The 244,325-nt window shown below is 38.1% G+C and overlaps 4 protein-coding genes and 2 pseudogenes across 8 annotated transcripts; all 6 read right to left on the bottom strand.

Moving 5' to 3' along the window:
- Positions 1-21,491: 21,491 nt before the first annotated feature.
- Positions 21,492-28,963, bottom strand: MYF5 (myogenic factor 5). Of its 3 annotated transcripts, XM_080393296.1 has the most exons (4): positions 26,251-28,963; positions 22,646-25,403; positions 22,084-22,159; positions 21,492-21,951 (listed from the first exon to the last, which is right to left on the bottom strand). In XM_080393296.1, the coding sequence occupies exons 2-4, from the start codon at positions 23,150-23,152 to the stop codon at positions 21,758-21,760; spliced, it is 777 nt and encodes a 258-aa protein (XP_080249422.1). In that variant the 5' UTR covers positions 23,153-25,403; positions 26,251-28,963; the 3' UTR covers positions 21,492-21,757. The 3 variants fall into 3 exon arrangements, with proteins under 3 accessions (XP_080249422.1, XP_080249420.1, XP_080249421.1); XM_080393294.1 differs by having other exon boundaries at positions 21,492-22,159; XM_080393295.1 differs by having other exon boundaries at positions 21,492-22,159; positions 26,555-28,963.
- Positions 28,964-29,061: 98 nt separating this feature from the next.
- Positions 29,062-43,822, bottom strand: MYF6 (myogenic factor 6). The gene is made up of 4 exons (XM_080393297.1): positions 30,256-43,822; positions 29,925-30,015; positions 29,607-29,739; positions 29,062-29,323 (listed from the first exon to the last, which is right to left on the bottom strand). Exons 1-3 carry the CDS (start codon positions 30,772-30,774, stop codon positions 29,621-29,623), a joined length of 729 nt encoding a protein of 242 aa, XP_080249423.1. The 5' UTR covers positions 30,775-43,822; the 3' UTR covers positions 29,062-29,323; positions 29,607-29,620.
- Positions 43,823-43,830: 8 nt separating this feature from the next.
- Positions 43,831-219,881, bottom strand: PTPRQ (protein tyrosine phosphatase receptor type Q). Its single transcript, XM_080393299.1, has 64 exons — positions 216,247-219,881; positions 216,085-216,125; positions 192,760-213,584; positions 192,025-192,160; positions 190,660-190,914; positions 188,942-189,159; positions 185,235-185,421; positions 184,808-185,092; positions 182,859-183,143; positions 181,906-182,175; positions 180,478-180,738; positions 178,874-179,004; positions 178,565-178,694; positions 174,441-174,591; positions 173,862-173,968; positions 173,324-173,418; positions 169,175-169,337; positions 167,501-167,761; positions 164,471-164,631; positions 163,402-163,513; positions 162,339-162,565; positions 158,309-158,378; positions 156,074-156,273; positions 154,458-154,707; positions 151,185-151,313; positions 150,311-150,457; positions 148,486-148,658; positions 145,857-146,067; positions 143,986-144,138; positions 143,694-143,873; positions 142,788-142,895; positions 140,038-140,319; positions 136,943-137,125; positions 136,136-136,237; positions 133,681-133,801; positions 129,760-129,920; positions 128,070-128,215; positions 121,113-121,278; positions 120,374-120,664; positions 119,838-120,113; positions 118,890-119,041; positions 116,912-117,053; positions 114,418-114,687; positions 103,906-104,238; positions 97,185-97,306; positions 93,421-93,607; positions 91,267-91,511; positions 90,570-90,636; positions 89,821-89,979; positions 88,399-88,621; positions 87,881-87,954; positions 82,164-82,263; positions 81,237-81,365; positions 79,956-80,000; positions 73,359-73,385; positions 72,581-72,662; positions 67,625-67,715; positions 66,175-66,251; positions 63,556-63,690; positions 63,318-63,443; positions 60,966-61,114; positions 59,026-59,161; positions 55,228-55,351; positions 43,831-54,941 (listed from the first exon to the last, which is right to left on the bottom strand). Exons 3-64 carry the CDS (start codon positions 192,910-192,912, stop codon positions 54,904-54,906), a joined length of 10,170 nt encoding a protein of 3,389 aa, XP_080249425.1. The 5' UTR covers positions 192,913-213,584; positions 216,085-216,125; positions 216,247-219,881; the 3' UTR covers positions 43,831-54,903.
- Positions 219,882-220,163: 282 nt separating this feature from the next.
- On the bottom strand, positions 220,164-225,342 carry LOC308065575 (otogelin-like protein; the record flags this gene model as incomplete). The annotated part of the gene is given in 6 exon segments (XM_080391628.1): positions 220,164-220,626; positions 222,460-222,674; positions 223,750-223,784; positions 223,786-223,937; positions 224,610-224,762; positions 225,322-225,342. Coding segments are annotated over 6 exon segments (816 nt in total). The 3' UTR covers positions 220,164-220,386.
- LOC308065574 lies at positions 224,753-229,083 on the bottom strand (annotated as a pseudogene). The gene is made up of 3 exons (XR_013931972.1): positions 228,082-229,083; positions 227,229-227,407; positions 224,753-226,346 (listed from the first exon to the last, which is right to left on the bottom strand). The product of XR_013931972.1 is annotated as an uncharacterized misc_RNA (transcript).
- Positions 228,994-242,517, bottom strand: LOC308065573 (otogelin-like protein; annotated as a pseudogene). The gene is made up of 8 exons (XR_013931971.1): positions 242,374-242,517; positions 241,402-241,486; positions 240,756-240,782; positions 235,815-235,886; positions 233,897-234,223; positions 233,170-233,287; positions 231,854-231,933; positions 228,994-230,935 (listed from the first exon to the last, which is right to left on the bottom strand). The product of XR_013931971.1 is annotated as an otogelin-like protein (transcript).
- Positions 242,518-244,325: the final 1,808 nt, after the last annotated feature.

Here is a 244,325-nt window from a genome sequence, read left to right as displayed (position 1 = left end):
GAAATGTCTTTGGGGTTGGTTTTTTTTGCTGCTTTGCTCATACATCCTAATAAATAAATAAATAAATGCCCAGCCCCCAGCGTTTGAATTCCCTAGTCTAAAACCTCTACGTGCATAGCTCAGATGACTAATAGGCCCTACGTGTGATCAGGTTTGTAAGGAGGTTCCTGTTGCTGCAGATGTCCGTTCTGAAACATTCTAAGAAATGGAAGAGCTCGGTGCAGGTATCGTTAGCAAAAGGCTTTGGCTGTGGTATATACAGGAGCAGGCTACAAGCTTCAGTTGTGAATGCTAATAGCAGAAGTCTGTACTGACACCTGTAACACTGGACTAACATATGTGTGTTTTATAATATCTGCAGCCAAAAAAACCGAACAATTGCTTTTGATTTTTTAGTTACGGAGGCACAAAAATGAAAGCCAGCAAACTTCCAACATAGGAGTCTGTGATACCAAAAATCATAGCAAGGCTTGACCAGATCTGAAATCTAGAAATCTGCAGCTATCTACAATTAAGTAAAAAGGTTATGAAAACAAGATGTGTATAAGGCACAGCCAAAATCCAGGAGAAAAAAATATCCCATAGGGATTAAATCTCTGATCTGCTTTTAATTTACTTTCTTATAGTTAGTTTCACTACTGTCAACTCATCTGACCAAAAGGGAAGCATATGATTTAGCAACAGCAGTGACTTATCAAAACTGTAAAGAGCTGATAGGGAGGTTAATACCTCTTCCCTTCCTCTCTCAGGCTTGGATGAAGCTGGATTCTGTCTGCAAAAAGGTGACACCCAAACACATTACAGTGCTGCAGAGAGTTTCTTCATTAGTCATATTACAGTTCCTCCCTACCACCAATTCTCTGCATGTTTCCTCAAAATGGACATGTTTTATCTACCCACAAATTCATGTTTATTTCAAGGAAAACTCGATGTTAAGCCTGAAGGTGTAAATCTTGCCCAACCTTTTCATTTTGACATCCCAAACCAGACCAACAATTGCACTTGTAATAATCTATCTGGAAGCCTGGGATTAGCTTATAAAATGGTCCAATTAAAAACTATCCCAGGAGTCACTTCTCTGATATTTCTGCTGAAATGCCAGAAATGTAAAAGACAAACACAAAGTGTAACTTCTGAAGCACAGAGTAGCCAGTGCAGTGCTACAGAAAGGAGAAAATAAGATTTTTCACACATGCATGAAAACTTCTCCAGGATTGCAGAATATTATTTTTCTCTAAACAAGTTACTTTTCTATGTTGGGATGAGAAGCCACTTCTCCAGTACCAGGTTGTGGTAAGAATAAGGCAAGGTGCGTAGCCAAGATGAGAAACAGCATAGGAAGAATATTTGGTATGTTAAAGTAGGCATGAACAATTTGGTGGGTAAAGGGTGGGTCCAACTCGGGTGAGAGTAACTCAGAGATACTCCTCCCACTGATCTCCCAAGTCTACTTGTGTGTAGTCCCCCCACACTTTTTTGCCCCCCAAATTCCCTTTGATGGAGCCCAAGTATCACCACAATGGTATTCCAACTCTCCCACTGCAGCACTCCCCTGCCCTTCTTTCACATGACTCTTCCCTTAGCCAAGCAGTGACGGGTCTTGACCACATGCAACCTCCTCAGCCAGTGATAGCACTCGGGCTTTGCCAGGCCTGCCTCCTGGAGTGCTCTGCTACCTCATTGCACTCCTATCCATTAGCTGGCCCTCATGGCCACCATAGTCAGCTGTCTTGCTTCCCACCCACAATAATTTAAGGACCTATGAGGAATAGTGGGGGGGGGGGGGGGGGGGGGGGGCATATATCAAGGGGGTAGAAAAATTGTAAATAAATCTGGACAAAAAAAAATTCAGGGTACACTGAGAACATCCCCTCTTTCCTGAGTCAGCCCCTTTCCAGCAGGTGACAATTCCCACTTTCATTTAGTTCCGTGCGATGACACTGATTGTGTAACAGCCATACACACTCGTCTGCCTGAAACACCTCCTTGTTCGGAGCCGATGGATGTCTAAACCTGCTTGAGTGCATTACACAGTGAATTCACACACACCAAGTGCGTGAGTAGGTCAGAGTTACTCTGCATACACTGAACACGTGAGTTGTACAGGTGAAGAAGATCTATCATGTCTGGCATGCAGACCCATGTCTGCCTGGGATTTCGGAGATGGAAATGGGGAACTAACCCCCAGCAATATCCTAACAGAGCTAAAGCCTTCAGCCATCCAGTCTGGAAGTGTTCGTATTATAAAAAGACACCCAGGGAGCAATGTTTCATTTGTTCTGAAATTCTATTTCAAAGCAAGTTTTCAATAATAAGCAATTATTATTTATTATAAAATAAACAAGAAACTTTCTTAAACTCTGAAGTACCAAACATGCAAAGAAATATTAATTTCTCTACTAACATCATGCTTCAGGTACAAAACTCATGTCAGAACCACCTTTCAAGCCTTGGTTTTGTGCATGTTGTGCTTATCTTCTCTGTAGTGTTGACAGAAAGAAGTTAAACTATTTGCCACTGGGTCTTAGTACCCCTAATGGAAAACCTAAACTTGACTGCTTACGGGAAGGGGGATTATGCATCAATTAACTCAAACTAAAACGGAGGCGGTGACTAGGTCTTTTGTAGCAATGTTTGTCTCCACTGTTTCATATTGCACCAAATATACAAATTCAATATTTTTTTTCCAAAACAAGTTAGATTTGTTTCCTCTGCGTAGGTAGCAAGTTTACTGCTCCATTGTACAAATACACCTAGCTGTCCTTACCTACACCTGATCACTATGTTCTGTCGGACAGTGGAACCCTACAGCACTTAGCTGAATAAATATTTGTGAATAAATACGTTAAGGGAGACGCCTAGTGTGGAACGATGTTCATAGCAGCTGTAGCTGCTTGTTCCAGCGTCATTGCTGCAGATTCCTTTTCTGCGAGCATTACAATGCGGACACTCACAGATGTACGCAACATTCATTGAGCATATTTCCACACATTTTACAGTGAACGGACAGTTCAAAAAAGGCTCCGTTGAACATGTGCAATCACATCACGAGTGAATACGCTGTGTGCTAAGAATGGCAGATAGCAATAGGGTAACAGCAATAAAAGCAATATTCTTACCTGGGTAAGAATTCTATGGTTAATGTAAGTATTGCTTAATATGGTTAGTGGACTGCACGCAGTCAGGGTCTGATCATACTACACTTGCTGTAGCTGCTGCTGAAAATTATACATGTGCTGATGAAAAAATTATGCAAAGCACCATTTGGGCAAGTGTATCACCCACACTGAAATAAATGAAATATGAAGCACATGTCTTCATGCCTTGCTGAAGGGAGTCATGTGAACCAGGTGCAGTAAAAATTTGATGCAAGTCATAAATCTCACACTGCAGCAGCTGCTCTGCTTTCAGGGGGGGAACTTGCCAAAGATAAGCATCAAATTGGGTTTCCCTTGTAGCTGTGATTTTCTCAAAGATGCTAACAGTCTGTACCACTGCCTGGCAATGTGTTCCTCAGAGTGGCACCCAAACATAGTCCAGATTATTAGATTATATCCAGGTATATCTACAGGCTAGCTGTAGATGCATTTTATTTCTCCTTTTCTAGATACTCTATAACTTTTTTCCTCTTTCTCCCTAAACTCTAACCAGGGCTTTTATATTTAGCTTAAGTAGACAAGTATTTGAAAGTTTTCCTATTTTTCAATAGGGAAAACAAACTAGGAGCTACAGTTTGTACACCACACCACAGCTTATATTTTCAGGCAGCTTCCTCTCTGAAAGACCTGGGAGGAGGCAATACCCAAGAAGCACCAGCCTGACAAATACAAGGAAGCCTCAGAAAACTGGCACCAGTGTTTGAAAGAGAAAAGGAAAGGACATCACCAGAGGAAGGCAGCCAGGACGATAAAACAGTTCTGCCTTCAGCAAGCTCCAGTGATAAAGTCCAGACACCAACAACCTTCACAATTTTTCCATGAAATGTAAGGTGCAAAGACAGCACCTGGGAGGGAGGCAAGGGGCAGGTTTCCTGTTCAGTCTTCATGTTCTGAATATGGGGCTTAACAGCAGCCCAAATTCTCCAGTTCTCTCAGAAAGGCTTTTATTCCAATAAAGATTATAATCCTGGACAAAGAGTGGTAAAACAAGACCAATGCTCATCCTGGAATTGGCCAATGTGACTACATAACTGTTAGCCAAATTTAAAGTCAAGGACTTTAAGGCTAAGTAAGGCCAAAAACATATTTTTATAAAATGTGTGTTAATTGCTTCAAATAATAATCTTCTGACATTTGTAAATCAGTCTTCTACTGAGGCTGGTGCAACTGAGACTGGTTTCTTCCCTGAGTCCCTGCCTAATCTAGGATTATCAGTTTAAATCTGAATGGAGCAAGGGTGTGAGAAATAAGTAACTGACTCTAATGGAAGTGTGAGTGCTTTTCATGAGATACTGAAGAATTTCCAACCAGATTCTTTGCTGAACTAATAAGCCCTTGGCAGTTATCTGCATAACAATCAGTACACCTCCAAAGCATGATTTAGAAGCAGTCATCTTGCCTTTAGTAAATTATTCTGCTCAGCTACTCAGGAGTAATACTGATCTGGTTTACTAAGGAGGTGAGTGCAATCTTAAAGCAAATTTGCCCTGCAAGCTAAGTCAAAGAATGACAATCTTCAAAGCTGGAGAAAAAAATAGGAGGAAAAAAAGAATAGTTCTAAATGTCAAATCAGATGAAGATGTCACAGATTTCTCTGACTGTTGAAGTGGCTGAAGTACCTCAGGAGTCAGTCAGAACACTTGATTATTTTTGTCAGTGGCAGTGTGATTAACTGCAGCTACCTTCTCTAAAAGAGAGGTTTCTGGTCTAAGCCAAGCATAAGCCTGTGTAGTTAATGGAGGGAAGAATACTCTCCAAGGGGTGAGTCACCTCATCTGTGTAACCATTACTGACACAATATAATACTTTTCTTTTTTTCCCAGTGAAGACAGTGGAAGGATTTTCTAATCAACCTCCTCCATCCCTCTCACCTCTGCATTGCCAGTCTTTATTCCCACCCCAGCTTTAACATGTTTCTGCTTCATCTGTTGAAGCAGTGTAAAACCTTTCTCTCACCTTCCCTATTAAAAGTACTGCGGTTTCTCTGTAGGAACATCCTATTCTCAACCTGTCACTGAAGAAACCATATTAGGTAATTATCTCCCTCCCGTGTGAGAATATTGTTAATAGGAAATGGCTCTTTTTCTTCATTCACTACAGACAGAACCTAGATGAATAGATCAGAGAGGAAGCCTAAATTTTAGATGCTACGGAATGCAACAAGCTAGCTGACAAGCACAGAAACATTTTCCACCAGGACAGTAACTGCCAAGGATTAGGGCACAGAAGCCAAGCAAACTCTCTGACTGCATGAAGTGAATGAGCGATAACTATGACAAAGAACTATGCCTGCATGTTGTCTGTAGCATACAGGTGATATAGAAGCAACAACCACTAGGATGTAATTCTAGGAAGTTGCATGCTATCTGGCTATAAAGCCCTCAAATGATATGTATTTTGTTGGTTTCAAGAGAACAGAACATTAAAGACCAGAGAGATCACACCACCTAAAACCAGGGCTAGGAGCCTTTAACCCAGCTCCAAAGAGCGGAAGGTGGGGCACGTGTTGCAGTGAGCTCCTGCCCCCCATAACTGTATTCCAGCTTCCCGCAACTTGGAGCTTTCGCAGAAGCTTCTTGAGCCAAAAATGGGTGCTGTTGTATTATTAGCCCTTGATGAATTTATTGTACATGAATTTTTCTAGGGACTTTTTGAAACCATGTTTTCAGCAACCACCCATCCTGCAGCAGAGTTTCATGGTTTAGTTACATCTGGTGCAAACCATTTCCTTTTGTTTTGAACCGACTTTTTTGTTTGGTTTGGTTTGGGTTTTTTGTTTGGTTGGTTGTTTTTTTGTGCCCTCTGATTGTCTGCTGGGACAGACATTAAACAATCATTCTCCCTCTATCTTTCCATGCCATTCATGGGCTTTTATCATGCCCTTATCTTTTCTCCAGGTCTTTTAATATAGAAACGCATCTTCCTTGAGTCATCAGTCTTCTGATGTTGAGTAAATGGTAAGAATTAAAAATAAAACAGAAGTCCTAGGTTACTCTGCAACCTACATTCCTTGTAAAGAAGCCATCCAGGAATCTTAAATCACATTTGTTGCCTTGCCATGAATCTTTTCCTATTCTGCTACATAGGTTTTCAGATGGAAGTACTAGACAAGCCTGTACAGACTCAGGGCACACTGAGATTTGTCTAATAGCATAGTGGTATTTTCCAGTTGCTCATTATCTCTTTCTAGAATGCCTAATACCATTTATTATAACTCTCAGATCTCTTTCCCAAGTGGCAATTGATAAGACAACCCACAATTTTATACGTGAAGTTAGCAATGTTTTTCCCTGTGTACATCATTTTACATTTATGAAAACTGGCTTTCATCTGCCATTTTAACAGCCAGTCAGAGTCCCATGAAGTCCTTCTGCAGCTCTTGCAGACAGTCCTGATTTATTATTTATCTACCTGATTTATTAACCTTAATAAACTTTTTATCCTTGCCAGTCACAATTTTTTCCAGATCACTTATGAATGTGTTATACAGCGCAGATCCTTGCAGGACCTCACTAGTGACTCCACTACCAAAAATAACCTTTTACTTCAACCTCTTCTTTTCTAACTTTTCTCCAATTATTTTTTCCACGTACAAGAAATGACAGGATTCCTATACAATTCTGATTACTTTTTTTAAATGTTGTCTTTTTAAGCTATTTATTCAATTATCTTAAATTGCTAAAGAGCAATTTCCAAGTGTAGTAAAATTTGAGGGCTTAAATACAAAGTTGTTTGTGGTGGTTTTCTGTAACTCTTCCTTCCTCCAGAGAAGTTTCATATCTCCCCACAAATCTGAGAGCTGCTGGTTGAGGGGGCTCATGATTTATGCAAGGATGTTGCTACCTGCACCTCTCAATGCTGAGTTTCTTCTGGGCATGCACATAAAGAAAGCAATATGGAAAGGAAGATTTGTCAAAAAAACAGGCAAATCACGTAGTAAACAAAATACTCCCTGTATTTTATATACATTTTGCTTTGTGTAACGGGCATTTCCCTCTTTTTTATTTACAAAGCAACACTAACAAAACCCTGACAAGCAGAGCTTAATCTTACCAACAGACTGAAAGAGACATATGGCCAAAAGAAAAAAGACATTATTTCATTAAAACTTGAGCAAAACAAATGTTTATATTGCCAAAAAAAAGAGAGATTTCATTAATTTTAACTGCTTGCCTGGTGCCTTCTAACAGTTGCTTTGAGAAGAACTAATCAGAATGGCAAAAAACACAACGACCACATTTACCATACCCACTTAACCTGCTACTGTGCCTGGTGGCTTCCCAACCCCGGCAGGCACATTATTTCCCCGTTGCTGCTGTTGTCTGGTGGTTTGGGACCAGCCTTGGGCATGCCACGCTCCCTGAGGAGCTGTCCTGCTGCCTCTGCTGAGCCCCTGAAGCAGCACTGCTTCTGGAGATGCTCTGCTTGCTGCACACACGCAGCTCCTCACAGCACTGTATGTGTGCTGCCCTGTAGGGCTACAATGTCTGTACAATGTTTAATCCTCCCTTCTGCCTGCATACTTGCCCTGAGGCCAAACACTGCCTGTTTTCCTGTAGAACTGCCGTCACATTATTTTATATCTTTAAGCTATAAAATTTGTGATGCTTCAGAGAAAATCAAAAGCAAGTGAGCAGGAGAACTATTTGCTCATTAAATGGTGTCTTTTACAACTAGACCCCCAAATCCTCTAAAAAGACAAATCCAAAATCTATCTGAAATACATTCCCTAAGTGTTTGAAGCACCACCTGCCTCTTGCTAAAAGAAAACACTAGAGAAACCAACTTCATACTGAAAATGTTAACCATATCTAGGCAGGATAAATTCATTTTACCAAAATTCATAGCAGATGGCACATAACATCATAAATAATTCTGCAGAAGGTTTACCAGTATAAAACTAGATACAATAGCCAATTATCACAGAAACCTTTCACATACAGATTTTAAGATACTATAAAAAAAGGTGACAAAATTACACTTATGCAACCAGCATATGACTAAATGTTCTTAAAAAAGCACACTTAAAATGCTATTATTTATTAGGTAATGATTATGTCTTAAAGATAAAAACTTCGTTACAATGTATGATACTCAAAAATAGAAGAAATTATTGCCATCTATAGCCCGACGTACACAAGCACACATTTGAATTTATAACGCATGCCCCTGGCTTCACAAGTGAGCTCATGCCATCATAAGCTGGCCATGCACAGAAACGTCCTATTGAATTAAAATCTTACAGACAGATTTTCTAAGATATTCAGATGCCTATCAGTAGAGGCAAGATCCAAGCACTAGATCTCAAAGGCATCATGGCAGCTAGCAAAATCCTTCCTTTCAGCCATTCAAGATCAAAAATGAGATTTTTTTCAGGATAATCCCTCAGATGCCAATAACCCTGAGGGCACCAACATTTACCAGCACCTCAGTTTCTATGGGGAGGTTTCTGGAAGCATGCTCTTCCTGACAGCACCCTTTCTCATCTCACATCCTTTCCCTCCCTGGTGACCCTGAATCCCAACCAGAGAAGCTCCCAAGTCACCCCCTTCCCCAAAAGAGTCAAGTGGCCACTGCAGTCCTGCATTCACACCACTTTGTGTGGCCCTTTACCCCTTGTGTAACCAGAATTGCAGGTGCGGCATCATTTACCCTGTACTGCTATTACACAACCCAGCAAATGGATGGTTGGATCAAACAGCTCCTCCTTGTTAAGCATTTCTGTTGTGGACAGCTGCTCTGTATGTTAACAGAGATGCTTGTTTAATAGCCTGGCATGCTTGGAACAGGCAGTTGATGAAAGTTTGGGTGCATAGTCAGGTTGGAGATAATGATTTCAGGAGGGCTGGTCACAGCTTTATCAATGCCGTGAGCCAAGATACAAATATGAATTCTTAAACTGATGAATTACAATTTAACAAGCTGCAGCAAGCCAAATGGTCAGGACAGTTAGGATCATCTCCAAGGGTGGGGTTTGACACTCTTTAATTTGCCACTTTTTGAAAGACTTCTGTTCCTTTCTGTAGTTCCCCAAAAAGCATCCCTTGTTAACCCATTTCCTGTTCACAGTTTTAAAACACAATCTAAACAGCCTGGTTTGTGGTGGTTGTTTTTTTTTTTTTAATTTCAAATATTCCTATCATTTGTGGGGTTGATTTTGACTGATAAGTTCTTTGTAGATGCAGACATTTCCTAGCTAGAGCGGAGCCATATAATGAACTTAGTTCTGCCCATCTTTACTCCAATGTAATTCCTAATACTTGCAGAACAAAGTCCTGGTAAACATGAGAATGAGATTAAAGGACTGATGAAGTCCAAAATTTCAAAAGCAGGACTGTGGAGGGAACCATAATTCTGAGAGACAGTACCATTTGGTGTATCAGCATTATTTATAATTGAGAAGATTGGGAAGATTGGGAAGCAGCAGAAAAAAGGGCTCAGTTTAAACACACGAGGACAGCATCAACATTCATTAATCTGTTTTCCCAGTGACTCGGGTGGAAAATAGTTTTGTGCATTTTTCTGCCACTCCACCTCACAACTTCTGAAAAGTATAAGCAGCAGCCTGGCTCTTTGTCATGCATTAGTAATAGCAGATGGATTTATTAGGGCAGTGTACACTTTTCAAACAGTTTTTTCTTTGGGGGAAGAGATAAGCAGACACAAGCAGGATAAGCGGTTAGAAGTATCCTCTGTACTGCAAGACGGACTTTGCTGCTTTAACATCCTTAAACATGCAAGATTCCAGGAATCTGACATGAGTGACTGCCACCACTAAGTCACTTCATCACAGGATTTTAAAGGATACAGGTTAAAAAAAAAAAGACAAATGCTGGTGCCAGAAAAGTATAGGCATGTAGGGAATTGTGCCACATTATACTGCCTATGATGCAGAGAGAGAACAAAAAAAATCTTCCTGGACATTGCTGTATCCTTCAGAATTACCCCATGAGTGGCTGCCCACATACACATTCATTCTAAGGGTATTCAAGCCACCAATTACTTGAGCACTGGAAAAAAAAAGACCACTACATGCTGAGCTCTACTGTAGGATCCTAGGGCAGTCCCCAGTCCCTGCAACATGTCCCAGCAACACTGCAGCTGAATTTTCACAGTAATATTACAGACATAACACAACAATATGCTCCAGCATGTGTGCCTGAGCCAACTGCTGATGCTATTTCGTCCTCAATTCATTAACCTACTTGCCATATAGTCATCATTCAATTCAACAACATAGATTACAAATACCTGTGGGCAACACAATTTTCTCTTTCTCCATTTCTCATTCAATGGTCTGGGTCACTGCAGCAGCTACTATGTTTTACTATATACTATACTATAAATGAAGATGTATGTGTAATAAATAAAGATAAATAAATAAAATTAATACATAAAAATTAAATAAAGATAAATACATAAATAAATATCTGATCATCTTTCTTGAACATGACTATTCAACGTACGTGGTCATAATTGGAAAGAGACCTCCTCCAGTACTTGATGAAGGCAGATAAGTTATTATACATTACTATTTCACTGTGTACACTTGGTATTTATCAGAAGCCTTGCTGCGGTCATCCTAGAGCTCCAGTTTACCCCAAGAAGATCAGGTTTGGCAAGGACACCTCCTCTAGAAAGCAAGAAACTCTTGAAATATTTATCTGAGTCACTCAGCAAACAGTTGTGGTGTTAAAAAGACCTCCCTGTTACTACTGCTCATACTCCCTCCCACACTACAGCAGAGACAACGGCCATTCCTGCTGCAGCAGCTCCTGTTCACAGCTCAGCATCTGAGCAAAGATCCACCTTCTGCAGCAGCCCAGTGGTTGCAGAACTCTTGGTCCAGGATATCCACACAGACTGGTGAGGAGGCTTCCGTGGGCTGCAAGCCCTAACCCTGCCTGTCCTGCACAATGGGAAGTATGCCTCCTTTGTGACCAAAATACGTGTCTCATCACACAAGGAGCACACACAAAAGTCAGGCTGAGCAGATCACTCCCATCACATGCATGAACATACATGAGTGATCTTGTCACAGAACTCAATATGCTCTCATTGCAGAACGGAGCACACCAGTGGTTTAGCCATTTACTAGCTGTACTTCCAGCCACATGACCAAAAAGATCCCCCAGAGCCCTTCAGAAAAAGGGCATCACGTACCACACATTTCATCCATCCCACAATCTGGGGAAAAGGGAAGCAAGAAGCTAAATTAGGAACAAATTAAATGTCTGAGAAGCAAAGCCATCCTGCAAGCTGCAGGAAGGACAACCTGGTTTAGTCCATGCAATGGAACAGCTCAAATATGCACTGAAGACACCATGCCCCAAAACACTCTCTTCTCTTCTAATCAAATCAGTCCCTTCGATGCAGGCAGAAAGAGCCACTGACTCACCTTCACACATCACATGTGAGTGCTGTAAGTGATAACCTATTTAATAAAAGGGAAACAACTTCACAACACCTTCTACTTTGTAAATGAATTGTTTATTCCTGCTTAGACCATGAAATACAGGGCTCAGGCACATGAAAGAAAGAAAAATATTGACTGGGAGAAGACACTATATCCCAGTCCAGAGTAAGACACTGAAGACATGCTTTTCATCAAGTTCTTGCTATTCAGGCAAAGCCCTGCTTTGCATAATGTATTCCCAGACATGACACTGGGGCCCAGGTGCCTCACTGTACATCATGAATTTCACCATATTTACAGCATTCTGTAAAGCTAAGAAATGCACTTGGCACTGGGATCCCTAACCTCTCCTTGTGGCTCTGCAGTCTGGTTCTCAAATATATTTAAACACCTAATCCCACTGGAGAATTTGAGCCTTCGCATGCCATAGGATTTTGAAAAGTGCCTAACTCCTATAAATTTCAAAGCTTTAAATAGTACAGTTGATTTTTTTTAAAGTCATATATTTAAAATTCTGCACTTCAATATTTTAGAGAAACAGGATTATTTTTTTTAATCCTACATTCCTTAGAAAATCTGCCCCTTAAATTTTAGAACTTTTTTGGGGTGAGGTGGGGCAAGGGGCGAAAAATCAGACCTCAGCCTGCACTTCCTAATTATTCAGACTAGAAGCATTTTTGCCATGATTAGAACTACTACTGGGACCAAAATAGACTTACCATTTCTAAATACTCCCCAGTGACAGCTGAGTAGCATAATGATGCTTTATCCCATGTTAATGACAAAATAAATTGCTTTTCCAGCACACACACAGAGCTTTATAAAAAGAATAATCCCACTGGAAAAAGGATTCTTCAGCTTTGAATTCCTGCACCCAAAAGGGCCTCAGCTTGCAGCAGTCTTCTCTGCAGGCTGGAGGGAGTGAAATCTCACACAATTGTCTGGTGTCACTTAAAGGTGGGCACTTTTATGAAGACCAAAAGGAAACAGATTATCGTACTCTTATGTCCAGGTGCTCCAGAACTGGTTTTAGTTTTATAAGTACTGCTGCATTACACTTTCTGCCAGATCAGTGTTATGCTTATAAAGTCCAATTTTCAGGCTACAGCTATCCGAGTCACATTTGGCTGGGCTGTACAGCATATGCTTCCAATACAGATTGGGTTTTTTCTGTTCTCTTACCAGTTTCATTTCATTTAACCACAGTGGGAGAATTACAGTGTCAAAATTAATCTAGAAGCTCTTCTCCCCAATTTCAGCTCTAAATTAGAGCCCCACGTCTGCAAGTCTGCCACGCCGACCTGCACCAACATCAGCATGCACATCATCAGAAAATTTTGAATTATCTGGGTAGGAAAACCCACTGCACATAGTCCTTGGAGCGGAGCCCACCATCTCGGGACTGCACTGACCCATCGGATATGATGTATCAAGTGTTGCAGGTTTCCTGGGACATTTTAAAAGGCAACACGGGTGTATTCCAAGCAGACTGAATTGCTACAGCTTGAAACCCCCACCCCAGGTGTGCATTCGCTACAGGGCGACAGTGGGGAAGGCCCATTGTGTGGAGCAGCTCAGTGACCTCATGCTGTATGTGACGGAAGGCTCGGCCAAGCCCCACCACTACTTAACGTTGGAGTAATGCTTGTTTGCTGCTCTAATTCTTACAGTCCAGGCAGCTGTCAGATAACCCACATTTTCAGCCAGGTTACACAGTGCTTTTCTCTTTTTCTAAAGGAAACAAGAAACAGGAACACAAAAGCAGTCATAAAACACAAATTTCTTTCTGGAATTAGAGGAAGAAGAGTTGTAGGTGCTACTCACAGCTTTTGACCAAGTGACCTTCAAGATCAGAATCAAACAGAGCTCCTCAGGTGCTTAAAAGATGCAGAACCTCACCCTTGCAGGGTCAGTCTGCCATGAGCCTCTAACTTCCCTAGCGAAGCTCCTGAGCTTTCCACAACAATTGCAGCGATATAATAAAGCCACTGTGGAAAGATTTTGCCAGAGACACTATGGACACCCACGTCTAACATATCAGGATTATATATAATAAAAATTAACTGGGGGTTAAAGACTCAGTCAAGCATAGGATGACCAATCTCCAAAGTTAAGTCCTATGTCAGTTTACATAACTAATCTGGTAATACTTATACTGTTTCTCTTCCTTTCCCCAAACCATAAAGAGGGACCTCCTCACCTCTATTTTTAAGCCTTGAACTTGCTAAAACTTGCATATATACGGTATGCCTGCGCATAGGTATTTCCACTGGTTCAAAAGGACGTAATAATAATCTTGGTCACATCTTACTCTAAGATCTGATACACACGGATATCTTATTAATGAGCCGAGAAATTGTTTTTAAGATGTGAATAGTTTTTTCATATGTTCAGTAAGATTTTCTCTCCGACTATACTCTACTTTTAACTACACAGATGGGAAAAGTTGGGTTTTAAAAAAATAAAAATAAAAAATAGGCTCCAGAGAAAAAGCTCTTCAAGAATTCCTTGCACTTACTACCTATCCTGCTATTCCATAAGAGCTGATTGGCATTCAAGACAGTCAAAAAATCACTGCAGTTATTGTGAGCATAATTTCAGTCTTCTGCTTCTGGAAATCATGGCCAAATAAAACAGAAAATATGATTGTACTTGATATTCCATAGTGTGTGAACAGAGCGTGGGCCCTGGCTCTCAAGCACGCTGCAAGCCGTGTGAACCACTGTATCCGTCATAATTGCAATAAAAAGCAATTTTCCACTGCGGTTTTCATTTAAAGAAAAATCCCTCTAAAAAAGGGGTTTGGGGGGGCAGCACAGCTAATCTCCTGACTGCTGAGCTGAAAGGCTCAGCTTGGGAAGCTTCTGCCGCAGGAGCGGGAGGACAGAGCTGGTGGGGAGGGTCCCAGGCAGCACCCTGGCCACCGGCTCTCTGCTGTTAAGCCTCAGCATCAGCCAGGCTAGTTAGTCCTTATTTCGGCTCGAGTACTAAAGCTGTGCCCCTGCCCTTGTTTACCCTCAGCAGCAGTAACCCCCTCCTTTCGAGAGGAAAGGAACAGTTTTGGATACCAGAGGGTTTGAAGCAGAGTGTCTGGATATTTTAACATTGTTCAGGCTTCAGTCATCATGAATATCAGTTTACAGCTTGGCACATAAACAGTCCATTTCTGAGGCATGAGACAATGAATATATTGTAATTATATTCTAGGCCTTCTGTCCCAAATCTGTTCCTGGTGAAACTCCAGGGGTTTCAGTGGAGTTGAGGCAATAATAAACTTAGCTGTCTACCTGTACTTTGTAATGCATTATTTCTGATTAAATGTTTGCATGAAAACAAAGATTTGTCTCCATACGTATTAAACTAAAATGGCATTCAAACTTATTCTTACAACCACCTACATTGTTTATAAACAATAAAACTTTTTATAAATGAAAAAAATAGAGAATAAAACCCAGTAATAAAAATAGGACTATTTATTTTATAAATAGGAATGTAAGGAAGTATGGTAGTGCTGAAACAATGTAGTAAAGCAAGAGTATACACCAAAATAAATACTTTGGGGGGAGGGCATAGTCCTTTTTTTCCCACATAAAAGAGAGAGATGGGAACACGGGTTATGGGAGGCAGACATGTTGGGACACCCCTCGGAGCAGACCGCTTCTGCTTGGGAAGTCCAATTTCATGAGCACTTTTCTAAAAGGAGCTTTCACTGTCCTACTTGTTAGGAAGTTTAGAAATAACAAGTTTCATATTTCAAAGTTCAGTCATTTTTGCATTTCACCCAGGCAAAAAAAAAATGTGAGAAATTTGTACCCCGTGAAAAATGTGCATTTCAGGCACTGGTAGGATACAGCTGTCTCAGCCCATGTTTACTTGGTTTCCCTTCTACATCATGCTTGGCATGGGGGATTTTAGAGTTATTAAACTTTTTCCCAGTTGCCCAGAGTCACCACCCTTTTACTTCACACTGAGTAGTTACATATACAAACGTGACAACTGGCCTCCCAGCTTTCGGTACTTACCTTTCTTGGCTTTAGCAGGAGCCCTTTTTACTGTCATCAGGTACATCTTCTGCAGGGAATTCCCAATTTACAAGACTCACTTTCTCCAAAACTGGTTATTAAGCCATCCATGTTTCCAACAACCAAACAGCTTCAGATTACCAAGGTGTCCCCTTTCCCACTGCATGGGACACACCTCCATGGGATGCATCTTCCTGAGCAAGTCACCCAAGAGCAAACTCCTGCACTACACTGTAACCCAGTAGACGCTCTCATAGAGGTCACAAGGAAAATAAGGGTGGATGCTTAAACTCAAGACAAGGCCCAGAAAAATCTCCCTTTAATCATACAGGGATTATGAACTCAAACCTTAGTACTTAAGGGCTGCTCAAGTCTTCAGTACTGAGGTCCTGCTGGTGCCCAGGAAAATGGTGCTCGCTCATTTGCAGCAGCTTTGCAGTTAAACAATTAACATTTAGCACTTCCAAGCATTATATACACCTGAGAAAAAGAGGCTTGAAGGACTCCCGGCTGCTTGTTTGAGACACAACTTTCATGAAACCCAGGAGTCATAGGACCAAAAATGACAGTCTTCAACAGGCATTCACCCAGGGGAGAAGGGAGTTTGGTGGCCTGCTCCTAGTAACAGCTTGATACTAGCCAACAAAAAGAGAGTTATGACAGTGAGGACCAGCACAAAGGCACTCACCTCCCTGAGTAACTCTACTCCAACTACCTCTGAGGGGGTTTAATATTTTTAAAGCTACTGAGATAATTGATGATAAACCTCTAGTCACTGAGATAATTCAGTTAAATCTGAGAAAGAGTTTTTGCTGTAATGTCTACTGTCTATAAAGGCAGGGATTTCAGGGATTTGAGGGAGGGATTTCAGACATATACTTTGGATGCACCTTCAGCATGACCAGCACATAGATTTCCTCCTCTGCTTTTCAAAGCAGTCAGGCAGCAAGATTTAGAATTGCGCTATCAGCTCAATTTTAAGATGTTCCAAAAAAGCAGCTGTAGAAGTAAATACTTTTCACAATAGAAATACCGATTGTTTTCCTTCAAAGCATCACAAAAGTGGACAGGAAAACAAACAAATTAGTAATTTTTCATGCTAGTAAATAAAAAAAAGAAACCCACAACATCTTGCATATATGGTTACTTAAAATATAGAAATGAGTGGAACAGAAAGTTTTCAGCAGACCCAAATAATTCCATTCTAAAAAAAATGAGCCTCTTTGCTGGAGCAGGAGTGCATTTGCTAATGAGGTCTTTGCACTGAGCTATACACAGGTGTGACTGAAGTTATAGTCATTGTTTGCTCACCACTAATTAAGGAGTTATTAATTTATTCATTTAATAAATTATGTGGAATCAAACAATTAAAGACAATAGGCTGAATTCAAACCTGATTTAATACACAGTTTGGCTCCTTATAATGTATTATAGGCACACCAGCTTGAGTTCTACACTACAGCCAGACCTTTGTCAGGTTCCTGAGTCTCTGCTAGGTAGCTGAGTTCTGCTGCAAGTGGTAGGATTTGGCACTTAAAAAAAAAAAAAATCAAAGCTAAAACTTTTATGTCTTCTTTATAGGATTTAATTTTTACTTAGCATACATGTTATATAGATTTTTAAACCAGGAAATAAAAACACTTCAAAAACATATATTCATAGAAGATCAGAGAAATAAAGATAAAATTCACACATTTATTCCTCTGCTGTTATTGCAGGTTTGAAAGCTTCTCGGAGACTACCAGGTTCAAATGCACTTGATTTAATACAGACATTGAACTACATTTCTGACCTCTCACTGGGCTTACTGACCCTCATATATCATGCCCACTATCACCCTCTTCAAGCTCAGCTGAGCAAAGACTTTGGCATCACAGCCACCAACATCTTCCAGCAGATTGCCAGGCAACCCATAATGTTACTAAAGCTCAAAACGAAACCAGGCTCCAGGACTGGATGGTGCCCATCAGCTCCTCTGGGAGCAGAAAGCAGAAGACCTTTGAGAAAGTAGCTGGACTCTGGCAGTACAGTGGGCTTGGCACGCAGTCCATGAGCATCCAGGGTGCATAACCTCCTGGAGGAAGGAAAGCGGGGCACCTGCTGAATGAAGAAAACAAATATCATACTGTGTTTGGGAAGGAGAATAACTCCCTCAGTCCAGCCCTTGTCTGATAGAGGGGTGTATCTCTTGGGCTGAATGGAGAAAACAGCATGAGATGTAGTGAAGGCAAAGGCCACTAGCAAAGCCTGAGCTAACACCCAACAGAAAACTCAAATAAAGCATACAAAGAACAGCTCTGCAGTCTCATTTTTTACTTATTTCACTAATCCAGTTGGCTGCAGGAGAAGCCTGGCCCTGACACCCCAGGGCAGCACACAGACAGATGCACTGCTCACCACCTCCACATTTGTGGGTGAACTCCTCCACCCCTCACACAAGGTCAAATTAGCTAGCAGGATCCCAGCCCAGTCTCCAGCTGGCCAAGCTCATTAGGTCTTTAGTTGCCAGGAAGGCAGTTGTGGCCAGCTGTAAGGCTGATAGGCTGTGCAGAGCCTGCCAAAGGTCAGCAGTCATCAGCTGGCCAGCTGCAGGTCCTCCTGTGGGACCCCAAGGTCCAGCTGAGAGGAGTAAGGGGAACTGATGAGCGAGTCAAGGTCCTGTGGAGGAGGAGGAGGAGGAGGAGGAGGAGGGGGGGAGGGGAGGGGAGGGAAAAGGAGGGAAAAGGTCTGGGGTGGGGAGGAGTAAACTGCCTGCTGTTGCTAAGTCTGACTGTTCCTGACAAGCAGGCTGAGCTGGGAAGATGGTGGCACTGAATTTCCCCTGAAATGCAGCCATGAATGTGGGGTGTTTCTAGGCATATTTTGACAAACAGCAAGAATCAAGACCTTTCAGCCTCCAAGAACTAATTACTGAAAGTTTATCACTTTTAAGTCTTACCGCAGGAGAAGAGGTTAATGTTTTTTTACAGGGAAAATTAGTGGCTTTCCGCACAAGTAACTCATAAATACAAACATAAAGCACACAGGACTTTTGTCTTGATGTTATATTCAAGAGATCTTTACTAGGTTCCTGTGTTAGTTTTGTAATGTACAGTTGGCCTTTTGGTCCGAGTTTAAAATATGTATTTCACTGGAGATCTCTTCTTCGTTTCTGAACAAAAAGAAAAGATACAAGCACCTCTACACACACGCACACGCACACACACACGCACACACACGCACACACGCACAGCTGCCTCCCTCAGTCAGAATATAAGCCAAAAAAGCATGATTTTTCAGAGGTAAATTAAAATATAACATTAATTGTATTTTTAAAATTGCACAGAATTATGCCCTTCATTGCAGAGAGTGACAGAAAACTTGCAGCTTGTGTGTTACGTTATTCTGCTACTACAAGACATCCCTCTGCCTGCCTGCCTGCCTGTGAGATCACTGCAAGCTGTCCTGGAGCCTGCAGCACTCAGACAGGTGGTCAGAGTGGACAGGAATGGAGCTCAGGTGTTTTGAACCAACATCTTCTCATGTATTTGTGAGCACAGCCTTCCTTAAATGAACATGTGTTACATAGAATACAAATCTTTCTTTGCATTTCCTATTATTATTATTATTATTGCTTTAATAATATGTGTGCTGTTTTATATATTATATTCTATATGTATATATTATATAATTTTATTTTTTTCATACATCATTATTGTTATTAAATGTGCTAAATCTGACCACAACAGCGTATCTCCTAGGACAGCAGCCTTTTACACCTTGTTCTTCCCAATTCATGGATTAAAAGCAGTTTCATGAGGTTAACTTCCATTCCTTCCAAGGATTACCGCACATTTTGGCTCATGGGAGCTTTGTTTATAAATGTCCTGTAATTAAGAGTTTGTTTCCTATATGTGTATAACAAAACCCACAGATTGTAATCTAGTCTAGTAGGACTGAGGAGGCTGTGGACAAACATCCGCAGACGGGATACTTCTCACTCTCTGAAAAGCTACTTCTCGTAAGTATTGACCTTTTTGCAACTCTCAAAATGCCTGCCAGCCACAGAGAGGTGTACATTACCAACATGTGATTTGCTAGTGTTACTCTGCATACTTCACCGGAGATCACTTGCCAAGGTCAGCAGAGTGCAGAACAAAATGCTGAAAGTTCCCCAGCTTAGCTCATTTTAAACCATCGTTTAAAATAATCCGCACTGTATTAGATCCTGGCCATAAGCGGTATCCTTGGGATGGTATTTTGGTTGAGAGGAGCGAGCACTGCAGCAATGTGTGAGAAATAATTAATAAAACCAGTAATGTTCAGAGTTGTGCATGAGGATTTCTATGAACAGAAGGCTTAGCAAGCGATCGATCGCCCATAACCAGGGAAGACTGTCAGCGCTCAGACACTTGCATACTCCTGAAGCATCTGTAATGACAAAAGTGTGCAAATACCTTGTTGGTAACTCTGCACAACCTCAGTCTAGGGTTTCCAAACCACTTTTTCTGCTCGATGATTACTTGGGACCTATCTATATACACAGAAGGCCCGTTCTGGAAAAGACTCCTCCTGAATTACTCTGCAGGAAAAGAAAACACTTCCCTCAAGGTTACACAGCTCTGGGCAGAAAGTGATTCTGAGAGCTGCCGTGCAGGAGGGGCAGGCTGGCCTTGCCCTGTGTCAGCAGCACAGACGCCCACTGCCCAGCTGAGCAGCTCAGGCAGGTAGGTGCCACCTCGTTTCCTCTGTAGCCCTTTGTGGGGGGACATGTCCCCTCAGCGTGCTGGGTTTCCTTCATCCTCAGGTCAGGGATGCTGCCAAAGAGCAGTCAGGTGGCAACTTTTGGCAATGTGACTAAGCTGGGCTGGGTTCAAGTGAAAGATTTATCAGAGGTGAAATACCACTGCCAGGCCTCTTGGCCACCCAGTGCTAACAACATAAACACAAATGGCAAATACATCCTTACTCCACATTAGCGAGGTGTATATCCCTTCCCAAACAGAGTGTTTATCATAGGAGACATTTCTGGTGCACTGAAGGAGCCCATCTCCCCATCTCTCCACATATCTTTTTTTTTTTTTTTTGGGGGGGGGGGTGGAGGCGGGGGGCAGGGCTAGAAAAGTTTTGGATTACAACTGGAGCAGTGCAAAGGGCTAGAAATTTTTCATGGTAGAAAGACTTAGATTTAGTGCCTGGAAGGAAATACTTGTTAACTCTGAAGCTCATGAAGACTTGACCTGGCTATTTCTAGACCCACGTAAATAGAGTAATGAATTTTCATCCTGGCTGGTGGGACCAAATTCATTAGGAATCTGAATATTGTGAAATGTACCTTGTGGATTGTGAAAGAGGTACTTGTGGTTTGTTCTTACTAACTTTACTAAATTTGTCTCTGCTAGAGCCCCAAGAGTGACTGAGAGTAAAATTCCCCAACAGAGTATCTGAGCTAGATCATACAGACATTTTACAAAGGAGAGTCACCATGCAATTTTAGGGCCATAAGTGTTCCATCTTCATACTCAGAGAAAGAAACAAGGTCTTTGACAAGAAGGAGAAAAAGTAAAAAAGGGAATATGGCTGAAATACTACTTGTACTCTGGCAGAAAATAAAGGAAACTGCCCATAGCAGTACAGGAATGGACGGAGAATTTGACCCTCCACATTTCTGTCCCTCCATGAGCGGTCTCAGAATTCTAACACCCACTGGTGACGGGAGAAACAAGCTCCCAGGCCCCAGCCCGGCCAAGCCGCCGCATGCCCTGGCCCGGCCCCGCCGCGATGGGACGGGTCCCCCCCGTGCCGGCAGGGGCCGCGGCCGGGGCCGCACACGGATGCTGGCGGACTCCCCAGCCGGGTCTCGCTGCCCTCCCCAACACCCGGGGATCCACTTAAAGAACCAGCAGGCCAGACAGCTCTCGTACAGCACGTTTTATTTGCAGCGGGGTTTCCAGCGTAGCGCGTGTGCCCCGAGCCCCCGGGTCTGGCTGCCCCGGGGGGGACCCCGGGCCGGGGCGCTTCGCCCCCAGCCCTGGAGGGAGGCGGGCCAAGCGGCGCCGGCGCGGCCCCCCTCGCCCGAGGAGCGTTTGCAGGACGCGGCCGGGCGAGGGGGGCGGCCCCGGCAGGAGGGCAGCGGCGCCGGAGGCGGCGGCAGGCGCGGGGTGCCGTCCTGCCCGGGCCCCTCATAGCGCCTGGTAGGTGCGTCGGGGCGGCGGCGTCCCGGGCGTCCCCGGCCCCGAGTCGATGCTGGCGCTGGGCGAGAGGGAGTCGGCGTCGCGAAGGGGCAGCCCCGGCTCCTCCGCCGGGGAGAGGCGGTCCACGATGCTGGAGAGGCAGTCCAGGCTGGACAGGGTGCTGCTCTGCTCGGCGGCGTACCCTGCGGCCGGGGGCGGCAGCGAGTTACGGCCGGGTTCTGCGCTGCCCTCCCCAGGGGCCGCGGGGAGCGGGGCGGCCCCCGGGCCCCCGCCTGCACCCCCTGCGCCCGCGGCTGCCGGCGGGTCGGGCTTACCGTGGGCCATCTCGGGGCAGTAAACGGCGTCGAAGCTGCTGCCTCTCGCCGACCAGACGGGGCTGCCGCAGTCGGCCTGCAAGACAGCGAGGGGCGAGTGCCGGCCCGGCCGCCCTCACCCCCGGGCCAGTGGGGTGCTCCCCACGGGGGAAAGGGCCTTAAGGCCCGGCGGGGAGGGAGTCCCGGCGCCCGCGAGGGAGCGGGACAGCGGCGCCCCGGCCAGGCTGCCGCTGGGGCAGCGTCTCCCCCTGCGCCCCTCTTACCCCTCTGCGTGCCGCGCTAAGCTGGGGGGAACGACGGGGACGAGCCCCCGGGAGCTTGCTGGGTGCCCCCGGCAGCATTACCGCCCCCCCACCCCCCCGCATCCCCGGCAAGCCCGTGTGCACGCTCAGTGTTACATCTGACAAGGGGCCTGTTCTAACGCAAACCGTCCACCTTCTCCTGATGCCTGGCTGTGTTCGGCCCGTCCCACACCCATGGGACCGGACGCGAGGGTGAGGGCGACCTGCCCGCGGGCCTTCCTGGGGTCCCCACAGCCCCATCACTTCTGCCTCTCTCTTACCATCCCATCGGAGCAGCTGGAAGTGGGGCTGGTTGGTTCGGAGCAGCTCTGTCCCGGCAGATGATAGTAGTTTTCTACCTGTTCCCTCAAGAGCTCCTGGAGGCTCTCGATGTATCTGATGGCGTTTCTCAGGATCTCAACTTTGGGGAGTCTTTGGTTGGGGTTGGCAGTGGTGCATCTCTTCAGGGTCTCAAAAGCCTGGTTCACTTTCTTCAGCCTCCTCCTCTCCCTCATGGTGGCCGCCTTCCGCCGGTCCATTGTGGTGGATTTTCTCTTGCAGGCTTTGCAAGCCCACATGAGGCAGTGGCCGGCCTGGTGGTGGCCAGTGGGAGCTCGGACATGCTCTTCTTCCTCTGAGCAGGCGGGCTCGGGGGGCTCGGGGGCGCCGAAGGGAGGCAGGTCCCTGGGCTCAAAATCCTCGGGGAACTCGCCCTCCGGGGAGGAGAGGCAGGAGCTGTCATAGAAGAGTTCGGACGGGGAGAACTGGCAGCTGTCCATCACCTCCATCCTTGCCGCAGAGGCGTCAGTGTGGGCCAGCAGCCACGGGCTCTCGGCGAGGCACTGAGGCAATTTCCTCAGTAATTAGCGACCTGAGACGAAGTGTCCTTCGGCTGATGCGGGGGGCCCTTATATATACATGTAAAGGGAGGCTGGTCCGCAGCGGCCAGTCTTTATTAGCATATCCCACCACATCCCCTACTGGGGGCTGTCTGGGCAAGCCCCCTATAGTCCCCAGGAGACAATTTGCTCCGCGCTGCTCCTTTGGAGAGCCGTGAGCTGGGCACTTCTCTAATGACCGACCTCCCCACAGCTCGTTTGCCACATCTCCGGAGTTTAAATCAAGTCTGGGAATTTGCAGGTTTGGTATGGAAAGAGAAAGAGGGGCAGTGGGCGCGCACGAACCGCTGACATTTCCTGCAGAGCCGTTCCTCGTCCCTACGCTCCCATCGCAGGCTGCCGCGGGAGGGGCACCGGCTCTCCCCGCAGGGGGGTTAGCGTAGAGCCCCTCCATAGCACCTACAGTGTCTACTTGCCTATATTTATTCCCCGCAGCCTGTGGTCCAGGTCTAACCTGAAGCAATTTACGCCTCCCTTCAGACCTAAGATTTGCTCATTTATGTTGAGGAGTGCTTTGTCCTGGAATTAAACTTGTGTCACCAACCGTCTAAATTTACAAACCGAGAGACAAAAAATTCACATCTACCTGTGACCAGGAGTGACAGGGAGGGGGGAAACCCGGATTTCAGTGCTGTTGGATCGGGTCACAGGGAAAGGTACTGACGAAAGAAAAGTGTACGTGTTTGCTCCGAGACAAATCCCCTTCCCATTCCTTCTCCTGCTCGTGTGACCTGGTGCTGCTAGAGACACAACAGTCGAGCAGTGCCTCGGGCTTGCTAATTTTCTGCTTTCAGGCAAACTTGTACCGTTACAGATGCGTCCCAGCTGCCAGTGCAACAAACCCCTTCTGGAAGTGTAAAATTTCTAACCCCGCAATCCCTAAGTAACTTTACACAAGTCGGGGACAAAAGCTTTGCAGAGCTCCAGCCGCAGCAGTAGCTGAGCGGAGCGGTGCGAGGGTCATTAGAGTGGTAATGAAGCCATTTAACAGGCATTTGCTAACGCGCAGGAATCCTTTGGTTTCATCCAGGTGGCTTTTGTAGTTGAGGAAAATATTATGAGAAGGCAAAGGAAACCTTCCCTACCTGGGAATAAAATTATGTGACCTAGGTTAACTCAAACGGAGAGCAAGTGACCCAGCAGCGGTTCAAACTCTACGGAACCAGTCTGTGTGCCCAGGAAAAAGCCGTCTACAACTAGCCTCTCTCCGGGAAGAGGTAATGCGGCAGGCATGGCGAACCGGTTGTCTCAAGGAGCCGCTCTTCAAGTGAGCAAGGCGGGTAGGCAAGCATCTCCCCAGCGCACACGGCTGGAAAGCCGTCCCAGCCGCCCGGGCGAGGCGGAGGGCGGCCGCTAGTGGCTGCCGGGGCGACCCGATCTGCTCCTTCCCGCCCCCCAAACCCCAAAAGGTAGATTTCCACTCCTAGGCTGAAACTTTTCCTAAAAAAATCCCATGCACACACCTTGCTTCCTGCGAGCGGATGCATAATTATCTAAAGGCTGGGGAAGGCTACATCTGCACTGCTTCGGTTTATTTGGGGCCATAAACGGGGGGAACCCCCTTTGAAATGAATACTGTAGGAAAAGCACAGCGTTGATAATGGAGTAAAGTTACAGGAAAGGGAAAGCTCAGGATTTCAGGCTTCTGCCGCTCCGAGGTGCAGGTTGGAGTGTAGTTGGGCCACGTCTAAGACGGGGCAGTTCCCTATTGTTTTCCTAAGAAGCCGGCCGTCGGAAGGCTCTGCTCGACGGTAACTTGAACTCTTCGCTGGGCTGTGGCGTGCAGACACACACTCACACCTTTTTATTTACCACATTTGCGCTGGCTAAAATAGACCTGTTTACAGATTTATGTTTTGTGCACAAATAAACTTGATCTTTAAAGTGCCGGTTGCGGTTCTGCTCAGCTTTCAGGGGTTTCTCTTCAAGCACGCACTGTGGATATCCCGGTGCACAATGCCAGCCCCCTCCGTCCCGCTCTCCCGGCGTGCAGAGCTTTAGCTCAGTTTTAACTCTTAATCCAGCAGGGCTGGGGTTGTTGGAAAACGTGCCTTTTCCCAAAAGTCTTTGAGGACTTAGGAAAATTTGTTTCCTTTCCCCTTACATATTTTGGGGGAAGGGGAAGAAAGGATGGAAAAGCCTGTCAGGAAGAAAAAAAATCTGTAATTAGTATCCCTTAAGAGCTCCCGGCTCCTCTGGTAAAGTGATCTCAAAACAAATTTGCAAAAGTGCAGTAGGCGAGTGAAACTAAAGAAAGGGGAGAGAAAACACAAACTACAAGGCTGGCTGGGGGCGGGGGGGGGGGAAGGAAAATAATGCTGCATTTCAGGAGGCTCAAGTCCGGAAAACGGGAAACAGCTTGAGCATCGGACCTTGCCTGGTCCTGTGGACGGGCAGAGAGAAAATGGTGAACGTGTCAGGACCTCTTTAAACAGCGCTGCTCGCCCCAACCCTCCCCGCTCCGCAGCAGTTGCCGTGCCGCACCTATTGCTGGAGGGATTCAATCCCATGTGGGGACCATTTGCGGAACGTGCAATCTCTTTCCAACCCCCATATTTAAGCAAAGAAAATCCGACCGGAACCGTAAATTACCGGGCCGGGGGGTGAGCGGTGTTGGGGGCCCGCCTGACACGCCTCGCCGTGCCCGTCCCCGGCCCTGCGGAGCGCCCTCGGCCAGCACCCCGCACCTCCTCAAAACCGGCCCGGTGCCCCCGCAGACCGCCGGAGTCGACGCCTGGGCCCCGGTGCGGGACAGCAACCGGCAGCCAGAGCGTTATTCGGGGGCGCATTTCATTCAGCCATGGGCGCGGGGAGCCGCAGCGAGCCCCCGCCTGTCCCCTCCCGCGGCCGGGCCTCCGCCGCGCCGTCCCGCCGGCAAAGCTGTTTCCCAGTTGGGCTGGTGGGGTCGGGCGCTTCCAGCCGTGTGAGAAACGTTTTGTTCCCCCCAGCGCTGGGAACCGTGCGCACCTAAGTAAACACATTAGTACCTGCCAGAGGGATTTGTATAGGAGACAGCTGAAGAAGGCATTGGCCTCTGCTGGCACCCTGGGACTCCCAGGAGAGATCAAAGGGACACGAGGGGGTTTTTAGCAGCCTTGAGACTGGGAAAAGTTGCTAGTTCCTGCTATCGGAGGGACGGCCCAGCGAGCACATGGTTCAGTTATCAGCCTCCTCCCTCTCCTGCCCCTGCTCCCCAGCTCGTTCTCCACAGAAAGGTGGAAGCTCCGGGAAAATCGTACAGGCTCCCCAAAGCAGCAGCGATCCAAGCAGGAATTTTCCCCGTGGAAATACCTGCTGGGCTGACGCCTGCCCGCCCTGCCTTCGACCTCCGAAAATAACCCGAACCCGCTGCCCGCCTCCCTCTCTGGGTTGCCGACGGTGTTACGGAGGAAGATAAAGATGCACAATAAAAAAAACCACCCAGGCTTTCAACGCTCGGTCGCGTCACTTCAGAGGAGAGCGGTGACAAGGCAGCGGCACGGCAGCCCCCCCCAGCCACGGCTCCCCGGCCCCGCAGGCAGCTGTGGCGGGCGGCGGTGCGGCCGGGCCGGGCCCGCCGGTGCTCCCGCACCCCTCCTCCTCTGCCGGGGGGCGAGCAGGTGGCTCCCGGGCGGAGCAGAGCAGGTAGAGTCGAGGGAGGCCGGTGCTGAGCACGGGCTTCCCGGGAGCGGCGGGCCAGCCTGCACCTCTCGCGTTAAATGAACCGCAGCGGGGCGGAGGGAGGGGGGGGTGGGCACTAGGGTTCGTGTAAAAACCTCGATGACTTAGTGTGTAGCCCCTCCGGAAAAAGGCTTGATTAAATCACAAACCTCTTGTCCTTACCCAGTTATTACCCTTTGATTCTGTGATCCCAGGGCCCTGTTTGCTTTGGCTGGGGACTTAGGTAAAGATTATCCTTATTAATATCAAACACAAACATTTTAATTGCAAACACACTGAGGACCTTCAGTGGGAAGCTCGGCATGTCAGCCGCAGCCGCGGGGGTCACCGAGAGTCTCTTCGGGAGGTATTTTCTTTATTTAATGAAAAAAACCCCCTCCTTTAGGCAAACTTACTCCAAACAATCGCTCAAGTTACCCGGCTGCTGGAGCAGACATTGCCGTGGGGGTCCTGCGGGGTGGACGGGCCAGTTCGTCGAGGTTAATGCCGGGGTGAGAGCATTAACAATAGGCTGGCCGGGTGTCGAGGTGACACTGTGGATTCGAGGGTGCTTCAGCACCGCTCGTGCTCTGCTGCGAGAGCGGGTCCTGCGGGGCTTGGGTCAGCCGGCGCTGCATCAGGGTTGAGAACTGGGTGTAGCCGTTCTCTCTGACCCGGCGGTGATCGCAACGAATTACTGAAGAAGGCGACGAGCTGCTAACCCCACCTGAAACACTCTGCTGCTGATGTAGCCTTTTCGCTACACAAGCAAAGTCTAACGGCTTCGCTCTTTCGCCAAAGTGCAGAGCTGACATGCAAGAACCCGCGTTCCCCGTGGCGCTGCTTTCTGAAGAGCCCGAGGGTTACCCGAGGCAAAGCGGTTCGTTTGAAACGAGAAGAAAAAAAAAAAAAAAAGGGAAAATGCCCTATCACTACGCGCCCACCACACTGTGCCACCGCAATTACTCCTTACAACGGAGTATTTAATTAGAGAGCAATTAGAGCGAGTACTTGACTGGTTTCAAACCCAGGCTGCCCGCGGTGGCACGAAGAGGGAGGAAGGACGGCACCGTGATGGGAGAGCCAGCTCCCGGGGCTGTCTCTTTCCAGAGCTTTCCCTTCAGACGGATGTACCCGTGCCCGAACCGGCCGAGAAGGGGAAGACCTTCCCGAAACGTGGCTGTGACATTTCAACCCCCCCAAAATAAACCAAGGGTTAAAGCTGACGAGAAGAGCGCCCGCAGGCAGAGGCAGTAGCGTCCCTTTTGTCAGCTCTGCGAGCCCGGTGCGTGCGCAGGGCAGTGTTCCCTGGTGGTCGCCCCTGCCCGGGGGTATAACCAACCTGTTACAAACCGTAACGCTCCGACTGTGACCAGCTCCGCTCCACTAGCCTCAGAGAGGCTGAGGTTTTTTTACACCCCTGAGTGAAAGGCTTCCTGTGTTGTTACCCCCCCCCCCCTTTTTCTGTATCTTAACCCTTTCCTCACTGAGGGACCCCATTCCCTTCTCTCTCAGGCTCAAGGAAGTCCAGGGGAGTTACCTTTTCTGGGAAGAAATCACAGCCCCCCCAGTCCCCAAGGCAGAGGGCTCGTGTCACAGCCTTTTGCTGCCCCATTAGGGTATCAGGCCCGTCGGTTTTGCCGCAGACAAGCCCTCCGGTGCCCATGAGGGAACGGGGCTGAGCCTCTCTCCTCGAGGACCGAGGGGTGTGGGGAAGCTCTTCACGCTTCCCCATAGTAAGCTCACCCGCTACGTGCGGGACAAGGCCGAAGAACCGTCCCTGCCTGGCGAGCCTCTAGAGCGGCACTGCCGGACATTTTCAGGGGCGCAGTACTGCCCTCGGGGCGGCAGCGCGGCGAGGAAACGGGGCGTGGAGCGCTGCGGGCGGCCGCAGGGGCTGCGGGTCCTGCCGGCTCCCCCTGCGAGCCGACGGGCAGGCGGGTAAGTAACACCGCGGGTGCGGCCCTGGGTAAGGGGAGACGTTCCTCAGAGGAAAAAAACGAAGGAAAAATCTGTCCCGAGAGCTGCCTCCGGTCACACGGGTCCTGTCTCGACTACATAAGCCTGGCTCTTCAGGGCTTGGTCTCGCTGAGGTCGGCGGCGGGTTTTAACTCTGGGGTCGGGTTGTTACTGAATTACGTGGGCGGGGGGAGGGGGGGCACACTGTAACACAAAGAACTTTATTTTACAATCCAAGAATTCCGTCTGTTCTTATATACAATATCACATTCCACCATTTAAATACATATTTGTTATGTTTACAAAAGAAAAGACAGTACTAAAATTATTTACAGGAACGAAACGAGGCGGGAACTCTTTAAATAGGATTAACACGAAATGCACCCAACAGCTTCACTCAGACAGGAATGAACTTTGCAGTGACTCTCAGAGAAAGCCGATCACCGGTACACTGGTAAGTATCTTAAATAAAAAGAAAAAAAAAAAAAAGAAAAAAAGAAAAAAAGAGGGATGGTCTATGCAGCACAATTTAAAGAAACCAAAACTCAGGAAAAAAAGGAGAAGGAAAGAAAAAAGGGGGAAAGCCTCTCTGGCTGGAGTCTGTGCAAGCCATTTTCTTTGGGATAGGCGGACTCAGACTCGGGCTTAACAAGGCCCCTGCCCGGGCTTTCCACTGCGTTAATTTGCTTCGTTACTTAGTTTAGAGGGAAGGGGGTGGGGGCTCCATCTCCGTTAAATACACTACCAGAGCAACCGGATTTATTTCTCCACCACCTCCTCCGCGCTGGGCAGTTTGGGCTCGTCGGAAGAAATACTGTCCACTATAGAAGAGAGGCAGCGAAGGCTGCTGGAGGCCGCCGACTCGACGATGGAGCCTCCTGCTCAACGAGAGAAAAGGGATTAACGAGCAGCGCGTGCCTCCTCGCCGGGCCTGCGGCGCCGGGCTCCGGCCGGTGGGAGCGCGGCCGTGAGGGCGGGGGGGGGGGGGGGGGGGGGCTCGGCGGCGGCCCGCAGCGCACGGGGGGCGGCGGCTGCGGCGCGGGTTAGCGGGTTAGCGGGTTACCTTCCTTGGGGCTGGCTCCGAGGGCTCGGGAATGGTCAGAAACGCTTTGCCAGTCGGAGCTGCAGGTGCTCAGGAAGTCTGAACTGGGGATCTGCGGCACACGGGCGGGGGCGGGAGGGGGGAGACAGGCGGAGAAGGCGGGGGTCAGCGAAGCGGGCGGCGGCTGCCCGCCGGGGGCCCCGGGAGCGCGCGCCCCGCCAGCGGCCCGCTCGCACCCGGCAGCGGGCCCGGCCGCCGCAGAGGCCGTGGCGGGGAGGAGCGGAGGGGACGGGCGCGGCGGCGTCGCATCTGGATGCCGGGGCGGCGGGAGGAAGCGAGCGGCGGTGCTTACATTTCCCTGCTTGGGGCTGAAGCTGAAGGGGTCCCCCCCGATCTCCTGCATTTTCTCCTGCTGATCCAGCCTGTGCAAGAGGTCCTGCAGCCTCTCGATGTAGCTAATGGCGCTCCTCAAGATCTCCACCTTGGGCAGCCTCTGGTTGGGGTTCGCCACAGTCCGCCTTTTCAGCGCCTCGAAGGCTTCGTTGATCTTCTTCAATCTCCTCCTCTCCCGCAGGGTGGCTGCTTTCCGTCTGTCTGTGGGGGCCGACTTTCTCTTGCAAGTTTTACAAGCCCAGATCAAGCACTGGCCGGGGAAGTGAGGGGGTTGTAGTCCCGGGGGTGCTAGCACATGCTCCTCTCCGCTGCTGTCACTGCCAGCCTCTGGCGGCATTTGGTCCTGACAGGGGGACAAGGTGCCATCACTGCCTGGGTACAGCGGGGATCCCTCTGCCATCTCCAGCTGCTGCAGGGCTCCATTCTCCCCGTCCAAGTAGAAGAAATAGGAACCAGTTTCAAAAAGGTCCATCATCATGCTGTCCCTCGGCCTCTCTGCCTGCTTGAGTTGGGTGGAAGGCTCAAAAACACCCTGAGGAACAACCCAGATGGAATTTAATTAGTGCAGTGACATAAGTCCCCCCTGCTTTATATAGGAGCTGCTGAAACCCTATCCAACTTCTAGCTGTCGCGGTGTATCACCCTCCAAAACTGATTCCAGCCAGTCTCTTGGGCGCTGTCCTGAGAACATCTCCTATTTAGAAGGGGGGGGGGGCACGAGGGGAGGGAAGCAAATTAAAAAAAAAAAAAAGGAAAAGGAAACCAAGCAAAAAATAAAAAGACAACCCAACTCCCCCCACCCCCCCCCAAATCCCATGAGCTTGGGGTGCAGCGAGGGGACGCGAGGTGGGGGCTCGGGAGCCGTGTCCGGGCACAGCAGGCGCCCCGGTCCTGCTGCCGAGCCTGCGGGGGCACCGCTGGAGGACAAAGGCGCAGGGCTTCACAGGGAGCCCTCCCCCTGCCCACCCCTCACACCCTGCAGCGCACGCTCCTTGCCCTGGTGCTAAGTATAGATCTATACGGAGAGATTTCAAAGGCAGCCATCAGTCTCCAAATAGATGAGTTAATATTTTCAGAAGAAGCCCCTGCTATTCCCCTCCCTTGAAGCATGCCATTCCTGTGACCCAAGCCACCCGGGGCCAGCCCAAGGTTAGGAAGCTCACTGTGCCTCCACACACAGAGGGAGGGTTGCCAAGGCAAAGCTTTGCTGTGGTGCTGAAGCACCCACTGTTACTGCACCTCGGCTTAGTCTTTCAATCTGAGCTTTCCCATGTTGCCTGTGAGGTGACAGGAGTGATTCCAGGTGACTGGGTTACAGTTTGATGGGGCTTTCCGGACAGTCCCTGTCCTTGACAGTGGTTGGGGCAGGCAAAGCCCAGGCACGTGGTGTAACTGCGGCTTCATCCCTTGGGCCTGGCAAGCTGTGCAGAGCAAGGTATATAGTCCCTGAGACAGAAATGGAGCTTGTGATTGCTCTGTTAGCATATACTGTAGTGTCACAGCATGGCTAGGCTTCTCTTCAAGAAAGAAGGCATGGGAAAATGGCCTGATTGCCTCTTTCCCTGGGCTGCCTTGTGTTCTTTAAATCCCATGTAATTTCTCTCTATGTAAATATATAGGTGTGTGTATATGGATATATATGTGTCCCTAGCTATAGACACATGCACATATCTATGTATATCTGTGTGGATAAGTAAATATATTTCTGTGTGTTAATATGTGTGCATACATGTATGTGTATGCTTTTCCATAGAAATTCACAATAATACGTGAAGGGTGAATGAAGACCCTGGAATACCACGATCTCTCTCCAATGTAGCTTCTAGCTTCATCCTTTCTGAAGAGAACTGTGGCATTTTTGTTCATTTCTCAAAAGCTACAACGAAATTGATCACTTGCTTGACACTTTCTCCAAAACTGATGGCAAACTAATTTTTCAGAGTACAAAAATCTTAGAGTAGTTGTGATTTTGTTTTGACCAAGGTAGTGTTGTTGGAATGGATCTAATTCCTGCTTTAATGAGGCAGAACAATATCCAGTTTTGGATGAGACTGAGAAATTCAAACTGTTCTCAGCAAAACTAATTTTGATATTAATATTCCAGCCCTGAGGTTTTATTCCTCTTCAGATTAAAGAGAGTCTTGCAGTTAAGGAGCTGAACAGAAGACACAGTTTCTCAGTTTCCATGCTCTGCTATTTGCTTTCTGTTTGGCCTTTGGCCAGTCACTTAATTTCCCTGTGATTTAATTTTCTACCTTTAAAAAGCGATACAATGTTGACCTTTACCCATCCCTTGTGTTTCTCATTTAATTTGCTGACAATGCAGGGGAGAGTCACCCCTTGGCATTGTATGCTTTGGAGTCCCACAGGGATGTTTGTCCCATATAATTAGTGATGATAGTAATAAAAAAAAAAAAAGGAAAAAAAAAGAAAGAAAAATCATAAATCTGCTGTTATTTAAAACATTTCCACATTTACTACAGTTTTTATTTTGTTTGTTTGTTTGTTTTTTAAATCTTTAGTTTCTTCACTACTGCTCTGGGAATATTTGGAACAAGACACAAACGAGAACAATCTACTGGTAAGGTGCACAAATCAAAACATAGTTGTAAGGGAGAAATGTCATTACCAAATTGTCATTGTCCTTTCAAGAGTTTTAACTGGAGTTAGGGAGTTGGGAAACAGAAAGTTTAGGAGCCAGATGCTCCTTCTGCTGTCAACAGATTGATTTTTTTTAAACAGGAAACAAAATAAGTTCTTTCTTTCTGGCACTTAGTGCTAGAGTAAATGGATTTAGTTCTTCACAGTAAAGTGGACACTGCATCGTTAACCCTTTATCAAGCAAAACTATGAACTGTAACCGAATTCTAATTTTGAATGAAGTTGGCCTTTTTCCCCATCACATAAGCAACCTGAATTTTGCTGTAGTCATCCCGCAGCATCTCCCATTCCAGCTCCTTGGTGAACATAACACAGCTAGCAAACCACCCTAGCAGATTTCAACAAAAAGTCCTCAGTTATGTTCTCCATTACAAAAGTGGATCAAGGGGAGGATTCAAAAGTTGGTGCTTTTTTTCTTTTCATGCCTTGCATTCCAGAGCATGTTAGATATAAGCACAAAGATGTAAGAGTGAGTAAGAGCACATGAATAAGAGCAACTGGACATAGAATTGGAAGGAGGGTCACTGCTGAACTCCGCTTGTCACTTCAGTCGGCTTGATAGTCCCTTACAGAAAAACTGTCTCAGAAGCCAGTTCTTTATTCAATTGGTACCGCTTCCACCAGAATGCTGTGGTACTCTACTGAGAAAGTACTTTCAGTATATTTACGCATACACATTTACAGAGGTAATACATGAGATTACTGTATTTCACTGGTCTACATACTCTGTTATCCAAAGAAGTATTTCAGTAAGTGGTAAATTCAGTAAGTGGTCAGGATGACCCAAATCCAAGAAGGATGCACTGCATTTTAAGTCACAGCTGATGTCCTGAACTTGAGTCCCTTTATACTCACTTTTCCACATAAACTGTTACGGATAACTGTGGTTGAAAAATGAGCCTGGAACTCCCCAGGTCACTCTTGACACCTTATGGTTTAACCAGAAGTTTAGTCCAGAATTACAGAGAAGTATTTTGTCATCTAGGACCCACTCCAAATATCTCCTTTTTCACCTTCACTCTCCTCAAGATTCTTCCAGCCACAGGCATTGTGTATTTTTAATAATCTTTGATCTCTTCGACACTTCTTTGCAGTGGCATTGGTAATCAGGGGGGATCAGGCATATCCACTCCTATGTGGCAACTAGGTGAAGGTGAAATTTTCAGCCTCTTTGTTATAGCCCTGTTCTATTTGTACAATACCTTCCTTGATTTGAGAGATGGTGAGATACCTTGGCTACCAGGTAATGATTCCTAAGTTGCTTTTGTAGATTTCTGAAGTGCAGGTTATCAGTGTAGGCTGTGGGCGTACTTGGAGTTTGTTTGGACTTCAGATACAGAAATCTTTCTGTTCATATTCCCACTGTTGTTTTTTTTTCCTTTCACACTCATGTTTAACAGCATCTTTCTTATCAGAAACTTTCCCTTTCAACATATTTTATTATTAATACACAATGCTGCTGTTCTGCCTTTATTTCTGTTTTTTTCAAAAAGTTAATGTTCTTCGAAGCTTGTGTTAGACCCTAAGTTTCTGAAATCCCTCTGACATCTGACTTGATATCTTCTACTGGTATTTCTAACATGTCCCTTTTTCACAGGAACAGTAACATCTCCTTTTAAAATTTTAGCATTTTTCATCTGATTTCTCAACAGGCAAAACGATAAACTCTCCTCAATATAGTCTCAAGGCCACCACTTGGGGTACCTCTTTGCTACAGAAGAAGTCTAAGCTCTTCCTCCTGTCCTGTTCTCTGTCAATTCCAATTCACACAGAAGTTCTTCTCACCAGAGTTTGGTAGTGTATTCAGGTAAGGGTAGATGGCATGTCAGGATGTATGTTAACATCCATGTTTTGTTGTCACTTGTAACTTGTAGGTTACATAGTGAGGACACCAGTATAAGCTATTAGGGGATTAATGGTCTGCTGTTCCTCCTGGTGTGTGAAGAGGTGCGCTCAAATACTCACTCAGGATGTGTTTACATTCTCATTTTAATTTGTTAGGAATGCCCTTGTGGAGCAAATCTCTGAATAGCTTCCACTTACTGCACTTTTGATACTCCTTATGAGGTGCTCTCAGAGTGTGTCATTTGGGTTCTGTTCAGGAGAAACTAAACTGGAAGGCACCCAGAATCTGAAGTTGATGCTAGGTCTTCAGCACTGCCAGTTTCTATGGATCTGCTCCTGATGCATCTATATTATCTGCCAAGGTATTCATAGTCACAGTTCATTGGGAAGAACTAGGGAAAGCCTTGACATGCTGCTGCACTATGAAATTTGCTGCTGAAATAGTATATCATGCCAGGGATTTCAAAAGCTGAGGAGGATGAGACACTTCATCTCTCCTTTCCCTTCAGAAGGAAATTTTAAGCAGATGGGAAGGACTGAGATATCTTAACTTTTTTCAAGATCCATGAAAAGGCTGAGAGATGTGGATACTGTAAGGGGAAAGTTGCTGCACAAAAGATAGGTTGTCTGATAAAGGACATCTATCTATCCATCCCCAAATCTACATCTTATTACAGAAAAGTTTGGTGAACAGAAAATAGAGATTTCCCATGACTTTTCTTGAAAGTCTGGGCAATGCTTACTCTAGGGGGGACCAGCATTTCTTATGCTGACAATGACCTATGGGAAATTTAAGCAAAAGAACTTTACTGAAACTTGTGGAAGTGTAATTCCTACTATTGGAATAGAGCATATGGAACTTCATGGCTTGTGATACGTAGGAGCACCTCTTAGCTGAACTTCATTGTATCTTGATTTACAATGTCACAGAGGTCTGCAGGGGTAACATGGACCAACTTTAATTTTTGATTTTCATTTATATATGTTGTTAGACTATCAGCTGATTTCTTGTCCAAGGCAATGAGGTTATTTGCATGTTGACATTGTCACATACACTCTCACTGGAGATTTAGGAACTGACTAGAGGAAGGGTGTGTACTGTGCCTGCCAGTGCCTGTGTATAAGTATGTGCCATTTCAGAGAATTTAAGAGCATGTGGGAGCAACCATTCCTCAAATGCAAGTTTGGCAAGTGGAGTAGTCAATGGTGTAGTATATGCACAGGAGCCGGGAAGCCAGAAAGGTAGAAACCTGAAAAAGACAACTGCATACAATTTTATTGTCTTTGTAGGGGAAGATTTAAAAATTCTTATTGACAGGGGCCTTGGCTGTATAAGCTGTTCCAAATTATTTCTGTTTTCCTTTGATTGGATATGGACTTTAGTGTTCATATCAGTTACAGTCCTGTTAGTATCTGAGGGGTGCAACCTTGCTAACTAAACAGACTTCTCTAGTTCAATATGGTAAGGTAGGATTTCATTACAGCTCTCATGTTGGGCAGTTATGAGACACAGTTCTAAATGGCAGATGCTTTAATGCCTGTGTCAGGGTCTACAGTGACAGATAGTCACCACTGCACAAACACATTTATTTTACTACAAGACGTTTTCCTGGGGAGGAGGAGTGCCAATCAGAAACCAGAGGCTCTGTTGCTGGCTGTTGCTGGCCGGGACAAGCATTTTCCATGGTTCTATCCACAAGCAGACTTTCCTTGCAGGAAGAAAGGGAGTAATAATGACAGATGTCTTCTACTTGTGATTAGGCAAAAAATGAAGGACATGAAATGGGACATGAATATAAGACAGATCGTGTGCTATACAGTCATATTTTTGCCATCACATTTTTTTGTAATTACATGAAAAGCCATTTTTACAGTCATAAACTTGTCTGTTTACACTACAAATTGTTGTAAGTGTAGAGTGCATATTCACACTATGTAGTTTCAGAACATGATGACTGTGACATCTAATCCTCATCTCAGTCAAAAGGGCGATAGTTAAGCCATAGTAGCTACTACAAATTAAAATAAATATTCATTTTAATCCTGCAAGTGAAAGGAAGGAAAGGGTGTCTGGAGAGCTCCAACAATCAGACTAATTACATCCCTGCTCTCCATGGACAGAAAGAGAGCTTAGTGCTCAGACTGGAAAAATGACAGTTTACTTTTCTGGGGTTCACAAGGGATTTTTGCAGAGCCACGGATCTTCATGGAAAACCAGGATGATAGTGGCTTGGAAGTGGAAGATGTGAAGGTAATGGATATAGACGACTCCCTCCTCAGCAATAACATAGGGATTATTTGAAACAGCCCATCACAACACCATGAAATGATTATTCTGAATGATTGGGTTTTGTACATAAATTGTTTTAAACTGTTTCATTATCCATTGCCAAATATTCTTTTGGTTACCTGGTGTTAGCTCTCTGACATAGGGGCGTGCCAGTGTAATGAGCCATTTGATTATGGATACATAGCATGGGGTAATTAAGATAGTTCATAAACTGTAGTTAAATGCAGGCACTGCTTGGTCTTGGCTTATTTCCTGGCACTGCATTAATTCAGTCCTCAATTATTCCATGTGCCTATGGATTTAAAATGCAGAAACAACTGAAATGGGAATTTCTTGAGATATTACTGTTGCCAAAATGTAACTGCAATATTGAAAGTAATGCTGTCTGTCAGCCTTATAAAATTCCCTGTTTCTCATGAGATTTTATGTATTTTCTCTGTTGTCTATAATTTCAGAAGTTGTTAATTTTATTTTCAGTATTCTTCTGCCTTTCTGGACAATCAGTTTAGCTCAAAATTTAGAATATGTGTTGATTTGTACTTTGTAGTTTTATATGATTTGTACTTAAAGGCTTTGTTTTCCATGTGTCGTTGTTACCTCTTGCTTTCCACATCCTACATTGCTCCTAATTTAACAAATAAAGCTTGTGTCATGTACTTTGTTATGAATTGCTGGAGATCCTTTGGGTGGCATGCCATCAATCTTTTACAGTATATAGTAAATACAGAATGTTTTTTTTTGCTGTCTTGTCACATTTTGTGCTTTAGCAGAAATAGTTGCTATGTCCTAAGTGTTCTCCTCCAAGTTCTTCATTGGATACAATGGTTAGCTTTGCTGAGTCAATCTCAGCTTTGAAAAGCATGTATACACTGTCTTAATTCTGATAAATATGTTCCTGACTGATCTGAATATAATCTTCACAACATGTACTTTAGATATTCTGATATATGACCATTCCCTTTCCAGGCATCAGTCAGATTCCTTTCTCTGTGTAGCTTTTCACAAGTCTCTTCATTTCAGTATATCCATGATCCTTAGGCTTTATTGGGCTTCAATGCAAAAAAAAAAAGAAAAGGGTTTGTATATTCATTCTTAACAATATTTCCTATTTTCTCCCTACCTTTCTGTGTTGTAGCAAGAAAAAAATGTTTTCACAGAACTACCTTTCTTTATCTCTTAAGAATACACTGATATTCACATGCTTTTGTTATTAATTCTAACTTCTTCTTGCCTTCTCCCCTCGGTTTGGGCTGATACAGTAGTTGGTGTATTTGGGAGCCCTTTTGCGTCACTTACAGTCTCCTGCATCTGCTGGCTTCTTTCAATCATTGAAAGAGAAATGTACTTCTGTCCCTTCCTGTGATAACCTAGTCAGTTGTCCACCTGGAAATACTTCAAAAGTTATTAAAGTTTTATCTCCCATCAAATATGGGGATGGAGTGGTCAAGGTGCCACACTGCTGTCCACCAAATCTGTCATCAGTGGAAGATATATGATGCTCTGAAGAGGTTTCAACAGAGAAGTTTCTTCCTAATCATTTCAGCTACAGTGGTGTGAGCCCTCAAACATGACAGCCTGTATCACCTTCAAACTTAAAAAATAAATTCTGTATCATGCATCTAGGACTAGAGAAAATGTTAAAACAGAATCTCCAGGTGTCTTATCTACATGGGCTTTCAAAAGGAAAAATAGCTGCTGCTTTTGGAAAACAGGAGCCAATGAGATAAAGTCTTCTGGAAAGAAATTTGTTCTGTATTAAATAGCAATAATGACCGACCTTGAATCCAACATACATTGTATCATGCTGTTATTGGAACCTGTTGTACAGCTGCAAAACTGTTTTAGGATGTGAAGGTCATTGTGTTATTTGGCTATGTGTCATTTAAGGTACATGTTTGTAAACAAGGTTGTTTACCTGTGATCTGTCAGTGCAAGAAATGCAGCAGTCTATACTGTGCTCCTTCACCTCTCTGTTCAGTTAATTTTATGTAATTTCACTTAATAAATAACTTCTGCGTGTTTATAGATTAAGATTTCACTTGCTTTGAGGCTCCTGAAGGCTCAGAAATGTTCTCTTTGAAGTTCGCTGGGATCTTGAACATGCCATAGTTATGTGGCATAAAGAAAATCTGCAAATTTGTTGTTAGAGATTTTGAAATAAGAAAATGGCTCTGACCACTAGTTCTGTACCATGTAAAAATACCCTTGTGAAGTTCCAAAAATACAAAGGAATCTTATGGTTATCCTAAAAGGGAACATGAAATTCCTCAAGGTATAGGAATAACCTTGGCTGAGCTGACGCCCTTCCTTCCCCATGCAATTCATCTGGCACGTAGGACCTAAGATGGGAATGAAAAGGGGATAGTATTCAGAAATTCTGCGTGACGAAATGGATCTTACCCTTCTCATTCTAGCCAGACTTCACAAAAGCATGCTCAAAAATTGCCTGTATTTCATTTTTCACCAGACCACTCTGAAAAACATTTCAGAGAAACTGCGTAGACTAAAAGATTGCCAGATGCCCTCTCTGTCTGCAAAAATCATTAAAAATAAGGGTTCAACTGAATTGATATAGGTAATTAGATTCTTGGAGAAAGTGTACTAATTACATTTTGGGGGAAATGATAATTAAACATTGAGGAAAATTTTAGAAGAAAGAAACACATTCTATTCTGATTAGAGAAATAATCCCTGGAAGAGCAATCTTAGATCTGTGTTCTGAAACTGGTGACTGGACAACATAGCTATGTTTAGACTTAGAGAAAATAGTGAGAAAATATTTTTGTTGTGAGGTGTGAAACAGTTGGCTTATGACAGAATCTGTTGACCTGCAGTGTCATTATTTGTAAACAACATTTGTGTGTACAGCAGCTTAATAAGAAATTTTGGCTGGAAGTGCTAAGCTTTACAATTATTACATTGAAGTATTATTGATTACTATAATAACTGAAAAAATAGAACAGACAGAATTGTGCACTAGCAGTACCTAAATAAACTCCAAATGACAAACAATAAATTCATTTTATTTTGATAGGTCCACACATAGTAGCCTAGTCACATTCTGCTCAATGGGAGCTGCTGAGTGCTTTGGACGTCTGAAAAGTTCAGTGTTTAAATGAGATGACTAATTATAGATTATAAATGTCATTTTATAAGAATACAGTTATTTGTAACAACTGTGTATTGGAACTGCTGTCCTGAGCTTGGGGCAGCCATAGTGGAACAACACTAGCTTTTCAGTAACATCTGCAGGTGTTTTCTGAACCTCGATGGTATATGAAAAGGGAGGAGTTAAAACCAGATGAATCCAGAGCATGTCATTTACCAGTTCATGTAAGTGCATCTTATATCTGTTTTCTTTCAGAATTTGTTACTAGCATCCATGTTAATTAACAAGTTGCAAATTCAATAGCAAGCAGAGATAATGAGAGCAGTTGTGCTTACAGCAGGGAGGCAGTCTTCAGGGTACAAGTCTAATAGCAGATTGCTTTCTGCTTGCATTCCATTGCTGTCATCAGTAAACCTTTGAGGGATCGGCTTCTGTTGAATTAAATAAGATACATAAGATGGAACTTGTGTTTCAGGACTGATTTCTGAGACAGAACTGGAGTTTCAGAACTGATTTCTGGTCTGCAAACTACTTCAGGAAAAGAAGTAATCAAACTGAACTGGTTATCATAATCAGGAATATCACTGATAAAACCATTGGTGTAAACACTGAATGCTGAACCCCATTAACATTCAATGGACAATACAAAATCATCCAAATTTCTGCTTGGGCTGTGGTGGTGTTTTTTATATCAGTTTAAAGATTCTGAGTGGTGTTCCTGAAAGGTCAGTTGAGCCCACTCAACAGTATGAAACCTAATGAAGTGTCTCATCTGCAAGGTTCAAGTAAGTATTTAACAACAGGATAAAGAAACTTTGTCATATTTGGAAGACACAGAGTGAAGAATAAAAAGGATCTAAAATATTTATAAGAATGATCATTACCATGATCGTGGGTGAGAGGCATGGGTAAGAGAGAAGCTGTCTCTGATGTTGATTGTCCCTGAAGATACAGTCTTTTCTATTATCACCTTTCAAGCCCATCCTGCACAATTTACTAACCTTCAAAGACATTACGATAATGAGACTGACATTTTGAGAAGCATTAGATGAACTTTTTCTACAGTTCCTTCCAAGGAAATAACTTCTCATTATTACAAGAGAATTAAAAATCAGCATCCAAGATATCAGTGTTGTTAGTGAAGAATTACCAAGGAAGATTGCCAACTAATTAATAACTAATTAATTGAAATTGCTTTTTGGAGGAGAGAGCTCTCTGAAGATTCTGGATCATCAGTATTGCTCCATTTGGATCTGAAAGTCATGTCAATTTACAGAAGGACTTGGTGTCTATATCTATATATCTTTTGTCTAGAGTCAGCTGATGCTAGGCCCGAGTATTAAATGGAACAAGGACTTATTAAATGATCACACAATTGTCACCATCTTTACAAGCTGTAGTATTCATTGTACTGGCTGAAACGTAGTCTGCGAGCACACTCAAGTAGCATCAGTGCCTCATGGCTGCTATATTTAGCTGTCTTTCCAGGTAGAGGATGTGTCTTTGCAGAAGCTGATTTTACACAGGCAGCAGCAACAGTTTATATACAATAAAGAGCCTGTAGATGCTCAAATTACCACCTCTCATTGGGGAGCTTTCTCAGTGAGTCAAGCATCTCAAATTTGGTGTTTCCATGGTTCCAGGAATGTAACACTTCACGTAAATGGCTTTCCAGAATTCCAACTGTTCAGTACTGTGATTGTGTCCTGATGTTGGGTTCAATTAACAGTGAACTTGCTTAGCGTTTTTGGGAAGTTTTAAGCTGCTTGTAAAGTTGTGTATCTAAAGTAAGAGGAGAAAATATGAGACTGGAAAAAAGCAAAGTCACTTTTCTGAGATGTGTGACATTCTCTGACAGAAGTTATGTGCCCACAGTGTCTCTGAACTGAAATTCAAGCAAGAATTTGGTGATTGATAAACTGCCTGAAGGGATCAAACAATTTTTCCTGCCCAACATGAGCTATCTAATAAAAAAGAAGTTGCAACTGTGTTTTTATTTCTGAAAAAAGTCACTGAGTCACCTTAGTTACACACAGCATGCTCAAGAACTGCATGCATGCATGCACACACAGACCAAGTCACACCTGTAACTCTAACACCAATATATACAGAGTTGTAAATAAGACTCAAGTTAGTCAAACTGATTAATGTGACTTTTCAAGAGCCCCAGAATTTCCACGTAAGCTGTGATCTAGAACAGTTTATCAACTGCAGCGCGGCCTTGCAAGGAATTAGCTGTCTGACTGTGATAGCTTGTGGTTTGAAATACTTGAGATTATGTTAATCACAAATAATCACATGGTAGTAACATGAATTCTTCATAATTTGTTTGCAATATAGTAGTATCAGACAACAGATTACTTTGTGTCTGATGAGTCCAGGTTACACCAACAGTTTTTTCCTGTGAGCTGTCATTGCACACTGCTGATCCCCACAAGCAGTCATGCTGAACTATAGTGAAGACAACCAGAAACAGATTACAGATATTCTTGAAAGATACCATGTGATAAGACTAGTCAAATTCTCATTGCCCTGCGTAGCACTCTTTGTCCACTCAGCGTCAGTTTAGCAGGATGGTGTCTTAGTTCAGATCTTTGTGATCTTAATGCTGTTGTACCTGAGGCAATGCAGTACTAGCAGGAACAGACTGGCTTAATCTCAGCCATCCATATGTTCCTTTTTGTCGTAAGAATTCATATATGATAGAAGCTATTGAGCTGAACCAAATGACTGACTTCAGCAGTTATCAGTTATATCAGACCTATTTTATGTATAGTCTATGCCCATCATCCACATAGTTCTCTGTCAAAGTAAGCTTACAGAAGGACGTATGACTCTTCCAGGTTTTAGTACAATGGATAAAAAATAAGTCACATACAAGAAATATATAATATGTGAGAAATTCCCTGCTGAGTCAGCCCAGTAGTCCATCTAGCAGAATATACTGACTATTTAGAAACTGGATATGAGCCTGGCCACTTCTCGTCATCCATTCCCTTTGTACATCCTCAGTATCAAGAACTGTCTAATCAGGGATGTTACAGGGCACATCCCTGTCTAGTTCTTTTAGTATCTGTTTACAGCCATGTTGCCCACGAATTTGTCTAATCCCTTTCTGAACATCCCAGTAGTGTCTCACCTCCTAAAGTATTTTTTGTAATTACTTATGATAGTGCTTGCAGGATCAGGTCCCAAAGGACAGGCCAGCGAAGGGAAACCTAGATAGATAATCCTTCTTGGACTAACCAAGGGTCTCAGAGCTGCCAAGAGGCATCAGGAAATGCGTAGGTTAGTACATGCCAATTAGCAGTAATGCCATCAAGGGCCTGATTCCACATGGGACTTACATGCCTGTGCCCCATTTTGGGTGCCTAAATTCACAATGTAGGCTTTCAGGCCTTGCTGCAAAACCTTAGAGATGTCTGAAAAGTATACATATGTGCCGCTTTTTTCTTCAGAGGTATCTATACATCAGCTTCTGGATGTATACAGAAATCCCTCGTTGCTGGCACAGCAGAGCAGCTAGGTGCATTATGTTTAATAGGCTTCTGCCTGGTGTATTGACAGCACCTAGAACAGATGGGCTCAGAACACACTTCCTAGATTGGCCTTTGAACATGGCTTAGCAGTTCCGGACTCACCAGAATGTCATTCTTCTTGAGACTGTAACTACCTCTTAGAAAAACCACAAGATAAATGGTGACCTTGACAGAACAAGACCCTGAGTAACCTGATTAAACTTTGAAGTTGGTCCTGGGCTAGATGAGCTCCACAGGTCTTTCCCAGCCTAAACTATTCAAATTCTAAACTATTCTGTTCTAAAGTTGAAGAAGAGCAGTCATGAACAAGATAGGGAAAAAACAAAACAAAACAGAAGACTGAACTAGGGCTGGGAAAGGAAGGATAGGATAGATATGTTAGGAAAAAATCAGAAAGGCAAAGGGCAAAGCAAGAAATCATTATCAAAAGACACAAAAAGTTAGAAGAAACTTTCATCAAGCATTGCAGTAACAAGAGAGCTAAGGGAGCCTGAACAGAGAGAAAGCCATTAACAGGTGATGCTGTACTTAATGCCTCTGTCAATTCAAATTACAATTAAAAGCTGACGTGCATTTTGCTGGTTAACAAAATTATTAGCACTAGTAAAAAAAGGAGAAGGATTCAGGACAGGACAGGAAAACCAAGAGGTAAAAGAATTAGATTAATTATTTTAATTAATTACATTGTTGTTACAATTAAATTGTATTACAACTGGTTTGGCCTCAGTATACTTAAAGAATTGGCTGAACTTATCTCAGTGCCATTTCCTGATATCTTTGAGGACTTCTGGGGGATGAGTGAGATTACAGAAGAGTATAGATGGGCAAATGTAACGCATATTCTTCAACAGAAGGAAAGAGGGACTTGTAGATGAGGAGTTCAGCCTAAGTTTCTGTGAAATACTGGAATAGTGGAAAATAATGCAATATTTGTGTGTACCTGGGAGAATACAAAGGAGTAAACAATGCCCGCATGGAGTAGTTTTGTACCTGTTAAAATATCTTCAAGGCTAAGCTGTGCCAAATCAATTTATTGTCCTGCCATAACAGGAGAATACTTCTCATGGTTATGGGGTAAGTGGAAGTGACTTAGATTTTAATGTTTTTTTTTAATCCAGTTTCATGTGACATCCTCATTTGAAGACTAGGAAAATGAAACTCCTATGCATATTCAACTCCTTGGGAAGTCAGCAAAGGAGGACTCTCAAATGAGGGATTTCCCAGGGTTCTGCTTAGGGACCTTATGCTTTAATTAGTAACTTGAATGATGGAATAGAGTGTGCTTATCAGGTTTGCAGGTATCACAGAGGTGGTATGAATTACCAGTTTGTTGGAGGGCATGCTTAGATTTCAAACTGATTGTGATGAATCAGAAATATGGTCTTTAACAGGTTTCAATTTGATGAGGACAAGGGCACAAATGGGCACTTAGACAAGCCAGTTCACTGCAGAAATGTAGACTGAGTAACTAGGTAGGTGGTAAGTCTACAAAAGAAGGAAACTGGTGGTTGCATGAATCACAAGATGAACACATGTCATGATGTTGAGAAGAAATCCACACATCCCACTAGGACATGCAAACAGGAAGGCGGGACATGAGTGATTCTTTCTGTCCTGTTCTAGGCTGGTAAGACTTCAGCTGAAATTCTGTGCCCTTTTTCAGGCACTGGCACTGGACTGCATCTCAAAACAGCTACAGCTGGTACAACTAGAGGAAACACAGAATGCTAAGAATGATGAGGGGCTTAAAAACATCGTCTGAGTAAATGTGAATTTATGTGAATTCTTGAATGAATGTGGTGGTATAGACTAGATAATAGAAACGTCAAGAGAAAGTGCTGGCAGTGATCAAGCAAACAGTGAAAAATTGCTGCAAAGAGGAACAGAGTAAACTGATGCTGGTGATTACGTGGCTAGAAAAAAATATATGCAATTAGTTATAACAAGGCAGGTTTAGGTAAATCTGATGGAAGGGAAAACACTGGTCTGGCTTAGCTGCAGAGCAGGAGCTATATAAACCTCTGCTGCAGTGATGTAGCCTTCAAGCAAACTATGACAGACTATGGGACTTCCTAAGATTCCTTTTGTTCCTTATTTTGTTATGAACTATGCTGCCATTGTTCTCTATTAGAAATAATTCTGCTCTGTTTGGAGTAACTGAGGAGAATTAAGGACAGAAAAAGACAGGCAGTCTAGGTATCAGAGCTCTTGCAGGGAGGGAGAAGATTCAGCCAGGCTCCCATATTTTTTGGTACCGTACTTGGGTGTTTGAACAGCTGCCTTCCACATTTCGTGTGAGAGCCTGCCCCCCTCAGGCTGCGTCCCTTTCTGAATGAACATCCGAGTATTCCTGAAAGTGGCACTACTGAGGCAAGACAGATAGTGCGTATGTCTTTCCCCAGCAAGTTCAGCCCAGGGATCAGCTTACTTGCCTGAGATGTGATAAACAAAGATAAAGCAAATTTTTCTGAATCAAGCAAAGGATGAAAGTAAATCAGTCTCCGATGTATTGAGTGCTTAAAATACAAACCTAAAGATTTACTCCTTGATTCTTTTTAGAATGGAAAATCAGAATTGGCAATTCCAATAGGATTAGACAGCAATGAAATCGTAATTAGATGATGATTCCCTAACAAGAGGGTGTGACAATCATTGAGCTGTGTGGGCACATACACTTTGTACCTGCATTGTCAGTCCTTGGTATCTCTGAAGTCCTGTTCATAATTTCTGAAAGTGCCTTTCTTAAGTTGCTGGTTTTGTACGTGAGTTTGGGCACTTACTTGCCAGCTAAGGATCCTGCTGAACAGCAGGATGTGCAAGAGGTCGGTATGTAACACGTATATGTCCTTGAAATTCTCTAGCACAAGCTAACTCTTATTCTATGTCATTACTCCTTTCTCAATACCTCTCTCTTTGACCTTCAGACAGAAAAAAAAAAAAAAAAAAAAAAAAAAAAAGAAAAAAAGAGGGAGAAAAAGAGAACTTCACCAACAAAAGCACTCCATGGAATATGGAGTGGACTGTAAGCTGCCTGGTCTGTCTGCGGAGAGGTTCCTGTACCCAAGAGCCTCAAGTGTGCCTGGTACACAGGCAGGTAGGAGAGGAGCACACGTTTGGAAAGGCTTGCATGCAGGAGATGGCACCAATGGCCTGCGATCTCACTGCTCCATCGTGAAACAGGGCTGGGCTGCGTGGCTGGGCTATTTCGATGATGTTGGCCTCAACAGCTCCCACTGGCTTGCTTCCTCCCAAAGTCAGGGGTTTGGGTTACCCAGCAATGCCAGGAGACCCTCATTGCCAGTCATGTGGTATTTTTTTGGCATGGTAACTTTATTTGGATTATGTGCAAGCTGTGTGCAACACAAGGCTAGTCTCTGCTGACATATAAAGCATAAAATTATTTTTGCAGCCTTTCTCTAAGAACTATACGTAATTCTACAGTATATATTCTCTTGCTTTCCTAAATGTGATTGGAAATATTCTATATAGATCAAAAAGAATAATTTTAAAATATTAATAGTAAATTTTGTTAAATCTGATTTGTAATTTCTTAGAAATAAAACAATAAGGGTTTTCTCACAGATTTGCTTCTTTGGAAAGATGAGCTTTATACCAACATTCATCAAAATACTGAACTCTGACTTATGTTTTGAATTTCTTTCCAGGAAAAAGGAAAACACACCACATGATGTTGAATATCAGTAGAATATAATATTTCTATATTTAATTAATACACTATTCTTTTCTCCTAAGCATTTTAATACATGCTGTGTCAAACACGTTGTTCACAATGGATTTTTAAGTACAAGGTTCTTTTCATACAGATATTGGCTCTATTAGCATGGTTTCTTCAAGCTCACGTCTAAGTTTTAAATCCTTCTGGAATTGACACCAACTGTCCATTTTGATGCTTGTTCATTAGTTTTCTCTCAATGGAAGCATTCTCCTTCTTTCAGCTGTTGTAGCAATTTTATATTTCACAAAGTCTCCTTACAAGACCCTGCTGAACATTTTTCCTGGTTTTGGAGAACCAGATAATACGACAGCCCAAAGTATTTCACAGCTCTATTAGAGCAACTCACCACTTGTTCCAGTGCACATTCAAAAAAAGGGAAGCTTCAATCTGACCCCTTGCAAGTTCTTTTTTTTCTTTAATCAGAATCAATTACCTCTGTAGATCAAGGCATCATGACTACTAATCCAAGTCATGCTTCTCTTTGCTAACCTGAAGCAGGCTGGTCACACCTGACCTGACAGATTTAGATGTGCATTTACTTTCAAGAACTTGAGTATCTGCTTGTGCATCCATGTGTGATAAGGGGTGTGTGGATGTGGTATATCATAACAGTGTTCACAAGTTAGAAAAATTGTTAGCATCTTCAGTTAATTCTTGTCATTCTTCTGTTACTCCAGACACAGAGCCAAGACATTTTTGCCCAACGACTGAATAAGATTCCTTTTGTGAGAAGTGCCTGGTGTTCTCCTGGGGTACTCATTTGGAACCTTTCCAGGAAGATGAAGGTAGCTCTCTGCAAATGCTCTCCTGGCTAATGCCCTCCATATTGAGAGCCACTGCCTACCACTAGTCCTTTATTGTCAAGATGAGAGAACTGGAGGGATCATGAAGGCAAAGCAAAGCATGAGTGTTGTGTGGCAGTGATGCTGTCCATAGTGGCTCTTGACAATCTACTGGCCATTTGTTTGTTTTGGGAAGATGTTAGAGGTGAAAGACTTTATTACTTTGACAATATTCTTAGTTGTGATAGGACTTGTGCAAAGACATTTTGTGTGAAACTGCTTTCCCCACAGGGCTTCCAAATATAGATAATAGAATGTTAGGGAAAAAAGTTTTAATACTTTTTTTTTTCTTAGGGAGTTTTGATACACATAAATTAAGTGATTTGTTTCAGACATGCCAAATGTGAAAACTTGGAACTAAGCACATACTTTCTCCCACACTAGCACAGGACCAGCTTTCTCTGACTGCCAGTTGGCCCTGGCAGCGACGTCAGGGATCCCTCTGGTTTCAGAGAGAGCACACCAGTACGCAGGAGAGGAATGTTTGTCTCATTAAATTTTGTACAGAGTTAGTATAGCTGACACAATTAATCTTCATTAACCAGCAACCCGATATGTCCCCAGAACCTGCCTAGGAGTGCCGGTAAAGGATAAGAAGAATCAGAGGGGCAAAAAGAATGGGAAAATCAAGAAGTGGTAAATGTATCTGCCTTCTTGAGCATTCAGTCACATTCTTAGTGTACAGTATGTTTAGTAGGTATGTTCTTACAATAATGGCCACCCCACAGGAAGTAGGTATGTTTTTGAGAAATTGCAATAATATGGCCATTATAGAACATTTTTAATCAAAGCGTCCTCCTTATGACTGTTTTATCAGGACAGCTTGGTATTTTCCTAAGAAAACCTGTAATTATTCAAAAGTCAGTATTTCCACATTCCCATTCTCAAAAGGGAAGGGGGGGCGGGGGAGATATAAAGGGGAGAAATGCATCAAAACTTTAAATGCAAACTATGAAGAAGACAGCATGTCTTTGTAAGTTAAAGGTGCTATTAATACCAATTAAACAAGAGGTTTTGCTTCTTGGTGTCCTAAGCAGCAAAGATGAGTTGCTGACAATGATGACAATACTACCTCTGAATTTTCTTATTTATCCTTAGCAGAGAGAGGTTCAGCTTAAAATCCTACATCTAGAAGTCAGTCAGCTTTGGGAACATTTTATGGACTCCCTGGGACAGTGCCTTGTCAGATAAGTATCCTGTTCTCAAAAGGGTGTAAGATTACATGCTAGGCAGCCAGGCTCCTCAGGTCAAGTCCTCGCCCATGCCTGGAGTGCAGTATTGTGTTATTGCAGCTCATTTAAGAGTTCTGTGCACAACACGTAAGCCCTGATTCACACTATGTGTATTGTCTCTGTAAGACTGACAGAGAATCAGTAGAATTCTGTAAGAAAAATAGATAAATGGAGCTATTGTAAATCCCAACAGAAGACTGATAAATGAAAAGGCACAGTTCTGTAACTGTTACATGCTGGATTCTGAGAAGGGGATTACCAATAGATTAATCAAATTAAAAGTGCATAAATTTTATTTATCTGCAGTTATCCCCAGCTGGTGAGCATGTGCAGATGGCAGACTGAGGGGGAGAGAGGGACATACAGGTATAATTACTTTTCTGCTTATGCCTTCCTTACTGGAAGAAAATTGTCTTCCTTGCCTATACTCTGTCTGCCAAAGTTCTACGCTTGTGGTATCAAAATACTTGTTTATATATTTAAGATTAGTGCAAAAATTGACTAAATAGAGTCCTTTGGTTCCTAACACCAACTTGAATCACAAAAGATGTTACCAGCTGTCACAACAGGCGTCTCCTGTATTTGCGTTTCTCAAGTGAGCTAGGGACATGTTACAGTGAAGCTTACTGAAGTGTGTTCCTGCATGGATGGAAAGAGTGCCCTGTATCTTGCAGTACTCAGCTCAAAGGTTGCGTTATGTTGTCGCAAATATGCTCTGTGTGTTCTAGGACACACTTCCTGCTCAGCAGGCTTCATGGAATGCAACTGTGAATGGTAGAGCTTTAGTTGCATATTAGGTTTCTAGTATCCAAGTATTCTTTTTATATCATTCAGAGCTCCACCTCCTGCAAAATATTTCAGGAACACCCTTGCAAAACTTCCTTCAGCTCATTATTGACTGTAAAGAGTGCTGGAATGGTTTATTCATGATTACAGTGGATAGCTGGGTGCAGCTGTCATCCTACAAAAAGATCACCCTGGTAACACCAATCAACAAGCAGAGTAAGATGATCCAAATATAACTGAAACCTTCTAAATGGTGTGTTTCAACTGAAATACAGAGGCGCAACTTCATCGCAAACTTTGCCTGATGTTGTGGGAAATGTGAAACGTATCCTAGACATTGTTATACAGAGCTGAAAAGCCACTGACTCTCAGTTTTCTTTACACAGTAGAATTTGAGAAAAGGCCTGCACGATAAGGGAGCTGTGAGATAAATAATTAAAATAAGTAATTAGTTCAGCATCGTTTGGGAAAAGTTATTGGGAAAAGAGAATCACCATGCAAAATATCAAACACTGGCTCCATCTTGCTGTCTTCAGCTGGCACTGAACAATGACCACTGCTAAAATTTATATCAGAATTTATCATAGCAGTAGAGGGAACTTCTGGATAGGAAGCCGCTTTATCCTTACAACTGTATGCAGTGCCTATGCTGCAAAGATGTGCAACTGATACCACAGTTCAGCTCTGAGATCAGCACAAATGTAGGCTTGCACTTGTCTCATACCTCGTAACCTCAGCCACGTAAAGGACAGGGCAGAAAATGTATTCTGGGCAAGAGCCAGTGCAAAATGCAGCTGATATTCCGTGATGTCACCTGGATATTGACTCATAGGGAAAGGGATAGAGAGAAGGTGTGAAGTGAGACCACTACACACCTTACCTGATAACGATGTATGCCTGTAGATCATGCCTGTAGTATTTGAATTCAGGAGATCCATATTACTGTTTACAATTCCTTCTAATATAGTCAAGTATAGACAAGCAATACAGCATTAGAAAACAGAACAAATCATAGAGAACAATGCTGGGAGGGCTTGTCTTTTCAACACCCTACACAGGGTGGTGACACAACAGTCATGGAAAAGTGGTAAAACAGTGGATCACATATAATACAGACTCTGAAACAGGTAGTTTTCAAGTTTTATTTTAACTTGCTGTCAAAATGTTTTCACAAAAAACCTCTTCTGCCCACAGACCTCACAGGGTTCTGTGTCCTGAAGCTGCAAATTCATGTCCCCATCTAGGAGGCTTTGTAATTCCTGTATGCAACCAGGAGAGCTCACTGTCATGTTACCTTAGTATGAAATATGATTAATTCATTGTCTTTGCTGCTTTGTCTTAGTACTTCTGCATTTGAGCAGACTTCATATTGCAGCAGTACACAGGTGGTATTACACAGATTAATACACATTCGTATTCTTTCACATAATTTTATGAAATTAAATTACTGAATTGCTCCATATATACAGTAAAAGTTTGAATGCATAATTATTTTTATCAACACCTTTAACAGTATAAGAAAGTGCTTTAAATTCAACATGAATATGATATTCTGCTGTCTATTACTTCTGTAAAATAGAACAGATCAGTTTTTAAAGGCACTGGCAGTAGCCTCTTCTAATGATAAGCAACAGAACTGGCTATAAATATATATAAAGACTGTAGAATTTCTATAGAAATTCCTCCAGTAATTTAATACAGTATGACCTAATTTCAATACACTTGTAATCATCCTATAGAATTAGCGTATTCTCCAATTTTATTCATTCATTGATAGAGTACACTCTTGCTATATTAGTAGTGCCAAGAATCTGTAGAAAATTGAGTGGTGACCTTAAAAATGAAAATGGTGTGCTGCTTTATATATTCATATATATTCTTAAAATATCAATTGGACAAATTCTGCTTGCCTCCAGCTCTCCAGCTGTGTCAGTAACACCACCATAGGTGTCATTGCATATGGGAAGCAGGGCTGGAGAACAAGGGACTATGTGGAAATTCTTTCATGACTGAACAGAGAGGTCTGGGGGATCTCCTGTTACACAGATGCTGCCCTATCCCTGAACATTACTGGCAGGCACATGAGGAGGTCAGTGAACTACTGCTGTATTTATACTAAAAACCAGTTCTTGGAGAAAATCGCTTGGAGAAACTCCTTTACCTGACCATGCATCTTATAAGTTGTGGCCAGTTTATGCTGAATGTTGGCTTTTGCCCTAAAGACAATACAAAATGTGTCAAGGTAGCATGTATCAGATTGCATTCATCAAATTGTACAATAATTACTTTTCAATTTTTCACTTTGCCTCTACAGAAGAGAGTCACATTTTCTAGTATCTTGCTAAGTTGTCAGACAAGCGTGCTACTGAATGTAGTGTCTGACCACCAGCAGGTTCCCTAAAGGAGGATGTAGAAATCTTCATTGTTTAGTATTTTGTAAAATAGAAAACACTTTAGCACCTTCAGAAATCTGGAGTTCATCTGTAAGTTGTATAAGGCTTCTTAGCTTTTTCCTCCAATTGAAAAAAGAATGACACACATCCAGATATTCCACCATTGTGGATATAAGATTATACAAGATTATGACTCCATAATGTCAATTTATTACAGTGCTCTGTGTACTGCTACCAAGTGCAAACACAAATCATGAAAAACATCTGCAAGTCCCTATAAGCAATTTGTCAGAATACTTTAAAGTACATGTATAATAAATGAAGAACACATGTTTCATAGGAACCAAATGAAACTAGAGCTGTACCGAATGCTTTGCCAGAGACTTGAACAGCTGTGGACATCACCTCTCTCTCCCTCTCTCCAGCTTTAAAAGGCATTGTTTTCTTTTTAGCTTGACAGGTGATGTTTACAATACCGTCAGTCTTCTTGAAAGATCGCCCAGAATATCTCTGTAGACCATTTTCATCTCCTTAAATGCTGTCTTTTGATTTTCATTTTAGGTATTTGGCACTTTCTGCTAAATTACAAAGGCTCCTCACTGCACCATCCTTGCCAGCTTCTAAAAAGACATCAAACACCTACCATCATTTACTTACGGAAAAGTATCAGGTTACATACTGTGTAGTATTTTCTGTCTGGTAGCTACAGTTAAGAGATGGAAAGTTTTGTTCATTTACTACTCTGTTCAGAGTGTGTGCACACAAACACACCCCCACGCATACCTCTTTCAAGGTTCTAATGAGGTTTATCTGACTTCCCTGAGCTCGATGCCCCAGCAAGGCTATGGATTTCTTCTGTCTAAACAGAATATAAAAGGGCAAATCCAAAGCCTTTTTGCTATTATGTTTTGCATCTCAGATTAAGGTAACAGCTTCAGTATTCAGAATTTCTTTACACAGAGAAAAAACTTAGTAATCAACCCTTTTCCCAATAACACCAATTGAATACTGTCACTTCCACATAAAACCAGGGCACACAGTTTAGTTACCTCTCTAGTCTTCCTACCCTATCAATTTTTGCTCTGCTTCTTAGATGAGAGCTTCCTGCTTCTCATTCCTGTTTAAGATATATTTCCAGTAATGATAACCAGTGGGAGTAGAAGAGGTCTTCTTTTATTAAATCTCCAAATATTAGTTCTCATACTTTTCAGTGTCTACAGGGATTTGCCAAAGCTGGGGAAGGAGCAACAACTTTTTTACTTGACAACTTTATGTTATAAAATATATTGTTTCTAAATTTTGAGCAACCTTTCAAAATTCTGAAGTGTTATATTTAAGAAATTTGAATCAATTATAAACATTCTATGATGCAATCTAACATGCATTAAATATAAAATAAATTTATAATTTTACTTTTTTTTATCTGCTTGAAAAAGTAGCAGGAATGTAAAATACTTTCCTCAGCACTGAACATATGCAATCACTACTGTATATTTTAAAAAACAATCCGCTGATTATAAGACAACTTAAATAGCCCCAAGTGTCCCTGAAGAGCTACTGTGTGCTGTGTAAAAGCTGAATAATCCTCCCTGTGTCAGAAGGTGACTCTTCAGCTGTTCAGGATCACGAGCTGATATGCTACCACTCATAAAAAAAGATTCAAAACACAAGAACATACAGTTAGGTAAAGATCACTGTGCTGGTATTGGAATTAATCTGCAAGAACTGACAACATTGAAACCAATCTAGCGAGAATGATTCAAGGAACTGTAGTTTTTACTTAAAACCAAAACACAAAGAACACAGCAAATCCACACCAAAATAAGTTCAATGGGAATATGAAAGTTTTACATCGTATTTGGCTCAGTTTTCTTCTTTTACAAAGATAACTGGAAGAAAGGAATATGTTCAAACACACTTTCTATTTAAATACATACTGAATGCAGTATTCATATAACACCAGAAATGCGGTCTGTGCAAAAAGTACTCCAAATCATTATTGCTTGGTGATCTGAATAAAATACTTTAACATATTTATAAAGGCACATTGATAGAAGAAAAGATGTTTCAGTCATCTTGTGGTTTTTTAATTGTCAAAATAGGGGAATTCACTTTGGCCCCTGTGCTTAGAAAAATATGACTTTGACTTTAGTTTCAATATTTAGTTTTAGTATTTACATGGTAGTTTCTTCCCATTCGAGCTCCACATCACCTACAAAAGAAATAGATACATTACATTAACCTACCTTGTAAACAAAAAGTCACTAATGTCAGCTAACTGTTTTGGCTGAATTTAAAAGATTTTGTGGGAAAAAAAGTGGAAAGCTTAAGCAATGACTATTAGTATGAGGGAGACTAAAGAACAGCAAAATGCTAGAAATTTATACTTCTGAAGCCAAAAAAGGCTTGTCAATTTTTTTTTTTTCTGCTTCCTAGTCTGGACAAGTCAAGGCACCTGCTATGAAAAAATAATTCTGAGAGAATCTATATTTTGTTACCTTCCATGGCATCCAGGGAGTCCATCTTTTGCAGCGCTGAATAATTTACAAAACATATGGGCTGACTACTTCCCTTGCTTGTCAACAGATCCAATACACACTGATGCAAAAATATATATTGTGCCTGTAAGATGTGAATTTAAAGAGGTTTGGTTAGAAGAAATGTACTTCTAACACCAAAAAACTCGGGATTTTTGTATAACATCTAGATGTTCTCAAAGTAACTGCAGTTAAACTCAGTTAAAGTTAACTTAGCAATCTCAATACTTCAATGACCATATCATATATGCCTGATTTGATTTCATACATTATGAGGCATAATGTGTTAAAGTTTGTCAAAACATGTTAATCCTCATGTCCAGTAAGAGATATGAAATTAGAGTAATCATAACTGAGACTAATAGGCTGTTCCACGATTTTCTGTAAAGGTTTGTTCTATTAAAAGATGTTGATTATTTTTTGCCACTAGATTCAGACTGGAGAAACTGAACCACACAAATGTAACATTCAGATAAGAAAATTTTCCTCTTTCCAGCATAGAGAAAACCAGCAGGGTGCACTCAAATGCAAAAGTTCAAGTAAATCTAAATCTAGGAGTTCTAGGAGCATGCACCATTACTAAAAGTAAAAAACCCCACATTATTTTTAGTGATACTTCTTGGACTGTAGCATCATTTTTAACAGACTATAATGTAAAGTGTGAGCAACTAAAGTGAATTTGACACTTTCAAGGGCATAAAGTAACTCTGGGTAATGATTGCTGACAAGAGAAAAACAAAATAAGGCAATGTAAGAATAAAGCAAAGAATGAAATAAACTAATGAAAACATAGAAAGAAAATAAATGGATTGTTATCTTCACACAAGAGAAGCCCTGTGTATGTAGATGCAGAAAATGAGCCAGATCACAGTTCAGAATGGAAGAGACCTCTTGAGACCACCTAGTGTAACCCCCAACTGCTTAAGCTGGTTCAGCTAAAGCATGTTGTTGAGTACCTTGTCCAGTATCTCCACAGACAGAGATAACTCCCTTGACTTTTGCACAGGTAAAAGTGTCATTTTTCTGCTCAGTAATTGCTATTTTGTTACTGAACTGCCATCAATTTTCAAATCAAGTGTCTCAGATTTATAAGATAAATTTGCTTACGTGGATATGTTTTAGGGTCACAGCTCCAGAGCCATGGGTAATTAAAGCAGACTTTCACAGGCCCCTGAAGTACACAGTACCATTATGCTTTTGAATAGCTTGCTTACTGAAGCAATAGCACGACATTACTTCAAACTAGCCTTTGCACTTGACTTGGCAAGGTGGTAAACTTCTAACAGATTCACCAGACAAATATGAATTTCTAGAATGAAGGTCTTAAGTTTCAGTGGAATTTAGATTGGTTATTCCAGTTCAGAAGGAAGACTCTGAAAGCTCTATGATCTCTTGCATTCATGCAATACATATGATTCACACAGCTACTTGTGAGCATGCAGCAATGAAAATCTTTCTGCGTTTGCCAGGGAAGAGTGAAGCAGGATACTTGGTAAACATACACGTGACAAGTTATTTTTGCAGTTAGAATTAATGACATTCTTAATTATTTGAAAGTCTTTTTATGATTGGAAGTGGGAGAAAGAATAAAATAGTTTACTTAAGATTAGGTTATGCACTTTACATGTAGTCCAAGGGCAGGCCTTGTTAATGTACAGGCCACCAGGCAGAGTACCAGGATATTGAAATCATATCTACGTTATGGAATTAAACAGTGTCTGGGTAGATTGCCAGCCAGTGGAACTTGATCATCCAAACTACTTCAAACTGCTTGGATAGTCCCTACATAGTTCTAATCCACATGAACCAGCGCTACCCCAAATACTTTCCAGGTGTGTTCCAGGAGTCACTGCAGACTATGGGTCGTTCCCTGTAGAGAGCTTGTGAAGGAGCGTAACTGCAGAGGTGTTTAATTGCGCAGATGTGGGCCATTCTGTGCCCATTGGCACAGTAACAGAGAGCGACTCTATTGGCAAAAGGAAAACGACTTTGAAGCTATAAGCAAGCAAAAACCAGGTCTGAGAGCAACCAGTTTTTAATTTTACTCCTAGGTCTTACAGTTTGACCAAGGGATCTCTAAACTGACTTTTGGGAAGGAATTGCTTCTCTCTTTGTATCTTCTGTGCTGATCACATAAAATCTCTATCATAGACAATTAAACAGTGTTTTATAACAGAACTATCAGAATAGCTTGATTACTGAATCTGCCATAAAACTTTACAAGATTCAGTTCCCTTTGGGCAAATTTCGTCGCTGATCTGTCTTTTGTAGTCTTGCAAAAATGATCTAAAAATGGCATGGGCAGAGAACAACCTGTCTCAGGATTTTGCAGCTAGCCTTTAGATCAATACTTAACTTTTTTGGATATCAGAACTATAGAGCCATCACCTTCTACTGCATTTTGGTGCATTTTTCGCTACTCTCTGCCAAAATATGCAAATGAAGAGGTACACAAAAATGATGCACATTTTTACAATGTACACTGATCTTATCAAATGTCTCACTGTTTTAAGATTTTATTTTGGGAGTGCTCCCATTAAATTGTCTTCCAGCCTTTGCCTTATTTTCAGATGATTCTTCAAAAGTGTAAAGCAACAACCAAAAAAAGTATTCCCAGAACTCAATCTTCACAGCAGAGTCCTGGCAATTGTTTAGCTCCATCAAGACTGGAAAAGGAAAAATTGAAAGCAATTGGTAATTAGACAGCACCTTATAAGAAACAGCATGACAAGGTATCACCACAAAGTCTCACAAAATCTTCTGAAGTGCAGCTGCTGAAAAGTGGTTAACTGTTTTTTCCATATTCTGACACACTTTTCATATATTCTGACACGATTATAGATCAGCAGAATTGTATTCCTAACGGAACAAGTCTTCTTACATTAACATAATTTTAAATCCATCAGTCATGTGGAAGTTCATCCTGAAACTGCTCATCCATACTGAGATGTTGGTAAGTCATGCTGTAGACTCAAAGACTTCAGGCAGCAGCCTTGAGCTAGATCTGGCCTGCAAGAGGCTTATACCAGATGCCTCATGCAAATACAGGTGGATTTCCGTTCCACTGAGCGTTTAGGAGAATTTTTTAATTCGGCTATTACTCCTTTACATATATACAGATCTCCAGATACAGCAGAGGTCTTTCTTACCAGCAAGTCATCACTTATTTATATGTATACCCAACAAGTCTGCAAAAAATGCACTTTTTTAAACTCAAACCCCACCACTGCCTTGATTTTAGAAACTCTGAAGTCTGTGCTTCATTCTATCCATATGTGTTATTTTATATGAAGCAATCTAAAAAGAATCAAGGAATCATTAATGAGATCAAAGGTAAATTAATATTTAAAAGTTTGGAGGACTATGCTACATATACATACTCAAAAAATACAGTTAAGTAGTAAATAAAGTCAAATTAAGCAGTGTATAAGCAAATCCATTTTTTATTTAACAACTGTTCATCCCCCAAAACTTGAAATTAACTTTCTCAAAGTCTGAGAAATTATGTTAGATTCTAAAAATGAAATATGTCAGCACTCTTTTCAGCACTTGTCAGGACTGCTGGCCAAATATAGTTAAACAGATACAAACTATACGTTCTTGAAATATACATGCTTGAAATCCAAACAGAAGCAGGATTTGGTAGAAAATGTATTAGACAACTGATTGTTATGAGCTTTCTATCCTTCTTTTGTAGGAGATCAGATGACTAACTTTTCAACAACAGGAAAACAGAATAGATAAATATAAAAATCTTACCAGATTCTGTACCATACACATTCTTTCACTTCTTAGCTCAGCTACAAGTCCATAGATATCCACAAAATCATGGTCATTTATATGTTGGGTTAAATGGTCAAGTGCAATATAAACACCTGTTCTTCCAACACCAGCACTGCAAATATAATAAACAAGATAAAGGGTTTATGTTCATTTTTGTAAGTATGAAATATTTTATTAGAATAGTCTTGTTAAATTCAGTTTATTGTGAAAAAAAAACCTTCAGAAAAAATTAACTAATTTTTAGTATTTACTTGTGTGTGTGTGTGTGCATGTCCTTGCTGAATGAGGGATCAAGTGAAATCTGAATTTGAGCCTTGTTATGACTTTGATTTTATGAGAGGTTGCATCATACAAACGAAATATAAGTAAAGCAAATCTATATAAGTGGAAAAATGGTCCTACAGCTTTTCTGTGAATTTTCTAGAGCTCCCTAATTCAAAGAAAATAATATCACCAGATTTTGTGAAATCACACTTGGATTCTGTGATGCTTTTGGTATTTGAGACAAAATAACATGGGATCTAGCAAAATATTTAAAAAAATACTTTTAAGAGGAGGATGAGTGTGCAATACACACTAGTACCTAGTGTTATTTTATTTAAAGGTTTGAGAGCGAACAGGATTTTCTCAAAGTCACTATCAGGCATCTCTGCAATTGTGTAATAAACACAAGGTATATCACTGCAGATAATCAGGAAATGTAAAGCAAAACTCTCTTGAACCTGCAAGATCAAATGAGCAGAAAGTAACAAATGAGTTTTACTGGATATGAGAGCACATAATGCTACTTCATAACCATCAGGAATTTGAGCACAGGTGGAGTATCTGGCCCATGCTAGACCCTTTATGTATCTGTGTTGTGAAAAAGGGATAGGATTCATTGCAGAGGGGCCCTGGGGAACATAAATGTCCTCAAAACATGAAGACCATATAGTTCTCTCCTGTAATAGTCTCTCTGGCCCCTGCAATAGATGGAAATGTCAAGCTGTCAATGCCAACAATATCAAATAAAATGAGGCTTTATCACCTGTAGTGGGTGGCACCTGCAGGACACTGAGGACAAATAAAAAGAGCTCCCATGCATGATAAACTGGACAGCTAGGGAAAAGATCTGTGGCACCAAACCCACCTTTTCCTTCCACACATTTCCAGACTCACACCGAGTGAGAATGAGTCAAAGAATCCATTGCAGACCTCTGAGTTCAGATTGCTATTTTGGAGTGTGCCCACTCATCCAGTGGGAACACTGACCTGCATATAAAATGCAGACACACTCACCACTTTCCTGAAGACTTAGCTGTCTCCACACACTTACTCTTTGAAATAGCAGTTTAAGGCTGTTGAGTATGGAATCAATGGGAACTATGACAGCTGACCAGCTCTAACCACCAGATCATTTATTTAAGAGCCTAAATATAGATTTTAGCTGTTTATAGGCACCTGAGCTTGAAATCTGGTATATGCAAACCCTTGTTCCTATTTTTCCTTCCTTGTGGTTCCCAGTTTCTTCCTTTTGACATGTGACATGTACATTTTAAGTACAATTTTTAATATTTATTTCTTAGGAAGAGCTATAATTATAATAGAAGTAAAGAAAACCAACAAGTCAGTTGCTGTTTCTCTTTTTACAATAAAAATGAAAATTGAGATAAATCCAGCAGTACCTTATGGTAATGGTTGAAGTAACTGTTTCACTGACATTACCTCACTGGGATTTCCATGAATGGAAGAACAGACACACTTTGGCATTTTACCTCCTAGAAAGGACTAAGAACTGCTAGAGAAACCTTCATTGCTGTCCATACTAGAACCATACCTGTACACTCAGTTTTCATTTTCTTCTGGCAACTTCCCTAAGCATTAATATACACTTGAAATTCTAAGATACTAAATGTTTATTTGGTGAATATGCTTACCTGCAGTGAACCACCATTGGTGTATTATCATGTGCTCGACTTGCACGGATAAATTTTACAAAATGGATAATTGGTGCAGTGGTTTCGGGGACTCCATGTTCTGGCCAAGAAGTAAAGTTACACTGCCGCACCATCATGCAGTCTCCATGCTGAAAAACATAAAATAAGGTAGTTTTGCAGAACAAATGGGACAGAAGATCCAGTAAGCTAAATATAAACTTCTCAGCAATTTCATGTAAAAAAGAAAGTCAGAATAGCATAATAATTATAAGATGTACTTGTATCAAAGGACAATTCAATGTGCACAGATCTTACAGCAGTTTTTTGAGAGATGGCATCAAGTCCATCTTTCAGGAAGTATTCATGATTTCAGCAGTCACTCTCCATTTGACTTCAGTCATTACATCAATGTAATTTGTAGATTACAGGTTGAAGTTTCTACAGCTTGTTTCTAAGTTTAGTGAATCGGGATGACAAATTTATTTAGAAAAAAGCAACCATTAGACTGATCGAATGGAGTGAAGGCAAACACATATGTTGGTTAAGACAGATGTATTTTCTAAGTGTTTGATGCCATCTCAATCAGAGCAGCAGCAATAATAAAGAAAAGAGCAGTTATGATCTGATATCTAAATTAAGTATGAAGGACGTAAGAATAAAAGCACAGGATCATGCCAAAGGCCTGTCTAGACCATTATCTTCTTTCCAACAGTAGACAAGGAAAAATCTTAGGGAAAATGGAAATTATAAAACATGACAACAATGTATCCATAGTTCCACAGAAAATTATTTCCATTCATCATAGTTTGTGACCTGTGAACTGTCTCAGTCAGAAATGGTATCTTGAAATTTAAATAGTACTTGTCAGAATTTTCTTCTACTAATTTATCCAGATTTTATGAAGCTCTGTAAGTTTTTAGCATTGATAGTATCCTGCAGCAAGGAGTAAAACAGTTTAATCAACTGTTGTGTAATGAACCAGTTTATTTTTAATTTATTTTGAACTAACCACTTGCTCTTTTCATATTGCAGGAAACACTGAACAACTGTGCACAATTATATGTAGCAACTACTTTTTGTCTGTATTTTTCAAATTGATCAATGTCAAAACAAAAGAGAAATTACTTTGGATGCAATATGGCAATAATTGTGAATGATCTGCCTCACATATACTTTTTACCTTCACTAGAAGATCATCAAGAATCCACCCATTTGTGAATAGAAGATTAAGTACAATCTTAAAGCCAGCAGCATGGCTCATTTAATGACATGCTTATCAAGGACGTAACTTCTTGTGCAGGGTAGTACAGCTATAGTAAATGAATCACTTAGACAATGCAGGTTATGCTTTATTTTCTTCCAGCCTCACCCTGGTTAACACCGGTGACTTTGCATTTTGCCGGCAAGTATTTTTACTCTAAATAGTCCCTTTTCCAGTCTTGTTTATGTCTTATTTCAACTGAAAATAGTTTCTATTCTCTCACTCATTTTAAAATGCTCAATTTTCCTGTATTATGTGCACAATACATCTTTATTGATCGTACATTGAGACAATCCCCTAACTGCTGGTTTTTTCATCATGTGTGCATGCCACAGGATGGCAATACATCTATTTGGATAGCTGAGTTCTGGTCCCAGGATCTGGCTGCACTACATACAACACAGGTCAATGTTGGGAGTACAAAAGAAGGCTGACTTAATCTTGGGTTATTACGTCCAGATTGCTTTCTGAGCCTACTTGCTTGTCTGACTGTGTGTGTGTGTGTGTGAATTTTTCCAAAGAGTGGACACTATAGCTGTGGATCATGACAAGGATGAACATCTATGCTATACCCCCCACCTCGCTTCCCACCAGAAAGAGTGGGAGTAATACTGATGATTCTCATTTATATTGGGTGAATCTCCTGGGGGTGGAGGCCATTACGGCTGGTGGTACAATGCAAAACAGCTGCACTGCACCAGAGAATCTTGCCCTTTAATCTGAGAGGGATACATTCAAAGGGATTTGTCTGATCACAGAATGGTTAGGATTACTCCTTTCTAGAAGAGACAACTGAGGTGTCCAAATAGAAACTTCACCTCCCACCAAACCAGAGGTTCAGTAACCTTGATAGGCCCTTCATAGCATGTCAGACAAGTAACTGAGCTTTTTGTAACAGAAATTGGAGAAAATTCTCAGGAAACAAAACCCAGGAATGAAAACAAAATGCAGGAAAACAAGGCAGTACAGTGCACATGCATTAAAAGATTAAAAGAAGAATACTGAGGGGTAGTTGGGTGACATGGAGCACATCTGATGTTCTTTGAGGTGCTGGATGGGTTTTATTCTATCAGACTCCAGTTCTGGCTTACCCTTTCAATTTTTAGATCTCTGATGGTCCAGTCTATTTGAATATCTTCCACCAATTTAGTAATCACTATATCCCCAAACACAGTCACTGGTTTGTTATCTTCTGGCCAGTACTGATGACATCTTATCTGCAGGCAGATGATTACTAATTAACAATGATCATATTATAATCTTGACAGAAACTACATACAGAATTTCCAGTTATATCAAATGCTGTTAATTGGCACACTGGTAACTTACCCGTCCCTTCTCAAAACATTGTGTAAGCATCACAAGTGTTTTTGCTCTTGTCTCCCACACCATTCTCCAGAAATCACCCACTGTTCCTGGTAATGGTCCCTGAGTTGCAATAAACTCATTTGGACATAAATAACCCTAAGAAAAAAAGAAAATATTTAATACATAATGGTTGGCAAGGGAAAAAAAAAAAAGAGTTTGCATGTGACTCATAGTTGTGCTTGTAGCTATCATGTATAAGGCTAAAACTTTGTCAGAAATACTAAATGACTTGGCATAGGCCTGGCTAATGATTGCACGGCAGATGGCCTTGGAAACCTAAGGAAGTAATGGCATTTGTTCCACTGTGTAGATCAGTTATGAACCAATGCTCTAATAAAGTTTGGGAAATGTCATTCTAATAGCAATGCATTTATCAGAGAAATTACAGGGACATCAGGTCAGTAGTTCCCTTTTAAAAATATCTAAGCCTTCATAGGAGCCTTACCGCAGATCCAGCCAGAGGCCACCAAGAACTATGTCAGGAGGTGGCCAACAAAGTAGAATTACATAGTGCTAAGGAGCAGTGGAGCCAGGAAAACAACTAAGGAGCAATCTGAGAGCTAGTGCAAGCTATAAACCACACTGATGACCTTCTCCTTCCAGTGATCATCAGGGATCTGCTGTAACTTAGGGATGGAGCTTACTCAAACAAATGATCTCTGATAAAAGTTTTTAAGAAACCTACTGTAGGGGTTGCCTTTTGTTTTAAGGTTGGCTTCAGCTGTTTAGTTCATTTATAAATTGTTGTAAAACCTGGGGAGAAGGAGGTTTGTTGAAAAAAATCTGTGTAAATGCTATCAGTGCATCATGGATCTGTTTCCCCAAAGAAACTAAGTGTACCCTAAAGGAATTCTCATGTACTATAGAAAGTCTAAAGTAACAATAGCAATAATAGCAATACATTTATGCTGTAGAGCTAGAAGTCTATAATATCACAGCGTTCTGCTTATTGCCTAAAACAACTTACACAGTGGTTTATAGCACCACTGAAGCTCCTTGTTGGAATTATAGCCCTATAATTGACAGCTGCCTCTTACTTACTCCATCTATAATATACAGAACAGGTGGCAGTGAGAAACTATGTTAATCCTTCCTAGTTTAAGAGTGAGGTGAGAAACTATAATTCAGGGATGCAAACCTTGCAGTAGGGTTACTGACTTTTTCTTGTTCAACCAATGAAAATAAAAGTAGCAGCCAAGTTCCCATTTGTTAAAACCATATACAAGATCTCTTTCCCCCTTTTTACGCGTATGCATATGTATACACACCTAGATAAGTAGGTATGTAAATACACACATGCACATCTTGTATATTTACAGCTATATGCATTTATATAATTACACATCCACAAATATGGAAAGTGAGAGCATATAAAGAGCAAAGCTTTAGCCCTGAGAAAAGGTAACATTACAGTTATCTATTCACTGATGAACAGTGGTGACCTAAAGTGAGATGCCTGTATGCAGTAAAGAGATGCAAAATCTTAGCAGGGAACACTCCCTGCAGCTGGCTTTTGCTGCAGCTTTTTGGAAGCTGCTCTTAGTGTTTCCTGCCTAAGCCTTGGCATGTCAGTTAGTGACAGTAAGGGTAAAGACTAGGCCATGCTCCAAGCTGTCTGGTCTCCTTCTTGGTGGCTCTGCGTACAGTCCCGGTGTCAAGTAACAACGTGGCATGGCTCTTCCTATCTGCTAAATGTCAGAACTAGGACATTCTATATAAAGGGAATAAATAGCTTTTGCTAATGAGAGAGGAAGATGCTGTCAGCTCTCTTGCTTATTCTCTGTGGATGTTTCTTAGTTACCTGGGAATAACTATTTTTACTTGCCATTTTTTCATCTTTTTAGACTACAGTCTGCATGTCTTGCTATGTGTTTGAATAGTGCTTAGTGCAAATGAAGTCTTGACCTCATGTTAGACAACCAGCCACTGCTACAACAAATTAAATGCACAGTTATAAGTCAAACTTTGAGCTTCAATGAAAAAAAAAGAGATAAAAATATAAATGAAGGATTTACAGAGAACACAACTAGAAAATGGAAGGTCCAGGAAGAAAGCTGAAGATGAGAAATACAATACCAGTTACTTCTTCAAGAAGCTTATTTGTATTTTCTTCCATCATAACTTTCACAAAATAATAAAAAACCAAAATCCCGCTCACCAAAATTATTAGCTATCTCTATGAAACTTTTCAGTTCAGTTATCTTTACATTATCCTGTTCATATACAATAGCTCCAGCTCCTGAACCGAGACCAAATAACACCCATCCAAACAACTGACATTGGTAGGAGTTTCACTGTTGTCTTTAATGATAATAGTATGAGAATATTTATAGAAAGTAATTTGCTGGACACAGTTTTGATTATTACTGAAAATCACTGCTTAGCAATGAAAATGGGATAAATTATATTTTTAACCAGTCATGTTCAATGCCACAGGAGTCACTCAAACAATGCCATGGCAAGAGTAGTTGTAGTGAATGAAAGAAAAATTAGAATCTTGTTCTTCTTTCAAGTTATTTTTTGACTCTCTCTTTTGCCAGAAAACAAATATAGTAAAAATGTGAGTGACTTTCTACTTACAGACACGTAGCTGGCATTAATGTAGTCAGATCCAGGAATACCAGCATCAGGCATCAGCTTTACTCTGTTGTTATTATCTATCATAGAAATACAGTCTAGTTAAATAAAAGATTTGTTTAAAAAACATAGACACATGTAACAAGTCTTCCTGGAGTGCTAAAAAAATAAAAAATACCGTTATTGTTGCTAATCTAACCATACTTGACATAGTAGAACATTAATTACAAAGGGAATGTAACCAATTTCCATTACTGTGGTCATCCTTTACTGTTCCAGACTTATTTTAATATAATACTTTTTAATTAAAATGGTGAATGTGCCAAATCCTCCAATTTGGTGTACATACAGAAGGATCCTCTGCCTAATGATAGCTGGTGTGCTTTATGCCATGCTGTTCTAGCACAGACAACTTCCATGTGAACAGACAGCTGGGTCTCTGTCCTATATATTGTACCCAGGTCACAGATTTGAGCCAGTTCCTCACACTTACATACTTTTACTTCTTTTACATAAGGTAAGTTCATTATTCCAGGAAAAAAAAAATATATTGAGGGTTTCTAATTTGGGCCCATGGTATGTATGCAGAAATGACAAAACCCAGGAAAGATGTCATATGACAACAACTAAATGCTGAAACCAAACATTCCAAATTTTGATGTTTGCCTCCCAACGTAGTGGAAAAAAAAAAGTTAAAAATTTATGAAATTTATCTGTTTATATGTCATGAATATAAATTTTTAGTGACTAACTTAGAGTATGTCTTGAACAAGGCAGTAGATAGCAGGAACAGCTGCTCTGAAAAGTTAATAGCACAGAATGTAGCATTATTAACCAAGGAATGCCATGCTCCCCATCTCACATCACAGCTAATGCCTAAAATAATAATGACATTTCTTGTCTTATTAACTGAAAAATGAAGCAGTGTTGAGTACAGAGAGACAGACTCCTGTCTCCTGTGATAAAATCTAGCCTTGGCTTATAAGTTATCATACAGTCACTCTGATCTTCTGTGGAAACTTTGCAGCACATGTACACATATCCACAAGAAAGCATACCCAGGATCCTGAGGTAGCTGAATGCACAAACATGTGGATTTTTTATGTTTAAAAAAATTACTTCTCACTGAAGGGGAGAAAAAAGAGGAAGAATGTTAAAGAGTTTGCTACATGGCTTGAATTACAAAGCTAAGAAACTATAGAGGCTACAGTTTCTTGCACCTGCATATTAAAGCTTGTGAGAGCAAGTTGAAAGCTACTCGCAAATAAAACTGTCTTTAAAAAAACACAATGAAAAGACAGATTACTTGACAGAAAATTATTTCATAATGTGGACATGATTGTATTGCCATTTCAAAGGCAGATCAAACAAAAATACGGTTGCATTTCAAATACATGCTGCACTATCGAAGGCAGAGAGCAAAACAGAGGAGTTGATCAGCAAGCACACATACATGGCTTTATGTTTGGGAAACGATTCTTAGACCTGTTCCAAGGCAGATCAGCATCAGTTGAAGCAAGGTCTTCAAGAAACTTGGGAAGTTCCTGTAGAGGAATAAATGTTTGTTGGCAAACCTTTGCATTTCACTTTCAGTGAATGTAAAACCCAACACAGCCATCCAGCAAGAGGAATTCCTTAGTTCTGCAGGAAAGTGCATTTCTAAGAACAGTTGGAAGCATTACACAGCATTCCACCTCACTGCCCAACCCCAGTTACACCCGCAACATTTAATGCACCACTGCAGACAATGCTGTCAAGTTGAACAATTAAAGCTTATGTGCACTTTCACCTTTGCAAGTCTGGATAAATTCAGCCTATCACCTTTTGTCATTCTTTTGTTTTTTCATGGAGTCACACACTTGGTTACCATGTGCTACTGACTCAGCCTTACTCTTGAATAATGCCTTTTCCTGACTCCTGGGGCTTGAGAACTGATGAGAATTTAATTAAGTTGAGACAACTGGCAATTAGCTATTGTTCACAGGACTGTTTGTGAAAGGGGTGGGAAGACTTATTTTGGGTTGTACTGTAGTTTCATAACTAGTCATTAGTTCTATTACAGAAGGGCAGAGACGGATAAATCATTTATATTGAGAAACTTATTTGATAGGGGTGTTTGTGTACATAAATAGGTATAATTTCCAAAGCTGAGTAGAAGAGCGAAGACGACTTCATAACTTGTTAATGAAAAAACCATATTAATATGATGATCTCATAGTGGTGATAAAGAGAACAGAAGTCTCAGAAAAGCCAGAATTTAGCCAGAATTTCCAAGTTAGTAACTGCATTAACTGTAATAGGTTTTCCCTTTGTTTAACAAATGTTATATGCAAGTCTATTTCAACATCTGGCTAAGATAAAGACGAAGAGATCTACCTATTGCTTTGAATGAGTACAATAAAAAATTTTGCCACTAGTGCTGAATAATCCCTTCAAATTTGTCTTTTAGTATTAACAGTTAGTCACTACATGGGCTACTTCCAAAACTGGGGCAGATAGCCCTGCTATCAGATTCAATGTTAATTATTTTCAAGTGCTCTTTTGCCCAGGTATTTGAGACAGTTTGTTTTCTATAAATAAAATTTAATGGACAACTATTAGCAAATAAATAAATAAATGAAAGAGGTAACAAAAAATGGAAAAAAACAGGAGTGTTTTTTATTCTAGCGTTTTTCTTTGTTAATTCAAATATTTTGTCACCCTTATTTGATGGGTTCAAATACTAAGAATAATTTGATATAAACATTAGCAAAATGGTATCATTAAAAAAACCACGTAATAAACCAAATCAGTAATTCCTTTAATCTGATATCCTATTTTGTACAATGGACAATGTCTGACATATAAAGGAGAGCTCAAAACACTTGAATTATATTACATGCAATATTATCTCATAAGAATTTTTTTCTTTCACCATCTGACAAAAATCCTATGGCCTGAAGCATGAGGCCTACTTCATTTCTATAATTATATCCTCGATAATATAACTGCAGGTGCTTCTGAATAGAAGGGGAAAGAGGTTTTCATGATAAAAGAAAAAGAGTTTCAGGCAAGGGGCCTGACTTCTTTTCCTGGTTCTGACACATTTCCTTGGGGAAAGAATTAGGGGAAGAATGGCAGAGAACAACTAGATGCTCATCTCCCTTTGAAAATTAACAAGGGACTAGATCCCATACATGCTCTTCAAAATCTCTCTAAATATCTATGCTTCCTAAGGATGAAAAGCCTATGATTATGCCCCTTCTAAAAAGAAAGTTTCTGACTTAAAATCACCTTATAAAGAATGGCTGACTTTACATTTATATCCGTATGTTAAAGAATTAAAAAACATAGTTAACAGACATGAATTAAATACGAAACTAAATGAACTGTAACATACTCTAGAAAAGTATCTTTAAAGGCATCCATTATTTCAAAATGTTGTCTTTGAAGCAACCTCTACCATACTCAAGGTTCATTTCTTTAACGTATTCTGTTGCCTCTGCCTTTTGCCTCAATAATCCCTTATAGAAGTAAAGTCCCAATTCTATAACTGAACCTACAGAAAGATCCCCATTCTCAGACACAGTAGAGTGACTTCTGTGCTTTCCTCTCAGGATTTCGTAAGAACAGTAACAGACAGCTAAGGGTTGAGAAGTTAAAATTCCTTTCATTCAGAAAGCTGAAAGTCTCCCACAAAACTTCTGCCATTAAATTTTGCATGAAGGAAGAACATACATGAAATGCCTATGGCATTTTGCAAGTCTTGTGGGCCATGGGACCATATATCATGTGCATGTCATGTGAACTTTAATTTGCCTCATTTGCCTCACTCCTCTGAGTCTTAACTTACCAGCTGACTAGTACAGAAGTAGCACTGTTGTACAGTACTTCGTAATAGAGAGGAAACAGAGAAGCAGATTATGTTATTTTTGTAATGATGCTTCCATATCTGAATGAGTGCTCAAAAGCCTTGTACCAATTATCTGCATCAGTATGGATTTCAGTCTAAATGATTATTTTCAGAATTGGAGAAAGACTATTTGGATTCCCAAATTCAACAACAGTTTGTGACAGAAACCATATCTCTTTGCAGACTTACAAAACTTTGAAATAATTTGCACTTTGTTTGCTGTAGTACTTTTATGGTACAGTGATGATATTTGGAGGTATTTCACTTTTTTATTCATGAACGGAACTTATCATAAACCACCTATACAAATATTTCTGTTTCAGTAATTTGCCAGTTACTAGGAAAACTAGGAAAACTTGGTTTCCCAAAGATGCTGAGAGATATCATCTGGAAAGCTGGAAGTTTGAATATCAGCTACATGGAGCCCACCATCAGTTACCATCATAACTGCCCAACATCAGTTATTGTTTCTTTAAACTACTTTACCTACCAAAACATATCTTGGAATTGTCCAGGAAGACTGCTAGCAGAAACAGTCCAAATTCAAGGCAGGGAATATACTAGCAGTTTATGAGTGTAAATTATCATGTTCCTCATGTCCTTTTCCTGGTATGCTTGAATTTACTAGTACAGAGACAGCCAGAGAGCCCAAGCAAGCTCAGCACCATGCTTTTAGTTATGTACTTCATATATAATGGCCCATGGGTTTATATCTTGAGCTCATCTCTCCTACACACGTTGTAGGAGCCCCGAGTCATCTATGTGAAACTAAAATGATGAATGTGGATGGGAACAATGCTGGTCACTAGGTCTGCTTGCTTGTTGCGTGCATTGCCTATTTCTGTGCATTTTCATTTCTGATGTAATTTCAAGCACATTGTCAATCCCATTATTCATCTGATAAGACAGGTGCTACAGATGCTATAGACATACTCTCCATCAGGGACTGGACCTACCCTGCAATTCTTCCTGCCCTTGGACAAGTCATATGGGAAGGTAAGATATCACTACACTCTGAAACATGGGAGTTGAAGCTCAGAGAAAAAAAATAAAAAATGGAATCCCAAATTACAAATAAAAAGCTTTTGATTGTAAATGGACTAAATAATTTAGTTGGAAGAGGCCTCAGCTACTTGTATTCTCTTAACTTGAAATGGATTGCCAAGATTTTGATTTGATAAAGCACGATTGTTTAAGTTTTAACACTTAGCCAATGCTGTAAGACTTGTCCAATGTGGGTAACACCTAAAGAAAGTAATACTAGAAACTTTCCAGTGATAAACGTTAATATGTGAAAATGTTATTGCTAGTAAAACTTTTCATCTGTTCAGTCATGCACAATATAACTATAATCACTCTTGTTCAAGTGAAATAACACTTCTGCTCTTGGAAAAAAAGGTTCTTACTTTATTGCTCAGAGAATTTTATGGTGCTTTTTATTATTACATCCAGACCAATTTTACCTAAGGAGCATAACAAAAAAGCTGTAGGAAATACCATTAATCTTTTCACACTTTTTTTAGTTTTCCCTCAGAGACTGAAATTTTATAATCTAGCAGAAGAAAAGCCAATTGTTGAGTCTTCATTTTTGTTAATCCAACTGGTAAGCAATTTGTGGTAAATCTATAAATCCAAAACAATACCGTCACTGGAGAAAGACAAATTATTTTTGTGAGGGCAAATGACTGTATGTGTTACAAATGATGATAATGATGCTGAAATAACAAAAAGAGAATATATTGCTGAGAAAAAAACCCATGATAGCCATAAAAATATTACCTAATGAAAATTGACAAAAATTTGAGATTTAAATTTGAAAATATATATGCATTATATTATATGCAATGTATATTTTGAAAGCTGGTCTCTTTTCAGAAAGACAGACAGGCTTGCTGTGTTCATCCACTCACATAAGGAGATGGAAGACATTCACATGGAAGCTATTCTCAAGAGCATGAGAAGTATGACCTATTATTTGTAGAGGAACTAAAAGCAAAGTACCATGCCCAAACTTTTTACCTTCTGCTCTGAAGCCTATGAAAGAAAAATATTTCTGAGTTCTGTAACAGTATGACTGGGGCCTTAGCATTTCACAGAATAAATGTCAGCTGTGTTTTTGGGGTCATCATCTTTCAGGAAAACATACTTATTTAAAGCAATTAAATATATCTGTATATATGTTAGAAAACTATTTCTGAATAAACTGTTCTCAGGTAAACTACATGTGCATCACTACATATGTAGAAGCACAAATATTATGGTGTTCTTGCAAAGACTGGAATCTAAAGAAAATCATCTTTTGCTGACAGTTAGGTGAATAATTCTGATCAGGTTGCAGTGTAGACTGCAGAATCCAAATCAGTGTAATATTACTTTCTAAACAATCAACGTGGTAATTGGGTATTGATTATCAAGGCCAGAGTCCTTCACGGCCTTGCCTGCTTAAAATGGACATGAAATGTGACACATGAAACGACTGAAGGTCTTGCGATGTTGTGACAACTGCTAGCAACATACCGAAAATTCTTCCTGAAACTTTAGGTTGTTGTTTGTGCAAAGCTCTTCAACATGTTGTAAGAAGGATTTCTTGCTTATTGGCCTGAAAGTAGTGACAGAAAAATTAGAAGACTATAGTGAAATTATTTGTCATTCTTTTTATTCTTATTTAACTACAGTTTATTAATAATGTTTTTCAGTTCAGTAGAAACTGATACTTATCGGCAGAAAATTGGAAATTGCTACTTATAGGCAGAAAATTATTAATCGCTTACAGCATGCTTATTTGATTTGGTTTTAGTCCCTTAAAAATAGAAGCATTTTCTCCCCTTGTTGTTCCCCTCATCAAATTTTTAATGTTGGTAATATGTTAACGGTACTGTAAAAGTGGGATTGTTTTTATAGGTAACAGCATTCCAAGATGAGGTTTTGACATTAATGGAAATTTGTAAAGTTATCATTGCATTCTAAAGTACATAATACTTCTTTTTTACACAGAAAACATTTTATACATTGCAAGGTTTTAGACATATAAAATATTGCAGTGACCTCATTCTCATAATGACATGGTTTTTAAACCCTGAGGAGTTTAAATATCCCTGTATTACTTCCCAAGCTAAAACACAGACATGCAGGCTTCACCCTAGAGAGAGAGAAAGCATTTCTCCAGTTACCATGCAATTAGTCATGCTTTTATGATTTATACGCAGCTTGGAGTTTTCTTCTAATAAACATAGAGGAGGGAACCACACATTAGAACTCACTTATGACCACAATATACAAGCTTTAATCAACTTACTTGATGGATTTTCTATAACTAAGTAACCTGCAACAGAGATTTTTGTTAAATGTAGCAAGCTGAGAGTTAGCCAATATTGTACATTTTGATAGATTTTAGATTAAGTACTGAAGTAACTAAAGAACTAGATTTATTTCTCTTATGGATTCAAACACTATTATATGTCAGATATCTTGGGTGATTTTCTTTCTTAGTTTTTGTCACAGGTATTGGCAGATACGGACATGGTAGTTACAGTTTCTATCATTCTTTTCAGATCCTTTTACAGTGGTCTGGGCTCATATGGTGCAGGGAAATCCATACTTCCAGCACACCATTTCATATACATTGACAGGCTTAATTTTACAGTATGTACTCAATATTGTCCTTCTAAGGGCCATTTCAGAGCATAAATACTGAATACTGACTGAATACAGACACCTATTTCTGAGTAGTCACACTAGATTACTTTTATAATCAATGAAGAGAAATAGGTGTGATTTCATCTCATTTGAAGCAGATACCTCAAATAAGTTGCAGATGAATCATGCTATTGGTGTGCCTCTACAGAAACCAAACAGCTATGTTTGGAAAAGATTAAAAAAATGAGTGCCTGTTTTCATGCTCAGTTTTACACATTCACTGCTCTTTCTGGTGCATGATGATTTTAAAAACTGTGCTACATATTAGATCTTTAATTTGGTCCCACAGCGGGTTTCATGAAGATATTACATGAGCATCTATACTCAGGGGACTTTCAGAAGGCCTTGGAACTTGGTCATTATTATCACCATCTCTGAACCCATTTCAAGAATGTCTCAGCATTATGGATTTAGAAGCCCAACTTTGGGCACTCAGACTGACAAAGCTTGTCTAAAAGACTAAGCCAAAAATTTTGAAGTAATACAGTTTAAAAGATAATTTGCCCCTTCAAAAAACCTCTAAGTATAGCTTTTATGTGTCCGTCTCTCCAAAAATCATACATTCTCACATACAAATATTACAAAAACTATTCTATAATACAAATACAAATGTCTACTGTTGCCATAAATTTAGTAGAAAAGACAACAAGTTGCTTTAAGAATATTTTGGGTTATGAAGTTATTCTTAAATATTCAAATTTTAAATTAGATAATAAAATGAGATTATTACAACTGTTTAATCATTTATTATTGAGCATCAGAGAAGTTAATTTCAAAGCTACTAAAGATGCCTTTGTGGTTCATAGTTTGTTATGACAGTTCTCTTCAAACAAAGCAAACTGGCTATGAAAGCCTTGGGTCAGTCTCACTGGAGTGAAAAGAAGTGTAAGAATTCACAGAAGGCAGCTCAAACTCAAAGTTCTTACTAGGACAACTGAAGGAGAGCTTTAGAATGAAAAAAGAAGGCAGTAAGAAGACAAAGCGTGCAACTCTATTCAGAATGCTTAGACGTCTAGTTAGTGTTTATTATATTACTTATGTTGTTTGCATTAGGTGGCAGATGAAACTACCTTCTAGTAATAATGGCAACATTATAGAACTAAAGTTTTCTGAAGAAAAAATATTCTTAATAGCTGTGCCAATGTATTGCACACAAATACACTTGTCTTTGAGCAGAAAGTAATCATTTTTTAGGACTTTTTTTCAGGAGAAAATTATAAGCAGTCTCTGCAAAGAAATTACATTTGTTTTTCCTTTGAATTCACTAATCTTCACCATAGAACAACAGGAAAAAAGTCATGTCCCAACTGACATCCCAGTAATTTTTTTGAATACTGTTGGCTTTATTCCTCTTGAATTGATATCACTTAGGGGCTTAGTGTACCCAATTTGCAGTAAGCAAATGCAATTTGGTCATTAGGGTATAAAAATTACATCTATTCTGTACATAAGCAACCTGGGCATGCCATTTAGTGCTTCAGTGCTGAAGGTACATGGATCCAACAGCAAAGCATCATAGGAGACAAGCAGCAACATTAACACCACCTTACTCAACAATATTTCCTTTTTTTACTTTCACTCAAGGCAGGGAAGTAAAGCACTGAAATAGCTCAGGAAATGAACAAAACAGCATTACCTATGTTGATTTCTAGTTAATTTTTAATATTAATAACAGGTGATTTTTTAAAGGCATAATCATATATTCTCTTTCACAAGCAGTAAACTTTTTTAAAGAAGGCACCTACAGATTGACACTTTAACCTACCTGTGGGCATTTAAGTGAAGAACTTGATTTTTAGAACTACTGAACTCTCACACTTCTGTTGGTAGCAAGTGCACAATGTAGTGGCTTGGCAGCTTGGAAAATAATATGGTTTAATTTAAATGCTTATATGGGAATTAATGTCTACCTTGAAGACTGTGGCAAAGACGCTGGCTTTGTTGTGTAAGAATTTTCAGAAGGGATGAATTTTGTATGCTCACTAAAGACTTACAGCTATGTATAGTTTCAGCATCCTCAAGCTTCAAAAACTAATGTTTTTTCCAAGTCTCTTGACTTGGAATATGTAATAATAATCTTACAGTGTTTCATCAATGGACAAATACTTGTCTACCTGTAATCTTGTTCTCCACATTTCCCAGTTTTTTCTATAAAACATAAGAATATATATATCACTACATCTTGATAAGCACAATTTAGAATCAAACCATGAAACTGCAAATTTCCCTATTTCAGCTGCAGAATTCCAGATTCCCACTTGTCTGACTTTGAAACTAGGAAAGAAAAACATTCTCTAAGATAAAGAATGCTTTATTGCCTTAAATCTGATTTTCTTTTAAAACAGTGTATTGTTTCATGTGTGGGATTTTTTTGAAGTCTATCAAAAATCTGAATCCCACTCAGATTACTCATGATAGAGCTAGAAAGAAGCCATTTATTTGTGTTGGCAGTGGTAACTGAAGACTGTATTGTCACACAGACTCGGCTTTCTCCCTGGGTCAATCATCTGAAATCCACAGGGCATTAAAACTTTGTGCACATAAAAAACAACAGAAATGAGTATATAGGCAAAAGGCTTAACTCATAAGCACCATTGACACTTCCTAGGACCAACAGAGGAACTAATTTTTAGCAAGTTAATTGAAAGCAATATGGAGCTTAACCCTTCTTAAATATTAAAGGCCTAAAGAAAGAGAACACATGGTCATTTCTTCCATTGTACCAGGATATGTACATTCATAAACTTTGTACTCCTGGGATACTAAGCTCAGGAAGCCTGTTTTTGACAGTTCATTACAAAAGGGAAACTTGTGAAGAAAAAGGCAAGGCAGGAGCCATGCCTACTCCCATTCAAAGAAAGAAGAAACAGATGGTCTACAGAAAGTAATGTATGTGCAAAGTGTTACCTCAAATACAGACACCTACTGAATGCACAATATAGAGGAAAGGCTAGATCAGAAAATAATTTTAAATATGATAATTTTCCATAAAAATTTCTATTTGCCTGTTATTTGTAAGGGTTACAGTGTCTGTAATTCAGGAATATTTCTTCTGAATCTGTGAATTTGTTTGAAAATCTGTCTCGCATAGAACGAAACAAAAGCCTCAAAGCATCCACCACAAGGTGCAACTTCTCTTGGAAAGATTTTAAAAAACAAGGACCTACATGGCTTTATCCTTTCTGCAGGAACCACTGCAAGGTAGAGTACCAGAGCAGTTGTCTCCTAGGTAATGCACCTGGAACAGGGAAGTTACTTGTCTCTTGCCAAACCTGGGGTACCCTGAAAATTTAGTGACAGAATTTATTCACAGAAGATGAATGTCTGTTTTGATAAGTGACTTTCCAAACCCTATGGACATGTTATAAAAAGTAAGTAATGAGAGCCCCCAGTGTAAGTATATTCAATGTGCCTTATGAACCAATGTTTAATCCAGTTTAGACTGATGGTCTACCTACGTTTTAAACAAGGGTTGGTTTTTTTCTGTTATTGTCTGACTCATACCACCTCCACCATCATGGAGATCAATGTATGTCCCAACCATTCAAAGCTAGCATTTGGCTTCATAAAGCAGGTCTCATTTTCCACTGAACTTAGTAGGACTTAATGCCTTGCATCGTCTCTGAAACTACATCACATTAATTAATTGCCTAACAAAGACTTGCTGAGAGATGGTGTATACATACTAGCTAGTATTAGTAGTTGTCAGACACTGAAGCTTTGCAAGTAGTTTTTTTACTGATGACGGTCATGTTAAGAAAAAATACTACTAGGAACTGGGATTTGCCATGCATTTCCCGAGTTGAAAAAAATGTTGACTCCAAAAAAATTTCAAAATTGGCAAAGTTGGATGCTTGGCACTTTTAATTTTGATGTTTTTTTCTACTTAAATTTACTTGTAATTCAAAATAATTAATATTTAAAAAGTTACAAAAATGTGTGAAATAAATTTTTTGATTAACCTTTACTGAACAATTGCTGAGTTTTGCTTCAATACTTCTCAAGCTGTTGAATTTTTGATCTGCTAAGACTGATAAAAAATATTTCTAGTCATATTCTTACAGAACAGAAAAACCTTTTTGCACTTCCTTTTATTTCTCATGTGATACCAGCTGCCCAAATTTTCTGAGAATATGACCCAAGATCATAGGCCACAATCCACTAAGTATGAGAGAATGTCTGAAGAGACAATGTATGAGAGACAGTCAAGAAGGATTTCATGGAGAAGGTTAGAGTATCTTGATTCTGTGGATGAACTGTGTCAGATGCAAGTCCATGCCTTTACTGATTTATAGTAGCTAACATAATAAAAAGTATACTGACTGAGAAATGACAAAGCATCTGGTTTCCAAAGCATTTCCTTCAAATGCGTACTGAATGGGATTATTAGCAGATACAGAAAAAAGTCTATACTGCTGTTTTATCACCTAAGATTTTCACGCAAACTCCCCATCACCCTTTCAGGGTAGAAAGTATAATTAGTTGGACCAGATTTCAGCTGATTTACTGCTGTCCAAGAAATACAAATAAGTCATCCTGGAAAAGGAGTCTGCCCATGTTTGTTTTCCTCATATAATTACAAGATGACATGAACTGAAACCAGCATTCTGCAACACAGCAAGCTTTGCAAACACAGCTGAGATGATAGCTGACTAAACGTAGCCAACATATAGCAGTAGGTTATACAGATGCAGTGATGCACAGTCCCATTCCAAAAGTACGATAAATTTGTAAAGGTTATACTGCAGTCATCAACATGTAATACAATAATGTAACATGCTAACATGTCACGGCTTAAACCACAAATCATGAGAATGATAAGGACAACACAAGAACTAGGACTGATTGACTTCTACATAGCTATTCCCCAAAGGCAACAGGGACAATAGTTCTTTTGCAGTGCAACTGTGGAAGTCTGAAAACAGGCAGCGAACATATTTTAGACATCAGGTTTTGCACTAAGCTGCCTTGCTGCATGCTGCTTCTTGGTGCAAGAAGCTTCTAGTAGCTTCTTGATATCACTCATTACCAGGAAGGATGTATTTATATGAGAGACAGCATTAGAGACACCTAAAATGTCTCTTTTGGTCACTGGCATTATCAGAAAAGACTCTTACACATACTGAAACATTCTTTAAAGCTTAAAAAAAAGCCATAATAAACTAAAAAGTTTTGAGCAGATAAAGGATATCCTTCCCCTCATTACTGTATGTATGTTATCTAGTAGAGTCCCATAGTACATTTACTGACTTCCAGTTGAAATGATGGTATGAATCCTGTCCCAAGGAACTCTCAGTTGGTGCCTGCACTTCAACAGCTTCTTGTAATGTCCAACAAAGAACCTGGGCAAGGAGCCTGCTGTAGCTTTAGTACCACTACTGTTTGAAAAATAATAGTCCAAAATTTAACAGCTGCATCATGTACCTTACAAGAATGGCAGAAGAGAGTTTGCTTTTGGCCATTGAAGGAGCGGAGAAAGAGGAAAGAGAAAAATACAGATTGAAGGACATGACAAATTGATAACAGAAATGTGAGACTGACTCATTAAAATAAGGGTGATGTAACTAAAACTGCTGAAGCACTGTTCAGTAAAGGCCTTGCTGTGCATAAATCACACAATGAAGTGCACATAGGTATGAAATATTGTAGTTTGCAATCACCCTATAGAGTTTTGAGACTGTACAAATCTAAACTACACACAATTTAACCAGAAAAGTGGCAGAACAGTACTCCGCAAGCTGAAAAAGGATTTGACTCGTGGATATGTCGCTGAGATTGTAGTAGCATAGTACAAAACAGCTGCAGTGTGTGTACCAAAGGCAGCTGAGAAAAAAAGAGAACGTCTCCTAACTACATACATTCTAACTGCCAAAGCAAAGAAACAGCATGTTTCTTATGTTACATTCGCACTACATTTGCTTCAAGGATAGGTTGTATAGAGCAGTGCCGTATTGTCACGTGTTATAATTTCCATGTAAAAATTGCCCTGATTTATTTCAAAATACTTGTGGAACTGTTATACCTTAATATTAGAGACTAAAAATAAACATGATTTCAAAATGACAAATACCACTGTTTGCCATTAGTATAGCTGCAAAGACGGACATTTCGTTTTGATTAACTATATCGTTCAATATAGCACACAGAGAACAGCACGGAAAACACACCACGTTGCTTCAATAATATAAAAACTTACTGGATGACAAATATCTCCTTGCGTCTAAAGAAAAATGAAGAGTATCTGGAAGTAAAATCCATTAACACTTTAGTATGTAAACAAAATTAGTACCATTCTTATTCAGCTAACAGTTTGGAAACAAGGCCATTTTGAAGATCCATCAAGACCATTCATATGAGTCACAGTTATCACAGTGCATTGGCAATGGTTCTCTCTTTACAGAATGTTTTCTGCTGTTATTAGCAGGTACTATACAATGCTATCTGAATGACATATACCCCACACAGAACATACCACACGCATTATGTCGATGATTTCCAGATGATTTATAGTATGTTTTCTCATCTGTTACAAGCAGCCATTCTTGTGTGCACTATTTTAAACAGGTTTGTACATGCAATCAGCTTACTCTGTACCACACACATAGACATCTACACACAAACAAAACAGGTCAACAGCTACAACCTTTCATCTTCCAGCTACTCCTAGTCTGCAACAGTAGGATGCCTGACTGCTAGGGCAAGACTACTTTTAGGCTTCTCATCTTTAAGGAGACTGCATACCACAGTGTTTCATCTGTGAAACAGCAGGGAAAATACAGGCAGGTAAAGAATGTTCACCAAACATTTCTAACTCAGTTGGATGTCATGTATTATTTAGAATCATCATTACATTTATTCAGTGAATAATATTCGTATTTCTGGGAGTCTGAAAGAGCAGATTTCCTTTGATAAATATGGCTGACAAGATTCTTTGTTGGACAGAAAATATGAATAGCCTGGAATTGCTGCATATACCTTAAAGGAACAGATGTCAAGATAGCCAATGTGCTGAGCTCCACAGAAACCCAGATGTTATGCAAATCCCTTTGTGAAAAAAACACTTTCTAAATGTCAATTAAACAATGACAGATTTGTTCTTGAATTAGCTAGCCAGGACTTCTGGGAGTTTGACTTTTTCAAAATGCTTATGTAGTTTTGTAGTCTACACAAAACAGGGCCATCAAAAAACCCCAGAAATTCTGCATGTTTAAAAATATGTAGCCCTTTTTTTTTTCTAACACAATTAAACAGTGATTTGCACTTAGATCTTTATCTTGCTGTAAAAAGAGCTGAAGATTAAGTGATTTTCTAAAAGCTAGTGAGAAGTGTCTTGAGGATGGAGGTCATTCTTTGAAAGAGGATCTCAGTGACCTGTGTAAATAAGAACACCACAAACACTTCCAAACAAGCAAAGGTCAGAAAGGGGTCATGGCTACAGCCCCTTTGGACTACTGTTTTGCCTAAGGAGTACGCTTACCGTGTAAATCTCTCATCCTTCAGTTCCAGGTCTGCCACTGTGATCAACTGATCCAGTTTGAACTTAGTGTCAATAATTTCAGCATCTCGTGGGGAGTATGTGCCTCCCTCTTTTTGCTTTTGCCGAATTCTAAACAGAAAATAATGGTGAAAAATAAACAGGCAAAAGATTTAAGAACACGTATGCCAATACTTTGATTAGACAGGCTGAAACTGAAAAATGGTTGCCAGGAATCCTTCCTTGGCCTTTATTCTGCTCTTCCTTCCAACAGTGTAATTTAGTCAAGTCCAACAGTTACATTGCCTAAAATTCATACGGAAGGTGTCTAGCCTATATATTCTTAGTTTTCCTACACAAATTCTTTGGGAGTGCCTTAATGATGCAGATGAGGAAGAACAGAACTTCTGATAAATGAGCAGACATCATGTATGCAGTATCCAGTCTACTTCTTTACATGGACGTTTTGTTCACAATTTGAATTAGAAGTCAATTTCTCTTTCACATGTGAGATGTCAATGTATTTCACTAATAAATGTATTAGTAAGACAGAAACCAGAAGTTAGAGTATTTAATTCATATTGAGCTGTCAAAAGGGTTAGCCATCATGCTAACTGCAGCCAGCTGACACTGATCTGTATCTTCAAGTCAATAGAGAAGTGGCTGTAAAAGGTAAGATAGGCTACTGCTCTGATTTACCCTCTGCAGAAGTTGTTTTTTCTCTTTCATCTATGGAGGTTATCCTCACTAGACTAAAGCTTTTGTGAGTCCCTCCTTAAGTTTCTACATAGAAGAAAAGAAAAACAAAAAAGAAAATGCAATTAATTTTGAAATGACAGATTGGTTCCATTTATAGGACTGTTTCAACTCGTCTGTAAAACATTTCTGAGTTCTTGCAAACATGGTATGGCATGGATACATAAATCTCACCTGGCAAAAGTATACGCTGCAGCCACCAAAATAACAACTGAAAGTATACACAAAGTAACAGCAAGGATAACTTCTACAGATCTTCCTGACTGTCCTTCACCTGTAACAGAAAGTGGAAATCTAATACTTCGTAGATTGATTACAATTTTGATTTCTGACAGGGCAAAATCAGGGAACAATGAGTTACAGACAATTTTCCCTCTGTACAACTGCATCTGTTTTGTGTCAGTTGAAGAGCTACTCAGGAAAGAAAAATGTAACAAAACCAGAAACCATTTATGTAAAGGTTCCTAGGTATTGCTGATCTATGTAATACATAATGCTAATATGTGCAGTCAGACCCTGGCACTTTTCAGTTTTACTGCTAAACAGGTTAAGGTAGGTCTACACTGTAGTAACAACAGTCCTAACACCAGCCTGAGCTGAGCTCCTGCTTCAGTCCGTGTATCCAAGAACAGGCACACTGCTCTAGCAGCCAGGAGTAATTAAGCTCCAGAAGCGGAGAAGGAACAGCCGCAACTCTAAAGCTATGAGGCTTGCAGCTACCACTCACAGGCACAAAACAAAAGATGGCTTCTTGGAGATACTCTCCTCAGGGTGCTGAAGGAACCCACCCAGTGATCGGATCTGAACTTTCTGGATCAATCTACCTCACTGACCATTAACTCATGCTCTGTATTTATGCGGGAATTGGTGATATTGTTAGGAATAACCACCAGCAGGTCAAAAGTGATCTTAAAGGTGTCTATGACAAAAAGCTAAAGGCGCTGGTATTCTAATCAGTCAACACAGGTGAGAATGAAGGCTCATTCAGAGACTGATAAACCATGTAAATCAGTAGTTTCTAGACCTCTTTATGAACCTCTTTGGTACTAAATTTCTGAAGCTTATTTAGTTTCCCATCCTTCCTGGTAATCCTGTCCATATCTCAAAAGTCTCAGCCTCTTTTTTTCCTTAGGCACACAGTGAAAATACAAAAACGAAGGGATTACTACTGCCGGTATTGTCCACCTATGCTGACATTCACCTCCACTTGCTTCCACTGTAGAAAACCTAGCTCCTGTCCATCCTCCAGGAAGGACAGAAAAATGTACTGCTTCCTGCTGTATGAAACAGATTTCCCACTCAAGGGACAACATCCTCCCAAGGACACACTGGGAAACACTAAAGTCCTACCTTTGTTTCTCTCAAAAGGCTCTGATTTTTGGATTAGAGAGTATATTGCGGACGATCTGGACTGCATGTACATTGGAGAAAATGACTAAAATTCAAAATAATCCTGATTTAGCTGAAGATATAATCTTAAAACAGTAGGATGCAGTTTTGTTAGATCAAGTTCTACTTGGTTCTACATGGTTCTACACATACGCAGGAGTAATCAGCTACAATGATACAGCATAGTAAACAGTAGGTTAGGTAGAAATTTATCGGAAGAAAGTCTGAGATTATTGTAGACCAAAACCAACATGAATAAGTAATATCATACCTGTATGAAATGATAGACAACAGAATTAAGTATAGTTTACAAAATACCTGAAATAATTCTTCCACCCCATTAGCAAAGTTTCAGATGCGACACTGGACACTATAAGGTAAGAACAATTTAGGCCAGGGAAAGACAATAGAAAAGCAAGAACATAAACAACGTTGCAAGGAGAAAAGGAATGAAAAAGTCCCTGCCACTCACTGATCTCTGTGATGAGGCACAAATGTTAGTAATATGGAAGAACAGAAGAATCTACAGAGGAGCCTCTACAACAGTTCTATTTATTTTGCACTAAACAGTGAAGTCAATGTTAAACCCTACAGTTAACATCAGTCCAAACATTATCGAACTTATTAAACAAAACAGTGCTGGCAAAATACCCACCAAGAACAAAAAATTACATTTCCTTCTATTTTGCAACAGGGGAGGACTACACACGTCTGTAGAGATGATCATGGGCCAGAGAAAGGAGAGAAAACAGAAGACATCATGTTGTATAATTCTGAGGTGCTGCAACTCAATACATCATGATAACAAACTGCAATAATAGAACATCATAAGGTAGGTTTTTATGCAAAAGGCAGTGTCAGGAAACCCCATTTTAATTATTTCCTGTCCCATCAGCTTTGTATTTCATATGGAAAAAGTCTACACTTATACAGGACTACCAGCTGCCCCACAGTGATTTTGAACTAGCTACCAGAGTTCATGAAAAGGTTATAGGCTGTCTTGTATTAGAATTTTAAATAGTAATTGTCACCCCATCTTAATTATCTCATGGAAAAATCCTGACCTTTCATCGTAATATAGATGTTACTTTTGCAATGTCAGTCATGGGTTATGAAGGAGAAACTCCACTTCTCCAGCTCAAGAGGAGAGCTGTGGTACTCCAAGTATGGTTGAGTGGGAGCACCATATTACAACATATCCTTTACCATAATCAAAAAATCATTATTGCAGCTGTGTATTCCAGTAATTTCTGCTTCAGTGTTCCTCCATGGCAAAGTTCCTATTGTTTAACAAGAGCATCTGCACCTGCCACGGAGAAGTCTTTCATAGGTTTTCCATATTTTTTCTGCTTCAAACATATTTAACACGCAGTATTGAATTGCACAGATACAAGGTTAGCTTTCTGATTTTCCAGATCAAAGACCTACCTATTCTGTAAGTAGACTCAGAAACCAAAATAATGTAGGGTTTTTTGAACTGCCATGAATGCCCCTGCCAAAATTCAAATCAGTGTTTTATCTACTAAAAGGAAAGTGTAATGCTGGAAAAACATGAATTTCAGTGATTATTAAAAAAAAGGTAATTGATTTAAAATTAAATTGCAATTCTGATTTTAGGCAGCATAAATTTCTTCTGAAAAGATGCTGTTGTTACAAGTGGAATAGAAGTAATTTGTCATAGAGATACCTAAGAGCTACTTATCCTTCTGGTATGTTTTCTGGGTTGTGCTTCCAGAGCAAGCCTGAAGTTCATATAACCAAAGCATCATCTGTTACGAAACACTTGGACAGGGTTCTTCAGGTTATGTGTCTCACGACAAGATGTGTCTAAAAAAAATCTAACTTCCTTTATTCTTTTAAGATGACATTGGTAATAGCGTTGCCAGTACTGTGTCTTCAAGGCTACTCAACTGCAGTACCTGCATCACTTGTGATATATGAATTTGGTGTTGATTCCACAACACTTGCAAGAAAGCACAGAAGAAACTTTTAATTATCTGTTCCAGTTAAGTTTTATTTTTTGTTGGATAGGCTCTGAAATTTAGAAGTTAAGGCTAGATAGGAGTTTGCTGTAGTGCCTATCTTAAAAGCAGTGCTTGATGTTAAATGTTAGCACAGAAGGCACTGGATGGGTATGAGGAGCCATGGATAACTGAAGAATTTATCAGGTCTATTATTTTTCCTATTGCTTTTTATTCAGCATACAAACAGAACTTGCTTCTTTATGATCTACATCAAAGGAGAACGTGTCAAGGGTTTTCAGTAGCAATACAGAAGCAAATGAATTACACTATCTGCCTGCCACTGAAGCATGATTTCTTCAAGCATTGCAGACTTTTCTGTTAGAAAGGAGAAAGTTGCCCAGAGGACTGGATACAGTTGGATAATTTCCAGTAGACTTGTTTTCCCTGACTGAACACACTGTCTTTCTCTTACTTGGCAAACTATTTGCTTCATTGGCTTAGAACTTTCAAATTCAGAACATATAAAGACAACTTTTGTGTTGCACTTTCCAAAACATTCAGGGCTACAGATACAGTGCCAGATCCTTTCAGAATATTCAGGTAGTGAATTAGCATTTCAGGATCTTCAGTATCAGATCATGTAACAAATTTCTAACATGGATTAGATGAATAAGGGAGCTCATATCACAGAAGATGAATGCCAAATGAAAAATATGTGCCCACTAGAATTCTTCTGGGTACTCAACCAGTTGTCTTCGGATCCCTTTTCAGAAAGTCAGGGCTAATGCTTAGCTAAGAAAGTTTTGGCTTACCAATATATTAAAAGAACTTACAGATCTTATTGCGATCTGCTACAAGAGTCTTCACTCCCAGTTTTGGGGGTAGTTCAACACTGCCATGGAGGAATTTATGCTGGATTTGAGACCCCATAACAGCTGGACTATTGGCGAGTGACAACAGAACCTGATGAATTCTATTAGACAATATTAGTTTATTAATATGAAGCTTTGCCTGTGTCTAAAGGATGAAGGGCTAAAGGGTCATGCCCTCAGATGAGCTGCCACTAGAAGGAATGATCTGCAGCCAAGAGATTTCCTACACTAGGCTCATTGAAATAGAATCACAGAATCATAGAATTGTTTAGGTTGGAAAAGATCTCTAAGATCATCAAGTCCAACCATTAACCCAGGACTTCCAAGTCCACCACTAAACCATGTCCTTAAGTGCCACATCTACATGTCTTTTAAATACCTCAACCACTTCTCTGAGCAGCCTGTTCCAATGCTTGAGCACCCTTTCAGTGAAGAAATTTTTCCTAATATCCAATCTAAAACTCCTCTGGTACAACTTGAGGCCATTTCCTCTTGTCCTGTCCCTTGTTACTTGGGAGCAGAGTTGTGTTGGGATCAACACCCATCTCCCTACAATCTCCTTTCATGTGGTTGTAGAGAGTGATTAAGTCTCTGCTGAGCCTTCTTTTCCCCAGACTAAACAACCCCAGTTCCCTCAGCCGCTCCTCAGAAGACTTGTGCTCCGGACCCCTCACCAGCTTCATTTCCCTTCTCTGGACACACTCCAGCACCTCAATGCCTTTCTTGTAGTGAGGGGCCCAAACTGAATACACTATCTGATGTGTGGCCTCACCAGTGCTGAGTACAGGGTAACGATTATTTCCCAAGTCCTGCTGGCCACACTGTTTTGGATACAAGCCAGGATGCTGTTGGCCTTCTTGGCCACCTGGGCACACTGCTGGCTCATGTTCAGCCGGCTGTCAGCCAGCACCCCCAGGTCCTTTCCCCAGGCAGCTTTCCAGCTGCTCTTCCCCAGGCCTGTAGCGCTGTGTGGGGTTGTTGTGACCCAAGTGCAGGACTCAGCACTTCTCCTTGTTGAACCTCGTGCTTGGCTCATTGGCCCAGCCTGTCCAGATCCCTCTGCAGAGCCTGCCTGCCCTCAAGCAGATCAGCACTTCTGCCCGACTTGGTGTTGTCTGCAAACTTTGTGAGGCTGCACTTCATCCCTTTGTCGAGATCATTGATACAGATGTTAAACAGAACTGGCCCCAGTACTGAGCCCTGGGGAACGCCACTTGTGACCAGCCACCAGCTGGATGTAACTCCATTCACCACTACTCTTTGGGTTTGGCCATCTGGACAGTTTTTTACTGTGGAGAGTATGCATTAACAGCTCTACATCCAACACAGAGGGAAACTGCACAAACAGTATAGTTTTTGGCAGTTCTCCAAGCAAGATGAGCTATCCTGTTAAAATGGTATTTTTATTGGTATAACTGAATCTCTGCTAACAAACATTGTCAGTACTGCTTCTTCATGGAACAGTCCAGGCTGAGGTAAGACCACTTGGCAACCTCAAAAGGACACACAAAAGAGTGGATATGTTTCCTCAGCCATTCTGGTTAAGATAGTCCAACAAAAATAGAGAATATTTACTGCAGGGAAACCACTGCACTAAAAAGAAGTATGGAATTGTCTAGATTCTTTGGAGGTAGAGAAATACCTTAGTAAATGACACTGTCCTTACCTAATGTTTTGACAGGGTCAGAATAGTCAGAATCTGTAAACTGTCCTTTAATGTTAGTTGCTCTGAACTTAAATCTGTGAAATAAAACAAAAAAACCTAATGAAATAAAAGTTTATGTGCATTTTCTTAAATATTATTTCATATAGAAACGAAAAACTGTTTTTCAGGTTTAGTAAAATAAAAGCTGGAATCATTATTCACCTGCTAAGTTGATGTTATGACAGACATCAAGGACTCAGTGTCAATATATTAAATGTATAATCAGACTGTATTAATTACTTATATTGAATTTGGTCTTATTTAATTTAAGAACTCAGTAATCATCTTTTGTTACCTGGAACACTTTAAAAGATTTGTCACACATATTTATGCTCAGCCAAAAAATGTAAAATTAGAGAGACACGAAGATCATTTCAGTCTCCACTTTTTGATAATTGAACTACGTTTCATATGTTTGTGTAAATCTGTATTTCACTTAAATCTTTCTCTTGGACAAACATAGAGACAAATGTACTTACAGGTACTGCTTTCTTGGTTTCAGTGGGCCATTACATATTTTGTCTTGACTGCCTGGTATTGTACATGTAGTATCAGCACCTATGACGTATATCTCTTCTTTGCCACTCAGATCTTCTTTTCCTTCTATACAAGGTGGGTTTGGGAAGCCTTCATTTGTAAAATATGGCCTTGGTCTGTTGAAGTAGGCATCATACCACTTAGTAACATTCCCATCATGCTGAGCTATTATCAAGAAAAAAAACATTCCCATCATGCTGAGCTATTATCAAGAAAAGAAACAATCAGATACAATTTACATTCTGACCAGACTGTAATTAAAGAAGTTAAATAGGAAATTAATATTTTTAAGAGCTTAGCACACTATCACTGCTGTTTACAAAACTAAGTCTATAACTGTATTTGCATTTGAACCCAAATTTCCTTGTTATCCACACTATCTATATTTTGTTAACTTAGAGTCACTTGAATTTTAAACTGAGCACGGCTAGCAAAGACAGTAATATGAGTTTACTCTAAAGACTGTTTCATAAATGAAATGACTAGATTTTCATAAGTGGATAGTACCCAGCAACTCAGAAGAAAAATCTTCAAAATGTTGCTTAACATGGTATTTGTATGTCTATCCATTCAACAGAATCTTCACAGCAATAGCTATGAAGTAAATGTATGTAGGATTAGTGCTAAAATGCAAAATTCAGAAAAAGGCAAGAGACATAATGTGAATTTCCCTAGTGTGAATGCTTCTATACTTTGAAAGCAAGCAAAACAAGGGAATTAAATAACTGGAATTTGTCCTTTTTAGGTAAAGTAAGCTTGACCATATGATGTCCTGTCATGAAATTCCCACTCACATTGGTGGGCAATTACTCAAAAGAGCATCATGGCAGTTCATATGAGTAAATGTTCATCAGTCCATACAAGGGAATACCCATTCTAACTCACAGTCTACAGAAGGGATTTACATAAATCCCTCTGCCCCCATTCTGAAATGGAAATATCAACTGCACATGACTGCATTCTTTTGCAGGCAACACTAATAGCAACAGAAGAATAACCTTGCAAAAAAAAGTTTCAGATTGATCTACCTTTCACAAATGCCAAACTTTTTTTTTTAAAAGGAAATGGGCAATAAAAAAATACAATGATAACAATAGGGCCAGATAATCTTGGTGACTTCAAACAGCACAGGTGATTCTTCATTGGCAAGCGTTCCCAAAATCCAGTACCCAGCCCACAAGTATTGTGAAAGATACTTTGCTCTTAGTACTGTTGCCACAGCTGAAGTGACTTTGTTAGCTGCTTTCTAAAGTGAAATTACTGAGACCCAAGAAAGGAAATAAAAAAAGAAAAGACAAACATCCTGAAAATAAAGAAATTAAAAAACCTCAAAACAATTTTCAAGAGGACTTATAAAATTCTACCTCCAGCTTCCACAACAAGAACTTGTATCTTCTTGATAGGGCCATGATCATCACTGTAATAACATATTGGCATTCTGATTGTAATTGTTGTAGCTGTGACAAGTAATGCCCCATTGGTATCATAAACTGGTGTTGGTTTCTTTTTAGGTCGTGGTGGTTCTGTTTTTAAACAAAGATATATCACAAAGTTTTGTTTTAAAATGTTTTCACTACAAGTACTTTGTTGAGGCACATAGCTGTGTTATGCAAGACAAATCTTCAGCATAGGTTCAGGGAAAACTTAATGTTCTACTTAATGCCTTAAGCCTCTAAAACCTGTATTCTGATAACTGCCTCTGCATATCAGTTTTCAATTAAAAGACAAAACAAAAGACTGAGTCTCAGTTTCTCAGTGAATTTCAGTCAATGACTGTATTTATTTCCACAACTGTGATACTGTATACTTAGCTATACCTCTGTGATATTCTTTTAAGCTGTGTGCTGATGGTAACTAAAATACTGGTCCAGTATGATTACTTCACTGAGTTTGCACATGGTTTACAGTATTACTTAGATACGAATAGCAAATGATCAGTGTTATGCAGCAAAATTGAGCACTGCAATTCAAGGCTGCCAGTTATGAGTTCCTGCTCCTACATTATGCCATCTTTAAATAAAAGACAAAGGCACACAACTGTGTACTCAGGTGTAACAGCAATTTCTTCAGCATTTATAGAGATTTCAGCTAAAGGGTATTTTATGAAACATACCTTTTATATCCATGGTTATTTTCAATTGAATTTTTGGCCCTGCACCAGCACCATTAATTGCATACACCTTAAAAAAACAAACACTTGTTTTAATGTGTATTTGTAAGAGCTTCAAACTAGCAAAGTCTGGATATATTTGAAGCAACAATGAATACTGAAACACTCCTTTTGCCATTCATACTCTGCTAGAACTTACTTCATACTTCTTTAGAGTCATAAGTACAGTAACACTTCATCACTCGTAGCTCTTACAAAAAGGAGAAAAACATGCCCACTTAAATAGTTATGTCGACTCCTCTCCTGTCCTAGGCTGATTATTTGAAAGGACTTCATGCACATACTTCTAGCAAGCTTCCCTTGCAGAACTGAACCTTTCATCTAAGCCAAATGAACAATGCAAGTAGTGGAATTAAGAGAGGAATTTAGTCTTGTAGTTGTGATGATGTGCCACAGGCTGCTTTGCTAGCACATGAACTGGTGGTCCACAGTACAAAGCTAACCACTAGTGATGTGTCCTGTTCCCACTTGCTCTACCCTCTCATTGCTCCCCTCATTCCTCAGACTTGTCTCTCTTCACACCCCAGCTAACATTCTTGCCATGAAAATCTCATATTCAGCCTAGGTTTAAGTTCCCTATTCAGACTAATCTCTCACTCATTCCAAAGAAAAATGCCAAAGAAAAAGTAACAGTTCTTACGCTGACATTATAGGTATGTCCTCCTTTTAGTCCTTCTATCATGGCAGTAATTGACTGATCTGTTTTACCAATGACACTAAGGTTGTGGATCTGGATGGCAGCTGGGTCATCTTCATTGTAAACCATAGCTTGATACACCTGAATATTTCCATTTGGTTCAGATGGCGGCACGAATGTTACTTGGAACTTTGTTACTTCGTCTGGTATCTTCTGAAATGTTATGTTGTTAGGTGGGTCTTCAGGTACTGAAATAAATAATTCAATGATCCACTTAATCAGTTTACTACTATTACTATTAGAGTAAAACCTGAAAAGTTACAAATTATATTTTTGTATATCAGTATTTTTTCATTGGTATTTTCTGGTTTTATTAAAGAAATCTCAAATCCTTACTGCATATATAAATATTTATAAGGAATAAAAATTTAATATTTAGTGAAATCCTATTCTGAATGATAGAATTTAATACTACAAATATTAAAAATATTTTTTAGATAGCCCTTGGAATGTCTTTATCAGAAAAGCTTCTTCTAATTTTCTACTCAGAAAGCCTGAAGGCATCATTATACCTTGAAATACATCCGGTGTAAACAAATCGTTGCATGGGTTGACAAGCGAGAAGCAAGTGCTAGTCTTGATTATCCCTTTCTGAAAGCCCTCTGTCAACAGCAAGCTCCCTCCCAATATAAACAAGCCACCATGCTCCTAAGAGTCTCTGCTCATTACAGCTAACTCTTTAGGAAAAAAAATTCCACTAGCCAATATCCAGACACAAACACAACATGCATTTTTCCCAAAGACAGTTTTTTGTCAGAAACTTATTCCAGTAGTTTATTCTCAAGACAGCAAAGTTATAAATCATTTCCCCAGTGTCCCTATTTGAAAAAAAAAAGGCTATAACATTCTTTCCAGGCAGCTAAATATTTATTGCTCTACCTGAGCAGACAAGTATGTAGCATGACCTCTAAATAGTGAAATCAAGCAACTGAAGGTAAACACATTCCCTCAGCCACGGATTTAGATGCAGTTGTCATACCTTCCAGTTTTTTTACACCAGCCAACAAATGCTTACTCAGACTTCCCTGGAGTAAGTCAGCCATATGCTAGACTATACAAACAGATGAGGTGAGATGAGTAACTCTAAGGTTACTGCACATACTAACATATCACATTTTTACATAAAAGAGAGGGCTACCAAAAAAGATAGCTCATAGGACGGACCCAGCTACCACCTAATTTAATCTTCAATCATTCTTCCAAAGTAAAAGACCATATCAGCCTCCAGGGATATAAACAGGTCATGAAATCCTTACAATTTAATGTATTAAAGGCATTATACATAATATACACACACTCATTAGGGACATTAAACAAAAGATAAATGATAAATACAATCACTGTGTAGTATGTCTAAATCTGAAATCAACCTTCGTATATAGCTAAAAAAGTTGATCTGCAGCTAATCTCACTAGATATAAGGCAACTGTAGTTTATACACAGTTGATAATTAGTCTGAAATGAAACTTCAGTATCTTTTCAGAAAATATTTTTATTGCTTTGTTTGTTTGTTTATATATATCCTTAGTGAACAATTCAAACCCAGCAAAGATAGCAGACAGAACATAACCAGGAGCTATGTATGTAAAGCTAGAATTATGTCTTCCCCATGTACATCTGTTTATATTTTCCTAAGTAAATGCTATCTACTCTTCTGTAATGTAGCCTCTCAGAATCATGAGGTCCTTACACAGTTCCTCACTCTCACCTCTCAGTTTTATTTCTCTGAGTAACTTAATAGCATCAGCAACTTTTGTCACCTTAATATCTACCCCATTCCTCCAGAGTGTTTTGAATCTGTGGAAGAGCTGACTGGAGCACAGATCCCTGTGGGCCTTCACTAGCAACCTCCTTCCACAGAGAATACACAGATTGTGTCCTCAAAAAAAAAAAAAAAAAGTGTCTTACCCTAAAGGTAAGTCTTAGCACTTATTATCACCAGCACTTTTTTCATTGACTGCCACCTTTTTAAATATTAAAAAAACCACTGTGAGTAAAAATTTTCATTAAAAGTGCACCATGTGTTCAAAACTCTCATTTATTTGTCAGATGAAAGAAAAACTGCAAAGTTGGATGTATATAGAGAAAAATACAAACCTGCTTCAAAAGTGGAGACAATTACTGGAGAACTAGCCTGGCCTTCAAGGAGTGCAGCATTAACATCCCCCGTAAAGGCAATGATTACTACCGAATACCTTGTAAATGCTTTTAAATCAGAAATTTCTAAGACTTTACCCTCTTCATTTGTCTTCAGAAATTGAGCTTTATAATTGTCATTATCTACCTGTAAAATAATATTTTTTAAAAAAATTATTACAAGACTTGAAAGAGCTGAAAGCAGGACATTATTATTTGAACACCTTATTTAACTTTTATCTTTCCACTTTTCTAACCATTTACATAAAAGTGTTCACAAAAATTCTCCAGCAATCAAGACCAGAAAGCTGCACAGGTGAGTGCACTCCCATCTCACCCATGTGTTGCCTCTTCACCACTTCACATAGTATGGGATTAAGGAAATGGGCTGTTTGCTTGGTGCTGTCTTCCACCAAGCAAACATGAATCAATTGGTAGACACTGGTCCAGGGGAGCTGTAGCAACCTGAAATGGGAATCAAAGTAGGCAAAGATCCAGAAGATATGCAGCTATATAGCAGAAGATTGTTCGGAATAGCAGAAAATTGTTTGGAATACAAAAAACAAAATGAAAATTGGGCAGCAATATATAATGTTATGACTGCAGAAAGTGGTATTCATCTTGGGATATATTAATAGAAGCAATACTTGTAAGACAGTGGGGAAGGAGCATCCTCTCACTAGAAAAGCTGGAAAGGAGAAATAATTTGAGTTAAATCTAGAAAAGGGAGGATGGTGGAAGACAGTAACAACTTCAAAATATAAAAAATGATGTTATTAAATTTAAGATATTCCATTGTTTATAGTGTTCATGAAAACACAAATAGAAATTATATTTGCACTAAAAAAAAGATTAGAATTAAAAACTGCAAAAACTGCAATGATATATCTAAATATCTAAAACCTAGAACAATCTATTGAGGGTTACTGAGCAATTTTCAGCTCTGGACATTTTTAAGAACAGGATAATGAAGGATTTGTGAGGAAGACTTTAGGTACACTTGTTTCTGTGTTAGAGCAGGATATGGACTGGATTACGTCTTGGGATCCCTATCATCCATACATCTCAAATAATCTCTAGTTCTGTAGCAAAATCGACAGTGTTGGGCTTTATAGCCAATTAATCACTTTTAATGTTAGCTTAAAAAAAAGAAAAAAATGGGAGCTTTTCTAGTGTTTGATCAAGTATAATTTACAAAATTCTTTTTATGTCTATACCCACTACTTCAGTTAATGATGTTTTCATTACTGTTTCTTCAGTGTGTAATTTGAAAAGAGGATTAGGTAGCTGTACAGTAGTTTTCCCACTGGATGAAATCTGTATTAAATACAGCTGCTAAAATATTAGAATAGTTCAAGCATAACTTTTATTTGACAGTTATGCATACATCCCCACTGAGAATTAACCTGAACTAAACTTTCTGATGGACTAAACAGACATTCATTTTCTGGGATGGCCATCAAGAGCTGAAACACTTTTTCCCATCTGACTACGAAACATCTGGCATATAAATATTTATAAAGAGCTAAAATAGAATCACACCACTACATCATTATGTATGTCAATATGTAACTGCAAGGAACATCCTAGCAATTTAAACAGAACCCTAATTCACTAATGAATACTAATTACTACCTTTTAGGAATAAAGACATCACAGAGCAGAAATCTGAAATTATTCTGTTCTGTGAGACTAATTTTATAAATCCTTAAAGATACTCAGTTTAGAATTAAAATGAGTAAAGTTGTACATACAAAAATTTTGTGGAATTTGGAGTCTTCATAAAAATTTTCCCACTGGGACAATAAAATAAATACTGAAATTTCCACTGAAAAAGGTTGTGACAACTTTATTGGCCTTTAAGAAGGAATAGATTTGTCTACTAAGATGATTAGCTACAGAACTGACACCTGTAGTTATTGATGATTAGACAAACAACATCTGATTACAAGGAATCCCCAAACATAAAGCTAGATATCCGAAAAATATCTGGAAAAAAATTTCCATTTTGTAAAAACAAAACCAAAGCCCTTCAAACCGAACGTTTAAAACAGATTTTTAAGTTCCTTCTGAATGCTGTCAGGCTCACATCAAGCATTCCATAGTTCATTTTACTTTATGATTTTTACAGTAACATATTTATAAGGTATTTATAAAATTTTCATAGTGTAGAACCAGATGATATCCTCTTTATAATTTAGGAATTACCAGACAGAGGAGAAATTGTTTACATAAATATTGATTAAATATTACACGCACAAAAAATCAAACTTTGAAAATTGAATTTGGAAGTTTTATCAAAAGCATGAAAATCATTTTTTTGGTTGATGCACTATAATGCTGTTTAGTCAAAAAGGACAGGAACTTTTGACAAAGAAAAAGTCTTCTCTAACTTTAGTAAAGAAGAAATAAAAATTGTTATGTAGTTTCTATTGACCTATTAAATTGGCCAAGGAATCATTCCTCCCCTGTTAGTATTCCCCTTGTTATTGCACATCCTTCATCCTGTCATATTACTGCTATGGTAGGTAAGTGTGCTCAGAACTGAACAGATTGCACTCTACATACTGTACAATTAAGTCAGAGGAAGAGAATGTAGCAAGTCTGTACATTTCTATGTCTTTTAACTTTACAGAGGAGCTTAAAAATATTTGGCATTTTTTTATTGATCTCCTTAGAAGTTTTGATTGCACAAAAATCTCAGCATTAATATTTTAGCATATCTCTAATTCTTATAACTGATTCAGAGACAATGAAAAGATACACATAATAGTCTTACTGCCTTCTCAGAAAATTGAAAAAAGCTTTCTATTTAAAGCCTTTAAATAGTTTGATGTAGTCTTTAATTTTTTTTCCTATTATCTAACAGACTGATTCCAGATTTTTAAGGCTACAAACAGCATTTTCCTGGGTAAGGTCTGGTAAACTGCTCCCCATTTTCACTGATAGCCCTGTCTTTATAATTTCTGGAAGAACAGGGAACCTATATCCTACTTAAAACTTCTCATGTGCTCAAACTTAGAAAGTTTCATATTTTGCCACAGGGAAGGAAATGAGTTATTAATGGTTGTTTTAAGGAGTATTGTAAGGGTAGCAGAGGATGAAAAGAGAAAGGCCACTAGAGCTTTCCTCTTATGTCAGCCTTTTTTTGCTTATAAAGGTGAAAGAGAAAGAAGTGTTATTGTTGTGCTACCAAAATACAGCTAATCTGATGGGCAGTGCACCAAGTGGGAAGGGGGAAATCAAGTTTGACTAAACTTTGCCCTCTGATATGGTGAAACCTTATACAAGTCACCTCTTTTTCCTAGGCTCTGCACTGTGGTTTGTGGTTTGTAAAATCATGGCAATGAACTTTTCCTTCCTTTGAAGAAAAAACCCAAAGTAATTATTTTTACAGGTAAACAGCATCATTATTGTTAGAAAGAGGTACACCTCCACAAAGCTCAGCTACTGTTTTCCTGTATACATTTATAGCTATACTTTTTTCATTCCAAGACCTATTATTATCACACATTTTTTAATACCAAGTAATTAATTTATCTCCCATTAAGAAATTTATAAATGTACAGCTAATTCCTATGTGAAGTTTATGTGGAAATAGACACAGCCATATTGTTTTTCAAACCTAGTTTGTGTCTGTCCTGTAATTTCTGTAAGAACATCTACTGTGGTATTTATATCACCAAACATCTCTATTACTACCAACAATAAAACAGTTGCCTTACTGAGGTAATGTCTATAAGGTAGCATGTTGGTCCAGTAATGATGACAGGTTCACTCCAGCTGATATTAATACTGTGAGGAGATGTAGCTAACACGGTCACATTTTCTGGAGGACCATCTGGAGCTGTAGAAAAAAATATGTACATGGATCATGGCCAAAGAAGTTCACAAACAATAACCCAGTGATTTTAGTGGTCAGCAGAGGTTATTTTTCAACCTGAAAATAAAACTTTTTCACAAATCTACCATTAGACACTGTTTAAATAATTACAACATTTTTTCTTTCTCATATATAGAGTATGATTTAGAAAAACATTTTTCATTGCAATTAATACTTTTGTAGAGTATGAGCTCCCTGCAATTTCATCTTAAGCTGAAATTATAGGTTTTTTTAATTATAAGTAATTTATATATATTTTACATGACACAAGAAAAATATATATAACTATTTAGACAAATAGACAAGCATAATATATTTGTTTATGTCACATGAATCATTGAAGAACAAGAAACTGTAAAAACACAAGGTCTTCTGCATGCTAGAAAAAAAATTGTACTAGAACAAAGCATTTTATACAGAAAAAAAAATATTTTCTAGATTCTCTTTCAACTTATTCTTAACATGTTGAGAAACTCCGGAAAACACACACACAAAAATTATAGGAATTGTAAGCATGTTCATGTAAGAATGTTCACATTAAGAAATGGGATTTTCCTAAAATTTCCTTTTGTCAAGATGATACATGAATTAAGCTAGTTATCTCTTATTCATGAATAAGAAATTACTTCAATCATAATAACAACACAGCAATTCTCAGTAAGCAGTATTACTTTTTTATAATGACTGTGGTAAAGTTCAGGAAAATAAAATTTGGAATAGAGGTGACAACAGATTTGTAGATAATGCCAGAACTTGGCTCCATGGTGCCTTTTTTGGGTCTACAGTAAAAAAAGAAAACTGTGATACCTATCAGTGAACAGCCTGTTATAGAAGTAACAACAGATTTGTACAAGAGATTTCCAGAACTTGGCTTCATGGTGCCTTTTTTTAAATCTACCATCAAAAATACAGCTATGATTAACACATATCAGTGAACAGTCCATTGTAAAAAATGGTAACAGTATCATATATATATCCTAATCAGAATATGCAGTCTCTTTTCTCAAACATGATTAATACATGAATATGATTCTTTTCACTATTAATCATTAGGTAAGAGGGCTTAATGAGGAAAATTGTAGTGTACACAAGGCTACTTAGTTTTTTAGGTAGAAAACAGGTTAGGAAAAGGAAAAATAGCATGGAAGGAGGTATGTAGCTATGGAAATTATGTGTGAAAGATTTATAAGGAGAAATCGTAAAATTTTGCACTGTGAAGGTGAAAATTTTGCACCATGGTTGCAGAATACAACAGGAAGATTTGAGTTGATAAGATGCTATGACAAGTTTAGGGTGTTGGATTACGGGACGTATATTGCTGTGCTGGGATTAGCAGGAATATAGCAGACTTTGTAGGCAGGATCAGATTCAACTATTGGAAGCAGTCCCCAAAAATACTGAATAGCATGGAACAACTGAATGAAGAGTGTAACTGAATGAACTCTGAAAGCACGGGAGGGTAGTGAAAGAGGAGACTGCTCGGAGAAGGCTGGCTGTTGGGTGGGGAGTTAGAAGACACAAAGCAAAATACAAGGGCAAGCATGTTCCCTAAAAACTACAGGACTATAAACTATAGTTTAGTTCCCTAAAAACTACATAAGCACAAATTAAGCCTATTTTCCAGGTAACGCGTGTCAGATTTGTTGCTCAAACAGTGCCTTTTAGTGTAAATACTGCCTTCAGTAACTATGGCAGTGGCAGTATCTTTATTACCAGCTGAAATTTCTGAAAAACACTATAAAATTATATATATATAGCTTCTTGAGCCTTAGTTTCCAAACCAACCAAGTTTGCTAAGACAATTTTCCTTTACTTTTTTGCAATATTAATGGGGCATTTTATCTCCCAATATTTTTTTTCAGAAGCCACTTTATGCTTATGCATTAGGCATTGATGGTGTGAAATAATTTTCAAGCACAATCTAACCTACAAATTATCCAGCCTGAGGTTACTTAAATGGATAATTTGCCATATGCAGTTTATATTTAAAATGTTTTTAGATCTTTGCAAGAAAACTCTAATTGAGTGTGCTGTATTTAAGATAAATATCTAAAATACATCTATGCATTAATACCTGGTTTATTTTTATCATGAAAAGTACAATATCAGACATCAACTGAATGATACTGAAATTTAGAGATATTTTCAAAATAACCTGTATAATTAGAAGGAAAACTAGAAAAGGAAATGTGTCTAATGTGTTTTATGTCTTAAAAAATCATCCTTTTTAAAACTGTGTTTCATTCATTGGGTAACTGCCACGTTCTGATTTAGGTTTGTTTGTGAAATGAATCTAGTCAATATGAGGCCATGATATCACTGTACCCTTTCTCTTATAAATCACGGCAATTTACTCAGCAGAAATGACCCAGTCTTATTCTCTCATTCCCCCATAATCCAATCACTTCCTCTCATAAGCACTTTTCTCCTGGTTTTCACAATAATGCATTTTCTGTAACTAATAACCATCATTTCCTGATTATCATGCTTCTATCCTTGCACAGGAATGTGGGTCTTTGGAGGTCAGGGTCATCTTTCTCATCCATCTGTGTCCTGATGCTAAGGCAGCAGTTAAGTGTGTTAGCTTGAAGATAAGTCTGGATAGCCCATTATTTACCATAATCCTCAAAAATAAGACTGAACACTCCAGTCTTCTGCCAGAAATTCATGCTTGCCAGTTTGGTTAAGACCAGTTCTTTTTTTCTTTTTCCTAACAAAAATTAAGCTTGAGGTTCAGTTATTTCATTTTAGAATCACCTAGGTTACTTTTACAGATATAAACATTTAAATACAGGTATTAGGCCATATTTACTTTCCAATGTTTAGTTCTGAAAGAATGAAAGGAACAAAGGAAAACAAGTTCTCTCAATCAAAACCTGCCAGAAGAAAGGGCATATAACAACAAGACATGAAATCTTATTACTTCTCACCACACAGAAGCATTTACTTATGCCAAGCAAGTGGGTATCAGCAGGGATTGGGAAAGAAGGTGCTGAAAAGAGATGCATAACCCTCTGCCCCATGCATCTATGTCCTAGCCTTCGTGGAACATTCGAACATCTGGGATTTTCCTTTGTATCTCAGTATATCCTGGCATTAGGAAACTTGGCAGTTTACCAAAAAGCATTGCATTGTGTAACTGTATGAGATCCAAAATGAGGTCAGCGATCTCACTGCCATTCATTTTCAACCTAACACTCACCCTGAAAAATTATTTTTTTTTCTTAGAAAGCAAAAGTTTGGCCAATCTTGTTCTCCTTATCAACGTAAAAATGTCTCGGGGTAAGTGCAGGTGAGTGAACAAAGTTTCTCTAGCTATGGAAAACATTTCTTGCCCTTGCCCTTACTGTGACACAACACTGTGATCTTCTGTACTGGTAACTATATAAATCTACGTTACGTTGAAAATATTTCATCTTGCAGAGTAGATTTGGCTCTTGGGTAATCCATCAGCTAGGTAATAACAGTGCCATCAAACTACTTTATGAGACAGTAGGACAATTCCTGTGAGGATAATCTGCAAGACAGAAGGCTGAATAGTTTATCCATGTGATGTGAGAACTGGACTGCACTGAACAACCTATAACACTTTCCACGCAGTAATGCTATACTCACTTTCACTATGGAATACAGCCATTATTTTTGGTTTTAAGCTTGCAAATGAGTTACAGAATCCTAAAAGGAATTCCTGTAGCCTTAAATTTACCTTCATATTGAACAACTGAAATAAGCAGCTAAGATCCTCACCTTAGTTACTGGATATTCAGAATTATCAGGTATTTCTGCTTTAGCACAACAGGCATGTCCCCAACACTTGTAAAGAATATTAAGGGTTTCTGTTACATAATTTTTGCTGTTGTTTTTTTCACCTCTTTTTATTCTGAGAAATGAGTCTAATGGTTTTCAGCTTAAATGCTGTAGCTTCCTCAATATGAGTATAATAACTATAATATTTTCTTTAGGATTGAGATAAACACTAATTTCTGAGAACCCAATTATTTCTGAAGAAAAATCATTTGACTATTACTTCACAACCAAGGTAACTTTCCCTTCGACAGAAGCAATCTCATTTACTGAAAATCAGGGAGTGGCTAACTTCTGCCTTCAAATCTGCAAACACAACTCCCATTGATTTTATGGGCTAAGTACTCAGTGTATTTTACATAGCAGCTAAGCACCCTTAAGCCCTAACAGACCATGTATATTGGCTGTGTACCAGCAGGCTAATCCAGAGGATGCTTGGTCCTGTCCGTGAGGGAAAGGAGAGGGGGATCAACACCTGTTCTCTGGATACACTCCGCAAGGCTGCCCAGAGCAATACTTCTGTTTGTGCACCCTGAATTTCTCTGCCCTGCTACAGGCAGTACCCTTTGCAAAAGAGAAGGGGGAACTAAGGTTTTTTCAGTCTGTTTCCAAAGACTAGTCTTTGGAATGTATGAGGTCAGGTACCTAGAGACCTGCCCTTGCTAAAGATCAGCCGCTGCTCAGGGAGGCTCCCAGCACTGCTGAAGCACGCTGGAACTGCCAGCTGGCTACCCAGCTGTGACATGTCACCTTCCTCTCTTTTTCCTCCTCAGCTGATTGCCATTACTCCAGGAAAAAGACCAGCACCAAGCTACGATACCTGGAACAGTGCCCATGCTTCCTTGACTCCGCAGTGGTGTGTTTTATAGGCAGCTCATCTCCTGATGTGTCACTGATTTAGCTCACGGAAAACTTGTTGCTGCCCACCTCCCTCACCCAGACACTTGGGCTGGAAGAACTGGTGGAACTTTTTTGACTTCTATTTCATCACCATTTGTTAAACTAGCTAATAGAGCATACAGAGGACCTTCTGCTGGGAACAACACTATGTTGGCATGGAAAGGGTTTGTGCAGTCTAATGAGATTTTTATACTTTTAACTACTGTCTCCTCAGTGGGCCTGACAGGAGACTGGTTCTCTCTTAGACCAAATTATCACTGTCCAGAGAGGAAGCCATAAAAAGGATCCTAACTTTATCTGACTGTGTTTTCAATATCTGCCTCTCTGCCCAGTTTAAATCTCTAAACTCCCCAAACTCAACAACAATTTTTTGAAGAGAAATATTTGCATATGTCAGCAGCTGAGATCTGTCCATCTAATAGTAAGAAATCTCCCCCGAGCTGCTGTCTCAAGAGTTTCACGGCTTCTGTTAGCTATTTTCTGCTCCATCTGGGGTTATGTTTTTTTATTCATTTCCCGCCCCCCCCCCCCCCCCCTTTCATTTAAAATATTGCATTAATTTACAAGCATAACATCCCCATAAGAACCACTGGACAAAGAAAGTAAGTGCACATGAAAACGACTCTGCGGTTGATCACAATACAGTTCAAAGGACTGCTTCGTGCTTTATGTGAAAAAATGGGCTGTTGTGATGTTCACTATCACAGTGTCCAAATCTCTTTGCCCTTTGGGGCTTAGAAATTATCTGTTTCAATTTCTCATCTGCAAATGATGACAATATTTCCTTACCTAAAGGAAAAACTGTGAGGCATTTAAGGATAGATGGATGTATTACTGTACAGAGAGTGCACAGATACTATGAGGAACATTATATAAAAGCCTCCTTAATTCACGTCGTATGATTGTAAAAACAGGATTGGAACAAAGGAAGTATGTGGACCATTGCGTAGTCCCTGGAACACAGCTCTTTAAATCACTGGTATCTTTATTATGATTACTTTGGATGGAGAAAGGAGTGAAGGATCTGTGATTTAGTCAGGCCACTCATGGTAATTCTCCATTGTTGTTCTACATGGGCCAGAGGCTGGATCGCAGATGTGCTCTGACCTAGGCTGGCTGCAGACTGGGAAGGAAGGTCATATGTCCTCATGACAACTGCCTAAATAATTTATGTTTCATGTCCCCTTCTCTCAAATATGTAGTGATGACTTATCTGTGACAATTAATTCTTCTCTTACTTGGAAACTGAAATCTTCAGCTGAGGCATGACAGTTCTGATATGTGTCATGGCAGACCTGTACTGGTTACTGTACATGGCTACTCTGATCTGTAATGTCTTTAGGTAGATAGGGTATTGGAAAGAAATCTTCCTCTGAAACTATTGCTTAAATTCTATTGCCAGGAACATACAATAGAATTTCAGGGAAGTGTTATGATGTTAGTGAATAGACTTTTAGTCAAAGAATTAAAAAAAGGACTACTTTTCATTGGCATATCCTACATGTGAAGATGTACTGAAGATGGCATAAAAAGCCAAAATAGCCAAAATTCAGACTTACCAATTCTAGACTGGAATAGGGCTGAGGAATGAAATTGCTGTAGGGTAAGCAGTAAATATAGTAAAGCACACAAAAGGCATCATATTCTAAAGCAGTATCAAGTATACATACTTACTACGTGATTTATATTGTGATATTTCAGATGTGAAGAGTTGCTTATTAACTTCACCAATTAATCCTTATTAACTTCACCAATATTGTAGGTCTATGAAGAAATAACTTCTACCAAGTGTTCTTGCTTAATTAGGTGAACAACACATTGTTACAGCATTATGACACATGGCAGACATCCTTACTTACAGCCAGGAAGTGTTTGCGTAGAAATCCAAGGTGAGTAACTGCCATAACCAACATTTGTACTAGCAGCAACTGCAAATCTGTACCATCTATATTTTTTCAGTCCGTATACTGTCTCTTCTATCCGGTCGTCCAACACATTTTCATATAAATATTGATGCATCTCATATTCAATACATTCCTTAGTTTCCCAGTCACTGCAATGGATGGACTGTAGCTGTGTGGTAATCTTGTAGTTTTGAAAGTAGCCAAGGATAGATTTTGGTGGTCTCCAGTTCAAGGTCACACTTGTTGATTGCACATTGGAGAAAACAATGTCCCTGGGAGCACTAGGAACTAAAAATTGAAACATTTGTAAGATATCTTCATTTCAATGAAAAGTGATTGCGACTATAATTCTTCTATCAAGTGTTGAAAATAAAAATTTTCATACACATGTCTAAAGACCAAGATTCAATTTCATGTGGTTAATAAGGATCACACTGTACATATATAGGTGGTTTACATTTACTATAGCCTTTGAAAAAGAGAAAAGTACTTTTAGGTGTGGCATGCAGGGACAGCTTTGAGAGTGTGACATTGCTGTTGCTACATTTGGGGCTATGTCTCAACTGAGGGAGGGAATATCGAGCAAAGTTATTTTTGGCCTACCCGTAGCATCTTTTACTGCTGTTGCTAACTGGGATTCATCACCTCTTACTTACAAATACTCATTTGTCTCCCTTTTCTCTTGGTAACATATGAAATCCTCAGGTAACACCTCAAGGTTTCATAAGCATCCTGATACACTTTCTGATTGGGAAGTATCACTGCATGCAATATGTTTGTCTATCTTTATATAAGTGCTTTACCAGTTGTTCAGCAAACAACGAATTAAAAGAATGCCAAAGGAAGAGCTAAGTAATATGGCAATACAAAGCAAAAAAAGAAACTTCCCATAAAGTTTGCTTCCATGTATTTGTATACATTTGTATACATGGGTCTACACAGGTTATATTCTTGTACATGGAGACAGAAGCAGTGCACATATGTACATACATGCACACACACTGATCCATTTCTATATTAAGCCAACAGTGTACTCCCAGCTCTTGGAGTCTAGATGCAACATATGGTTTTGTGCTGTATCACACAGTCATACAGTAAGCTAATATTATCTCTAAGACTCTGTAAGATAATACTAATACTCCCTGTGGCAAAAAATGTGCAGAGAAATCAGCTCAGAAATCATTTTGTGCACTTAGCTTTAAAGAGTGCTTCAGAATCTTCAGAGGACAAAGTATCGCTGGTAAAAGAAATACACATGATACATCCTCAAACTGAAACCGAAGAAGTCCCAAGGCTTACATAAAGAATAAAAGGATCCCAGACCAACGTTACTGGGGAAGAAAGAGAAACCCCTCCATTTTTTGTTTCTTCAGCCTTGTGGGAATATCTGATCTCTGCTTTCATCTGCAATGATTTGTTTATGAAAATCATCATAATATAACAAGCTGAAGCTTCTCCACTAAATACATTTAACAATAAATGTAAATTCTGAGTCAAACCAAGCTGTGATGTTGAAAAGGTTGAGAAATTCAAATCCCTTTAGATGAGCCCAAAGCAGGTGGAGCCTGCAGGAGAGGGGCCAGGCACAGGAACCGTGGGTGCTTCCCCTGCCCTTTGCTCAGCTCTCACACACGCGTACACATCACAGGGTGCAATAGCCCCGTATGCTCCCACAATGCTACACACTAACTGCAGAACAGGAGCAAAATCTTTCAGAAAAAAAATCTTTGCTAGAGACAACTTCCATCATCAAACTCCATGCTATCAAAATCAAAGTTGTTTTGCTCTGTTATTAGCATGAAGAGATGTATAGGAAGTAGTAAATACAAATGGAACAGGCAGTAACTTTCTTGTTTGATCATAGCTTTGGGGATGTAATACCCATTTTGTCTACTTTCAAAAAAATAAACACTGCAATATTTTCATAATAGCTCTATGAACTGTATTTGCTACTTGTGTCAATTACAAGAAAGGACTTAGTTTGACCATTAATTAATGGAAAATAATGGCAGAGAAATATTCAATGGTTACTATAAAAAAATCTGTATTTTTCCTGAAAAAAATCATCCACTCCATTGTAATATAAGCTATTAATACCTGTTAAGACACTGCAAAGAATATGAATTTTACACACTCGATGATGATGATGATAAATGCAGGATAGAATGGATAAAATTATTTGAGTGAAGTACAAGTTATCACCCTGTCTCACTCTGAACTTGAATTAAAGTTTTTTAATATCCAATTTTATATATTGCAAGAATTAAAAAAACTAAGAGTCAGCAATTCCAAAGACATCAGAACAGGGAATAATTACAAGAATGTAAGAAAATTCAATTCTCTTCCTTCTCACTCAGAGGGGATTACTCTTTATTTTTGATAAGGAATTTTGACCTGACCTTCCCAGGCACACAACTCCAGGAACTCTTGCTGTGATAGGAACTGCCAGTGTTTACAGGTCTGGAATAGAAGTGTGAAAGTATGCAATGTGGAGGTGGAAATAACTGGCTCTAATGCCTCTTAGTCTACCATCACTAACTTCCATCTGCTGAAAACTGATTATCGGACTATACTCCAGTTTAAATGAAAGACTGGATCAAGTACTGAAACAGGGGCTTGGACTAAAGTAGATAGTAACTGGTTGCTTGCTGTGTGCCAAGAGGGAGGTAGAAATACACACCTTCACTTGCTCAAATGTGCAGCTGGTAGAGCCATGGCTGGCACAACTGCAGTCTCTGCACCTAACCCAAGGCAGGTTAAAGAGGCTAGTCACCGGCAGAAAGAGCAGTGCCCATGTTCTAGCCAGCACAGTAGGCTTTCTCAAGGAGAGTGCCCTGTCCCCCCAGTTTCAACAGGGATGATGCCATCAAAAAGAACAGAGAGCTAGAATGTTGCATTGTAATAAAGATGGAAAAGATGCTTGGCAGTTTCACAGAACTAGAAATTATATTAGGAAAAATACCTGTGGCTCTGTTTTGTGGGCTCTCACACAGACCAACAGAAGTCCGATAAAGCCAGCCTCCATGAGCTCCAACAAGTATTTGGTGGAAAGAGAGAAACTCCCAGAGAGTGAGGGAAAGAATGGAGGGCAGAAAAAACAGTGTTTCTCTTCCTATCTGACCTTTTTCCCACTGGCTACAGAAGCCCATGCACTTTACCCTCACAAGGCTGAAGATAATATCTGTGATTATCCTGGTGAGTAACACCACATGAAAGCTGCCATTTTTAAAGATAAACTTGCAGATATCACAACATACAGATTAGACAAACGTTTTTATTGCTATTTTATGTCACCATTTTCCCAGTTTACTAAGATCCATATAAATCAAATATTTCTAACGCATGAAAGAAAGGGTCAGTCAGCAGAAGAGAGGAAAATTTTCTCTGCCAGTGCCTAGACAGACCCTTAAAAGGAATCAGAGCCTTAAATGTTCGTCAGTGCAAAATATATCCCATTTGATGTGATTGCTCACACAGACAAATCAACTCTAAATGTAAACTTCCATTAGAACAAATGAAAAGATGTGATCTGAATCCGGAGTAAACCAGTTTTTCTCAAAGAGCCACAGTGAGGAGCAGTGACACCCAGTGGCACAGTCTCTCTTGCACTTCATGATTGTGTTCAGTGAGACAATTTCAGGACAACTATGCTATTGGGTTACAGATACAAAGAGGATTACAATTACTCTAGCATGGAGAATCAGATTTCCATTCTTCAAGAATGACTAAAATTCCCCCAACTTTTTCTGTCCACAGATGGTACCGATTTGAACAAACCATTCCATGCTTCCTAGAGTAATCATGCAGCTTGTTTAAATTTTCTAAACATGACTCAACTATGATGAAGTGATCACTGTTCAAGCTAAAAACAATTAAAGCCAAAACCTGAATCTTTGTCAATTACTTTTTCAGATTAAATTGGAACTGTAACAAACACTTGATATATATGCTTTTACACACTTTGATACGTGCCTAACAGGAACTTTATTTTTATTCCTAGTTTCCAGAAAGGTACACTTAGAGAAAAGGTATGAAAAAGACAGTGTTTGTGGTATTGTAAGACACTAATTGTCTAGGACTGAGCCCCGATTAGCTAGCTGGCATTCTAGTGCTAATCCTGTATTTAAATTTCCCAGGAATCACGGGCAGGACTCCTTAAGTCTCATCATCACATATCTGACAGTCTTTCCTTATTGAATTAGATTGTATTTGCTATAATTCAGCTAGCTGTGGGAGTAGGGAGTTTTTCAAAGTCTGAAATTTTTGGTGCAATGTACTCTATTGTTTTCCATTTAATAGCTTTCAATTCAGCTTCTGAAAGCCAGCCAGGGAGCTGGTGGAGAGACTGGCCATGAAATGGTGGTGAATTCAGTTTCTGGACTGGAAGAGGAATGAGGTATTTTCAGGTTCATCCACCATTATTCACATGATGGCCAAACTCCAACGAAAAGTGCCTGAAGCCAGATCCACATGGGATTTTAAGCTCCTAAAACCTATTTATGTGCCTGAACTCCTGCTAAAGTTGACAGGAAGCTAAGCACCTAAATAGAAGTTACTTTCACAGATCTTGGCCCCAGTTCCCTACACTCATCTGGCTGCAATGCTAATCAGCTCTTTGCAAAGCTGATGGACTGCTCTGAGATTAAGTTTTCATTTGAGAACCTAAATGAAAGGAAATTCCTGGTAGAAACAGCACCAGGACTGTGCAAAGACTCAGATCAAATTGAACTGGGCCAGTGGAACTGGTTTACACCAACAGAAATACTTGGTAGAAGAAATCTTATTCACAGTGCAAAGATAACCTAAGGGCAGCAAAGGACACACACAAAAAAAGTCTACTGAGAAAAGAGAGAAGTTACAGCTTTCTGCAAAGACTTCTGTGGAAAGCAATGACTACAGCTGCACGGGCCAGGAACAGAAGACAGTAATATGATACAGCATAGTTCCTAACAAAGTTAATAAAAAAAAGTCTGCCTACAGAACAGCTGCTTGTAGCTGGAGTTTGGATTAAAAGAACAGCGGCAGCCTAGAAGTCTGTTGGGTGGTATTAAGAGCATCAATAAGAGGAAAGTAGAACAGATAGCAGTGGCCACACAACAAAAAGTCTTGAGAAAATGAAGGTATCTGAAAAGTAATATTCTGTATTGATTACCTCTATTAATTTTTGTAAGTTTAGTTACCCAAAGAAGTTTCCTGGGTTAAGTTGATAACTCTGATCATACTAAATACAATTTTAGAGAGACTGCTAACTTCAGAGGGACTCCTCATGATATAAAGTCCTGCCCAGTATGAATAAGGACATCACCAATAGCTCCTAAATGATTTTACTCACATAAAAATGTACAAAACTGTAGACCGTTTTTCCCATGACTTGGGACTGATACTATCAGACATGCTTTAAAGGAAATTGCACAGTTGAGAACATGTCTTAAAAAGCCCTCTCTGGAACACATTTCTTAGTCTTCAGTACATTAGAAAAATTAGTCTCTAACTCTGGGATCTAAGCACTGAAACATCAAATCCTACAAACCTGGGGACAAATGCACACCTTTAAGATAAACTTAGAAAAGTAGTGAAAACTGTCAGTTCTCAAGTCTTGGAAGAATGCTCAGCTTTCCAACAAACTGGACAACTGTCTACTTTTCAGTAAAAAAATTTATTTGACCTGTAAATGCTTTCAGTGTCAGCTTTGTATGTATATGTCACCACCATTCATATACATTAATGCAGAGTTGACTTAGTCCTTACAAAAAAAAAAAATCCTTCATCCCACACTATGTGGTTCTTCTATTTTTATCTACCTGCTTATAAAAATAACATCAATACAATTGCATTGGCAGCAATCAAGTGATCACTGCATTTGTCTAGTGAAGATCTGCCATCAACATTAAAGCCATTAATTTACATTTGGTTACAAGATCTAATCAGAAAATCTAAAAAAAATTTCACGTTACATAAAGAATATTGAAAGCTGGAAAAAAATCAGTTTAAGTCATCTTGGAAAGAAGTGTTTCAAAGATTATGTCATGATTCACTGCAATTTTTGGGTACTTTTACTATAATATAGTTTGGAAACATGAACTTGCTGCACTGATTGAACACATAAAACACACTGCTCTTATCTATAGTAGTGATAGGCGACACCGAAGCTCTTCCACTGCCAATGCTGTGGCTCTGCAGTAGGTTGATTACTCTGGATAACCAGGCCAACACACTTCACTGCACATCATGCTTGGGGCCCTAAGGACCACTGTAGGGTACAGGCTTAAATATTTCTTCTAGTGCATTATGGTCACCTGAAGTTCTCTTAATGAGTTAATGAGTAAATTCCTCCAACTTAGAGCTGCCATGAGCTGCTGTGTCTTAAGAAAAAGATTTTTGGTGGTGGAAACAGAGCATTTCCTTGGATATGAAGAAGGCTTTAAGTCCCTGCTATGTTTTGTGCTCCTTGCAGGCCTGGGTGAAATAAAGGCCCACATTTTCCAGTGGGCACCTCCATCATGGAGATACAAAGCCAGAATCTGTAAAGGTTCCGTATGCAGACAGTACAGACATTTTGTGCACAACTAAAACCAGATGATGTTAGTTTGCCACCTCCACACCAAAAGACATAAGAAACTTAGCCATTACCAATCCTTTTAGGCATTACTTTCCTTCATGCACAAGGCATACTTCTGTGTATAGCTACAAGTTAGTATTGGCCAGCACAATCAAGCACAGATTGAATTAAAAAAAAATGTGTCTTGGACAAATTTCTAGCCATATTTCTTTTAAATGTAAGTTATGAATGAATCTCTATTTAGCAGAAAACAAATGGTAAGGACTGTCACTGCAGTACAACAGGGGCCTCAACCTGTTCCAAGCCTCTGTGTTCAGTTATAATATTAAGTAGTACTAGCAGTAAAGAAGGAAAAATTACTCTGTATGTCTTAATATTTTAATCAATATCATTAATATTTCCAGAGAAGAATAAAAAGTCAATCAAGAAAAACTGAATTTAAAAAATTGAAAGCAGCAGCAGTTTTCTTTTAATTATTCATGCTTTGAACCCGCAAGTGGCTTTTAAATTTTTTTATTTTTATTCTTAACTGGATGACTAGTACACTTGTCCCAGACTTGTGAGCTAAGTGAATCTTCACAGCTTTAGCGTGCCTTTTACAGAAGTTTCCTATCATTTTATGGCTCTTTCTCCCTTCTAAAACCTCACTCAATCTTAATGAAATTTCATTTTAATATGTGTGTTTTCTTGAAAATAATCCAAGGATTCAGTCATAAAATCCTAACTCATTTATGCATGTGTGCTTGCTGTATTATCTTTCATATCTTTTATAATATATTTAATCACAAAGTAATATTACCACCACAACAAAGCCGACAGTTTTTAATAACATACTGTAGCCTGGCAGAGGTGGTTTACCATGACAATGGAGGTAGATTAGACACAAAACACTACTAATCTCCTCATAAATTTAATCTTCATGATTCATGTTTAATTGTACCTCGATATGAACAACTTTACCTCAAAAAAAGGCAAATAATCTTGCTAAGAATGTAAAAGTCAAACACTGTGTAGTGAGACACTGAGCCAAATTCAATTTCACTTTATGTCAGAAATAAATGCATTGTCAGTGACTCAGTGCTGGCTACATATCTGTGACTAATCTTAGACCACCATAAATAAGAAGCTGACAACAGCTATAAAACTGTTTCCATTCCCATCCATGAATCTCCAATTCCTAGTACCCAGTCACCACACAACAATTCATGCAAACACACAGTTAAGGAAATGTCCTAATAATAACTAGTTTGTTGCAACTATGACTAAGCAACAACATGTAAGCCAACACTAAAACAGGAAGAAAGGGTCTGTGCAGTGTATGGGCAAAAAATACATGTATCGTAGTATAAATCTGTCACTTTGGAAAACTCCCAGTGACAAGACACGTAACCCACATGTTATAAAATAAAATCTGGGGTTTTTTTCTTCAGCTAGTACAACTCTATGTAACATAGATCACAAAAGACTAGCAGTCTGTCTCTTTAGCTCAGGCTTAATACCACATCCACAGCTTCTCCAGGCTTTGCTCACGCACTAATTAATAGCAGATCCCAAATTTCTCAGAAATCCCAACAGTTAACTTTCCCAGGTGCCAGGCTTCTTTGACATTGCTAGAAGCCTCTTCCCCATCCTCCAAGAAGTGAGGTACCTGGGAAGCCTTCTGTTCTCCTCTGTACCAGAGAGTAATATGCCTCCTGTAAGACTATCTCCAAAACTTTTGGGGTTTGGGCAAGTCCAGTTTTAATCGGGCATCAGCCCACCTGTCTGCATACCCATTCCCAGTTTCAGTCTTGTTCGAGCTCTGAGTCAGGGTTGGCTGTTCAGTAGCCCTGATTTAAAAGAAAGGGTAGAGAGTTATGACTGCAGTTGAGAAGCATCCTTAGGTACATGTTCAGCACAGCAGTTAAGTTCTTTAGAGTATTTCCAGCCAATGCTGTAAGATATGAGTATGCTTATCTCTAATATTTAAACAACGCTTAATTCAAAAGTGGATTTTGAACCCTGCTGATGGGCAGGAGCTCCTGAGTGAACAAGAGGGCACATGACCCAGGCAGAAGTCTTAAATTGCCAAGAAGCCAGACAGAAGGGGACCAACAGAGATCAGAAAATGGCAGAATTTGTAGCAGAGCTGTTTGCTGTTGATGAAGAAGCCAATTTGGAGAGAACATTTTTACCAAAACCAGGTATGGATGTGCTACCTCACAGTTCAAATAGGGGATGTGGCCAGGCATTAGTGGGATGAACTGTATTATGAGGAGAGGCAGTCATCAAAGTACAACTCTGGCTGTTTTCACAGTGTTAGCTGCATTATGCCAGCAAGGGGCTGCTCTGCTTGTCCTCATTTGGAGCTCAGCCATTTGATCTGGAACCAAAGCAGCAGTAGCAGCAGTAGTTCAGCTGACAATACAGATGTGGTCTAGACTCATTCAGACATGCACATCTGCAAGTCTAATTTTAAGAAGTGTGGATATCAAAGCTCAGAGTGAAGCATTAAGGCTCTGTGAATAGGAGAGATCCTATTAGGCTGAACCTAAGCAGGTACATGCCACTTAGGAAGCTACCAGTAGGAAGTCTACGCATAAGGGTAAGTCTGATCTCCAAGCTGAGATGTCTGATTCAAGTCTGCATGGTAGAGTTGCCCCTCTCCACTTGTCATCCAGAACCTGAACTCTGTTGCTGAACAGACTTTTGTATCTATTATTTAACAAAACTGAGCAAAACTCACTCTTTCAGTTGAAATATATATATGAGAATGAGTGCTGCAACTCATCTTGTAAGTTATTCAATAACTTAGTAATTAAAGTATTCCAAAAGCTAGGTTTGGTTTCTAAGCATCAGGGGATACAGTCGTGCTCCCCCATCTCACCCCCATGCTTCCTAATGATCCAGCTGTTCTGAATTAAGAGAGCTCCTCAACTCCACTGCACAAATTGATGTCATTGAAGAGAAAACAAAAAAAGGAACTAAATGCAATAATTGCTCCTGTAATTCAGTAGGAAGGTGAAGTCTTTCTGGATCATGCTCACTGAACATTATTTTTTATTTTTATATTAAACGATCACTGAAGAACAAAAAACCAAAGAGAAATCATCCCTGGAGTAGAAGTCACCCCTAACTAGGAAAGAGGGAAAAGAACTAAACAGGCATTTGCTTCCTGGACTGGGAGTTGGCCTTCTCTCCACTTCCAGTTTAGAAGCTAGGCACACAGATATTCACACAGAAGCGATTCTAATATATATATAGAATTTCATCTCCAAGTTTCAAGTGTCAAATAAAAGCACAGCCAGGACTAGGTGAAGTGTGCATGGAGAAAGGAAGACAGACAGATTTTGGGTAACAGTGTTTTACTCTGATGCCAAGAAACCTGCCTAAATTCTTCTTTGGATTCAGCTTACAATTTTCTTTCTTGTTGAAAAATCCTATCCATCAAGAGTTATGACAAAATCTGCTTAAAGAAGTTAAATTCTTCTCAATTGCACAAATTCTGAACAGCTTTACTGACATTCAGTGAAGCCATAGCATTGGCTGCTGGTAGAAACAAAAGAACAAAAATTTTGCTCCCCCAAAAATTTCAGACTTACAAGAATAAATACGCTGAGAGTACTAGGAACAAAGCTGAGATTATGAAACAAAGATGAATAGGTGATCAGAAATCAATAAAATAACCATTCAAACTCAACACAGAAAAAGACACTCTCTCTGCTTTTTTAAATGGCAATTAATTATTATCACCAAATATATTTAAAATAGGAGAAAGAGGAAGTCCTCTTTCTTCTCATGTACTATTAGCAAGAAATTTAAACAACAGAAGTATTTAGTTGCCTGAAATGAAGCAGGTATTTCAGGCTTGCTTGTTTCATGGTCATGATTTAAATTAAACAAAAGAATTAGCTTGAATATTTGTTTACCTTTTTCTGGAAGTGTACTGGCATTGCATATCTGTTCTTCACCATCACCAGCAGACGTTGCAGCTTTTATTTTAAATTGGTAAGTAATGTTGGAAAGCAGATTTCTAAAATTATGCAGTGTATCATAAGATGAAAAATTTGTAGAATTTCCTTCAACTGTTATGATGTAATGAGTAATTACACCGTTGGATAAAGCAGGAGGGTCCCACTGCACTAGGATTGATTGCCAACTCATTGCAATACAATGAACATTCTGGACAGCATCTGGTACTTGAAAGATATACATGCATCAAAGATTAACATTCCCACACAATTAAAATAGTAATCACAGAAAAATATTGTCAGTGAAGCAGATCCAATGTTCACAGTGAGGGTCAAGCATTCCAGTGGCAGACAAATTGATAAAAGAAAAACATTCAGAGAACAAAAATATGTCTTTGTCCTCATTTCCTTCATTTCCAACTACTATGAACATGACTGATGCTAGTACTTGAAACAGAAGAGGCCATCTATCTGGCTTTTTTCTAGTTGTGTGCTCCCATTTTATTTTCACATCTGCTCATATTTTTCCCATGTTTTTTTAATCAAAATTCAGTAAACATAGAAACCCATATACATACTCCACAACAGTATCAACAGCAGAAGTTCCTTATTTATCTGTTTAGCTTTGTTTCTTTTAGGCACTTTATCATATATCTCATTGTCCTTTCAGCAGAGGCATGACCTGCACAGAAATCACTGGGCAGGTTTCAGAGCTGTCATATAAATGGTATTACCTTACTGTTCCCCACCTCCTTGCTGATTCCAGCAGGAAAAATCTTTTTAAGCACTCATAAAAATATAATAAAAGGTAGCAAACACTATACTCATTCTGAAAATAGATAATTTATCTGCAAACAATTGATTAAATAGAACAATGAATTAAAGTATTTCACAAAGGCCTAAACTGCTGGCTGTACCAGCTAAGAGAAAATGAATAGATAATGACGGGTGCCCCAATTTACTTCCTCTACTGAAACATGTCCAGGAACCCATAGAACAGTGAAAGGGCTGTCAGTGAGGTACCAGAAATGGAGGGAAACATGTTCATTATCACCGCATAGAGGTAAATTAATCTCTTTAAAATGATTAATTTTCTTTTCTGAGTTCAAAGAAAAATCTTGCTTCAAAAAGCAGCATCTGCAGTAGAAAGATTAACTGGCACTCTTAATAAAGACTAGAGACAGAATCCTTAGGCGAACTCAGTGAGGAACTGATCCAGCAGTTGCCCGAAATCTGGGTTGGAGGGAATAGAAACAATGCTGCAAGAAGCTGAGCACAGAATCTGAGAAAAAGCTGCAAAATGAGTAGACCACAGTCCTGTGGGCAGTGTGTCTCCAGCACTTCTGAAGAAAGTACCATGAATATGGAATGTCAGTGATGAAATGAGACAAGTGACGGATGACCATAGCTCTTGGGCAGGACAACCTCCAGCTGCAGGGATTCAACAGCCAATCTGAACCAGTTCAGTGATGGTCCAAATTTCTCATGGTGTTGTAACTGCTGGGTACAATAAACAGCATAATTTTTCCCAGAACGCTGTTCAGAACTTTTACCAGTTCTGGAAAGAATATTTCACTGAAAGCGTGGTCTTGAAAAGCTGTTGACCATGTGAGACCTTTTGATGCTTTGTCTACTCCCTTTGCTGTCAGTATAAAGGAACCTGAGAGTTCAGACACAGCCTCCTAACCCATGCTAGTCCCTGGCACTGGCAGCCCTTTATGAAGGACAGGAATCTGGGGATTGCTCTGACCTGGCAAAGGAGCTACAGTTTTGCACAATGGCCAGTTTCACAAACCCACAGAGCTCCCGGACTCTCTTTGGTAAATGTTGAATGTTCACTTTCACATGATACAATTTTTCATTTTGAAACAACCTGCAACTTCAAAAGAAGACACAAACCAAAACTGCATATAATTAATTAATGAAATCAGCTACACTGCATAGTCTTCCCCAGTTGTCAGGAAGAATAAGATCTAACAAATAAGGATATTTAATTAGTGGCTAGCTCCCCTCCTAAAATAAATCATAAAAAATGTTAAAAATGTGTAGTTGTTTGATACAATGTCCAGTTCATTTGCCAATCTTTTGTCCAGCTGCTTTTGATACTGCTAAAGTTTCAGTTATTTACACAGGGATCTGAATTATCACTTTGATCTGCAAAGACTGATATCTTATTTTCCTCCCTTTATCAGTGATGCTATTAAAATATTTATAGTAGCTATATAAGCCTCTCATTTCAGATGAGGACATGCCTAATTCTACACTTCCGACATCAAACTTCAAACCCAGCCTATCCGGTACAATAGGAATGTGAATCGGTGTTACACAGGCAGAAGACAACGAGATAGTGTTATGTTACATTTTCTTTGGAGAGAAGAGGAAGATTGCTGTTCAGCCATAGAAGGAAAACATATTTAAACAGAACTGCAGCTTAAAAAAAGTCATGTCTAACCTGATTCCATCGTTGTAAACTGGACAGCATTACTGAACTGATTGCCATTCCCAAGCTTGGTAAATGCAGACACACTGATAAAATAGGGGCTAAACGGTTCCAATCCAACAATGTTTGCCTCATGGTTTGAACCTGAAATGTTCTTAAGGAAGGAAAAATTATTAGTACTCAGTTAATCTGTGTAAACATTGTGGGCCTCACCTTGAACCCACTGAAATGAACAGAAGATTTACAGCCATACTACTCCGAGTACCTTTCAGAGTAGTCCCTGAACTCAATAAGAAGGAATGCAGGGTCAAATTCTTCCTTTCCCTTCTCCTCTCCCTCTTTCATTGTGGCTTGTGAGGAAGATATGCCAAAGGGTGGTATCATAATTACCACAGAATTGTTAGAACAGATTAACTCCACATATGCCTTACTTACCAATACTGAAAACTCTTGCCACCTCCACATTGCCACATCAACCCCCTCTCACCTTCTATTTCCTTACTACACCTCTGCAGTGTAACAGGTCATGGGTCATAGCTTCTCATTTATTTTACTTTAACTGAGCCAGACACACAGACTGATAAGAGCTTCAAAAAAAAAGCTTAAAAACACAGTTCAGTTATTGGTAGCTGTTTTTCCCAGAGCATGCATGGCACCTTTTGTGCAAACGTTGAGAAGACTATAATAGCAGTAGGGAAAGAGCTGAATTTCAGCAAGAAAACCTGGTGAACATCTTGTGGGATCTAAGTAATCCGAGAATTACGGTGCCTAAATACAATAGTTCTATATAAATTGCTCTGCCTGTCTTGCTGCCACAAGCTAAATCTAATTTCTTGCCCAAATAACACGACAAAATGTGAAGAAACATGGGGCATAGTGGGTGCATTCAAGTGCTCTGACCAGTTTCTGCATTCTAAATGGGTTTGAGCCTGCCTCAGATGGACACTGGATAATAACCTTTGGTGGTGTCCATGAGTGCTCTAAGAATGTGTTTCCAAAGGCAGCTGGCTGTTCCTCTTCCATATGCATTGTGCTCCCCCTCTTCCAAGGATTATGGAAGAAACCGGGGCGATGCCAGCACTTCATTCCACAATGGGGAATAAGGAATAACAGCAGACTGTGTAGGGGGCAGCACAGTAGGCCACCCCACAGGGACTAATTTCCACAATGCATATGCTTAACCACAGCACAATCAGTTTCCTTGCATGCTAAGTCTCTGTAGCAAGAACTGTATTGCTGAGGGAGCTGGAGTAATGAAGCTTCTCACAGTCCCAAGTATATCTCACACTGCATGTCTTAAACTCATATGTCACTGCAGCAATGTCTTTTCCCTGCAGCTTTCACAAGCATCTTGGGTGAACAGAATCCACTATACAGTTTCTAAGCCTGAGATGCAATTCTGGCCTCACCTTGCTGCCTTTTTACAGTTCATGCCACATTTCTTGATGCCATCCAAGCAACCACATTTAAGCAAATACAAATGCTGTGATCAAGTGTGTATATAATTTTATAGCATTTAAGTTTAAAAGTATTCAGTTATTCAGCAAAAATAAAAAAATGCAAACCTCTAAGCAGTTTTTAACCATTTTTCAAGATGACTATGAATGTCTGTCTGTCCCTGTGAATCTTGAAAGTCTGCAGACACTAAATAGCTAAACTAAGGTAGCCACAAAACAAGTAACTACCATGATTTTCGAACTTCAAACTTACAGTGAAAAGTTTATGAGATAAAGTTTAATAAAGCTCACCATTAATGAAATATTAGAAGCTAAAAGCAAATTAAAATCTAATAATTATTTCCTATCTAATTTTAAAATTTTAATTACAGGCATGGTAGGAAAGTAAGTAAACTGTCTTAACAAATAGGAATTTAGAGGAACATCATAATTCTAGGAGCATAACAGACATTTAGAATATTTGTCATCTATTTTGATACTAAAGCATGAAAAAAGCATTTTAGAAAATTAAACACTCTTAATTATAAACATACCCAATAAAATAGTTTTTCAGTGTTGTTTTGATAAATCTTAAAATTATATCTCATAATAACACCATTTGACTGAGGACTTGGATCCCATTTTAGCCACACGGAATCTGCAGTGTAGTTGGTAATGGTCAAATTCTGGGGTGGAGCTAATGGCACTGCAAAGGAGAAATACTAGTGAGTTCCAAATTACAAATAATCCAGGCAAAACCAAACACTTTGGAGAAGCAGAAGAACATAGGTACTTTTGTTACCATTTGTATCTGAACTTAACAAAACATTACTTCATTGCTATTTTGATCTTTTATTTTCTCTTTGGCATGAAACAAATTCTGTTAATCTGGAATACATGTTTAGTCAGCAAGAGATCTTCGAGATCTCACTAATCTATTTACACATCGGCGTTGTCAGAACTAAGGCATTTAAGAAAATCTGTATTACGTATATTACTGGAATGTGATATACCTCACCTCCTACATCATATATTGAGTGCATCTCAATATATATTTACAAGATATATCATTTACCATGTGGCTGAGAGGAGGATCATGTAAAGGAGACCTGTGCGTGAATGTGTTAGAAATATTTCCATGTTTTATCATTTTTCAGTTACGTTGGGGTATGAAGAGAAAGGTATTGCTGCTTGTTTCAAAATCCCTGACATCTGGCTAACTGTAACACATTCCAAAAGCAAAAGGCATTTCTCCTTGGAGTTATTTTTTTAATCATATGCAGAATGCAACCACCTCTTGCACATTGTGGCAGAAGGAGGAGAACTCAGGAAAGACTTCCTTTTAGTCTTTCCTTCTTCTGAAAGCTCATCATGCACAGACCAACGGAAAATAAATCCTTCATCTCAACTCTTGACAGGTCTGATGTTCAGATCTAAGACAGATGCAGTAACAATGGGCCAATATTTCAAAACTGGTTACAATTACAATTGAATTTGCTTACCTGACTCATCTGTGTAGAACTGAAGCATGGCAGATGGACCAGGTCCTTTTATTGTTCTTGCAGCTGCATAAATACTGTATAATGTGAATGGTAGAAGGTCTTCCAAGATGATAAAGTTATTGGTGGTAGAGAATGAGTTATTCCTTTCTGGCCCAAATAAATTTAAATCATAACTTCTTATAATACCACTTGGCTTAACAGGAGGGTCCCATGAAAGCATAACTGAGGTAGTTGAGAGATTTGAAAATGTTTTGATTATAGGTGCTGATTCTGGGACTACATGAAAAAGTAAGAAAGAGAAAAACAAGAGTAACCTCAGAAAAATATGAGTTACAATGAAAAATGTCTTTTAGCTATCAGTTAAACTGGAAAATTCTATTTCATGGTCTCAACACAGAAACGTGTAGCAGTTGTTTGTGTAATTGTATAGCAAAAAAGCTTTAAGTAACAAGAGAAAAACAGACACACAGTATTTTTTTCTTTTAGAAAACTATTCTTTTTCTACATTTCCTTAGGAATAAATAAAATATACTTACCATCTTCATCCGTTCTTATATGCAGACTAAGAGCATGCAGTTCAGAAGATCCTTTATCAGTGGCTGGTGTGATTTTCAGAATGTAATCAGTGTATTTCTCCAGATTATCAAAAATGATGCTTGTGTTGTAAGTAAGGAAAGACAATGTCTTATTGGTTCCCGGTTGCAGTAAACTTAGAGAAACATGAAAGAAGACTAAGCCATTTGGCTGGGATGGTGGAAGCCAGCTTACATTTACAGAAGATGAAGAAATGTTTTGATAGACCAGATTTTCAACAAAACCATCTGGGACTATGAGAGACAATAAGCAAAAAATAAATGCATGGATTACAGTAATAAAGCACCAAAACCAAAACAGAAACAAATATTCAGTATGATTATTTTGTACAATTTTAAAAAATCATTTATGTTTCACTATCAAAAGCAAAATATCTTGAAAGCCTATATGAATAATCATCTATGTTAAAGTTGTTTAACAAGAGTCTTAATGATGGTTTAAGACTATTTTTATTGCTTGTATCCAGAGAAGCTTGTGAACTACATTATTAGTGTTACAAAGCAAAGACTCATATTAAAATGTCTTCCTTGCAAAGAAAAAATACTGCAATTTTGAAAACAGCAGTTGCTGGACTTTTTTTTAAACTTTGCCATCATAAGAGTAAAACAACTTTGAGGTTAAAGAATATTTAATAAATGGAAGCACTGATATACACTGAGCATTAAAAAGTTATTAACTTACTGTCCTGATCTGTATACACATCTATTATTTCACTGGTTTTGTTTCCATCTCCAAAAGCTGTACTTGCAGTTAACCATAGAGTATAATGACTGTATTTTGCCAAGTCATCCAAAATTGCAGACTGGGACATACTGACATCACTGTCGTTACCATAACTTGAGAAATTCTAAAGGAAAAAAAAAAAAAAAGTGTTGCCATTGAAAATATTATTTATTCATTGTTTTATCTTTCTAGTTTCCCATTTACCCATCACCAGCATCAACAGATATGATTCAACATAGTGTTCAGGAGACATAAATCTACTCTTTGACTCCTAATGAGTCCTGATTTTTACTGCAATACTCATTTATTGTATTATGTTTATTGTTACTCCTTGTAAGTACTACAGAATTAAGTACTACATAATTGACTTCTGCTGCTGTTTGTAGTTGTTGAATGTCAATCCATCTTTTTTTAAAACATTAAAACTGTAATGCAATGTGTTTATCTATATTGCATCAAGAAAATGAAAAATAAACCCCATCATCTGTTAGGTGCTCATAGATTACATGATCACACATGTGGCTGCCTTCCCTGACCTGCATGGAGCAAATCAAAGGATTTCTCTCACTTCGTCCCATTTTTATGAGTAGAACTTACAGAAAATTGTCTGATTTTGAATTTAAAGCTTTCACCAGCAGAGATCTTACCACAACACTAGATAAACTGTTCCTTTTGTTAGTTGTCCTTTCCATTAAAAACATGCCATTAATTGTAATGCAAATGCAGTGGATTGCATTACACTGAGGGAACTGACAATTTCTTTTTTTTGTGCAGTTACTTGCTAACAAAAGGTTTGCAACAGAACTAAGACTCACTTTCTTTTGAACTATATAAAAAATTCTACTAAAACTATGACTATAGCAATAGACTAGTGCTCTATATAGATTAGCCTCTCTGAGGAGGCTATTCCTGTTTGGAATGAACCATTTTGGAAACCGAAAAGAAAAAAAATATAAATCAGATTATTTATGTAAGGCCAGCTATTCCACATAACTGATTGTGTAAAATCACCCACTGCTTTACAGGAACCTGACTTAGGTGATCCAAAGCAGTTTGGTTTATGATTTGAAAACTGTTGACAGGTTAGGTACTCCATAAGCATATTCAGCTCCAGCATTGTGTAGGAAGTCAAAGCTTTGCTCCTGATTCAAAGATTCAGTATCGTTCCTCGCCAGGAGCCACATTGCCCCGTTGAGCAGATAGCATGGGCAGTACTTCTCAGGACCAAAGAAGTCCTTTTAATATTTCTACATAGCAACATTTTCATGGTAAGATGGATTTTGCTCAATCCCCTGATGAATTGCCTAGTACATATTCCAGTTATGTGGCTTGCCCACTGTTTTCGGTGTTTCATCCTATTCACACCCTCCATTTCCTTAAAATCAAAGTTAGCTTTTAATTAATCTCTTTCCTAAAAAAAAAAACAAAAAACAGAGAGGCTGTGATAGCAGGCTTAGTAAACCAGGAGAAAGTTGACTGAAATGCATGCATATTTAAATTCAGAAATACCACAAATAAACACAGGAATACTAAAAGTGCACATTAAAAACAGGTTATATTTCTTTTCGTACAGAAGTCGCTGTGATATGCTCTACAAAACAGCTGAGTCAGTACTGTGCAAACTGATAGTTCAGTATGAAATCTTGATGTCTGTCACCAATACATATCAATTTATATATCTAAAGTAACATTTCATTAATATTTTTGTACAGGCAAAATTATTTATTTCTGCAGAAAACAATAGGTGACACTGATTCATTTCCCTAAAATTTTTATATCTGTATCTGAAGTCCTAGTTTTGCCTACATTCACTAGTGAGTACCTAAAATAAATAAGTAAACTGCTTGGCAATGAAAATGTAAGCCTATATTTTGCATGCAGAACAGAAGCTGCACAAATTAGTAGTATAAGTTTCTATATCCACTGATTAACTGATTTAGAGCACACAGGTTTGTCTGAAAGAGGAGGTTAAGTCAACATCAGTCAAAATACTAAGAAATTCCACCTTAATATATGACTTTCTTCTAAATGTAGATGGAAAGTCACACTATATTCATGTAAGTAATTGAAAAAAGGCTGGGAAGACCTTTGCTTTACACTTGGGTAGGGTAAGATACAGGAAACAGAGGATCAAATTCTAAGGTATTTAATTAAACTTTCTGATACTCCAGCACAGTATGACAGAAAAAACCTTCTGACCCAGAAGCATCATTCTGCTTCTGTTGTTATTATTATATATTGTAATTATTAATATTTAGTATTGATAATTAGTTTTTTAAAAGACAATTCTCTGAGTTTTGAAGGTAAAAATGTCAAAGGTATCACATAAAGTTTCAGCTCTAGATTTAATGGGAGTTTATTGGTATGAACAGCTGAAAATCCAACTCATAGTTTAAAAAGCATACCTTTACAATTTAGTCAGCTGTCTGGCCGTCAAGGACTCAGTGAACCAATGTGAAGGCTCTAACAACAGGCTTTTTAGTGGTTCAACAAAAACCATTTTAAGAAGTCGTCCCTTTACTATAAAGGAGCCCAAGGACTCAGGATTACCTCAAACTTGTGATATGACAAAATATTAGATAAGAATGAACACATAATTAAGAGTAAGGGTGAGCAGGAAGAACTGTGCGAGTACAAACTGAGAAAAGATGAAACTTGCACTAATTGTACCCTGGGGATAGAACACTATAGGAAGTTTTACAATTAACTGTGGCTGCAGATGAAAGCAAACAGCTTAGGATCTTTGGCTACAGCTGAAGAAGTTCTTCCTTCTGTCCCTTTCTTCATCCATACATGAAAGAAGTTTTGACATAGCAAAGTATCAGATTATTAAAAGCATCTAAGTGTAAGCAATACACAGGCCATGAAAGCGTCAGCAGAAAGTAGTATCTTCTTCACCTCAGGAAGCAGCAGAAATTTTCAGTGGCATAAAGCTGTAATTAGTTGTACACAGACAACACAGTGCTGCTGTTCTTCACTGTTAATCTTCTTCCCCTGTTCTGTTTCCTTCTCATGTTCATGGTATTGTGCTGTTTTGAGTTAGAGTATCACAGACTTTGGCAGTCAGGTGAGACTGGTGACACTGCGAGGGCTAATCCAAGCCAAACCTCAAGGAGCATGATTCACACTGTTCCAGGGCCAACCTAAGTGAAGATAATTCCTCTTTGTGTGCTGTACCATTCTGAGGATAGCTTTTAAAAAACATTGCAGTGTATTTTAGAGAAGTTCCCCTTTCCAGTCATACTGGTGGTGGTGAAAGAAAATGTTTGATTGTTAAGTTAATGTGGCACATTGCTTGCATCCTTTGTCTACACCTGAAAGGCAGACCAAGCCAAATTTCACTCTTAACTGTATAGTCTTGTTCACTTGGCTTGAAGTACGGGGGTGGATGATTTAGGGTATAATGTTCAGTCTCTAGAAGGGCTGTGGGCTTTTTTTCTCCACTTAGTTCCTGGTTCCCCTGTCTGCTTTGGCAGAGCAAGGCAGTTGTCATCTGTACTGAAACTCCACACTGGAGAACTTTTTCCAAGCATAAATTTATATTTGTAATTAGCATCTTTCCCACATTCTTGCTAATCAAAACACAAGTACAAAAAGATTGAATAAAAGTTTATTCAAATCAACAATATCTCTTAAAGATCAGTATTTAGCAACCAGATAATCACTTCCATAGATTCTTTGACTTCTTTCCTCAGTAAGAGGGAGCATGTAGGCACTATGATTGCTTCAAGCACCATCCAAGGCACTGTAGAACAAAACTCGCAAAGCTGCTATTGCAAACAGTGAAAGCTTAAACTGTAGGAATCCAGCAGCGTCATAGAGAAACGATGCAAAGACGAGGTATAGTGCCATATCATCTGTGTAGGAAGTACCCTTCATCAGAATACGTACTATATCTTTACTGCGCTGGAGCAGAGTAGCAAACATAACCCAAAAAGCAGCATTTTCCCTAGACTTGTGGCAGGAGAAGAAGAAAGATAAAGCTGACCTTGAACCTAGCCTAGTGCAAGTGATGGCTTCTTCTATTTGGCTACCAGTCATTCCTCCCGCTCCGACACTTTTTCTTTTAAGACCTGTCATCATCCCCATAGAAACAGCCTACTCATCTACCAAAATCCTCAAATCTAATCTCCATCAGCCTACTCATCTACCAACATCCTCAAAGCTAATCTCCATCATAAATTTTTCCTTCTGCTGTTCTGGTTCTGAATCCTAGGTCTGAGCATCCCAGGCCTTCTGATTGGACAGCCACAGTGTGATTTTTCATGTAGACCTGCAAATCAAAGAAACTATACATTACTTTTCTGCCCTGTGAAGGTATATAACTTTTTTCTTTTTAAAGGAAAAGTATTTCTCCTGCAAGTTTCTGCATCATGTCAAGGACTAAACTGCATCCTTTATCTCAGGTCTTTTGTTTTCTTTCCCCTTAAACAAAATGCTTTACTCTGCAGCTACTAAACTCCTGTTTTTAAGCTATTCATAATCAGTGCTTTATATTAACTAGGTTTCAATATGTCTGAGGAGTTTGAGAACATGTGAGAAGAAGAGAGAAACTGAGACGACAGAATAGCAGTAGTTTTAGTATGACTTTTATATCTATTTCAGATCATGCCAGCACTGGAAGATGTTAATTTTCTTGATATTCTTCAGCCAGGATGGTTTTCCAGGCTTCTAGAAGATATACTTTCAGACTTGGACCTCTGTTATTATGTTCTGACAAAGAAGCAGATGAAAGACTGGAAGAGAATGACTGCCTACAAGCAGTGTGCCTGAGAAGGTGGAGTTCCTAGAAATGTGAAAAGATCATACTAATTTTTTTAATCTCCTGTATCATTTCCCAAATCGAAAATACAGATTGGATGAACATAAGCAAAATGGTGACCTAGTTGCAGAGTATTACAGTTAAGGATTATTTCTTTCCAAATGTGTGCAATACAAAACTTACTAACAAACCCTGCAACTATATTCTAAGTTACAGATAGTTGTAAACTGTATGTGTGCATACACTTATACAGCTTAAAACTGTATATATAATATTTATACATCAGGCTGCATTCACACATGCATTTCTCTGTTGTAAAAAGAGTAATATAAAATATCTGACAGAAACAAGCAGGGGAGATTTGTTTTTTTCTCCTGTTTGAAATCAGTCTTGCACCCACAGGAATGCCAATGCACAGAATAGGAGTGCAATGTAGATACGGTAGTTGCCATGCCAAACAGTGAACAGAGGCATGTGAAGGGCAGAGGAGTTAAGGGGAGCAGACAGATTAGGACTGGATTGTGATTTGAGAGATTAATGGTGGTCTCCCATGGCCAGTAAGAGACAGATGCAACAGCAGCTGAAACGTATTTTCTGATGACAGAGGGATGGGTTAAAAATCAAAGCTGAAAGGGCAAAAATGCCAGTTTCCACACCTAGAAGTGGAGCTACTGTCAGTGCTTTTCTGCTGTCCACCACATAACATGCCAAAACTGTGATAACTTCTACCCAACCTTTCCTTCCCAACTACATCACACGATAATGAAACTGGACCCTCACCTTGCTGTGCCAGGGCTACTGTGCTCCATCTTTGCTATCTTGCTCCTTCATTTCCAAAGTCATGGGCACATCCAGATGGATTTTAGCTCTCAAGTGTATCAGTTTCACCTTAATCATTCACCTGAGTTCCACCTTCCTAAAGGCAGGAATAGCTGAAGTCTGTAGTCCTCCTCTAAAGTTGCTTGGGTTGTCCAAGAATTAGATAAATGCAGACACTCTTCATAGGACAGGCTAGTTCAGGTAATGCAGTGGTGTAAAAGTCTCTCCAGGGATTTGTTAGGCTAAGAAAAACTCTTTTGGTATAACGGTGCATGCAAGCAAAGTCTGAAGCTCTGAACAGTAGCCCTGATTTTAATCTCATCAGAATGTGAATTCATGGCACGGTCCTGCTTGCATCTGAAACTATGCAGACTGAGCCTGGCAACCACACAGCTTCACAGAAGTCAGAGAAGTGTATGCACTGAAGTATGCCAGAAATAATTCAGTCAAAGGTATTTGTAACATTTGTGAATATTTTTTTCTAGTTATCCTCAAACACATTCATACCTCACACTAGATATATCTTGAACACAAAGTTATGCAGTAGAAGTAATTTCTCATGCATTAGTTTCTTCATGAATTTATATTTCTTTCTTTTCTTCCACATGTGTAAAGCTTGTAACCAAAACCCTGTAAAGGAAGCTTGTTACTTCTTATTATATTTCTGTATTATAATATACTCTTAGAAAGGAGAACAGAAAAGCTATATATAAAATTAACAGATGTGGTGCATAATTAAGGATGAAAGTAGCAACAAAAAAACCCTACATGGAAATGTGCGGATCACCAAAAAATTATAAATAACATTTTGTCTTTTATGCTTTAACTTAGGAATCTCAATACCTTTGTTTCAATATACTAAACAGTAATTTCCTTTTAAGAGTAACAGAAAAAAAAGAAACAATAATTTATTCACTACTTTGACATTATCTTCTTCTTTTCAGTACTGTAAATACATATATTAAAACCAGAACTGTTACAGAAATTTATTCCAATTGATAGATTAGACAAAAATAGTCTTAACAGTACAATGAATGTAACAGGTCTTGTACCTATCTATGCTGTGCATAAAAATGTATTAGATATATGTGTGTGTATATACATGTACATATAAACTTTGAAATATGGAATATTACACAAAACCTATTTGCTTTAATGCTTAATAAAATGAATATCCAATGACATGATTACAAGATGTGCTTCTCTCTTTGTATGTTAAAAACCTGCCTTGTGATAAAGGAATTATGAAATAACAATATAATGATAACTATAAATGAATTATACAAGAACACTTTATTGAATTATACAAGAGAAGAATACAAAAATAAGCTCACCTGTATGAATATTCCTGAATGATTTTTGAAATAAACTGAGTAGTACAGTATATTTCCATTAGGTTTTTGAGGAGGAGACCAGAATAGCATTATTGATGTGGAAGTAAGGTTTCTGTACACAACATCTTTTGGTGGATCACTTGGTGCTGAAAAAATATTAAGTATTAGCATACCTAACTCAAGGTTTTGTACATTTTAGTGCCCAAGAAACACCCACTACAGATTTGACATCCTATGTCAAATTAAATGTATTTCTGATTATTTCCAGAAGCAGTTTTTATACCATAATGAAATACAATAGTAGATATAAATACATTTTTAAAATGCTATTTTGCAGACACAACTGTATTTAGCTTCATTTGTAAACAGATACGCTTTTCTTATAGAATTTGTCTTGTACTTACTGCTTTGGGCAGATGGAAAAATCCAATTTGCAGATACAGAAATTGACTGAGTTAGGCCTTTATGCTCCATATATAGTTAATAGGGAAAAAAAAGATTTGTTTCAGAAAATCTAAATAAAAATCCTTGTTCTCTCTTTTCTGATTATAAACAGAATTTAGGCTCTCAGCTCATGTAGCTAAACCAGATACTTGATCATTTCTGGTTTTTTCCTCTTTCCTCAGCCTAATAAATGTGCAGGAAGGACCCTGTAAGTCTTCTTCGATTAGCCTCTCCTTCTGTCATATAAAGAATAGCAGCATATGGTCCTTCTCAGTAGCACAGTGCTGTAGGAGACTCAAATTCAGTTCCTGAAGTCATCATAAGATAATTTAAATCCCTCTTTCTCACCATCCAAGAAAGTGCTCTACACAACATGCAATAGAGTACTGAACACTGTAAGTTATCTTATCTCTCTTATTTTGTGCTCTTCTAAATTGCATAAAATACTAAAATATTAATTGAAGGAGGAACTCCCAAGATCAGGTCCTAAAAATTGTGCCCTGGAAAGTCAGTTCATGTTTCCATAACATCTTCAATCGGAAAGACTGGGAATACCTACAACCTGATGATTTAGACAGTTTTTTTATGGATGGCTAATCCTACCACTGATTGTGTGTTGGGAAGTCAGTTTATCTATGCACAAAGATTCTGAAATATGCCTGCATACTATCCATCTTGGACCAGATTGTAGCAACATAACTGATGGGAAAACCAGAGACAATAATTGAACTGAATGACTTTCAAATCACAGTATATACTATCATCATTTATAACAGTCATCTACCATGTTGGAAGTATAAAATACTGAAAATATAATAAATAAATCAGTGTACACTTACAGATTTAATTTTCACATTAAAACTATTTCAGACTTGAGAGACTCTAAAGAGTATTAACCCTAGAAGAAGTTGTGTCATGGCAAGGTAAAGAAAAGAGCTGTTAAAAGATATTATAAAATTAATTGTATTTATTTCAACATTTAAAATTAAAATTATTTTAATCTTACCTGTTTTGAAGGGTAATGCAAAGTTTTGCTCAGTAAATTAACAGAAACGCCACCATAATTTTATAGAGCTATGGCTATAGGTGTACACACATAGAAAGACACACACAAACAGACAGGTAGAATGTCTCTTCTTGACCAGACAAATGCCATTTATACTTCAGTAGCTTTATTAACTTAAATAAGGCTGACAGGAATTTAAGGCTGAACGAAATTAGACATTCATACTATAGATAAGCTTACCTCCTTCAGAAGTTCTGAATATTATAGTATCACTTTTTATGTTGCCATCTCCAAATCTTGTACTTGCTGTTAGGTAAGTACTATACTCATAGTTATTTTCCAGGTCTGTGAACTGCAATGACGTTTCTGTTACATTAACACTCCTTTTTGACATTTTATTCCTAAAGATAAAGTATTTTATTAATTATATATACACACTATTTCTGTATGTATGCAAATGTGGCATATGATATACAATTGAAAAATGCAATATTGTGGTAAATACAAATATTTTAGGCTTTAAAAAAAGACAACAGCAACTTTTGTCTTTTATGTTGCAAAGCTCACTTTTGTACTGTAGCATCACAATAGGGTTTTTAGTTTTGCTTTAAAAAAACAAACACAGAAATATATTTGTAAATTATATCAGGAAAGACAATGACTATATGGAGTATCAAGGACAAGCATGTCCATCTAGTAACTGCTATCAAATGGTTGTGTGGTACCCTTGGGAAGGACACAGTAGGGCATAACTAAACTGTCTCCCTGGACAGGAATAGCGAAATATAAAAAGATTATAGCAGGGAGCATGCCCTACTGTGACTCTGTGAAATTGGTCAGAAGGCTGAAGTTATAAATGGAATAATAGAAGATGATATGGAACAGGAATTAGCTGGTGCTGAGTTAATTCTGGTGGAATGTAGCAGGGGATCAGAATGGAACTCTAGTCAGGTCAAAACCCGCCTAGAAAGACTGTAGGATGTAACATTAATAAAACACTGGTATTAGCATAGGTATGAAACGATTATCAGAAAGTAAAATAAGATACAGAAATAGCTAACTTGAATTCAAAAAGTCTGCTGTATCTCATTAAATTTATTTAATCTTTTATGAAAAAAATAGCAGGAAAAAAAAAAGATAGCTAATGTTCCATTCCTGCAAAAAATTTCTGTATGAGTGGGTGCCCTGTGTCTTTAATGGGATTTCATACAAGGATGTTAATTTGACAAGTAAAACCAAATATCTTGCTCCAGGAGTCACTGTGGAGCTCTTCACAAACAAGACAATGAGTTCTTATTCTACAAAGAGAAAGACTGATCAAAATTATTAAAGGGCTGATTTTCATCCTTTGATAAATGAATGAATGTCTCATTAGCAAGGATTCACCACCATCTCATACTCTTGAAATAAAGTCACATTAACAAACAATTGGAATGAGAAAATGTATGAGAATGAAAAATCTAAATTTTTCCTATCTCTTTCAGATTTGGAGTGGGATGTCTGTTGACGTGGGAAAGGCTCTTGGTAACAAAGTTAACAACATTTACATTTTCCTCAAACTTCTGACATTTTGAATAATCAGTAAAGAGATACAAAAGGTTGCAGCTGCAGTTATCAAATTCTATACAAAGAAAAGACATCTTTCTTGGATCTTTGCCCAATATATTCTTAGTATAGAAAAACATAGCTGGTTATAGTTTAGGTAAGGAGAAAATCCACAGTTTAGTGCTGCAAAAACATCTACTCTGAGTAATTGCATTCTTATAATATATTATTTGCCAATATTTTTTTCTACAATCAGGCATAGTTGGGAAGAAGAATAAAAGCTTGGGGTGTTTCAAGAAAATTTGATTTTCTGTTTAGAAACAATTGCAACTGCAATCAAAATAATAAGAAATCACTGATCAAAGTGAGCGCAGTCTTCACAGATAATGAGAGAAAAGGTACCTAGCAGAATAAGCTAAGCCAAGGAATTTAAATTAAGAACAATATTATTAAGTTTTAATTGAAATCTTTTAGAAATCCAGAGGTTCTAACAAATTGCATACATTCACTTGACAAAGACAGGTAACACATTTTCGTAAAAATCTGTACTTTGAAGTAGATCTAGTCAGTCATTATCTTACAAAAATATGCTGAACAGGATAATGCCAAAAGACAAGAGCTATATACAAGTTCAGTAATTTTGTTAATACGTCTTTAATACTCTAGAATTGCAGAGTCAGGGAGTAAGAACTGGTAGACTCAAGGCATATAGAAAGTTGCTTTACTACCTGCTAGCATCCAAAACCATCTTGTTCTGTGATAAATTCCATGAAAGATAATAACAATGAAAACATTACACATATTACCCTTTCTATTCTAGTTGTAGATTCTTGTTCCCAATTCATTAAAGAAAGGTTACTAAACTCTTTATAACTATTGCAATATATTTAAGAGAAGGAATATTTATTCAGCATCTGTATTAACCTTCCTCTTTCTGCTTCATTGAGAAGCTCTTGGATTAATGATCTCCCCCCAAATATATTGAATGCCTCCCAAAAGCAGCAACTATGACACAGCAGCTTGCCTTGTCAAATCTCACCCTATAATGCAACTTTATAAAATTTTATAGACAATTCTGTTAAATACTCAAAATTCCCCTCCTTCCCCCCTCACCCCCTACCCCCAAAACCAGAAAAAACTCCAAGGAAGGAGTGAATTTGTGGCCCCTTTGAAGGCAACAAGAGTTTTTCTCTAATGGCCTTTGCCTTAAGATGATACCTAATGCCTCTCTAATTTTAGATATGGCACAGTAAGGACAAATAAGACAGAGCAAGGAGAATACGGGAGAAAAAAGGACAAGGCTTACTGCAAAAAGTTATATGGTTGCTTTATTCAAATTTTTAGAAAGATGGATCAATTAACAGTTTTAAAAAAATAATTCTGACTAACTCATTAGTAATAGTAACAAAAGCAGTAAGCTTTAAGGCAATATAAGGATGAAAAGTTGTATAACCTCAAGTCTTTGAACACAGCCTCTATCAAAACCATAATCCTAATCATGAAGTAACTCTTCCCTAGCTAGAGGATAGCCTTTAATTTAATGTTTTTCGTGGTTAAAAAGCACCAGATCTTGCCAATATGGTAGAAGTAACATGACAAGCCAAATTTAAATTTTCTAGAAAGAAGAGCTCATTCCCATTCACTTTATCACCAATTTAACTAGAAGCTAAAATTTTAAAAAAAATAAATCAGTAGGAACTGTGGCCAAACCCTACCTCAAACCTGTCAAGCAACATTAAAATGATAAATGTAAGCTCAATAGCAGTCTCTTTATAATGACTGCTGATTTGCATCTCATAAGGTGCACGTTAACATTTGTTTCCTACACCTTAGTGGAGGCAATAAAATAGTAGAGCATAAATGCAATATATTGTGACCAAAAAAAATAAAATATTTGCACCCCCAGTAGAAGTTATACAGAGATTTTTGAAGAGATGCCACATCACTAGACCAAACTATGTTATGCAGAGAATAGGACAGAAACTGCAAGTTTTAAAGTGTCAAAACTCCTTTTTAAAGATGAAAAAAAATCCCAGAAGGGATGACAGGAGAAAAAAACCCAACACCACAGAGAAAAAGAAAGGGTAGATTAAAAAAACCTCCCTCACAGTAAATGAAAAATATCTGTTAAAAAATATTTGTTTCCTAGGAATGTAATAAATATAAAATATAATAGTAGACATAAATGATAGCACATACAGAGACTCTTAACATTGCTCTTACTCACTTTCTACAAAAGGAAGCAATATTTCTCTTATTTTAAGCCTATTTCAAATCTCCTTGACAATTTAGCGTAAGTTTGTGTTCTGCCTTACTATAGGCCTAATCAGAGCACAATGAAAATAGTCACCACACTCTAATTTAAATTTGAATTCATTTACCATAACTTAACTTTTAGAGAAATATTAAAAATACTTACAAAATACTTAATACCCCAATTTTCAGCTAGCACTTTATGTCTGAATTTGTATATATGAAAAGCTAGTATTTTAAGTGCCGGATGAATATTCATTCTCCAAAAAACGTGTAATCAACACATTGTGTAAGAAAAACCTAACATTCCTGATAGGTTACAGATTAGTATTTATCCTCAGAACTACTTCCAGAAAATCTTACCAGACGTAAACTGTGTAATAGAGGATAATTCCATTTGGCTCCAGCGGAGGTTTCCATGACAACTTCACAGTGACACCCGACAACTGTTTTATGGAAAGGGATTCTGGAGGAGAACTCGGAGCTACAAAATGAGAGAACGGGACACAACATCTTGTTAAACAGCTAAGATCGATGGGATACACAGCATCCTTAAATAGGTTTTTAATTATTTGTGATGGAAAATAAACTTTGTGCTACACTGGTACAATGTCCATCAACAAGCATTAAGGCACAGCTTCTTTTCCTTTTTCTGACAGATGATAAAAGAAGATTTTGCATGGTGGTGTTAGAACATCTGTTTCTGTGATTCAATGGAAAAAGTACTTCATGAGAAAACAAAGCAACGGGTAGGTCACAGTGATTCACCTACTGTCCAAGTACATTGCTGTAATTTTTTTTCCCCCTTCTAATAAAAGCAAGAACTTTATAGGTATGAACACACGTAAAACACCGCAAAATAGTTCCCCTGAGGAAAAAGAGCTGCTGTAAAGAATTATACAAAGCACCAAAAGGTGAAAGAATGGATAAGTATGACATTGAGAGATGATAAAAATGTGAGATACTAGGCAGCAGTAAAATCTATTCACTCCATCAAATAAGGACCACATTCATACATTTAATATGTCACAAGGGCAAATATAAAGATAGACATTGACTGAGACCCTTGAAATTAATTTTAAAATGAACTCTACATGACACCATATCACGACTGTGTAGGGAAACAATGTCAGTAATGACAGTGTTAGACCATGTTTGATTTCATTCTAAAGTTCATATAAATATTGCTGAGGGAAACCATACTCATGTATGCATAAGTGATACTGCTTTGTATTAGAATGTTACTGAGAAGTAAACTTTTTTCTTCATCCTGATTCACAGATATGTATGTATCACTATGAAGTAATAGTAGAATTACTTTTGTTTTTCTCAAATAAAACCAAAGAGCATCATGCACTAAAAATTCAGGTCATAGCTGTAGTCATGCATGAAAATTGAGAATATGAGCATAGCTATTAGCAAATCTAAGAAATATTTGGTCTGAACCTTGGAACACTGTGTTCTTGTGAAGAAAGAACATGTGGTGTATTATAAATATTGTTTCTCAGTTGTTGTTCCTTCTATCACTACCTCAAAAGTTGGCATAAAGGTTTTAGAACTCTGTACATTTAACAAAAAAATATTTTTCATGAGCAGAGGTTCACTGAATTCAGTGAATGCCTGTATTTACTAGCAAAAAATGGTGACAGCTGTATTTACTGTTTTACTTGTTATATTACCCTCAGTGGCTCTATAATAAAAGATCTGTCATACTGTGAATGTCATGTCTTTTTGGCATGTCTAGTTCATTCTACAGTTCTTATTCAGAGGGTATTTTTTGCTGAAGAATGAATCAACATTGCTTTAAATAAAAATACTCTATGTAAAAGATGAATCTATCCAAATTGGCTGGTCCCAATGTGCTGCAGCAACATTACAGAAAGTGTGAATGTAAGCCCACCAACTTCATGGATCTTTGCAAAGATCCACTATCACAAAAACCTGGATCTTAGGCAAGTCAGTATTTCCTAAGACATGAAGAGACAATTTGGAAATGGCTGGTGGGATGTTTGTGTCAATGCTGCTTTAGTCTAGGTTCCCAGAGACTTCCTCCCTAAGCAATGAAGAGGGACAGGCACAGGCTCCTCCAAAATATTTCACAGAACCTAAGTTAAGATTCTGCTTTAAATTTTTTTCAGGATTCCCCCTCCAGAAACTATAGAGGGGACCAATGATACCTTCTCAACACTAAATTGGGTACTGAAAGAACAAATATAATTTCAAGGTTCCTCTGCTGATTTGTGACCTACTGTACTAATTAGCAGGGGATGCAGCGCAGAACACTCCCCTGCTCAATTTGGAATTCCAGTACTACAGATGATGGACTTTGAGCATATTCAAAATATTAATAACTCTACATCTATATTTGTGTATCTGTGCAATGCATCTGTTTAGAAGAATCCAAATATCTCCAAACAAAAGAACCAGAAATATCCCTGGACCATTCAAGCTGCCTTTTGGTTGTTTTTCCTTTCTCCAGCTCTCACATGTCTGCAGAACCAAACATAATATTTAATTCTACCATGTGGTATATTAGATTAAAATAATATTAGTAAATTAAGATTCTTCAAATGAATAAGACCAAATGTCTATGCATAGCAATTGTGCCATTTCACATAGCTTGTACTGGTAAATACATTAAATGATAGATGACAGCTAGATGAATATATTTGTGTGTAGACAGTTAGATATAAATATCAAGACAGAGATATAATTGCAAAAAAAGTATATAAAACCTACACATACCTGACATGGAGTGTAAGATTAGCTTAAGACTACAGGCAGACAATGATACTTTGCAACTTCTGTTCTGACTTACCATCTTCATCAGTCAGTATACACAGAGGTGAACTACGAAGGCCCTCCCCCATCGTGGTACTAGCAGACACTTCTACAGTATATTCTGTATATTTCTTTAAATCTAAATAAAGAAGAAGTATTCAATAAACCAACCATTCCATGGGCCAAATTAGGTTTTTTTTAATGGACCATAAGTAGTTCTGAAGTGCTAAACAGGCCCATCCCTTACACTGATGTGTGCCTTCATAGGCTTAAACAAGCCTTAAGAAAACCAACACAAAGTATTCTGCATGAACAAAAGGAGAAGCAAAGCCCTAATTACCTGCTTATACTTCAGATTCCTAGAATGCTTTACAGTTTTCTATTAGCTGTACTCTGAAAATTTAATGGTTAAGGTACTGAGCTCCCAAGCGGTGTCATGCCTCAGTAATAATGACAGAACACAGAAAAAGATGCAAAGGTGAGTAGAATGGGAAGTATTTATTTTTATCCAGAATAAGATCAGAAAGATATGTAGGTGACTTAAGTGTTTACTTTGTCACATTTGCATACAATGATAGATATGCAAAGAAATCTGTTGACAATCCTTGTACTTTAAACATCTAAAATTAATGAGATATATGTCAGACTGTATCATCCATAGCCCATTCCACCACATTACGGCAGGACACAACAGGCTATTTTCTCAGGAAAGGTAGCATATAACTTTATATAAGGACAAGAAGGATCATGTTCAACTAATGAACTAATTGATCTGCATCAGTCTGTTGACCCCTTTTCATAACAATTTACAGTTGCTGTAAGTTCCAGAACATTATATACTGGCCTGTAATACGTAGTGTCAGAAGAGTAGTGTTTATGACTCTTTCCTCGGTTCCATTAGTCCTCTTGAGATATATTGTGTAGGTCTGTATGATTCCATTGGGAATAGATGGTGGAAAAAATGATAATTCAATTTCCATGGATGAGATGTTCCTATAGGTTATGTTTTCTGGTGCAGAATCAGGAACTAGAAGACAAAATTTAGACTCATAAGAAGATTTCAGTCAGTTTCATTGGTTTGTTAAGCATTTCCTTAAACTGGTTTAAATGAAACACATTGCAAACATTTGGATTTTTATCCTAATTTTTGTACAAAATAAATTTTAAAAGAAGCTGAATTGGAAGATGTTACAGACACATACTGTAACAACAAGGTACAGATCCTTAAAAAAAAATAAATAGATGGAAATCATCCTAACATGCCAGATAAAAAAAAATGTGGAGAATAACAGTAAACTTTTCTTCTTATACCCCTATAACTAAGTCCAAGCTAGCTATTATTAGTAGATTTTCCTTGTTGTGATGCCATAATGTACACTTTGTATCAGCAACCTGCATTTTCTTCCTTTTTCCTGGGTATCTATACAGACTGTATGAATACTTGTATAGAAAAACAAAGGGAGCTTAACCTACTGCTGTAAGGGCCCTGAAAGCATCCCCCCCTCCTGGAGGTCTGGCTGCTAGGGCTTAGCAATAGTGTAGCCGAGGGCTGCCTCCTCCTTGCTGGTGACATGCTCCCAGGCAATGCCACAGTGAGGCTGCAGCCAGGGTTGACCACTGGCCTCTGGGAGCTGCTTTCAGCTGGGGCTTTCATGCTTTGCCCACCTGCTGCATCACTGCCATGGCTGTGCTTGGCCATGGACCCACTGATCTAGTCCCTGACTTGTAGAGTGACGTTGCAGCCTGACCTCAGCTTGGGCCCATCACTACAGGCCTGCCCAGCTGTCATTGGGCTGCATCTGACTTGGTTAGTGTCACTGGAGCTGCTAACTCACTTTACTAGCTTGACCTCAGACCTGCCTCATCACTGTGGAGTGTTGGCAATCTGGACTCTAGGCTGGCCCTGCCTGCCAGCTCAGACCTGCCCTGCTCCCTTCGCTGGGGGTTGGTGGGACAAGTGCCGGCTAGTGAGGCCCTTGTTCTGCTGGCCCAGGGACCCCCTCAGCTCTTGGCTCCCTGACCGATACAGAGCAGCTGGCCCTTGCTGCATCATAACAATCAGTTTGTGTGTGCATGTGTCTGTCTGTCCCAAAATAAAGACACAAGTATGTTTTCTATTATCCACAATTGGACCAACAGCATAATATCTTATTCCAGAAAGTCATAATCAAAAGCACAATTTGCCCACAAGGTCATGTAAGGCATAGACATATTTTTAGGACGCCCTAAACATTCTTTTAAACATAACTGAAATTTGATGAAAATCAAGGCTAAATAATTTCTGCTTAAGCAAAATCCAAAAAGGAGATAAATGCCATGAGAAGCAGTGAAATCAGCCCATGGTTCTGCCTAATTTCATGGTAGAATAGTAACAGAGAACTCCCAAGAGATCTTCAAACACACCAGCCCATTAATAGGTTGTGTTTCGCTCAAAATGCTCTATTCTCCAGATCCTCCCTTGGTTTTATTCTTCTCATCTCAGAAGATATTTTTGCAGCTTCTCATCTCCATCACAGGCAGCTGGAATTCAAATTTTTGTTCTGAGCATCAGGACAGTTAGGCACTGAAAAGGAACTAACTGCCTTAAAATATAATTTGGATGAAAGATGTATGTCTAAGTTTAAAAGGTTATGTCTAAGGATGTTGTATCAGTTGGACAGGTGCTTACATACCTATGGTATCTGACCCCCCCAAAATCCTTATAAATAGCACAATGTCTTGGCAGAGCTAGCTTAGTGCTTGTATTATGACTACTGTTTCATACAATCTAAAAACCAGGTGTTTGGTTCCCCATTCCTTAAGAGCTTGACTTGTTAGGTAGGCCTAGACCACAACTGCTTCACACAGGAAAAAAAATCAAAGTTCATTTCAGAAACAAGAGGGAGCTCAGAGTGATTCCACTGTGTATTATCGATCAAGGTGCCAGAGCACCTCCCTGCCCCTTCTGAGAGACATCCGTATGTGCATGTCTTTCCTTACTAAGAAAAATGTGACAAACAGAGCAATCTTAGTTCCAGGGCTAGCTCTAGGTATAGATAAAGTAGGCTGTTGTCTGAGGTAGCAAATTGGTGAAGATGGCAAAAGGCCCCTCCCAAAAGGATGATCATCATACCAGTGCTACCTGGATATCTCTGAGCCTTAAAGAAAACTAACCTTCATGCTTGCATCCCTAGCCACCTTTAATTCCTGGGTCTACAGCTTAACTCAACATCTACTCCTCCATTTAAACCCTTATATTCAGTTTTTTCTCCAACACCTCTCCTGTTTAGCTCCACTGAAAATGTAATGACCCTTTGTTGATATTATACATTCCTCTCCCTACCTTGTCCTACCTTACAGCTGCTTACTTATTTCAAGTGCCTTCTGTACCTTGTTACAACACTTTAATGTTCATCCTGCCCAATCCTCATTTCTAAATGTACTTTCCTTTTTTGGAAAAACTTTATCTACTGTAAACCTCTGCTATTTTGTTTTATGTGTACCTTCTCCAAAATACTTCTAGTAACATAAACAACTTTGCCTGCTATGAAATAGCAATTACCTGTGAATCCTGATTTTTTTTAACCATTAGGGTTGAATTCTTACAAAATTTCAGTTCATAACTTGAATTCCATATTGCACTCACTTTCTGAAACCCCTCCTTTCCTAGAAAAAATTCTTTGTCCTGCAAGACACAAGGAATCTTCAAGGACAAACAGTAAAATAGATAAAGTCCATCAGGCATAAAACTTCCCACGATTTTCTTTACTTCTTAATTTTCCTTACTATTTCCTTACTTTTGCTTTGTATAGAGAAGAGATAACAGGGTTCAAATTTTTCTGCTTGGCAAAGAAAATACATACTTTCAAAATAACTAAACTGCTCTCCTGGGCATCAAAGGTTACCATAAAGCAGTTGATTGTGGAAAAACTACATTTAAAAAAAACCCAACACACTCACCAGTTTCAGAAGTTCTCACCAGAAGTGGTAAAGATGACTGATTCCCATGGCCATGTCTGGTGAATGCCCTTATAGAGATGTTGTAAAGAGTATATGGCTTCATTTCGCTTAGTGTTATACATGTAGATGAGGCATTTTTAATAAATAAATTATTGGAATCACTGTAGAAAACTTCGTAGTGAGTTATGAGACCATTAGGCTTCTCAGGTGGTAACCATTTCAGATTTATTTCCATTGCAGTTACATTTATTAACTCTACATTTTGGGGTGGGGAGTCTGGTTCTGCAATACAGAAATCAAAGAGAAAAAAAACAAAACACAACCAATTCTGAGACTTTCAATTCATCGAATATAGGACTGATCTCATAAACCTATTGGATCCTAACATTTAGATTAGTTAACTGTAACTTGCTCACTCACCCACTCTCCTTCTCAAAGCCTTACCACGTTCTATCTGTTAATTTTGGTATGTCTTCTTCTCCAGTCACAAAATCAGGAATCTTTTTGCATCCCAGATACTAGCTTTTCTGGAACTTCTTTTCTCACCAACTTATAAATCTATCCAAAACTGCATTTATTAAGAAAAAAAAAATAATCTCGTCTACTGCTTTCACACAGACTGATCCTTCAACTCCTCTCACTGCCTTGCTCAAATTCAGGTTCTTTAAATTTAGCTTTATGTTTTCTTCTTAAATAACCAGCCATCTTATTTCACTCAACCAACCACTGAGTTAAGAAAGAGACTGTGTGTACTGTAACTAAACTCCCTTTATTTTACTGATACAGCTCCTAATTGATGGCCATGAAGACCCCAGTGTAAATATTGTTGCACTGGTGTGAAGGTCATGCACAAAAACAAGTCCAGCTCCAGGGTAGTGTGTTGGCTAAATCTACTGGCAACGTATGAGTTCATGTGACTCCAGTGAGCTAATAATGCATGGAAGTGTTGAAGGAGTGAGTGGGCTGCACATATTAATAAAATCAGCTCTGAATGTCAACCTTGATTCCTTTGAAGGCTTCATCACTTCAGCCCTGAAATAACCAGTCTATAAAGTTTTTTTTTTAATGTACTAAGAACCCAGGATTATGCAATTCAGTTTGCATACAAATACATATATCCAGGTATTTCAGAATTTCTCAGGAATGTTTTTTGTCCTGAAGGTCTCACAAACCACTTTTATTCCTGATTTCTGAGCCCATGAATGAAAAGTGTTAACTGTAACAGATCACTACGCTCTGAATGACAAGGCTGCCCACATGGATACTTCTCATGTGAAGAAGCTTAATTTTCAATTGAAATGCATTTTGCAGTTTATCTGGCATGGTAAAATATTTAAATGCAACAGCCTAATATATTCCATCCTAAAATACATTACCTAAGACAGATGTAGGGAATCTTTTATTTGGAGGTATATCTCTTTTCAAGAGTCAGACAAATTGTCACTCCTAGGTTGGCTAAAGTTAGGCAACATATTAACCTGAATTACCTCAGGAAAACTAAAGAACAAGAAGACGACAAGAGTAATCACATACAACCTTATAAAAAGGCAAGAATTATTGGTGGTTTTCTCAAGGCTTGCATTCATCTCTTACCAACAGATGAACTGTTGGCGTGAAACTCCACTCTGAACAAATTCCTGTAATACTCAAAGGCAAGGAATTACAAACTTTCAGATAAAAAGATATTTGGATAGGTAATTTTCTGTTCTTGTGATATGCCTTTCTTCTGCAAAAAACTGAGCATAGAGGCATGCAACATTTAAAAAAAATTTACAAGCACTTTAAGTTTCACTGTTTAATTTGATATTTTGATTGGTTATTCAAATAATTTCTTTGATAAATCCCCGTGATTTTTAATCCTGTAATTCTTTGCTTTCTTTTATTATCACTTAATTATTTTTTCCTTGTATTGTAGCATATTTGGCAATGAGAGATATAAATGGATAATTACCTTCTTTATTACTTTGGGAAAAACTGGAAGCAACTTTGCTGAAACTAGTGAAAATATAAACTACAAATGAGAAAAGACTGAGGCTTAATACTTATGACTGCTCTGTAAATCAAATTTCCATGTTCTCTTTGCAGATGCGAATAGCAACTGAGCTACTGACTCTGCACCTTCATGGCTAGAGACTGCCTTGCAAACAAGCAAGGAAGATCCAGAAATCTTCACATAGTATTATACCCTACATTAAAACAATCAATCAGTCTTAAAATTAATAAAGCCCTGAACCTGTACAAAACCAACTGCATATAATGTCATTCAGTATAAAAAAATCTCACTTTATCAGCAGATGTGCTTATAGACAGCAATATGCCCTCTGAATTGTTGAAAGCCACCATTTCCAGATGCTTCATATTTCTATATGATAACGTTAAAAAACAAAAAAAAACCCTAAGCTGGGGTCCCACGCATAACTGATTATGGCTTAGATGGGGTCTAGGGACACGTTGTTTTCAGTGAAGAAACCTTAGCTCTGCAGCTTTCTTCAGATATGTCTATCAAAGTTGAAATTAGTTGATCGCTGGTCATGCTGCAGCTTTCATCATTACTTCTAGCACTTACTTAAAAATAGACTGAATGAAGTCACTTACTGAGAGAAGACTAATAATTTCAACAAACACTGTTTTTATTTGTACGTTTTCTTCCCCTCCTTATGTAGGTGCCCCGACTTTTGAAGAAGTGCAAGCTACAGCACAGTAAAGCACAAATACAGAAATCAAATTATCATTACAAACAATTTATTTACCATCTTCAGGGGTTCTCACAAAAACATCATTCTCTTCAGACAAAGCACTTTCTCCAATTGTGGTAGATGCTGCAACTCTCATTTTATAATTTGTGTACTTTTTTAAACCTGAAAATATTAAGCAAAAAAAATCTTGACTGTTGACTTCTTAAACATATTTTTTTTTCCCTCTCAGGTACTTATAAAACTATAAAAACGGTTGCTGTTCTAAGAGGTTTTGATACACATTTGTCACCTGAAAGACAGAATATGTATAATACCATTTATTTGGGAAGAGCCAAATAAGCATTCATCAAATCAATAGATTTTGAAATAAGTCAACCAGCTTCAACCCTGTAAATAATTTTCAGAATTCATTTGTCAAAAAAAAAAGCATGTGTACATCCAAATATGTGGTTTTATTCTATATTATTACTCTGATTAGCATAAATAAATGCCTAAAACCTTATGAGGAATGCATTTTCTTCATTTACTATCAAAATTATCACCTTAAAAGAAGAAAAATATTATTTATGTCACACAAATACTGTGAACAAAATTTAAGTCTGAAAAAGAATTGACAATTTAGGCATATTTTCCTACATGGAAAGAAGCAGCTGAGGAAAAAATTGCAAGGAGAAATCTATTTCACAAATTATTACTTGGCACGTTTCACAAATTACTGCTTATCTTACCTAGTCCTCTCCACCCACCTCACATTCCCTATATACCCCTACACAGCAGACAAGTCTTCCAGTAGTTTACCAACCTTGATTTTACAAGTAGTTGTGTTGTGTGTGTGTGGATGTGTGTGGATGGGGGAGATTTGGTTCACCTACCTTGCAAATGTTTACATTACAAAAAGCTGGAAAAAATAATCTTGTATAATGTATTTGCAATTTTTTTTTTAATCAAATGACACTGTACCTGTCATAAGTAAGCTGCTATTTGAAGTTGTTATGTGGAATGCTCTTTTTGTGTCCAGTTCCATCGCATAAACAGTATAATGAATGATTTTCCCATTGGGATTTGCTGGAGGATCCCAATACAGCAAAACAGAGGAGGAACTAATATTCTTGTAGGATATATTTTGCACTGAGCTTGGAACTTAAAAACAGACAAACATAACATTAAGTAAATAAATTATTTTTAAAAATTAAAGTGTTCAGTGAAAGAAGTCATGTATGTTAACTTTGATAATATCAGAGTTACATTTTACCTTGTTCAAGTGTCTTGACCGTAAGAACTGATGGTGGTCCTTCTCCAACAACAGTGAAAGCAGACACACTGATTGTGTAGTCTGTGAAAGGTGTGAGGCCCTTTATAACATATGCCAGTTCTTCAGCCAAAATGTTAATGGCATACCGATTATCTGTGATTACATGGAGAGACATAGTTACTTACTTGTAAACTCTTTTTTTTTTCTTTTGCATTCTAAACTCACTTTGACATGGTGACCTGGAACTATTTTATTGCAAAAAGATTAACTTTCATAGCAAGAACAAAAATATAAAGAAAATTCTCATTCTACCTCTTAATTCAATCAAGTAGAGGCTATTATAAGTCCATTTTCATGTGTACAACAGCTAGATTGGCCTAGGTGGAAGAATGAATGGGCAAGAACTGAAACCATGAGATTTATACTGACAGCTATCTAAAAAAAAATTGAGAGAAGTTGCCTAGGAACTAGCAAAAGGCATATTTGTACGTGGCTTAGTCTCTCCAGAGACTTCATAACCATGGCTCCTAAGTTGATGGAGCTTTTAGTTTTGGTTTTTTGTTTGTTTGTTTGTTTTTTAATTGAGAAACACAGATTCCCTCTTCCTTGCCCTCCCAATGATGCTATAACTATACTTGAAATTAGTCCCCTCACAGATCCCTTCACACTGGTATTTTTAGCAGAAGAGTTGTCGACAGCAGAGTTAAGAAGTCACACATGCTCACAAAGAGTTTTTGGTGCATCTGCAATAAAGTTCAAAGTCAGCTGCTATCCAAGACTGTGCCAGTCAAAATCACCTGTTATAAAGCAGCCATTATGCCACTGCAACATGAAGTAGTGTTGGTGCTTCATATATTTAATTATCAGGCTCAGATTTTCATAAGAGAAACATTAAAATAAAGGCATCTAAAAATCAGCAGACCCTGTGAAAAATTTGGCTGTCAACAGCTTTAACTACCACAATAGCTATTATAAGGTAATACTCATATGCTAGACTACAACAGATGCTGTTTGAAATCAATTTTTCAGCAACACAGACAGCTTTTATCAAGTCGGTATCTCAAGCTGAATTAGGTCGTAAAAAGAAGATTCACATTTAAAGCACTCTATGTCTTCTCTGTAAGACAAAGAAGATTCTTCAGGATTAATACAAATTAAAACAAAATAAAAAAGATCATTGTGGTCTAATGGATTGAATTCTGGTTTTAGACAATTGTGTATATGGAGGAATTCAGTGGCTTTAATAAAAAAATAAAAACTCAACTTTCTCCCCACTGTTCAAAACTCACTATAAAAATTCAGAGTGGTATTAAGTCCCTGCCTGTCAACTGAGACCTGCTTAATGATTTATAAATATCCATACTTGGTAAAGAAACACTGGTTCATTGATAATACAGAACAAGTGTACACACTAATGACATCACCATGTCATGGGGTCATCTCCACCTGTTTGTCACCCATATAGCAAAGTTGTAACTTTTTGACCTATTTACCTTCACTGACATCTGAAAACCTATTAGTCAAAAGGCTCAGAGAAATCAAGGTCTCTGAAGGGCTTGGAGATATGTTAATCCCTGACAATCACACCTGCTTTGGCAACTGTAATAACTGATTGTCTATGCAGCTTGGCTGATGGCTTTCGGGTGCTCCTTTCACTAGGAAGAAGGTCAGCTGGGTGACAAGGGGCTAGTTCCTGCCTGTGTGGCATTCCCATTTGCTTCAGAAGGTTATTTGGTAGTAAAAAAATCTGACTCCAGCAAATGACCCATTCATAATTTGCTTGAACCATGTGCTAAAGATCATATCTGGGACAGCAATGGGGGTCCTTGAGAACAAAAAAGCAGGTATAAAAATATCTTAAAATATCTTACCCAAAGCTGAATGTAATTCTGCATCTCCATTTATAGTAGGCAAATTATCACCAGATATACTTGTAAATACTACTGGGGAAGCTGTCTGAATGCTGGAAAACATTTCAGCTGAGCCCTCATATAATTCATTGGCTGTTTCCATTGAATTCCAAGTGGGAGAAAGTTTGATGTTTTCATTTATCATGTATGGTTCCAAAGAATCAATCAAATACTAAAAATTAGAAATATAAAAATAAATCAAAAAACTTTATCATAAATTATTTAATTAGATTAATATATAATATATAAATAGTGTTTGTATATTTGTGCATATATATACACACACTATATATAAATGTTGGCATACGAACTTTATCTTTCATTACAACAATAATTAACTTTACAAAATACAATATTTCTCATTAAAAAGCTCAGTTGCCAGTAGCCTATAACCTTCTACTCATTTTTATTGATTAAATGAACATCACATTCTTCTTTTTTTTTTTTTTAATTTCTTAAAATACATTTTTTATAGTAAGGTGGCAATTTTAGTGCAAGGCCTTTAACTTTAACCCTATATCCTTGGAGTCATATTGAATGGACAGGTCTGAGGTTGGGAGATTCCAGTTGTACTAAGCATGTTCTGAAACAGGGGTCCAGGCACAGAAAACGAGATGGCTTCAGACAACCCTACCAGACCCTGAAGAAAAGGAATCATAGGTTGACTAGATCACTGAGTGGGATTAAGGGGACGGAGAAAACCAGAAGCTAACAAAATAAAGGGGAGAGGGAAAATATGAGAGTATACATATGAAAAGGGAGAGTGAAAGGGAGGTAAGTGATACAAAGGACCATATGATGGAAGGGGCAAAAGACAAATGTTGGAAAGGGATATAGCAGTAGATATAAGGGGAGCAAGAACCACAAAGAGAGGAAAACAAAAGCAGAAGGGAAGAGAGAGACCTAGAGTATAGGTACAAAATGGTGTGTAAGCACTAGATCATTATGCCCCTTCAGAATCTGGGACCGAATCCAGGACTCCAGTGTCTCTAAATTGTTCTGCTGTCATCTGTGAACACTCCCCGCTCACACATATGCCCCACTTCACTGCCAGAATGAGATGCTTTTACAGTGATGTAAATAATACACATGAGCTCTCTCCGTGCAGACTCTGGGTGGAGAGAGGGCAAAGCAGCTTTTTTACTGCTTTAGCTAGGGGGGGATTAATCACAGGCAGAGATACAGTATCAATCTTATCTAAGTACCAACAGGTAAGAGCCATATGCGCCTCATCTTCACGAACATTTTATAGGATAATAGTAACCAACATGGAAATACTTTTTGCTTCTGAGGCTTTTCCACATATAAGACAATGGCTTTTCATTGCTACTAGTTATTGGGTATCACTAGCACTGTGGATCTGACAGTTCAAATCCTGTAGATGCTCTAACTGTGGGTCAATGGGGCTCTAAACAAAGTAACGTTTATTATGATTTGTTTTGGCTTTTAATTAGAAAATTACATTCAATAAACTATAATAAAACAGTAATGATGTTACACTAAGAACTCCAAAATTAGGAAATCCCATCATTAAAACATATCTGTGCAGACTTTCATTTTTTCTGTGTCTGTACTATGATACAATCTTTAATTATAGAGTTATATACTTTCATTTTCCAGGGACGCCTGCTGGCTTAATGAACGGATCCTTATCCTCATTTTTTTGTTCCCTTACTCCTTATTTAATGTTTGGCTCCAGGGCTCTATTTAATGTATGCCATTCAACTTGAAAGTGAACTCCTTCAATGAGCTCTACATCAAAAACTTAGATCCTGTGTCAGATCCAGAGAAAGACAACTTTGTCTAAAAAAAAAAAGGAATTATGCAAACTTTGGGCACATATGTTCAAAATTCAGATCAAAAAGTCCTACCTCATAAAGCACTCAATCCCAAGATAAAAGTTCGCTAGCGCTCTACAGTTCTTTGCTGCATGCTCAGAGCTGCCTCATCCAAGCATGTATGCATGCCCCATCAGCACCCAAAATCCAGAAGCTAGAATGACTGACAGCGTAAGTCCCCTGAAAAATTTGATCCGGTAGATGTGCGCAGATATCCTTAGTATAGTCACAGCATGAAGTTCAGCATGTAGTATCAGACATGTAAATCCAAGGATACAAATGGGAGCAGAAGGTCCAGGGCTGTTTGCCTTGCAAGCAGAGCACTTAACCAGCCTTGGGAGACTTTTGTTGAATTCACTTCATAGGATTCATACCCACATCTTTTAGGAGTTTGCCTGAGTGGCTATGTACGAATCTAGGCACTTAAACCTGTATTCTTACTGTTAGGTCACTTTATGCCACAAAGAACTCAAGGACTAGAAAGGATAAGACTGTGGGCTGTGGTTTTGGGCCTTCAGTAGCTAAAACAGTCTGGATTATCCTGCCAGAATTATTTATTGTTTTCATGTTGTGGAAACTGCATTATTAGAATCTCTTTAAAACCCAGCCAAAGAAGGTGTGGTGAGGAAGATGGCTTTTAAAAGCATTGACAACTCATTTGTGGTGGCTAATTCCACATTCTGTAGCTACCAGATAAAGCAGAGAAGTAAATTTAATCTAGCAAAGAAATGCATCTAAGGAAACCTAAATACCTTATTTTTTCCTTCAAGAATAGTGTTTTCCAGAGTCACCTCTGTTTCCTGCACATGTACTTTAACTCTGTACTGAGTAATGATTCCATTTGGTTGTTGTGGCTTCCTCCAAATGATTTTTATATATGTGGCTTCCACTTCTGCTAGATGTAAATCTGAAACAGCACCTGGAACTAAATATTCAAGAATAAACTTGAGTTAATTAAACATCTGTGATTATTACAAGCTTTTTCAGCACTGCATGCAAAGAACAATAGGCGTTTAATTAAATTTCACATCCTTATCTTTTGAGTTGCTCCTGTGCAGGTAGACAGTTACTTCACATGTTTTCTTAGCAAACAAGCTACAGTTCTAAAAATATGCACACTGTTTTTTGACATATAGGACATATGTTTGAATATGGTCAGATTCCAAGATATGTAAAACAGGATAGCTCCACTGAGGTCAGTGCATTGGAAGCAAGCAGACCCTTGCCTCTTATATGGAATCCAAAGTATATTGAAAATGAAAACTTAATTCTAAATTCATCAAAACCATAGCAGAATTAAGTAAAAAGCTGGAAAAAATATCAAATGTGATACATCTTGTTAATTTTCCTTTTATAACAGGTTTTGGTTCAATTTCTTTAGCTATTCAGTAATAATAATACTGTATTTTAGGTAGGACTACCAGATATCAGATACATTTATATTTGATAGAATGACATTCAAATTTGATATGAAAAATAGATTTTCTTCAATATAACTCAGAAAAAGATAAACTTAAAAATACTTGCATAATGAAGATTTGTAGATTTGGCATTAAAATGAGACGTTCTATGTCACTCTAAAAAAAAAACCAACAAAGCCACCAAAAATCCCCTTTGACTTCTGACAGCAAGTTTAGACAGGTTAGCATGACTGTACGGATGCAGGTCATCTCTGGGAATTGTCTCTCAGAGCTGAAAAAAGCAGATACACCAGGAAAGAATACAATAAATAAGGATAGGTGTTCCTCCTGCTGTTACACCTTGACAGCAACCGTTGCAGCGATCACTGATTGAGCTGTTTTCTAAATTTGTGCTGTGTGATATAAACATAACACAGAAATAACCATCTTGAAACTGCCTACCTATTACAGACTGATTCTCACTTTTTTTCTGGTTGCATCCTCACACGCAGACCAAAAATTCTGCACAATCTCACACACATGTAAGAGGTAAGAGAAACCTGCATTTCTATAAAGCAAGACTCTATCACCTGGTGAGTGACGACTAGTGGGAGTCAGAGCTCCCTGAGGACAGATAGCTCAGGGGCAAAACCAACCACTTTTCTGCCCCAGGACAAGAGCCCGATGTTGAATCTGTCTCAGAGCTATGGTCCCTGGTAAAGGCGGCTCCATTAGAGACTGGTATGGGAACTTGGATTTGGTGAGAATTAGTCAAACGAGGTTTAACAGGAAACATCGGGGCTGAACAAGCCAGCCGTGGGGACGCTTGCATTGCTCTTTCTTTTCCGCTTGCTGCCACCTAACGGGTAAAGGTGGGACCTACAACTTAATTACCGTATCTAAAAAACCCCGACTTAATTCAGACAGAAACTGTTTCTTTCACAATCTCTGAAGGTTTCTGATAGCAAGTAAATTTAGTGGCAGTCTATGAACTTGACAAAAATGGAGAAATAAACCGACATAATTTTTCACCTAATGTCTTTGAGCGTTTTATCGCTCTCTTGTAACACTTACAACACACCTATTCCTTTGCAAAGTACCTAGAAGGCTCTGAAGGGAAAACTGAAACCAGTTACCATGTATAGCTCATTTACTTCACTTCTCTATGCTTACTTACCATCTTCAGGAGTGAAAACTGTAAGGTTAGTCTTTGGCCCCACCCCAGCACTTGTCTCAGCACTGATGTACACTTTGTATGTTGTAAAAGGCACAAGGTTACTAAATACAAACTTATGATCTTTTGTGCTGTTAGCCAGAATATGACCTAGAATAAAAAAAAAATAAGAGACTCTAGCTCAAAAATATAAACTGTCCACATCTACTTTCCAGGATGACGAATGAGGAAAAGCCAAATTTACTTGTGAAAAAGATAATTTGGCATCAACTTAATTGGAAATAATACTGACTGTCTGGGGAAAACAAACAAGCAAGCAAGCCACCTCAAGAAGGTATGGGTTTTAACAGGAAGCTGTTTTTTTGTTTAGAGGTTAATTTCTATTTGCTTTTCCTGTGTAGTCCCACAAAAACTGTATACAGCTCATTAACTCGCTTAACTGCAGGCAGTTATAGAATTTCTTTATATATACAGTATGAGTTTAGGAAATTAGAACACCATCAAAACAGACTCACACAGTTGACTCTATACTACACAGGAATGAAAATCCTCCAGAAATCTTTAATAGAAAGAAAAAAGAGTAAAGGTAAGATACAAAATTATATGGATATATAAGCACCCTAATTCAGCTGCGAGATTAGTCTGCCATCTCTCTGAAAGAGGGAGGAAAGTTGGTTTCCTCCACTCTTAAGGATATCTAATTTGAATTTGAGTATTCTTTCTCATGATGGACAGACTTCTCCCTTAAAAGTAATCTAAAAAGTAAAAAGGATACATAAGACTGCTTCAAATTCATTCTTGATTGTCAGGGACCCTAAGAAAGCAAGTGTAAGGAAATAATCATAAAAAAGAAATAAAAGCACAAATTCTGACTTACCAGATGGTCCATAGAGCTCAACTCCGTAACTAAACCTTCCTGTTACTATGGTCGGTGGGTCCCACATCACTGAGAAAGACTTTGCTGTAACGTTGCTTTTGGCAAAGTTTTGTGGTGAATCTTCTGGAACTTAAACATAAAATGGTTCATATTAGGATTTCCAAGAACCACATATTAGCCAATACATTTTAAATATAAACATTAAATATTCTGAAGGGAAGCTACATTAAAAGCACATCTCATTAAAATTACTTATTTTTATTTAATTTCTTCTTTAAGGTAATGCTTGCAAAAGGTACCAAAAGAGCTGGCAATATGCAAGTAATCCTTAAAGGACAAAGGTGCCAATGATTCTACCAAGTTTAGCACGGACTTCATCATAATATCGATTACATAGGGAAAATGTTCAAATATGATTGTGAGGCTCAGCAATATGGAGCTCACATTGGGTATGTTTTTCTTCCTTGAAGAGGTTCTATTTTCATATAGACAATATTTCATGCTGAAGATTTCTGACAGCACTAATGATATACATTACTATACAAAAAGGTAAATCTGGAACCAATTAAGCCTGAAAAACTATTGCATATTTGAGTAATTTCCTATTTTCATGAAATTATTCAGACCAATTAATCTAATACTCAAGTGATTATGGAATCTTATCCCTGTTCTTTCAAAAAAATACCTTACTGCATTGCTAAGTTAATGAGACATTACTATTGAGATTAAAATCTGAATCCAAAGACAACTAAAGGAGGTAGAATTTTGTACATCCATGTAGAGTAAAAACAAACCTGATTTTCAAAATTCCTGTAGATGCAAGTAAACTTACAGAAACTGATTGATATAAATTTCTATGAAAATCAGGTCTTGATATGTTGTGTGTGAGATTTAAGATAATATGGAAATATAGACTGATCTTGTAAACAAATATGCAAGTGAACTAGTATATTACTCCTTAAAAAGTACTGTCATCTTTTGTAAAACTAATGTACAAATGAAAGAAATGAAAATTCCTGTCAATCCTGAAATATATGTTATAGATTGATCAGTCATAACTACTTATTCATTCTTAGTTATGCAAAATGCATCAGCTACAATTGCACATAATTCTGAAGTATCATCTTAAGAGTCTATTTTTTTCCCCCCAAGGTTTACGTTTTTTTCTCTCTGTAGAAGTATCCTCCACTTGACAGCCATACCCAGCAAAAGAAATATTTGCACGCTGAGTTTTCAAAATTTATGATGAAGCAATTTAAAATACTTTTGAAAAGTAGCCTCTTGTTCAAAAATCAAAGCAAGAAAAGTATCAGCTTTGTCAGGAACACAGGAGAGCTTCAGCACAGCTCGGAAAATTCTGGTTGGAGGGGACAAATAATTTTCAGTATTTTAAAATGAAACACAAACAAGCTATACAATAGGGACATATATCACCTTCATCTGTGTGGCAAAACAGGCATGACAACTCTATGTCATGCTCCTGTGTAAGCAGGAAAGTGATATTTGAAATAAATGCCTTCTCCGTTTTCCCACCTGCTATCACAAACTATAATCAACTGCTCTCCCTCAAGTCTCATCTTAGACACTCCAGTGGGGGACTGAAATGTGAGGTTTGGGCCATTAGGGAAACTGGTAACTAGATGAGGTGGCTAGTGGGATTGTTTTAAGAACCAAAACATTTGGAGAAGGGAAGTGAATTTCAGTAATTAACAAAGAGACTGGATGATGGTGCTTGTTACTAGAGGGGGAACCTGTTACAATGATGGCAAAGCAACACTCCTAAATCATGATTTTACTATACAGTCTATATAGATAAACACAAACTTAAGCAAAAACCTTTCCCACTGAAGCAAATGAAAGGTAAGAAAATAAAAATAACGATGCAAAACATCTATTAACACATAATGCCTTCCTAACAAATCACCAACCAACTCTATGGGCACCCTCCAAACGGGTTCCTCTGCACACAGGCACGCAGGACTCAGGAGAGCACTTCAACAAGCACCTGAATGCTCATAAGGTGAAGATCTCATAGAGGTGGATCCAGAAGCTTGGGTGTACCGTTGTGTGGCTAAGAGGAAGGACTTGTGAGGCTTGGGCCATGAGGGCTGACTGTGCCTGTGGCCCTGTGCACTCCACACATCCACCCACACTGACCAGTAAGCCAACCTCTCTTTTCCCAGTCCATGCTTTAATGGATGAAACCTGGCTGTACAGACACCTGGTATGCAAGGACTGAAGATCTTATCTTTCAAACAGCTGCTATCTTTCCATGTATTTGGCAGAACTACACCCCATTGCATAAGCTTTTCATCAACTTCCAGGGTTTTCTTATTATCAGCACATCTACCCTAGGATGTTAAAAGGGTGAAAAATAAGCTGGAAATCAACTCTGAGATCATTAGAACAGAAACTATCCAAAACTTCATTAACCTTAGCCAGAACAGCAAACTAAGGGTATTTTTATTCTATCAAAGCAATTCAAATGATCAGTGCTAGGAAGGAATGAAATTTCTTCTCATCTGAACAGTGCTATGAATTGTGGATATATGAAAGGGGAACCCAGTAATATCAAACTGTGTCAGGCAAAAGAATGGTGTCCTTGCAAATAATCAGAATAACTTTCCTCTAGAAAACCTTTTCCATATGGCTGTATTAATAACGTTGCTCCACTACCTAAGCCATTATAAAACTCTTGCTCCTGGACAAACTTTGTTTCCAATTCTAACTCCTTAGTGTGTTGCAGGTAATCCAAAATCAGCATTCCTAGTGCTTAAGGATTTCTTCAGCACTGAATAACTTCCTGCAATAAGTCCAGACTGAGGAATCATGAGACAGGAGTTTTCTTTATATTGCTTATTTTTCCACAAAAACGAAGAAGCTTTAAGTGGATTGCTATGTACACCATACACATACTTTTTGAATACAATGCTTAACACCTTTTCCTTTCATCTGTAATAATTCTTCTTCCACTGTGCCATTAATTGCAGTTCTTAAATTATGCTCAGTTTTTAAAAAAAATTGATCTCTCCTGAACATAACGTTTAATGATAACTGAACTCCCACTCACAGTAAATTATTAGATATATTATTAGTTATATACACTTTATGTTGATTCCATCAGGTAAAATTCAGTAGTCATGTAAATACAAGAACCTGATACAGATAAAAACAGATTTGGACTGAAGTATCTCACAACCCAACTTCAAACTGATATTTTGAATTTTTCTTGTAAATCTGAGAATTTTATTTCCATCTGAAAGCAGTATGTACCTGATTCTGGTGTCCGGACAATTGCACTGTCAATGTAGCCTGCTTCAGTGGTAACTGCAGAGACTTCGAAAAGATAGGTAGTATATGGCCTGAGGTTAGTTACAACAAAACTAATTGGCTCATTCCAAACAGAGCTCATCTGACTCGGTGCTTCTGTACTTGGTGTAACTGTTGTCCGTGAAGGAATTGTGGATTTGCCAAAAGTAGTTGAAGGAGTGGTAGTACTCCACAAAAATGATTCACTGTTATCCTATAAAGACAAAATATGAAACATGATAAGCTGCATCTGTAACCTTTAATTGTTAATATACATTGATGAAAAAGGGCAGACTATCTCTGAAATAAAATCACCCTAAAACTGGTTCTCCAAATTTTAGTTGACGTTGCTAGTACGTCCTGTTAATGACAGCAGTACAGTTTCCTCCCTTATCCCAAAAGATCTCAAACCTGGCCGAACAGAAGGAACTCTCTAAGATTAATTTAATTATTCCCGGATTCCATTTTCAGTGTTCAGTCTTTCTTAAAAAAAAAAGTCCCCTGGTGAGGTCCTTCTACATCACATGCATGTTATATGTGTATATACATATGTAGCATACATATATCACGGATAAGACCAGAGAGGGGTTTCCTAATCCATACTGTCAGGAGACACCTCTGAAAAACTGCTAGGCATTACAGTAACCAACGTTTATGATTCAGTAGGTGGCAGTCTCTCAGTGCTGCTGCATTAAATCAGGCTGCTGTTCAGAACCTTCACAATGCATAAGATGATCTTCCAAATAATCTGAAACCAAAGTTCTGATAATATTTGTCACTTAAAACTGCACTTTTCTTTAAAATACCAAGCCTACCATCCCAGAGAGAAAATAAAAAATAAAATAAGAGAAAAAAATTAGGCAACTTGACATCTGAGTAATCACAACACTGCTCAGAATAAAGAGCAAAAGGAGGATAAATACTGGAAAAGAGAATTTTCTTCAAGAAATTCTGAAAGGTATGCATTGGTTACAGGTTTTAATCCAATGAACAGGCAGATTCAAAATTTCAATGAAAGTTTGTATTAAAACCAACTCACACTACAAACACTTTTTTAAAATGCTCTGCTAATCATGGGTCTTTTTATTTTGATAGGAAAAGTATTTTTAAAATGTTGAAATGAGATACACAGAATAAAGCATACATTTGAAATATAAAAAGGACTGTCATAATACATATGAAAATAAGGTATTAACTTTATGTCTGCACTGACCAAAAAGGCCCCACCAATTCTTGCTTTTTCTAATTGTATGTTGTATAAAATAAAAATTTAAAAATTGAAAGCTGAAAAAAATTCAAAATTATCCATTTCATTATTTTCTGTTAAAAGGCTGCCAAATTGAACCTTTCTTAACATTTGTACTTTGATTCAGCTTTTCAAGGGAAAGCATTAAATTCAAAATATTTTGAACAGAAAGGTTTTTCTTCAACCATTATATCCTCCCTTGGGATTAAGTTTGTAAAGTATTTGGGATTCTTCTGAAAAGCAAGCCTCCAAATTTTTTATGTCTCAAAATTCAAATGTAAACTATATTCTGTGCCTTCAGTCTATTTCTAATTTAAAAGGTTATAGCACTTACATTACATTCTGGTAACCTTCCAGACAGAAGTTCCTCTACTTTAACCAAGACATCTTTCACTACAATTCCGCTTCTTGCATGTTTCACACTAATCTTGAAACTAGTTATTTTTCCATTTGGTTGCCGAGGGAGAAACCAGATCAGATTTACAGCTGAATAATTTAAGGCTTCAACTGTGAGATTCACTACTTTACCTGGAGCTTGAAAACAAAACAAACAAAAGCAGTGAGATATAATTTTCTTCTCAGCACCGGGAAATAAAAAAATCCCTTTTTTTTTTTTTTCAATACCATTTCTAGCTTCCAGTCCCTGAAGTAAATAAATAAGAACCATTCACAAACACATGTAAGGTAGCTGATATGCAACCAGGTCTTTTCCAATCTATTTTAAGTGAGAAATAAAATTATTTCAGTCTCATAATAATACAGTAATTGATTTGGTCAACTTAAAAATATTCTTCCTAGGGGCAACTCACCTACTGTGTCAGAAGTGGCAATTTTTGGCCCATTTTTGGTTGTTGAAGAGCATATGACAGCACTGGGTGGTTTATTTAACTTTACCTGTGTCATCTTTTAAGCTGGATATAGATTTTTTTAGTAGCTTTAAACAGCTCAGTTTAATTAGAGTATCCACTATTATTGCAAAAATGGTGTTCATTGTATCAGTGACAGTTTCTGGGGCCTTTTGTCAGAGCATCTGTATTAATAGGGCACAAAGGAACAGGATGAAGCATCTAAACAAGATTTTACATGCTATCTGAACTTTACTGTGAATTCCTTGTCTGCACAGCACAGTCAGCAGCAGTTCCTTCAGTAGCTAGTCTCAGCCCTTGGGAGAAAAGGGCTATGCTGCCTTAAAAATACAGAACCGTCCACAACTGCAGATCTTCCACAAGTGAAATGAGACAGCTCCTCCAAACCTCTTATTTAGTTCTTGCTTAGGTCCTGCTGAATCTTTTGCAGACCTTTCACCTTCTTCTCCCTCCTACCAGACCACAGCCTTTATATTTAAATAATTATATTTTCTGGCTAATCTTCATACTTTAAACTGCACCTCTTCGTGTTGATCAAGATGTTGGGCTTTCTTTAACTATCAAAACAAGTTAAAAAAAATGTTGAGAAGGTCAAAATATAAATGTAGTAACGGTGACACATAATGCTCACCCAGAATTTGAAGAAACCTTCCAACTACATTTATAGTAAGGGATTTTAGCTTTAATAAAAATGTAAACAGAAGTGCATCAGAAAGTAAAAAGCTAATGTTGTCATACAGAGGAATGCTAGTGTTATCCTCTGTCAAACATGAGTAAATAAAGCTCATGGAAATATGGATTTTACCAGCAATAACATACAAAGAATAGTGGGTAATGATTTTTCATAGCTCCACAGGGCAAGTTTACTACCCCTTCTCACAATTTCATAAATCATCGCATTATTTCAGTAATATCATGCGGAGTGATGATTTCCTGCCATTAACTGAGAAATGGCATTCTGCAGTTTGCCCAGCTACAGAAATCAACCAGGACTCCTAAACACAGGGGACGGTCACTGCCACAGCAGCACAAATTCTATATTCCACTGAGATTGATCCACTATAGCATAACTGGCCTGGTGCCAGCTCTTCAGCCCAGGTACAACTGCTCCTGAAGCATAAGCAAGACTACAAACACTAAATTAATAAAGATTATGCCAATTCAGACTATAATTATATTTTTTTTATTCTTCAAAACAATCAAGTCAAATTTTCCTTTCAGCCATGTATTTTTTTTTCCTTCAGAATTAAGAAGTAAAAACTTAGTCAAATACATTTTGTGCTGGGCTTCTTAAAGAAGGCACTTGACTCCAGCACTAAACAAGATACGGCTTGACGTAAGTAGGCAATGCCAGAGCTGATCCCACAACAAAGTCTGTCTCCTCGTACTGCTACAAGCAACAACAGACAGCTCTGCTGTGACCTCGCTTTGTGGAAACAGCCTACCTAGGAAGTGGCATAGGAAAACCCCAACAGAAAGAGACTTTGCATATAAGAAACCCCCATATGTGCACTCCCTGAATGTTCTTACTAGCAAATAGGACAAAATGCGCCTTTTCCAGTAAGTGAGAGAGTAAGAAAAGAATTAGGATTTTGTTCTAAATGCATCACAATTTGTTCAAGCGCAACATGTACCATAGATACTTTATTTGAATAAATTAAAGCAGCTTTAATAAAAATAATTAGCAACTTCATTAAAATTACCACTTTCTGCTGTCTGAAAAAGAAAAGGATTGCTAAACACTCCAACACCAGCACTGTTCTCAGCAGCAACCTACAGGAAAAAAAAAAAAAAAAGCCACTTTAGAGAATCTATAGCATATATAGTTTCATGGACTATGAAAATCTTAAGGATACATAGATTCACCTTCCAGCTTTTGAACTAGAACTATACAAGTAAACATGCCTTTTACAGCTCTATTGTTTAATTTATATTTAACATTTGAATGTGAAAAAATAAAATGGAAAACTATGAAACGGTGTAAGAAATTGAGAAAGCCATGTGTGAATAGCCACACTTCAAAACTGATGAGTCCCTACTTTATGCTAAAGTCAACAGCAATAATAGCATCAGTAACACCCCTTTTCCTTGCCACAATTCACCTAAACCAGCTTCCCATTCCTATTTTACTCGTATGACAACTTAAAAGAGTTAAAAGGAAAAAAGGTTCTTTTTTTTTTCTTGAAGTCCTGAAGGATAGCAACACCAGGTCAACCTCCCTCACAGCAGAAACCTAAGGAAAGTATGTCTTTTGGCATAAAGACAACAGGTCAGGGAAATGTGGATGCACTTTACAGGGGATGTGCCTCAGTGATCATGATCACAGCAGAGTCTTCCTATGGAAGGGCAGTACATGGAGACTTTGGTAGAATTTATGGAGATAAATACGACAATGCTATTTGCTCGGCAATTATTGACTTCTTGACAATTCAACTCAGTGATGGGCCATGGCATGCAACACTTACAAAGAAAGAGGAATGAGGTCTGACTCCTTATTTTGAGAAGAAGTAGCAGAGACAACAAAAGGTAAGACACGAGCAAAATTCCAACAGTGATGGTGAGAGGTATGTGAAAGAAGCAAAGTGGAAAGCTCTCCATCAGGGTTAAAGTTGGCAGTCATTCCCTCTAGCTAGTGTCAGGTACAAAAGGTATGGCAGGTGCTGAGGCAGCTGACAGTGCAGACTGTGGGGAAGGTGGGCTGAGAAGGGGCAGATGTGCAAAACTATGACATGGATCATATTAGAAGTGACAGACAGCACACTGGGGATAACAAAGGGAAAAGACAGTGGAAGGACCAGCAGGTCAGAAAGGAAAACCGTTCTAACCACTTCTCAGGACTAAACTGCATCTTGCAGATGACCGTAAAGCTATTTAAACTAAGCACTAAGCCACAGCAGACAAACTACAGCAAGGTAACATGGAAGACTTAATCTAGGATATAAAAGGATCTATAACCACATAACCACTTCTCACTGCTGTGCTTGGCGAAGGAGAAACTGTATCGCTGGCCAGCTCCTTTCTGAGCCATACAAACACCCTCCCCATGCATGCACACCTCATGACTCCAGCCAGCTCCAGCTACCTACTTCTGTGTCACAGAGAGAATGACTTGAAACGTCCTTAAGCACCGATGAATTCCACAGTAGTTGAAATAACTGAGGAAATTACCTGGAGATCTTCAGGGGTTGAAAGGCAGCCAGAAAATTCTGACAGTATTAAAATTACATTATATAAATCTAAAGATATATCCTCACCTGTACACTGTTTTTTTGTTATCTCGTCTCAAAGTAGGTATTGTAGAAAAGGTCCAGAAAGAAAAACTAGCATTAAGACAGACATTGAAACTCCTATTTTATATGCTTAATTCCAAGAGAACTTGAAGTTACCATGACATAAGTATGCAAAAATTTGCAAGGTAAAGGTTCCAGCTACACAACACCAATTAGCTTTGAAGAGAAATCCAAATCAATGCTTATGCAATATACTATTAGCTTCTAGGGATCACTGCCACAAAGAACCATTCTAGAAAAAAGCTTGGAAACTTTATAAAGGACAAGTTTACTATGCAGTTAACAAAGTACTATCCAAAATTCAAGGAAATGCAGTTTGTATTTGGAAGGAGTATTAATTTTTGTGCTTTGAAGTATGTTGCCACTAATTATTTAAGTTTACAACAAAATCCTGAGGGCATATTTTTACAAAATTATCAATGATCAGATGTTTAAAATTATCTGTAACTTTCCAACATTTATTAAATTATCACTTGTAACTGCTATTTCTTTGGAAATGTTTTTGTCATTAGATGTAAAGAAATTAAGACTGGGCTGTTACAAATAGACTGGAAACATATATGCAAAGCTTATAAGCTTTGTTATACTTTCCTGTCACAGTATTTACCAGAAAGAGTTTCACAACAGGACCAAGCTAGGACCAAGGACTAAAACAAAGAATTTTCACCTGTGCAAAAATCAAGAGCTGCTTTTAAATGACACAACAGACTCCCACAATTAACCAAAGAACCACAAGAAATTTCTCAAAAGAAGGAAAACATGAAATGTTTCTTTTTGTCCACATCTGTGAGGTAGGAGTGTTTCCATCTGAGTCAGTATTGAATCCATGGGGTTGCTCATGGGTCAGGCGGGCAGGGCGCCCACCAAAGTAGTAGGTAATGTAACAACCTTTAGCTTGCCAACAGATTGTTACTCACTCATGAGAAAAACCATGTGGTCCCTGCTAGACAGAGGTTGCTGGGTCACAAGTCACTTTCCTGAGTCAAATTCTGCTCTAAGATCAGTGTTCCAGGCACCAGCAACGGGAAGGATTGGCTCTCGTATGTATTAACAGAGGGCAAATCACTGCTAAATAAGTGATTTAAAATGTCTCACAGTTTTCCCAGAGAAGATCCATATATGGAGCAAAGAATGGAATTTGCAAAACCTTTAATAGTGAACCCCACAAAAGTGCTACTGAGGTACTCAGAATTGCAAACTGAATTATCTTAATACATTAATCTGAGGAGATTAATCTCTTAGAGTCTAAGTGATAGTACTTTTCTCAAATAGTAAATGAACATTTTTGTGTTGGTTTGGGGGGTTTTTTGGGTTTATTTTTTTTTGGTTTTTTTTTTAACAGATGACTGGAGGCAGGAGATCAAAGGGTAAGCATTTCTCCAGCTGTGGATGCACTGGCTTTTATCAGCATGGTCATCACAACTAGATTCACAGGGAGCAACTTTGCCACAATGGCAAGAATTACATTTTTACACACAAGCATACCACCTTTAAAAAAATCACTGCACAACCCTATTCCTAGTCTGGTCAGCTTCAGTATGTTTTTTATAGCTTTGCACTGTATGAACTTGGATGGTACAGAATGAAGCAAATCAAACACATAATTTCATTTCATTCTTGATATTGAAAAGAAGCACCTGTCCAAGGTTTTTATGAAAGAGTATGTCAGGTGTAGAACTGCTTGGCAAATACTGCCAAGAGGACAGCAGTTCGTTTCTGTCCACTTGAAGTCATTTATTGTTGTTCAGAGTTCAGAGATGGATCAAGAGTGCCTAATCTCAATGTAAACAAATTCCACATACAGAAGTCATGAAAATACATGTACTGATTTTGTCAGTATATATTAACTGTGAGTATCTAGGTGATAAAATATATGGAAAGGGAATAGAAAAGTATGACTTTTTTTATTTCAGGAGATAATACCAGGTAAAAATCCCAGGCTTAGGGAAACCAGGCTAAGGTGTTTAGAGGATACATCTAAACAGATATTCAGGCAAAAAAAACCCTTAAACTAGTAAGTTTCAAATCAAAGAAAGAAGTACATACCTAAATGCTTTTCTGGATCTAGCTGAGGTGATTTAGAAATCTATGAGCAATATCCAAAGTGGACAAGTGATTTGAAAGATTAAATCTCAATGAATATGAAGAAGAATATAGACGTTTTTGAAAATTCTATCTTTTTCTTATTGGTTTTTGCCACATAATGCCATATGTAAATAAGAATATCAATAGAAGAAATTTTTAGTACCATTTTGGCTGGATTTTTTTTTAAGTAGATTTAAAAAACACTACTGTAAACAAATACCTGGGTAATATATTTTGTTATATGGCAACAGTGATTAGCAAGGTCCTTCAGAAAACACTACATGGGCCTATCATAAACTCACACGATTTACAATAAACCAGAATTCAGAATACTAAAAGGCATTCATAAAGCTTTTACCTTAATTTCATAAGTTGTTCCAGGATTAAGACTGGTAAGAAGAACTTCCAAGCTATCTGGCTTTGTTGTGACCTGTGTATAAGTTGTTTGCACCCATGGGCAGACCTCTTTATATTTAACAATATAGGACAGAATTCTCCCATTCGGATGCAGCGGCGTATTCCATGACAGCAAAATCCCAGCTGAGCCTACTCTTTCACCTGCAAGGAACATAGGGGGCCCAGGATCTAAAAAAAAAAATAAAGTAAATTGGTGTGTATATATATATATATATATATGTATATACACACACACACACCCACACACACACCAGTTTTTAATTAAATTTCCAGATAATGGAGACACCTTCATAGTTTCTATAGAGAAATTAAATGATCTACCAGCATAAACCAGTAAAACTACCAAAAAATAATGTACTGTTGAATAAAGAACTTCAGATCTGGCTAGACTCCTGTTACAAAACCAATTAAATTAATTTTGGAACACCAGAGACATTATTTAATAAAAATGTAAAAAATGTCATGTTCAAGATCATGAATAAAACAGAGTTTAATGCCAATGTAACGTTTGAGATATTCCAGCATGCTTCATTTCAGTTCCTTTCCCCAAAACCATTCAAAACCAAACTGCACTCTCTTAAAAAAACCACATCTGATATGGCTACATTTTTTTGAAATGCCTCCCAAGTCTAGCACTATAAATAAATTGGGGTATGGATATTACTACATGACACAACAGCAAATTTTTCAAAAGTTTATAAATTATTCTCCTTTATGGTGTATTTTTGGTGTTGTTTTTTTTTTTTTTTAAATAGCCAAGCTAATGAATGAACACAACTATAACTCACATCTAGGGCTACTTCTTAAAAATACCTGATAGAGAAACCCTCATGCTCTCATAGAACACCTCAGATTCAGTGTTTATTTTTATAGTTAAAGATGAAAACTTCTAATTACTGTTCAAAACTGATTACCATTTCTCAGATACTATTGCACACATAATAAATACAAAAAAGCATAGTTAAAAAAAACCAACAAAATTTCATCAGTCATTATTAACTCACTTGTCACATTTGTTGTCACCGTTCTACTCGCAGGTGAACTGTAGACTGAAGAAGAAACTGCAGAAACTGTAACATTGTATGTTGTTCCAGGGACAGTATTAGAAAAATCAGCCTGAAATAGGACATAGATTTATTTAAGTCTTTGACCAAGAATCATGAAAATGAAAAAATAAAACAAAACAAACCCAAACCCAAAAGTTTAAGCATTGCATTACTAAAAGTGATCTGTTAATAAGCTTTTAGAAATACAACAGTATTTACCACAGTAAAAAAAGTAGTTTATATCTGTTAGCCACAGTACCGTATTTTGCCATCTTATTTAACTACCCTCCATAAGATTTGTGTAACATTCAATATTAAAGAACAACAAAATTAACTATTCATTTTATCAAAGAATCATCTATCAGTGTATCTATAGAGGTTTTTCTGTATCATCATAGTCATCAAAGTAAATATGAAACATTACAAAATTCCTTTTTGAAAGAATAAATACAAAAGCAGCCTGAAAAACAGAAGTTTTTGACCCTTAAGTTAGCCCATCTTTTGAAATAAACATAATTAACAACGGTTTAGCAAGCATTTATATAAAATACCTGTATCTTTGCTGTTTCAATAAAAAACAAAAGCAAAACCAGAAAAAACATTATTTCTGTTAATATTATATTTTCCAGACAGCAGAATCAAAAAGTGGTCCTGTTTCTTTTTTGATGGCTTAGCAGTGAAATGTTGCCTGCATTAATGATTTAAGCACAGATCTTCCTGGCAAGTACACAATTAATGAGTCTGTATTACTCAATAGCTCTGCCCTTCCTTTGTTAAACTATTCATGAACCCTTGGATGACTAGCTGTACCCTTCTAGCAGACTTAAAAAAAAATAAAATAAGCAAGTTCACTACCTGTTGTTAAGTAACAAGCTCTGGATTGCTGAAATTTGCTCTCACCAATTTTTCATTAACACTTGCATATTCATATTTGCATTAAGTAGCTAAGGAGGCAAGCTTGAATTCCTCATCAGCACAGTACGTAAGGAAAAGCTGGCCATACAAGTCCTGTAATAAAAGCACATACTTGATACTCCCTAACTCCAAGATCTAGGATAACAACAGAACCACAATCAGGAATAAGATCCACGTGAAATCTCTCTACATGTCCATACGGTAGTCTCCAATACAGTGAAAAAGAATATGAAGAAACTTTGAAGAATTTAAGTCCTTCTGGCTTTGCAGGTTCTGAAAGAGAATTGTGGAATAACAGATATTAACTTAAATTACTTCCTTTACAAATATATTAGTTACAACTGAATATAAAAGCATCCAAGAACAGTTTACTTGCTACATGAAGGATAATGGCTAATTAGCCTGGATACAACAGCATATTACACTACAGTTGCTATACTACCTCTGAGACTTGGCTGATAATCTCCCAACTAAACTGTGCAGACATCCCCATTTGCAGAGAGCAAGCTCAAGTATCTCTGCCCAGTGTTCAGTTAACAAAGAATCTCTGCACAGTCCTGGTGTTTCTGCTGTCCTCAACCTTAAAGTTAGCACTACTACTGTCATAACTACTGTGACAGTTGAAATTCATGATATAGCTGGTGTCTGTTCTATTGCTAGCCTCAAAGTTGTTAACCCTTTTATACTTTTCATGTGTTTGGAATCCCAGTAATCCCATGAAGTCTAGTAAGTCCCCAAAATCTGGATGTTTTACTCTGTTTATTAAAGCCAAGCTTCTACCTGCTCCTGTCATACCATCTCACTTTCTTCTGCCTTTAAATGCACTTTTAAATCTGTATCATCCACTCTAAGCTTAATAATGAACCAGATTTTAATTTCTTCAGTAGGTCATTAAAATGTTATCTACCTATAATATTGTATAATTTATCCACCTGTGCAATATATAGCCATGTGCATCTGTCTGCTTTCTACTTTGGAAAGTATGTGCAGCTAACAGCTGTCCCTATGCTTATCTCCCAGAGCAAGCCCAGTCAGCGATGCTATTTGTCACATTCCAGATTCGCCACTACCCTTGCACTCTGTCCTCTGTCTGCCTTACTAACACGGTTCTTCAGAATTCAGACTAAATCTTCTAGTACTGTTTATACACTAATATCGTACTGTGCAGTCCGAATATTGTATCACTTCCATCCTGAAAGAGCACCACTCCTGTCCGATTTACTGTAAATCTCGTTATATATCTTTCATGAACTCTTTACACTCTACCCAAAGTTGCAGAATCATTTCAGATTACTCCAGTTTTGTCATAAAATAATCTGAAATATTAATATAACCAAAAATTACCTTTAATTTTATATTCAGACTGTATTTGGCTTATATGTGTGATTTTTAACTTGTTTTATTTTAATACGAACAGAACAAAAAAAAAATTAATAATATATGTAGAGGTGTGCAAGTGTAACTGAGATCATGATTTCTTCCTTTTAGTATATTTTTAGAAAACAGTTCTACTGCTATCATCTGTACAATTATTTGCATGGATCTCAACTTCCTTTAAAGCTGGATTTTATGCTTATAGAGGTCTTTTTATACATACTCATGATTAATCTCTGAGTGTACAGTTATCACAATATTTAAGTCATCTCTTTACCTCAGCTGAGTTACTTCTGACTCAGCAGTAGAAGAGAGCATAAAAATGTCCTCATGGAAAGTAAAATTTAGCCCCATGAAGCTAATGCTCTTCCTACTATTATCCCATGACTGAGAATTACCCTTCCCACTAACACTGAAAAAAAGCCTCAGCTCTACCCTTCTGCAGATATCAGGGAATGTGAGCGTGGTTCACTTGAGCCTCATTGCACCTGCTCTGCTACAGTCCTCCCCTCTGCTTCATGCACACGCACACACACCTTACCAGCAGTGGTCACCCTATTTGAATGAAGTACATAGCCACTATATTTGTGTAAAGCATAGTCAAAACAATTCACTGTAAATTTCACAATTTCAACCACAAAACCACTACTTAATATCTGCAAAACATGTTCTGAGTGAGTGGACTGAAAATTAGTTGAGGTGGAGTAGATACATCAGTGAATATGAAGTGCAAAATACAACAATGTGTATCATGATTTCTTAAGTCCCCAAAATCTGGATTTATAGATCAGCAGGCTCAGCATCGCAATGTTATCTCATTATGTTTAGGTAAATGGAAGTGCAAATAAGTCAACCAAATTGACTTAAATTTTCCCTACATTAGAAAAAAAAATGTAAGTTGCAATTGAAGTATTCTAGCATTGCAGTCCTAGTTTAAACTTTAAAAGACATACAAGATTTTTTCTTATTAAATTTATCCTCAAGATATTACCTTAAGACAAGTGTAAGAGTTTTCACCCCTACATCACTTTATTTTAAAGGCTTTCTTTGACCTCTTGCTTCAGTCCCCCTAAGGCACCAACATTTTGTCAAGCACTGATCCCAAAAGCAGACATACAAATGTCATGACATTTGGTCAAAGTAGTCAATCAATGACAACTTCCAGCACTTTGCAAGTCTCTCTCATACCACCATTTCATTGCCACAAAAATCCCTATAAAATATATTATAAGAAAGCAGTAAAAAACATCAGTGGAGGTAGTTCTGGTGCATATTTCTGCTCTTTAAATTTAATCTGTATTTTACATTAATACATTACAGTAAAGTGCAGACACACGTTTCAAGATTGAGATTTTACTCCACTGTTTTAAACAGAAATCTAATAAGAAACAGTCCTTGAATGGAGTAGTTTACAATCTATAATCTTAACTCTACAAATATTTGTAAACCTTTTAACTGAAATCATGTAAGGTAAAACTCATCTAATGTGTAACTCTTTACAAGGCAAGACCTGAAAAATAATGAAAATACTAAAAATGGTCAAAAGAAATGCAGCACAGCTAATGAAATTATGTTTCCAGCAGCATATCACTAGATGCAGGTTGAATAGGGTGTGAGTAACGTATGTCTATAACCACAGCAAACTATTATATGCAAAATCTCTTGAAATTCCAATGTTATTACAAGTGATATGTACCAAGCCACATGTGCATTGTTACTGACAGCTACCATTCACTGGCAAGGAGAGAAAGCAAGAAACCATACAGACCTGTTACAATTTCAATGAAAGCAGAAGGTCCTTCTATATTTCCTCTTAGTCTTTGCAATGTGAAATTATAAATGCCCCCAGCAGTCAGGTCTGTAACACTGAAGTCAGTCAGTTCTGCTGGAATCTTGAACTTGTTTATAAAGGTGTTGTTTGATAAAGATGCTTTATAAGAAGTAAAATTAGTCTTGGTTGGATTCCACATTAAAGTTGCAGAGGAAGTATTAACCATTTTTAATGTCAGACCACATATCCCAGCTGGTTCTACAGTGAAAATTATTCAGATTAATAAAGAAAAAATTAATGCATAGCCCTTAAAATGCAAGAAAAGTACCACCTTTTAAAAATAGATGGTTTTTACTTAAATGATTTGAGGGTTTACAGCATCATAAAATACTCATACAAATTTTAGAAGTATGTTTGTATGGATATATAGCTAACACTGTCATTATGCTGCAGAGGGTAAAATCTGGGGATGCGTCTCCTGTGTGCACTATGTAATTTATGAAAGAAAATTCCAGACTTATGAGATCTTCTGTAATAGTAACATTGCTCACTGCTGAAACAGAATGAGAACAGAACACTTTGTAAATAGTGGAGAGTTTATTCAGTTAAGTTTTCTATAATACATCATAGGCCATATAATTTTAGAAAACTGTTCATTCGTTCACTTAGAGATACAGTAAATTTCATAGCCTCAGTGATTGTTCCTTTTTTCCTTTTTAAATATTCCTTTTAGTTATATTAAGATTCCTAAATTACAGATAATCATTTACAAGTAAGACCTCCATTAATTTCTGTAGCACAGCCACAGTTAGAAAAGAAAAATGTTTCCATTCCTTCTAAAAAATGAATCTTCCAGATTATTGATTTATCTTGCTTGAAGCTTTCTGGAAAATAGTTATTAGCATAATTCCATTAAGGGCTGGCTTATTCAGCATGAAAAAAACTAAAGGTTTGTGATTAAAATGATGGGATAAACTCTCCGTAACCTAGCCATATACTGGACTCAGCCACCATACTCAAGAACATTTGCTTCAGGGTAAAAAGCACCTTCAGGACTGTGATGATGACTATTCCACTGCAATTTTCATTAACAAGAATCTGCAGGACCAGATCTGGGGTCTATAAACCTGTTGCTTCAAAGCTCTGCCACAAAGAAATTATCCTCTTTTTATGCTGTATGACAGCAGCATTGAAAAAAACATGTTTGCTCAGAGACAGAAAATGAATGCAATCTTCTGTTAATCTTCTGGACCATGTTAAGCTATCTGAAGTACAATTGTTATTAAGTATTCTGTGGCCTTGTACAGGAGCAATCCTCCAATTTTGGATCATGGGCTTTAGGAGATGCAGAAACAATTGTAAACAACATCGCAAGGTAATTCTTAAAGTATAGGAGGCTATCCTGGCAAGATCTTCTTCTGCTAGAGCATGAAGAATTTTGAGAGTCCACCTCTTTTCAAATATCTGCAACTATGTCTACACTCCTCAACTTCAACCCAGCAAGTTACATACAAGGCTCCTGTTTAAGCAGAAATTGCCCCCCCAAGTTAAAGTTTCATTTTGAACTGTGTGACCCTTTTGATTCACTTCCATACAATGATTTACATGTCTCTGAACATTTACTGTTTTTCAAAAAGAAAAAAAAAGACAAGTTATAAGGTATTTCCTTACTTGTGAAAACTGTTTTCTCCACAGCCACAGAAGAATCCAAGCCTTTAACTGTCCTTAACTGAAAAAAGTATTCTGTCCCAGGGGCCAGATTTCTCACTATAGCTCTGGTGTCATGAACAGTTCTGGTAAGCTGTTTTTTATTATTCATCAGACAATATGAAAGCTATGGAAGAAACACATTTTCTGATATCAGACTATTTCACTTCATAAAATAATGTTCAGAGATTCCAACTACTTGTTTTACACAAAAATACTGACAATATTTTCCACATTTTAAAGACAAAAAAAGAATCAAGAATATGGCTTAAGCTTTATATTATGTTCCACAAGGTTGACTCACTACTTAATGTAAGATTCCTTAATTGCCCCATGGTGAAAGCAGTGGAAGCAGAAGGAGGATATTAAAGTGTACTCTGACTGCTCAATCTAACAGCTGTACTGATGAGCTGTACAATTAACTACAAGATAGAAAAAATAATAGCCAAGGGGTAGAAGAGCAGCCTAAGGATTAATCAACAGGATGAGATAAAAGATTTTTTTATTCTAAAATGGAGACAATTCCAAAATCTCTGTAGCTTTCTGGCAAAACAACAAAAAAAAAAACCCCAAAAAAACCCCAAACAACAAACCAAAACAAACAAAAAAAAAAAACCCAAAACAAAACCACAACAAAACAACCCGAACATACAAAATCAAACAAAACCTACCACCAACCAAAAAAACATGTATGCACCATTCAGAGCTGAGATCCCGAAAAGAGTCCCAAGGAATCATCCACTCATAACTGCTCACTGGTATACCTTAAAAACTCATTTGTTTAAAGCCATTGCAGAGAATAAAACTGCTGGAGGTACCAAGTAACTGAAATTTGGGCATTTAACTCCCAGAGGCTGTGAGGACTCTTTCTGACCTCCCAGACTACTCTAAGGTGAGAAAAAAAAATCCCATTGTAGTCTTTTCTGTGGACATAGAAATCTGTTACTGCAGACTGTTTCCTATCTGCACTAGTGAAAGGCAAGATGCACACCGTGTCTGCCCTGAAGAGGAGGGCTCTAGACAAGCATCCCCAGCACATACACATGAGTTTCTCAGATGTGGCAATTAGTACTCAGAGATCAAAGATTTGCAACTTCCTACACCAGTGTGTCCCAGGTCCTGCCACCAGTGATTTCCTCCAGCAGAACAGGAATAGTCTACACATGGCAATGACCTTAAAGCACTTTGCTTCAGCTGCTATTCATTTGGGGAGGAATGATCCAATTCCCTTTTGTGTATTTTACCCACACAATACCTGTCCATACACACTTAAATCTTGGAAGACTGTCATCACCTTATTAGAATTACTACACTGCAAATAACTAGAAGCAAAGCTATATATTAATTTACATCTAGTATAAACAAGTTAGGAAAGTACCTTTTGTGCACTCCTCGCTCTACAAACTACAATATATTGCATAGAAAGTTGGTGAGCTGGGATAATTAATTTTAAATGATTAGTAAAATGATCCCTTTTATGCAGGTGCACTTTACTAAGCAACCAGTCTACTGAAGCCTTTCTCATTAAAGATTTAAAGACAAGCTCCTTTATTCAGACAAAGCACTGTCTAATGTGGCTGCTTGCTCTATGAGATGCTGAACAATAATACCATGCCATAAAGATCAATATTACAGATGACAAGTACTTTCCACAGGATGGTAAAAATAACCTGACACACACAAAATTATATCTAAACTGGTTCAAAACATGAATGACCTCACTCAATTTAATTGTAAAATTTGTAAGAAATACTCCAGGCTACATGAGCAAATAGTGCTGTGGTAGGTTAACTGCCTGTTCTTACTCACTCAGATAAATGCAGCTTTACATAAGGAAGAAAGAAGAAATGTCAGGAACCTATACTAAGAATACTCAGATTTCAAGTTTTAGGTAAGGATATAATCAAAGTCACAGGGAAGGGGGAGGAAAAGAATTGGATGTTGTAATATTGGGGTATAAACTGTGTAAGACCATTAAAGCAAAGTACTTTGTTTCATAGTAGTGCTACATACTGAAGAATATCCTAGTCAAGTAAGTTAACTATACAAGGCTATACCTTGAAATCTTTATTGATTCAAATGACATGTTTAGAGAACAGTTTACTATCAAGAAGTTTTATTGACTGCATGACTGTATTTGCAGACACGCAGTGACTGCAAAATGCAAAAGATAATACAAGACACACTGCAAAAGACAGGCTACAAAAGAGAGAGTGGTTGAATATTGTAGTGAAACATCATAAGCAGATGAAGTATTTAGATGTCGTAGTGGATTGTTTCTGATCAGAAAACTGAAAGAACAGAAATAACTAGATTTTGCACTAAGTGTTGCAAAGGGTATGGTTCAAACTACAAATGCGGAAGAGCCGCTCTGTAATACCAACCATGAAATATTAGTACTCAGATTCCTTGTATGAATAGAAATAAAAAGTCCAGCACAGTGGCATTTCATTAGAAAAGGAGAAATAAAAATGAGCAAACAAATTACTGGAAATTATGAGAAGCAGTCAAAAGTGTCATGGTATGAAAAACATTGACATGCAACTTTAATACATAATACACCAATCAAAAAGTTCCTGGAAGGAATGTGAAAATAGCAAAACCATTTGAAGAGTAAAGCAGATTACTTTAAGAAAAGATTGACTTAAAAACTGGAGGTCATGTCAAAATAAGAAAAATAATAACGATAAACTTGTCTAATACATGCAAGTGAACTTAAGAAGCACAGGGAAGCAGAGCAGAGCAGAAATATACATCAACAGACCAAAAGAGACTGAAGAGCAAATTGACAATAGTATAACAACAAATTAAAATGATAATTTAAACACAGAATAAGCTTATCTATGTGTTGGGGAGGCCACTAGCTGACCAAAGGGAGCATTCAGTATAGACAAGCCCATATGAGAAATAGTAACTGAATTATTTGTTTCAGTGGTCAAGGATGTTCCCACAACAGAATCATTATTAATGAACTACGAATTTTGAGTCAAATTGAGTTGTCTGAAATTGAAATGTCCACACAAGAGGTTTTTAAAAAAGTCTGACAGTAGTCAGAAATGTAGACAGCATGATATTGCCTAGGAAGGGAATAGGAAGCAAAACAGACAACACTACTGACCATTGGACAACTCCATCATGCACCCACATCCTAGGTGAACACCCTAACTCAAGAAGGATATCAAAGGATTAGAAAAATTAAAGAAAAAAATAATAAGAGATGTAGAACAGCTTCCACATAATACTGCGCAAAAGACAATTGAGAAATTAAAGTTTATAAAAATCATGAAAGGTATGGGTATGGTGAAGAGGTGTCATGGTTTAACCTCAGCTGGCAGCCAAGTACCATGCAGCTGCTTGCTCACTCCCCCCACAGTGGGATGGGGAGGAGAATTGGGAAAATAGGGCAATAGGGAAGTACTAGCTATTTCTACTGCCACAAGAACCTAAAGAATACCGATGTACTCTTCTGAAGAGGGCATAACAAAATCGTGAAGTATAAAGGATTAAACAAATTCAGGAAAAATAGTCCCTGTTTTTCTTATTTATGTCCAGTTTCAATCTATCACTTAGGAAATGCCTGAAGTATTTAGTGCCCAAGGTTGGGAGGGTATGGGAGATATCAAATATTTGCAGTTTTGCTTTGTAAATTGCTATGTTTAAAGAAAAAGTTTAATTCTCTAACTTTCTAATAAAAACATTTAGATCCTTCTATACATAATTATTTTTTTACCTTGCAATTAATTAGTTTGTATTAAAAATTTGGAAAACTAAGAAAACAAGATTACATTGCAGTTGCACTCAATCCTTAACCTGTAATCTTTTTTTTTAATTGCATGCTAGCTGAAAAATCAGTTTTTGAAAGCTCTTAAAAGCACAATTTTATATAAAATATTGTAATTTACACAAAAAGTGTTATGTAATATGAAGTATGTGTTTAGCTGATATTCTCCCCTAGCACTATTTCCCTCTCATACTTATGTGGGTTATAAAGATAAATATTTATTGTTGGGCTTACAGTACATACAAGATGATAATTTCATTGAAAAGTTACAAAAAAAAAAAAAAAAAAAAAGAAAAATGTGCTGCATTGGTTTCTTCCCATTCTTATCTCACCTGAAACATATCAAATCCTCCTCTTGGTGGTTTCCAAGAAAAATAGACCATATTTTCTCCTTCAAACACCTGTAAATCTGATGGTGGATCAGGATCTGAGGAGAAGACAGGAGTAGATGCAAAATTTAATATCAAAATAGTCTATATTAATTTGAAGGAAATTAACATCTACAGAAGACACTGCTGTAATTCATTCAGATTTCATTTTGTACTTAAGAAGAACATATAATAAATTACTACATATTAGCAATAGAATCAGAAATAAAATAAATGTAAGTTTTTACGGAAAAGGTTTATCAACTTAACATTAATGGTAATTCAGTTATTGGCATAATCCCATTGACTACAGAGGAAAATTGTTTGTGTTGTAAAAGCTTTTATTTACTTTACAACTTTCAAGGATGCTTAGATTGAAAATCTAGCCATTTTTAAAACGCCTTGATTTAATAAGGAATAGCTTTCCTTAGACAACACTTTAAATTGTAACGACCCTAATTATCTGAAATCGTGAAAAATTATTAATAAGCCATAAACCTACAGGTGCTAATCTTGAGGATGGTGGGGTGACTTCTTTTTAATCCATTGGTTGTCACAATACTGATTAAGAAATCAGTGCCTGGCAGAAGACTCTCAAATCTGGACATTCTACAAAGATTAAAAAAAAAGATATTGTGTTCTTTAAGATTTAAAAAATGCATGTATCTTCGGATGTTGATTCCTTATAGTATTATGGATGTTATTTATGCATGATGTGTGTATACATGTGTATATGCTGTCGGTCAAAAACTATTTTAGTGTGATAAAATCTTAAATAGGATGCATCACGCTATAGTTCACAGCAAGTTCAAGTACTAGAAAGTCTTAAAAGATTAAACATCCAGACTCCAGTGCAGTATTTTATCTTAAATCCTTTGCACAAACACATTATATGAGATAATTTGTTAAAAAATGCAATTCTTAAAATCATCTTTTTTCACATGGGTATAGTAATGTATATCAACTAAAACATCAAATACATATCACATATAGGTAATGCTGCAGGCTAGGTATTTCAAATATACAGTGAAACATCCATTTTGAGTTCATGTCAGTTATTTTTCAAATGCAATCCTCATACCTTACACCAGAAGGCAACATTTTGTCCTCACTGAAGACCTTACTGTTTATTGAAAGAACATATCCATCAAACATATTTTGGGCTGGTGGCCAGGTAACAGCTATTGATTCAGAGTCTCTGCTGTAGTTCAGATACTTAACTGCGCTTGGTACTGTGTGACAATAAAAAAAATGCATTACTTTAAAAATACATTTAAAATACATTACTTTACCACAGGATTCATCTGAATGCAACGAAAACTCCGCAAAAGTTATGTCAGGTCCTTGCTTGTCTCAAGGACACACAGACTAATACCATTGGGGTACCATGTATAGGGACTTCCATTATCCACAAGATCCAGAGCCAAACTGCTGGCTGCTCTGTAATGCTACTTCATGCAGTTCTGACCTCACTGATATGGAGTTCCTTAGAATTGGACGATTCCTCAAGAAATGTCACTTTAAGAGATAACATACTGGGCTGAGATCAAAGTCCCCACTAGCACAGTAGCTTGTATTCAACAGTGGCCAAGAGCATGTATCCACAGAAAAGCAAGATTTGCATAGAATGATAATCCCCTTCGGTAACCTGCTAGACTGCAGTTTGCAGCCCAAGGATTTCCTGAACCAAAGGTGATTTCTGAGAATTTAGTAAACCTCGGCAGATTTCTCTTTTATGAATGTCTTCAGTCTCCACTTGAACCTACAACCACAATCATCACACAAAATATGTGGCCATAAGTTCTGCAATTTACCTATAAATCTGACAAACATCCATTACCTTTTGCTTGTTTTCTACTTGCTCTCTTCTACTTTCAAGTCCTTAGTTCTTGTAACAGAAATGTCAGTGAACTATCATTTCTTACTCACTCCATAACTACCTCTCCAAGACTTATCCTTTCACAAGTGATTTTACATTACATCATTGCTCTTGTCTCAGTTTTAGCTCGGTGGTTCCTTAAATTTAAAACATTACATATCTTTGATCACACTTGATGCCCTTCTATGAACCTTTTTGATTGCATCAACTATGCTTTACTTTTTTCATATTAGGGACCTGTTAGAGGAAAATATAAAACGCCAGATCCAACAGCCTGAGAGGTCATGTTGCCAGGCCCAACCTGTAGCAAGGCTGAAGCTGTATTCCCAGCAGGCACACACACACAGAACACATATATACACCACATGTATACACATATATGTGGCTGGCCACACAGATCACAGACAGACACTCAGAGCACTCACACAAACACAGACAGCACCAACAGCCTCATCCTGCTCGCCTCTCCAGCTGGGACTGGAGGTCCACTAGTGAGAATACTTATATACATACATACAATGCGGATCTCCCCAGCAGTTGGGCTCAGACACTCAGGCTGACCAGTAGATGCCCTTGGATCCCAGTCTCCTCAGTTGCTGGCACACACACAGAGCTCACCAGGACTTTCCAGGTCCCAACAGGTGACCCACCCTGTGCTCTCACCCTTAGGGATACACAGATGCTCTCACACCCAGAGCTGGCCCAACCACTCCCTTGCTCCTAGGCCACTTGACCTACCGACCAACTTGTCCAGCTGGATCTCACTAGCACGCACACACTCACTCACACATCCACACTCACTCTAGATGCTGTACCACAGACACAAGGGCCCTATGACTTGTGGCACAACCCCAACTGCAGCACTCATGCTCCTGTACACACTTGCGCACACAGAATAGGAGGGAGTTAGAAAAGGATGTAATAAGACAGACAGATTGTGCTGATCAGGTGCAGGGCACAGTCAGACATTTACATGTGATGAGTCATTTTTATCCCCTTAGCCCTCTATTTTCCCAGACTTGTTTTTCCCCAAATCACCCCTCCCTTTTCCTGCCTTTGACTCCTCCCTCAAGCATCCCATAATAAGCCCTGTGCAATCCCAAACTGCTTTTCCATGGCATCCCATAACATGTCCTACACGCCTAGGCAGTAATCCCCCTTAGCACAAAACGTGATCCAGAGAGCTCCTCCTGATGATCTGTCTGGATGGGCTCCATACTTGGACACAGGGGTGAGGCTGAGAGCCCTGGGAAGGACCTGGACAGGCTGTCTGTTCCTCAGGAGTCTGTAGTTAGGGTTCCTGCTTGCCACTGTGTTCCTCTGGGCTGTTGGAGATGGACCTTTGAATTGCTCCTGTGATGGGCCTTGGAGTAGCCTCACAGGGTATTATGCGGGCTACCATTCTTGCCATTGCCTCTCTGGGCACCTTTGTGGATGTGCAGGTGAACTGTTATCATACAGCCTAACAGCACCAGAACTGCATGCTGTATTCAAGAGCCAAGAGTACCTGAATTCCTATAGACAATACAGCGATGTTTTCTGTTTTGTCCTATAATCTCTCCTAACATCCCAGCTGCTTTTTACTCTGCTGCTGAGCAATCTGTTGATTTTATTTTATTTTTTTCACGGAACTACCCATAATATTCTCAAGATATTGCTCCAGAGAGAACAAGCAGCTCAGAGCTCACCATGTATGTGTGAAGTTTGGGTTATTTTTGCCTTGTGTATCACTTTACGCTTATTTATGCTGAACTGTATCTGACATTTTAACATCCAGCCACTGAGGCATACTCAGTCTTCTCCACAGTTACTGTTTGCTAGTTCTCATCTTTACTATTCTAAGTAACCTTACATCAGCAAACTGTCATTGCTGTGTGTGCTCACTCTTCTAGATCATTTATGAATGTGTTGGACAGAAAAAGTCCTAGAAGTCTTCTGACAGCTTCCCTCCACTGTGAAAATTATGTTTATCTTCTATTCCCTGACGTTAGGTCAATTTAAAAGACAGGCTGCTATCAATCATATCTCCTTTACCACGTATTTGATGAATCCTTGAAAGAATCCAAAAATGTTTTTGAGGCATAGTTTTCCTATACTAGCAAGATCTTTCCTTGTTCTGCCTCTAAATGATAAGATACTATGTAGTTTATTATTAGCTATAACTTTACAACAAAAAAGCAATGCAATAGTGGATGTATCTTTAGAGTGAAGACAGCATCAGAGCCACTGCTGAGTTAGTCTGCTAGCCAAGAATAGTGACACTGCTAGTCTATCCAGGTTTTATCTAGAGTTAACGACTAGAACTCTTTTCTTCCCACACCATGAATCCCTACGCCCAAGATGAAGGTGCCATTTTCCATTGGAGCAGGATATCTCAGTATCTATGGCACTGTACGTTACTGGAGAAAGAGAACAGCTCAGAGACTCATCTCTTAATGTAGATTCACTGGAATAAGAACATGACGCTTATTGAAAGAAGCAGCAAGACTGAACTGATATAACTCTGAAATTATTATCTCAAGACAGTATGTGAAGGTTACTGGCCAGAATACTTACTTCCTAATGATATCTGGATAGACTTATTCACAGTGCTATCAAAAAGAAGCAATATGATAGTGTTACAAGAGAGTCTGATATGGACAGAGAGGAGAAACGTCATTCCAAAAATGAAAGAACCCTTCAGAATGAACATACATGCTCGAGTGAGAAAAAGCAGCAGAAAAATATGACTTAAAGGGATCTTAACTTAGAAAGGAAAAAAAGTAACAATTTGACATGTACAATGGAAGGAAGCCACTAGTAGCAAGGAAAAGAACTGGAATCAAATACAACTATGCTGCTGAGAATCAAATGTCTTAACCCAAAGTAAATGTAAATGTAGAAGCCCAAATTTAGTTCGGATGTAAGGGGAGGTCAATGAGAGAACATCATAAAACTAATTTACTTATGAACACTTAAGTGCGTTCAAACTCAGCACTGAAGTGAGAAACCAAACATTAAAGAGAAGTCGTAAGAAAAGAGATTTTGTTGTCTGTAATGTTGGTAGCCAGACAGTGTGCAAGTATGAGTTACTCGACTGTATACCTGCTTGATTCATTATGAAGTTAACATTGGTAGTCCTTTGTACACTGTGACCCTATTCAAATTCTTAAAGTACACAAGCAGTTAAAGAATAAGGAAAATAACAATGAAAGCGAATAAGGAGAAAACAATAAAGATGATTGAATTACTTTTGCCTATTAGGAACAAAAATAAAATTCAAGCAGAAAGCAAAACATACAGATGCAGCAAAACAAACGCTGAATTTGAAAACATTGTGATCTCACCTGTCTGTATTTCCTTTGTCACAAAAATACTGTCTCTGAAACCTTCCTTTTCTGTTCGAATTGTAAAGTTGTACAGCTTACCAGGAGTAAGGTTGGAAAATGTTGCTTTTTCTTGCTTGACCTTCTGGACCTAGAAAACCACATACAGCTTTCACAGAATTGCTTGCAAATTTTGCTTATATTATGTAAATCATACCTCCACCTATTTTAATGGGAAACACAGCCTTTAATTTAACCTCTGATTACGTAATTGAAGACTTTGAAAATAACTGCATTGCCTATATACAAGTAGTCTTTTAAAAAACATACCCTGAAAGCACTTGCACAATTGGCACATGTAACTTCGTATTGCTGAAAATCTCCATCAGCACGGTCCCAAGCAATCTGTATGGAAGTGTCTGTAACATTACCTTCTCGTACATTGACTGGAGCAGCCAGACCTATAGAAGAACATAAAACACATTACTGTTCAATCCAAGACTTTTTATATCTCCTATAGAGACATAAAAATGAAGACAATCAGTAACAGATTCAAACAGAGGACAAAATCTGATCGCAGTCATACAAACAAACACACAGACATTTCAAAATAGAAAAATGTAGAAAGAACAAAGAGATAACACTACTAATATTTTTAAAAAGTTGCTTGCTTGTTTATCTTTAAATTACATGGGGCTGAACAGGCATTTCCTCCTGAAGATAGAGCTGACACTCCTAGGTGGGAAAGTCCTCCAGAAAGAAGTTAATCCCTCCACTGACACCACCATAGCACTCAGAATGTACCTAAACTGTCAGCTTGGAAAAACTGGGTAGAGCAGGCAAGACAAATATATTTCATCCCTGATTAGTATAGCCCTGTATGATACCATTCAGATCACATTACAGGGGAGCTTCCACTCTTCTCTGCATCTCTTTCATCCCCACCACAGATATTTCTGGCTGGAATGTACCAAAATTTACACTTCTTTTAAAAAAACCCGTATACATGTGAGGGGGCAGTATTTTTTTTCTTCCAAGTTTTTGGGGTCCCAGAAGAGACAGACCAAAACTAGGTGTTCTAAGACAGTTTCACACTAAATTTAGGAAATGCTTTCATAAGATCAATCAAAACCTAAGTTTTTATCAAAATGATTTTAAGAAAAATCAGCCGTCAAGATATTCACTATTTGGGGAAGAAATTGTCTGTCTTGCACTCATTCTCCTTTCTGCTTTTGTCCTTTTTATCCTATCTTAATTTTTCCTCTGAAAGAAACAGAGTAGAAAATAATTTCAAAGGAAAGTGATAGAACAGGAAAATAAAAACTCCTGGAAGTATAATTATAATAAAAAATAAGAAAGTCAAAACATAGAATTTCAGCAGGTATTTTCAAACTGCTTTTAAGTTCTTATTAAAATTCCTTTTTTAAGGCCTTGCTAGAAGGAAACCCCTTTCACTAATACTTTAAAAATGTCTTCGTTATTGAATGTATTGCCTTGAAAAATGGGAAACTCAAGGCATTTATTATTTACTTAATTACTTATTACTGGGGGAATAAACTTACTGATTTCAAGACACAGAAGTAACTCCATTGATACTTATCTTCTTGGCTAAAATAAACGGTCAAAATGTGTCTTGTTTCCCATAAGGAAAATTTAATACAGCCTAAACTCCTGTAATATTTGCTAGACAATTTATAGGTTTGATATAAAAAATACAATTTAGAGAGTTTAGAAATTACAAGAGAATCATTATATTTTGTTTAAAAAACAGCTAGTGTTTGTATAATTATTAACTGCTTACACAAATATATATCAATGTGATTTTTAAATAGCCTATCTCTTCTACAGCACTGTAATAAAAATAAAGTTAACAGAGTCTACAAATAAAGATTTATTATGGTGCAATTTTATAGGAATAAACTTAAAATACTCACATGTTTTTATACCAGATACATGGTAAAAGGAGCTCAACATTTTCCCACTTTTTGTGGAAATGCAGAAATCATATTCTGTTCCTGCAGTAAGGTTTTCAATTGTTATTTTACCATTGCTTTTTAAAATGAATGTCACATTAGGTCCTCCTTTACTTGTAACGTATACGCCATCAAATACTCCAATATTGGGCATGTGAACAAATAATACCACAGCATTGCTATAAAACACATAAGGAACTACAATTTGAACAGGCTTGGGCTCTAGAAGAAGAAAAAAAAATGCCACGTTACATCAATTGAAAATAAATTAAATGAAAACCACAAAGTAAATCTAAGTAACTGCCCTGAGAAATATTTTTGCCCAGTACAAACAAATAGCTACCATATAGGGTAGCTCAGAAAAATTAAACAACCTGATCTTTTTAGGTGTTTATTACTGGAATCCTGCAGCACTTGACAAATCATTTACGAATCAAAGCAAGTTAGGCTTCCAAAGGTATCAAGGAATTACTTTTTCAACCACAACGGCACCAACAAAGTAAATCTGGATAGCTGAAAAGATATAGATGAAGGTATATGTGGACGAATGAACATGGAGAGAGACACATTTCATGGATGCAATATCGACGTGTTTTCTTCCCTTACAGCTGGCTCTGACAGCTGTGAAAAATCCCATCTAGAATTCTCTGTCATCTGTGTCTTGAAAGGGGTATTAAATCTAATCTTATATAAAAAATAAAAAAAAGACTGTCTGCTACCCTCTCAAATACTGTAATAATTTAGAAAAAAAAAAAAGACAAGGCAGCATTTCATATATCTATAACCTGACAGCTGCAGCCTTTACATACCACATGTATAACAAAATTCTGACTATTCCTTTCATACATTTAAAAAAAAAAAAAAAGATGTTTCAAAAGCATTTAAACATCTTGGTAAACTAAGACTAACCAGAAAGACCCTTTGATAAAAAATGTAAAACTTTTTACCTTTCAGCTACCACTGCTTCTAACTCTTAAAGTCCTTTCCCAGCACCTTCTCACCAATAGGGTAATATCTCTCTCACAGTTCACAGAACAACCAACGCATCTCCAAAAATAATCTGTTTCAACTGTTCTAATATTTTCCTATTTCAGCACAAATCAATGATTCACCCAATTCCTTCTGTCAGTGGGGACAGGATTTCCAGCTATGGTCCTCACCACAGTTACCAGTACTATCAACGCATTTTCCAAGGCTGCACCCTCTTTGAAAGTTAACAGCATCTACTTTGCTGTTAAAAATTATCAGCACATTTTACACTCTAGTTTTGATCCTTTGCTATCTAATAAATTGACTTGATCTATCAAATCTGTTAGATGATGGCAACGATAACGAGACTGACGTGTGTATATAATAGTCTGTAGTTGCCACCATTAAACAATGTCTTACTTAAAGTGCACTGAACGGTCTTCAGTTCACTCATACTTCCATTATACACACTTGCCACTGCTATTTCATAAGCCATTCCAGGAATTAGGAGATCAACCTTAAACTCTTCTGTGTTGTTTAATAAGATCTTCTTTGTTTCACCTATGTTTGCATGAGGTTTCACTTGAATATAGGATTCCTGAGCCTCTTGTGGCAGCTTCCAGTGAAGAATTACACTCTCTTCTTGTACATCCTCTGGGTGAATATAAACAGCTGTAGGTGGACTGACAGCTTGATTAAAAAAAATAAAAAATGTCAGTATAAAACCACAGACCAAACTTACTGTCAATTTAAATCCCTTCCTAATGATGCCTTCTGGTTTCTTTTTTCTTCTAAAAATGTCATTGTTTTAAGACTAGTAATTCATCCAATTTACTTTAAAATAGTTTGCAGACAACTACCTGTTACAGGCAGATTCTGCTTTCTGTTTTCTCATAACAAATAGGAACTTATTTTACAAGCATATTCCCTTCCATTGTATATATACAGAGTAACAAAGATGACACAATCTGAGTCACACTATCTATGCTTAGAAAAATAAATTAATCTGTCTTTGCCTACATAATTTGAGACATCATGGTAATGTTTCTACTTTGCTAAAATTAAATAAACAAACCACAAATCAGTATTTATCAAATAGGATGTCACTACTTCAGCAAATACTAATGTGCTATAAGTAGGTAAATGAGCAAATAAATAAGGGGATAGGTACATCCACCCTTTTGGAAGATTCTGAAGATTAGAATCAGTAAACAGAGAATATAGAAATGAATTCCCTCAACTTTACCCCAATACATCCCAACAAGCCGCAACCTGTACATGGCCTTAAAAATACTTTTGTGCATTGTATTTTCAGTTTAAACTCTGTCTAGAGAAATAAAAAAAACCAAAAACACAGAACATGGATACATCACCTGTTGTGATTAATATAGGCTTCTCATGGCAGCCTAGAGTTTCTTTCTCTGACATGGTCTGTAAATATACCTGATACTGATGATAAGGTTTTACATTTCCTATTACTATTGAAGTCTTGCTTTTTTCAACAAGTAACTGTTTCCAGATGTTGGTTTCAGTATCCAAAACGTTCAGGAGGTAGCAATGAAAAGAAGCACTGGATGAATGCTGTGGAGGCTTCCACTTTAAATGTATTTCTGCAGATGAAACATATGTAGCCTCTAACTTCTGGGAGTGCAATGACCCTATTGAATAAGATTAGGAATAGAAATAGGGTAATAGCTTCTGATGCCTTTTACCAGTAACATTTTTCTGTTAAATACAGCCTGAAAAGCTAACAGTACACACTCACATACATGCTAAATAGTATGAGAGCAAATAAAACAAAGTAACTTGGATAGTGTATCTAATGTTGGTAGGCAGGGGAATATTCCTACTGTCTGATTTTTCTGAAACACCTAGCTCTTGAAACAGAACTCAGTCTCCCCACTTAGGTCTTCTCTTGTATTTCAGTCAGATTGGAAACATTAAAGTTTGATGTTTGTAAGACAAATGCTACGAATTACCCAAGCTGGTTTAAACCTGGTCCTAATGATTTAAATGGCAAAATCCACTGAATTTTAGAAGATGCTCAATGCATGCGGTTTTTATCAATCATTTTAAAATAGTTCTATACATGTCACCTATACCTCTTCAAACAATTCAGTCACTAGTATAATAATTAGTAAATTGTTCTGATTTTCCTTGCCCGGACAATGATGCTTCTGTAGATAACAATGTTGCAGCTGAAATGTTGATTTCTGAGGTAAAACACATATTCGCTTCTCATAGGAGGAAGCAGGAATACCTTTTCTTCATTATAGAGGCAACTTGCATTACAAGGTCTTATACACAGAGAACAAACCATCCGGTTAGAGAAGAGAGAGGCTGATAGGCACAGGAGATGACAGGACTTTCAAGTGCACTAAAGCAGCCCAGGAGAAGAAGTGAACTGTACAAAATGTACTTGCTGGAGAAAAGGAACAGCTTCTTTCCCCTCAGGAAAATATTGTATTTTTGTCAGACTTGAAGTAAATGGACCTCTGTCTCATATTTGACTGCCTTGTGAGAACTGGTAAAAATGTTAGGGCAGTATGTTTTTTTTAATTTCTGAAAATCAGACTGTTTTCTCAGTACCACATAAACAGGAACGTGAAAAAAATTTGCACCTAAAATTGTATCCATGAAGTAGTTTTTCCTTGAGGACATCTTCATTTGATCACCTTTAGATGCAAAGGTATTCTTCATCTCTACCAGCTGGTAGGTTTCATTTGGCTTCATTCAGATAGGCTTTACTTTAACACAAGTTAATTGGGTCACAAGTTTTTCTCATTCCATACTGCATCATGCAACAGGTCAAAACACAATGGATATTTAAACCGTAAAGCTCATCTTAATATTAACTGCAGATATACAGGAATAACCTCCTTATTCCAACAAAATCTTTTACTTCAGATTGGAAAGTATGCTTTTGCATTTCACCAGTGTGGCCAAAAAATACCTTACTGCTAACATCCAGCTTTACCTTTGGACATCAGTAGGAATCCGGTGAGTAAAATTATGGCAAGAATGATCTTTAAAAATATACTTCACAGAAACATAATTTGTAGCTGGCTTTCTGCTTCCAGCAATCAAAAACTCCCAAGTTTTTTTTTCCTCATCAAGCCAAATAAAGCATTTTAGCACAAAAGGAAAATAAAGACCTTGGAATCCACTCTACAAACTGGTAAATCCTGGATTCTGAATTCATGTTCAGATTTATGTAAATTTTCAGACAAATTATCAGCACAAGGAACAATATAATTAAAGGGAAAAATTTAAAAGTGTATGATTGTCTGGGTATTACTGCTATTTTATTTTTGTAACTTACTTGTTTCTACCTTCAGAATTGGACTTAAGATAGTCTGTGCTCCTTCTGGGTTCCTTGCTGCTAATAAAAACCTGTAGGAAAGGCCAGGAGACAACTGCATAATTTTTGTTTGAGTTGTATTCACAGGCAAATTCAGAATGTATGGTTTCCATTGATGAAAATAGTACTTAATTATAAGTGCAAAGTCTGACTTAAGCCACTTGTCCATATTACTCCACATAAATACAGCTTCAGTGGTATTGACATCACGCACACTAAACGTGAAGTTTTCTGGTACCAGAGGTACTGAAAAAGAACAACAAAAAATGGAAAAACAAATTAAAATAATGAAAACCTTTTTCTCTTTTTATATTTATATCTTCAAATATAAATGTAATTGGGGGAAGGCTTTTAAAAATAAATGCAAAAGATTGGAACAAATAGTTACATTCGTATTCACAAATATATGGTAATTGTATATAGCAGAAAAATCCTGTGAAGAAATAGCCTGGACCAGTAGGATCTCTCTGAAGGGCGTAGCAGTCAGTTTCATTTTCTGGTATCATTGACAAAGTTGAGAGACCAGCCTTTAGAAGATAAGGAGATTCATTTGTCCACAAGAGCTGACCTTCTTCCTACATTTAAAAAAATTAAATAAAACCTTCATGTATTTTTACATTGTATTGATGAATTAAGGGTTTTCTCATTGAAGTGTACCTCCTAAACATCCAAAATTTACACACTTCATTTACACAAATTAATTTTATAAGTAAATATTTCAGTGTAAAGTTATACCCCTTCTATTACAAAAGATCACAAGGTAATAACATAATACAATATAAGCCACCTAAGGTTGATGTAGAGTGTTTGATCATTACAAACAATCCTTTAAAAAAAAAAAAATCAACATTAATCACATAATCTAATAATCATGGATGGATAATTTTCTACAAATGTTACTCACTAAAAAAAATTGAGTTAGTCAAAAATATTAATAAATCTGGTATGAAAGAAAGAAAGTTTAGCTGAAAAAAATCCAGGGCTAGATTCACAATCAGATGAGCAAATGCTGTCTGTCCCCCTTTCCCTTGCTGGTAGCTCACCAGTTAAGACACTCAATCACACCTGACTCGACGTTTCTAACCTTTGAGGTACTTTCAGTTTCTCCAGCAGAGCTCTACAAATACTAGACTAGGGTAACATGATATTCTGCGGGAAAGATGTTTGCAGAACATGCTCACAGCACTGCAATGCAGACCCCTCTAGTGGGAGACAGGTTTCAGTCTCCACTGCACTAACATCTACAGGGGATGAATAAAAACCCAAACACATGTATGCACGACATCGGAGCACTCTCAGGAGGTATACTAGCATAAGTGCTTTCATGCATAGCAAATCAGTGGTACTACAGTCTAAGTCAGGGGTCCTTAAACTACGGCCCGTGGGATGGATACGGCCCCCCAGGGTCTGCAATCCGGCCCCCGGTATTTACAGAACCACCACCCCCCCGACGGGGGTTGGGGGGGAAACCAAGCAGCCGCAGGTGACTGCCTGCCACTGCATCTGCGCTGGCCCCCTGGTTAAAAAGTTCGAGGACCCCTGGTCTAAGTAAATGCTTTAAGTACTGTAATGGAGAAATGTTGAGGTACCAACGTAACTTAAGACTTCTGTTGCTTTCCCATTTTGTGAAAGATATTCAAAAGGGGAAGGGGGAGGAGGAAAACATTTTTTTTCCATTCCTCTGAGAAAACAACAAAAAATCGTGTTTGTTGAGACTAAGCCTATTTTTTTCAATTCATCCATTGAGTTTATAAAAAAATAAAATAAATAAGTCTTTCATTTTCCCAAGGCAGCAAAGATTTTCAGCAGTGTGAAATAATTCAACTTGACTTTCTGGAGGACTTGTGTGTCGAGACTGCCATTTCAAAAATACCGTGTAGATCAATGCATATCTTTTTCTTATACTGGTCTTCTGGGACACCAGAGTTAACTACAAACAGGGGAAGGCACAACATACTACTGTGATACAAAGGTCTCTAGCAGGCCTTATAAGAGAAACATCAGTAAACAGTCTTTAACCACCTTTTCTACTTCCTAACTCTGAAGAAGTGCAGAGAGTGTCATGACAGATTTGAGGATGCCACCAAAGCGGTTGATTCATTCTTACCTAGTGGACTGCCCTACATCACATCTCCAGGGTCCCTGTTGTCTTTCACAAGAATGCTCACCCTTGCCAGGAAGGGTTTGAATCCAGATACAGATCGAAATAGGGTTAAAGAAGGAGAAACTATGACAACACAAATGCTACAGAACTAATCCTGTTCACAATGCCACTAATTTTTATCACTGTCCCAGTGCTTGGCAGTTTTCCTAAGGCGGCTGAAATCTCCTCATTAGGTTATAATCTCAATGTTTTTTCATTGAGTATTACAAGTCCCATGGGTATTGGAGGGAAAAAAAACTTGAAAACAGATATTTAACTCCCTAATGGTTCAAATACAACAGAGGAAGGAAAAATAATTGAATCTGTGTTTTTTATCTCAGATTTTAAACAAGTCCTGTGATTCCTAGTGTATGCCCCATGATCTTTGAACTCTGGGTTAAGTACAAGTTGGTGCAAGTACAATTTGGAGTTCTCCTAAAACAAGAGCAAATTATGACACTGACATTTAGAAAGACTGTAACATGTTCATATGGTACATGAACACACTAATTAAGAACAAATATTTAGGAAAGAAGTGCTTGAAAACAAGCATTTTATAATTTTCCCTTGCTACTCTTAAAACAAGGTACTCATCTAGTTCATTTAATTGACTAGACTCCCACAAACATAAAAAATGTCTGTAATGATTAAACGATTAGCTAACAGTCAAATTCCAAGCTGGCGATTAACTTTTTTTCTGTCTAATTAGTATAAAAGGAAAATCCCCAACCTTTCCAGCACTCTTTCCAACATGCAAAAATATCATGCTTTTATGGGGCATGTATTTCTAGCAGCCTCTTACAAATACTACCTTATTTCTAAAATAAGTTAGTTACAATTAATATCACTATGGTGTAAAAATTACAGCTATTCTAAAATGTCATGCATAAAACTGTTACATGTAAAGTGCATATATTACACGTGCTTTCCTAACCAGGAAGGTTACAGTGCATCTCTAACCACAAACCTAGACAGGTCCGTGTTTCCTCGGTTTGCATATTACCCCACTCTGACTTGTTTGTGTAGACCCACTAAGTTATTTAACAGAGCCTGCAAAAAAGAAATTTTCTGTCTATGACATGTTTACCACTTACCTCCTGCCCTTACAAATAAATTTTAGGGGGGTTTTACTCTCTTTCACAGAATTTCTTTTAAAATTAATTTTAATAGAACAGTATTACAATTAAATTTCAGAGTATAGATTTTCCAAATTGAAATACCAGTGGCTTTCTCCAACCTTCTGATACTTACCATGAAAGAAGTTTTCACTAAGTCACACCACAGGAAGACAGGATCTCCCATTTCTGGCAGAGTGCCTCCATTTTCAGAGAGCTTTTCCAATACTTTTATTTATATCTGTAGAGATATTTATGTATCTCTGTGTATTCCCAAATCACATACCACATCACAGTGAGTCATTTAATAACAGCAGAGCTGTTAGTAAGAACCCTCATAACTCAAATATGAGGAGTAGGAAACTTTTTACAAGAAATACCTTGCTCCAATCCCTTCTTCCACTGGCCTATCCAGCATCCATACAGGACAGACCTTGCTGAGCCGAACACTCAACATTTCAGACCTGCACCAAAACTGAGAGCCAACCCCAGACTTCGATATCCATAGTAACATACGTGTAGAACAAGATTTAAAATCTGGTAATACAGCACCACCTACAGGCAAAACAATATCCCTGTGAAGTACTCGCAAACAGAAAGAAAAATTAAACAGGTTATGCATGAACTATGCCTTTTTTTCCCAGCTATGGCCCGCTAAATATTTTCACTGTTTCTAAATAGGAAGAAATAACGGTTACTCTTTTAACTACTAACAACTATACAAACAAATAACCAATTTACAGTGTGACATTATTTTATTCCAAAGAATTGGGCTCTACATATCAAAATTTTCCTTCTTCCATATATGTAATAGCAAAGAAGATAAAATAGACTGACCTTTAGGTCATTGAGACCCGTCCATAGCATGATTATTTGACTAAATGTCTGGAGATAAGACAAAATAAAACCATGTTCTTCTTCATTCCCTATATCAAGAAGATGCGCCCCTCGTGAAGACATTTCACATATTTGTTGTGCCACATTCCATGGCTTGCTCTCTTTACCCATTCGATAGCAGCTGCTTTGGAATGCCACCCATCCTTGGGAACAGGTGCCTATAGGTGAACAAGGGCAGGATTTTAAAGATGTTCCATACCATTCATGGGAGTGGTACAGTTTAAGATATTTTTATAATTACACAGACATTTTGATGATGATAACCCTTAATTCACGATTGCAAACCCCTAAAAAATCAATAATTATGAATCAACACTCCTTCAAAATTCTGAGTGTCTTAAAAAATCTGATTGACTGAATTAAGAGTATCAGCTACAACCCACTGAAATAAAAAAGAGATCCATTAATTTTTATGCTACTCTAGGAGAAAATTCATTCTTTAAGCTTAGTGTCCAATGGTTCATTTTTTAAATTTTAAACTTGAAATTAATATGAAGTTAAAACAAACAACTGAAGATGGTTTTAATAGTTTCCTGAGTTTTTTAAAAAATAACTATTTCCCTGAATTTGAGCCTATACAATCCTTTTTCTGTGTTCCTAATTTTAAAGAATTTAAATTGCACTGTCAGAATAGCACATTTAAAGCAATGAAGTTATCCAATTGTTATACAATACAATGAAGTTATACAATTCAGAATCCTTCCTCCTTCACAGCACTTCTAACAAAACAGCAGAGCTAGGTTAGCCACTCAGCAGTACAAAACCATTCACTTTGAACACTGGCAAAGAGTGTTCCAAATCCTTACCACATTCAGGATTTTCCCTGTCTTTTCATTGAAACTATAGAGCAAATTCAATCCATACACTGAAATAATTACAATGCTTAAGCTCAACATTCACTTGACTATTTTAGACTGCAAAAAGTAGTTAGCTTAAAATATTCACACATACAAATTTGAATTCTTGCTCCTAAAATTACTACGAAAAATTAATGAGAAATAACCTATGCTATTAGCATTCAATTTCTTTCATCTTTCTAGAAATGAAACAAAGCACATCTGTCGCAGCACTATCAAAACTAGCCGGCTGCAACAAGGCTTTTACCATCCCATAACAGGTTAACCTCTGTATGTAGTTCCTGTGCCTTGCCTCAACACAGCCACCAATCCCCCACAAGGTTTCAAAAGTTCATCTACTGTCCATGCTGTTTCTTCATCCTGTTTCTTGCCTCTGCTATATCCAGGTTCTTCCTTCTCCAGGCTCCTCTTCCAGCCAGCCTCTCCTCATCTGGACCCCCTTCTCCTCTCTGCTTCTCCCAGGGCCTCTCCTTGTCTCTCCTACATCCTCTCTCCACTTCTTCCAGGTCTCTCTTCATCCAGAGCTCCTCTTCCATACCCCTTAGACTTAGAGCTATGTAACTGCTTAACAGGAACCAGCCGTTATCCACATCAGCCAACCCACCACCCCTGAAGCCAGCCCATAGCTGTGTATTATCTATGTTAATTAACCTGCCTTCATTCTTCTATAATTCTTCTACACACATCTATTATAAATTGTAAAATGGAATACAGGCTTTTTACAATTTAATCTTAACTCATCTAGAAAATATGCAGTGGTCCCTTGCATTCACTGTGACTGCAACAAACTCTAACATATACCTGTTTCAGCTTGAATGTCCAGTGATTGAGACACATTTATAAATTTAAGATGCAATTGTTCAAATATAAACTGAAATGTATGTAAGGTGGCAGGTGCCAAATTAGTCCATACAAAGAATCCACTGGGGTTTTTTATAATCTGAGAAGTATCATTCAGTGAAATGGAGACTGAAAATTCTTTGGTCAGTGTAGTCCAATTAAAAGACACTGTAGTAGCTGTCACAACTGTTTTGATGTCATTTTCTGAAATTCCACCTAGTAGACCAAGAAAAAAATAAATACTGTCTTTAACAAGGGAATAATTAGCTTAAAGTTTTATTGCATTAACATTATTATATATTTCTTTTAAGAAATTATGAGGGATATACACAGTAAAGAAAGAGGTAGTATCAAACCAGAAAATGTCTTACAGAACAATTAAGGCAGCCACGCTTTTCTTTATTGTCATGGTATGTAAATTTATGTCTGAAGCAACCAGAAATATAAGTGCACAGTTTAAGGAATGTTTAACTGTAAAAGTACAGACTTTGCTAGAATATCAGTTAAGTAATAAATGTCAAGTGCAGTAACACATTAGTAGCATAACCATGAATTATCTCCTGTAGCTTGCTGAATGTACGCATCAGCAGAGTCAACAGTTGGTGCAATGTTTTCAACTTACTATGTGTTTTTCACAGTGATGATGTTTGTATTCAGATTCTAGTCTGTATTCCAAAACTAGTATGAGTTTGTAATGTGCGCAAAGGTAATGCTATAAACTTTTTTAAAGGGATTAACAAAATTAAGATTAGAAAGCCCTGTCATTCTAGTAATCAGTGGCACTTGTGGTCCTGAACAGATTTACAGCTATAAATGATGTTTTTATAAGTTCACTGGCTAGACTGACAAGTTCTTCTCCTAGAAGTCTGTCCCAGGTAGTCACAATACTAAGATCTTCAAGCTATTCATTAACCCTTTTTAAAGGGGGACTCTTATGATGTGAAAACAAAAATATTTAATATTTTTAATTTATATATGACAGACAACCACAACCCCATGTTGATATGAAACTGCCAGGCTTTAAGTAACTTTCTCCGTGGTCTTCTATAAATCTCTTTTCCTAGAACTACTGTAGTATAGCAAAGCCTGTAACATTTAAAAGTCTCCCAGACTTTTACATCAGTTAAACATTGCTGAATTGTCACACTAACCAAACAAGTTACAATACAAAATTATTCCTTCTACTCTTCATGATTGTAAAAATACATTGAGGCAAAGTTTCTCAATACATGACTAAGCTCAGGATTACAACCCCTACTTCCTTAAACTTCAGTATTGGACTTAAATATACCAAATACCAGAATATTTTTGTGCTACTCTACTTACGTGTCTGAAATGATTTTACACTTAAGATTCGGCCATTTTTTAGGGATTCTATTGTAATACCATACTTCTTATTTTCCTCAAGCAGAACTGTAGTACTGACTGGTTTCTGTTCAACTTTAGAGATGTTTCTTACATTCTGCAAGTTAGAAGAATTTCTGGATATAACAAAAGTAATAAAAATACAATTCATAACTGATCTATGAATTTTTTGAAAGGGTAGCTTGTATTACAGCACAGAAAACTTAAGGCTGCAGTTAAACTGAAAAATACCCAACGCATTTAAAACAAAACATTTTAGAAATCAACTATTAACAAACATCTTCCTATTAAAATCCCCATATTTTCTTTAAGTTCTAGAACATCCTGTGCCCAGAATTTGAACAATACCTCCCACAGACATCTAGGGGTAGCGTCTGTGCCTCTCCTGGAGAAGTGAAAACTCCTCCTCAAACTACAGTACACTGAAAAACTTGCATATTCTTAACTTTGAACATATGCCTATCTATTCTTATACACCCAAGATACTCGAGAGTCTTTTAAGACCAACAGGCTTCAATAGGACTCTGTAAGAGTACACATAAATGACATAAATTACAGAATTCAGTACAATTTTTCCAAACTTTATTTGCTATTTTACTTTTTTTTAGAAAAACAAACAAACAATGCTATTAACTACTGGTACCTACAGCTTAAATATGTATGGAACTACTTATCGGTTAGATTGATGAAATTTACTTTTTGACTGAAAGCATCTGCTTGCTGGTATGTTATAATATAATAGTCTGGATCCTCTCCTTTGGGCAATTCAGTCCACTCCATTAAAACTACTCTAGCAGGCTTTTTCACTTGGTCACAGTCTAGACTCTCTGAACCCTGTAACAGAAACATACATGAATACAATTCAGTAGAAAATGTACCTCTACCTAAATAATTAAATTCTGTCAATTTTAACTACTTTTACCCAGAACTTGTCAACTAGCAACAGGTTTTATATGAAGCAGTATCACCATCTGTACTGTGTGACAGAGAGGGTTCATAATTTGTTACAAGTTCTGTAGGTACAGGCTCTATTTTTCTTTCTTTCTCCACAGATGGCCAAACCATGTCAGTTGACTCAAGTATGTCCTACTAGGAAAACAAATCTGTCATTATTTTGGAAACAAGGTCAGAGATTTCACTTGCAATATACATACTGCAATCACAGTTAGCAGTCAAGAGTTGGAGCTCTCAGCCCTATTCTCACATTACACGGTAAAAACTTTAGTGGCATCACTTTCAAAACTTCTAAATATCTCAGAATAATAAACAGCAACATTCAGGATGTAAAGAAATCGTTTATTAAACACCTCACTACCAATCCAATTAAGACGTGCCAGTACAAACTTCATTCGGCATTTCAACTTCTTACAGAGGTCAACTCATTCTAGGCACAAGTCTTCCATATTTTTGACACTACTTTTTTAATAATTCTACATACCTTTGAAGGACTTTGGCTTAGCTCTTTAGAGAAGCAGGTTCCTTCTGTGGTTGAATTTCATCTGGAACCAGAAACTTATGGGTTCCTTCTAACAGGATATAAACCTGAGTCACACCTCTAAAATTCAGAGAAATTGGGGCATGGGATGCTAATTCCTATCACATAATATTTATTAAAAGATTGCAGTTATGTAACTTAAGTTCCATTTTTATTTTCTGTATGAACTGGGAAAACAAATAAATGCCATCACTCAGCAATGAACTCAAAATGTAGTTAAAAAAAAAAAACAACAACAAAAATCAAATAGGAACCTTAGTATACCAAAATAAAAGTTAGGACTTTTATTATTATAATACTTTGTGTTATTCTATAACTCAATCAACCACACAAAAAAAAGCAACTTAAAAAGCAAAAACACTCAGCGCTTTCCTATTCCTTAATACAGTATACTCTGGAACTCACTTTGGTTTAAGGTAACTTCTTTTAACTAATGACAAACTAACAGAACTACAAATCTATCGAGATCTTAACATTCAGAGTTCAGATCATACTTTTTAAAGTATAAACTTTATAAAGTTTATAAAGCCTTTAATCTCTATAAAACCTTTATAAGAGGATACATACCACCTCTTGGAAGCTCCTGAACTGACAAACAGGACTAACATTGATGGCATACACAAAAGTGTTTACAGAACACTTTTCCATGAAAAGTAGCAGGGCTTTAATTGATGAGTCTATAGCTGGCTTGCGTTCCCTGAAAACAATCTAGTCCAGACAATCCAAAGGGCAAGAAAGTCTGCTTTTAAAGATAATTTAAAAGAAGTATATTTTCCAATAACTGAATTAACCATTTTTAAAAATTTTCCACCATCAACAATATATATGCCATTTTACCATACTTAAATCCGTACTCCTAGACCCAAAACCAAAAACTGAATTTGCAAGCGTACAAAGAAATTTTACTGTATTTATATCTGAGAAGAAGGATTTAGAATGTCCTTTTTTGTTGCCAGCACCTTGTCAGTTCTTTTTAGGCCCTTACCCAAAGACTGCAGCAATTTTAAAAGAAAAATTAAACTGACCACTAAGACCTAAGGTTCAAGTCTATCTTCAGGCTAGCTACACACCAGCCAAGAAACCTAAACAACAAACACTTAATAACTGCTGCTATCAACTACTTCTATTGACTACTTCTCAACATACCACTCAAGTAGGCTTCTCAGTCTGAAAAAGAGGCACTTGAGGGGAAATACAACAGAGGTCTATAAAATCTTGAGTAGCCAGAATAAGTGAGCAGAGATTGATATTTCATTTTCCCTTCAAGTACAAGAACAGTGAAGGATGACATAGCTGGCATGCTCCACATTCAAAGCAAAAAAAAAAAAAAAAAGAGGCAGTTTTTCACTATACAGTTTATCTGACAAAGCTTAAAATGAGTACTACAAGTTTCAGTGGGCTTCAGAAGAGGCCAGATAAGTTCATAGAACAGAACTACACTGCAGCTCACCAAACGCACTGCAACCCCATACATCTCAAGACTTTAAGCTGAAAACGATGGGAAACTAACACAGTATAGATAATTATCATATTATACTATTCTTACAGTCTTCCCCAAGGACCTGCTTTTTGCCACTGCTGGAGGTATGATACTGAACTCACTGAAGTTCTTATTTCACCCCATACCACCATCCTTATGAACCAGACACACTCAACTACTCTGCAACTGTCAGAGAACTTCCCTGAGGCAGACCACTGACTGCTGTAGGACGGCTTCCATAAAAAAGCACTTGTTCTCAAGCTCAAAATTGGCCAGCACAACAGGACAATATTCTCAAGGAATATACCAGGCGGCTGGATACCACAGCAGCATTTCAGCACTCCAAATACATGTCTCTCACCTGCAAAGGAATGGAGTGGTATTTATACCAGTAATTGACAAGAGCTTTAAAATCACCTTTGCTGCAAATGCTAAATGTAAAATAAGCCTCCATGTACAGAAACTAAATTTAGATAAAAATGGACAAGACTATTGCAAAGCGTACAGAAAATTACATGTAGTTCCTATGCACGTGGATCTTTTAATAACAGTCAAATTAAACACGAAGCACTAACCCACAAATGGCAGTTTTGGATCCAAAAGTAAAATACTTCTTGCAGAGGTACACTTCCTAAAGGCATAACCAGAGTATACCCCTGGGTCCCAGAATGACCTTCAATTTCCAGCATCACTGTGCATGTCTCTGCAGTATCCAGAAGGTGACAATTTACACAGCAATATGAGCTAGCTTCGGACTTAAGGATGCCAGTGTCTTTTACTTCTTCTGGGGAACAAAACTGAACTAGAAGCAGCAGGCAATAAAGCAGACGAAGAGCTTCCAACAATTTAAACAGAAGGAAGGCTGGGAACGCTCAGAGGAAATAACAGAGAGTTCCCTGTGACTGCCAGAATGACAAAAAAGCAGATGAAATCACAAACCATCGATTTTCAACATTCAATTAGAATATCTATCCACCTTCAAAAAAAGGAACTATTTCGTCTCACCTTAAATATGTATTTTAATAAAAGCAGGAGAAGAATTGTTTGATCCATAGAGAAACGTTGTAGTCCCAGTGCCTGCGTTCGAATCACAACAGCTTCAGAACAAAAATGTGTCACAATGCCCAAGACATAAGAAGAGAAAAACTAACACACATATTCACCTATTTATACTTCACATGGGTAAAGCAGCAGCCAATGGTGCACCCGAGTTTCGCGTCTTTGCTCTGGCCCTGCCTCTTCCCAGGCCTCATATAAAGTTTCCTGAGATCAGCAGGCAGCTATCCTTGAACTTCACTGAACTGTGGATGTGCCTGTTGTTTGTTAGTCATTTAAAAACCTCCTCAGTGTGTGCATGTGTGTCAGATTTTTTTAAGTTTTACTAGGGAGTACTGAACTGAAATTCCTTGAAATCAGCGTCACACCTTGCACTTCCCTCACGAGACTCAGGCTGTTTCCCACAGTACACGTTCCCAGCAAGATGCCTCTTTATCTGTGTTTACGACGAGCCTGACAACCCTTTCTGTGGACGCATGCAGCACTCCTGCAGAACCCACTGACACATCTTGCCAGGGTGTCCAAGAGGGGTAGATATAAACGGCGTTAAGTTTATGATAATTTCTGTTGAGTTTGCTCATCAAAGGACAGGCACAAACCAGTATAGCACCAGGAACTGCATGAGCAAGTCTAAAATCGCTTACAGAACATGAAAATCCTGCTTCTCAATACAAAAGCAGAGCCCGTACGTTTCCTAGCCCGCACACCATCCACTTATCAGAGGACTTCTTCAGTTTCTAGCCAGTAACTACTGCACGCGATTCCGGGCAGGAATCTTCACAGCACCCAGACGACCGGGCCGTGAACGGCGGCAGCCAGAACCGCCGCTGTCGCCGCCCGGCGCGGGCAGGCAGCGCCCCTCCCGCCGGCGGCCCTGCGGGGGAGCTGAGGGAGCGCGGGGGAAGCGCTCGTCGGCCGAGGCCAGAGCCGACGAGACGGAGAGCCGCTACCCGGTGAGGGGAGACGACGCTCCACTTCCCCCGGGCGGACAGAGCGGGACCTGCGGCTGTGCGGGGCCTCCGCTGCGGCGCTGGCCGCTCTCCTCTCCCCTCCCTCGCTTTCCAGCCCCCCGCCCGCGCCCCCGTTAGCTGTGGCCTTGCCCGCCCTTTCCGGCTGCCGCGCGGCGGAGCGGGGCCCGAGGCGGGAGCAGCGGGTTCCGCTGGGCTGCGCCGTGCGGCGGGTCCGGGCCCTCCGCCCCCCTAACGCGCAGCGGAGCCGTCGTGTGGGTTCAAATCCGAAGCTTCCCAGATATTTCCCGCTCCCTGAGGTGCAGCCTCACCAGGCTGGCCCTGAGGCGGGCGTCCCCGCCGGCAGCGGCACAGGCTGGCGTGAGGGGACGCGGCGGCGCGGGGCCGCGCTGCGGAGCCACTGAGAGCCCAGTCCCCATAACACGTCGTTAAAATAAAAAACTGCTGGAATGCTACGATACATGCATATGCGTATATGAAGGCACAGTCCAACTATTCCTGCAGTGCTGGGGTGAAAGGCGACACTGGAAGGGAGGTGGGGTGTTGAGGGGCTGGGTGCAGCCAGCTGGTCATGTGTGAGGAGCGCCTGTGCTTTGTCATGCAGCGACCCTCCCGAGCAGCTCCCAGTCATGTACCTGCCCTGGAATATGTATCCATCTTAAAATCTCAGCAGGCAGATGTTACTCAACTCTTTTACATGTAATAGCCATGTCTTTGGGGCTTTATAAATAAATGCGTGCAAAATACGAAAGTTGCTCCCAGGTTATTTCCCGACAAAGTAATTACAAAATGAATAAAAATTAGTGCCACTGTATATATATACCATGAAAATGAGCAACACTCATATTATTTACTGTGTATTTTCCTAGGTGCTATCATCACATAGTATGTTATTTCTGTCTTGAGATACTATGTTGTTCCGCAGTGGGTTGGGGTCTCTTCCTAAAACCTGTATCCAACTGGACTCTGAATTGTGAAATAATGAATGCAGTTTTTTAGTTAGAGCTTTATTTAGAACTTCTAGTAAACAAGGCAGGCTTAATCTCACCAGAAAAAATACCACTTTGGAGCTTTTATGTTACCCAGGCTCAGAAAAACACAGTAAATCAGAAGCTGCTGCAATGAAATGCCTGATCTCAAAACAGTCAGTCTCTCTGTCTGAGAAACACACACATGCAGAGCACACACAGGTGTATCACCTGAATGCTATTTTAGCTATCAATGCCAAAAAGTAAGCTGCTGCCTATTCATCCATTTTACAAAGCAGACATGCTCAAATTTTTTTTCCAAAGCACTTTGCAATCACCCAAGTATGAAGGGAGGCTTTATTACTGGGGCAATTTTTAAGACAACAGCAGGAGCCCTCATTAAATTAAGTGTGTGTGTCACATTCCACCTTAATCAAAAGAACACTCCCTAAAACATAACCATTTTCCTTTTATTCAGCATTTCTACTGATTAAGTTTTAACATCATTCACTACTGGTTTTCTCCAGAATGCGACATCAGTATAGGAGAGGCTCTTCACATTCCCTCACTTTTCATACAAAAACTACCTGTGAAAGTAGAAACTGCATTTTCTAAAAAAAAAAACAAACAACTTTTTTTTCCAGACTATCTCCTTTGAGTGAGATTCTCAAATCTCTGATCTCAGGGGATCTTTTACCACTGATTTTGATAGGCATATGACCATCTAATTGGCCTATAGACAGAATTATTTTTCAAAATAGGCAAAAAAAAAGGCAGTTCTAAAATGGACAGTATGTGGCTGCCAAAGAACTAGGCAATGAATCGTGTTTGCAGTTGCTAGAGTTTATTCTTCAACTCTGAACATGCTCTTCCAACCTGGTGACTTGTTAAAGACAACAGATAATTTTTCAAGTTTCCTTTTTCTATAGGCAGCTTGCGCATTCCACTTGGCATTTAAAGAAAGGTTAGAGAAAATTTAGAACACAATGTTACATACAGCCGCTCTTGACCATAATCTTTCCTCAGTAAAAGCCTTATTTCTTTTGCATTAATGTTAAGTACTGAAGTCAATCCCTTGAAAGATCTTTTACCTTCAGGTCATGAATGTTTTTTGAAAATACATTTCCCAGAACGGTTGGGAGTGTGAAATCCAACCTAATCTAGGAAACAGCCTGCTGTAACTATAATAATGTTCTTCTAATGTTCTGGCCTTCATGCTGCCCCTCCATGATTGCTATGTTGCTATGTTCATGTTTTGTCCCCTGTGCTAGAATATGAGCCTGTGGGATTTTTCCATAGGACATACACCTGTACATGATTATACCAGCAGCATAACTTCAGGGTAACCTCTGGAAAAAGATTTGATGGGACAGAACTTGAAAAAATTAGTTCAAGTCAATATTACCCACTGCCATAGTATTCCTGATGGGTACCTACGCATTTATTTGGTAGTAAGTTTTTACACAAAGCTGAACATCTGTAGTATTTGGAAATTGGATATGTCCTTTAAATTCTTATAAAAGGAGACATGGAAGAAAAAGAGATGGAAAGAACTATACAGACCAATGCATAATAAATAAATTATCCAGGCTCTGTAAGCTGAGTTTATCAGCAATGCAGAAGGTCAAAAGAAAAAAAAACTGAATTTGTGTCAGGAAAAAATGAGTGTGAAAGAAGGGGGAAGGAGCCACATTTGAAGCAGCATTTTCTGACTGCTGAAGCTTTGTGAGCAGTACAGTGACCATTTGTCACCCTGGAGTGCGTTCCTGTAAACACCTCCATTTCCAGTACGTTATGTGGCTCGTAACTGTGTTCAAACCCATACTTCAGGCCCGATCCTGCTCTCAAAATAAACTGGTAACAAAGACCTCAGTTGCAAATGGCTTTTTCACCAATACACAGATGCATGTGTTTGGGAACACCTCTGCCTGCAAAGATGAAAAATAAGAAACCATGCAAATGTATTAAGTTTTACTTTTGCTTTTTAGTATACAGATTTGGCTAGCTAAAAATGAGAATATTAGCTGCCTGTATAGCTATACTCTAGGTCTTTGATTTTATTAATGAAAATACACAGTAAGTGGCTTAAAGCCAATATTAAAAGCTGTGCCTCAAATTCTAATTGCATATTGGGGCAAGAATTGGTCTTAACAACCGACCTGGTAATAGGGCAATGCAATTATAAAAGTCAAATATCATAAATAATATGTCAGAAGCCTTACTGTTTCATACAGGGATATTCAGTTACAATCTGCTTGTAAGTATAGAGATATATTGACATTAATCCCCAGAAGAATCTGCATAGTTTTATAGGTAAGCCTTTATATCGTGGGATTCCTTTCGCAAGCACAAGTAGGAGAAGAGAGCAGTGGAAAGGCAGGAATGAAGGACAGATGCAGCCAGCTACAGATGGGGGAAATGACAGGGCACAGCAGGACCGCAGCGCAAGGCATGCGCACAGCCACGCACACAGCTTCTCCCTGGTTCCACGCGTTTTCCGGTGGCAGCGTGGGAGTCTGAGAGAGGCATGCATTCCCAGCTCTTTAGGGGAGTAGTAATTATTTGAGTCTTAGTTTCAGAGGGGGTAGAAGGGAGGGAACTCTGTGGCTGTTAAAGTTCTTTTAGTCAATAATAAACAAAGTTAATTAATTTTGATATTTAACTCTGTTGGGTTTGAGTTGAACCAGCTTTCCAGACAAGCTCAGAAGACGCCTGTGCAAACAGGGTCACACACAGTTCAAGGCTGGGGGCTGAGGCAGAAATGCATAGTTGAAGAGAGATGCGGACATGCAGACAGAACCACGAACTACATCTATGTTTATATTTGTGGAGGAATATTTGGAGCAGAGTTGTTCTGCCACACTACAGGCTCATTCAAACCCTCTATCCGTTGCAAGGCCTGCGAGGGCTGGTTCACGTTATATAAAACATACCACATCACAGCAGTGTCACCTTCATGGAGGTGATGGCAGGACGGGGTGGCTGTCCAGAAAATGGTTCACAAGTTTTAATAGGTCTTCACTTTCTGACCAGGCCAAAGCAGCCTGAATTTGGAGTTTAATTGTAAAATGAAAGGCAATCTTAGACCATATCCAGCCCCACTGAAGGTGTAAGATTTTGCTGCAGGGTTCAGGGAGGATCCTGACAAAGTTCCTACTGATTGTTGCTGCACATAAAAATACCAAATTGAGTAAGTGGGAAAAAAATCCTTTAATACCATTTTTCCTATTACAGGTTATCATGGAGTTAATGTTAGGCATAACTGCTTTTATAATTTCCAGGTTTGTCTAAGATTTTGCATCATTGTTCATCTTCAGTGGCACAGGTAAATTAACTGCATCAACACTGATTTATTATCATTCTGCAAAATAATGTTTATTAATTTATCTTTAATTACAAATGCAGTTCTAAATCTTAGAAAAGCACATTGCTTATAAAAAGCACAGCTGTTCAATCAAAGCACGTCAAGTGTTTGGTCATTATATGGAAAAATGTTATCTTGTAGAAGCTTCCTTAAGTAATTTATCAAATGCTAAATTCATTAAGTTTCAAGCCAAACTTTCTTGATGTATATAGGATTCCTATCTCTATGTTAATAAATCAAAAGGTCCTTGGGATATATTACTCTTTTAAAAGTTATCCTTTTAATTTGCTGTGCAAGTACACAAACTTTATGGCTATGACTATGATTTATTTACATTTCTGGCCTGCATGAAAAGTTTCTTTAGACAAATTCTGACAGCAATATCAGAATATATAGGTTCTAGGCCCTAGTATATAACGCAACTTGAAATGTCTGCCATACAAATCATAAAAACATGCAAAAAAAAGCATATGCTTTCTCAAAACGGCACTTTATTTTGATTGCTAGGTGATCACTATTTCTTTAGAATAGTTAAATATTTTGCTGAAAATATAATTTTTAATTTTTAAACCAAGTCACTATTTTTAAGGAGATGGGTAAGTAGACGACAGTCTTGTTAGTAAAGACTGAATTCACTGTATATGGTATTTTTCTTTATAAGCCATCGAACAAACATTTAAAGATTTTTCATACAAAGTAGCAAAATCGCTTGGGATTTTAAGGGTTTTTTAACTTTTGTATTGCTTATTTTTCATTGTATAAACCAATGTGATAATCCGACCTTTTTGTTATTAAATGATGACAGCTTCCAACAAAAACTGTCAAAATATTTTCAGACTTTTAGATAAGAATTTTAATTCTGAAACAATTTCCTTTATAAGGAAAATACTGCCATTATTTAAACCATTTTCATTCAGCAGGTTTATAAAGCAAAGTAATCTTCTAAAAACAAGCCTAAAATTGTATTCTTAGTTTTTAATATAAGGTTATGTAGTATGTTTAATAAAAGGGAGAGTATATTCAGCTTAAGGTGCTGAATCATGCACTGTCACAGCTTGATTGAACATGAATAGCTCACCTGAGCTCTTCAAAACATGTATTTTATCTGGATTTTTTTCTCCCAGACTCAAAAATTACAAATCCTAAACTCAGTCACTTGTCCAAATGTCAGTATTTTTTAAAAAATCTGAATAATTCTGATGTATTTTATAAAAATACACTGAACACAAATTTTCAAACTGGAAAACAGAGGAATAAACCCATTATGAATAGTTGAAATGTGCAGCGTCCTGGGTGTTTTTAATAAATATATATATACACATAGAATCTTATTCTACAGCTAGTAGGTGGACAATTTCTTATTTGGGGAAACAATAAAATGGGTATAAAATAGAATCCTTCATGTCAGAAACAGCTTTTAGATATTTTTAAAAAAGGCACAAAAGCTTGAACTCTTCAGCCTTTGCCTAGTCATGCTTCATATTTATCATAGATATGAAAATTAAATAAATGTCTAAGGTTTAAAGACATTGTTATGATTCTATTATATACTCTGGAGATTTACTGCAGGTACTTACAGACCATAGCTGTGTTTCTCAGTGACTTACAGTGTAAGCAGAGTATTGACATTGGCTTAATGGACAAAAGATAGAGTTTCCAACAAGGTAAAAAATGTTTCAGTTGAACCCACTATGTTTTAATAAATTAATTCAGTCATTCTCAAAACCCTAATATGTTTCTTTCCCATTTAGACATGGGACCAGTGGTGGTTCTCAGCTGGAAGTTTCTAAGTAAAAGGAAAAGAACCACTGAGAAATTCTGAACTTTGATAGGTAGCCACAATCCAAAATTTAAGGAAACACTGGAAACACAGACATTAAGTAGCTTTCAACTGCTCATCAGAAAGCAACTGAGTAGAAATAAATGATGGCTAAAGTATACCTTGTTCAAAGGATTTATATTTTTCTTTCTGCACATGCCAATGTTTAAAAAGAAAATCTGAAGAACAATGAACAACAGCATCTCTACTCAATTTGTGAAAAGTTACATTATAAAGCATAAATGAGGACATTTTCTCCCCCACTCCCCACCCCCCCCACCCCCCCCGCAGAGTACTTGGCCATCCAGGGTCATAAAATAGAGTCTGTTGAAAGAAAACTCATTTTAATTCTTCAGGTTAAATTGTACCCACAGTAACGATCAGTTCCATTGGCATGAGCAGTCTATAGGCTCTTGAATGACGTACATAATTTCAGTGCCATTTCCTGAGCAGCGTAGTGGCACGGTCAGATGACGTGTTCCATTTTCTCAACAACATCTACAGAATCTTAAATGGCTATCAATATTGACATTGAAAATTTTTGCAGATGGGCATTTTCCATTACAAGAAGCCACATTTATCTATGAGTGAAATAAGAACTGAAATTAGACATCTTAAATTTTGTTATAAAAATATTACATTTCAAAGTTCTTTCTGATTAGAACTCATTTTTACATTTGAAAAGGACTCTGGTCTTAAAAATTATCTTCTGAAAATTCATATATTCCAAGTGTAGACACATATTAAATAATGTTTTTAATTAAACTTTTCTTTTGGTTGTTTAAGCATGTATTCTGTCTTAACATTGAGCAAAATGTTGTGCTGTGGATACCAAAATAGAACCCCTAGTTTACAAATGAATAACTTCAAAACAGCGTAGCTAAATTCGTGTTCTTTTCATGCTTTTCAACTGCTGAAAAGTTAAATTCTTCTAAGCAAAATGAAGGAAAGTCTTTCCTTCTTGAATGCTCAAGAGGAAAAGTGTATCAGTGCAAAAGCTTTGGCCTTTTTTATTCATACTGCTTGTGACTAAGGGCACACCAATATTAGCTGTGTTACCACTAGCAAATGTACCCCAAAAGTAGATGCAGTAACAAACCAGCAATGGCAGAGACTGGCTATGCAATTATTTGTGCTCTAGACTTCAGCAGAGCAAAGCTTTCTCTCGCTATTACATCATGTGAAGAGTCATCTTAGCTGATACTGACAGAAAAGAAATTGATACTTTTTAATTAAAACATAAGCAGAGTTGAAGCGCTAGGAAACAGAGAACAGCTGTACTAGATCTAGGTCTTTTTGTGATAGTTTTAAATCTGGTTTCTTGTGCAAGCAAGGCATATGAAAGATGCTTTGCTCCACTCCCTTCCAAACAGCCTGTGAACAAATGGGCCATCTCCAAACAAGTTAGACCAAAAGGTTACTCTTCCAGCTTTCCTGAAACTTGACAGAGCAAAACAAAGACCTTGTCCTAAGCACTAATAATGTCACTTATTGATTAATTAAATGTAATCCTGCTCAGCCCTATCCAAAGTTTGACGCCATTAATATGGCCAAGGAACACTTAAGTAATTGCAAACCAGCCATAGCAGATACTGCCATTTGGTGGGCCAGAATCAAGTGATTGAAACAGAGCGCCAGGGGTTTTGGCATGGGGGACCTGGAGAGGAAAGGAAGTGGAGCTAAGGATATGAGTAGAGATTCTGAGGACATGAAAACCTGGAGGTACTTCTGAGTGAAGGGTAAGGGAATCTGGACTGTGGGAAGGGTGGGCAGCCATCAAAGACATGGAGAACAAGAAGATACTGGGGAAAGGGGGTCATAATATAGATGGAGGTGGGATGGGTGTAGGTCTTTTTGGAAGGTGGGCAGAGGGAAAGAAAAAATGAAGAATCTACGATAGAAAGTCATAAAAAGGAAGGCTTCATTTGTTGTGTCATTCATGGAATGACTGGGCCACCATTCTTGTTGCTTCTCTCTGAACCCTCTTTGGTTCTGCAGCAACATAGAGGGACCATAACTGCACAGAGCACCCTCGATAGTATTGTACCACTGGCTTGAAAGAGACATTAGAATTAGTTTGTTTCCTATCCTATTCCCTAAACGTCATAACTCTTAAGCATTTCTGTCTGTAGGAAAGCATTTACCAGAGGTTTTCACAGAACTGGATGCAAGAGCAAGGTCCTTTTCAGCTAGCTTAAAAACCTATGAGGTTTTACTAAATCTTCCTTTTTAATATTCTTCACTTTAGTCAATACCATGTCTTTATTTTGTCATATTGCTGTCCTGTAACCTCGGTTATTGAAGCAACTATGAAGCTCTCCACAGTCTTCTCTGCTCTAACTATGGCAAATAACTGTAATTTCATCTTCATGTTTATACTCTCTCATTACTCACTCTTCTTCTAAAACTGAAGAAATACACCACACACTGTTATTTGTACTATTAAACTTTGGCATGTCACTGTTGACATTCTGTCAGGATGGAAATTAACCTGCTCAGCTTTCAATATGTGATGATATTTTGCCTCTTCCCATATGACTAGGTTCTTTGACAGAATCTTACCAGAGGCCTTTGGCATTCTTGAGATACTGTGTCAATTGCTTTTCTGTGAAGTTCTACGTGAGAAGCACATTTGCTGCTTGGACATGTCCTGGGTTTTTTAGATGGGGCTACACTGAAGCTGAGAAATAAGGTGTATTAAGCAGACCCATAAATAAATGGGAAAATGAATTTATGATTTGAAGACACATGTTATGTGGAGGAGAAGACACCCAGAGAGTAAAGGTCTTCAAAGACAAATGCAGCAGTGTTTCCATCACATCCTAAGTGGAAGCATTTCTACTCCTCTTTTGGAGTGGAATGTTATTTCATAGTGAAGAGTTCAATGCCTTTGTTAGTCACAAGCAATTATGCTGTGTACTTTTCATTTGAAGCCAGATGTTTTTCCAGGTAGGAGGGCTCAGTCTTTCAGCCATAGGAACAGCTAATTTCACTGCATTTATGAGTAGAATAACATTCCTAGGGTCAACGTCTGCTTTTGAGAAGATAGCAGATTTTTTTGTTGCTTGTTGATAGCTGTAACCCACTTCTTAATACTTGATTTTGTATGCCATATGCCCAGCAGTAAACACAGGTCTTTTGTGCTTACCGGGCTTTGACTTATACAGTCATTTTTTCTTATGGCTGTCCTGATTATCATTTTCTGGAAAATTCTTTCTTCGTTTTTACCTAATAAAATACAGAAAATGCATACTGAATCAACACATTTTTGTACTGTATTTGCTACTAAAAAAGTGAAACAATTAAAATAATTTTTAATAATTATACTTTGTTTTTATTAATGTACACACTGAAACTATTACTTCCATAATTAAATAATTTTTTAGTAAAAAAACAATCTCATAGATTAATGAATACTTCTGTGGAATAAATACTTCCTGTGGAGAATTACCAATTTTATAGCTGGCACATATGAGGTATCAAGTGGCCCATTAAACTATACAGTTTATAAACATTAAAATACATGAATTTAAATTATATTTAAATTTAATATGGCAAGACAAATATAAGCAATTAGACAAAAGATGTCTCAAGTAATTTTGAATACTATTAGAATTAATTCTGTTTTAATAGGAATATTGAATGTAAATAAGATTTTGATTCTGTATTTTAGAAAATTTTCAGAATTTAACATTTGAGAAGGTAAAGCTGTGAATGTGATTACAACCATGACTCTTCTGAATATTTAAAATTTAAACAGAACTATATAATTTCAGTATATTTTTTGAGAAAGATGTCATTCAAGGAAGCTTTGAAAAACAGAGATGCATATATTTCCTAAACATGGTGCAGTTTTTACCACCAGAACTGAAGCATGTAGCACTGAGTTAGCATACGCATCTGGGATTGGGGAAATACTGCATTTTTAAGTACGTTCTGAGAAGTATTGATAGTTTTTTTTCTTTTATTTGAAAAATAAAGCTGTACAGTGCAAACCCATTTTTAACATAATAAAAATCACAATGTAATACACGAAACAATTATATGTACAATCTTTCATGCTGCACTCCATATCAGACTGTTATTACTATCTGTGTAACCGCAGTTATTTAGATGTCCTATTTCACTACCCATCAAAATAATCTATTAGTTTTGCTACACAACCATTCTGGACATACAGCATATAAAATAATAAGCACTATTAAGAAGAGTTTCTCCACCTTCAGCACATGCCTTCATAGTTGGGTGTACACAAAAAGAACAACTTTTCTGTTCACCAGAAGCTTGTGAGCACTTTTATAAGAGAAATGAGCTCTGAGTAACCAAGTTATTCTGCAACCACAGCTCCAGTGAGTATTTAAAAATTAGGCTGGCCGCAGAGTACACCTAGATTTTAAACTGCACATTGCAGGATCAAACAAGATTCTGTTACTGAGCTAGCAGATCACCGTACAATGGAAGGTCTTAGCTAGCCTGAAGCATCTTGGTTTTCCTTTCTCAGCAACACTTAATAAAAACAAGTCCTGTGATATTTCCATCAGAAAGCACTTGCCAGCATGAATATGTATAGCCTATGCAATCTGTGTACTTGTACAAGTCACAGAGAGAGGTATATGGCATTTCAACATATAAGGTGCTGATGTCTAATGAAACTTCTGGTGCTATACTTTTCTCTCTCCCATTTTCAACTGTTGAGGTGATCTGCATTCAGTACCAGGTATGCTTTTTTTATTCACTCCTTATTTGAGTAAGGAGTTTCTGTGATTTACCTATCCTTAAAAACAAAGAATTATGATCTTAATACAACAGTTCTGTAACATTCTGTAATTTCTGGTGTAAAGAGTGTTTATTAACGCAGGATTGTAATTGTATGTTTTTTCTCCCCCCAACATTTTCATGACTTTGTAAAACATGTTATTTGTTACAAAGAAATACAACGTAAATCCGTATCTGCAGAGGTGAGACCAGGCAGTAATGCACACTCTTGCTCTATTCAAGACAAAAACAGTTCAGTCATTAAATTCAGAGACCTGGGATCAGATTTAGAATCCCTTGGTAACAGTATTCAGGATGATGATGTTTTTTAAAGTAACATATTGTATTACAGCTATCCTGTACAGTAAGTTCATGTATTAAAACTAATTTCAGACATGAACCGAAGGAAGGACCATCAGCAGCATGTACCGTAAGTGGATGAACCTAATCCTGACAGGTGCTGAGCAGTGAACCCTAACCAGGCTTTAGAAAACCGCTGGTTTGGGAAGCCAAGAGGGGATCAGCATCTCTCAGTATCAGGCCCAGCACCGTTAACTGCATGTTAACATTTAATGCTGATGACCACTATACACATATATCAAGCGGTGCTTACACTATTATTAAAAAAAATACATTATTAAAAGTAATACCTGGTTCACAATTGATACTATTAGTAGACACTACTGGACTAATTGCAGAGGGAATAGACCCAACCCAGAGCCTGGCAGAATCATTAGGAATATAAGATTCTCATGAAATAAAAACATTTTTATATAAATGACATTTCATTAATTCTTACACTGCCAGCTGCAATTTTTCTTTTAGCAAAAGATTATGAGCTTTCCTGTTAGTCTTTCAAATTTAGAAACTGCAGCTGCTTCAAGTCTCACTAAAGATGGCCTAAGCTTTATTACTTTCCTGGTTAACACAAAACTACAATGATGCTTCCTTGTAAACCAAACTTTTGCAATCATTCTGTCTATGGCAAGGTAAGAATTAAATATGTGCACTCATGTTGCATGCATTGAATCAAGCTCTTTTGGAAAGATTATTTGTTCCCATTAAAACCCCAAGGTGTTGCAAGCTCTTCTTATAAGTACTTTTTAACGGCTTCACCACAAGGGCACATGCTTTTAGTTAAAAATAAAACAAAATGAAAATAGAGATAAAATAGCATATAATTCTCTGAATTATTTCTGGGTTTTTAGCAGCCACCTCAGCAAGTATTTCTGAAGTATAACGATGCCTTTCCTGAGGCCACAGAATATGGCCAAATTTAAAAATCTTCCTGGTCAACAGAAAACCAGTAGCCAATAGTTCTTTAGACTAATTTTCTAAATAAGGTCAGCCTAATTTGGGGAGGTGGGGTAGTTAAATATTTTTCAACATAGCTTATCTCATCAGAGAAGTAAGTAAGTAAGAAGTAATTGACTAGTAAGTAAGATTTTAGCACAATTCTGGTGTGTTACTTTTCTATGCTGGTTCTCATTAAAAAAATACTATGTTGTATTAAGACAGCTTTTATTTTCTGTTTTGAATACAATAGAACAACAATACTTGTGGTTCACTTTCAAAGCTTTGCATAAGTTGGAAATTTGAGTATTGTTCCATATTTGGTAAATATTAAAATTTCCTCTTTTTTAAAATCACCATATTATTTACAATACATTGCACTTCTGAATTTTATTTAATAACTGTGCAATATATGGTTATAACTCTGTGACTTCCTATTCAATATTGTTCAGGTTTGTCTAAAAAAGTTCCAAAGACTAATTTGTTTATATATTTGGACTCTAATGTTGAACACAAAAAGGCCAAAAAAAGGGGAGGATTTTCTGTGGCATTCAACAAGTGGCATTTTACACAATTAGTTTTACACAACACTGTTTTATGTATGCATAATTATATATCTTGATAATAAAACCTTTCCCAGTCAAAACTGCAGATAAAATCAGTTTTTTCTTAAAAGGCTTTTAAAATTGCATAAATTTTGAAACCTTTATAATAAGCTTGCATCACAATTCTTCATATTTTACAGTTACATATTCAGAATATGTGAACGTATTTTTAGATATTAAAAAGTCAATTTTATATAAGGGTTGCTAACATCACTATTACTACAACTTTTCCTCATTTGGGATTTTTTTTGAAAAAATTATTCCAGTAGTTCGGCCTTAGAAATACATACTAGTATACTAGTGATACAAAATAAATTGATAAGTTTGGAGATGTATTTCAAAACGTCATCAAATTCGGAATCAATTTCAGGCGGGAAAATCCTTATCTTTTATGGTGAAAATCATACAGGCAATATTTTAGAGTCAGATTAGCAATAAAGAGAATGTTTTCATTATTTTAATCAGGATAACTTTTCATCTTCCACGGGTCATGTTTGGAAAGATTTGGTTACACTCCAGAACAATAATGTTAAAAATCACCAAGTCAGCAGCCAAAATGAAGCAAGACCTTTTAATAGGAGTGGTTAGGTAACTATAAAAATTTTATGTGATTTATGGTGGACTGCATGCTTTTCCCTTCTTTATGTCCCAGCAACTGAAGTTAAAAAACAAGCCTTCCAAAACCAAAACCAAACTAGCACATACTGCAGCCTTCTCACTTACAGGTCTTGCAGCAGCCATCATTATACAGCTGCACAATTCCTCCATTCTAGGAAAATAAAATAATATATCAAAAAAGACTGTGCCCAATGCAAAGATGAATTATATCTCAAGACATTTCAGGTTTTAAAGATGTCCAACTAATACAAAACAGTATCACTGAAATCAAGAGAATTACACAGTTATGTATCAGCTGAAGGTTTGGTTCACAAATTCTTTACAGCCTTTGACATTGACTTTTCACTGCTTATCTGATCTCATCTAGTCTCCTTTGAATAAACCACTTAGTTTCTATAAGCATCTTCTCATATCATCCGCTACCATCTGTTTCCCCATGAGGATAGTTTAAAAAATGTGTATGTGTAACTTTGCTGATGATGTAAAAGGATTTACACTGATCATATGTCAAGAAGAAAATTAATACCTAATAAAGTAGGTCTTTACAACATTTAATATAGATATATATGTATACACACTTTTAAAAGAGAACATTAACTGCAGAATTTCAGAACCATTCTTTTTCTCAATTATAATCTTTGGGTTTGATTTCTGCTAAATGTACTTGTTAGCTAGAAAGTAAAAATGTATGGATGTGAAGAAAATGGCCATTTAAAAGAGAGCGGCGTGGGGGGAGAGGCTGTCGGAATCTGTCAGAATGGATGCAAGCAAGAAACAGGCACCCACAATTTTAGTGCATAACCTAGAACTGCGTATCAAGCAGACAACTGAATGTAAACAGCACTCTTACAATCCAGACAAAGACATTTTTAAGCTTCCATCTTCTCATGCTAGCATGCATTTTTTTATCCCATTACAGAAAAAGTTATGTAGTAAGTTGTTCAATAACTTTTTAAATAAGCACTTAAACTCAGCACTTTAAATCCATATTCCTAAATTGGCTTGAGCTGCCTGTCAGAAGAGCTTTCTCTTTGGCTACTGATTCAAGTCTATGGTCGTCACCTCTGAAAAACAGGTCAGATCGATTCAGGAAGTTAATTTTAGGGCTCCATTCTTTAAAATTGTAATCATTATTACTTAGAAAAGATCCTAATAGGTAGTGACAAAAGAGTTCCAGGCAAGAAACTCTAGCATAACGTAAAAGTAGAAAAGGCATTAATTTCAGATAAAATGCTTTCTTCAGGATTAGAAGAAATAAGGACTTTTTTAAACAAGTGGAATGGATAAGTAGGACTTATGCTAAGTCCTATAAATTATGCTAAATTTATAATCTGTAGTCAAGGCAGCAATGGTACATAGCCTCTCTACATGTATATTTGCTCTATTATTACTAGTAGCTTATATTAAATATATGGCATACTGCAAGTGCAAGAATGATAAGAAATATTACAAAATTAGAGAAGTATTAAGTTAGAAATTAAATTGTAAACAAACACGTAATGTATGTAAAGCATCCACATTCTTCAAACCAGTTTATATAAGTAAGCCAAATTTACATTTTTAGATATATGAAGTAGGTAGATAGCCTTTCAGGTGTGACAGTTATTTTATGGTATGTTATACAAAGTCTAGTTTAAGAGATAATAAAGTTTATATACACTCTGTCATCTTTCTAATCTTTGCACAACTTAGGGAATTCTTAATATAGCCCACTTTTATATGCAGCATTTCTGAATTGCTTCATCCAATTTATTTAGTGAATGTGTACCATGAACTTGGCAATTCCAAACAGAAATCAGACATAGTGGTTAGCACTTTATATAGTGGTAGTCAAGCATACTTCCAATTCCACAATATTTTAAAAGCAGTCATCATTAAGACCCAAAACAAACTTTCATACTTCTCACAGATATTTTGGCAGTCAAAAAGCAAACAGGAACACAGCAAACAAGACTGAATTGCTCGTTTACATGTTTTTACTTACCACTTCTTTAGTTTAAAGAAAGTGCATGAGGTATGCATGTGTTGTCAAGTGTAAGCCAAACTCCAGATCAGTTATTGTCACTTACCTCACCCAAAGTACCCGAAGTACAAACCTTGGTACACTCCCTGTCATTAAAAGGGGGACAGACAACACTTGATCCCAGTATGATAGCCCCTGCAGCAGCCTTTGTGCACTTGTAGTTGGTGCAGTTGGAGCTCCAGGTGCTTCCTTCCTGAATATATAAAACAAAATCACTGTCAGGAAATATAGAACATTTCAGCTTTACCTCCAACCTTGAATGTCTGTAAAAGTGGTGCCCTCACACTATGGTACCTATTGGAGTGAAGAGTTTGTTGCAGGCTGCCCATAAGGGAGCAAAGGGAAAGACTGTCCTCTAATGACCGGTGGCTACTCCTCCCTGGAGCCATGGCTCTGTTCTCCAGCGTGCTGCTCAGCATGGGTGTCCTAGTGCAGAATGAAGAGGCTCTGTGCCAGAAAAAAAGTCTGATGGTTTCTTTTGCTCCAAAAGCAATGGGAGGTATAAACCAAGTTGTGGCCACATTTGAATTTCCTTGTATGTGGATGCTGGAACACATCATCGGGATCCTGAACCCCTGTACTTCAGTTTGTACACTTCCTTTCTGTTGAAACCAGGATGAGAAGAGTGGCCTTGGGAAGAGGGAGACACAGTAGTCCTGATGTGGAATCAGAAGCTCCCAATGCAACTAATGGACAGTGTATGACTTGGAGTTACAATTTGAACCCTACCCTGCACTTGGAGCATATCCAGCCTTAAGTAAATGATGACATTTACATATCTTTATGGAAAATAGTACAACCAATAAAATTAAATAAGGTGTTCACCCAGTGTGAAATGGCAGGTCTTTAAGTAAACACACTTTTTTCCTATCATATGAAGCAAGACTCACAGCATGAGTTAACAAAGAAGTGACTGTCAGACACATGTTTATCATATCATTATAGTTATTTTCTGTCTCTGTCTAGAGGCACTTACCTCATACACAATTAGTGTTCCATTCTTAGTATGAAAAGAACAGGACACATTTTGACAGTACCACGAGTATAGTGACTGGAGGAAGGAATATATATTTGATGCTGGAAAGAAAGGAAAGCAAAAAAAGGAGGAAAAAAAAAACATTTTATAAACATACAGTATATGAAAATTTGTTGTTTTCTGAAACTAAAAATACCAAGAGAAACAATATACAGATGGATGGATGGATATGATTATGTATGCTGCTAGAAATTGCCTCTGAAAATAAACCTGGAGACAGAAAATACATATCATCATTGTTAAGTTCTCAAGTTCTGGCTGAGCAAACAGGACTAGCAAAAGTTTTCGCTTTGACTTTTATCCTGATTGTGTAGTTGTGTTCACAAACTGCATCATTCCTGTATTTTAGGAATACTCACAGCTTCACATTGCTGGGAACAGTTCACCATTGTGAAATGCATAGCATTGTATCCTATGTTCTGATCTTTTTCTTGCAAACACTGCACAGTGTCACAAAGGTCTCCATCCAAGTACTGAATCACTGACTGTCCAGGATTCAGTACTGTGACCTCTTGGAAGATGCACACATCATCCTTCTCTAACACCAAAAGAAATAAATGTTACCAAAAGGGGAAAAAAATCCCCCAAGCAAATTAACAGAATCACTGTGAAGACAAAAGTAGGGCAAAGTCCTATGTTCTGCAAAAGTATTCTAACTTCTTCTAGACTTGATTGGTTTGTGGGTTTAATTACCAAACAAGGGGGGAGGAGGTATAGTTCATCTTAAGAAACTGCTACAAAATGCAAAACTGCCTAAAATTGATGATGTTCCTGCTATGGAAGTAAAAAAATAATATGTTTTTCTTATTTTTAATATTCAACATTGAGCTAAGTACATTATGTGATTTATGCTGCACATCACAAAATGTAGCCTTTCTGTCAATTAAACTAGTATGTCTACAGTTACCTGTGGGACAGTAATATGCTCAAGCTGTACCGTAACTGTGTTCTGTGCTCCCAGAGGCAGTCTAGCCTGGGCTGCAGTCAGGATAGCAGCATACCTCAAGCACCCTCATGCACAGCACAGCTGAAGTCTAGCCTTCACAGGGTAGCTGAGTGATGGAAGGGAGCAGAGATCTAATCTTAAGACTGGGCACCTACCCTCGCGCTGGCTGGACAGATCTTTTGCTGTCGTGTGAATGTTGTCTTGGTTGTGGTTGATGGTGGACTAATAGCAGTCACACCACTCACACGCAGCTAAGGTTAACAGCCTGCTTCCTGCCTGCCTTGCACCAGAAAGGCCATGCCTGACTCTGAAAGCATGGGCAGTTTTACAACACTCCTACACCCCTCCAGAACAGACACAAAATGGGTTAGAGGCAAAGCATCATATTGAGAAATGAGAGAGTAATTGCATAAGTAGATGGACACCCATAAAAACAAGATTAAAGGGTGTTTACATTTGAGAAGGTTATCGTGGTCATATTTCTACTTTCTCTGCTTGTAGGTTTTACTAAAAAATGAAACAAAACAACTAGGAATATGGAAAAGTTACTGCAAATGTAGTGAATGTATCCACAAAGACTGGAAATACTACTATCTATTTTTTTAACTTCTCTCTGAATTAAAAAGATAAAAGAGTTTGCAGTCATGCACAATTAAATGAGTACTAAACAGACATTTTTTCTCTAAAAATGTAAAATATTACTTTAATCACTTCCACCCCTGCTTTCATAAAAGAGAAAAATTGCAATGTACTCAAGAAACAGTAGCACGTTCAGAGTTATTAAATGTATTTATCTCTTTAAAGAGGAGCAAAGTACTTAATTTCCTCTAGGAATGCATATGAATAGCAGAGTCCCTAAACAGCAATTTTTCCTGAGATACAAAGTTATTGAAATAATAAACATATTAGCAAAAAAACTCTGTCCTATGAATTTTCTTCCAAAAGATAGGTGAAAGCTATTGAAATTTGCCACACCTGTTTAGACTTTACATTATGGAGTCCTCATATAAAGGGAAGAGAAGGACAAGCTACAGGCATTTGATAGGTAAAATATCCCTGTCACTGTGGTAATAACAGGAGTCTGAACATTCACTTACAATTATTTTCCAGATTCCAGTCCCTATTATGAGAAAGTATGTGAGAAGCAAAATATTTATGACTTCTCATATTGGCTAAATTCAATAATATTAAATCATTTTAATCAAAAACATAAATGATTAACAAAATAACACATTTCTCCAGATGATATGTATGATCATAAAGCTCATTCTTCATTACTTATTAAAAACAATTGGGAATTATTTACGTGGAAAACCTTCGAGCATATTGTTTTGAGTCAACATTGAACAGAATAGTATTACAGCTGGTTTTCTTCTTTTGACATCTTACAACACACAAAGTGAAATTTCCCCAAGAATAGCTGACAACACTGTGCAGACACCTGATGGAGTTACACGCTTGAGCTGGGGACTGGGAGGTAGTCCCAGCCTGTCCCTATTCAGCCTCATCACCCTTTCCTTGAAACAAGGAATGGAAAGGGAGAGGGTAAGGGAGTTGAACACCATTAATAAATATCTCTAAAGGACAGTGCTTACCAATTTACAGGTCAGCACAGTAGTGTTTTCACAGCTACATTCTGAGAACAAGAAAACTGTTTAATAAATAAAAATAATAAATAAATAATAATTTATTTATTAACTGATATTATCAATTAGCTTTTGTTAACAGCAGTGGCTAAGGAATAAAACAATATTTACCACAGTGCCATTCTGGACAACAGTGCCCAGGTATTTTTTTCTTCACAAGTGTCATGTCATCTGTGCAATTCATAGGAGGCTCAGAACAAAGATTTTCATCACAAACTAAGTGAGGGGAAAAGACATGTAAGAATTTAATCAAATTTCCTTTGAATTTTCCAGCTTATATTTCTCTTGATAAACTACTTCTAAAATAATGACATTTTAAATAATTTTAATTGTGTTAATTGCCTTAAAGCACATTTAGATTTTCAAAAAACATCACACAGGAATCATTTAATATTGTTTCGACTTCAGAGTCACTCAAGCTGATAGCCGGTATTAAAGACAACTAAAATCACAGCTTTTGGAGAACATGTTTTTTTTTCTCCCAGCTAAAATTTGCTGTAAAGCACATTTCTATACAACAGAGAGCAACTGTCCTCCTGGAATGATTCTAATAAGAAAATACCTGCCTACCTTATTGGAGGTGGGTTACTGGGACTCTGAAAGAAGACCACATATGAAGATCTAACTTTCTACCTGCCAAAATGTGGCAAAACCAGTGCCAAACACCTTTGCAGAAACTTTCACCTAAGTGCAAGTACTAGGAAAAAGAAAGGAACAAAATACGGAACCACCTGAAGCAAAAATTGCTATGATCCAAACTTACTGGAAGACAATTCAATTCATTAAAATTACCCAAAGACTGCAACAGGACAAGAGTTAATCTAAATTAAGCAGTTACACTTGTAGACATTACTTAAGAACATAAAGCACAATTTCTGTGCTTCACGAAGCTACCAAAGAGACTACATTACACTGCCAATATTTTTCTTCTGGCTGCTCATTGTTCAAATGGCAGTCAGCCTCGTAGTATTTGAAACCCTTGCCCTACTCCTTCCCTTAAAAGCTAAAAGTGCAAAGAAAATGCCTAAACACTAATGAATGGTACAACAGAGGAACAACAACATAGAAGCTATTTTATTACAGGTGTTTTATTAGATGAAAAATTATATATTTGTACTCCCAAGGATGGGATTCAGTTCCACATTAATGTATTGGTGTTGAGATCACCCTGAAAGTAGCTATATGCTGTCTGATGTACTAAATAACTTCTCCAGACTTCATTTGACTGGGTTGGTTACACCACCACTGAGTACACGAAGAACTTTGAACCTATCTCAAATGCAGACACCCTCTTTTTGATCTCTTAATCTCTGTCTAAAGCTCACCCCAAATGTTGAATCAAACCATTCTACACACACACAGCCTGTAATTTTCACCAGATTTGCTAAGATATTGAACTGACAACAATTACACTTACTGCAGTAGTAATGAGGACAACAGTAATGTATGGTATTAAGGTCCACAGTGAGAATTTCCCCTTCATTACACAAGGGAACAGGCTTAATACAGGATTCACAAACTAAATAAAAAAAAAAATCAGGCATTTACAAAGTTTTACATACTAAAAAGTTAGCACGTGAATTCTTTTTAACAGATTATATAACAAGTCATATTATGTTTGGTACCTGGGTAACAGTAACAGCTTTTATGGACTGACATTCAAATACAAAAATATTACGATGTTCAAAGTTATGCTGGAAAAAAAGATCCCAAACCCCAAGAATAATTCATGCTAAAGTCAGCCTGACCTGTGTGAAGTCCCACTGACCTGTCCAAAAATTCCTGGTAAGTTATTAGTTCTGGAACTACAGACTGCTTTTGTAAATACTTAACTATTCCTTAGTTATCCATGAAGATATCAGAGGCTTCTTACCACAGAGATAAGAGAAACAACAGGGATCTTCCTGTTTTGCTTCAACAATAAATTGATCTTCTCTGCAGTCCAGCTGGGAAGCCTTGAAACAAACTGAAGGATCACATTCTATAGGATATGAAATAAACACTATTTTAAAAAGAGTCACAGAAACAATACTAAAAAGATAAAGAAAATACATTCTACATCTACTCAGTAAAACTAAATACCACAAATAGACTGTAAATCAAAAGCGACACAAAACACAAACACAAAAAAGTATTGGAAATTGTGGCCTGGTGCTATTTACAATGTCCCATTCTGTTAACAATCAAAACAACTTGTAAGGCAAATTTTCTTACAATACATAGTACAAGTGTGGAAATTGTCCCAGTAACTGTATTTTTGTATTTCCCTTACCACATCAGTACTGTGGACAGCAGGACAGGGGGTGGTAGCCTATGACTAATTTTTCATTGAGTTTGCATGTTGGAATAATGGCATCACACAATGACATGTTGAATTCTGTGGGATAAAAACCAATCAAATTTAACATATTTGAAAGATGCAAGTGCAAGTCGTATAGCTCAAGATATTTATACCATCTATTATAGAGCACCACAAACTAAGAGCAGCCCTAGTCAGCTTAAAGTGTACTCCATACCATCATGTAGATCTCCAAGCTCAGCCCAGGGCTGGTGTAGCTCTATTCATGTGGCACTGTGCAAGTACAGTTATATCCCTCATCGAGTAGGTATTTACTTGCTCTGCTTCCTACACATGAAGCCAGCTAAGATGACCCGGTGAAAATATTCCCTAAACAAATTGACAGGACAGTGTTTGCTACAGGTATCTTAGCTAATGAGCAAAAGCAGTCTATCAGCTGGACCATTTGTTGTTGTTTTCCTTGAAGATGTTATGAAGAAGTAGGTGTCTTTTGCTCAACATTTTCGGAGAAATAAATTTATTCCTTTTTCTAACAACCGTGGCTAGACAGAATATTAGTATTCAGTGATCAGCTTACAGAATAATGCTTCTGGGAAACAGCAGTAGGTCAGAGGATACTGCTCTTGACACCAAAGCACTAATAAGAAAAGTAAACAGGCTCTGATGACTGCCCCAATTACCAAGGTACTTCTATCATCACGTATTTATCAATTTCTTTTGAAATTCCATCCAAGAGCTTAAAAATTCATTTTTAACAGAAGTTTTGTTTCACTAAGAAAATTATTTCAGTGAGTCAGTTCTTACAAAGAAAAGAAGCCTACTTTGGTGGCTCAACCACCCACAAGTACCTAAAAATCACTTCTGAAAAATGTTACCTTGAACCCTATCTAAAGATTGTCATCTGTCAGAGAAGTTACTGAAAACAAGTGTGGTACGTACCGCAAATTTCCTTTGGGCAGCAAGCGCTCTCTTCATGACATGGACGATAACTTCCCCTTCTCTTTCACAGAGTGGGGATGGATCCTCGTTGCATTCATGTTCTACAGCAACAATGCTTCCATTTCCTAAACAGTTGTACATGCAACAGCTTCTCATGGACCCATTCCAGATCTCCCCAGCAGAGCGGGGTTGTCCTTTGTTATCTGTACATGCTGAGAGAAAAATCATTACATCCCTTCAACAAGTAGAGTGCAGGTTTTCTGCAAGCAACTATGAATTGCATAAAATTATCGCATAAGACCGCTGTGCAGCACTATGATCAAGGAATCCAAGAAAAGATGATGACCTTATAAACTCCAAATGAACAAACGCTTTGCTATGAGTGAAAATAAATAACGAGTACAAGGGAAAGAACCTGCCCATGCTATTCCTTCCTGAGTACTCCAGGAAAGAAAGCCTGAGAGCTATGAAAGAATTGCTATAATTTTTCCCTAACAGGAGTACATCAGCACTGTACATACAGAACTTCAACATCACTTACGCTGAGCTGCAGTTAATATTAGCACATCTGCAAACCACACTGTCCTGCTGCACTTACTACATTTTTCTTCTGGTATACAGCGGTCAGAGTCTGTTCTATGGAGAATAGTGCCATTTTTACACACACAGTCTTCCCTTAGATAGAAGCAGGGAGAATCTTCATTAAACCATTTATTCAAGCACGTCTTAGCTTCACAGGGTTGCACACAAGGCTGGTATTCCTTGCCCTCAGGACAGCTCAGTGCTGCAAATCATAAAAATAGGACATTGAGTGTTGCTGTTATTCTTTCAGCATTTCATTGGATAAACAGTGAGTGTATCACAGAAAGCATGCATTTGTATTTTTAACAGTACTTTAGGTAAGTAACTCATTCAATCAAGATTAAAACTGATTCATGGAACTTTGACTAAAACAATACATCTTAGGATCTTGTTCCCTGATGTACTAATGATGTGATAGAACAAGGTGGTACTTAAAATAACAATAGAAAGAAATGTATTTTTAACTCATTGCTAAATACTGCAGCAGTATAATGCCACATTTTGGTATAAAACATAGCTGTTTGCTTACAACAGTAATCAGATGTCCCCCATTTAATGCAGATGTTGTACTTGTTGCATAAAGCCACATATGCAGAAAGAGCATCACACTCATAATTCCAAAAAAAAGTACTGTTGATCCACATCTTCTCACAAAACTCCTGTGGTGACACCTAGGAACGTACTGTAATTGAGAATTAACAGTAAAAGAGTTTTCTATAATTAAAATAAATAATTAATACAGGAAATAATACAGCTGCAAGGGAAAAAATCACAAGCAGTGTCTGAAGTAAAAAATACCATTTTATTCAGAATACGCATTCTGCAAAATTAAACTGCCAGAATTTTGTATGCTCATTAGTAGGCACAGAACACCGTCCTAATGAGACTGTCACAGTACTTGCAAGAACTTTTACATTATAGCTCTGTCAGCTAAAAGTCAACGATCTCAGCTAAACATTGCTTCTATACCCTCCATAAATTCCTGCTGTGAACAAATTATTACCAAGTTTTCTGTTTCTGTGTCTATAGGACCTGATAGCCTACATTACTGGGTCTAAATGCAGTTGATGCAACCTATCTATTTCTGGTTTTGTTTGCATAAGCTTGTAACAAGGTGGAAAAGTCAGATTTTGTTTCATTCTGCCTGTTCACTACTGTGCTGCAGCCCAGCTGTCCCTGTGATTTCAGCAAATCTTCAAGCTGTCACTCATTTCTGCCATGAAGTTCATTACACAGATGACTGTTATTATCCTTGTACAGTTGCTTCATGCCTGTGAAGCGCATAATACACTCCCTCTACTCTGGCTCTGCCACCATCATGTATATGAAGGAAAACAAATTTCATGATGGATTAACCAGATTCTTGGCAATTTTGATGCTATGCCAGGTTTTGCTAAAAAACAGGAAAAGATGCAATTGCACTGTATCTGAGGCTGAGTCCTCCTGGGAATATATATGAAGAGGAATTCTGACTATTCAGATTCTTTTAATTATTTTTAAATGAGATATGTTAAAACAATTACGAAAAGCATCCTGCTACCCACTGGTGCTACTCTCTCCCCCTTCTTGATTCCAAACCCTTTACCACTGCTCCCTCCCATTAACTTTCTGTGGCAAATATCTATTAATCTTTTTTTAAAAAAAAAAAATATCCTCTTTAACCCCTACCTTTTAGAAGAACTCCCTCCATTTTTTTTCTACCTGGGGAGAGTGAGGAGAGGTCTTGGGAGTTTGAAGGAAGGGGCTCAGCTGCCTGCAGTACTTTAACAGCATTTGTCTGTCATGAAAACCAGAGAGTAACACAACACAAACCAAGGTGTCTGGACACATCTATCTCTGAGAAAGAAAGGGCCACTTGAGCAATTAATCCTGATTTTTAATTTAGTGGGAAAAGTAAGTCAGACCTCAAGAGATTTGGGGCTTTCTCATTTCCCATTCTAGGAAGCAGCTGGGCTACACTACCCACCTCTAGGGGTAGTTTCCATGCTACAGCTATATCCCCGTTAGAAAGTACGGTGTCCAGAAACAGATTATAATGATTTCTGTGAGAAATGCTACCAAATTGTTAACATAATAGTGACTACATAACATTTGTTTCACTGGAAATTTCTTTAGTCCAATCAGTCTCAGACTGTATGCGTTGCTGTTGTAGGCAGCAGAAGCATGAGGCTTTCCATTCTAGTGACCAATGTCAAGCCTAAAAATAATTTTTGGAATGTGTTGGTGTTGAGATGATGAATTGGTGTCTCTCCTTTGAGCTTTGCCTGCTGAATAATTTAAGAAGCAGCGCAATAGCACAGGGATCCATACAGATGTGTTTTTACAATGGACAACATGTTAAAAGTATTAGAAGCCAACATGACAGACGTATTACACAACCCATCCAGCTGTAAACTCATGAAAATAAGAAAACATTACAAACGTACACATATATCTCACTCTTTTCTTAACTATGCACCTTTTATTTAATTTGCAATTGGAATTTCTCTGATCTTTGTACTCACTTTCTTGTGACAAGGGATGAAAATGCTTCTGTTTAACAGTTCCATACAGTATGTGCAGTTATCTTCAGTACAGTTTCTTACTGGCCTCCTGGTTGTTACATCAAGTGATTTCTCAATTTCCCAACTCCTAACGAAGAGTTCAATTTCCTCCATATTTGTAATTATTGTCTTGATTTGCATTTTCAGGTCATCAGTAGGGTCTCCATTACACACCCCTGGAAACAGAGCATCATATTCAAAGCACAAACAAACATTCCACATTACTTCCTTTGGGAAAGAAAAGTGCACTTGGTAAGGTAAGCTTAATCAGGCTCACCTGTGAGAATTAGTCAACTGAATTTATAAATGGAGCTCTATGTCCACTGCAGTTCCAGCTTTCTACTTGTGATTTTAGTTGTTGGCTCAATGGCTTAGCAAAACAAGCAGATCTAGGTCTAGAACTTTCCTTCTGTTCAAACAGAATACGGCAATTTATTTTAAATACTTAGTTTGTTTATATGCGTATATAAACCACATCTGAACTGTTTTGTTTGCTTTTAAAACTAGAAGCGGTTTAAAAGATTATAAAAAGTTCATTTTCCTGTTCAATATAAGGTAGATTCTGTAAAATTACAATGCACCAGAAAATTAACATTTATGATAGAATAAAGTAACTCTAAAATACCTGCTTACACGTTTCTATGTAATTTATACTGGTAGAGTAATAAAAAGGCTACCAGGGAAGCCTAAAACATGCTAAATTTACTATCATTGTAATTTAAGTCTGGGACACTGCAGCACAGTTTTGGACACTAGATCCAACCTTAAGAGAACTGAATTTAGATTCACTATGCTCAGGGGATTTGGACCCTTCCCAAGAAACACCTTTTACCAGGATTTGCATAGCAATAAGCTGTCACTGCCATTTTCTCCCATAATCACTGAAATATACTGTCACTATCTGAACTTCTTCAGCAACCAGTTTTCCATTGAAAATTTTCCCCTTTACTTGACTTCAACAATATCCTTAAACACAGGCAGAGATCAGTAATTTTTTTAAAAGTTAATTAGATACAATGATCATTACTTGCTCTGCAAACTTTATTAGCAAGCAGTGCTTTGAAACAGAATTATTGATTCATTATATTAATTACTAGAATTTCAGAAGCCCACCTCAAATAGGATTGTCAGTGTAGCTAATGGGGGTTACAAGGAGAGCTATGAGGACAGCAGTTCACAGACAAAAAAGGGAGGTGTAAATTTTAAATGGAATACTATTAAATAAGAAAAAAAATTCCACCACAGCCTCACCACAAAGGCCTTCTGTCTTCATTAATGTGTTAGAGCAATCCATACTGTATATCTATGATGTCTGTAATGTGAGCCCACTTGATGCTAATTCCAGCTGGGGTATTAATGACATACATTGCACCAGTATCCTGAATACTGAGTCCTTCTTTTGAAAATGGTAATGATTGAATTACATAGTCCACTACTATCTAAAATAAACCAAATACATTTTAGGGATAAAAACAGGTTCCAAAGACGTATTTTATACATCTTTGCATTTTATGGCAAAACATATTTTTTACAACCTCCACCACATATAATAACAGTCACAGCGCTTAAAGCACAGAGCTTTCCATCAGTGATATTTCCTATAACTGTAAAATAATTAGGCATGAGATAAAACAATGATACAGAAATGCCTTCTAATTAATGAAACAATAAATCTTATTTATCACATACTGTATGATAAAACAAAATAAAAAACCCACCCTCCCAATTATTCAAAATTATCTGTTCTAACCTGTTATTGACTAGCAGGAAAGGCACCCTAAGGATTTATCATGTCTTGGAACATTTCTGTTTGGTTCTAGGGTTTTTGAAAATATGGTCTCAACTATAAATGCTTTTGCAGCTTCTTTAAAATCTCAAAAGAACTTTGAAGAATCCTCTTGGCTAAATGACATAGAAGTGAAGCATGGTATCAGAAGTGTATATTTTTTTGCTTCTAGCATACCATGAATTACTGGGAACCTGAACTGCAAAAGTAATCCTAATCCTGTAGTACATCCACTATAAATCTAGTCTATTGCATTCTACAACAGAATAGCTCTCCAGCTATCTTTTAAGTGGGCATATGCTATATAGTGGTGATATATACTTACTTTGCTTGCTAAACGATTGGTAAGTGCTTTATATGTGCATGTTGTTACATTTAATTTCTTAAAACAGAGTCCTGAAGTGCTTGCAGGGGGAACCTTGAAAGAAAAGCGACCAACAAGTTTAGTTACTATTGTTTTTCTAATTCTGCACCACTGCTATAAGGATTTTTTCCAATATGTGCAATATTAATGTATTTTATAATTAGTAAAAGAAAAAAGTACTCACTAGATTTCGTATTGAATTTGCACTCTGGAAAACATGAAAAATAGATTAGAAGTGCAATGATAACTAGGGGCATTCTTACTTAGCAAAAATAAGTTGCCTGTTTTCTTTGTGTTTGAAGTTCTTCTACAATCAGCTTCATAATTAAACTAATATAGCATATTTGTTATAAATAATAAAAAATACACATTTCCCTGCTAATGTAGTGCAACTTTCTATGAACTCTTTCTGGAAACTTGATTTACTTGTTAAAGATTTAAATCAAAGGGGGTAATGTGGAAAATAACACAGAAAAGATAACACAATGTCCTGAACAAGTTGAATTAAAAATACATAGAAATACAATGGTCATGCCAATAAAATCCCCTGCCTTAACTTTGATATCACTGCTATTTTACCAAGGCATCTTTCTGCAAAAGATTGCAGCTCATATATACCATACCTCAGCTGGCTTTTAACTAAACAGCTTTACCATTGAGAGCAACTCATTACCAGCATTGGAAGATTCAGCATATGCCGCAAAGCCCTTCCAAAAACTTTTTTAAAGAACTACAGCTACAGACTTCTAAATGTGAGCTGCATTCACACCTTTAGACTGCAACCAAGAAACATGAAGAGAGCAATTTAAAAGAAAACCTCTAAAACAGTGTAAGACTCAGGACTTAAAAATCAAGTGTACAGTTGCCCAGCGAGAGTAGATAGAAGATCAAATAGGGGTGGGAAGGAAAAAGCCCGATGAAGATCCTCATCAGGAACTTTACCCGCAAACCAGAGATGGAAATACAAGCCAATTGTTCAAGGGCTACATAAATTAGAACTATGGACAATGTAAAGGAAATGTATGTACAGATTCTAAGGATGAGACTAAACTGGCAGTTTAAAAATAAAGTGGCTGGATCCCCACTGTAGGCAATACAGAGAGTTAGACAACTACAAAGAACAACTTGTCACACTAATCCCGAACTCATTAGTACCTTCCTAAAATGACTACAAAATACTTTTGTGACTATTCAAAATATTTTAGTATTTTAACCATATTTTAAAGTACAAATTCAAGTCCTCGAGAAGATTTGTGGGTGGAGAGCCTGAAAGAAGACATGCAGATTCAGAAGTTGTGTCACCCTTGACAATTTAAAAGGAACCTGCATTTTAATTTCCTTATAACATAATATGACAATTACTATTTAAACTGAGATTTTTTTTTTTATCTACGCAGCATGATTAACCATGGTCCCTGAAAATTGAGTAACTTGACTTTTTCAATGGGCATGGCTTCTACTGGAAAGTTCTAAGTGACATTTTTGCAGAATTTCATACCTATAACACAAAAATATTAAGAAACTTAAAATTATTGTGGAAATGCAAGAATCTTACCTGATTAGCAGGACATTTTTCAACATGAGCAACAATAATTTATGCTGGTAACTTGACTAAAATGTAGGAAGCCATATTACAGAGGGCTATGTTGTTTCCATCAAATGTAATAACACTCAGTTCAGACAGTACAGAACATTAACCTAAAAAAGAGCTGTCATTTAATGAGGTTACCACAGAACTGAATACTGGGCATTAATAAAAACTTGCATTTTTAGCAATATTTGCTTTCATACATACATTCATTTATACATTGATGACCCTGTTCTGCAGACAGCTTACTGAGCTGTAAGCAGAAGCAAGTATCTTATGTTACTCAGTGGAAATACTTTTAACCTACTGCTATGTGCCCAGCATAGGGGGGAAAGCTTAAATTGGTGAAAATTTTCACTAAGTCAGTGTTTTACAGGCAAGTTCAATGAATCTGTACATTGTGAGATAAAATATATGCATTGAAATAGGCATATTTTTGAGATACTGGTAACAAGAGACCAATCTGTCTTATCTTGAGGCAAATATTTTAAAGTGAGATATATTGGTGTCAATAACGATACAAAGTTTTTAAGCTGACTGCTCTTTGGCCCTTTTGTTCCCTTTGCAGACAGTCACCTGCTGATTCCAGCAGTTTCCAAGTATGAGTAAAAACTGTAGTTAGATCTAACTGAAATTTGGGGCTTCTGTCTTTCAGAAAATGCCAGTATTTAATTTTTCTTCACAAAATGTTGAAATCTCAACATTTCAACAATAGAAATTCTGAAAAGTCTCAGCTGGAAAATGTTGATGTTCATGTTGCAGATTTCATTTCAATGTTTTTATTAAAAATAAAATATTTTTACTCTCTTGAATGTTAATTCAAAGATACCAAAGTGTTCAGTATATTTCATTCTGTTTTGTTGATAAACAGCTCTTTTAAATTCTTTCCAGTATTCAACCTCATAGTCCCACTGTAATAAACCCTTAATTTGTTACTTGAAATTTACAGATCAAGGCTCTAGGTTGTATTTAAAAATAAAAGAGTGACTTACAGGGACATTCCCATTCTGGGCAACAACTACCAGTGTTAACTTGAACTGGCATTCCTCAAAATCCACAGTCTGACTTCTGGCACATCTTTAGGGCAGTTCCTTGAAAGGTTGTATAGCATCCAACCCATATTAACACACACATATTGGCTACATTTGTTGACAGGTTCAAGGTATCTTGGCTATCATATATGGAAAAAACAACCAGAATCAACTTTACATTTATTGCCCTTATGAAGTCCAAGCACTTACATGTTCATCACCCTGCTCTGAGACAGAATCACCAAATCTATGTGACCTCTCATCAGTTATTTTGGAATCAATTGCTTGCATGTGGTTGTAACAGGTGGCAGTGACATCCATTCACCCACAACCTTCCTGTTCCATCTAGCTTTGGTGGAATACCCTATGTACAGCATTACGCATTGAGGCTACATGTTATATTCAGTAATAATCTGAAGCATTTTAAGAAATACAGAATCATCCATCATTTTAAACACAATGACACAGAAACAAATGGAAAAAAAGAAAGATGGGGTGAGATTATGCAGAAATCCAAAAATTCCATGGACTATGGCTTTTTCTGCACCTCAAATATCTTTCGCTATCTAGAATCAGCACATAGCATTAAAAGGTGGTTTTTTTGCAAAGCAATACATCCAGGTTGCAAAATGTACCAGGGCAGTATAAGAGCAGTGATACAGAAATCCTCTAAGAATAACTGAGTATTTTAAAATATGCAAAGAAACAAAAGTAGTAGATATTTAAAATCTCCAGTATTACACACATACCATAAGAGAATGTATGGAAAACAATATGTATTTTAACACATAGGGGCAAGTAAAACTGATCATACCACACATTCAGAAGATGTAGACATCAGTGCATGCATCATTGTATCAAAGGAAGCCTTGTCAGCTACAGCTGTAGTTCTTTCTGTGCTTACCAGAGAAGTTTGTGTTTCCACAGACTCTGAAGAGGAAGGCAGAACCATTCCACCACTAGAATGAGATAAATCTGTTATAGTTCTGGTCTGCAGTTCTGTGGGCTCTGATAAACTGAAATAAGGTTTAATGGTTTTCTGTGTTGCGATTTTGGACCAATCTGATGCTGTTACATCCGGGACTCCAGAAAGAGATTTTTTACTGAGGTGGTATTTCTTGAAAAAGCCACAGTCTGAACTGCAGTTACTGTCAAATAAGGCAAGGAAGACTTCTCAGTTATGGTTGACTTTGTCTTGGTATCATTTCTCTCCTCATGTGAAGTCTGACCACTTCCAAAATTATCCACAGTTCTTTCAAATGAGGTTGCATATTTAACTTCTGAAGCTGTAAATGAGGTACTCTTCATCTGTGACAATGGACTTGTAGTACACATTGTTTTCATGATCATAATTTTGGGAGTTTCTTTGGCACTCTGTGAAGCTTGAGTCACTGCAGGTGTAAATAAAGATTTGTGTGACACATGCACAGGTGTTCCTATGGTGGTAGGAACTGAAGCCATATAAAACTCCAAATCGGCAACAAAAGAATCAGTAGTTTTTGTAGTAATCCTAGAGGCCATAGTAGTGCCAGAAGCAACTAGTAAACTGGCTGGAGAGTAGGTGGTGGTTTTGCAAAATATAAGGTGATTTTAAGGATGTAGTGTTCACTGTTGTGTTCGTGATCAATGTTGTAGTGGATTCAGTGATGATTCCAGCTGATATGGCTGATATCGTTCCATCTTCTTCTGAAGAACTTATTGAAGAACTCTGTTTTCCTAGAGAAAAAGTAGAGATATGAGTGGTCTTAGGAGGAGGTGGGGACATAGAGACCCCACTGCACTGGCTTTCTAAAGTGGCTTCAGGAGCTGTAGGCATTAGTAAAGAGGGCATTACAGTAGATATCTTTAGCGCTGCTGAAAGGCTCGTAGAAGGGTTTAAAGTGAATGTAGGAAAACGTATAGAAGAAGTTGGAAAGTCTGTAACTGGACTTTTTGAAGTTCCTTGTGTATCTAGAGATGAAACTGATGTTTGGGTAGCAGTTATATTTTGTGTTAATGATGGTATCCTACTGACTATGGGAATCGATGAAGAACTTGTAATATAAGATGTCACGTAAGATGGTACTGATGTTGATAATGAGATTGTAAATAAAGATGACAACTTTGTAAAAGAAGGATCTTTGGGAATGAAAGTGCCTGAACTTTGTGCCACAGAGTCAGTTTTCAATTCTGCGTGTGAACTGCTTGGGTACTCTAATTTCTGAAGTGGTTATTAATGTGGCATTTAGAGGTAACACCAGTGTCCTAAGGGGGAAGACTGTAGCCATAATGGATTTCATTGGCTTTTTAGAAATGGTTGACGCTGAAACAAAATCAGTGTGCATTACGTATTTATTTCTGTCAAAGCTTTCCTTGATACAGACATATCAGAGAGTGCTGGATTGACTAGAAGAGTGGAAGCAGCAGAAAGTATTTTTTTTGGAGGCAACAGTGACATCTGCCATAGCTTTGGGCTTCGGGGAGGTAGTCAGAGAATGCACTGGTATAGATATGCACTGTATGTTACAGAAGGACTCAAAGAAGTGTTTATAGGGATTTGGGAAGCAGCTCGAGGTGAAAATACACTCCTTATGGGCAGAGCGGCAGAAACACTGCCTTTTACTAATGGAGATGTCTGCTTGGGAACAGTCACTGGAATTTCTACTGAAGATAAAAATGGCTTTGGAGAAAAACTAGCTAAAGAACTTGCATTTAATGATATCAGAGAAGTTTTAGACAAGAGTTTAGCTGTTTCAAAATATGAAACTGTGATTAATTGAGGAAACCTTGTCTCCAAGCTTGCAAATCTAGTAGTCATAGGAATATGAGGAGCAGTTGAAGTCAGTGCAGGAAAGGGTGCTGGGCGAACTGCAGTTTGATCAACACCAGACCTAGTTCTAACAGACAAACTAGATATAGGAGAAGTAGATGTGCTTAGTGTCAACTGTGAACCTAAGAGAAATACAAATCTTGTGACAGTTGCTCTGCCAGCCAACAAAGCAGGCAAAGACACTTCAGAGGATACTGCTGCTCCCTTAGAATGACTTACTGAAGGACTCCTACTCTTCCCAATCCCTGAGGGCAGCTCAGAAGTAACAAAAGATCACTTGGAGGTTAAAGTCGTTAATGCTGAGTTAGGGGGAACAGTTCCTGAGTGGTTAACGTTTCGAGTGGAAATGGATCTGCCACTAGGGATGTGGGTGTTAATAATGCAGAACGTGTTGGAATAGGACTTGCACAAAGCAGGGTTGTTGGAGTTGCTGTTGTAATGGGTAAAGTTACAGATGCAGTAGAACTGACAGTATGTGATGTGACTGCTGGTACTTGAAGAGCAGTTGGAAAATCTGTTGAAGAGATGAGTTTGGAAAGGACAGTAGGGCTGGCTGTGCTGTGAAGTACATCAGAAGGCTCCACTGTACTTGGTAATGAAAATGTTGAATAGGCGGCAGCATTAGATGCTTCCAATGACTAAAAGTCTGTAATGGCCTCTGCCATTATATTCATTCCCCTTAAAGTTGTGTTTGCCTTCACAGTTATTTTGTCTGTCACACTGGTATGAGTTGACTGAGTCCCTGAAGTAACAAATAAAGGAGGTGTCTGAGGAAATCTCTCCATAGTAGCACCCGTGTGAGAAATTAACAATGAAAGTTTTGGTCCAACTGCTGATTCTGTAGGTGTCACAGGTATGCCTGAAAGGAAAAATGCATGTTTCACTGTCTTTTATGGATTATTGGTAAAGCAAAATAGCAACATCTATCTCTGCTCAAAAGCCACTGAAATATTAGCAAATCAGAGCATCATTTTGCTGAGAAGATAACTTGCCAATGGTTCTAGGTTCACCTGAGGACTTTGAGGAACTCAACTGACTCAAGTTTTATAATTTCCTTTGTAAATGCAGTAGCTGATTTTTTATTATTAGTGAAGCCTTTGATTTTGCAAAGCAGTTTTGAAACAACATGGGTATTCCATGGAAAATTTAGTAAATCCAAAATAGTAAAATATTTGGAATAAATATATTTTTGGAAGGTAGTATACTATATGAGATAACTTTGTACTAGCAAATATCAAGCATAATGAATTTAATTCAAAACTTGTAAATTAAAATAAGAGACAGAATTAAAATTTAATTGCTATGTTAAGAATATTATATCCCCAAAATAAGCAAATTATATGCTAACTTCACTCATCAAAAACTACCAAATAGATGCCCTGAACTTGTTAGTGGTAACTTATCAACTGAAAAGTCTGAACTTCTCACCACAAAAGTATTTCTTCCATTTGGGATCTTTTTCTCATATACATATGATATGATAGCAGTATATAGTTAAATATAGTTGTGGTGAGTATAACACTATCACAAAAGGTTATGTTTAACACACTATTAGACAAATTAAAGAATTCAACTTTAGAAATGGCTTGATTGGATGTAGGAGATGTATTTTGGATGACTGGAAATTGAGTCTATGTCCTACAGAGACATTCTTCAAAAGAAGGAAGTTCTGGTAAAGCATTTAATAAAAAAACATCAATGTACATTTGATTAAAATATTTCCTGAGATCTCTAGAGTGATTTCTAGGATTAGACCAATATAATAAAATATACTTACAGTCTCCCGGATAAACACATTTAAGCGTGACCTCATCAAGGATCATGTTTTTGGGACAGTATGGCAAGCATCCTTCAAGCCTTTAAAATATTGTATAATTAGTTCTAAAACCATGGTAGAAATAATCTTAAATTATTTTACTCTGGAAAAATGAAACATTTGAATGTCTTTCCCCATCAGAGTTCTGAGAACTTACCCGTGTAATGGTGAAGACAGCATTTTGAGGCATTTTTTAAGGCCAAAAAGACATTGAACAGCACAATTCTGTTTCTAAATTGTTAATCAGTTTTTCACATGGGCTGACAAACATGATAACTTTGGACTATTCTGCTTCCACAACCAGGTGGAAGCTTAGATTCCTAAGCAGAAAGGTTTTCCATAGGATGAAGAACTTCTCTACAAGACTTCTGTTTTACCCAAATATGTTCATTTGAGATGTTAAAATACTTAGACTGACTCCATAGAAAGTCTCACTCTTGTGCACTTTCAGCATAGGAGAATGTAGACAAGTCCATCAATTCCATTACTTTTCATTTTTAGGAGATTTTTAATAAGAAAATCATGATATGAACAACCACTATGCCCATATGGAAAAAGCTAAGAATACCAACAGAGAAAATTAGCAATATTACTAACATTCCCAATCATAAACTGCATATGCCTAGGGAGGTAGCCTGAAATTTAAAATAAAAAAAATTTTCCACTCGATTTCATGCCTTGAGTTTTTAGGTATATTTTCTTTTCGTTTGTTGTGGTTCCATAGCTGCCAAAGATCCGGGGAGGCAGGAAATCTTGTTACTAAGTAACAAGATAACATCAGCCCTGTGAAATCCCTTACGGTCATACCAATGAGCATCTCTTAGTGTAAAGTCCCTTCCTCTTACAGGAGAGGGCCTGGTCCACTCTTACCATTCCTACAGGTTTTGATCTCTGTCATATAAACACCAGAAGGATAGTAATTTACAGCATCATGGGATGCTGATGTAGGATGTGAATATCAATCCATAGAAGGGAATAGCCTTCATTTAATTTAATAGCTTTCTACTTAACAACTACCAGAAGCTAATCCCCTGAGCTAAATGCAAACCCTCTTATTCTTCTGTTGGAAGATCACATGTAAACAGGAATGTATACTGTGGGAAATGAGAGGCTTGTTACAGACATTTTCACGTAACTTCTGAGAGTTGCTTACAAGAGTGATACTGAAATTTGAATGAGTGAAAAGGAATGGATAGCGCAGCTGCAGTAATTTTCAGAACCCATATGGTACACATTAAAAAAAATTACAGTAGCAATATGAGCTTAATTTTACTTACAGGGGAAGGAATTTACATGCTATTCCTTCAAGATCACTGCATGTTTTAACACAAGGATTAGCATAAGATTCATATCACCATTCACACGCTCTTCTATAAGGCACAGATGCACTGAGTTCTGAGAAAGAAGGAAAAGGTATTATTTATTGATTGTGTAATCAAAAAGCTATAAATTTGTAGCTGTTTCTATAATGTACATTGGGGTTTTCCAAAAAATATCAACTAAGTACAGAAATTCTTGAGAACTTTCAAATAGATGAGGTTTTGTTCATTTTCAGTTTGAAGTATTTAAAATTCAATCAAGCTAAAAGACACTGAAGCTCCAAAGATACAAACAGCTACTCACTGACTGTATATTCTGTTTAAAAACCATAAAATCAGTAAAACCTGGTGAAGGTACTGCTGATTGCAGAAGCAATACAGTTATCCCATTCATTTAAAAGAACAGCTATCTATAGCTCACTAACAAAACATTAACATACATCTTTCTGTGACATGCCACATTAATTTTGAAAGAGTAAAGCAATGAAAATATGTTTCAAAGATAAAGTGATCATCATAGCTGCAAAAATTAGGAAATAATAGCATTTGGAGGCAGAATGGAAGACAAAGAGAATAATCATTTTAAATAGGATGAAAAGTAGTTACTATTGCTGATGAAAGACAAGTGCTCTGAAGGCAAGCAGAAAAAAACCGTACTTATCCCTGGGCATTATGCAAAATTTACCTTCAATACTAAAGCTACTCAAACATTTGAATTCTTCTGAATCATCATACTTTGCCACTTTAACACCGGATGAGGTAAGAATGATGAAAAAGCCTTTTTTACTGTGCAGTTCAAAGGCACTGAGCCCTGGACTCCAGAGACCTTGGTGGTGAAAGAAGGTGGCCTATCTCTGAAAGGAGGCACTTGCCTGCCACTGTTCCAACCCAATGGTTTCATTGTCGTATACGTACAGAAAGTAGTTTGGTCTTTCAGCAGATTCAAGGGAAACAAGAGAGAGAGCTTCCACAGAAAAAAAAAAAAAAAAAGTAAGATTTTCAGAGAAAACAACTTAAAAGTGAGATTAAAATCTATATGTTGGCTGTTAAGTGGCTCCTTTTATAGAAATGCTTTTCTCCAAAAAAAAATACTCAGCTTTATGTAACACAAAAAAAGTTAGAAATGCAGAGTCTAAAGGAGACCTCAAATGATCACATATTCCAGGGCCACCAGACAGCTAATCAGTTAGATCAAAACTACATTCAGCTTACTGCTACCAGCCTTCAAAATGATTCATAAGCAGTCTCAAACTGGAAGGTTTTTATCAAAGTTGGACAATTGCCTGATAGTTCAGCTGTACCAAAATTCCATTAGCAAATAACATCATGCATATATTTTAAGAGCATGCTTGACTTCACCTTGAGGTCAGGCTTTTTTTACCTACATTCATATTGAGCAATACAGTAAGAAAATCTGTGGCCAAATGAAAGATTCGACCATCTATTTGCTCTACCCACACCAGAAATCAAAGGTGAAGAAAATTCTCTGAAAGTTTAAGAACTTGGACAGAGACTGACTTTATATTTGGTTTTCCAATTGAACAAAATCTTGAAGTGTCTTTAATCTAGATGAATACTATCTCATTCCTTACAGATGTGAAAACTACATGTGTAATGATATCATGATGTACTGATATAATGAATGTTTTACTTCCACTTTACATCAGCTGGAGAATTGACAAGACTGAATTAATTCTTCTGTTCCGTATACTTTCTTATTTCAAAATCATATCTAAAACCCTAATTTCTCTACTGCAAAACTGTCAACTGTGAATATAGTTTCAAATCTTACTGTGAAGACAGCCTTTATGTTGATTTTTGAGGGTATGGGATTTTTTCAACTAATTAAAATCCATGAGAAAGCATTGACAAAATCTGTATTGGTTTAATTGGCACAAACCCAATGCATATGAAGACAATATATATGAAGAAGGAAAAATACTTATTTATTTTTGGTTGCATAGTTTGGATCAGTCTCTGGTGAGTGAAACATAGAGCTTAAGAATAACTGTTCACCTAAGAAACTCCCTTCTACGTTGTATAGAGACGCTGCTCACTAACAATGCAGGAGACAGATTGGTTGTTCTAAGTTGCACATATTATAGTCCACTGAAAGTCACAATAAAGAGGAAAAGATAAAGTAGAAGTGATTTTACTGGAGACAAAAATATCCTGCATTTACCTTCAGTGTTGATATTTGCTAGATACACAATTTTTCAGTTTCCAGTTATAAAAACTAATTTTTTTTCACAAAGGAACACTCGTATTTCGCAATATTTCAAAAACAATCTTTGAAAAGTCAACTTTAAAGCTGACAGTGGGGTTTTCCAATATTTTTTAAAAAATCAAAAAATCAGTATTCCTCCTCAATTTTTAAATTGGCCACTTAATCCTCACCAATTCTAATAACTAAAAATATATAGACTACTTTAGAAGATGCAGGAAAAATAATTCATATAGTTTGAAAAATATGAATTGCCATTAGCAAAATTGTTGAAAACACTTATATAAATCTTTATCTTTGAAAAGACCTGGAGTAATCATGAAACTGAAAAATACATTTTCATATGCTCCAGTTCTAGGCAGAGTAAATATCCTTCTACTGGACACATTGGCTCCTATAATTGTGTTGTTCTCTCCATAACTTGCTAAAATATAGGGTCCTTCACCAAGACCTAAGGGAAAAAAATCAAACAGAAAAAGAATAATCCTCCTTGCATAACATATAAAACTTAAATCTTTGTTGACATAATATATTGCCTTAAATATTTCACCATAGCTGGAATCAAATCTGTTTGGAACTACAGCTCCGTGCCTCAAGGTATTACACTGGAGTGGGTCTATCTATCTGTTCAATGTACTCCCTTATTCTTTCCTTGCTGCCCGGAATAAAACAGATATAAAGCGAGCACAAAAACATGTGGGTAGCCGTCCTCACAAAATGACCTGCATAAGAAAGCAATCTGGGCTGCTTTGATTTGGTGTGTAGTCTTTTACAAGTCCTTATTTCTATACTTTGAAAGAACAACAGAGCAACGTTAATAGCAGACACTGAAGCTACTCTAAGATCTACAAGGCAATTCCCCTCCACAAAACAGTTTTCAGATTCAGCCCTAATTCAACTTTTGGCAGCAATATTGCTTAAGCAGCTGTCTAGTTCATCCTCTCCCACAAACCACTTGCTCCTGCCCCCCTACTGCCCATTTATTATGCCATCCTAAGTGCTTCAGCAGTGAAGTGGTCCAGCTGAAAAATAACCAGCTAATTTTTCCAGTCTGGTTTACCACATCATAATTCAAAAGCTCATGCCAATGTAACAGTGACAACAGCTTCAGCTGATTCCACTGCCAAAATAGTGCTGGCCTAACCATGGCCCTCAGCAAACCCTTGGAGCTATTTCTGCTGGGCTGGAAAGGCTCCCAGGGATGCATGCAGATATAACAGCATCCATCTTTGTCACTATATCCCATTGAAAGAACCAAGAGCAGCATACTTCTAAAACCTCACCTTGTGAGTCACAAACAAAATGTGTAAGTTTAATCCTTACAGTGAAAAGACTGAACCCCTTCCCAATCTAAGACAGCTCCTTTCAAATATGACTCTTCCAAGAGGGAAGGAATTCTCATAATAAAGAGATTTGGCTCAGCTAGAAGTTAAACATCAATTTCTGAAGAAAACCGCATGAAATAACTTACGGCTTTATATAGAAACTATTTGGAGCTCATATACACATGAAGTCCACAAGCTTGCCACAAAATGACCACTTTTAAAAAAGTGGTGAGACAATTTATCTTAAAAAGGCTCTTTATCCTCAAATCATTCAATGTTTATCCCTACATATTGACCGACATTTTGCCTATGACTTGAGCAAAAGCAGAAGTGAGCTGTAATCGATAAAGTTTCCATCGATATTCAACAGTTTGACATCATGCAGCACAAAAAAGGAATCAGAGGAGCCGTCCTAGTCCTAAAAGGTGTTTTGCTGCCACTTGACGGTGAAACCATGCTCAACACTGTGCTTAACTAACCCTGGCAGGCTGTTAAGCACCACACACCCGCTGGCTCACTCTGCTCCCCGAGAGAATCGGAGGGAAATAACTGAAAAAACTTGTAAACTCATAGGTTGAGATAAAGAGAGCTTAGTAAGTTAAAAAAGAAAAACAAAGGAAAACAAACCTAAGAAAAGTGATTCAAAAACACCAATTGCTCCTCATCAGCTGACCGATGCCAGCTGGACCCTGAACAACACTAGCCCCAGCAAACTTTCCCCCCATTTTTTATTGCTGAGCATGACGTCTGTAGTGGGTTTGCATGGCAAGGTTTTGATAGTGGGGGGGGGGGGTGTGTGCTACACGGGTGGCTTCTTTTAGAAGATGCCAGAAGCTTCCCCCACATCCAATGGTGCCAATGCTGGCTGGCTCCAAGACGGACCCTCCACTGGCCAAGGCTGAGCTAATCAGCAACAGTGGCAGCACCTCTGGTATAGCAGATAAAGAGAAAAAAAAAACAAAATTTGCACGAGCAGGAGAGAGGAGTGAGACTATGTGAGAACAACAACCCTGCAGACACCAAGGTCAGTGAAGAGAGAGGGGCAGAAGGTGCTCCAGGCACCTGAGCAGGGATTCCCCTGCAGCTTGTGGTGAAGATCTTGGTGAGGCAGGCTGTCCTGCTGCAGCGCATGGAGGACCCCACACCAGAGCAGGGGGATGTCTGAAGGGGGCTGTGACCCCGTGGGAAGCCCGCGCTGAAGCAGGTTTGCTGGCATGACTCGTGACCCCGTGAGGGACCCATGCTAGGATTCTGTTCCTGAATGGCTGTACCCCATGGAAGGGACACACACTGGAACAGTTTGTGAAGTACTGCAGCCCATGGGAAGGACTCACATTGGAGAAGTTCATGGAGAACTGTCTCCCGTGGGAGGGACCCCACGCTGCAGCAGGGGAAGAGTGTGAGGAGGAAGGAGCAGCAGAAACAACGTGATGAACTGACCATAACCCCCATTGCCCATTGTCCTGTGCCACTCAAGGGGAGGACATAGGGAAACTGGGAATTAGTTAAGCCTTGGAAGAGGAGGTGTGGGGGGAAGGTGTTTTTCTGATTTGAATGGTAATAAATTAAACAAATTTCCCCATGTTTTCAATTCTGTTTTCCCCATGATGGTAATGGCTGAGTGATCTCCCTGTCCTTACCTCGACCCACAAGCCTTTCTTTATATTTTCTCTCCCCTGTCCAGTTGAGCAGAAGAGTGATAGAGTGGTTTTGGTGGGCACATGGCATCCAGCTGGGGGTAAACCACTGCAGTGTCAGATGGTATGGAATATCCCTGTGGTCAGTTGGGGTCAGCTGTCCCAGCTGTGTCCCCTCCCAGCTCCTTGTGCATTGTCAACCTACTCGCTGGTGGGGCGGTGTGAGAATCAGGAAAGGCCTTGACACTGTGAGCAGTCGCTAAAACATGGGTGTGTTATCAACGCTATTTTCATCACAAATCCAAAATATATCACCATACTAACTATATGAAGAAAATTAACTCTATCCAAGCCAAAACCAGTATACCTTATACTGTGTGAGTAAGACAAAATTCCCTATTGCAAAGAAATTAGGAGAATTTAACTATACCCAGCCAGATCTATATGCTGTTACTGTACTAGGCCAGACTCCATGGAGGGGGAAAAAATCATCCGCTATGTGATGCTCATTATAGGATGCAAGTCACTAAAAAAGATGTGTCAAAAGTCACATTCATATCATTGCATTTAGTCAAGTTTCCCTTCCTTTTCAGTATCTTGCTCCCGACTGAGCACATGCACAGTATCCAAGTATAAGACAGGATGCCACAGGAATTGAGTCTATTAAATGAATACCATTCTCATTTTAAGGAACCATTCCTTATGGTACAATACTTGTGAGACCTGTGCATGAAACTTATCAATTTCAAAATATAATAGGCCCCAGTTCTGAAATTTACAGTACAAGCACAAGATAACATCCTTCTAGGGCATCTCCTTGACTGCCAAGATATGCTGCTTGGTACATTAATCCACCCACACACTGAATATGATGAGGTTATTAATTGAGACATTAGGGATTACTAAGATCATTCAACACAGCTGGGATACTGACCTTCATTCATTAAAACTAGAAGCAATGTTAAAACTACATATACCAAGTCAAAGAAAAAGCCCATCAATTAATTCAGTTGAGTTTTTAATTGAGCCTGAGCAATCTCTTTTATATTTCAATGAAAGAAAGAAAAATAAAACAAAGTAAGCCACTTCATACTGAAAACCCAGAAGATAATTGCATAGTGTGACAAATGTTCATAAAATTTGAGACTTTTTTATTTTTTTCCAAAAATCATAGCATATTAATTATTATTCTGTTTAATCTCAACTCAGTATCATCAGAGATGCATCATATCCACCCCATTAATTTTTGCAGAAAAGGACTTTAATTTATCTGTGCCAAAGGCAATTAGTTCAGTGAGGTGAGAATTCAAATGGTAATAACCATGTATAACCTTCTAAAAGGCACAATTATGTGTCAGCATTTGAATTCCTTACTAATGTAGGATTGTCTCTTTGTGTTTATATAGGAAAAATCTCAAGTAGTACGTGAGATGTTGCACAGAAGAATGGTATTTTAGCTACCCATAGCAGAACAGGAGAGAAGAAGTCAGTATAATGACCTAATGATATTAAATAAACAAGGAATATGTCACAAAATAATATACAACACTCCAGGCTGCTTATACTAGTCATCTCTCCTTTCTAATGGATTTGAAGGTCCAGTGAGCTCGAGGGATTGTGACTATGCGATCCTGCCCTAGGGAAAGAGGGGAACAGAAAAGAGAGAACCTCTACCACTGATGCAGCTGACAGAGGTTCTTCTCAGCACAAGCTATGAAGGGTTTTATTTGCAGTGTGCACTGTATCATATTTCATCTGAGATGCAAGATGTGTTGTTTTGCTTACAACTACTATGATATTTGTTTCCATGCTACCTCTGTCCCTGGATATAAAGCAGAAAGGCCCACGGGGAATTCTTTTGCTAACTTTGCTGAGCTCATTAAACTCACATAACCAAATGAGGAGTACCAAAAAAAAAAAAAAAAAAAAGAAAAAAAACAAAAGAAAAAAAACATTCTAACCTTTGAAAGAGAGAAATGTTTACTATGTTTTCTTCCAGGGTTAGTCTGAATGAACCAATATAATAATAATATCTCTTGGGTATTCATTTTTAAAGGAGAAACAAAATCGAGGTGTGTGTGTGTGTGTAAGATAACGATCTCAAAATAGCATCATACAGACAGAAAGATGATAGAATATTACTTCAAAGATGCCTTCTGTATTCTAGAGTGGTCAATGTGGGGAATTATCTGCAAATAAATGCTTTATAAAAATGGATTCAATTTTGGAATGGGGAGTACAGACTTGTTTCTAGCATATAGCTAGCTGGTTTGCTAGAAAACATGAAGAGTAAGTGTATTCAGCAAGGTACATAAACATGAGGATGAATCAAAGACAGCAATATCAAATACTACATACCTTGATTGTAATATTCACAGTCGTAAGCTAAAAGAAAAAGAAAACAAGCACATTATTATTACCAAGTAACAACAGGATCTATGCATATCTGCATCCTGAAAATTTAAAGTTTACTTTCATCAGAGGAAGCTTAATTTCCCATAATGTATTTCAGTCAGTGACTTTATTTCCTTAGGCTTTTGTTCAGTGACATGCAGCTGTATTTAAATAGATGTGCCATGACAGCAGACCTGAAACTTGAATTATTCTACAGCCAAGAACGCTTCTTACTGTCACTGAAAAGTTGAATGGACAGAAAGTCCTTGCAGCCCTACACAGACCACTGGATGTACCTCAGATCTGGTAGACCAGTTTCCAACAGTCTCTGCGCTGGCGCACCCTGAGTACAGCCAGTCCTCTTCAATAAGACAGCAAATGTGGCTGTGTAAGACTAACAGCTAACACAGAGACAGCTTGAAAAATGTGAAGAACATTTATTATCCACCTGCTTCTGGCATATTTCTATTACTGGGCAGCAAAAGACCAAAGGTGCCTCGAAGATGAGTTCTGGTGTGAGGCCAACCCAGGTACATACCACAGAGCAGAGGAGATCACCAGTGAATCGCTGCTCCTTGCTGGCAGCACTTGTGGGCATAAGCTGCAATACTGGTACACAGGCACTCGCAGTCCCCACCAAGATCGCAGTTGCATGTATCTATGTGACAATTTTTCACAACAGAAGTTATATCAGTCTAGGGGAGAAAAAAAGAAGGAAGAAAAAAAGAGGGCTGGTGATTTAGTTGCATGAGCTGTACAAATTCCTGTGCCACCTCTGGATTGACTGAAAGAATTTAACACAAAAATAAGTATTTTCTAAGGTTTGGGTACATTCCTATACAAAAAGTACACTTCGAATTATTAGCTAGTACTTACATTAAGTCCAAGAGAAAGTTTCAATCAATGACTGTTAATGTTGTCTGTCCACACACTTGCTGTTCATCAATTTTGAGGAGTATATTGAAGCTGGCTGTTCCGTTTTTATAAGGCAAATGCTGCCATCTATAGTCATCCTGTCAGTTTTGCATGAACAACAGCAAAGAGCTACAGCTCTGATTATCAAGTAATTAAAGTAATAATTTGTAGAAGGGGTTTTGGTGAGGTAAAGAAAGCTTGAGCATGCTGGTGACATTTTGCAGAAAAATGTTTCTGCACTTACCAAGATTTTAATATACCTTGCCTGTAAACCTTCATTAGATCAGAAACCACATCCTCACTCTAAAATCCTATCACATTATTTCGTGGTTTTACACAATACACTATTTCTTGGATTTTGATCATCTTTTTTTGTAGTGTTGAGCAATATTTCCAAAATTGTTCTTATTCAACACATGGAATGTTTAAAGCAATGCTTTTCTTTGGTTTAGACTCTGGTCTAGATCAGTTGTAGAGCACTCAAATGGCACACATCAGATTACAGAAATACCGTCACAGTAACAAAGCAGCACTTATCTTACATGGAGACAGCTTCTCAGCTGGCAGTTGCTAGAAGCTGGCAGGGATACAAAAGCTGGTTTTCTGCCTTCAGGAGAAAGGTGCCATTTTGCTTTCATTCTTTTTCTAATTTTGAAAATAGGGGTACCACTGGGATGGGGGCATGTGTTTTAGCTCCATTGAAAATGGCTGTAATAGCTTCGCAGGAACCACCAAACCACAAATTGGCTCCGAAGAGATGAACCTCCGTCTCACGTCTGCAGGACAGCGTCTCTCCATGGATCAGCAACATCCTGCTGTTGTGACAAACTGGGAGCCTTGGGTTAAAGCTCCTGCTGAGTTCAGGAGTTATGAAGACCTTTTTTTCTGCAAGTGCTGAGGCTCCTTAGCCCTTGTTGAGTTCAGTGCTTAGCTGGGTAACTGCAATCCATCAGTCACTGCCAGCCAGAGATGCAAGATTTTGTCTCCCTGAAAACAGGGTTTTCCAGCCTCAGCTGAACTCTGGGCGGGAGCTTGGCTTCATGCACAGCAGGACCCTCCACCGCACAGTGGGAATGAGTGCTAGGGGGCTGCTCCAAGCATGGCCTGAGATACACATCTACACCTTCTGTTCCTTCCATGTCCCCGGTGTCAGTCTCTGCTTGGGCTTTTTTTTCTTGGTACCCAGTTCAGCACCCGTGCAGCCAGCAGTCAGCTGCAGGTATCCTTGGCAGGAGGTCATTTCACATCACATTTGTGAGTCATATTTTCACATGCTAATGAATAGGTTGCAAAAACACCTGAAAGGTGTTTGCTTTACGAGCTGTCCCATACAAAATGGATATGTGCATGTGAAAATACTTGACTACTAATTGAAGAACATGTTTTGCAACTGACATGCATTTTTAATGTAATTATGCTAATTTTTATGGCATAATGTTTGCAAATTTTAATCACAGCATGGATAACCTATAGAAAATTAATGTTTAAGAGAAAGCATCTTTCTCTCAAAAAGTTCCATTTTTATTTATTATGTTCCCCTTTGAAAATACACTCATTATTATGTTCTCAGGCACATGCTCAGAAAATTCTTTACACAGTAACTAAAGTCAACATTAATAAATCTCTTGGGTTAAACTACTGCAACCTCCTCTTCAGGCAAATTCCTAACCATGTTGATATCAAACTTCAGTCCTAAAAGTCAGGAGGTTCAGCTGGGACATCTAATGATCTCATTTAGTATTAATAGTCATAAAAAAAAAGAAGAGATTGAGACAAAATGTCATAATAGTTCTTGCTTGCACAGGTGAAAAGAAGCCTTCAATAAATTTGGGGGGCTAAAATCTGAAATAGGGGAAAATGTATAGAGCATGTTTTGCATTGATAAAGGGTAGACTGAAATGGAATAAAAGATTCCCACACAAACTATTGTTGTCCCCATCTTGTCTAGACTGAACTTAAGGAAATTCTTGTATTCAAGTCCCAGGCTCAGCCAGGTATTGGGAAAACAAGGACAGCAAAATTAGAGGTTTTGACAATAAGCAGATGGTGAGCTGTCAGCCAGTTAAAAATAGTGATAGCTCTGAAGCTGAAATCTCACTTTCTCATATTTATTTTTATATTGATCTGTACGGTTAACAAAATAAAACCATTTGAGATAAGCTGTAGGCACTTTACAGAAATGCTTATTTTAGAATTCTACAATATATACAGAAGTCTTAAAAATGTAGCTACCTATATAAATAAAAGATATAAATAAAATCTAAACAGAACCTTGATTATCCAGTCTACTAACTCATGGCTCTCAGTTATCACTATTATGTTTAGGCTCCACTCTTGAAAGGAACAAAAAAACTCTGCACAAACATAGCCCACCCACACAGAGATACTTGCAGGGCTTTATTCTGTATCCTCCACAGCATTCAGACTGAGGGGAATGTCAAGAAGAAATTAATTACTGGAATTTTAATATTTTCCCACATGAGAACACATCTGGGATATTTAATAAACTTCCCACATTGCGACAAGGTGCAAAATGGAGCATTCCTTTTTGGCATAAGGGAACTTGCTCTGATGTACCTCACATGGTCTTGGTGTTTGATTTGGGCTCTTGCACTTAAA

This window comes from Falco punctatus, assembly GCF_963210335.1.
Source record: "Falco punctatus genome assembly, chromosome: 6".
Classification (NCBI taxonomy): Eukaryota; Metazoa; Chordata; class Aves; order Falconiformes; family Falconidae; genus Falco; species Falco punctatus.
Note: the sequence above shows the minus strand (reverse complement) of the source record. Positions and strands in the feature narration are given on the sequence as shown.

What these genes read in the sequence shown, in the direction of transcription:
- MYF5 (XM_080393294.1), bottom strand. Translation starts at nt 23,152, where the DNA reads ATGGAGGTGATGGACAGCTGCCAGTTCTCCCCGTCCGAACTCTTCTAT. An exon ending in CCAGCTGCTCCGATGGGATG is followed by an intron (nt 22,160 to 22,645) that starts GTAAGAGAGAGG and finishes GCTGTCTTGCAG; the next exon opens with GCCGACTGCGGCAGCCCCGT.
- MYF6 (XM_080393297.1), bottom strand. Translation starts at nt 30,774, where the DNA reads ATGATGATGGACCTTTTTGAAACTGGTTCCTATTTCTTCTACTTGGAC. An exon ending in TCAGCCCCAAGCAGGGAAAT is followed by an intron (nt 30,016 to 30,255) that starts GTAAGCACCGCC and finishes CGTGTGCCGCAG; the next exon opens with ATCCCCAGTTCAGACTTCCT. An exon ending in CGGAGCCAGCCCCAAGGAAG is followed by an intron (nt 29,740 to 29,924) that starts GTAACCCGCTAA and finishes CTCGTTGAGCAG; the next exon opens with GAGGCTCCATCGTCGAGTCG.
- PTPRQ (XM_080393299.1), bottom strand. Translation starts at nt 192,912, where the DNA reads ATGTTTCTGTTACAGGGTTCAGAGAGTCTAGACTGTGACCAAGTGAAA. An exon ending in TATAAGAACGGATGAAGATG is followed by an intron (nt 120,114 to 120,373) that starts GTAAGTATATTT and finishes TTTTTCATGTAG; the next exon opens with TCCCAGAATCAGCACCTATA. An exon ending in GTTTACAACGATGGAATCAG is followed by an intron (nt 114,688 to 116,911) that starts GTTAGACATGAC and finishes ATATCTTTCAAG; the next exon opens with TACCAGATGCTGTCCAGAAT.